This window comes from Peromyscus leucopus, unplaced genomic scaffold (assembly GCF_004664715.2).
Source record: "Peromyscus leucopus breed LL Stock unplaced genomic scaffold, UCI_PerLeu_2.1 scaffold_244, whole genome shotgun sequence".
Taxonomy (NCBI): domain Eukaryota; kingdom Metazoa; phylum Chordata; class Mammalia; order Rodentia; family Cricetidae; genus Peromyscus; species Peromyscus leucopus.
This window is the reverse complement of record NW_023505117.1, coordinates 214,467-489,950: the sequence shown is the minus strand read 5'-3', so window position 1 is coordinate 489,950 and position 275,484 is coordinate 214,467. Positions and strand designations below refer to the sequence as shown.

The following is a 275,484-nucleotide window of genomic DNA, read 5'->3' as shown; positions in this document are numbered from 1 at the left end:
GACCAGAAAGAGGAGTGGAACCCAGACAGACGTCGGTAACAGTAAGTGCTGGAAGAAAAGTAAAGCTTGGAGAGCCTTTTGTATACTTCCTATTCTGTTGTAAGACAAAGTCAACTGGGCAGAGACTTGACTATGTATCATTTACCATGTGAAACAGAAATTCTGGGCAAGGGAGGAGTAGCAGTTGGTCAATAAGGACAGGAAGTTCCTTCCAGTGTCTGTTCTGCCTTCCTCTCAGCACATGGCTTTACTCTGTTGGTTACATCAGGGCTAGTGCACCTCCACGTAGCCAGTCAACATGGCATGCATGAAGGCAGACAGAGCAGACTTCTTTATACACACATGCCTTACGGCTATACTTGGGGGAAAAAAGGTGTGGGGGGTCATCTGCCATCAAGGTAACTCAACCTCCTGAGTGTCCCTTCATGATACCTGAGACTCATCACACACATGATTTCAATGCCACAAATGACAAGATTTTAATCATGAGGGAGATTTTATTTGTAAGCTTTGCAGCAGCTCTGAAGAGGAAGGTTTTCTCAATGCAGGTATTGCAGCTCTAAAGGGAAAGATATCCTGGCAGTCGGGAGCCAAGGAACACCACAAAGTCAGACCACACATCAAACCTCACATGGGTTTATTGGGAGGGAAAAAAAAAACCCAGGAGAGTGGTTGCCTCTGCTTGGGAGAGAAGCAGCAGAGAACTTAGCAGGAGGCAGACTTATATAGAGTTTCTTGGGGGCAGAGTTTTCCAGGGTGGAGATTTCTAGGGTGAGGATTCATGGGATTTCAAGTCCTGAGCTCGGGGCAAGCCCAGGAATTGGTGGGCTTTTGAGCTCAGGGATTGGTTGGTTTTCAAACCCTGAAGTGAGCTTAGCCTTTTAACTCAACAGTCCTTCAAAATAGAAGAAACAAGACAAAGATTGTGTGTGTGTGTGTACGTGTGTGTGTGTGTGTGTATTCATGTGTGCGTGCGTGCGTGGCGTTGTGTGTGTGTGTGTGTGTGTGTGTGTGTGTGTGTGTGTGTGATATAGCAGTTTCTTCTGAGACTGAAGCATTCCAGTTTACAGGAAAGTTCCTTAAGCCAGTAGGTAAACAACTCAAAATAGGTTCAGGAGGTCCATGAAATTGACCAGAGCCACTAGGCCCTTCCCTCCCAAAATAAGTAATACAGACTACTGAGAGTCACTCCCAGACAAGACAAGCCACAAAGGAGACTCTGAAACCAGATCAGCTGCCTGGAAGAAGCAAACACCAGCCCAGATGGCTGGAAAAGGCTTAGACCAGCAGTTCCCAACCTGGGGGTCTCGACCCCTTGGGAGTCAAATGACCCTTTCACAGGGGTCATCTAAGGCCATCAGAAAACACAGATATTAACATTATGATTCACAACAGTATCAAAATTACAGTTATGAAAAAAGCAACAAAAATAATTTTATGCTTGGGTTCATCACAACGTGAGGAACTGTATTAAAGGTCACCACATTAGGAAGGTTGAGAACCACTGGCTTAGACCAACTGAATCACTTAGAAAGGGACACTCTCCAACCTGTTGAGCTGCCTACAGGCTGTGCAGTGTGCTCCAGGTTCCCAGCCTTTGTGAGCTGTCACCCATACTAGGGTGGGCTTGGTGATGCAGCTGTCTTTGAGTCATGTTTAATTCTGTGAGCAACCCCTCACCCATATTCCTGTAAGTGACCCCAGTAAAAGTCATGGTTCACCAAGTTTGACTTCGGTGGTATCTGTATTATGGCCTGTGATAGGTCCCAGTCTGTGATGAGTAAATATGTGTATTGTGTTTCTCCAGGAATTTTTTTTTTTTTGCCAAACAACAGTGTGTGTATGTGTGTGCACTTGTGTGTGTATGTGTGTTTACATGTGCAAGCAGTTCTGCATGCACATCTGCATGCAGAGAATGGTGCATGTGCATATGGAGGCCATATGTCGACACTGGATGTCTTTCTCCATCACTGTCCACCTTGTTTCTGAGACAGGGCTTCTCACTAAACATGGAGCTCACTGGCTTGTTCTGATTGGCTGGCCACTAAGCTTCAGGACTAAGTTTTCCACCTCCTCAGAACTGAGGTCAGCAGCACGGCCACCCTGAGTCTTTTTGTGTGGGTACTGAGGATCCAACCCTGGTTCTCATCCATGCGTAGCAAGCTTTTTACTGACTAAGCAGTCTCTCCAACTCCTACACAAAGATATTTTTAGTAAGTAAAAACAGGTTTTGTGGGGTTTTTTTGTTGTTGTTGTTTTTGATTTTTTTTTTTTTTTTTGCAAGTGGCCCTGTACTATAGTAAAAGCAACTACAAGGAAGGTGAATTTATACCAAAGGAATTAATACGACAAAGCAATTAAAATGCATCAGAAGTGCAAGTATGTCAGTAAAAAAAAATTACATACATAGTTCAATTTCCTTAAGATATCATTGTGGTAGCAGTTCTCTGAGATAAAACATTCCAGCCAGCAAAGAGGCTCCTTAAACGCAGGAAGTAAACAACTCAAAAGCGTCAGGAAGTCTCTGAAACTGACAAGACTCATTAGCAGCCCCCTCCCTAAAAGTATATGTGCTATAAGTACTCCTGAGAGACATTTCTTTTTGAGCTATGGGGCGGAGGACATGGGGGGGGGCGGGGGTGGAGAAGCTGCGTGGGAGAAGCAGAGAGCAGCAGAGGCAGCAGTGAGGGCTTAGACCAACTGAGCTGCAATAGAAAGAGACCCTCTCTAGCCTGTCAAATCAACCAGCAAGGTATGCACTGAGCTCCTGATTTCCTGCATTCACAATTATTATCCATGCCTAATCTGTCTTTGTGTCATCTGTGCCTGTAATTAACTCCAATAAAACTCAATGGTTCACAAAGTTTGGACTTTTAATTATATCTTTCCTACTTTAATCTGTCATTAATGTCCCATCTGGGTGACCAGAAATAGTGTTACATAACAGGCATGAAGCTATTTAAAATAAAAATGACAGTGTGTGAATGAGCTAAAGCATATAAACATGTCCATCTGTCTGACAAAAAACAACCCAAAGATAAATGGTAAATACAGTGCTGGAAGAGTCAAGTATTTTACCTGAAATGAGTAAATACTCAAGCTGAGCAACACTGAGCTGTGCAAATGTTGCAGTGTACCTGTGTAGACGATCTGAAAAGCTATAAAGCCAGGTGAGCAAAATGGGAAGGCTAAGAATTGGTAACGCGAAATATATATACACACACAAGGAGTAAGGCAATGGAAAATTGTCTTAGTTAGGGTTTCTATTGTTGTGAAGAGATACCTTGATCACGGCAGGTCTTATAAAGAAAAATGTTTTAATTGGGACTGGCTTACTGTTTTAGAGGTTTAATCCATTATCGTCATGGCAGGAAACACAGCAGTGTGTGGGCAGGCATGGTGCTGGAGAAGGAGCTGAGAGTTCTACATCTTGATCCACAGGCAGCAGGAAAGAAACTGATCCACTAGACCTAGTTTGAGTTTCTGAGGCCTCAAAGCCTGCCCGAAGCAACACACCTCCTCCAACAAGATGACACCTATTCCAACAAGGCCACACCTCCTATAATACCACTCACTATGAGCCTACGGTGCCATTTCATTCATACAAAGAGTAAGCGACAGAAAACGCAGGAAGCAGCAAGCACACTTCCCAAGTATCTACACCTACAATTGAATCGGATACTGTAAACTACAACCGCAGCAATCATCTCCACAACTTAAATGAAAAGGGGTGAGCTCTGTGGAAGATACAACCTGACAAAGCTTCCCTGAGAACCGATGGATAACCTAATTAGAGAAACATGGTATTGCAGTTCATCTGTATCCACCAGAGCAAATGGACCTAGTGGAGCAAATAACTGAGGAAGGTCCAGCATCAAAGCACGCTTTCCAGCGCAGTCTACCAGGCAGACCAAAGCCTGCCGAAGACGCCACAGGAAAGCAATGGACCCATGTCCCCATAGACCTACAGCTTAAAGTAAAACTTAGTAAATTGCAACAAAAAAAGTGAGCCCTACATGGGGATTGTCTTAGTTAGGGTTTCTATGCTGTGAAGAGATACCAGGACCACGGCAACTCCTATAAAGAAAACATTTATTTGGAGCTGGCTTACAGGTCAGAAGTTTAGTCCATTATCATCATAGCAGGGAAAGCATGGTGGCATGAGGGAAACACAGTGTTGGAGGGGCTGAGAGTTCCACATCTGGATCCACAGGCAGCAGCAAGAGACAGTGAGCCCCTAAGTCTGGCTTGAAGCTTCTGAAACCTCAAAGCCAACCCTCAGTGACCCACTTCTCTAACAAGGCCACACCTCCTAATAGTGCCATTCCTTTTGGCCTATGGGGACCATTTTCATTCACACCACCGCAGGAATGCAAGCTGGATTTAGTATTTGAAATTCTTTTCATTGAAAAACAGCCAATTAGTAATCTAAAAAAGAAAACCATTTATCATCGCAGCTACAGATAAAGAAAAAGACATTTGATGAAAATCCACCTCTATTCTCAATGGAGAGAGAGAGAGAGAGAGAGAGAGAGAGAGAGAAGAGAGAGAGAGAGAGAGAGAGAGAGAAGACAGGAAAGGAGCCTCCTCAGTGTATCTGTGAAGGTGCCTCAATGAAAAGGTACAGTGACCCCACAGTAATGACACAGGTTGTCCCCTAAGCTCAGGTATGAGACAGTGATGTCCACTAACACTATTCTGCTCAGCATTGTTCTAAGACATTTTTAGCCAGTGTTGAAAGTTAAGAAAAATAAACAGAAGATGTCTAAATTTGAAAGGAAGAAGGCAAACAATCTTTGGGCATTTAAAGCAGGATTGTCCGTGTGGGAAATCCACCTAGAACCCAGCAGAAGCTCACTTATCAGTGGCATGTTTGCGAGGAGGAGATGCAGAGAGTCAACCACACTACACTAACAACCAACAATATCCGAAACAGAACGTTTACAAATCTCCATTATAATACATCAAAAAGTGAGAAATGATTAGAGCTAGCAAAACATGTGCAAAACCCACACCCTGAAAACTAGAAAATATTGCTGAAAGTAAGGAAGAGCCGAGTGAGTGGAGAGATAACTTTATTGTTCGAGAGAAACACGTTTGTTGGGATTTGCGGTTCTTCCTGGATGAAGACATGGGTTCAACAGTCACATTCCGAGGAGCAGTAGGCTTCTTCTACAAAACTGCAAGCCAACAATAAGACTTTATGTGGAAATATAAGAAACTTTGTACATTTGTACATATTAATAATTTTATGGAAGAATAATACTGCTCTCTACCCCAGTAAGAGAGACATGGGAGAAGCTGGACAGACAGATAATGAAACACAAATTTCAGAAGCCATCTCATGCATAATGCCCGAGCCTAAATGGGAAAAGGAAATCTTTGCCAAACCAGTGTTGTAAACATTGCAAAAATATTTAGTAATAGCTAGAATAATTCTAAAGTATAAGAATAAAGCTACAGTGTCTGATTTATATATATTACACACATACACAAACACACACAGACAATTTCTGAAAAATGAGCCAAATCAACTTAAAGTGGAAAGTAATTTTTTTTCTTTTTTTTTTTGTTAAAGATTTATTTATTTATTATGTATACAGCATGTATGACCAGAAGAGGGCACCAGACCTTATTACAGATAGTTGTGAGTCACCATGTGGTTGCTGGGAATTGAACTCAGGACCTCTGGAAGAGCAGTCAGTGAGTGCTCTAACCTCTGAGCCATCTCTCCAGCCCCAAGAAATTTTTAATAAATGATATTGGAGGTGTTGCAGCTCTTTCAGAAAATATAATAAGTGGTGCTAGAAAAAACAGATCTCCCTCTTGAAGATGAACTTCCATACTCATAGAAACCTACAAAGAAATGAGGAGAAAATATCTCCTGTACGTTGTTACACAAGCAAGAATCAGAAATGAGCAAGCCATTTGGAGGCATGTGTGGAAGTTTCTTGTACAATTAAACATGCACGTCCCCTCTGACTGAGCAGTTACATTCCTAGGTACTTACCAAGAGAAATGTAAACATGTGTGATCAAAAGATTTGCAAAAACAAAAAATTCATTCTCAGGATTTTTATTCACAATGGCCAGAAACTAGGAAAAAAAAAAAAAAGTCAGTCGAGTAGAAAAGTGGATAAACAAACTATGATACGTTCATGGAATAGGATACCTCTCCAGAAAAGAAAAAGTTTAAAACTAGAAATAATTGCAAACATAAACTTGAACCTTGCAGACATCAGTCTGATTGCCACAAATGAAACATCTCATTTTAGGTTTCTAAACTGGCTCCGTGACAGTGGCTGTTTCTATAACACCTGCAAGCACGCTGGAGGGCTTTCATAATCGTCATCAAGGTTAGTCATAAGCTAATAATTCTGGGTTAATTATAGACCACATTAATCATAGGAGCTCTTAAAGTCAGAGGCTACAGGGGAAATCTCAGGGACTCAAGGCTTAGGAAGAACTCAGACTATCCTGAGGTGGGAGCGATCCAACTGGAAAAACGTACAATAGAAAGGTTCTGTCAACAGCCAGGCTGGGAAGAAAACCCTGATTCCACTGACGCTTCAGCTACCCTAGCATGTAGCTAGAGTTTTCCTGCCTGCTCACAGTCAAGACAAATCTTTCTCACCCGCCAGTCCCACAGCCGCTCAGACCCAAACCAAGTAAACACAGAGACTTATATTGCTTACAAACTGTATGGCTGTGGCAGGCTTCTTGCTAACTGTTCTTATATCTTAAATTAATACATTTCCATAAATCTATACCTTGCCACGTGGCTGTGGCTTACCGGCATCTTCACATGCTGCTGGTCATGGCGGCAACAGGCAGTGTCTCTGCCTCAGCCTTCTGCTTCCCAGTATTCTCCTCTCTCCTTGTCCCACCTACTTCCTGCTGGCCAACTGGCCAATCAGTGTTTTATTTATTGACCAATCAGAGCAAACAGATTTGACATTACAGACCATCCCACAGCACTAGCACCTTGATTTTAGCCTTGTAAGATCCTGAGAACGAATTTAGCTGTGTTCTCCCAGGCTTCTAACTTACAGAAACAAAAGCATAACCAATAGTTATGAGGCTTTGAGCCTCTAAGTTGTAGCAACTGGGCTTTGCAGAAATAACTAACACAATAAATAACTAAAATCCATTTATTGATTTACTTGAGAATAAGAGAAATACCAAGATTAGCTAAGTCAGAAAGTAGTTACATCTCAAAGGAAGAGAACTAACTCAACGAGGCACAGGGGCATTTCTGAGCTAATAGAAGGTGTTTCTAGTGGTGACAATTGGCTTATAAAAACTGCCAAAAAGATGCATTTCTGGTAAAGAGGACATACACTCTCAAACAAGAGAGCATCAGCCTGTGTCACAAGAGCGAAAAGCTTACAACCTAAAAGTTCCGAATTGCTAGTAAGAAATAAAATGGTATAACCAGTTTGACAAAGAATCATTTTGTTCTACAACAGATAAAATTCTTTCCGTAATGTCACATTTCTACTCATAGAGGTTTATGTAGAGAAGCAAACACTTATCTCCACAAAAAGACACATGCAGCTCTGTTCACAGCTGCCTCGTTCATAATAGCCTCAAGCCAAAACACTTTCCAATCCATCAACAGGAAATGCATAAGCAAATTGCAGAATATCCCCACAGTGAAATTTCATTCAGTAGCAAAGGGAATGACACCACCCAGTAACATAACAAATTTAAAATTTATGCTTAGTAAATAGTCTCTGCTCAAAAAAAATGCACATTATTACTTCTCTTTAGATGGAAGTCATCAAATAGTAAAAAGCTCTCTGGTGACAGAAGTCAGAGCTTGGGACCTTCGGGTTCCGAGGAAGATAGTTAATTAGAGGAAGACATAAAGAACTTTCTAGGCTGGTGAAAATATTCTATATTTTTGGTTTTGGTAGCAATGATTCATGAATATGAATAAATAATTAGCCAGAACTTCAGACTGCATTTCTGGATTCTGTATGTTATATTAACTGGCTATCATATCTCGATCTAAAGAATGAAAACAGGTCCTCTAAGAAAGCAGGAGGTTTTACTTATGTAATCACATTTTCAATATTGCTGCACGTTATTACTGTGTATTCAACCCTAGCTATGGTCTCTTGCACTAAAGGACCACATGATCTGATACTCTCTGGATATTTATTTTAACAAATATGCTCCCAAACTAATCTTATTAGACCTCCCCCACTGGTGTTGTGAGTGTGTCTCTCTGTGTGTGCAGGCATGTGGGAGCAGAGATCAAGACTGAATGCTTTTCTCAGTCTCTCTTCACCTTAGTTTTGGGGACATGGTTTCTCAGGGATCTCAGCAATCCATGCGCCTAGCCTGGCTGGCCAGCAAGCCCCAGAGATCTTCCTTTCTCTATCTCTCCAGTGATTAAAATGACTACTGCACCCAGCTGTGGGTTTTTTGTTTGTTTTACGTGAGTGCTGGGACGTGAACTTGGGTCCTCGTGCTTAGGTGGTGGGCACCTTACTGGCTAAGCCATGCCGCAGTCCTAGTCCCTTCCTTAATGAGAGATTTCATCATTCCAAACAGGTCTTGACTGTGAAAATAGTGGAATGCTCCCTCTTACAAATATTCTATTAACCCGAAACATTTGCATTTCAGCAACCATAGCAGAAATAATAGCTTATTTTTATAGAATATGGTAGTGTGTCAAAGAAATAGTTCGAGTTAGAATTCTTTGTCCATTCAAATTCCATGGGTTACTTTTTCCATTTGATTTTATTTTATTTTATTTTATTTTATTTTATTTATATTTAATACTTTATGTTTTTGAGACAGAGTCTCCTTCTGCAGTTCAGGTTGACCTGGAACTCAGTATAGACTAGGCAGGTCTATACTGGCCTCAAACTCATGGGCTTCCTCCTGTCTCTGTCTTCTGGGTGCCAAAATAAGAGCATGACCATCACCACTCCATTCATTCATTTCTGTGGAACATGTAACTCACTACCTCTACCTTCGTTACATCAAAGATTTGCTCTATATTGTAGTGACTCTGAAGATCTGATAGTTTATATTGAAGCAAAGGGATTATTATAGGGGCATACAGCTTATTATACAAGCCCATGTTGCCTCCCCAAAGCATTTTGTTTCAAAATTTAAAGCAGTTTATAGTTTCATAAAGGGAGAAATACCTATGACCTGCAAGAATGTAACAGAGCTTAAGTCATTCTAATAATAAAAGTCAATTAAGAATTAAATTACTGGTTTGCCTCTAAAATCTATTTTTAAACTGACATTATTCTTTTTTGGCTAGTGACCAGAACAAACTGGGGGGGGGGGGGGGTTGTTGTTGTTTTAATTTTTTCTTCAGTGACAGGGTCCTAGGGGAGATGATGACCAGGGATGAGAAGATAAAGAAGATAAAAGAGAGGAAAGTTTAGGGTCAGTGCGGTCTCACACGGTTGATGGCTCATGCAAGCACATTATTAAGAAGTGCAGCATCTTATGCACAGTTCTTAGTGGGACATGGGATGAGGTCAGCAGGTAGCTAATCAAGCAGTGTTGCACCAGGGGAACACGGAGTCTCTCAAGCATGTAGAAGACCAAGCACACAGTGGCCTTGGGGCTGACAACTCCAGGCTCTTCACAGGAAGGAGGTGGGGGTGGGGAACGAGTTCCAGGAACCAAAACCTTAAACTCGTTTTCAAGGCTCTGGCCCATGCCCAGACCAGACCTTGCCAAATCTGCCGCTGGGCAAGGACACAGAACTGGGTTCCCTTTGTCCTTTCAGCAGGGCTCTGAGAAAGCCTTGGATCGGCCTGGCTTCCTACAGACTGGGATATAGCACAGTTGCTAAGGGAAATGTAAATAAGCAGTAAAAAAAAAAAGTTTGCCTCATGCATAGCAGTCTTTAAATGCAGGCCTGTAGCCCTTCCTTAGTACCATGCCATGTTGAACAGAAATGTGGGTCATGTCAGAATTGTGGGGAGGGAGGCATTTATAGAACTTTAAATCCAGCAGTTCCACATGTAGTAACTGATGTTTAGATATAAGTAAAGAGGCAAAGAGGTTGACATGTAAGTATATTTATTGGTGAATTATTTTTTTATTTAAAAATGATAAATAAAATCCTATATCTAGCAGAAGAAATTGGTTGTAAATTATGATGTTTCGATGTCCTGAAACATATGATCCATAAAAGTCATGTTTCCAAAAAAATAAATTGAGATATTTGGAAATGCTGGTGCTGTGATAGTTAATAAAAAGAGGATGCAAACCTTGCCACAGAATGAGCTCAGTTGTGTGCGCATGTGAACCATCACAGCTGCCAAGTACATTACACATGTGGTCCTGGCTTAGGTTTAATCAAATGTTAAGAAGACTTTTGTTAAGGTATCCAACTATGGAAACATTTTCATTTTGCTGAAAGCTTTCCTTATTTCATTAAAGAAAAACGACTCGGTGAAATTTGTTATATTCAAGGTGATCATGGTATGGGACCGCAACAATGAATTTATTCCAATCCTTATTCCCCCACTCCTCACCCCCACCCCCCACCCTCATTCCATTCCTTCACTGGTCAAATGCTTTCACAAGATCAAGTTTCTAGAGAAACGGGCTGAACTCTGAATACAGCATATGGAAAAATAACAGAATGTAGCCAAGAGGCAGAGTAAGGCTCAGTGGATAGAAAGTCACATCACAGAAAAAAGAGAGATGTTAGTTAAGCAGACATACTAGGAATCTTAATGCAAACTGGCCAAAGTGATCAGATATTAGACATGGATTGGGTCCCATGAAGGGCTCAAAAAATAAAGTGGAGAAGTCATTGAAAACATCCTGACCTTCACATGCACATACCACATACATGTGCAGACACCTCCCCACTCACATAACATGAAAGAAATATATTAGTATTTTAGAGCACACTTTAAAAGTGTTTATTGCTCTTCCAGAGGATCCAAGTTCAGTCCTAGCAACCAGGTCAGGAAGTTCACAACCACCTGGACTCTAGCTCCAGGGGATCTGACAACCTCCTCTGGCCTCCTCAGATGCACACACACCTGTATGGTGATATTTTATTTGTACTGAAATGTGATTTTATTGTATGTTAACAAAAATAAAGTTGCCTGGGGTTAGAACTAATTAGCAAGCTATAGCAGAAGCCAGGTGTGGTGGTGCACACCTTTAATCCAGATCACATACAGGCAGATCTCTGTGTGTTCAAGGATACAGCCAGCATGAAGACACATGCCTTTAATCTCAATTACCAAGCACAGAAGACCTGGAAGATCATGTAGTTGGTTACAAACCAAAGAAAAGGCAGAACAGAAAGTCAATAAAAAGACAGATACACAGGAAGTAGGTCTCTTCTGAGGAAAAGGACAGCAGTGGCAGTGAAGGGTAAGAAAGTTTTTAGTGTTGGCTCTTAGCTACTGCTCTGACCTCTTGGGCTTTTAACTCTGCTTTTGGCTCTTGTTTCTTATTTAATAAGACCCTTTACATCTACACACCTGCAGGCATACACATACACACACAATTTAAAAGTAGAATCTTTTTTAAATAATATGCAATAAAATAGTAAAATCCCAAGTCCACTTCCCTGTACAAAACCAACTTGTTCCTCCGTGTATTTGCATATGCATTGCACATTTGCATATGTATAGAGACATATCTATTTTCTCATTGAAACTTAATTGACAAAGGCTATGACATTCTGCATCTATTTAAAGTGTACATCATAGTTAGCTTGATAGATTTCTACCCCGTTAACCTCCAAGGTGATCCCAAGCACTGAGCCTTATCATCTCCCCTGGAAGGCTGTTTATGGCCCATGTTTAGCCCAGTGTTCCCATGACTAGCCAGTGTTTGTTACTTCGGATTAATTTGCTTTTGCTGAATGCAACACAAATGGAGTTGTACAGCAAACAGGCCTTTGTCTGTAGCTTCTTTCATTCCATGAATATTTTAAGAACCATGCCTTTGGTTGTGTGCATAAATAATTCCTTTTCTCCTTGCTTGATAGTATTTAATCATATGGATACACCACATCCTGCCTGTCTTTTGACACCCTTGAGCCATTTCTAGTTCTTTACTGTCAGACGTAAAGCTGCTATAATCATCTGTGTAAAAGCAGACATGTATTTTCATTTTTCTTGGGTAAACACATAGGAGTGTCCATGTTCTCAGAAGAACAGAACCAATAGGATGGAAGGTACACACACACACCACACACACACACACACACACACACACACACACACACCACACACACTATATATATATATATATGTATGTTATATGTATATATATATATATATATATATATATATATACAATTTTACTAGAAGTAATTGTCTTATGTAATGATGGAGCATGAGAAGTCCAAGATCTGCAGCTGACAAACAGGAGACCCAGGAGAATCAATAGTGTAAATTACAATTAAGTTCAAAGCCAAAAACAAGAATAAGCTGTATCCGGCTTGAAGACTGCCAGAGAGAGAGAGAGAGCTGCTTCTTCATTGATTTTTCATTCTAGTCAGACTTCTAATGGAAGGACTATCCACACTGGAGAGGGCCATGTACTTTACTCACTCACTCAAGTCCTCAGCAGGTACAGCCTAAAGAATAGGCAGCTCATGATCCAGTCTCTATGGCACCTTCCCAGGGTGAGGTGATTATTGGATATATTCACCTCCTAAAGAAACCATAAAAAATTACCTCAAGTGTGCTGTGGATTATGTTTATTGTTAATAATAAAAAGCTGATTGGCCGATAGCTGGGCAGGAAGAGATTGAGCATGAGACCAGACTAGAGATTATGGGAAGAGGAAGGGCAGAGTCAGAGAGTTGCCAACAAATGCAGAGAATCAAGATGAGAATGCTGTACTGAGAAAAGGTACCAAGCCATGTGACTAGGCATAGATAAGAATTATGGGTTAATTTAAGTGTAAGAGCTAGTAATAAGCCTGCTATCGGGCCGAGCATTTATAATTATATTCAGCCTCTGAGCTGGTTATTTGGGAATTGGTGGGTGGGAAAGAAACATCTGACTACACAAGTGACTTGGTCATTTTGTCATTTTCTATTCCCAGCAGCAGTGTGCGAGAGGTGCCTGTCTCCTACTTTGCCCAAACACATGGAGATTTTTTAATTTTATCCATTTTGATGGATGTGGTGGAGCATCATCTCACAAAGGCAGTAATTTGCATTCTCCTAATGATTGATGACACTGACTGCCCTATTTGTCTATTTTGCTGTCTGCATATTTTCTTTGGTAAAAGTGTTCAAATTTTTCCCTAATTTTTAAATTTTTTAGTAGTAAGTTTGAAAGTTTTTTACATGTTGTCAATCTGACTATTCTTTATCAAACTATATACAGTTAGAGATATTTTTCATAGCATATGCTTAATAGTGTCTCTCTAGGAGCAATAGTTTTAAATTTTGACATAATTCAGTTACCTCATTTCCTTTGAAGGTGTATGCTTTCATTGTCACATTTCAGAGATCCTAGCTTAACTCATGGTGATGAAGATTCTCCCCTGTGTTTCATCTGGAAATTTTACAGTTCTACATTTAACACTTGCATATGAAATATGCTTTTAGGTAGCTTACATAAGGCAACTCTGGACCCAAACTGAACATATTGACAGTCAAAAAGCTGTTCTGTCTCTGCCACGTGTTCTGTTGAAAACCAGTCATCCACATGTGTGAGAGTCTAGTGCTAGATCCCTGTTGCCCGATTTCAGTGTCTATATTATTATCTCTTTGTCTCTTCTTATGTCAAAAGCAAATGGCCTTGATTACTGAGGCCTTCTATAATTCAGCTTTGACATCACATAGTCTTAGTACCAGTGGCCATGTCAGGGAAGCTGCAGTCAGCAAGGGAGCTTGTGGAACACAGCCTAGTGTGTAACAAAGCTACACGGGTTACATCCCGGAGAGACAAAACCCCAAGAGAATTGTTTCCAGAACGCCCCTGTTCTTGCTGTACTTCTGCTTGCTGCTGCCCTGTTCCTGCTGTACTTGGAATGGTGTGATTACTATACGAAAGGATCCCACCGTATCTAATGCAGCATGATTGGTTTTTGGGAAAATCCCACTCCTCGCTGGGCAATTTCCTTGCTGATTATAATGAAGGTGATTTTTATAAGAGCAATGATGATTAGTTAGACCTATGATTTAACTGAATGTCCTGAGTTAGCCTAAAAGACACAAGTGGTTAGGACAGTTAGTAAAGATAAGTAGGAAAATGGTTTGGGTTATTCTGCCAATTTGCTCCAATAAGAGATACAAAAAAGGCAAAAATCGGCTAAAGTCACCTTCTTCTTTATTGGATGAGATTGCAGAGGATGAAAAAATCTTAGTCCTTCAACTTTGTTCTTAAAAAATAAATGCCAGTCAGGTGTGGAAGTGCACCTATAATTCCAGTGTTGGGAAGTGGAGGTAGGAAGATCTGCAATCCAAGGACAGCTTCAGCAAAAATAAATATTATAGGGTTTTGTTTTTGTTTTTGTTTTTGTTGTTCTCTATTTAGATCATTTGCATTCTTGTGAACTCTAGAATCAGCTTGTTATTTCCTGCCAGAAATCAGCTGGGATTTTGACCTAGATTCTGATGAACTGAGAAATCAATGTGGGGGCAAGTAACATAAGCATATTGAATCTGGAACAGTGAGATGGTAAAAGTACTTGCCACTGATAAGTTTTAGGCCTGTAGAAGCCTCTCTGCTGTGCATCAAACCAAATCAGGAAAAGCCCAGGTTTAATGGGTAAAGCGCGCTCCCAGACGATTCCCCAGCCCCGCAAAGAGGAGATGCAGATGTGAGGCTGGAAGAACCACAAGTCTGTTTTCCAGGATGCAGCTTATATATCCCATGTGGGAGTCGTCCTGAGCCTCTCTAGGGGAGGAGCTGTGTTTGGCAGGCTTTCAAGGAGTGGTTTTAGGGAAAGAGATGGGAAAGGAGCCGAGGTGGATCTTCCACCAGACTCCTTCCAAACATTCCAGACTCTTTGGTATAGGGATGCCAGGGGCCAGAGGTTGAGGTGGAGCTCCCACCTAAACAGTCACATTTTGTGTGACACTGTTCGTGGAAAGATACAGACAACATTACTCACCAGATAGGAAGCTGGTGGCAGATCAAAAAATAATAAATACCACCAAAGTCCAACTTGGTGAACAATGAGCTTTATTCAGATTACTTACAGGAATATGGATACAAGAACAGAAATAGCTCAAACACAGATACATCACCAAAGGCCCATCCCAACATGTGTGGCAGCTCAGGAAAGCTGGAAATCTGAAATACATTGCACAGTCTGTGGGAAGCTCCATATGTTGGAGAGTATCCTTCCAGATGGTACAATTGGTCTGAGCCTCTTCAAGCAGCTCTGTTGGTCTCTGTTTCTTCTAGGTAGTTGAGCTGGTCCGAGAGTGTCTCTCCAAGTCCTGATATCATATATATACTTGGGGAAGGAGAGCCTAGTGCATCTGGTCAGTTTCAGGGACTTCCTGAAGCAATTGCATTGTTTATTTCCTGTGTTTTAATGGGCTTCCCTGAAGGAAGGTATGTTTTAGAACACACTGACAATTTAATTGCTTCACCTCCTTCCTAACATCCTGTGTTTTAACTAGCATCTCTCTAAGTTAAGTTTTAATCTCACAGGAAATTGCTACACAATACATCCAAGGCTCATCACCCAAGATTTCTGGGACCTACACACTAAAAGGAAAGACTCTTTTCCCATGTGTTGCCTCTACACACACACACACACACACACACACACACAGAGAGAGAGAGAGAGAGAGAAGAGAGAAGAGAGAGAGAGAGAGAGAGAGAGAGAAGAGAGTTAATAAACTAAATAAATGTACTAAAAAAAGAAACTCGGATGTAAAAATTATCTATCATCTATTATAAAGAACCTCGAAAGCATCAACTACTTAAAATGATCAGCAATAGGTAGACATACAACCACTCATTCTTTCTATACCTCTCTGTCTCCGTCTCTTCTCTCTCTCTCTCTCTCTCTCTTCTCTCTCTCTCTATCTCTCTCTTTCACACACGCACACGCACACACACACATTTTAAACTTCTAATTTGCAGAGATGTGTATAATTACCTATCTGACTTTTTCACTGTATTTCTTAAATACACTATTTCTAGTGCATTCTGTCCTGTTCTGAATGAAATGTACATTTGTCTTGAAATATATTCCATGGTTTCACCTTACCTTTGACTTGCAGCAGTTGGACCCTTGTGTGATATTTTATTTGTGCTGAAATGTGGTGATATTTTATTTGTGTTTTAATAAATAAAGCTTGCCTGGAGATCAGAGGAAACAGCAAGTCATTATAAGTAAACAAAGAAGTCTGGCAACAGTAGCACACACCTTTAAATCCTATCACTTGGCAAGAAGGATCTGTCTGGATCCCTTCAAGGCCACACTGGAAATAGAGCCAGGAATGGTGGCACATGCCTTAAATTCTAACACGAGTTAGCCATAGAGGTTTGGAGGTCTGTACAGACAGACAGGAAGTAACAAAGCTGGGAAGGAAAAGGAAATGATGTAACTGGACAGAGAGAGCAAATCAGATAGCAGAACTGCAAGGCATATAGGCGTGGGTAGACAGGAAATAACTCGCATTGGAAGCTGCAGAGTTGGTGAGGTAAGGTTAGCATGTGGGCTGTTCCTATTCCTCTGATCTCTCTCAGGTTTTCACTTTATATCTGGCTCCATGTTTTTTATTTAATAAAACTGTTTAGAAATTTGTCTACAGATTCTGATGTGCCTACTTGTGTCCTCTGTCCACCAATTCTGTTAGTAGTCATTGAATTTAGTAACTGTGAGCTTGACTGTCTTCTAATATTTTGAAAATTCGTTGGCTATCTTTTTATCTCAGATATTTCTGCTGCTTCATTTTCTCTTACCTCCCTTCTAGAAATGATTTGACATCATCATACAGATGTTTTAAAACAACATTTTCAAAGTATCATTTTAAATTACAGAAAGATTGCAGACAGTAGTTTCCATATGCCCATGCTAGCTTCTCTTGCTAAAGTGATTCATTTTGGAGTGTGTTTGTCACAATCAACAGTGTACACTAATACATCAATACTAATTAAATCTCATGTGAAATGTCTTCAGCATGACTGTGCTAGGGTCTTAGGGGTTTTATTGCTGTGAAGAGACTCTATGACCATGGCAACTCTTATAAAGGAAAACATTTGATTGTGGCTCGCTTACAGTTCAGAGGTTCAGTCCATTATCATCATGGCAGGGAAGCATGCAGCACTCAGGCAGACATGGTGCTGGAGAAATGGCTTAGAGTTTTACATTGGATCCTCAGGCAGCAGAAAGAGAGAGTGACACTGGGCCTGGCTTCGGTTTCTGAAACCACAAAGTGTCACTCAGTGACACACACTTCCTCCAACAAGACTATACCTACTCCAGCAAGGCCACACCTCCAATAATGCCACTCCCTATGAGTCTATGGGGCCATTTTCATTCACCCACCACAGCTAGGATGGTGGCATAGGTAGACAAAGAATAGAGGACAGCAAATATACAACAAAGGCATGTTGGCACTTACCAGCAAAAGAGTGCACATTGGGCAGGAATCACTCTAGAAGGCCTAGCAGTGACAACTGGACACAACATTTTTACAGATCAGCTGAGGGCATGGAGGGCTGAGCTCAGTACCATCAGCAGTTTGCTGGCCTGCTTTTTCTTGTATGAGCAGCATTTTAAGGATTACCACATGGACAGGAAATAGTTCTTTCTACAATAATACCAGCTTACAGAGTTCCCAGTGTGCCAGGGAGAATAGCCTGCTAGATGCTGCAGCCTGTGGTCTGCTGCCACAGCTTCTTCAGCTTGGTCAGATCCTTAGCAATAGAAAGAGGCATTTCAGGGACATGGTGGGTGTTTGCTGCCCACTTCCCTCATGGATGATATGCTACAGTTTACTCAAAATTCCTTAGTTTCTACTCGATATCCTTTCTGTGTGTCACTGTTCTATCAAGGATGCCATAATCTATTTAGTCCCCACATCTCTGAGGATCTTGCAGTCTGTGATAGCTTCTCAGATGTCCTTACTTATGATGGCCTTTGTAGTTTTGACAAGTACCTCTCTCATACCATCTACCTTGCCTACTCATTTCTTGTACATATTTTATAATAATTAAAAACTTTCTTGTCTAACAATTTTATACCTGGCTATCAATGGATCTGCTTCTGGTGACATTTTTTCCCCTTGATTCGTTGTCTTACTGTCTTAGTTACTGTTTTTTGCTGTGAAGAGACACCATGATCACAGCAACTCTTCTAAAAGTTTCATTGCCCGGGGGATCAGCCTCCAGCAGCGCAGAGCTCAAAGGGAATCCACAGAGTTGGCACACTATGACTTTTTATCTGAGGGGGTAAGGGAAAAGACACTCACACACTCCTGATGGCTTCCTTCTTTATTCTTCTTGTATTCTCTGTTCTTTATTTTCCTTGTGATTTCCTTCTCTCATTCTTGATATTTTCCTTCTAACCCTTTGTTCTTGATGTTTTCCTTCTAGTTCTTCCAACTCTCTCATTCTTCATGTTTTCCTTCTAACTCATTTTAACTCTATTTTTTCCCTTACAGCTTATATACCCCAGCAAAAATCTTTCAAGCAATATAAAAATTACAATATGGTTACATTCTATTTTTCAAGTGAATGATTACAATGAATACAAGTAAGACACAACATGTTTTCCATATCCTTTAACACAATTAAACATGTTACGTATTACAGGTAAAAAACAAATTATCCCAAGAACTCACGCACATTTACACCCAAGCAACTTGTTATAGATTAACAGAGTGTATGTAAGCAAGGCATTCTTATACTGGCAGGTTGTAGAAGTAACTGTCTTATTCAATAAGAAACACAGAACCAATGCAAAGAAGAAAGCCGAGAGGTCAGAGCTAAGAGCTAAAAACCTTATCCTTCCTCTCTCGGTGGTCTTACCTCTCCAAAAGAGAGCTACTTCCTGTGTGTCTGTCTTTATAAAGACTTTCTTTCTGCCTTCTCATTGGTTGTAAACCCAACCATATGACTGCCTTGTCACTGCCTGTCTGTTCAGACCTCCAGGTCTTTTATGGTTGGTATTGAGATTAAAAGCATGTGTCTCCATGCTGGCTGTATCCTTGAACACACAGAGATTCGCCTTGCTCTGCCTACCAAGTGCTGGGATTAAAGGTGCGCACCACCAACGCCCAGCTTTCGCTATGGCTTGCTAATAGCTCTGACCCAGGCAACTTTATTTATTAACATACAAATAAAATCACATTTCAGTACAAATAAAATATCACCATAGCAGGTTGTGTCCTGTGGGTACAAAGAAAGGACCAAATTTTATTACTTATCTCAAAAAGAAATCTTATAAGGAATCTTAAAGGAACCACAAATATAACTTTATATTGAAAAAGAATCATCAACTCTACTTTAAATCTTTAGGGCACATACCCACTCATCAACAGTTTTTTTTATATCAAGAGATTGAGGGCAAAAAATGAGTACAAGAATTAATCATCACCTCTGGTCATCAACCAATCCTAGCAAGAAAGACTCTTCAGCTAATGATAATTGGTCTGCTTTCTTCTTGTTCCCTGATCTTAAAAGTTCCTCATTCAACTATGTGCTTTCTAAAGCTTTAGATTATCTTCTTGGTTTTTCACCTCAAAGCTATTGACAAAAACATCTTAGTCTAACTTTAAGCTATTTTCAAGCCTTGTTTCAGCTATAATGCACCCAAAACTGTGAACACATCTCCCAACATTATGATTAGAAGAATTTAAACTAGCTGGGCTACTGGGACTCAGTTGTTTTCTTAGTCATTAACCTAAGCCACATTCTATATGACTCCTCAATAGAAACTCATGTGTTCTAGCTGTGTGATAATTCTTTGTTTTATTTTTTATCATAAAAAATTCTATTGAAACTAACATTATTATTAATTGGACAGTACAGCTTAGGAAGAAATCATCTTTATAATAACCCACAGGTAAAAAGTCCAGTAGAATGGTATGTTTCATGAGATAAACACTACATTATAGGCAGTGGGACCTCCCCACACCCATTCATACCATACCAGATACTAGAGAAAGATGGCAGCAGCAAACATGTGTAGGCACAGCAGAAGAAAAAAACATTCTGGAGTGTGTGTCTCAGGGCCTTGCCTATCAAAATTCCACTCATCAGGTTTTGTTTCCTGATGGGCCAATCCCTGAGGTCAATTGGCATTTGCTGCTCCTCTGACATGGCCACTGGCATAAAAGAAAGCATTTAATTGAGACTGGCTTATAGTTTCAGAGTTTAGTCTATTTTCATGGCCAAGGAAGATGGTAGCATGCAGGCAGAGAGGATGCTGCAGAAGTAGCCAAGAGTTCTTTCATCTAGATCCAAAGCAACAGGAAGAGACTCTGGCCTGGATTGGGCTTTTGAATCCTCAAAGCCCACCCCCAGTGACTTACTTCCTCCAACATGTCTACACCCCAATCCTTCTCAAGTATTGCCACTCCCTGATAACTATGTATTCAAATATGCAAGCCTATGTGGACCATTCTTATTCCAATTACCACACCAACTATTCTTAACAATTTACCATTTTTCTGCTATGGAATGGCTTTCAATGTAAATATTCATACTGAGGCAGATAATATTTGCACTCATCAATAACAGTTCTCTGTGCCTGAGGAACAGAGTCCATCCAAACTAAAGTTGGACAAGGAAGATTTGAGCTTTGCTGAACCTTACTAGAATTTAGTCGTGTCTGCTTTCAGTATTCTAAGGGTAGGGTCAGGGCTTTTCTTCCAGTATGTCTGAGAATCCTAGAATCAGCAAGACTCTTAGAAATTTCTCTGAGCTTCATGTGTGAGAAATCCCCTTTCCAAGTAGCAAGGGCCTCTTTAGGCTTTATAGTCCAGCTGATTCCAGCTTTGGCTGGGGCTTCAGAGGTTGTTGTGCCTTATCTACATCTCTGCCTCCATGTTTCAGAGTCTTGGCACAGCTCTTTGCATTTTGATACTTCTTTCCCAGCATCCATTGCAGGGCTACCACCTGTAAAGGCCCATGCTTCACAGCTGATTGCTCCAAATTGAAAACATTCTCTCATTAATTTGCAGAAAATGAGCAAACTACAAGACTCTGGAAGCTCCTGAAATGTACAAGATTCTCAAAGTGAGGCTCCACTCTCTATACTGTCTTACTTCTACCTGTCGAAGGATCGCCTTACTCTGGGAGATATGTTGCACATCTGAGAGCATCTCTTGGTCTTTCTGCCATGTCCAACAGCCAGAATGTGCTCACCTGTCCACCCTCAGGCTATGCTGATGCATACAGACTATTCTGTCTGCTATGACCCTTGACTCACGTCATTGATTATGCCAGCCCACATACAGTCATTCAAAATAATTAAAAGTAGACTGCATCTACCTTCCCTTCATGGTGCTTCCCTCATGTCACTAGGGATGAAAACCACTGTGGATGTTGCTCTCCTAGGAGGCTGAAATGTAGTTAATGTAGGGCTTCCCTCCCCAGATTTTGTTTCCTGGGTTGTTTGGTGGGCATAAAGCAAGTTGTGGCTTTTCTAGTGTTTGTGGCCTGTTCTCATTGTTAGAGAGTGACAGGTTCTTGCCACCCTTCTGTGTCTTGTACAGAAGTGAAGTCTTGTCAATTCAAGTTTTGTATACTGACTTCAGAGTATATGTTATATACCTGTCACTAAGTTACCTGAAATATGTGTTCACGAACACACACTTTTTTTAAAATGGCTGAGTAATGCTTTGAGACCCCTGTAATGTCCGTAGCATTTAAACTTTCTTCGACTTTCAGAATCCTGCCTGCATGAGCTTCCATACATGTAAAGGGATTCACATAATAAACATACAGTCTTGGTCAATGTTCTCTCACTGTGAAGAGACACCATGACCATGGCAACTCTGATAAAGGAAAACATTTAATTGGGGCTGGCTTACAGCTTCAGAGCTTTAGTCCATTATCATAAGGAAGGAAGCATGGCAGCATGCAGGCAGACTTGGTGAGAGAGAAAGAGCTGAGAGTTCCATATCTGGATCCACAGCAGCAGGAAGAGAGGCATCCACTGGGACTGGTTCCGGCTTCTGAAACCCCAAAGCCCATCCCCAGTGACACACTTCCTTCAACAAGGTCATACCTTCTGATCCCTGTCAAGTAGCACCACTCCTTAAAGACCAAGCATTCAAATATGTGAGCCTATGGAGGCCATTTCTATTCGAAGCACCACACTTACCCAGCAAACATTCCAAGCCTACTGCATTCTTGGGACTGTTTCGGGATCTAGAGATACAAGCCAAAGTCTGTACTCTGGTGTCTTTTCAGAGCACCAAGTTGGGGTCACACATGTAACTTCATCACAATCTAACATCTGAAACAGTCATTTTAGGAGCCAAAGTATTAGGATCATTTATCTCTGAATGAACTGAAACAACACTTCTGGATTCTGCACAGATACACAGCCGGCAGGGAGCTGTCTCGCTCCAACAGCTTCTAGACTATGTTCAGCAAAGTCAGAGATGCTTATGGAGAATCAGGGACTGAACTCCCCTGTGTATGGGTAGGTTCACCCTGGAACCTCCATCTTGTGAGGAGATTAAACTCTTCTCTATGTATAATATTTCCATCAGCCATAGATTTAATGTAGATATTAACTCTCACTTAATAAGCCATCCAGGGCTGGAGAGATGGCTCAGAGGTTAAGAGCACTGGCTGCTCTTCCAGAGGTCTTGAGTTCAATTCCCAGCAACCACATGGTGGCTCATAACCATCTGTAATGAGATATGATGCCTCTTCTGGCCTGCAGTGATACATGCAGCAGAATACTGTATACATAATGAAAAAAACAAACAAACAAAAAACCAAAACACTGCATACATAATATATAAAATAAATCTTTAAGAAAAGAAAAGAAAAAATAAGCCATCTAATATAATTTAACAGAAACAGTCTTCATCTATAATTTTAAGAGTGCCAAATATGACAGGAGCAAACAGATCTGGAAACTAACCTGAAAACCATACATACTGAACAATTGCCGTGTTTACGTCTTTTATTTCACCAACTGGAGATATGATAGGTGAAAAAAATGCCTTTTGTGGTAATAAGAATTTGATAATGATACTAATAGTTTAAACCAAAGGACTATGCTCTTCATCTAACATAAGACATGAAACCACTTTTACTGATATAATTTTAGCTTATCAACTACAGCAGACATTAGCAAACTTCCTCAGAGGGTTTAGATTATAGTGTAGGCTTTGATCACAACACAATCTTTTGTGTGACAACGACTTTCTTCTATGGTAGCAGAATGAGAGCAGCCATAGCAGGAGGAAAACAGATTGGCCAGCTGTGTTTTGAAAGATTTAGTTACAAAACAGGCAGCTGGCTACCTTTAACCTGAGGAGAGCTTGAAGCTGTAATTAGCCATTTCAGAAGACATTACAGGTGTAATGACTTAACGGAAATGATTTGGCCTGCAGCTGGCTGTAGGTGGAACTCTTTGCTACATGCTTGGTATTTGCAAAATACAACCTTACAAGAAAGCATTTCCAGACATAGATAGATTATGAAATACGAGTGGGTGTCATATCAACTAACTAATCAAAGTCTTGTGACTGACTGTGGTTAGACTGCTGTAGTAGGTAGGTCTTCTCTGGGTGAGGTATTAGACGAAGATAACTTTAATAGTATAGATGTCTTCAACAATATTCATTCAATCAGCACTGATATCGGTCATGCCATGCTTGGACCTAGTATACACCGACGAAGAAATAAGTGTGTCTATTCCCAAAGGCTTACACTTTAGTGACCCAAGTGATGGAAAACAAATAACCAAAGGGATTCAATGGAAAACAAAGAATTAGTTTTGCCCTGAGCAAGGCACCCTGTAATGGGGGAGGGAAGCTATCAACTTTGCTGAGGTCAACAAGGAAGACTTGAGGCAGTTCTCATGGAGTTGATCTTTAAAGACTGCCTGCTAGTCCTTCCCCCACCACATGCACAGGAAAAAGGAGGTTGGGATGGAGTTGATGATTCCAGGAAAAGAGACAATTGCATTGTATTGTCCTTACTTTCTCCTCATGCTTTATCTTTCTCTTCACCACTTCAGTCTTCTCCCCAAAACAGCTCTAATCATTAACTAATCATTTTTTCAGACTGGCAACACAGAGTGTGGCTGACAGTGTGGGGAGAGAGCTCTTCAAAATGGCTGGTTGTGGTGTGGGAAACATTGCTTGGTTACAAGACTTTGCTGCTCCTATAGAGACTACAGTTTGGTCCTCAGCATTCCCATGAGGCTGATTCCCAGATCCAGGGAGCTGATGTCTTCTCTGGGATTCATTTCACACACATACACACAGAATTAACTAACAATTAATTAATAGCAAAATATTTTTTTTAAATTACTGGTTGGAGAGCAAATTTCTATAACCACTTTGGAAAACAATTTAGTACAAAATCCAGTTGACCACATGACCTGTATCTGAGGGTGTTCCACTTCTAAGTCCTGACCCAATGGGAAGCTTCCCATTGTATGTGAAAGGACTCAGTGCAGCATGTTAGTAACTGCACAAATACCTGAAAAATGCTCTGACCATGTAATGTTATCTTTGAAGAACCACATCAAGTGTGATTCCCCAACAGTCTGGAAGACTCTACAGCTGTAAGAATAAGCTCACCTGCTGCTGGGCATGGTGGTGCAAGTGTGCCATTCCAGCATCTGGAGGTTTGAGGAAGAAGTATTGTAGATTCAAAGCCAGCTTGGGCTTTTGGGAAACCCCCATCTCACAAATTAAATACACTGAACAAACAAATCAAATGCCTTGGGTGTATGTTATCAAGGTGAAGAGCCTTTTATGTGGCATATGTCAAAAGCACAAGTAGAATGCCATCACCCAGATAGCACAGGGAGAGTTTACTGCGAAAAAGGCCTGGTGATTGATGCCTTTAAGAAAGGATGGCAGACCAGGCAGTGGTGGTGCATGCCTTTAATCCCAGCACTCGGGAGGCAGAGGCAAGTGGATCTCTGTGAGTTCAAGACCAGCCTGGGCTACAGAGTGAGTTCCAGGAAAGTCGCAAAGCTACACAGAGAAACCCTGTCTCAAAAAAAAAAGAAAAAAGAAGAGAAAAGAAAAGAAAGGATGCTGGTATGATATACAGAGGGAGGCACTGAACCACAGCAGCACAGTCTACAAGGAGCCTCAGTCCAGAGTCCAAGTTAGTCCTGGTCAGCTCTGGAACTGTGAACTCCCCCTGGAGGAACCCTACTGAGTAAAGGCCAGGTCTTCCTCCAGCTGCCCTTCCCCAGACAGCCATCGGTGGGTATTCCTAGTAAAGAGAGCAATGAGCTGTTGGACTAATGGAGCTGATGAAAATACAATCAACCACCAAGGGATAAGAAAGAGATAGAAATGAGAACTTTTATACATCAAACACAGCACACCAATCTTATCCTATGAATTCAGCAGAATTATAAAATACCTATATGTGTAGCTGGAATTTTTTCCAGTCCTGCCTGGCCCACAGCAGAACAAATCTCTCTCACCTGCCAGTCCCACAGCCACTCAGACCCGACCAAGTAAACACAGAGACTTATATTGCTTACAAACTGTATGGCCGTGGCAGGCTTCTTGTTATCTAGTTCTTCTATCTTAAATTAACCCATTTCTATAAATCTATACCTTGCCACATGGCTCATGGCTTACCAGTATCTTACATGTTAGCACTCATGGCTCTGTCTGGCAGCGTCTCCTGACTCAGCCTTCCTGTTCCCAGAATTCTCTTCTCTGGTTGTCCTGCCTATACTTCCTGCCTGGCTACTGGCCAATCAGCATTTTATTTATACAGAGTGATATCCACAGCATATATGAGAAAATGAGAGTCATTGAACATGGACTGAGTAATAGATAAAATAATGGAATTCATATTTATTGTGTTCACTGTGATAACAGAATTTTGGACTTGGGGAGGATTAATTCTTTGTCTTGGCCTGGGGAACTGGTTCAGTGGGTAAAGCTATGGCTACACGAGACTGACACCTGAGTTTGGATCCCTAAAATCCACACTGAAGCTGGGTACAGAGGTGAACATCTGTGCTGTGGAATAATCCTCTTGTACACTGTAAAGATTTGTCACTCGAATTGGTTTAATAAAACACTAATTGGGCAGTAGCTGGGTAGGAAGTTAGGCAGGAAAGCCAAACTGAGAATGCTGGGAAGAAGGAGGGCAGAGTCTGGAGTTCCCAGCCAGACATGGAGGAAGCAAGATGAGAAAGCAGTTTTGAGAAAAGGTACCAACACACGTGGCTAAACACAGATAAGAATTATGGGTTAATTTAAGTGTAAGAGCTAGTTAGCAATAAGCCTGAGATACTGGCTGAGCATTTATAAGTAAAATTAAACCTCAGAGTCAACTATTTAAAGAAGTGGCTGCTGGGTATTTGGGAATAGGCAGGTGGGAGAGAAACTTCCACCTATACATCTGTAATCCCAGTTCTTCTTCAGGGAGACAATAGGAAGAGACAAAAGAACCTCAGAAAACTGTGGGTCCTTAGCCTGGCAGATGCCATGGAGAAACAAGAGACCCTGACTCAAACAAGATGGAGGAAGAGCTGAACCTCCAAAGCTTCCTCTGACTACCACAGGCCATGGCACATGTACTTGTACCTACACACACGTGTACATACATGAATACAAAAAAATATGCATAAGAAAAGACACCAAATACATCTTTATCTTTTAGATTTCTATATTGTTGAAGTGAGTATGGATGAAACAACAGTGATGTTGTTGTGCCCGCATCCCTAGACCCTGGAACAAGACCACTACAGAGCCAATATCTGATGCAAACACACAGGGGTTTATTGATTACAAGCTTGAGCTGGGTCCATAATCCAGCACTCCGACCCAACAGGTGGAGAACAGCCATGAGCTCCTGGGGTTTGAGATTTTAAAGGGAAAAACCGCAAGCAGGGAGGTACAAGCCTTGGGGTCTCAGGATTGGGTGAGGGTATGTAACCTTTGAATTCACTGGTTGGGGTCTTGGAGGAATTTTCAACAATGGTTATCAGAAAGCCACAAGGACATTTGGAGCCCACAGAAGTTGTTTACCAAAGTTGCTCATTGGCCAGCCCACCCCAGTGGGGTCACCTTGACCAGGGGTCCTGGCTAGCTGTGATTTTTCTTGGAACTGTTTGAGGTTTTTACTGGAACTACGTTTAGCCCCTGGTCAAGTCCTGTTTAAAATGGAGTTTTTTCTTAAGATGGAATCTGCCTTGCTCTCTCAATGCAAAAGGGACTACACAAGGTAGAAAAGCATGGCTGAGGCTTGGGTGCTGTGTACAAGTGCCCCATCAACTGCCTGAAAAACCTCTCTGCAAATGTACAAATGTTCATAATTAACTGTTTTTGCAAAGGGGTGCCTAACAGCCTAACGTCATACTTAAAGAAAGCTTCTTCAAGTCAGTTATGTGAAATATTTATTTAAAATCAGGATGTATGTCATGGTTTGGAACTAAAATATTCCCATGAACATTTTTGAAGGCTTGGTCCTGGTACAAGCAGTATTCTGAGATGGTTTGTTTTATTGTCTGTTTTGAAGCAGAATCCCATTATGTAGCCCTGGCCAGGCTGGAATTTGTATGTAGACCAGAGTAGATGTGAACTCTCAAAGATCTTCCTGCCTCTGACTCTGGGGGTTGGGCTTAAATGTGTGCCCCACCATGCCCAGCCTGAGTTGGTTCTTTGGGGAAGTGATTGGATCATGAATGAAAACCCTGCCTTTATCAATGGCTCGATTCATTGATGGATTCAAAATGCAAATAGGCTGTTTGGAGGTTGCATAGCTTTGGTAAGCCACTTTGACAGAGTGAGTCATTGGGGCATTTCTTTGATGGGTGTTACTAGTCCAGGTCCCTGGGTGTTTGCCTGAGGTTGATAGCTTTCTTCTGATACACCCTTCCTCCCTGAGGTTCCTGCTTTTGCCACAGGTGTAAAGGCAGTGACAGCTGTCAGTCAAGGGATGGAAACCTCTGAGATCAGGGTTGAAATGAACCTTTCTGTTCCTCCTATGTGTTAGCACAGTGGCAAAACAAAACTACAAGCACAAAAAGAAAGTGATATTAAACGTAAACATTATATAGGTGAGGTTCATAATACTATTTTCTTGGCTTTGGGGTGTTTGAGAATTTTCGGACTAGAATGATTTTGGAAGTCTGCAAAATACCAAGGGATCTTAGAGAAACACAGGCAACCCTCTAATCATAATCCTGCGATTTTCAAGGTGTTTTGTTTTGTTTTTAGTTCAGAGCTATTTCTTTTTTCATAAAAATGAAAATCAAAAATGAGCAAAGATTCACTTGGAATAACCCTGGCTGTGATAGAGGTTGAACCGGCTCCTATCTCCACATTATAGTTTAAATACAGTTGAAACTCATATTGATGTGTGGGTACCAATATAACAGTGTTAATGGTAGGATCAATATGAGATGATGAGGTTAAGAGAGATCAATCAGTGACAACTGGACTGTCTGGCACTGTAAGAGTAGGAGTTATAAAGCAAAACTGCCCTTCAGCAACCTTTCCATCATGTGATGCTCTTCCAGCTTCAAAAACCTCAAATCCAATAAATCTCTTAGCTACAGAAAGCAGTCCAGTCCCTGGAGTTCAGCATGTATAGTCTGCAATTAGTTCTATTACTATAATTGTTTGGTTGGAGCCTCTGGCTCACCCCTGTTCAATCAGAAAGCCCCATTCCTGTCTCTTTCTCTCTCCAAACTTCAACCACTCAGAGAGTCTCCAGACAAAGGAAAGGCACCAAAAAGTCCAGTTCTGAATTCGTGGTGACGATTGCACCTTCCTCCCCTGAAGTTGCCAGTTTTCCAAGTCCTCACTTCAGCACTCAGCTTTTGACCATACTTGGGCACAAACCTAGTTTGTGGTGGATGCGTCATCATGCCTCGCCTACAATCTATAAAATCTCCCTGCTTTAGTTGAGGGGTGAAACTTCTCTGGTCTCAATCTCTGGGACCAGAGAACGTGCCCAGGAATTGCTTTGCCTAATATACTTGTCAAATATTAAATGGCTGAAGTTACACATACTCCTGTTTGGGTCTTTGATTTTGTCCCATTGGTCTATAAGTCTGATTTTGTGCAAGTACCATATTGTTTTTATTACTATGGCTCTGTAATATATGTTGAGATCTAGAATAATAATCCCTCCAGCATTGTTCTTTTTGCTCGGGATTATTTTGGTTATTCAGAGTCTTTTGTGCTTCCATATGAATTTTAGAAGTTTTTTTTTTTCTGTTTCTGTGAAGAGTGAGATGGGGATGCTGATTGGGATTGTATGGGGCATTTACCCACCACCCCCACAGCTTCCCAGAGTTTTCTTGAGTGCGAGCAGCAGGAAATATTAGATAGAAGGATTTATAGCAGAGAATCTTGCGGAGATAAACAGATAGAAAATAAAGGATAGCCTCGAGAGGGCCTGGAACCTATTCCAACGGGCCCGGACTGTCTCTGGTCCAGGGTTTTTATAGAGACGCCAAGGGGTGGAGCAAAAGACCTCCTCCCCCAGCACAGCCAAGTGCAGACCATCTCAGACACCTGCACTCAGGCCCGTGGTCCTGATCATCCTCTATTCCGACCTGCTGGGTAAAGCCACGAGGAACCCCAGAACGGGCTCCCACAGGTCCCCCCTTCTTAATATATAAAAAAATAACTATTAATGGCTTACAGCAATCTCCATAGCTGTTACACCTCCCAGTATGGGAGTAGAGGATGATATAAATGGCATTTCTCTTTTGAATTAGGTCCAAGGTGACTACAGCAGTCTTAGCTGCCTCAAGCCCTTTCTAAACCAAAATTCTTAAGGCGACTACAAACTTAAAGAATCCCTTAGCTTCATCATTACCATTAACAGGTTAACATAAATATTGCTATACATAGTCACAATTCTCTCAATCTTACAACTCAAAGCAAACTCTTAACAAAACCATTAGAATTAGCATATATGGTGCTATATATAGTTAACAATTTTCTCCGTCTTACAACTTTAACTTAGTCATTTGAATTTTCTTGTTAACAGAACATAGGAAAAACTTCGGTGAATTCACATCAAACTTAAACATTTCCTCAACTCCACAAAACCAGAGTGCATTAATATCAATAGGTTTCTGCAAACATAATTCAATCTCATAGCTCCTCCTTTTCTTTATAATTTTTTAAACAAAATCTCAAACCTAGTTAGAGGAACCCAAACTTATACAATTCCTACAAACCCATATTGAAAAGCAATATTTTCAATCTAACCATTAACACTTTGAAAACTTAGCAAAACATCCAAAAGCAGTTTCTTAATAAAACTCTTTACACACTTTAAAAGTAGTCTCTTAGTATACCCCATTTGCATTTCTTACTAACAAAACATGACATTAATCCACTCAAACAACAATTTAAATTAAATAGACTAAGGAATATTAACTCTCCCTTTTCTTTATAATTTTAAGCAAAATCTCAAGCCTAGTTAGAAAACCCAAACTTTTCTGTTTAAACAGTTCCATTTGTGACACAAAACCAGTTCCATAAGTAATTCCATTTTTACATAAACAGTTCCACAATTCATAAATCACCAGTTAATAAAGCATATATACATACACAAAACTGCATCTTGATTCTAAGTAGAAATACATTTCTTCATTTAAACAGTTCCATTTTTAAACCAATTCCAGAAAACAGTTCCTAGGTCATTACTATAAGTAAGCTCAAAATTGTCCCATTGCAATGAAATCTCTATTGTTCATTTCATTTAAGTACCAAAATCCAAATGATAAATATTGGTACTAGCCTTCCAAATTTGAAGAATCCATAACCAAAATGTTTTTGTAATTTTATCTCATTTTAAGTTCAAAAAGTTCAAACAAGAAATAAATTCTGGTGTCAGGCTTTCACTTCCAAATACGAAGAGACGTTTTTCAACCAAAACTTTTTGCAGTTAATAATTTTTGTTCAAACAAGCGTCTCTGCAACTTTTGTTCTCACAGACAGACCTTTAGTTATAGTAATATTTTAAACCGCACCGTTTTTGCTGTTAGCTCAGGTTTTTCTGTGCTGCATTGATATTCCACGGATCTCAGCTGCGGATGCCTTGTGCTGGTTCTGGCGTCCGCCATTCTTAGCTTCTTAGCAGCTTCTGGAGCTTTTGAAACCATTCAGACTGCCTACCTTGCAGTCTACTAGGACACTATCTCCTGTGTCTCAGGTGTTTTCACCATATACATTAAGAATAGACTCACACTTAACATTTACACTTTACAAACCCACATAATATGTGCTTAAGCATAAACTCACTCAACATTTACACATTTTTACAAACTCACATATTAACATCTACTTATTTATACTTTAAGGAAACTATAGAACTACTTTAGCAAATATATTTCTTATTAATTCTTATATACTTATATTCATTCCATCTTATTTCTTATTTAAACTTACATTTACAACTAGCATCTTACAAGCTTATTACTACATGTCTTAAGACTACCTTAGATACTTCTTACAAGCTTATATTCTTAAAGGAACTCTATAGATCTATTTTACAAACTTATATAGGCTACCATTAGCACATATCTAACTTAGCAAACACCTAAAGATTTCTTAACACAGATCTAACAAGACAGAATTTTTACAAACACACATATCTTATTTCACTCTTAATTATTATTACCATCTCTATTATAAAGATTCTCTTAACTAGACAGGAAGTACGTACATAATTTCTAAAGTTTAGAGTTTATAGTCAGCTTTGTTATAAAGCACTAGGATTTAGTGAGTGTTGTCATTATCGAGTTGTGATACTTGTTGCTAGGGGATTGTATCATTCTCGGGACGAAACCACACTCCAAAGTTGCCAGATCTCTCAGCCGTTCCGGACCGGCAGAGATGTACTGTCAGCGGTAAACGGTTTTTAACTAGAGACTGTCCCTTCACCCATATTCATAATAGTTCCCTAAGAACTTCACTTCAAACAAACGTTTCTATCACAGCAGTACTTTTGGTTTGTTCTACTGAAAAACTTTACGCTGAGGGTGAAATTACTGTATTTAGCTTCTGTAAAGCTCTTTGCCAATACTGCACAGCTATTAGGTGATATATAAAGTATTTTTCTAAAGCAGCTAGTAAAGCCAAAAGCGGCACAGCTCTGAACTCTGTTTCCTCACTGTTTGCATTAAACCAGTGACAAAACCTCAGAAGCACTAATCGAGCACTTTCATTCTGGTTCCTTTATAGAAACGTCATTGGAGTTGACTTTTCTTAGTTCCACACTCCTTACCAAACGCTCCGGTAACCACAGAGCTTCTTTCTCCTCTTGCGAAAAAACACGAACATGTCCTTGACCCCGTATTAAAACAGGATCGGGACCCTTCCATAATCCCGAGCAGGGATCTTTCCATTTCACTTGAGTTTCAGGATTTAGTATTTTCACTTCATTAGCTTTAACTCCTGATATTATTAGCAGCGGTGATATTTAGCATTTTTTTCTTATAAGGAACTTTCAGGTAAAGCAACTCTTTTGTAAGACAGCTAGATTTTCTGAAGTTTCCCATCTAGAAAGCAGTCATTTCTTTTTTGAATGCCTGTAGCTAGAGTTTTCCTGCCTTGCCCACAGTCAGGACAAATCTTTGTCACCCGCCAGTCCCACAGCCGCTCAGACCCAACCAAGTAAACACAGAGACTTATATTGCTTACAAACTGTATGGCCATGGCAGGCTTCTTGCTAACTGTTCTTATAGCTTAATTTAATCCATTTCCATAAATCTATACCTTGCCACGTGGCTGGTGGCTTACCGGTGTCTTCACATGCTGCTGGTCATGGCAGCGGCTGCAGTGTCTCTCCGCCTCAGCCTTCCGCTTCCCAGAATTCTCCTCTCTCCTTGTCCCACCTACTTCCTGCCTGGCCACTGGCCAACCAGTGTTTTATTTATTGACCAATCAGAGCAATTTGACATACAGACCGTCCCACAGCAAATGCCTGTTTCCTTGTCTCCTTATTAGATTTGCAAAGGAATTACTCAAAAGGCAAAGAACTTTTTTAATTTCAACAAGTTTTTTCATATCTAAGACAAAGTTCAGTGTATAAACTGCTTTCCCTTGTTTTAAGGATTTTAAAGTGGCTTGTTTGCTCTTAAAGGTAGCTTTTTGTCATCCAACTACAGTAAAAATTTTGCACAGCTATTAGGGTAAATAAGGCATTTTACCAATGGAGCCCCAAACCGCGAAGCGCCTAGTTCCATATCCTTTCAATCTTTCATTGGAACTGATACTTGAACTCTTAGATGATTTTCCTCCTTATTCTTTTTAAAGGCTGTATTTTAAGTTTACCATGAACGTATTTTTGAGCTGACAAAAGTGTTTCAGGGCAATGTCGCCATCTTTAGCGGAAAAACTACCTTTCCCAGAATGTATTTCCCTTATATCAGTCCATAATAATATCAGTTCCATATCAGTCCCTTATATCATTTTCCCATATTTCTTATCGTGTTTGAGAATCAACTGGTTCTCTTTTACCAGACTTGTTTACAAATTCTTGCCCGGGAGGTTTGAACAAAGTTTTTTGCTTTTGCAATGGGAGATTTGAACAAGCATTTTACATTTTCAGCTATTGCACATTGGGAGGTTTCTATTCTCCTCAGCTGGCTTCAACAGGTGTCTCTCCTTCATCAGACACTGGCCCCCCAATCAGAACCGCACCTGCCTCGTTAACCAGCATTGAGGCTGGCATTTCTGATAGCAACTTTCCTCGGGGCTTGTGTTGGTTTTAGCCAGTCAGTGAAAAACAAGATCATGTACAACAGGGCTTTTCCATAGCTCCTTCAGAGATTTTTCTCCCACTGATCTTATTCTCATTTTGCTTGTTCCTTCCCCCCCAGATGCAGAGCTTCAGGTATCTGTCTGCGGCTCTGTACCTCTGCTAGCTGCTTTTGGAGGTAGGGGCTTTCTTTCTCCCCCTGAATCTGCCTCAAATTCTAGCAGCTTTTTCAGGTCATATTTTTGGGGGAGGATTATGTCCCTTCTCTGTTTCTTCAGAGTCTTTCTCCCAGACAGTTCCCAGTTTGGTCTCAATTTATCCCCTCTACCCCAGAAACAGTTTCCGACACTACAGTGGCGGCTTTCCCTGCTACTGAAGGTAGGGGCTTTTTGTCCGTTTGTTTTCGGGGTCTGTGTGGTTTGCGTACAGACTGAAAATCTAACAAGGGAGGTTTTTGCCATTTCTAAACTCCCATTAGGACAGGTGCTTTGCCTCATCAGGCCTTCACCTGGCCCAGTCCCCCAGTGGGTTGTGTTTGCTTGTCTGGGTGCCCAAGGACAGAGCTTATGCCAAAGGCAATCACCCCTTAGGGCTACACTCCCTCATCTCAGGGAGTCAGTTGAAACAAAGCTTTCTCAAAGAGGTGCTTTCTCTGACAGAAAAGAAAGCTTTACTCCTGGATAGTTCTGTTCTGCCCTGGTTGGGCTCTTTCCCCGACAGCGTTCTGACTCAGCAGCATGACTGCTTCAGACACAGTTCAGCTTTACTGTTTTCCCAGAATGGTCCTTTCTCCGATAGGAAAGCTTTTTCTCAGATTTCTTTTTGCAGCTGTGGACCTATCAACCTGGGACTTGTAGGAAAGTGGACAACTGTGCCGTTCCCACCGGCTTTAGTTTTGTTTGTTCATTAGCAATCTTCCCCCTGGTCCTGCACCTTCCTGCCTCAGCTCTGTGTTCCAGGAAGTTTGCAACTGCAGGGACCCTAGTATCCCCGAAATGCACTCCAACTCAGAGACGCTGGCCAGTCACCCCTGGGTTTTTGGTCAGAATCGAGGATACAATGCTAACGGAGTTTGCATTGCTTCAGGGGATCTTTGCATTAGGACATAGGAACACCTTTTCATTCTGAAACGCTCAAACAAAACTCTTGATGCCTCAGCTCGGCTGTAACTGAAAAGCTTGGCTTTTTTGCTTTTCTCTGGTAAAGTTTCCAGCCCTTTGGGGCTCTCTATAGCTCTTCACCCACACTCTCAAGCATTTCCCTCAGGGTACTCTGACCCACTGTCTGTTACTAGCTTGAAGAGACAGAGCTTAGAAGAGGTTTTTAGAAACTTGTTCCAGCCTCCTGCATTGCAGGGAGGATTGTTAAAGCTTGAAAACTTAGAGAGGTTTTGCTGTCTTAAGTTTGTTGTTTTCCCTTAGAGCTAATCACAGGTGGTCCCCATACTAAAATCTTCAGGTGATTCTAATTTTTGTCCTTCTGAGAAAGTTAAAGGCTTTAGTTTTTAAGTTTAAGAGCTTTTGAGAAAGATTAAGGCTTTTTAGATTTCCCCCCCAAGTTTTTCAAGAAAAGCTTTAGAGTTTAAGAGAAAGGTTTTTTCCCCCAGGAGAAAGACCAACTTTTCCCAAAACTTCCCAACTTTAAACTTTGACTTCTTACACCCCCATTTTTGCCTCAGGGAGAAATTACTTTTTCCTGCTGCTTGCACTTAGCATTTCAGCTGTCCCCAGGTCAAAAGCTTCCATAGGAAACTTTCTTCCCCATAAGCTCAAAGAAGAGCTTTTTTACTACCCGAAAAGCCCAAAGAAAGATTTTTTCCCCAGTTTGCTTTCAAAGCCCCCAAAGTTAGAAAATTGAAGAGTTTTTCTGTCTAGTTGCCTTACTTATTTTTTCCTACACAATCTTATACTTCTAAGTTTTTCCTAAACTATATTACTACCCTATACCTTACTTATTTTTTCCTACACAATCTTACACTTCTAAGTTTTTCCTAAACTATATTACTACCCTATACCTTATACTTATCACAGATAGAATTTGAGAAAGGGATAGAAGATAGAAAATTTTGACAGAAGAGAATTTCGCTGCAGCATGGGACATCCTTCCAGTCCGCTTTCCTTTTCTCTCGAGGATAAAACCCCTGCCTCACCAAAAAATATATATATAAAATATATTTTTTTTCCATAACACCGGCATGCCTTTCCACTGGCAGGGCTGACTCAGCACTTTCACCAAAAACTCTGTAATAAAACTATTATTTTCCTTTATCTTTAGTCCCTATTACTTTGTCTTAAGTCCCTGTTCATTTGTCTTTAGTTCCCCATTTTTTGTTCCCTTTTTTTCTTTAGTCCCCCTTTTTTTTTCTTTTTTCTTTAGTCCCTGTTCATGGCGCCATTCTGTGGGGCGTTTACCCACCACCCCCACAGCTTCCCAGAGTTTTCTTGAGTGCGAGCAGCAGGAAATATTAGATAGAAGGATTTATAGCAGAGAATCTTGCCGAGATAAACAGATAGAAAATAAAGGATAGCCTGGAGAGGGCCTGGAACCTATTCCAATGGGCCCGGACTGTCTCTGGTCCAGGGTTTTTATAGAGACACCAAGGGGTGGAGCAAAAGACCTCCTCCCCCAGCACAGCCAAGTGCAGACCATCTCAGACACCTGCACTCAGGCCCGTGGTCCTGATCATCCTCTATTCCGACCTGCTGGGTAAAGCCACGAGGAACCCCAGAACGGGCTCCCACAGGATTGCATTTAATCTGTAAATACCTTTTGGTATAATGGTCATTTTTACAATGTTAATTCTACTAATCCATGAGCATGGGGTGTCTTTTCATTTTCTAGTTCTTTCTCTGTCTCTTTCATCAGAGTTAAACCTTTCATTGTAGTAGTCCTTTGCTTCCTTGGTTAGGCTTATTCTTAGATATTTTATTTTCTTTGAGGCTATTGTATTTGGGAGTGTGTCCATGATCTCCTTTTCTCTATGTTTGTTGGTAGTGTATAGAAAACTTTTGATTTGTGCAAGTTGGTTCTATATCCTGCCATGTTGCTGAGTTTGCTTATCATTTCTAGAAGTCTTCTGGTAGAATTTTTGGGATCTCTAATGTATACTATCCATCATCTACAAATAGGGATAGTTTGACTTCTCAATTCCCTATTTGTATACCTATAATTTCCAATTCTTACCTTATTGTTCCAGCTAGTACTTTGAGCACACTATTGAAAAGAAGTGGAGAGAGTGGACATCTATGCCTTGTTCTTGACTTCAGTGGTAATGCTGCAAGCTTTACTCCAGTTAAGATGATGTTGGCTGTAGGTTTCTCATATATAACTTTTATTATGTGAAGTATGTTTCCTTTAGCCCTATATTCTCTAGGACTTTTTTCAGGAATGCATGATGGATTTTATCAAAGGCTTCTCTGCATCTGTTGAGATGATTATGTGGTTTTTGTCTTTCAGTCCATTTGTGTGGCTTATACATTTATTGACTCTGTATATTGAATTATCCCTGCATTTCGGTGGTAAGGCCAACTTGGTCCTGGCAGATCATTTTTTGCTGTATGTCTGTACTCTTGTGTCAGTATTTTATTGAGTAATTATGAGACTATGTTCATCAAGGATATTGGGCTGTAGCTTTTGTTGTTATGTCTTTACTTGGTTTGGGTATTAGAAAGATAATGGTTTCATAAACGGAGTTGGTAGTGCTCCTGTTTCTATTTCTCTTTGAATAATTTAAGGATTGACTGGAGATCTTCTTTGAATGCCTGAGAGAATTCTGCTGTGAACTCATCTAGCCCTGGGCTTTTTTTTTTCTTTGAAGGCTTTTTATCGCTATTTCAGTATTCATTTGTTATGGTACTTGGCAACACAGGTACTAAGAGATTATAGACAAGGATTCTGAAAATGATTTATTAAAGTGTTCATGTTCATATGAGTGGAACACAAGATTTAAATTAATCTTTGATTTAGAAAGATATGTTTCATTTTATGGTGTTTTATGAGTCAACACATAAGCACAGCTCTTACCCCACAGTATAATGGAACAGTATAATGTGGAGCTAAACATGAGCATCCATGCCCAAGAACACAAATGCAGGTTACACCAATAAATACTATGTTCCTGTATAATAACAGTACCCAGGATCACTAGACAATAGACACTGCTATCTGGGCCAGAAGTATGGGGCAGGAGTGGGGATGTTCCTTTGTCTTGGAGGTCTCACCTTAAGAAGTTGGATCCCTACATCAGATCCCTCCTCTTGGAGCTTGGGATTAATGGAAAGATTGTAGGAGTCAGAAGGGATGGAGGACACCAGGAGTACATGGCCCATTGGATCAACTAAGTAAGAAACATATTGGTTCACAGAGACTGAAGTGGCAAACACAGGGGTCCGCACTATGTCCTCTGTGTATATATTGTGCTGTCAGCTTGGTGTTGTATGACTACTAACAGTGGGAACGGGTATGTCTTTGACTCTTTTGCCTGCTCTTGGAAGTCTTTTCCTCCTGTTAGGTTGCCTTGTCCAGCCTAGGTGTAAGGACTTTTGCCTTGTCTTATATTTTGTTTTGTCATGTTTAGTTGTTATCTCTTGGAGGTCTTCTCTTTTCTGAAGGGAGACAGAAAGGGAGTGGATTGGAGAGCTGGGAGAAGTTGGAGGGAGGGGAAACTGTGGTCTGGATGTATTGTATGAGAGAAGACTGTAATTTCAACTAAGAAAGAGAGAGAGAGAAAAAGAGAGAGAGAGAGAGAGAGAAAGAAAGAAAGAAAGAAAGAAAGAAAGAAAGAAAGAAAGAAAGAAAGAAAGAAAGAGAGAAAGATACAAGAAGACAGCTAGTGTACTTAACTGGGCTAGAGTCCTAGAACTGAACCCAGAGCCTCTTACATGCTAGGTAAGGAAGGCCTCTATCCCTGGGCCAAAGTCTATATAGATTTATGTCAGGAGTACAAGCATACTTTCCCAATTCTGTAGTATCCCATCATCTCATCCAACCCTAAGTTGCATTAGGGTTAAAACCATAGAATTAAAGAAAATTTATAGTCTGAAAATTATGTCTTTGTTTTTTGTTTTTTTTTAAATTTAGAATCTTGTAAGAGCTGAATGTGGCAGTTCATGATCACAGTCCCCTCACTTGGGAGGCAGGACAGGATTTAAAAGAATTCAATGACATGTACTTACCAGTGGCTTTGTAAGCTGTTTCTATACCTGAGCCATTAGGAGCAATGCAGCCCTGGACATCAGAATGTCCTTGCAGAATAGCATATTTGCTTCCTTTGTGAATATGCCTAGGAAAGGAGCTGCTCTGTTGTATGATGGTCCTATTTATAATTTCCTTAAGGACTTCCATGCTGCTTTCCATAGTGTCTGCACAATCTACAATTTCAGGGACAAGTGTACATACAGACTTGCCTTTTTCTATAATTTCAGGGACAAGTGTATATAAAAACTTGCCTTTTTTATAATTTTAGGACAAGTGTACATACAAACTTGCCTTTTTCTGTAATTTCAGGACAAGTGTACATACAAACTTGCCTTTTTCTGCATCCTTGTCAATGCAATTCTCCTTTTTATTAAAAATAGATAAATAAATAAAACATCAGAAGAAAAAGAAGTAGAAGAAGTTGAATCTCTAATTGGTGTCCTTGGGACACTTGACAGTATTTAACGAAAATGTTCACATTATAAAATCAGTGAATAAAGAAATAAAGCAAGAGCATATACAGGAAATGAAGGAAGGCAAGGGGGGGATACAGGAGAAAAAGGAAGTAAGATGAATGAGGATACGGAAGAACTGTAGCTTTGAAACACTAACCTGAGAAGTAGAGGGGAAAAAAAACCCAAATAATGAGTGGGATAGCCTCATGAAAGCTGGACAGTGAACTGTGTGAGGTGACACAGTCCACCAAGACAGGCTTGAAATTTAAAGCCAATCATGGCTACACAGTGAGATGGTATCACTAGGGGGATGGGGGATGGAGGGGTACTGAAAGAAATGAAATAGTGTATCTGAGAAAGTTGTGATTCATAATAACAGAAGAGTGGATGAAGAGCCTATGAAAATCTTAATGATACCAAGGAAACTTTAGTAATAGGTTTTCTGCCCCCATAAGAAGTTTCTCCACTAACTCAGTAAGCCAGATCAAGCCGAATTGAAAAAGTATAACAGGTACATTGAACAAAGTAACTCCCAGGCGGGTTCTCTGGTCTCTGAGATCCAGCCCAGAGAAGTTATGCGGGACAGGAAAGTTTTATAGATTGTAGGCAAGGGGTGACGACACCTACACGGAAGCTGGGTCTGTGCCCAAGAAGGGCCAAAGCGGAGCCCTTAGACGGGGACTTGAGTGGCTGGTGGCGACAGTGGCGGACATTACAATACTCGACAAGAATTCAAAATTGGGCTTTTGGTGCCTTTCCTTTGTTGGGAGACACTCTGAGCTGGCGGGGGGGGGGGGGGGGGGGGGGGGGGGGGGGGGGGGGTGGAGAGAAAGGCAGGAATGGGACTTCCCTGACCGTTCAGGGGCGAGTCCAAGGCTCCAACCGAATACTGAGTGAGGGTCCTGGGGTCATTGACCTCTCTGTAAAAGGGCAGCGGCAAGGAGTGTTGAAACAGAACGGAATCTTGAAGGGTCGGGCTGAATCTGATCCAGCACTTGCTTGTAGAATCACTTTCACATTGGAGAACCACTTTCAGATCCTACCAGACCACTTGAATCCCAACTCTCCCTGGGTCTCTCTGGCTAGTGCTGGCGCCAAAGCTTTAGCGTGGTTGGAAATCAGTCAATGAAAGAAAACCCGCAGAGAGCATCAACATGAAATTTCCCTCTGGAAAGGAAACCGATGCTCACAGGGGGCAGTGACCTGAAATGGGGCAGGTGTCTTTAAAGCTCAACACTGCCAGGTGGGCAACTTCTGGTTTTAACTGTGTTCCAGTCTCTTTTCCGACTGTGATGTTCTGTAACCTGAATTTGACAGGGGAAGTGAGCAGCCTGCTTTGGAGGGCTTCCATTAAGTCCAAGCAACAGACTATTAACTTTAAAATGCCTTACACACATAATTTATATTTGACATTCTAACCCCTTTGGAGTAGAAATAGGAGGGTGTTTCGTGTGAGTCAGATTCACAGTTAAAAGACAAAAGGTCAAAATGCACATGAGACGCCTAATAACCCTGGAGACAAAGTTTCCTTTTCTTTATCAGGAAACCACTCTTAAGTACATAGAAATTTGGGAGTGGGGAGTGGGGGGGGGGGCGGTGGCTTAGCCAAGCTCCCTGTTCACATGCAAAGTAAATGCTTTGCGAGAGGAAGGCTTTCTATAGAGCGCCCAAGTATTACCAAAGAAAAGAGCCAAGAGTAAGCTGGCATTAACATGAAAAAAAGTGCCCTGGCAGGGGAAAATGAGGGAGCATTTCTGTAGTTCAAACTCACTCATTTGAGAAATCAGTTCCATTTGCATTTAAATGGACATATTAGAATACCACAAACCAAGGGAATATACTTTGTAAAATGTTGACCATACTTTATTTTAGTCTCTAGAGGTCTATCCAAATACATTAAAAAAATATTTATTCTATGTGTATGAATGTTTTAGGGTACATATATGTATCTGTACTGCATGCATGCCAGGTATCCTTGTAAACCAAAAGAGGGTGTTGGGTCCCCTGAAACTGGAGTTACAGATGTTATGAGCTGCCGTGCGGGTGCTGGGAACCAAGCTCAAAATCTTTTTCTTGAACTTTCATTCCTTTCTGATCCCAGGTGGTAAGTTCATGATCTGTTCATTTGCTGTGGTCACCAATGCCTACATTTCTCGAGGAAGTAAGCTTGATTGACTTTCCTCTCTACCCAGCCCAGATGTGAGATCAGTAACATAAGCAATGACTGCCACCTGGAAATCTTTTATCGGTGCCTCCAAAGAACTAAACATTTCAGAAAGCCTGCTTCTATTTCTCATAATTTGGGAGCAGTTGACTTCCCTGAGACAAAATTGGCTTCGCTCAAGTCAAAGGTAGTCCCATCCATGTGTGGCGGGCATGCAATCTCAGATGACATCGGCAGAAGATAAAGGAAAACTTGTATTTCATGTTTCTTTGCCCACTAAGAGGCACAGCATCCTCTGGCCACTGCTGTGAGCATGAAGAAAACTCCTTTTAGGATGGGAGGAAGGCTGTTCCACCTTTGAAGCTACTTGTGTGAATCCGTGTCCTAACGACTTACTTTGAGTTGGAACTACTGAGTTAAGTGGTCTGATGAGCAATTTGTACTTCAGGGACCAAATTCTTCAAATCCACCAGTGCTCCATAGGCACCGGGCACAGGGAATCTAAGCATTATATATATGGGCTACTGTGTGTGCAGCCCCCCCCCTTCTCCAGCGCTGGAACATGTGATTGATCCAAGTGAGCTCAACTTGTAGAAATGATTTAATTCCCATAGACTTGACTCCTTATCTTCAGGCAACTGAAGTTTCCCGATTCAGCTGCCACAGGGGTCTAAATTACCATTAGAATGCCAGGCTAGCCTCTAGCTTTGTATAAATAAAGGTCCTTTTATGGAAATTTGTTTTACATTTATCCAGCTTAATTCTTCTTTTAAATTGAAACCCGAGGACACAGCGGTCTAGAGACAGAGATAGGGCAGAGCTCTGAGTTGTGCTGGACCTGCTGCCTGGGTGCGTGGAGACAGCACCCTGTGCTCCACCAAGTCCCTTCCCAGAGGCTCATGAGCCTGTTGCAAGCATTATGTTGGGTGCTTGTGGCAAAGCGCTGAAAGATGCCACAGCTAAGAAGGCTGGGTACCGGCATTTCTCCCTGTGGCTATTACTCTTGTGGTGAAGACACCCAAGAAGATCAAAGCCCAGCAAAGGGTTTAAGAGCGAAAATCAAGGTCAGCATGGCTGTCTGGTAGGAGGAGGCCATCCTGTTATATTATCTCTAGCCCTCTTTTCTTAAGTACCCAAGTAGCTTTTTTAAGAACACTATGTTGCTGGAGGGCTTCTCTCCAGGTTCCCCAAGCCCCGCAGTCCCACAATTCACTTATAAAATAATCACTCAGACGCTTATATCACTTATAAACTGTATGGCCGTGGCAGGCTTCTTGCTAACTGTTCTTTTATCTTAAATTAACCCATTTCTATAAATCTATACCTTGCCACGTGGCTGGTGGCTTACCAGAGTCTCTACATGCTGCTTGTCCTGGCGGTGGCTGCAGTCTCTCCCCTCCTTCTTCCTGTTTCCCCAATTCTCCTCTCTCTTTGTCCCGCCTATACTTCCTGCCTGGTCACTGGCCATCAGTGTTTTATTTACATAGAGTGATATCCACAGCAACACTAGGTTAACCATCACATTTTGATGAATAAAATCTGGAAGGACAGGCTGATCTTTTATTATATGCCAGATCCTTATGAAATACCTGAACTTCCTTTTGGGGACTACTGCCAAACAAATCTATAAGAGCTTTTCAGTATACCTCAAAGCACACATGGTTCCTTTTCCCTTCCTCCTTGAATCCAGACATCACTGGCTGAGTTTCAAAGAATTCTGAGACCACACATGACTAGTTAGTTCTTCTTTATCACCTCCCTGCTCACTCATACATCTGCACTGAAGTCAGCGTCTCCATGTGTCACGTTCTCTGCTATTCATAAACCTCCCTCCTTTGGGGTTTCACTACAGATAGCCAACATCAGTGAGGCCCTCTCAACCCTCCAGTAACTGTTCAAATCCCCCACCCTATAATCTCCTATAAATCCCTCCTCTTTTGAGACACACCCAGCGCTGTTCCTTGACTTCAACACAGGGTTCATGGCTGTGCTCGTTGTACTTTTCTAGTTATTTTGTTTGTATAAATCTTCTCACATAGAAGAATAAGCACTAATTTCTTTTTTATATGCAGTCTACAGAGAACACCTTACACACTCCAGGCCTTGAAAGCTTGTGTGCAGATGCTTATCAACTGATGGAGATAAAGCACTGGAATAGAGATGATCCCTACATCCCAAGCCTTTCTGCTGGTCCTGCTACGGTACAAACTACTCTTTACAGTTGGACAGGCTCTTGAAGACAGAGCACTAGGCTTCCTTGGTCTCGTCTACCCTGCCCTCTCTGCCTTGCTATGGATTCTGAGTACAGCAGCTCTTCATAGTTAGCAAGTACACAGGCAGAATCTCTGATTTCAAAGGACATATGATGTGGATGATCCTTTCCACTTCCAAGACTGACAGGACCGAAGCTACTTCCATTTATTCTTGTTCTCAAAATCCCCAAATAGTCTGGTGTCTTGCAGATACATGAAGCCATTCCTGATGTCTAATCTAAATGTTTCTGGCTATAGCTCAAGTCTGTTCCTTTATCTTGTTTTTCCATGAAAACCAGAACCAGGGTGTTCTCTGCTGAAAGCTGCTTCCACACCATACAACTGTTGTTAAAAATGCATTTACCAGCCTGTCAGTTTTTTTTTTTTTTTTTTACAAGTTAAGGATATGGCTTGCTGTATTTTAAAGCTGGCCTTGGTTTTAAAATACATAGCCATCTATAATGTTGACTATGAGGAAGCCAGCACTCTAAATCTTCAAACAGACAGAAACTACTAGGAAATTCCATGATATTTGTTTTTATTTTTATTTTTTAATTAAGATACCATAAATATAGATGACATTGCCTTTGTAATATAGTCTGTCATGCTCTTGAAGAATAGTGACTACTATTTGGAAGCTAGGTCATGCTGGTCAGTTAGGGAAATATATTATGCACACATCTCTATGTTACCAAATATATATCTCATATTATAGTTTTCTTTCTACTGATGTGACAAAATGCTGACCAAAACCAGATGAGGAAAGAAAGGGTTTATTTAGATTACACCTCCAAAGTTATGGTCCATTACTGAGAAAAAGTCAGGGCAGGAACTCAAGGCAGGATCCTGCATGCAGGAACTGAAGCTGAGGCCATGGATGAATACTGCTTACTGGCTTTCTCCTCATGGCTTCCTCAGCCCACTTTCTATGAACCCAGGACTACCTGCCCAAGGATGGCACCACCCACAATGGGCTGGGCCCTCCCACAATCATTAATCAAGAAAATGATCTACAGACTTGCCCACAGGCCAGTTTGATGGAGACAATTCTTTCATTGGTTCCCTCTTCCTAGATAACTCCAGCTTGTGTCCAGTTGACAAAAAAACTAACTAGCATGTCCCATATATTACAATATACACCATTTTTGAGTGATCATATCCTTTGCCTAAATATCAGGTCAAGCACGTCCCTGTGGGAGAACTCACCCCGTAGGACAGGCAGGGCCTGGAGTTGTGAACCTCTTGCTTCATTCTCCCACAGAGTAGGGGTTATGGGCCTGTGCCACTATGCCAATCTTTACCAAATTCTTGGTAGTTTAACATTATTTGTACATCAAAGGTTGGATTTTATAAGCCAACATACATAATTTATAGTCGGTGATGGTTTTTCTGTTTGTATTTTACAGTAATCATTTTTCTAGATATTCAGAAATTTAGGCATATATTCATCAAAAACAAACCTTGATTTAGCATTTGGTTAGATGCCAAGCCCTGCAATACAGACTAGACCCTGACTTGCATGTTCCAAGTGTCTCTCTTCCCCTTCCTCCAAGATGCACACTTCAAAAACATCTTCTAGTCTGTGATTAACTTTTAAATGTCCCATTTCAGCATTTTCAAAAGACGTGAAAGGCGTCAAATTCACCTGTCCTTTCTTCTGCAGTTTGCCCTTCGGTCTTGGTTTAGGTTTAAAAGCTCCCTGTCTGATTTCCTCCTTTCTTGTAGATCCCACTGCGCATATCAGGTCCTCTGAGAAACCCCTCCCAACTAGTCACCATGTACTTGTCCAACTCCGCCCTTCATTTGAGATGCTATCACAACTTTTAAACTTCAGGGTAGTTTTAATTTAGCCTACAAAATACTAGGAGTTGTTCTGATATTTTCATACTTACGTATCACGAGAGGAGGCTTAACATAATTTGAAAAACTTACTCACTTCCAAATATCCCAAGGAGCCTATCAGCTCCGTAGAGGCAAGGCACTTGTGCGCTCTGTCCTGTTCATCTCCTCACCACCATTCCCAGCACCTGCACGGGCACCTGGCTCATAACTAGAACTAAACAAAGGGACCAAGAGGAGAACTGGAAGGGAGTGGGCCCTGGTCAAGAGAGAGGGGGACATAGGAGGAGGCGATGGCTGAGGATGCCGTGCCGAGGGCTCACACTGTGCTTGATAGACTGTTGGGAATCACAGGAGTGGTCAGAGCAAAGATGCGGCTTGCTCCACTTGGCTTTAGCTGTGCTGTCCGGTCTCTGGCAGCTTCCAGACCCACTTGGATATCTGACTTGGAGCTAATTAAAAATAACCTAAAATCACAATTTGGTGTCCCATTCACATCAAGAACATTTCAAGTGACCAGAAGCCACCACACGCGGCTAGTGGTTAGCTTCAAGAGATGCAGCACTTCAGCCACAACAGTGGGTTCAGTGGGTGGCCTGGAAGATGGGGGTCACTGTTACGTGGAAAGTAAGTGGGAGGTTCTGGTGGGTTCTGACATGTGAATTCACCTGATGGTAAATCTAAAAACCTTTTTCAGTGGAAAAACTAAAACATACTTAAAACTATTTTGTAGCTAGAGTTTTCCTGCCTTGCCCACAGTCAGGACAAATCTTTGTCACCCGCCAGTCCCACAGCTGCTCAGACCCAACCAAGTAAACACAGAGACTGACATTGCTTTATAAACTGTATGGCCATGGCAGGCCTCTTGCTAACTGTTCTTATAGCTTAAATTAACCCATTTTTATAAATCTATGCTTTGCCACGTGGCTCGTGGCTTACCGGGCATCTTCACATGCAGCTTGTTCTGGCGGCGGCTGGCTGTCTCTCCTTCTGCTTTTCTGTTCATTTTATTTCTCCTCTCTGTTAGTCCCACCTATACTTCCTGCCTAGCCACGGTCAATCAGGTTTTATTTATTGACCAATCAGAACAATTTGACATACAGACCATCCCCCAGCACAGCCAAGTGCAGACCATCTCAGACACCTGCACTCAGGCCTGTGGTCCTATGCAGGTCTATGTGGACCTGCTGGGTAAAGCACGAGGAACCAAGAACGGGCTCCCACAGGACATACAGAACATCCCACAGCACTATAATTTTATTGGAAAATGTTGAGTTTTTAAGGGGCAGTTTTAACAGTCTAAAAAACCAGTGTTCAGATGTATATTCACTTATGCAAATCACTTGTAAAATCTCTCAAAACATTAGAAATACAGTTCCAAAATGTGTACTTAAAAAAACAAATACACATAAAGATTGGTATAAGGGTAATGAAGAAAAATCTGTTAGCAAACTTACCAACTGGGAACATATCTAAGCTTTTATGGAAACATCGAAACCATTAAATTAAAGTGAGATCTCTGCTGCCTGTCAGAAATAATGTACCTAGATTTCACGTGTTTCACATTCCCACTGGTCCCAGCCCCCAATATTTTTACACCATGATAGCTGTCATGAAAGTGGAGAATCTTGTATGTACATTGGTCTTTGATTAGCGTCTTAATGGGGGGGGGTTCCTGTTTAAAGTCATCAGCTATAAAATGGTTTCAGCCTAAGTATGCAGTAAGTTGATAGTGATGCTTCTTACGTTATCGAGGGTATAAAATAAAATGATCCTGCAGTCTATGTCACTGCTTGGAAACCAAAATCCCAACTCATTATTAACTTGTGTATCAAATCAGTCTGTTTTCTTAGTGTAGAATAAAGGAGAGAAACCTGAAGATTGGATAATGTCAGTAAACTGAAAAATGGAGTGAACTGAACACAGGGCATTTAGGTACTGCTCTCTCTCTTCTCTCTCTCTCTCTCTCTCTCTTCTCTCTCTCTCTCTCTCTCTGTGTGTGTGTGTGTGTGTGTGTGTGTGTGTGTGTGTAGGAGGGAGTGCCTGCAGAGGCTAGAAGTGGGTGTTGGATCCCCGGGGCTAGAGTTGAGGCAGTTGTAACCTGCCCAGTGGTAGATGCTGGGAACCAAACTCTAGTATTCTCCAAGAGCAGCAAGTGCTCTTAACTGCTGCAACTTCTCTCCAGCCTACTGTTACATTCTTTAAGAAAAACACATTTACATTGAACATTTTAATTGTGTATATAATTTAAAATTTAAAATGGCCTCAGTACAGCAGCCAGTCTGCACTGCACACTCTTTTTCTAGGGCCCGTTCTTTATCTGGCTTTACAAAGTTGGGTGAGAGCTGCAGTTAACTCACAGCAGTCAGCTGGACTTTTCTTTGGACTGCCAGCTCACAAAAAAATGACATGGAGACGTATTATTCATTATGAAAACTCAGCCTTAGCTTAGGCTTGTTCCTAACTAGTTCTTAGAACTTAAATGAACTCGTATTTTTGAATCTATGTTCTTTCATGTGGCTTGGTTATCTTTACTCTGTACTCCCATCCCGCTTCTCTCTGGCTGGCTGGTGACTCTCCCTTTCCTCTACCCAGAGCTCTCTCTGTCCAGAAGTCCCACCTATACCCCTTGCCTAGCTATTGGCCATTTAGCTTTTTATTAAACCAATCACAGGGACACGTCTTCACACAGTGTAAAGGAATATTCCACAACACTTCTTTTCTGTCCAAATAAAAAAGAGAGGTTTTAACTGTAACATAGTAAAACTATATACAATAAGAATAAGAATTATATTTACAATATCCAGTCCATTGGCATTTGGCAAATTTAGAGAAAATACTCTACTATCTAACCTATCTTAGTCCAAACTTTTATACATAAACCATTTTTGTCATAAATTGTATTACCATCCTAAAAATATCTTTTTGAACATTAAACATTTTCTTAGATAAACAACTTAAGCTTTTATGCTTCTCAGTCTTATAAACTTTACATCTCTTATGTTTCTTTTTTGAATTTGGTAACAAGGAAAACTGTAAAACTATAGCTATCTAGTCTTCGATTTTCATCAGAGACTCAAGAAGAATAAAATATTACTCGAGTAAACAGGAAGTACAGAGAAAGCAACTTCTAAAACTATAGAAATGACAAAGACATCTGACTGCCTGGACAGTCACCCCAAGGTTCCTCTGCAGTGTTGAGGCATCTGTCTTCAGCCTACAGGCCTAGAACATCTGACAGACTTTTCTGTGAAGCAGGAATGTGGAAGGATTGTCCTACCTTGTCTTGGTAAAGTTCAGCAAATCACCTTTCTGCGTGTCCTGTTTATCCAGACTGGACAGTATACTGTCAGCAGATAAGGTAAGGGCAGTTTCTTGTCCAAATGACTAGCTTTTGCTACAAAAAAAAAAAAAAAAAGCAAACTCCATATGGAGGTTCTTCCTGCCCAGCATACTTTTAAAAGTTCATTGGTGCTGCCAGGAGCAGGTGTGTCTCATTGTCATGAAAAGCCTTATGTTATTATAACATTTTAAGTGTCATATTCTGTGAATCTTTAAAGTGTTTGAAGATTATCTATCTATCTAAAAATATAACTCCATATGACCTTGGAAACATACCTAACAACTATAAGTTTGATTGTTATAGATTACTATTAACCTGTATTTCTTTATTATCCTAAATAGCTTTTGAGGACTAAAACCTTACACTACATTTTAAAATGAGTTGCATAGGTACAATACCTTAAACAAACTAGAAACATATAATACAGTATAACAAAAATAATGTTAAATTTGTATCAATTGCTATACAGGGCACATATGCTATACAGGGCATATATGAAGCAGCTGCTGGCTAGAGAAAGTGGTAGAAATTGTATTTCTATTGTGTGTGGTTACTATTGTGGGGTCTACCAGAGAAGACCACTCTGATACTTAAACCATTCAAAGTCTTTATTAGCCAACCAACAACTACTCTGGGTGTTCGGGATCTACAGCACTGAGCCTTTCTCAGGGTGAGCTTTTAAGAGCAAAACTATAATCTGGCTTGACATGCCTCTTTAGTAAGAACAGTTAGTAAGAAGTAGAACTACAGAAGCCAAAAGGCAAGGTTAGTACATATAGAGACTTTACCAGACTATAGTGACTTGGACAGATTAGGTCTTTGTATTCATTTGGCAGGTGGTACTCAGGGCTGAGTTTTACAGCCTGAATAGTAAATTCATCATGGAGGCAGTTGTGCTAAGGTCTGAGGGCCTACTAAGGTCTGGAGCCTGTTACAGTTACTATATGAATGTCATCTGTATGTTGGATCATAGAATACACGTCTGATGTCAAAAACAATTTTTCAAAGAAACAACTTCACCTAGAGTGATATCATATAAACAGCAGGTGAACAGAGCTTTCACAAGAGTTCAGTGAGGACTAGCTAGACATCTACTTCCTCTTGTAGCTGTGTCTTAGCCTGTGTAAAATTTTGCAAACTTTTGAAATTAATGTTTTCTTCTTTTATTCCCAAGCTTATGTCACTCTTCCCTTCTGCAAGTCTGTACTTAACAGGCTAAGCATGTTGAACATATATTTAACAGTAAGGTTTAGCATAATGCTCAACTCTCAAGCTTGCTCATTCGTTTTGGAATCTCCTGGATAGTTTAAAACAGAAACATGTACACAGGAGTTTCTGTCCACAGGTTCCATATCTCTCTCTCTCTTCTCTCTCTCTCTCCTCTTCTCTCTCTCTCTCTTCTCTGTCTCTTGGTGTGTGTGTGTGTGTGTGTGTGTGTGTGTGTGTGTGTATGTGTGTGTGGTGGATGAGCATGGGTATGTGTATGTATACATATTCACATGTGGGGTCCAAAGGTCAATCAAAGTCAGGAACCTTCCTCACTCCTTCTCTACCAAAGCTTTTAAGACAGGGTCTCTTGATGAACCTGGAGCTCACCAGTTTGGCCTGATTGTCTGGGAGCAAGTCCCAGAGATCCTCCTGTCTTGGCTCCACCCTCAGCACTGGGATTACAGATGCCAGCAGTGCACTCTGCTTTTCCATTTATTCTGGGGACCGGATTCAGGTCCCCAAGCTTGCATGGCAAGCACTTTACCAACGGATCCATCTCTTCAGCCTTCTCTTCTAGTTATTTTTTAGATAACTTAGTCAATCACTGCCCAAGTTCAGTGACTAATATTATGATCATAAATACAGGGGCAATCCTTTCACAATTTGAATATTATATTCTTTAAAAATCTTCCCAATTTCAAAACAACATATGTTTCACTTATAAAAAAATTATTCACCTCTGATAGGATTGTTATAAGAAATAAGCCAGGCTTATTTGCTTTGGCTAGAAATTTGACAAGGACATTTTAAAAAACCATGCTTCATGATTATACTTAGAGAAATAACAAAGAATAACCCCATGGAGCTGGAGAGATGGATCAGCAGGTAAGAGCACTGACTGCTCTTCCAGAAGACCCAGATTCAATTCCCAGCACCCACATGGTGGCTCACAGTCATCTATGGTGGGATCTGATGCCCTCTTCTGATATAAAGGTATACATGCAGATAGAACACTCATATACATAAAATAAATAAATAAAACTTTAAAGAGAAAGAATAACCCTTATCTGGGAGATGGCACAGTGGATAAACTGTTTATCATATAAACACAAGGAGCATAGTTCTGATTGCCAGAAAACTGGGGCATTCACAGCAGCCACTGGTATAGCCAGAACTTTGAAGGCAAAGAAAGGGCCCTCAGAGCAAGCTCCCTAGCTAGATTAGTTGGCACCAGTGAGTCTTGGATTCAGTCAGACCTTACCAAGAAATAAAGTGCAGAGCAACTGAGGAATACACCTAATGCCAACATTGGGTCTCTACACGTGAACACATATATGTGCATGCACATTTGCACACACATCATGAATACACATGAAACACACACATGTACACACACACACACACATCACTTAACTAGTGAAAATACTGATTCAGGATTGTGTTTAGTCATCTGGTATAAATCACAGAACACTCAAACAGGACACTGACAACTGTCCTGCAGAAGTGCCACCATTGTCACTTATGGAGCAAAACACTGGCTAACACACTCGAATTCCTGGAAAATGTGCTCATCATTTGCACATGTCCATGCCACAGCACATCTGGAGGTCAGGGACCACTTTCAGGAGTCAGTTCACTCTCGTTCCATCATTTGGCTTCTGTTGTTGAACTCAGAAGAAACTCTAAGTAACTGATGCTATCAAGTGCCAACTAACAAACTTGCCCAGGAAATACTAAGCTCCACAAGTAGAAACTAGTTAAAGGAGCGCTGCCCTGATATGACTGGAGATAAGTAGTGCACTAACCGGGATTGTTAGAAACCGTGGGAAAGAAAATTCTGCAGCACAGTTGAAGTTGAGGATTGCTGAGAAAGTTTCTGCTAATGTTGGCTCATCAAGTTCATTTCCAATTAGGCTCCATTCCCATACAAAAGGAGACAATCTAGGCTTACCACCAGCCATAAGAGGCCTATCCCATATCAAAGACCTTGCCTCTGAGGGAAGCTCAAGAGAAGAGCAAAATCACAACCATCTTTAAGTCCTGGTCTGCCATGAGGTTCTCTGTGCTCTTATCAGGAAAAGCATAGTTCTGCCAGGGGCAAGAACAACACTGTTATACTTAAATAATTCTGGCAATGTTCTTGCTGTGTAAATCTCTCATCTGCCCAAGCAACAAGACTTGCAGTCTCCTGTTACTTCTTAAACTGTTCAGTGTAACCTGGGGTCAGAACCCGAGAGAGATATAAAATGCATAAGCCTAAGGTGCATATAAGTTAGCAACATCTTCTATCCGAAGCTAGCTCCTCTTTGAGCATTAGCCAGAGACAGACACACACAATATTATTAAATACCTTTTCCCTTATTAACTCTCTGTGTGCAGTGATTTCTCCCTAGCAAGGCATATTAATTCTTTAACACCTTTGCCTATTCAGCCACCTTGATGGTCCAATGGTGTCAGAATTCTTTATTCTAAGCCAGCACGGAAAGTAAAGCAGGTCCACGGGGACCCCCTTTCCTCCAGTGTCCTCTTCTGTCTTTTATCCTGCCCTGTGACTCTTACCAAAGCTAAGGGAGACTGGTACACATGGTAGAGCTGTATTGGGTAAAGCAGCAGCAGTTCTCAGTGGCCAACTGCTCACGTTTTAGCGTTGCACAGATGGCACGCTGACTTTGCTTTTATCTGACCAAATCATGCAATGTTCCTGCTTGGTCTTATTTTTCTCATGGTCTTAGATTAGTCTGGTTAGAGGTGGGTATTTTTAAGTAGTTCATGTCTGATGGAGAATGTCAGCATTTGTCTTGAGATCCAGACCAACTTGTGGTGTCACCAGCTGTTCTATGTTCTTTCCTCAAAAGCTTCAGCCATATCTGTAACTCAGGTGTCCACGTTTGTGTTGCCTGTGTATCCGACAGCTCTTTAAAATAAATAAAGAAAATACAAAATGATATTAGACTGGATAAGAAAGAACATAAAGGGCATATTCTGCCCAGAAAGAAGAGTTCAGAACAAGCTACTGTCCCTGCTAGGTAGCTGGCCCTTTAAGAGATGAATCCTCTTTTCATCTCCATCATCTCTGGAGTCAGGGCTGAATTGCTTTTTCTATTGTCATTCCCGCACTTGGGAGATTCCCTGACCCAGAGTTCAATGCTAGCCAGGGTTACACAGTTTCAAGGCCAGTCTCCGCCGTATGGTGAGACTCAATGTCAAATCCAAACCAAACCAAAACTAAGTCTTGTAACTAACATAAAAGTTTGCCCTGAATAACAAATTCATGTGTTGAACTCCACGCTATACACATATTTTGGATTTTATCTTAAAGAATTATCTTAATCATCAAATTGTTCCAAATCCAATTGGAAGACTGCTCGCAAGCATTAGGAACTCAATGTGTGAAATACACATTACAAGCAACCCTTCAGGCAAAGGGTGTGAGAGCCGCCCGGCTCCGAACCTCCTGTGACACCAGCACCGCGCAGAATTCAAAGAGGAAAGCCGAGCGGGCGGGCCCGGAAACAGAGGCACGCTGGTGGCCCGGCGCTGGTGGGGCCCTCGGAGCCACTTCCGGCGGCGTGAGACATGGCCGCGGGCCGAGACCGCGGGACTTGGCTGCTCGGCAGCTCGTGTTCCTACTTCCAGGTAAACGCGGGCGGCGCGTGGGCCGGAGCGCTCAGAGTGGCGGCGGCGCGAGCTTTGCCCGGTCGGCACCCGTCCGCGAGGCCCTGGCGAGCGCGGACCCGGATTCGGTGCCCTACACTTTGCAGCGCATCCTTGGTCACGTGTCACTCCGCGCGGGAGCTTCAAACCCGGAAGTGTAGGGAGAGACCTAGCGGGGCCCCTGGAGTGTTTTTGCCAGTATAACCACCCGGCCTGAGGAGGGCGGCGGTGGTTCCGGGACTCCGCTGCCTCCGGGAGTTACTGGATGTTTACAGCTCAACGTCTAGAATCTTGCTGGATCCAAAACCAGAGACCCGGTTGTCCCATGCTTAGCGGCTGTGCGGCTCTGGACAGGCCTCGGTGGCCAGGCTTTAGGGAAGTTGCGTGGGGATAAAGCAATTCCAGTTCACAATGACAGTCAAAATCCCAGAACCGGGCGGGCCCTTCGGTATCCCTCTAGATGGTGATCAGCCATCAGGACATGTGGGGCCCTGGGACAGTGGACAGTCGGTGCTACATGAGGAGGGACCTATTAAAAGTCACATGAGATAAATAGGGACTAGGGAATGCAAGCTAGAAACAGTCTGCCATTTTATAGGCGTTACATTTGATGTGACATCGTGGGAGAAGAGGAAAACTCCGTAGCCACTTTAATTTTGAGTTTTAGCTCAGCAAACGCAGAGCCTTTTTACAGCAAACATACTTCACCAAGGTACAGATTCCCAGTGATACAGACTTTTACCTCTTGGCATAACAACCAGACACATACATCTTTTGCATATATAGCGTCTCTCCTTTGTAAGGGGTTAAACAGTCAAGTGTATGGATTTTGAGTATGCAGCTCACCCAACTGAACACAGTATGCTGCAGATCAAATTAAGTGGCTTTCCAGCTAGAGGCTCATAGCCTCTTCGAAGAACCCAGGTGTCCTGTCATCAAATTAGTTGTGCCTGTTGGGACCCCTGTGCCCTTTGTCTTCCTTCCCTGTGTATCATTTCGGCCAGATCCATCCATGTTGTATGTACCATGGGTTTTGTTGAATGTGTTTTGTTTTTTGTTTTTGTTGTTGTTTTGTAACTCTTTCTTCTAGTTCGTTGTATGCATATCAATACTGCCCTACTGAGGATGGATATTAGGTGTTTCTGGTTTGCAACTATTAGGAGTTCCACCTCTGAGAATATTCTTTTGAGGCTGTTGGTGGACACCGACACTCAATATATTTAGAGTGTCTCTACCCTGGAGTGGTAGCTGTTCTTAGGTGCTTGTTTGTGGGTTTAGTTTTAGTACTGCAAAATGGTTTTCTGAAGTGGTTGTTACTAATGCATACTGACTCCAGCCGCCCATGAAGAGTTCCACTTAAGCTATACCCTTCTTACAAGTGTTTGGATGATAAAGCAGCTGGTGAGAATTCATGGTTTTGGTGGTCCATCAGAGGGCTAGCTGGATACTCTATTTTAATTGGGGAGGGGGAATCCTCTTTCACACTTCTGTAACACAGTATAATTCGATTTTCAGAGTAGAGGCCTCTTTCTTTTGCAGTCAAGTATGTTGATACTATGTAGATACACACAGTAGCTGGTCATAATTTGAGTCTTTTGTTTTGGTGGCTGTTTCATTCTTAAAGTGTGTCATAGTCACATCAAACACAAAAGTATTGAATGCATCCCTCAACACGATAGGTGTACTAGATCTCTCGGGTGGTGGTGAGAAGCATTACAGCCTGGTTTCTGTTGGAAGCTGATGTCCTTCTTACCTTTTCACTCTTTACGCTGATAGTACAATGTGGTCAGTGTTAGGGGTTGGGGTTTTGAAACTTCAAAACCGCTGCTAGTCGTCTGCTCGTCCTCTGCTCGGTCCAGATGGCCTTTAGCGCCACCTGCAGGCTCTAAGGGTGCAAATACGTTTGCTAGCTGCCATGGTGACTGCCCTCAAATGGAAGGGCATTTGCCTCCTGGGAATGAGACTCCATCTGTGAGTGTAGGTCCTGGGCTGAGACCCAAGAATGTGCTCGTCTAGTAAATTCCCAAGCACTGCTGCTGGTCTGGCTGGTCCGGGGACACCCCCTGGAACTACTACAGTGAGGAATGGGCTTGGGGAGCTAGAGTGTGGGTGCCCATGCCTGAGGCTTCACTCTGTGATGGACTAGATTGTCCATAGTCAAGAAGTGCATGGCAGAATCCAGGACGAGGACCATCTTCACACTTTTTGTGTCTTGCAGCAAATGAAGAGTCATCCCAGGTAGCTATGGATTCAAGAGCAAGAGACTGTGTACCCTTGGCTAAGTGCTACAATGAAGTTGGGCCCTTCAAAAGAAAATCAGTATCATATCAAAGTTGGCAAGGGTATTTGGCAGAAGTGGGCTGTGCTGTTTGAGAACTCACTGTTCTGAAAGTGAGCAGAAGGTGGTGTACATTCAGGGCACAGCACCTAATCTTGTCATGATACTCTCCCAACATTTAATTTACATTCAAGTTGCCTGGAGTAGTCATGAAGACTGTATTTAAAAAGTTGGTTGCAGATCATTTTTCCTCTAACTCACAGTCTTGTTTTGTGAAGTTGAAAGTCCTAGATAAATGAGAGTTGGACCGAGGAGGGCGGATCCATTTTCGCAGACAGATGGGTGTTTGCAGCAAGGTAGATGCCTCCTTGCATCTGGGATGAGTGCAATGCTTTTCTCATGTAGCCTAGGAACACTCCAGGGATGGCTGTGCAGTTGCTCTGAGGCCATCAACATCTCTGGTTTTGGAATACGTTAGAAATGTCCATCCCTCTTTGCTGCCCCCTCCCCCAAGAAGGTAAATTTTGAGTCATATTTTTTAATACTTGTTTTCTTTAGTCGAGCTTTTGTACACTTGCCAGTTTCTACTGAGCTGGGTCAGGTGTGACAGTCAAGTCAGGACCACATCATGACTGTAGAGAGGGCAGGAGACTGCCTGTGGCTGTTAGGGAAGATGGTTAACAGGACTCACCTCCCAGGAAGTGTCTCCACACACACTAGGAAACCCTAGTGTTCTATGACAATAAAAGGAGAGTGGAAATAATGTAGGACTCGTATATGTGGGTCCACATAGAGTAAAAATGTCCTTCATCAGCCCCCTGAGTGAGGAGTCTCCAGATCAAACTGGGCTTCAACACAAATCTTCAGTTCTGGACACAGTTATCATCGATGCCATGCCTTTTTATTTTACAGAAGTTCATGTTAAGAGGTGCTCCATAGCTCTCAAAGCAAATGTCTTTGTACCTCATTTCTGCAGGTAGCTCAGGTGATGGCCAGTTCTTCTGGAGGCTAGAGGACAGGTGGCTTTTAGGGAATCCCAGGCCTGCCATCCTGGACATTCATGCACAGTAGCTTTTTACCTGGGGTGTCTTGATGACCACACATGGTCTCTAAATACAAAACAAGAACGCAAACTATTGTAGGAATTCACATTTACAACTATGTTCTCATTAAAAAGATTTTTTTAGCCGGGTGGCGCATGCCTTTAATCCCAGCACTTGGGAGGCAGAGCCAGGGGGATCTCTGTGAGTTCGAGGCCAGCCTGGTCTACAGACCAAGATCCAGGACAGGCACCAAAACTACATGGAAAAACCCTGTCTCGAACCTCCCCACCACCAAAAAAAAAAAAAAAGATTTATTAAAAATCAGATAAAATGCCGGGTGGTGGTGGCGCATGCCTTTAATCCCAGCACTCGGGAGGCAGAGCCAGGGGGATCTCTGTGAGTTCGAGGCCAGCCTGGGCTACCAAGTGAGTTCCAGGAAAGGCGCAAAGCTACACAGAGAAACCCTGTCTTGAAAAACCAAAAAAAAAAAAAAAAAAAAAATCAGATAAATGATGGAGAGACTTTATATCAACATTATTTCTGATTAATGGCCTTGTAAAAAACAAAGAAACATATCTTTATTGGGGTTGGGGGAAAAATGATATATAAGGTAAAAGAAGGGTTACTTTAGACTTTGTCAGTGATGATCCTAGGAAACAAGCGACCTTTTCCTCTTACCTAAGGGTTGGCACATGGTTAACCTCAGGAGAAAAGTGGAAGTGGCCTTCCTCCCTTTGTGTGCATACATGTTTGTGTTTAGAAACAAGCCTTGTGGGTTGAAAGCCGCCCTTCCCTTGGCAGGTGGTAGAGAGCCTGGCCAATCCAAGTGTGGCCTTGAGACAGCCTCTGAATAATTCAGCGAGGCTTCTTGGATGATGGCTCACCATTCCCTGCAGGCAGTTTCTGGGTTGTCCAGCATGGAGTGCGTTTAACATTTTCCACACGAATCTGGCGTTGTCTTTATAGAGCATTTCTTGGTGGGCCCGCTGACCTTTCTCAGATGGCTGCTGGATCTGCTCCGGGCTGTTGAGCACGTTCTGAAGTGATGGATGGAATCGATCAGTTGCCAGTTGGTAATCTGTTGGTGTAATCTTGTCGTCTTAGTGATGGTTCCAAAAGATGTGGAACAAGTAACAACTTACAGATTCTACAGCTTTATCCCCCAGGGCAAAATAAAAAAATCACAGAAGAAAGTGAATTTTAAAATTTGAATAGCATCCTAGGAACGACAAAGGTTTGCCACACCATAGAGCTTTACCTGGGATGTTAGGAAACAGCTCAGTCAGTACTGAAGCCAGGCTGTAATGAAAGACACGTGGAAGCTAGGTTCACATGCTTTATCAATTCTGTGTCCTTGGACAAATTGCTGCCTCCTGCAGGCTGCTCTCTGTTCCTCGTTTCAACAGTGGCAGAGCAGAGCCCGGCTTGTGGGCTAGTTAGTGGTGGGCTAGTGTTAATGTCCACGCTCTGCCCACCTTTAGCAGGACTGGGAACAGAGTGGGCTTTTGATAAATAATCACCCTAAAGAAATCTCATTTCATTTCTTCCTGGAGTGCCTTCCCCAACACTGTCTTTGCTCTTGTGCCAGATTCTACTCTGGCTTCAAGGCTCAACTTTGTTTCCCACAAAGCCAAGTTATTTGCTCCAGCCCAACATTTCTTTGAGCGTTGGTGGCTTTTTATCTGCCTGCAATCCTGTCTCCACCCAGCTTCAAGGCCTGCACCTCTGCACGGAAGCCTTTCGCACTGGCCCTTCCTATCAGTGGAACCTTTTGCCAGTGACACACGTAACTATCATTTTTATAGATAAGCATGTGTTAAACTCCTATACAAGTTAGGAGCTGAGGGGATCCAGGCGTGTTCTCCCTCAGTAGCCATTAGCTTGTCAGCAGTGATGCTGGCTGCGCTTCAGAGGGTGCCTCTGAGAGGCAGAAGCATGTCACCTTGAACTTCTTTGTGACTCCATTGGTTACCTTGTGCTAAAGTTGAAAGGGAAAGGACCCGTGAAGAAGTCACAGCTCCACGGCGTCCAGCCCTTTCCCTGCCCTGACGCGGTTGGTTGGTGCTTGCGGTCTCTCCTGCTAGAGCAGACTCTCATGAAGCCTAGGTTTGCAGAGAATCTGTGGGATTGTCCACTTAATTGTTTTTATTTTAGTTTTTGGTGGGGACGTCATTGAGACAAGGTCTCACATTGTAGCCCAGACTGGCCTGGAGCTCGTGGCAATTCTTCTGCCTTACCTACCCGAGTGTTCCACCATGCCTGGCTACTTCATTGTCTTCAAACTTGAGTTTGTTGGGGGTTTTTTGTTCTTCAATCTCAGCTTTTTATCCATTACCTTTCAGTTATAATTTTTTTCACTGTTTTAAGAAATAACTTAAAAATAAGAATAACAGTACATACCCAGTATAGACATTTTAGCATTACAAAGCAAAATAAGACAAAAATCCATTGCCCATAATTCTTTCATTCAGAAATGACTTGGAGATAACTTTCCAATCCTTCTTTTTGTATCACAAAATGAATTCCACTGTTTTTTTTTCTTTATCCCATTTGCTTTTATTTCATATTTTACACTTGCTCGTTATTCACAGTTACATTAAAACTCAGAACTGCTGGGATCGGGAGAGGACCTGGATGCTCACTGTGCACACAACCGGGAACAACAGCCCTGTTGCTTTACTAAAGAGCTGGGAGCGCTTTTCTCTTCGTTTTGATAGGACAGTTTGCTGAACAAAGCTGTCAAGGACGTTTAGAGCATATACTTTGGTGATAAGGGGCATTAGAGTTATAACAAACAAGGGGTGTTTCACACAGAAGACGGTACATAGTTGGGGTTATCTTTAAACTGGATAGGTTGAAAAAAACAAATCTCTGCAAGAAAGGTGAAAGTTCACAGAACTGCGATGGGCTTGATGAGCAGCCTGGATGTTTTGAGAGCCATCAAAACATGTTGGATTTTTCAGGTCCACCCCCTGCTCCCTTCCCTCCGTGCTCTTGGCATGAACAGGATTCTAGTTTGAATGGTCCAAGCCTTCCTTGTGTGGAAACTTCTGCTTTCCACTGTGGCTGAGAGCCTCTGGGGTTGAGTTGCAGAGCTTGATGTGAGCCTCTTTGGGGACTCCTGGCAGCTTCATATTTTCCTAGGTGGGGCCAGCTGTGTGTTGTACAGGCTGCCGAGTAGAGCACTTGAGGACAACGGCCCCAGAGTGTTGTAGCAACAGGTAGCTTTGGGTTTCTGCCTCTCTGAGCATCAATAACTTCCTCATAAACCAACTCCATCCCCAGTCAGAAACAGCCCGCTTCAAGGGAATGCCATCACTTTGTAAGACAGTCTCTGGCCACCCCCAAAGGGTCCCTGTGATCCAGCCTCCCAACACCCATAGCAGCAGCTAGAGTAGGAGAGGTTAAGGGTGTGGGGCTCTCCTGGAAGGAAGGCCGCTGTACAGATAGCACCAGGAGCAGCCACCTCAACTGGACCTGGCCTGCCCAAGGTCCGGTAGGGGGAGTCTCCTTGGTTTGCGCAAGGATGCCAGAGGTTATTTGTATGGAGAATGGGATCGTGGCAGCGAGTTAGAGTTGTCCCTCAGGGTGGTGGGAGAGTGTTGGTTCCAGAAGCCTGTAGATGCCAGACTCCAGAAATACTTAATCCCTTTGTGCGTTTGCATAACCTATATAACCCACCCAATGACTCTATATCATCTCTTGGTTATTTGTAATACACAATGAAGTATAAAGGATATGCAGCTTCATTTGATGTTGTACTGTTCAGGTGACAAGGACACAAACCCACACATTCAGTACAGTTGCAGGTTTTTCTACCTGAATATTTTTCAATCTGTGTGTGGATGTGAAGAGCTGGTTTATTCACCTTCATCTTCTCAAGGATTACATCCTTTTTAGAAAACCTCCTGTCTTTGGGTCTTCTAGCCCTTGTACCTGACAGCACACCCTTACATAGTTACTGTATTTGATCTTCACATGACCTTGGGCAGCAGTTAAAATGAGGCCTTTTCACTGCTGCCTTGACTCCAAACATCAGACCATCTGTCCAACAAATAGTAGGGTTTGGTGGCACAGACGGTCACCTCCCTCCAGCTCCTCTCCGGGACCTGTGCTTTGCCCCAAGGCCACCCTTCTGCCTGCATGGTGGCATTGCAGCATCCAAAAGAAGCCAGAGGCCCAGGTGTGGCTAGGTTCCCTCTGCTCTGTTTGGTGACCAGAGCACATCTCTACTGGAGCCAGCCTCCACTTGGTATCAGGTACCTTAGTCAGATCTGCTATCAGGTACCTGTCAGATCTGCTCCATGTTCCCCTCCAGAACTGACCTGTTAGCTCAAGCTCCTACTTCATATGCTGCTGGTCTTTATGGCTCCAAGCCAACTGTGGACCTGTTTTGTTGTTGTTGTTGTTGTTTTTCCCCAACCAACTTTCTCTCCCCTGACAGACCATTCCTAGAAACATGGCTGTTGGTAGGGACAGTCCTGAAGAATGACAGACTTTGTTTGACATGATCTTGGTGGAGAGTAGTTTTTTTTTGTCTCCAAAGCCTCACAGGAAAGTTATATTCAAAGAAACTCATCATGGGAAGCATTTGCCTGGTGTGTACTTTTTTTTTTTCTTTGACTAGCCTGTGAAGAAACAGAGCCCTCAAAGCCAGAAACTGAACTAATCTTGCTATTGCTTGCTGATCTTGGATCTTGGGAAGGGCAGGCTTTTTAAGTTAGCATCTTGAAAGCTGCAAGGAACTTGAACACCATGCTGGTTTGTCTTGACATCTGATTTGATACCTGCCATGTGCCCGTCAGGCATCTCAGATAACTTAGCGTTTCCACAGATGAGAATATCATTCCTAATAGATCAGTTTTCATACCACCAATGAAACTTGACTTTATATGGTTTTAGATGTTCTTACATCACATAATAAATTTCTGTCATCTTTCTAGTATTATTTGGTCTTGTCTCATTTCCCTTCTAACTTTCTTGGATCCCCCTTCCTCCTCATCTGCTGATTATTCTACTGGCTGGCTTGGCAAGCTTATAGGTGTCCCTTTGCAAGAGTGGGATGACAAACAAGAGAGGGGACAGACAACTTGACACTTACATCATCGGAGAAATCAGCTACAGTTTGTGGGTTTCTAATTTTTCGATTATGGAGAGGACTTAAGTCGCGGTTTAATATGTTGCCTGCAGTAGTACTTTCCTGAATTACATCATGACCCACATTTGACTCTCATCCCAGAAGTAGAACTGAGTAGGATGCCTCCTTCACAGAAATGCTGTGGGCGACATTATGTAACTTATGCTGAGGACCACATAAACGACCAACACATACTACCATTATTATTATTTTTGTATTTTACATTCCTTGGAAAGTTGTCTTCCTGTCAGTGGTGTGTGTTCTTTAAAGTTCAAGGGCCAGAGCAAAGTGCTGGGGACTCAGACCTAAGGAAGCAGAGTGGCAGACGATGACATCAGGAGTCTCTTCCAGCATCCGAAATGGCCAGCACACATGTTCTGCCTGATCTTGTTGGGAGGTGTTTTATATGAAAAGATTTCTATAAAAGTGAAGTTATACTTCCGAAGTATCAAAACTTGCTTTTGCCTTTTCTCACTGAGCTTTTTCGAAAGCTGAAGAATGCACATTGGATTTACTGAGAATGCTTGGTGTGCAAGAAACTCCACCAACTACTCTACACTATTTTCCATCTTACATGGATCAGTAAGACAACTGGCTCTAACTTAACCTTTTCTGGAAAGGCTCCTTGCTAGGCCTTTTAACTCTCTGGAAGTTGTGACTCTTAGTCATATTTTGATTTTTTTATTCCCTGTGCCTCCCTGACTCATCATGAGGTGATGGAAGTAGACTAACTCTAAACTGAGGAATTAGTTTGTGCTCTGGGCTCTTCCATGTGTGTCAGCCTGAAAAACTGCCTCTAAATGAACTGTTGTGCCCATTTTATAGTTGAACAACTGAGGCACAGGCAGGTTCACTGTCTCACCCAAGGTCACACTGCTTGATAATGAGAGGGCCTGGGATTGGCAGTGGACCTTGATGAGTCCGAGGCCCATGGACCTATGATGACATCATTGGAAAAGTAGTGGGACTGTCCGTAGCTCCTTTCTCATCATTTCCTACTATACTAAAAAGTGGGTCCTTTAGGGTGAACATGAGCTTTTATTTCTTAATTTATGTTTTTCACCTCTTCTGGACACAAGTAAAGAGAAGTTTAAGGGAAAACAGGAGCTTCCAAGTCCGATAGGCAAAGAACCAGCCCCCTGAAGATCCAGGGTTTTCCAAATTTAAACCGAAACTCTTGAAGTGCGGTAGAGCCTTTAGTCTGCAGGCAGGAGTAACTACCTGTGGAAACTACGTGAGACTGAGGGACATGAAGTCATTACAGCAGTACTGTTCTTTCTCGTGCCTGGTCTTCAGGTGCGGAGAGCCAGCCTCCTGGAAGCCATGCAGACACCAGGGGAGACAGCAGAAGCCTTTTCGGGCTCTTCCAGCTGAGTCTTCTTAGAAAGCTGCAATTGTTGCCACCCACCCCCCACCCCCAGTCAGCAGTCTCCACAAAGGGTCAGACCAGACTTGCTTTGAAGCCAAAAAAGAAAAAAAACCTTGCTCAGAGAGCTTTGTCCCCAGTTGACCTGTCTCCTAGCTTCCTGGGAAATCCCCCTTTCAGGGCACTGTTACCTGACATGACTTGGTGCTCGGAGCTTGTCCTCTGGGAAAAGTCCTATTCCTGAGGGTATTTGTCTGAGGGACTCTACCAGTCTGGCAAACAGTAACCTGACCCAAACCTTAAAGGGAACATGTAGAGAACCAGTGTCCGTATGGGACTTTGGGAACTCTGATTTATTCATAGGGAATGAGAAGGCTCCACACATACTGAAGACTATGTGCAGACTTAGGGAAAGCCTGGGAGTGCCTCAGTGTCTCATCTCTGACCGACTAATGCCCTGGGAAAGCAATAAATAAAGTGAGGGCAGTGGTTTGAATGTCTAAGTGTCGAAGGCTTGCCCCTACATACGCAAAGGCCCTTAGCAAAGACTTACTGGACCTGAGTGCTAATCACTAAGGTGACTGAACTACTATACTATTACGGGCTGGCTACAGAGAATAGACTCACAGAGTTAGTCCAGAAAAGTCACCAAGTGACTGAAAACCAGCGACAATTCCTAGGAGTTAGGAGGGCAAGCAATTTCAGAATTGCCACATTTATTCTGTTTTTATCTAACTTCTGATGTTCACTTATTTAAATGTACCAGATGTGCACTAACAGGAAGTATGGCCGGAATGTGAGGAAAGTCACTGATGAGACTGCCCGAGAGGAGGCTGAGGTGTTGAGCTTATTCTACAAAGGCTTTAGTCAGAACTCAGGAATTTATTCTAAGATCTAAAGCAAACTGTCTGAAGGATGGCATAACTGAAACCTCACCGAGTAGAAGAGAACGTTAAAGAACACACAGACATCACTTTTTTATTTTTATTTTTTTTTATTTTACAATACCATTCAGTTCTACATATCAGCCATGGGTTCCCCTATTTCCCCCCTCCCCCCCTCCCCTATCCCCAGCCTACCCCCATTCCCACCTCTCTCCAGGGCCAATCCTCCCCGAGGACTGCGATCAACCTGGTAGACTCAGTCCAGGAAGGTCCAGTCCCTTCCTCCCAGACTGAGCCAAGTGTCCTGCATAAGCTCCAGGTTTCAAACAGCCAACTCATGCAATGAGCACAGGACTTGGTCCACTGCCTAGTTGCCTCCCAAACTGATCAAGCCAATCAACTGTCTCACCTATTCAGAGGGCCTGATCCAGCTGGGGGGCCCTCAGCCTTTGGTTCATAGTTCATGTGTTTCCATTCATTTGGCTACTTTTTTTCAATAATTGAGTAAAACCGAAATTTATTATAAGCCACAGTCTCCTAGGGACCTCCATGCTATATATATAGCCTCCATGGTTCTATGGGGGTGGTCTGTGTCTGATTCTTTATTTATATCTAGAATCCACCTATGAGTGAGTACATACCATGACTGTCTTTCTGGGTTTGGGTTACCTCACTCAGGATGATTTTTTTCTAGTTCCATCCATTTGCCTGCAAATTTCATGCTTTCATTGTTTTTCTCTGCTGAGTAGTACTCCATTGTGTATATGTACCACATTTTTTCATCCATTCTTCCGTTGATGGGCATCTAGGTTGTTTCCACGTTCTGGCTATTACAAATAGTGCTGCTATGAACATAGCTGAGCATGTATCTTTATGGTATGAATCAGCATTCCTTGGGTACATGCCCAAGAGTGGGATGGCTGGGTCTTGAGGTAGTTTGATTCCTAATTTTCTGAGAAACGCCATACTGATTTCCACAGTGGTTGTACAAGTTTACATTCCCACCAACAGAGGAGTGTTCCCTTTGCTCCACATCCTCTCCAACATTGGCTGTCATTGGTGTTTTGATCGTAGCCATTCTGACAGTGTAAGGTGGTATCTCAGAGTCGTTTTGATTTGCATTTCTCTGATGATTAAGGATGTTGAGCATTTCTTTAAATGTCTTTCAGCCGTTTGTAGTTCTTGTTTTGTGAATTCTCTGTTTAGCTCTTTAGCCCATTTTTTAATTGGACTGTTCAGTATTTTCAGACAGCACTTTTATAAGGGACCAAACAAGAGGATCTCTCAGCTTCCCTTAAACAAGGCCTAACCAGCACTGTAAATCAATCCGACCTAACAGATAGGTAGGTCATAAACAAACATATAAAATGATCGAAAATACATTGTACCAAAACAATGAAGTGAATGTGGAAGACAGTTACAGAAGGGAATTTGGGTGATTCACAAATACGTGGAAATTAAATGCCACGGTCCTAATAACCAATGAGTCACAGAGAAAAAATATGAGGGAAACTAGGACATGCTTCTGAGAGGCAAGACGATCAAACATGGAGACTTTGGAAACGCCTGTGACAGTGCCGGGACAGTAAGACTCAGAGCTACGGAGCTGCACACGAAGAGGTTAGGAACTAGAAAGGCCTGGGGAGCTGTGCCCTCCCCTCCATCACCTGTGCCCCCGCCCCAGAGCAGAGCAGAGCAAGAAGTAAACAGGAGCACTGAAGAGGGAAACACTTAGTCAGACTCCAGGAGGATCCGCAGAGCCAGAGGTGACTCCTTTTGAAAAACAGTCGGTACATCTTTAGCCAGACTGACCCAAGGGAAAAAGAGACTAAATTCCTAAAGTCAGGCATGAAAGAGGGAACATGGCTGCCTGCCGACCTTATAGAAGTGGAAAGGGAATGATGTGGGCATTACGGATGAAAGGGACATATTCCTGGATAGAAAAATTACCAAATCAGCTCAAAAAAGATCTTCGTAGACACAGTAAAGAGGTTCAATTCGTAGACTTTTCACAGAAAAGGCCCAGCTTCCATTACTTAACTAGAGGGTTCTATTAGACATTTAAAAACGAGATTGCTCCTGCAAAGACTTTTCAACGAATGGGAAAAGAAGAAGGCATCCGTCACAACTCAGACTGTGGGGTTAGTGCTACCTGAAAAGCAGACAAAGGCTTTGCAGAAGCCAGCTTATAGTTTATGCACATAAATGCAAAAATCCTTAACAACTAGCAAATAAATCCAGGAGACTTAAACAAACAAACAAAAAAAGGATTATGTATGAGCAAGTGGGATTTATTCCGAAACAAGACTTGAGTCAGACTGTGGCATATGCTCTGCTGATGAGTAAAAGCCGAACAGAATCAGCCGCAGGAGGAGTGTCAAGAAAGTCTAACACTCTTGCCTGAGCAGCGTCCTCAGCAGTTTAAGACAGGGAACTGTTTCCATCTGATAAAAAGCCCACAGGCAACACGGTGGCAACAAATTTCATGTGGCATTTTCTGTCTGTGTGGTGGAATGAAAGTATTTTGAGGAAATTGGGGTAAATAATGGATATCATTAAAACTGATTGTGCCTATGCTTAAGGTGGCTTCTAGGAAAACTTAAGTGGTGTATGGGACTGGAATTTATGTAATGTTCCTCATTTCCTTGGGATAATGCAGCTCTGTGGTGATGGAATCCCACCTGCTACCTTGGCCTTGTTATCTGTACTTTTGGAATGAGATCCCAGAAAAGTCTTTGATGAGACCAAAACACAGGTATTGTTTTTCTGGCAGTTTCATATTGGAACATTTTAATCCATTTTGAGTTGGTTTCTTGTTGATTCAGTGCAGCAGCAAGTGGTTTTGTGAAGAAATAGGATTTCTCACACTTACAGGACATCTTCATTCTGTCTGCCGCTGTCTGTTTCAGAGAATATTGGCGTTTTCAGTGTGGCACACTGATTATTTCCTTGGTCATGCTGTGTAACTGCAGACATCCTTACAGCGTATGCCGAGAACCTCCCCACTGACTGCCCTTTGTAGAAAAGATAAAAACACTGCTTCTTTTGGAGAGTTTCTAGAAACGTCTTTTTGACTTGGCATTTCAAATTCTTAGTTATTTGGGCTCTGGAGGAATGGAAAAGCTAGAAGACAAACAATACAGTTTTTTCATGATAAAAGGAAGTGGTCAAAATAATTCAAGACCATGTTGAAGGTCTGCCATTGTCGTAAGGTATGAGGAAGCTGGGTGAGAAAGGCTGTCAGCTGTCCTGTGTCTTGAAACACAGGGAGATGACTAGTACTTGCTAGGCAAGAAACACGGGCATGGGGGACAGCTTACTTTGGCATTTTAGAAAGTTCCAACTGGATCAATCTTCACTAATTTACACTTCAGTCTCCATGTGCCATTCCAGAAAGAGCCTTGATGGGGTTCTGACAGTTGAACCTGCACGTTCTATTTATTTAACGTTCTTCAAGTAGACTCGTGGAGCTGGGGGACAGGTTAGGCGCTATCGGGGTGAGGTGTCCAGAAACCTGTCTGTGTGTGCTTTTGTGTTCGGCAGCTTGTTTGGTGAGGAAGCTTTTAGGGGTGTCATGCCTTCTTATAAAGTTATAAAGTGGCCTTTTAAAGTTCCTTGGTAAAGTCTGTTAGCATCTGCTTCTCTTTACTTCCACTCTGCTTGTGTCCTTTATGTCTGTGTGTGGTTCTTGTGGGCAGCAATGTATTTCCCTCTGCTTTTCAGTTCGGTCTGAGTTGCTGCTTATCATGGGATGCTCAGACCCTTGACATGTGGATGTGATCATTGATGTAGCTGGGGTTGAATCTGCTGTCCTGATGTTTCCTGTTTATCCTGGGTGTTCTTTGTGTCTATTTTGCCCTCTTCTTTTTGGTTAAAGTATTTTTCATGATTCAGTTTCATCTCATTTATTGTCTTATGAGTGACAGGTTTTTTTGGTTTCATAATTTTAGCGACTGCCATAGGGTTTCTTGTACATGTATTTAATTGACCAAATCTACCTCCAAGTGCTATTTATCACGTCACATATGGCACAAGAACCTCACAAATGTGTCCTTACACTAAGTGTTCTGGACTTAAGTCATACATTTTCCGTGTACATATGATATGAACACTACCCTGAATTATTTTAACTCAAGCAGCCAATGATCCTTAAAGAGGATAAAAGAATACCAGCAACTTCCCTTCTTCAGCCATACGTTCTCCAGTTCGGATTTCTGCATCTGGCCTCATGATCCTTCGCCAGAAGGCTCTCTCTCCTAAGCATTCCTTGTGATGCACGTGTGTTACCGATGATTTCTGTCAGCTGTGTATGCCTGATGTTTTATTTCCCCCCTCCCTTTGCAAAGGGAGTTAGTTTCTGTGGTTGTGTGCTTTACTTTATGGATGTTTCTGGGTTGTCCTTGGACTTGTGTTGTTTTCACACTGAGCTGTCTTCCACAGCCTTTCTTCTCTGTACAAACTGAGACCACTCCCACCCCAGGTTACTTTAAGATTGTTCTTTTTATGGTTAGTTTTGAACTCTTGGTTATGTTGTTTGTTTGTTTTTCTTCTTTGTGTACTTTGGGATCACTGAGCTTCCTGGATGTGTGAGTTTATAGCTCTCCTCAGACTGGAAACATTTCACATGTGCTTTTTAAGATATATTTGTCTTCTCCTGGCTCCTCTTCTGAAAGCTTCTGTCACACACACACACACACACACACACACTAGGAGGTTTGAAACTGTCTCGTAGATCAGATTTCTTTTTTTAAAATGTCTATGCTTTTAGAGCGTTTTCTGTTACCGAAAGAATCTTCAAGTTCGTTTATATTTTGCCATTAGCTCTGTCGTTTTTTTTTTTCTTCTCTAGCATTTTAGTTTAGATCATTAAAAAGTCTTCTGTCCTTTTAGTGTTTTATGCATGATTGCTTCTTGCTATTCCTTTAGTTTGAATGTTTCATGTACAGTACCAATCTCTCTTGCAACAGCTGACCTTTTCTCCACCTCTCATCAATTTACCTTTTGGGGTGATAAATATTTCTATATTCTTAAGTATTTTTTGGACTTCAAAAATATGTTACTTGGCAAGAAGAGTCTGATCCTTTTGCCATTGTTTGTTTGTTTGTTTGTTTTTTGTTTTGTTTTGTTTTTTTTTTGAGACAGGGTTTTTACCGTTGCTTTTTAATTAGTGTGATGAAATCTTAGCAGTGTGTCAGTCAGGAGTAATTGTTGCCTCTTTCAGAGGCAGTTCCTGTTGAGTGTTCCACCTAATGCCCTGGGGTCATAAACAATGGGAAAAAACGAGTGAGTTGTGTTCTCTGAACACATGGAGAGGCCCCGCTGCACACACCTGGGATCGGTTTCTTAGCAGCCTTCTTCACTGTGGTCTCCATCCCTCTAGTCTTTGGAGCTCTCTACTCTATCACATCAGTCCTAACTCAGCCAGGCTTTGCCTCACTCCTCTGCTCCAGGCCCTGGAAACCCTCTCAAGGAAATAAGCCAGGGCAATGAGCCCGCTGTTCCGCATGGCTGGTGTTCGGAGTCTTTAGAACAGCAGCAGCCTCATACTTTGCATGGTGATTGATGTTGTTGAATTACCATTACTCTATCTTAATAGAAAGTAGAAATTGTAAAATGAGATTTTCTTGCTTATGGAGTCTGTATTACCATTAGAACAAGCAAAAGTTGTGTTCTTTTTATGGAGAGCTGATTCTCACCCGGTTTGCAGTATCTGTGTGCATATGGACCTGAGGCGGAGTGGGCAGAGCAAAGAGAGTAAGCTCAGTTCTTCATTAAGACCTTTAGGGTGCTCTTGTGTAGAAGGGCTGTACCCCTTGACCAGCTTTCTGGGGTGCTCTTGTGTAGATGGCTGTACCCTCGACCAGCTTCCTGGGGTGCTCTTGTATAGACGGGCTGTACCCCTCGACCAGCTTCCTGGGGTGCTCTTGTGTAGATGAGCTGTGCCCTTGACCAGCTTCCTGGGGTGCTCTTGTGTAGACAGGCTGTGCCCTTTGACTGCCTAGAGCCCCTGGTTCCTTTGGTGTCTGTGAGTTTTGACTGTCCTGCTTAGTCTATTGAAGGTGTCGTCTTGTCTGTATGTTTCAATCTACGTAATTCAGACTTGGACAGTCAGACGCTGTAGAAGAAACACTGCAGAAACTTGCTTTCTACAGATTAAAGTAAACCCATTATAATGAAGTCTTGAAGTGCTGACACTAAGACAGACACAGATTAGTGGATCAAAGTAGAATGTCTACATACAGACCACAAATGTATTTAAATATTAGTGTAAAGATTTTCGTGGTGGGCTCACTCCGTGGGCTTTGATACAGATGTCCAACCCATTAAAAAAAATTTAATGGCTGGGCGTTGGTGGCGCACGCCTTTAATCCCAGCACTCGGAGGCAGAGCCAGGCGGATCTCTGTGAGTTCGAGGCCAGCCTGGCCTCCCAAGTGAGCTCCAGGAAAGGCGCAAAGCTACACAGAGAAACCCTGTCTCGAAAAATCAAAAAAAAAAAAAAATTTAAGTTGGATTTCTTTCCAAATTTTATTCCCAGGGTATATTCTGAATTAGCTAAATATAAAGTATCGACAGAAAATACAGGAATGCACATACTTTTGAGAAAGAAGGCTTTGTAAAGTATGACATAAAAGTTACAAGCATAATGAAAAATAAGATTACACAAAGATTTATATCTTTAATATGACAAAAAAGATAATTAGAAACAAATAGAGCTAAAATACAGTGACTGTCTTATTGTATAAAGGCCACTCATAAAATAGTTTTTTTTTTTAAAGATGAAGCCCCACTGAGAAAATGAGGAAGGGATATGATTAACTAATGGTGTCGGAAATGAAAAATAGGGCTCTAGTAAATGTTTATTTTAAAAATGGCCTTCCTCATCATAGCTATGCTTTATTTTGTATTTCTGTTTGATTATATAAGTGCCTTTGACTACTTAGTTTAAGTTTTTTAAAAATATACTCTCATCAACGTTTTCTAAAGGAGATTGAGATTAGAGGGAAGACCGTTGGCCAAGGTGAGGATGCTTACAACATCGGACTCTAGAGCCTGCCCTCATCACTTCTTCCCTAGAGCTGAACTAAACCGGCCTCAGATTCCGCTGTAGCTCCCCTGGAAAACAGCTGTTTTCCGAGAATCGCACAGCTGATCAATGATAAACATTTTAGGAAGAAAAATTGCCTAAGTAGAAAAATGAGAGAAAGTGAAGGCACAGTAAAGAGGCTGTCTTTAAATTTCTCGGATTCACTATTTCTTTTCAGAATATTTAAAAGATGCCTCAAAGAAGATGAAGACTGGCCTCCTGTTTGTAAAACTGGTCAACCCGCGCTCAGGTGGGTCTTGCTCTCCCGGTCCTCTCATCCTGCAATGTTTCCAGCATTGTGCTGAGTGTGTGGAGCACTGGCTTGCCTACGTGTCATTTTGAATCAACTTAAAAGTTCACAGCATCCTGTGGTAGAAAATGAAGCCAATTAATTTTCCAAGATAAATCCACTAAATGCTGCAAAGAAGATCTTTTTTTTTTTTTTTTTACTTTTTATCCACAGAATGTTGAATCATTAGAAATGTTGGCATGTTTGAGTTCTCTCTGGAAATGGATTGATTTTTCTTTGGCTTTCTTATGCCAACTTTCCTTAGCGTTCTTACAAATACTAGCCTGCATTTATATTCATTTTGTGTTGTACAGTAAAATAAACAACCCGAGTGAAAACGCAGGAGGCCGTCTTTGACATGTTGTGATTGTTGGTTTCATTTTTTTATCTGATCCCTTTCTTTCGCACTTTCACCAAAAAGGCTACCTCCCCACCCATCCCCCCACCCTGTTAGACGATGGTTTTTCTTTTATTAAGATCATTGTATATTGGAGAGCTTTATGTTTTATTGAGAGATAGGTTTATTTTAATTTTATATTCAGCACATTTCGTTTTGTTTTTGAATTTGGGTAAAAGTATTAAAATACACTCAGCCATGAGGTGACAGCAGATTCTATTGATTGTAAGGATCTGTAAACACCTGATGCCTGTATGTCAGGGCTCTCCTGGTGATGTCACCGCAGAGTGAGTGAGGGAGAGCACACGGGTCGCGTTTTGTTGAAGAGATGTGTAACTCCCACAATGAGAGGGTGAAAGAGAACAAAAACAGACACCCACCCTTCCTCCCCAGTGTCTTCCCTCAAAGTGCAATTGAATATTCCTGTCGAGCCACACCGGAACAGCCGGAGCTGAGATGAGGAATTCAGAAGCTTTAGGGCAGTCCCGGTCTGAAGCACTTAGCAAGAGAAAACGTCTTCCTGCAACTCCGGTTTTCCTATAGATGTGTGCACAGACAAGGCGTGTGTGCTTTATTTTCACTGTTGGCGAAGGGAAGAGAAGGGATGCTCTAGCCCTTCCGTGTCCTAGGTAGTGCTCTAGGAAATGTGCGGGTTTTCCTTTTGTTCGGCTCTCATACACACCTCTGAGGCGGATTCAGTGTTGCCTGTGCACAGATTAGCAAGTAGAGCCGTAGTAAGAATTATGTAACTCCTCCAGTATCCCACTCAGCATGTGGTTCCAGTGATTTCAGAGACTGCTCTGAAAAGGATTTGATGAGTTGAGCGGTAAAACATCCGATATGCATCCCTTCTATCCCTGTTTCTCCCACCACAAGACTCATGGCGCTGAGAACTGACTCTGGAGCTGAGTTAGGGGTAACACCTCGGGTATGCACAGGCTTCACCCCTTATCCCCACACATCTGACTTGCTGAGGATTGAACCCTGGACCTGGCACGTGCTAGGCAAGTGCTTTACCGGTAACAGAGCTGAGCCTCTATCCGCTGCCCTCCCCCCGCCCACTTTTAAAGAATAAAACAGAAAATTCCATCCATTTGACTAAGGCTTGAAGAGTGTCCTTCCTTTCTCAGTACAGAGGCCGGTGGCGTCTGAGGGTTGGTCCTTGTCTTGGTTCCTGTGTATAGGGAGCTACATGCTGGTGTAGGGACAGACCCAGGCACTAGCTCACCATCTGTTGGAACCATTAGGATTTGGTAGTTAGGAGGTGGTGTAACAGTCAAGGTAAATGGCTTGTGCCTTCACTTTCATGTTTTACGTTTAGTGAGGATTATGGAGCTGAAGGAATGTCTACACCTAATACCATAAGCCTTCCTTGGAGTTCGAGAGTGTAGAGCATGACTCCAGATGTGTAGGCTCCTCTTAGGAGCATTTCTTGGAACTCTGGACAGACTTCTGATGTACATATATGCTTGAGGAAAGTGATGAATACTAAGCACATCTGTGTTACAGGGGAAGGAAGCTTTTACTTATTCGATATGTGTCTGCAGCAGCTATTTGAAGTCAAAGTATTCAAGGAAAAGCACCGTTCTTGGTTTATAAATCAATCAGTTCAATCAGGTAAGTGATGTGTGTGTGTGTGTGTGTGTGTGTAATTCCTACCAGTAACTAAACATACTCCACAGCTCCTGTGGTGTGTGGGTTCATCCTCCTGGCTTGGAGTGTATAAGTAAGAAGCTATTCTGTGTATCAGCAAGGGTTTGGATCAAGTGAAGCTAAGTCATATTGTCACATGTTAAACTGACAATTCTGCTTTATTTCCCAAAATGCCAACACATCCTCTGGCAGGAGTTAAGATGGCCTGAGTGCCTTGGAGTGCAGGTTGAGTTGATTGGAAACATTTCCTTTAGAGGAATTTTGAGCATTTTATTTCCAAAGCTGATACAGTTTCCAGAACATGCTAGAATGTAACAGCTTTTTTCAGAAGTGGTTTCTCGTGTAACTTACTGTGCCCTCTTTTAGCCTGCTTTCCTGTCACTGTCATAGATAAAGATACATACCTGGATTGTCCACCTCTTAGAAGAGAAGGTGTGCTGTGCCTCACAGTTGGGGGTGTTAGTCCACAGTCCCTTGGGCTGGTTGGTCTTGAGGTAGCACATCATGGTGGCACCATCTGGCCAGAACACTCACTTCCTGGCCAACAACCAAAGAGAGAGAGAGAGCAAGAGGAAAAGACTCCATGGTCCCACCCCCTCCAGGGGAGCTGATGCCCTCTGGGGCCTCTATGGGCACCTGCATCCAAAGTATGCGCGTGCGCACACACACACAAATAAAAATACTTTTTTTTTTATAGAGTGTAGTTTGTGTGGGGAGGTGGAAAGCACACGGCCCCCTACCTACCATTGCTGAGCTGTGCCCCACCCTTAGGCAGCATGCCAGAGCTCCAGCTTCTGCTGTGACACACTCTCAGCTGGTATTGGCTTGATAGCTGCAGACGTCAGGTGGAGACTGGGAAATGGAGGGAAGCAATGATTGAGATTGTTCTTTTAAAGAACAGTTTGTTTGAAATGTACTCGTTAAAAGATAGAGTAGTCGTGACTGCCATGACTACCAAGAGATTATTATTCAGTCCGGGAACTTGTTTCTCATGCCTGCAGATAATAAATACACCCTGTAAGATGAGCTCAGAGCTTCTGAGGGTTGTTTGCTGAACTTCCACTTTTCAGAGTAGTCAAATGGTATCGTAAAGTTGCCTCCTTAATTACTCGCTTACTACAAAAACGGACACAGTGCAGGCAAGGATTCTACATGTGCAGATAGGTTGCTCTAAAAATAAGCTCATGTCTGTCCTGAAACCGAAAGTAAGAGGTTGGGAGAGCAAGAGAGAAGCGCTTTTAGTTTCCTTATGAGCGCGCCTTTCCTGGTTCCAGGGTGTGGGAAGGAGGGCTTTGAGACTGAGAGGAAAGAGGCAGACCTCTGTCTGGGGGGCAGATTTCACTCAGCTGGAGTAGGACTGCCGCACTGTGTTCTCTCAGGCAGGGCATCATCTGGGGTGGTGGACAACACAGGAAGCCTTCCTCATCATTTGCATGCTCCAGAGCATGCTGGGCTTTTCCAGGGCTCCACCCTCAACCACAGGAGGTAGTGGGTTTGTAGTTTTACAGGCTGGCTGACACGCTTCCTGAGCTCTTCTCACGGTTCTCCATTCCCCCGTGCTCTGTGCTCTCCATGAGGCCTATAGAAAATGATTCCGTATTGAAATGAAAAGTCACAGGTGGTTTCCAACGTTTTAGCTCTCTTCTTTGGGGATTTGAAGCTGTGTGGAGTGCGTGCCTTTTAAGAGTCTAGACTGAAAGAAGGCAGTCAGGCATGAGGAATCTAACTCCAGGAAATGGGAGCATTTAAACCAAGGTATTTGTCGACTCCTGCATTTGCCTGATGGAAAGCACAAGCTGTCGCACAAGCTGCTGGCCCAGATGGCAGATGTCATAGGCGTGTGCAAGAATGAATGTGGGGTTTGCAGCTCTCCCTGAGAGATGGAATAACCAAGCGGTCCTCATGAGGCATACACCTCTGTTCCTTTTCATCTGCAGGGGGCTTCTCCACTTTGCAACACCCGTGGACCCTCTGTTTTCTGCTCCTTCACTACCTCATAAAGGCTGGCAAAGAGGTGAGCTTCCCACTTGGGCGACTGCAGGGGGGGCGGGAGATACCCCTTCTCCTTTTCACAGTGCGCTTCAGTCATTAAATATGTGCCCCATGAGTACCAGTGTGGGTCAGAGCACCCTGCCCTCCCCTGAGAAGCAGCACCTTAATGGTGATCAGGTTTGCTACTAGGGCACTGTGACCTCAGTGGCCTAGCTTGCCACTCTTTGTACTCAGTGGTAGCCACGCATAGCAATGAAAACTTCTTACCACTAAGTGCTTAGATGTGACTGTTAAGAATTTGGCTAGGAGATTTACCTTCTTATGTGAGTGTCTGAGAAGTAGAGAAACTGGAGTGTGCCTAGTAAACACTGGTGGGGAAGCTAGGTCTGCTTTGGACTCGAGCATCCAGAGCAAGAGCACTAATTTCTCCCAGCACTCCATCCTGGGGCTTTCCGTGATGATGTCTGGGCCTCAGTTACACAGCAGTAACTGGAATCGCACTTCCCCAACACAGAGTGGAGAGGATGGCATTCAGGATGGAGGGTCAAGTAAAAGTCTTTGCTTTACTACTTGAGCAATGATATCATCTTTTTGTTTGTTTCATTGGCTTTCTGCTTTTGTTGTTGTTTGTTTTAAATAGATTTCTTTTATGTATATGTATAAGTGACTGCACAGGTGTACAGTGTGTGTGCCTGGTACTCACAGAGGCCAGAAGAGAGCATCACGGCTCTGGGAACTGAGTTACAGGCAACTGTGAGATGCCACGTAGGGGCCCTTCTGCAAGATCAGCAAATGTTCTGGACCTCTGAGCCTTCTCTCTAGCCCACTGAGCAAGGATATATTTGTTTGTTTGTTTTTTGTTTTTCAAGACAGGGTTTCTCTGTGTAGCTTGGAGCCTGTCCTGGAACTCACTCTATAGACCAGGCTGGCTCGAACTCACAGAGATCCTCTGCCTCTGCCCAAGTGCTGGAAAAGGTGTGCCCGCCCCGCGAGCAAGATATCTTAAATGAAATTGGCAATTTAAACTGCAAGAATACTGTGTATCCGGGGTGCTTTGGTGTCTCTGCCTTAACTCTGGCAAAGGACCCCCTTTGTCCAATACCATTTCAGTTACCAGTACCATGTCAACCTGATGCAAATACAGGTAGCCTCTTAGAATTATTGTGAATATAGATTCGAGCTTGGGAACATATTAAAGGGAATTAGGAACACTCGGGGTCCACCCATCAGCTTGAAAATCCTTGAGCTCACTTTTAATGAGTTGCTTGCACTGCTTAAACCTATCTATCTCTCTTGGACTCTTACATTTGCATATAGAGTAAGCTGATTCATTTTTGTGGTCTTTAAATCAAATTCTCAAAACTTTATTTTGTAGGTTGATCGATTTTAAGTTGTAAATACTGAAAATCATAAAACTCACCCAAAGCTTTTCTTCCTACTTTCTCTTGTACACCTTCTTCTCTCCTTTTACAGTGGTTAGTGCGCTCTGCCCCTCAGCTGGCTCACTTTGCTCTTATCTGAAGGCTGCCATGAGAGCCATATTTTGGGGTACACGGCTGTTGAGACTCAGGCCTCTAAACGATAGAGATGGTTCTGGTTATTGCCAGGAAGCTGTAGGAGGATTCGGGATGAAGTTGAAAACTTGAGTGGTTCACAATGTGGTGTTTCCTAGGGTAAATTAACAGGGAGAAAGGCACTTGGCACTCACAGATTCGAGCTTGGGAACATTTTAAAGGGGAATTAGGAATACTCGGGGGTCCACCCATCAGCTTGAAAATCCACTGCCTCCCCATCTCCTGTTAAGAGCAAGACCCGGTTAGTGCTCCTCAGCCTGGCCCTCCGGGGGCCTCTAAGGCCTGTGTGGTAAATTCAAGGTGACAGATGCGGAGGAAGCAGAATGATGCTCACAGAGCCACTGCGCTTTTCTTCTTAAGTCCTGGAAGTGTAAACACATGGGTGTCTAGTATTTCTTCCTACATTTTAGATGGGGTCGTATCTAACTAGTTATTAAAATATTGTCCCCATTTTCGAATTTGACCTGTTCCTGTTAAATCACAACCTTTAACACCAACTCTTATTAACCATATTTAAAACAGATTTTTTTTTTATTTTACTTCTTTATGTACATGTGACAAAGGAAATAAGAACAATAGCCAACTTCTGTCATGACTATGGTACCATACATGTTAGTACTACTTAAAGCAACTAAATGTAAAACTCCTGGTTGAATCGTGGAAGCAAGCCTTTAAAGTAGAAACCTAAAGACTGTAACACTGGGGAGCCTCGGTTAGAGGGCCGGCGGAACATTTCAGACATTTTTTTGCCTTCTTTTAGACTAATGGAAAAATGTAACAAATTATCATGTGTACTGTGAAAGAAACAAGAGGATTCACCTTGAAAGCCAGAGAAAATCGATCAGTCACACGTCTGTCTTTAGAAATTTGGTCACAGGAACAGAGAAACAGAGGTGGGACCTGGACAGACAGTGCATCCTTCCTAAGCCTAGCTCCAAATCAGGAGAATGTCTTCATCAGTTACGCTTTCTCCCTGCCATTAGGAGAGTTAGGAGAAGGTCCATCTGAGAACGTCTGCATGGCTCACCCCTGACAGCTGTGTCAACTTGTCTGTCTGGACGTGTCTTAACCTGCCTGCCTCTCTGTACTTACGTCATGGTTGCCTTTTTCTTTATTCCCGTCTAATTTGGAAGGCTCAGCTGATGGCTCCCGGAGGAATGGATTCACTTTGAGAATTTTTCTTTTTCAAGTGGGCCTTTTTGATTTGTTTTGTTTTTTCTTCAGCCCTGGACTGGGTCTGGTCTGTCTGGGCTTGTTCTAGCCTGTGTGACAATGGGGACTTCTGCTTGTGACCTCAGCGGCTCTTTTTCATATGGAAATAACTGGACCATCTTCAGACAGTCTCCATGATCTTTTCAGTCGTGTCTCTGTGTTTTCCTGGGATTTTCTGTTTCACACAGTGACTGTATCCTTGAGGAGCTAGCTTGATGTTTGGAAGGCCCTCCTCACTAGAGGAGCTCAGGGATGGCCCTTGAACCTATCCCAGTTTAAAGGCCCTCAGTGGAATGAGGAGCTCAGATGCTAATGTAAAGATTTCCTGTAAAATGGTCCATTTTTTTCCCTCTTCTTTTTGTGTAAAATCTTATTGACTGGACTGTTTGCCACCTGACTGACTCTAGATGTTCCTTTCAGGGAAAGTATCAGCCCTTGGATCAAGTTGTAGTGGATGACATGTTTCCAGATTGCGTCTTGTTGCTGAAATTTCCCGAGCTTGAGAAGTCACTTCGGCATGTGACAGAGGAGAAAGGTATGGTGCACAAGCCTTCGGAATCAGGCTGTGGTCGTGTGGATCTGTGAGGTTCTCAACAGAGAGATCTGAGGGATGGAACATATTCTGGAGAAGCTAAGGTGCTACAGTCATCGAAATGAGAAGCAAGAGAGCCTGAGCTGGGAGATGGGGCAGAGGGAAGCAGCTGTTTTGATGTAGACCATCCGAATCTGGTGATGCAGTGGTGCTCACATGAAGGAGAGTCAAGAATGACTCTGGGCTTGAGCCTCAGCCTAGCCCAGAAGACATCCCTGATGGCATCCAGCAGATGGAATGTGGACCAGAGGAGCAGGCTGAGAGGTGAAGAGTGTAGTTATAGGTACTAGTCACGGGTGTTTTTGAAAGGAGGAAATGAGCGATGTGCATGTTGGTGCATATAGTAATGAGCTTAGTAAAGACATTTTCCTTCAAGTGTATCATGATCTTTGAGACTTCATAGAATACACTGAATAAGAGTGGAAAGGGCAGACACCCTTATCTCATTCCCAGTTTTAGAGAAATACTTTGAGGTTTCCTCATTTAGTATAATGTTGGCTGTGTCTGTCATGGTAGCCTTTGCTGTGCTGAAATACATTCCTTCTCTAGAGTTTTCTTTATTTCTCTCAGCAAAAGATCTTGGACTTGTCAAAGGCCCTTCTTCATCTATTGAGAGAATCATGTGATTTTTATTCTTGAGTCTATTTAAATGTTGTTATTAAACTTACTGATTTGCATATGTTTAACAAAGCTTGCATGGAATGACGCTAAACTTTGTCATGATGAATGATCTCTTTAATATGCTGTTGAATTTAGTGTTTTGTTGAGAATTGTTAGACCCATGCTCATTACTAGTTGGAATTTTCTTCTTTTTTTTTTTTTGTATCCCTATCAGTTTGGGTATCAGGTAATGACTTCATGAAACAAGTTTAGTAGTGTTCCTTCTCTCAATCGTATGCAATAATTTGAAGAACACTGAGGCTACTTCTTTAGCACTGCATGAGAATTCAGCAGCTAATCCTCAGGTCTGCGTTTCAGTTGGGAGACATTTTATTACTGTTTCGATTCTTGCTTATAAATAAGTTTCTTATCTGTAGATCTGTTGTTTATATTCTCTTGGTTTAATTTTTATAAGTCATATATATCTAAACATTTATTCATTTCTTTAGGATTTTTCCAATTTTCCAATATAGATTTTCAAAGTGATGATCTTTTGAATTTCATTGGTACATGTTGTCATGTCTCTTTTTAACCTCTCATTTTATTACTTTGGGTCTTTCTCTTTCTTTTAGCTAGTTGGCTTTGTCTATCTTCCTTTCAGTCAATTTTTATTTCCTTGTCCTTTATATTGTTCTTTTTTGTTAGTACTTAACTAATGTCTGCCCTGGTTTTTATTCTTTCTTTCTGTATAATGATTTGATGTTTGGTTTTTTCTTTAAAAAAAACATGAGGTACATCATTAAGTTATTTATTTAAATCTGAATGTGTTTCTTTGTTTGTTTGTTTATAATGTAGGCATTTTAGTTATAAACTTCCCTCTAACTGCTTTTATTGGATCGCACAGTTTCTGCTACATCACGTTTTCATTTTCATTTGTGAATATGTTTTGACAAGTTAGAAACACTATGTAAACTTCATATCAGTATCTAAAAAATCATCCAAGTAATTTCAGAGTTAAGGAAAAAGAAAGTGTGAGCACCAGAACATGCTGGTAAATTATGGTGGTTTAGGGTCACTGATGGTCTGACACCTGTGACAGTTCTGAAACCAAGGACATGGTGACTCCCAAGAAGCATAAGTTTACAGTGTGGGTGGTGGGGGAGCACTAACTGTTACGATCGAGAGGTCTACTAGTTCCTACTAGTTCCTATCTGGCCACATTTGGGAACCCATTTTGGGTCTGAGAGGTATATGACACCAAGATTGTAAGTCTTCTCATTAAAGGTCCCCCTGATGCTATGTATGGATGGACAGTCATCTTTACATGGTGACGTAGATGAAGTTACCCATAACCATTTTTGAATGCTAAAGTGATAAAGAATAATGACAAGTCAATTTAAGTTTTTCCAATTTATGAGTTGAAAATGCAATTAACTTTTATCCAGAATTCTGCCATTAGTGCTGTATTAAAATAATCATCTGAACCAAAACTCAGAAGCAGGATTAGTAATCTTTTGCTCACTTAAAGTCTGTCTGAGAGCAGCACACCCCCACCCACACTGCCCCATTTGGTCCAGCTGTTGTGTCTTCAGGTGCCTCTGTTGCTGTTCCCCTTACTTTTCAACATTACCTAGCACATAGACTATTACACATAAACTCAAGTTCCAAGAACCCTCAGTCTCAAATGTTTTTTGTGTTTAAATTATAGCAAAGCAGAGCAAAGTGATTCAGTTTCCACATCATCCAGAAAGAGACTATCTGGTGCCCTAAGGGTGTAGATGTAACCAACCGTCTTATTAAATAAGAAACACAGAACCAATGTAAAAGAGAAAGCCAAGAAATCAGAGCTCAGAGCTCAAATCTCACCCTTCCTCCTACGGTGGTTCCAGCTTCCCGAAAGAGAGCTATTTCCCTGTGTGTAAGTCGTTTCATAGTCATTCTGCCTTCTCATTGGTTGTAAACCCAAACGCGTGACTGCCTCATCACTGTCTGTATGTACAGCCCCCCAGGTCTTAAAGGCATATGTCTCCAATGCTGGCTGTATCCCTGAACACACAGAGATCTATGGGGTTAAAGGCATGCGCCATCACCGTCACACTCTGTCTATGGCTCTAATAGCTCTGACCCCTGGGCAACTTTATTTATTAACATACAATCAAAATCACATTTCAGTACAATTAGAATACCACCACATTTCCCCTTTTCTATTTTAATTATAAGAAAAAAAAGCAAAAGGTTTTAACTAACAAAAGAAAAACTATATACAAAAGTACAATAACTATATACAATATATACAAGTAATAAATACCTAAACAGGTATTTGACAAATCAGAGAAAATAATTCCATTATCTATCCTATTTTGGTAAATCCAAGATGTATCTAATGCACTTTCTATCCTAATTAATTTTCAACTATAACTAATTTTCAACCATAACTAACTAATTTTCAACTCCCTCAGAGACCCAAGAAGGAAATAATATTAGCTAACAAAAATAAAAACAGGAAGTGTATGCAAGCAACTTCCAAAAAATTTGTGAGTTGACAGAAACAGCCAGCTGCCTGGACAGTCACCTGAGGTTTCCGCAGTGTTTGGGGCATCATCTTCAACCTATAGCTTAGTGTATCTGACAGACGGCCTGATTATTCTTTTGCATGCTGCATTCGCATTCTCAAAGGCCAAAGATTCAATTATTGCCTTACTAGCTTCTGAATCCAAAACCATTCTCTTTACTTCTGAAGCCAGTCTTTGTAAAAAAATCTGTAAAAGATTCTTTTGGGCCTTGCATAACCTTTGTAAATGACTCAGATTTTTTTCCTGGTTCCTCAACTCTGTCCCATGCATTCAAGGCTGCCGTTCGACATAAAATTAGGGTTTGGACATCATATAAACATTGTGTTTGTACTGAAGCATATTGGCCTTCTCCAATAAGCTGATCCTGGGAAACTTGTATTCCTTTATACCTCCATTGTTTTTCTATGTTTTTAGCCTTATCCTTGAACCACGTTAGAAATTGAAGTCTCTGGCTGGGTTCCAGAACAGCTTGTGCAAGGTCCTGCCAGTCCTGTGGTACTATCCTATTATATGTTGACCAAGAGTTTAACATTTGCTTCACATATGGGAAATGCATGCCATAAGATACTATTGCCTCCTTAAACCTTTTTAAATCCAACATTTCAATTGGAGCCCAAATATTTTGTGTAGCCATTTGATCAGGCATCTGCTGTACGGTTACAGGATAAATTAAGGGTGACTGTGTGAAAATAGGCTTTCTTTCTGTAACCTTATGATCCAAACTTGAAACAACTTCGCTGTTAATTTCTTCTGTCTGAATTTTTACAGGTTTAACAAGTTTTTCTAAAGCTGTCATCCTGGCACTTAAATTGACTATGTTTTTAAACTGCAAAAGGAGGATAAGCATAGTGATAAACTGCATAATTCCAACAATACTAATCTTCTCATATAGTTGTTCCATTGTCAGACTGCCTAAAATTTCGAACAAAACCCAATTTTCTTCCAATGTACACATAAAACTCATTTTTTTTAATGTGGAAAAAATTTCTCTTTTAAATAGTTTCCTTTAAAATATCTGATATGTTATGACTTACCAAATCTGCATAAAACAGTAGAAATCAGAGGAAATTTCAAAACAGCCACCTAGTGTCCGAGGTGTAAATCCAGAGAGAGACAGAGAGAGAGACACAGAGAGAGAGACACAGAGAGAGAGACACAGAGAGAGAGTAGCTGGCTAAAGCTTAAATCCAGCCATGTGTTCCCTCTTGAGCCGAGTCAAGGCTTGGCTCTCGCTTCCTTAAGCTCCGACCATGTGCCTTGGCTTTACAGCAGGGCCCTGTTCAGCAGGCCTGAGTTGTTTGTAGCACCGGCTTTAAGCAAGCAGGCTTTAAGCAAGCAGCTCACAGTTAGTCCAGCCTGAGATCAAGCAGACCTAGACCCGGGCTAGGAAGCTGCTGCTCGACTAGGGGGCCGCTGCCCAGCCTGCCGCCTTTGTGGGAAAGCGGACCTGTCGCCAGCCAAGCGATTTTTAATGGATTCTTGTCACATTGGGCGCCAGATGTAGATGTAACCAACTGTCTTATTAAATAAGAAACACAGAACCAATGTAAAAGAGAAAGCCAAGAGATCAGAACTCAGAGCTAAAATCTCACTCTTCCTCCTACGGTGGTTCCAGCTTCCCGAAAGAGAGCTATTTCCCTGTGTGTAAGTCGTTTCATAGTCATTCTGCCTTCTCATTGGTTGTAAACCCAAACACGTGACTGCCTCGTCACTGTCTGTATGTACAGCCTCCCAGGTCTTAAAGGCATATGTCTCCAATGCTGGCTGTATCCCTGAACACACAGAGATCTATGGGGTTAAAGGCATGCGCCACCACCGTCACACTCTGTCTATGGCTCTAATAGCTCTGACCCCTGGGCAACTTTATTTATTAACATACAATCAGAATCACATTTCAGTACAATTAGAATACCACCACATAAGGGTTTGCAGTTTCCTCCTAACCAACCTTCCTGTAATGAACAGTAGTCTGTAAATTTGACAGAAAGTTGAAAACCAAAACCTTTGAAACTGGAGAGGGAAAAGATGCCTGAAGACCTTGCATGACTCTTTCTTCCAAAACAAACCCTCCAACAGAATACACCAGAGTGGGTCCACACCGCTGGTCTCACTCCTACAAGGGTGTGCACAGACACAGTGCACTGTCCATGGGCATGGTTCCCATAAAGATCTGTAGGAAATGTCCAGTTCTGCATTTACACCTGGCTATGAGAGCCTGACAAATGTAAACACATGACATCACTTTTATATACTGTGTATATACTTTATAAATCTTTACAGTAATTCTTGTCACTGTTATAACCTGAGGCTCAAAGAGCTTAACTAATGTGACCAGCATTACAAAGAGTGTAGAGACAGGATTTGAATACATCTGATAATGGTTCTTGCCTTCCTTCCTACAGCCATGTAATACTCCATGATACTCTACTAGAATCTTTAGATGTTGTATTACCTCTCAATAATCACCTTTTATGTAGAAAAAAAAGAGTTAGAGGAGGTAGCCAGAGAGAGTGAGGATGGCTTCAGGAGCAGACACTTCTGACCTACAGAGAGCTCCGAGGGTTTTTAGGCATTGTATAGCTTCCAGGTCATCTTCAGTGATTGTGTTAAATAGTGGCTGCTTATTCAAGTTTGAATTCCTCTATTCTAAATTAGTGTTTGGTTCTGTTTTCTGGTCTTTATCTAGTCAGGTCCCCCATCTCATGAGTATCAGCCCTAGATGCAGGTTTCAGTGTCTGCGGTGCTAAAGATCAGGTTGAGTCCAGTGGGTACATAAGAACCTTCTCTGCTGCTTTCTCCCTGATGGAAAATCACAGCCGCAGTCCCTTTTCAAGTAGCCTGTGCCCTAACTGCATTGCCAAGGGGAAATGCTCTGATCTAGTTACTGACTCGGGGTCTCAGCATGTTCTTGGGCAAAGAGGATCACAGTTAGTGGAGAAGACACAGGAACGGACTAATAGCAGGTCATGAACTTGGCTTGACTGAGACACTTTTCATAGTACAAGCAGAGCTGCTCTGTACTGGGCATATAACTAACAGGCAGGTATGGGAAACTGACTAGTGCAGTTGCCAAGATTCTAAGTGAGGAGGAGGGGAAAGGTTCTGCAGGCTTCTTGATCATGGGAACCTTGAGAAAGTAGAAATGAAAATGTGCCCTAGGCAATTTGTTCAGCAAGTCTTTGGGGGGAAATTCAGGTTTGCACACTAATTACCCAATTACCTAACATGTTATTTAATCATAAAACTACTTTTTTTAATCTTTATTTTGTAAACTCAATCTTTCCAGATGCTTGAGGCAGTTTCAGATGCACCAAATGCATGAAGGGAACAAACCCTTATACCATATGCACATATTGTCTAGCTCACTGATTCACAAGTATTAACTTTAGGATGTACATGCATGAGGTGTTTTGTTGTTGTTGTTGTTTTTTAGGGTTTTTTTTTTGAGATTTTCATATGCATGTACTATGTTTACATCATCTCCACCCCAACCTCTCCACTTCCAACTCCTTCTGTGTCCCCCGCTCCTCAAGTTCATGATCTGTGAGGGACCAGCCCCACCTTTTTCAGTGTTCCTATGAAGAGGACAGAGGAAAGGGATAAGGAACTTGTAGATAAAATAATAGGCCTGCCAATGAGAGGAAAGACAGAAACACAAGATAGTTTTGGGAGGACCTTGGTCAATACCAATGGCCAGAACTTTATTCAAAGGGGCTTTTTATACCAATGCCAAGGGGTGAGTCAAAAGACCTCTTCCTGTTAGGTATAGCAAATGTAGACCTTTCCAAACACCTGGTACCCAGGCCTGTGGTCCAATCATCCTCTTCTGCAGTCCTGCTGGGTAAAGCAAGCTCAGATCTCACTAGGAAACTTCTGTGGCTACCACAATGACCTCTTCTTCTTTAATTATTATGGATATATATATACACACACATATATATGTGTGTGTGTGTACATACATATGTATATGTACACATGTGTTTACATAAACGACTATAACCTGTTGAGGCATTTGGTGGTGCTCATATGTATATGTGTTGAGGACTAATGACTTGAGATTGGATAGCCCATCAGGGGACTTGTACGTAGCGTGGATTGATTCTCTCCGAACAGCTGTTCATTGCCTGCAGCTCTTTTATCTTTATGGGACCTTAAGTGATTTCCCCATCTGTGCTGGAATGTCAACTAGTGGTGTCACTGTTCAGGTCATGTTTAGGCAGCCATACTAAGATTTCCTGGGTGCAGTTCCCTATCACAGATAGAAGACATTTTGCACGGATGTCCTGGTCCTCTGACTGTTACAGTCCTCCCACCCTCTTCCAGGATGGTCCCTTCGGTATAGGGTTATAATGTAGCTGTATCAATTGAGAATGGCAACCCTGGGTTCTCCCATTGTGCTGTAAGCCTATATTTAAGACCTCTTCCCTCCTTCAATAAATAGCATTCGGCATTAAATAAATTTAAAAAAAATAAAATAAAATAAAGAAATGCTGGCGCAGGGAGACCTTACTCTGGATCCACAGCTGGGGATGGAATGCTTCTGTTCTGTTTACTAGTACTTTGGGCAGTTTACTTAATGTCACTCTGATGGGGGATCCATTTAGGATTGCTAAAATCGCTGGGCATTGAAGAGCTTATTAAAGCTCCTGCTGTTAGTGTTCATAAATGCTTTGTCATTTTTGTTTGTTTGTTTTTTGGTGGGTTTTTTGTGTGTGTGTGTGTGTGACTGTGTATATGTGATTGTGTCTGTGTGATTGTGTGTGTGTGTCAGACAGTGTATTATAATTTGGGTGTATTACCTCCTCTTATGCTCACAGCCGTCCCTTAGGTTATCCCCTCTTTTATGTTGGAGGGAGCAGGTTCCGAGAGTGAGGTCACATCCCAAGGTGAGCTGGGTGTATGTAACTCCGACAGGCAGCTCAGTCTGACTCCATCCAAGATGGGCAGGAGAGCCTAGCTCAAGGGGCTCAGGAAGTGGGGTTCTTGTAGGAAATTTGGAGATTGGGGCAAAAGAAGTGAGCAGAAGAGGTGAATCTTTCAGGAATGACTTGAGCACTGAGGGTTTTTTTTTTTTTTTTTAAGTCTCAGGTAGTGAGTGAGTTTCTAACAAGTTGCTAAATTGTGCCTTCATTGAGTGGCTGAGTGCTCATAGTGTCTGACTTGTGTGCAGGGTGAGAAGTGGCCTCTGGGGAGTGCAGTCCAGTCTAACACCTTGTACTGCAGTGGACCGTGTGCCCAGGCCGTCCTGGCCCTAGAAGAGCAGGAGTTCTTAGACACGTGACAGAATGTCCTTCTGTAGGGCGACCACTCCCCCCTGTCCTGCTGCATCTGGCCCTGCATGTCATCAGCCACATGCTACCCAGGGGAGGAGATACCTGGAGACTGAGACTCGGGAGTCATTTAATAGACTTCCATAAACTACTCTAGAAAAGCACTTTCCATTTCCCAAGGCCAGAGGGAGGGGAACTCCTTCTGTGTGGCTCCCGTGGAGTCTACCTGGCCAGAGGCTTTCCAGTGCTCATGACCATGACTCCTGCAGGGCTGCAGAGAAGGCCAGGCGGGAGGGAGAAGAGAGCCCGGTAGTGAAGGCGTTACACAGGAGGTCCTGGTGTCATTACAGTGTGGAAAGCCAGGTGCATCATGAAGAGATTAGCTAGCTAGCCTTTACAAGAGGCGCACTCTATCCCTGTCAGGGAGCACACTGAGGTCACCAGGAAGCGAAGTCCTCCTGAACGAGCAAGGGTGACACTGGTAATACATCAAGGGACAGATCGATCTGGTCCTCCAGGCTTCACCAGTCCCGGCAGGGCAAGTGTTGAGTAGATGCTAAGATGTTTTCCCCTGAGTGTATACAGAGAATTCCCAGCTGCCTGCTTCACTGTGACGCCCACTCCAAACCTGGGATTTCCCTTTTTATTGAAGAAGGACCTGTTTTATTGAAAACATTGGAGTGAGTGAGTTGTTCAGAAAAAACAAGATTGCTTAGCATGTTAGTTGATAGAGTTTTAAAAAAATGTTTTCTTCTGAGTTTTTGTATGAGTAAAAGAATTCCTAAATGTCTGCTCATTTAGTGGTGGTTGACGTCTGAGGCACCCAAACTCTGCTTGGGATATTTATTCATTCATTCATTCATTCATTCATTCATTCTTTTATTTATTTATTTATTTATTTTTTACTGTCTCAAGCATATTCTCAGGTTTCTATCATGAGACTTTTGAATAATACAAACTACTGTGAAGTGGCTTGAAGTCACTCTTTGTGTATGTAGTTTGTGTTATAAGTTCGTGGCTTTTGTTAGTTTAATTCATTATACTGAGCTTCTTACTTTTCTCTTAATTCAATGCAGAAGTCAACAGCAAGAAGTACTACAAGTACAGCACAGAGAAGACGCTGAAGTGGCTGGTGAAAAAGGTGTGTGAAAAAGGCCTTGAGACTAGACAGTAAGACCAGATGCACGGCCATCCCGAACATCCAGGAAAGTGCCTGTAGAGACCCCAGGTTAAACAGAACCTAGTTTTCTTTTGATTGCATGGTCCTGTGCCTGAATGCCAGGAGCTCTCGTGGTTGGATGTTGTTCACATAACCGGGAGGGCCGATTAACTCGAGAGTCTTTTCTCTCCATTCCCACAGCACCTCCCACCATGTCGTGGGGTCTCCGAAGCCCCCCGGTTGAGATCCGTCAGTACTGTGGCTCCACCTCTCTTTAACTGGCTCGTTTTCTGACAACTGGGGTCTCAGTCATTGTTCTGTTGCTGTAAAGAGACGTGGCCAAGGCAACTCTTCTAAAAGAATGTATTCAACTGGGGTCTCGCTTACAGTTTCAGAGGTTTAGTTCATTATCATCCTGGCGGGGAGCATGGCACTGGAGCAGTAGCTGAGAGATACACCCTGATCTGTAGGTAGAGAAGCAGGGCCTGGCCTGGCCTGGGCTTCTGAAACCTCACTTCCTCTATCAAGGCCACACCTACCCCAACAAGGCCAGGCCTCCAAATCCTTTCAAAGAGTCCCACTCCTGGGTGACTAAGTGTTCAAATATATGATCCTGTGGAGGTCATTCTTATTCAAGCCACCACAGCTAGCAAAGATAGTTCTAGGTGCTTAAATATTTCCTGGCTATCAGGTGGGCCAAAAGGCATCTGGAGAGTCATAGCATTACAAAGTTAAGTTCAAAGTATATCCTTGCATTTACCTCCTAGGTCAACCAAACTGTGGCAGCGTTGAAAGCCAATAATGTCACTGTGGGAGCCCGGGTACAGTCATCTGCATATTTCTCTGGTGATCAGTTTTCCAGGGACAAGGAAGGTAAGCAAAGGGTTGCCACAGAATTAAACCTCTTGTCTGCTGTCTGAGGGCTTCAAACTGTAGAAGCTTCCTGTTCTCCTGTGTGGGCAGGTGTTCCCCTGAGCTCAGACACTGATGGTGTCCAGCCTTAAGGGTGCCGGTCATTAATTGTGGCTTGAATCATTTGTCTGGTGAATAGTATTTTACACTCATGGTGACAGTGACTCTGAAGACTCTTGCTACCCTTTAGGGAGCGTTTGTAATATGACAGGTGTACCAGAGATGTCATAAGAGGCAAGGCTGTGCCAAATTCCTGGCTAGCAAATAGTGAAGCCAGGGGAATGCTGACGGAGGCCCTCAGCTAGACTACATGCCCTTCAGTCTTGGCCTGACCATCGTCCTGCCCCAGAGCCCCTGGGGGAGGTTGCTCTTTACAGTCCAGTATCTCACATCTCCTGAGAGAACTCTTGGTGTTCTGTCGGTGGAAATCAGTTCACTTTGCAAAAGAAATTGTTTTGGTTTGCATTTCCATCTTTTCTCCCTTCCCTTCCTACCTTCCATCCATTCTGAGAACTGAACCTCCAGTCTCGAGCACACCAGGCAGACTCTGCCGCTACTCCTCAGCACGACGTAGTGTGGTTGGCGCTGAACACCATTACCGTGTGTGTGTGTGTGTGTGTGTGTGTGTGTGTGTGTGTGTGTGTGTGATGTTTGCATTCTTACAAAGCAAATACCTAGGAGAGACAAATCATGGAAATGATTTTACTTATTTTTTTTTTATTTCTTTGAAGTGAGCATACTCATCCCTGTTCAGTAATTAGCTTTCTTCTTTTCTGAAGCAGGCTTGCAAAAAAGTAGCCATATAAAAGAGATGCAAATAGTTCTTGCTGTTACAGCTAGGTTGTGGTTTTATTTGTATTTGAGGCTTCAACTAAGAAAGCTGGCCTGAGTCTTTATTTGTAAAGGGTATTTTAGGGCCATTTCATATGCAGTCACACCTGTGGCAGCATCCCCTATTACATCTCATCCACTGTATTTCTCTTGTCTGATGGGTGGGTCTTAGTGTCCTTGTTTTTACCAATGCAGAAACTGAAACTAGAGTTTAAGTGAATTTCCAAAGCCACCTAGAGCAATAATTTGAATTGGGTCAGTTTGATTCAAACCACTACAGTTATTAGTAATAATTTTTTGTTCATTCCCTGTTCTGTTTCTTTTAGAAGATTATGTTCGCTATGCCCATGGTCTGATCTCTGATTACATCCCTAAAGAATTAAGTGATGACCTATCAAAGTCCTTGAAGTAAGTGTTGTTCATCTCCAGGCTGATTCACAAGCTCCTTCGTGCTCCCTTCTGACGGGTCCTCGATGGCATGGCATGTCAGGTTGTTAGGAGATGTTGTTATCTTTGGGCTGCATCACACACTGTGACCAGGAAAGGACTTTTAATAGACATTAAGTAGAATGATTTGATTTTGTAGAAACTGCTTGTAGGTACTTAAGTTTGGGTTAAAATTATAGCTTTGTGAAGTTTTAGAGGATAACGTGTGTTAAATTTTTATCCCTACGGCAGTTTAATCTGGTCCTTTGTGGTCATTTTAGGAGAGAGATGGGAAGTGAAAAGCAGATGGTAATAGTTTTTAAGAAGTACGTGTAGCCGGGCGGTGGTGGCGCACTCCTTTAATCCCAGCAGAGCCAGGCGGATGTCTGTGAGTTCGAGGCAGCCTGGCTACCAAGTGAGTTCCAGGAAAGGCGCAAGCTACACAGAGAAACCCTGTCTCGGAAAAAAAAAAAAAAAAAGAAAGTACGTGTGACAGTTCTATAGGATGCCTCCTTCACTGTTAAAATCTCCACCCAGTACCTGCAGCCCAGTGCTGAGTGCTCGGATCACTGCAGACTGTCCTGAAGGGCAGCAAGATACTTGGTCTTCAAGACGGCCTTCCTGTGTAAAGACTTTAATGTATTTAAAGATTTTCTTTTTCTTGTTAATTTTCAAGATATTAGGAGTTGGTATTCAAGTTTCATGTGTGTGATGATTTAATAGCTTTTCCTGATCCTGATTAAACCCTTTTTCTTCTTTATTGTGAAATAAGTGATAATATAGTTGTTCCTTACAGCAAATTCCATAGGTCCTACTGTCCTAGTCTGCCTTCTGTTACTGAGATAGAACACTAACCAAAAACAGCCTGGGGAAGGAAGGGATTATTTTGACCTACAAGTTGCAGTCCATCTTCAAGGGAAATCTGGGCAGGAACCTGAGGCGTGGTAATAAAGAGACGTGGCTCATTAGCTTGCTTTCTTATACAGCCTGGGCCACCCTCTGGGGATGGTGCTGCACACAGCGGGCAGGGACCTCCTTCCCTCATCAGTCAAGACAGTACCTCAGAGACAGACCCACAGGCCATTCTTCAGTTGAGGTTCCCTCTTTCTGGTGATTCTAGGTTGTGTCAAGTTGACAATAAATCTACCTAGCACACCTACTTCAAAAAATTGAAGTAGAAGCTGGTTCCTTTACTAGTTAAGGTGTGGAAAGCTTGCTTTTACCAAGAGTCTCTCTGCTTGATGTTTCTTTGGATTCCCATGCTGCTTGTATTGATAAAGGCCTTTGTTTCCTATCTGTTACTTGTGCTGACTTTTTCTTTACATTAAAATTTGGGTTAAATATTTTGGGTGGAGATATTGCAAACCAAACTACTCTTTGATAGAGAACGATAACATTCATGTGACTTTTCCCCAACAGTTGAAGTACTTTTCACTTTTAAATGAATGCTAGCATTGTCATTTATGAAGAAACAAACAAACAAAAATACTCCTCTACCAAAAGGCAATGACGGAGGTGAACGTGAAGCAAGTCACTTCCACAAATGGGTTCTAGCTGTGTCTTTTTGCTTAGACATCACTAGTGTAAGGACATAAGAGGCAAGATGTCATTCATTCAGTGAAACTGCCTTCTTCACTGAGGTGAGCTGGACAGTATGTGAAGGTCAGGTCTCTCCAGACAAGACTCACTACAGCTTCTCTGTTGTCTATGAGACGTGAGACATACCCTAACAATGATTCTTATTTTTAACTTCCTTAGGCTTCCAGAACCTCCAGCTTTCATCTCAAACCCTCCATCGAAGGTAAGAAACTGTGATCAAGGTGTCCTTGGGGACTTAGAAAACTACTGTACCTATTAACCATCACTTCAGCCTTTCTATTCTATTTTAAAGAGTAAAAAAAAAAAATCTATCTTGCATGACTTGGTACAACTTGAACTCTGATTGTATGACTGTTTTCATTTGTAGATTTTTCCTGGATGGTGTAAAGCAAGTTTATTTTAGCAAAGACTCTTCTGTTAGCATACATGGTCAGGGCTAGAGAGCTGACTCAGCAGCTTTGAGAGCTTGCTCCTTCTGCAGAGAACCAGAGTTGGTTCCAGCACCCATGATAGGTGGTATACAACCACCTATATAACTCCAACTCCAGGGCACCAGGGGACTTGATGCCTTCTTTGTCCTCAGTGGGCACCTGCACACACCTTTTCATACGCACATACACATAAATAAAAATAAATCTTTATAGAAATATAATTAAAATTTTCCCCCTTGAGATAGGGTCTCACTATGTGGCTCAGGCTGGCCTTGAACTTAGTCCTTCTGCCTGTCTCCCAAGTCTGGGATTACAGATGTCTGCAGCCATGCTGGCTGAAATCTTCTTGCATTGACTACCTATAACTGGAAGTCATTTTACCAAATTAAATTGTCACTGGCACAAAGGGATACAGAGCTTGACTTTTCTAACACAAAGTACTTTGAAGAAAGGATGACTTGGGCTTTCCTGAATTTGAAAAGCATATTTATATATGACTGTCATCTGTTAATAGGGATCCTTTGTGTGTTTGTGTTCATGTGTATATAAGGGTATATGTGTGCACACACATGTCCACATATGTGGGTTCACTTGAGCACATATACCTGTGAAGGATAGGAGACAGCCTCAGATACCATTCTTCAGGAAACATCATCTACCTTGTTTTCCTATTGTCTCTCACTGGTCTAGAGCCCACCAAGGAGGGCCAGACGGGCCATAAATCCAAGGGATCTGCCTGTCTCTGTCTCCCAGTTTAGGATTATAAGCATGCGCCACTACATCTACTTTGTTATGTGGGTTCTGGATGTCAAACTCCAGTTCTCTTATTAGCATGACAAGCTTTCATCTCCCCAGCCTTTTTGGAATGCCTTTCCCTCTTCAGAATAGTCTCAGGATTACCACCCTGAACTCCTCTACAGCTTGTGTTAATTTGCCAGATTCAGATGGAGAAGCCAGTGTTAGCTATACCTAGTCACAGCTGTAGCCTGCCTCACAGTTCTGGCCAAATATTAGATCCCTATGTGTTACTCCAAGATGAGAATAAGCATGCACCTTGATTGTTCCAAGCAATGGTTCTCCACCTTCCTAATGTTACGACCCTTTAATACAATTCCTCGTGTTGTGATGACCCCCAACCAGAAAATTATTTTGTTGCTACTTCATAACTGCAATTTTGACTATTATGAATCATAATGTAAATGTCTGATATGCAGGATATCTGATTTTCGACCCCCCCAAGGGGTCACAACCCACAAGTTGAGAACTACTGGTCTAGGTGTCACCCAGAGACTTTTTTTACTCCCATAAAGGATAGGCAGAGATCTACAAAAGTCTGCTCTACCAGATACTTTCCGTTCAGGTTAACCTTTAGCAGTAACTACAAAGGACAGAGAGAAAATACTTGCTCTGCTTTAACAAAGATGGTAGGAGCTCTGAGAATGTTTGTGGATTTCTCTTTTTCAAAAAAAATTAAGTGTATTTCTTTTCCTCAAGTCTGTCTTCCTTGGTAACTCAGAGATCATCTATGGATTAGTCTAAACTCATTCTTTGAAAGTTTTTGTATTTTTTTAAAACAAGATTTATTTATTTTTATTTTATATGTGGGTATTTAGCTCCATGTGTGTTCGTGTAACACATGTGCAGTGCCTGCAGAGTCCAGAGTTACAGATGGTTGTGAGCTGCCATTTGGGTGCTGGGTACTGAATGGAATTTCTCTCCGAGAGCAGCCGGTGCTCTTAACTGCTGATTCATCTTTCCAGCCAGTTTTCACCATTGATACTTTCTGGAATAAAGTATTTCTTCTTTTTCTTTCCTCTTTTTTTTAATTTTTTTTTTCTTTTTGTTGTTGTTGTTTTGAGACAGGATTTCATTGTAGCCTTGGCTGGCCTGGAACTCACAGAGGCCTACCTGCCTCTGCCTCCAAGTACTGGTATTAAAGGTATGCACCACCACACCTGATATTTCTTCCTTTATTTTTAAAATGTTTTCATTTTGTTTTTCCACTTATTTGTTTTTGAAGCAACATCCCTATGTACAGCTAAGGCTGACCAGGAACGCATAGCCCTCCGGCCTCCACCTGCAAAGTACTGAGATTACAGCAATGTCCTATCATACCTGTCTGTCAGGTCCTTACCCTACTGCTACTACTCTGTTGAATCACTATCCTTTTATTTTTATATATGTATACATAATTTTTTAGTCTTCAGGAATTTCATATATCTACATAGTGTGTTTTGACCATACCAAGTAATATATTTTCTTTAGTTTATCCTTCTTCATTCCAGTTTTTCTGTTTTTTTTTATTTTAATTTCCAAAATTTAAGTAATTTGTGGTTTTGTCATTTTTTATTTAGAACCAAGGTCAATAATTTTTCTGTAAAGGCCAGACAGTGACCTTAGAGTCAACAATGATAAAACTGAAACAGTGACTTTAGACCAGTGATTTTCAACCTTCCTAATGCCGTGACCATTTAATACAATTCCTCATATTGTAGTGACCCTCAATCATAAAAATTATTTTCGTTGCTACTTTCATAACTGTAGTTTTCCTACTGTCATAAATTGTAATGTAAATGTGTTTTTAGTGGTTTTAGGCAACCCTCTGAAAAGATCCTTTGACTACCAAAGGTGTCAACCCACATGTTGAGAACCACTGCTTTAGACTGTGACAAGACTGAAGCAGTGACTGTAGACTGAAGCACACAGTGACTGTGGACTGTAGCACACAGTGACTGTAGACTGTAGCACACAGTGACTGTGGACTGTAGCACACAGTGACTATAGACTGAAGCAGATAGTATGTGGGAGCCACAGAGGTTTGCTAGTGAGATCTGAGCTTGCTTTACCCAGCTGGGCTGCATAAGGGGATGGATTGACCATGTGTGTGGTTACCAGGTATTTGGAAGAAGCTGCACTTGGCTGTGCTTGGGGCAAGTCTTTTGCTCCACCCTTGGCGTTTCTATAAAAAGCCCTTTATAGGAGACAGAAGGGGCCAGTGGATAAGGATCCAGGCCCTCCCAAGACTATCCTGTGTTTCTGTCTTTCTCCCTCTATATTTCTATCTAAATCTCTTATCCTTCACTCCTCAAAAGTACCCAGGTAAAGGTGGGGGCTGGTCCTCCACAAATGGCACCCGAACAAGGACAGGGACTTGGTGAAAGGAGAGAGGGGGCATCACGGGTGTAAGGCAGGCCAATAAGGAATTGAATAATAAAGGCTATGGTATTTTATTCTTGGGAGTGGAAGTTAGGTGGCGGAATCTGAAGTTGAAAAAGTGAAGCTACAGCGTATATTTCTTTCCATCAAGGTTTCTTTCTTTTTCTCTCTCCCTTAATTTCTATCTATAGGAAAATAGTGTAAGAAGAAAATAGTGTTTAGAATAAGAGTAGAATGTAGGAATGTAGTTTAAGAAAAAAAAATTAGGATAAAATAAGCACAAGACAGAGGAACTTTGTCCTTGAATCTCCAATTATGGGGCTATGAATGCAAAAATCCTGGGGGAAAATCAGAGAAAAGATTTATTAAAGATGAGAAAAACAGGCAGAAAAAGATTCCCGTGGAAGCTTTTGGCCTATGAACAGCTTAGCTTTAAGTCTGAATGGCATAGGAAAGAATTTTCCCTGATGTAGACATGGACAAAACAAAATTCTCTGCTCCACCAGCAAATACCATTACAATACTGCACAATCAAAATTAGTTTCCATTTGACCATAAAATCAAAGTTTAGAGAACAGAAACTTTGGGAAAAACTTAGAAATCTCTCTCTAAAAAACAAAGCTTTTCAGGTCTTTACTTCTCAAATTTTTTTCTCTTTCTGTAAAGGCATAAATTAGATTCACCTAGAAATAACTTCAGTATGGGAAAATCACTTGTAATAGCTCTAGAAAAAAACAAAAAACTTCTTGAAATATGGCAAAACTCTCTGCTAGTTTTGTCTTTTCTTCAAGCCAGTATTAGAAAAACAGCAGCCAGAATCCCCTGTGGCTAGAGCCTAGCCACAGTACAGGTGGAGAGCCAGAGAGCCCAGCGGGGGCCGCTTCCTCCCGCAGTGGTGCGGGACCTGAGGATGGGCTGCTGGCCTGGAGGAAGCAGTGAAGCTGAGTCTCCTTCAGCATCAGGGACTCTGCATCTGGGGAAAGGAGAAAAGGAGATAAGTCAGTACAAGACAGAGATCTATCCAGGAGGGAATCTCTCTGAAAAGGCTGGAAAGTACTTTCATTTTCTTTCACTGACCCAGTATAAGGGTATAAGGCGGGAGACAAGTGCCGCCCTAGTGGGGGGGTGGCAAACGGATGCAACCCACCCCAGGGAGAGTGTCGGTGAAGAGAGGTACACCTGTCAAACACTAATGCAGATGTCCTAAAGAAAGGTTAGGGAGAACAAAAACCTCCTGTGGCCAAAAAAAAAAAAAAAAAAAGAAAAAAGCTCATTTTGATTTTCAATAGGAAAACAAATCATGTAAACAGAAAAGGAGTGCTTCCTACCTGAAAGGCAGCATGGGAAACGTAGTCCGTAATGTAGTTGTTTGCCTCCTACTCCTACTCCATGTGTCTGTCCTAGGATTCTGGTGTTCAGAGAGCATGCTGTACTGGATGATATAGTATTGTTTAAACAGCTGAAGCTAGGTGTTAATCCCACCTTTAATTAGCACCTTTAATCACAGTACTCAGAAGCAGAGGCAGGCAGATCTTTGAGTTTGAGGTCAGCCCTGTCTACAGAGTGAGTTCCAGGATAGCCAGAGCTACACAGAGAAATTCTGTCTTGAAAAACAACAACAATAACAACAACAACAACAAAAAATTATTTAAACAGCACTCACTAAGCCATATGTTCTCATCACCTGGACTCAGACTGCTTCAAAGAGAAGTTTCTTTGATCAAGGCTAAGGACAGCACTAATTGTGAGTCACCTCTGACCTGTTCTTCGCTTCTGCAACTTCTGCCAGATCTCCGAGCACCTGGGCACACTCCCTGAGTCCATGGAGAAATACTTGCCTTAGAGAGGGACACAAACATCCTCATGATTTCATGTTCAGCCTTCATTTTGCCAGCTGTCAGCTCTGCTGTCCTGGCTGAAGGCCTGTCTAGATCATGTGCCCTCCACACCATATCTTGATGGGAAGGTGTATTCTTTTGTTTGTTTTATCTTTTGACAGTCTCATTCAATGTTTCTAGCTGGACTGTAACTCACTCTGTAGCCCAGGTTGACCTTGAACTCATGGCAGTCCACTTGCCTCAGCCTCCTAGGTGCCAGGATTGCGGATGTGTGCCCCCACACTGGCATGCATCCATTTACTTTGTGCTGGTAGGTCGTTGTTGTATAGAAAGCCAGCCTTTGCTGTTGACGATTCCTTTGCTAGAGATTGCTCCGTGGCCAAGAACATCTTCCTCTCTCTGTTTCTCCTGGCAAGGAATTTCAGAAATCCCGTGTCTTTATCTTGTGTGCTGGGGGCTGGGAGCCACAGCTCTGCCAGTTCTTTGTCCAGCAAATGCAGAGTATGAAAGAGGAAGCAGGGATGAGTCTGCATTCCCAAGGGCACTGGTGCTGACATGTATGCGCCTGGTATTCCCATGAAGAGTTTAAAAAGGTCTGTGCAAATCCACATTGTGATCACCCTGCAATCTGCCCTCTGCATGGCACAAGGCCATCCACTCAGCTCTGATTTATCTGAGAAGACTGGTGGGACTTCCCTTCCATATTATGATCACCTGATATTAAGTGCACAGAATTCTCACATGCATAGGTGGTGTTGGTTGGTCTTTGGTCTTTTGGGGGGTCCAGCTCTCAAATAAATCACTCACGGAGGCTTATTCTTACTTATAGATGTCCAGCCTTAGCTTGGCTTGTTTCTGCCAGCTTTCCTTAACTTAACTTATCCCATCTACCTTTGCCTCTGGGCTTTACCCGTTCGTTCTCTTACTTCTGTAAATCTTACTCCGTAGCTTACTGTGTAGCGGGTGGCTGGCCCCCGGAGTCCCTCTCTTTCTCTGGCTGTTTTCTTCCTTCCAGATTTCTCCTCTATATATTCTCTCTGCCTGCCAGCTCCACCACCTATCTCCTGCCTCGCTATTGGCCGTACAGTTCTTTATTAGACCATCAGGCATTTTAGACAGGCACAGTAACACAACTTCACAGAGTTAAAACAAATGCAACATAAACAAAAGTAACACACTTTAAAATAATATTCTACAACACATAGGTGCAAAGGGATCTTGTGAATAGTGAAAATATGTGAAGGTTTGACTTAGCTGCACTGAGCCTAAATGGACACAGAATGTGTGTGAAGACTTGAGATTAACACACATACACACACACACACACACACACACACACACACACACACTCATTTTTTTTTTTTTTTTTTAGAAGATCATTTTAAAAAAAGAGAGATGAGGCAGGGACAGCATGGCTCAGGGGATAAAGATGTTTGCTGTCAGTCCTGAGTTTCTGAGTTTGGTCTCTGGGATCTATCCAGTAAAAGCAGAGAGCCAAGCTTTTCAAGTTGTCCTTTCTCTTCCACATGTACACTGTGGCGTGCACATACACACACACACACACACACACACACACACAACACACACACACACACGTAAATAAATGTACTTTAGTTTTTTATTATTATCATTAATTTTACTTTATTTTGAGATCTGACTCCACATTCTCTGCTTCCACCTGGAGTGTTTGGTTGGGTTCTCTGTTCTCGGGCTGCTTGCTGTGCGGGTTTTGTGTGGATGAATGGGGAAGCTGAGTGGAAGAGAAAAGGCAAGGCTCCCACTGTGCCAAGTCGGTGGTCACAGAATAATGCTGCCTGTGTTCAGTAGTGGACAGTAGAGCAGGCCCGGGGCTGGGCGGCATGGACCACCTGGCAGCAGGAAGGGGATTTTTTGACTCCAACTTCTAGGCCTTTCATTGGGCCCCTCCCCTGTCCCTGCAGCCTGTAACCCCTGGAAGTCCACAATGCCTGCTGCATAAAACGTGGGTTTATGTCACTGAAGGGCTGAGAGGGCCGAGCCGTGTACCTATTCATTTGTGGCCCATCACCACCTTGGCTGCTTCCTGGAGGAGACAAATGGCTTCGTCCCTGAGGTTCTTGTCCAAATGTAAAAGTTTGTAAAGTGTGAACCTGTTGGAGTCCTCTGGGTCCCCAGGGTGTATTTGTTTGTTTTTTAACGGATGGTGAGAGGATGGTGTCTGACGCTGCTTCGCTGCTCTAACATTGCAGAAACTAAAGTCATCAGATGAGCCTGTAGAAGCAAAAGAAGATTACACTAAGTTTAACACTAAAGACTTGAAGACTGGCAAGGTATGTGTGCCCAGGTGTACTGGCACGCTGTACAGGCCCAGTGGCCTCACATTTCCAAGCTTGGTTGCACTATAGGCTACACTTATAGTTTTCACCAGGAAAAATGGTTAACTTGCATTTCTAGCATCATAATTCATTCACAGTCGTTCAGATAGTGAATGTGTTAAATTAATACATTTTGCAAATCCAAGAAAAGCGTTGGGTATACAGAAAGGGTTTGAATTTTGCTGTGTGTCATAGTGATGGATGAAAGGGCAGTAGTTTCTCCATGAATTGTTTTTCAATCCTATTGCCAAGAAGGTTCCCAGAAATTATAGTAAATAACAAATGTACCAGTTCCACCATTCAGCATTCACCCTGCAGGTGTCTGCTGAGTAAACCTTTCTTGCTGGGTTTATTTTATGCCTACATCCTGAGTAACAGGCTGCATTCATTACCTAGGTCTCTGCTCTGCCCTCTCGTTTAGCATTATGAGAGTGCGTGGCATTAAACCTCCCTTGCCACACTGGTCCTGGCACACAGTCATGTGGTTGGGAAAGGCCATTCACTTCCCCATGGTTACACCCACCATGGCACTGAAGAGAGTCAGTGACAGGGACCAGATAGAAATGTCCAGGGCAGAGTGTGGAGTCAGCTCTCTGGAAAGCACTTCCCTTTTGTCACCTCACTGGGACAGCTAGGCGGCAGCCTGGAGTACACTGTCTTGCAGGCCATCTTTTTGAATATGACAGCTCTGCCCTTGGTTTTCTGTAGAGCACAAACAAAATCAGATTGGGGAATTGTTCATCATTGGGTGAAGAACACAGGCTGTAATTCCCCCAACAGTCGCCACCATCGCCTCCTGTAGCCAGAGTTTTCCTGCCTTTCCCACAGTCAGGACAAATCTTTGTCACCCGCCAGTCCCACCATTTGACCCAACCAAGTAAACACAGAGACTTATATTGCTTACAAACTGTATGGCCGTGGCATTCTTGCTAACTGTTCTTATATCTTAAATTAATCCATTTTTATAAATCTATACTTTGCCACATGGCTCATGGCTTACCAGCATCTTCACATGCTGCTTGTCATGGCGGCAGCTGGTAGTGTCTCCCTCTACCTTCCTGTTCTCCTCAATTCTCCTCTCTGTTAGTCCCAACTATACTTCCTGCCTAGCCACTGGCCAATCAGTGTTTTATTTATTGACCAATCAGAGCAACACATTTGCCATACAGAACATCCCACAGCAGCCTCCATTGTCTGTATCATTACATTTAACGCACCCTCAAAATGATCCCCAGAGGGAACCATCCTTGGAGCATTCCAACTCCTCAGAGTGGGGCAGGTTTTTCTTTAGAAGTCTGGGTCCTGAGTAGATAGCAGACTTATTTCCACTCCAGGACATGTCCCCACTGAAAGACTCAGGCTTATGTAACTTGCGTGTGTGATGATTTACAAATATTGCAAATCTCTCTTTGTTTTTAACAGAAAAATAGCAAAATGACTGCAGCTCAGAAGGCTTTGGCTAAAGTTGACAAGAGTGGAATGAAAAGTATTGATGCTTTTTTTGGTGCAAAAAATAAAAAAGCTGGAAAGATTTGAAGCGTTGAAAATAAAATCTAATGGTGCAGAAAAAGAAGGTTGCCTCTTGCTTGCTCTGTCTCTCCTCTTGCCACTGCCGTCCTGACCTTAGTTACTCCGCTGAGGAACGGAAAAGTAGTTTTCAGATCTTGCCAGCACTTGCTGGGGTTGGACTGTATGTCTAACAAAGTATTGCATGAGCTACCGACGGGGGCCTCTGAAATGTTTGCCGTGGTGAGAAGTCAAGTGACCAGAGTCAGTCACAGCTTCCTCTGGAAGGCTTCAGTGGTGGCCAGCCATTCTCTGCTCCCTCCTGTGTGGCTTCAACTGAAATGAGCTGGACAATGAAATGGTGCATTTTGGTAAATCATATAATGAGCCATATTTTGTTTGTATGAATTCATGTTCTTTGTAAAAAAAAAAAAAGTAAAGAAATAAAATTGCAGTCACTAGCCTTTCTATTATGCAGACACAGCTAGATAATTTTCTTAGAATAAAAAAATAAATATATTTCAAGAACTAATAGTAATTTTGTTGCTTTTACACACTGTCATTTTGTAGGCATTTCCCCAGCCTTCTGGGTATTCATAAACAGGCTTGTTAAGGCCTGAGGTGGAGCTCAGTGGTGGTGGGGGATGCAGGGCACTTGCCTTTCATGCTTGAGGCACTGGGCTCAGTCTCTCCAGTACTGCCAAAAATAAATACATGAATGCCTATTTTAAATCACAGTATAATTTTCAAATTTTGGATATTTAATCATTTAATAACCATTTTCCTATACAACTCCTGCACCTAAGGCTTGGGGTCATCAGGAAAAGGGGGCAGAAAGATTGTAAGAGCCAAAGAATGGGCTTCTGCTGCGAGAATGTCTCTAGAAATGACAGGGAAGCTTTACCCATGAAGTCTCGTCAACATGGCTGCCTAAACAAGATCCACATGGGGCAACACCAACAGACTTGCTGTCGTGGAGGTGGTAGAGCGGCAATCAGCCCTAGACAATGAACTACAGGCAACTAAGAGATGCTGAGAGCTAGAAACAGTCCTCCCCAAGGAAGAGCACACCGATGGTGTTAAATATTGAGTGGCCAGCCCTAAAAACAGACATACAAGTAACATTTTATAGATTGAGCAGGTTGTATTGATATACTGAGGAATGTGTATGTGTGTATATGTTAAAGAAAATAAGTGGTTGTGGATCAGAGCAAGAAGGGATACATGGGAGGGGTTGGAGAGGGGAAATTGTGCAATTATAATTTAACTTCAAAAGATATATATATATATATATATATATATTTGTAGAAATGCATTTCACAAAAAAGTTAACAAGCAGTGTATTTGGTTGCTTAGGTTAAATAAAATGCATCTTACTATGGTTTTTAAATTTTGTGTGTGGATGTGGATGTGTGTATATGATGTGTATATATGTGAGTTCAAACACAAATGTGCCACAGCACAGTGTGAAGGTCAGAGGAAACCTCAGGTGTGTATTGGTGCTCTTTACCTTAAAGACAGGGTCTTTGTTGTTTGCTCGCTCTGTGCATCAGGCTAGCTGGCTTGCAAGCTTCCGGGGTCTCCTTTCTCTGCGTCCAGCCTTGTCAGCAGAGTGCTGGGTTATGGGAGTTTGCTAGGCTACTGTTCCTGGCATCATGTCAGTTCCGGGGATTTCAGCTCAACTGCTTTACCTACTGAGCCAGCTCCCCGGCCCTCGGAATGGTTTAACTAACATTTTCTTGATTAATAATGATGTTGAACATTGTCACATTAACCTTTATCATATAGAGGATTATTCTTTTTCTTCAGTCACTTGAGGTGATAGCCAAAAGTTTAGTTTGCTACTGTAAATTATTATCAACTATCATTGTGATTAATAAGTTTTGGGTAAATATTCCTGGACTTTATAAGTATCTATCTATTTCACATATAATTTCTCAAATACTAGTTTTAGGCTCTATTTTTTTTTTTAAACTCATGTCTTCTGTATTTACTTTCTTTAAAGAACTTTACCTTTCCCATTTGTTCATCTATAAATTTATATTTTTCTATCTATAATGATTTACATTGAGTTATGCTCATTTGTTCCAGAAGGCCAGTGGGGGACCCTTCCAGCTTGCTCTAGTATTGTGTGTGTGTGTGTGTGGTGTGTGTGTATTGTGTGTGTGTGTGTGTGTGTATTATTGTGTTTGTGGGTGTGTATACATGCTGACATGTCTGTGGGTGTGTGGAGGCCTAAGTTGTTATCAAATGCCCTCTCTGTCCACTCTGTCCTACGCTCTCAAACAAGGACTCCACTAAACTTGGAGCTCATTGTACAGTTGGGCTGGCTGACCAGCAAGCACTCCAGGGCCCATCTGATGCCCCCTTCCCACTTCCAAGTGCTCGGATTACAGATGTGTGTGTCCAATCTGCTTTTTACATGGACTCTGGGCATATGAACTTGGGTCCCTGCTTACACTGTAGGTACATTACTGGCTGCCTCCAGCCCTAACATTTATATCTTTTAACAATGCTGCTACCATTGTTTTTCTTTGTACAGTCAGGACAGGCAGGTTCTTGTACTTTGCCTGCATCATCTGAATCAGGCTTTCCCCAAGGAATAGATACACAGTCTAGGTAGTAAGTGAATTCACTGTTGCCGTATGTTGCCATTCAGTGTCCAAATCTAGGAAATGATTCAGTCTGTGTACCAGTGCATGTATACACGCCTCCAACATACTTGTATCAATCTTTCTAAGCAGTACCAATCATCTGTATTGGTCTTTAGATTCCTTATTAGGCTGAAGCAGCTTTCTTCTATTCCTATGATAAAATGCTAACACATGTTAAATTTTACCAAATAATTTACCAGAAAACTTTTAACAAAAATATTTCAATATCAGAGTTATGATGGTTGAAAGGACTAACATCTCTGCATTCCTAGGATAAGCTTGATTTTGATTGTGCTTACTCTTTTCAAATACAGTACTGGATCTTTCTAACGTATTGTTACAGATTTTTATAGCCCTGTTCATGAGGGATACCGGCCTGTGGTTTTCCTTCCCTATGACGCTTTTTATCTGATTTGGGTAACAGGATAAAACTTGCCAATCTTAGTTTGCCTTCTTGGGGAGGAACTTTGCAACTTGGGGAGGAAAGGGTTATCTGGCTTACCATTTCCAGGCATCCAGGGATGGCAGGGCAGGAACCGGATGCAGAACCAAATCAGAGGCTGGAGCAATGCTGCTCACTGCCTTGTTCCTCATGGCTTGCTCAGTTTGCTTTCCTATAGAACCCAGGACCACTGCCCAGGGGTGCACCACCCACAGCGGGATGAGCCCTTCCACATCAACCAGTAATCAAGACAGTGGCCATAGATTTGCCCACAGGCCAATCTGATGGAGACATTTTCTCAATTGAGGTTCCCTCTTCTCAGATGACTGAGGTTGTGTCAAGTTGAAACAACAAGAAATAAAAAAATAAATAAACAACCAACGGCTAAACAACACATAGCCTTAAAAGGAATTGGAAAACACCTTCACAATTTTTTAAAATATTCTTTTATTTGTTTGTGTGTATGACTGCTTTGCCTGCATGTATGCCTGTGTACCAATTGCATACAGTACCTGCAGTGGTCAGAAGAGGGCGTCTTGATTCCCTGAAATGGGTTACAGATGGTTGTGAGTTACCATATGGGTACTGGGAATCAAACCCCAGTCCTCTGGAAGAGTCCAAGGAACCTCTTTTAATAACTTGTCTTTGAAAGGAATTTGGGAGATGTTGGTTTCTTCCTTATATATTAGATTTCTGGAAAAGTCTTTAATTTTCAATTTTAATTTTCATAGTACCATTCCAGTTTTCCCTTTTTCTTATGCCAGTTTTAGTAGTTTGTCTTTTTTTTTTTTCGTTTTTTTTATTGGAATGTGTTAATTACAAACTCTGCTAGGTTTCCATATATGTAGATAATGTTTTAATTATATCTACCATTGTCCTCTCTTGCTTCCCTCCATTCCTGTGGTTGTCCCTTCTGTACCCAGGGAGCCTTTCTCCTTTCATGCCTCCTTCCTCCTGTGCATCTGTTGTGATGTACCCTTTTGCATGTCTGATATTGGTCATGGACATCGTCTTTCCTTTCTTGATTAGCCCAGGTAGTTGATCAGCTCCGTTTATCTCTTCAGAACCATGGCCACATGACTTGGCAGTCTGGGGGGGACACCTGCGGTGGCTTTCCTTCCTGTTAGAGTTTGTTTCTGAGTAGTGGCAGCAAGCTGACTGTTCACATGGCTTCTTGGTGTTGACATACATGCTTAAGCACCTCGAATTTTGAGTGCATAATTGTCCTTAAGTTTAAAGATCTCTAGGCAATTGTTTTTTCAAATATTTCCCTGCTGTTTTCCTTCGTCGCTTGCCACACCCTCAGACTTGGGGACTCCAGGTGTGCCAGGCCAGTCAATTGTCATCTTGACACTGAGTTTCTGTTTTCAGTCCTTCCCTGTTTTGACAGCTCCTCTGTGGTTTCAGTTGTGTTCTGGTTTGTGGTAGTCTGCCCTCCATCAATCTCTATTGGTGCTATTTTTCAAATACTGCCATCGCTAGGTGTCCTTTGGTTCTTGTGTCTTCCCAAGCCCACTGTGTTCCCATGTCACGGTCACAATACTTCAAACGACCTTGTCTGCCAGCTCCACTGCCCTTGTCATTTCTGGGCTGATTTCTGGTTTTCTCTATGCTTGTGTTTGTCCTGACTTACTTAATTTTGACAGTGGTAGGATTAAACCGGAGTCCTTGAGTGTGCTAGGCAAGTGCTCTATCACTGAGCTACATCCCAGCCTTTTTTTTTTTTTCCTTTTGAAATGGTATTTGGGTTTATAGGGAAAATGCAAAAATAGTAAGGAAAGTTTCTGTGTACCCTTAGCCCTGTGTCCTCAATAATAATCCTTTGCATAGCCATGCGGCAGTGACCAAAACCAGGATATGTATAACGATGTTGGTCTGTTAATCTGTGACCTTGTGGGAGTTTTACCTTTCTAATATTCTCTGTTCCAGAATCTATTTTTGATTTTGAATTTTGTGAGGTTCCCAGTCTTGGAATTTCCTAATTTGCAGGATTGCCTTAATGTTTCTTTTATCTTTCAAGGCCCTAGGCATTGAACCATTTGAGAATAGCGGTTGTTTATTTTGCAGAATACTCCTCACTTTTTAAGATGCCCTGAAACTGTGCTGCTATTCCATCTCTCATGTGGTCAACCCCAGAACTAGTAACATCAGTCACAGCAGACACAGGATAGCTTTTGCAATGGGCACTGGTCTAAATGCTGGGCATTAATAACTCATTTATTCCCTGTAACAACTAGAGTTGCAGAACAAGATGCCAAAAGAAGCTAGGTAGATGATGTTAGCTGCAGCAGGAGGAGGAATAGCTCACGCGTGCTCCCTTGCACTGTGGGATGTCTTTCTGTACACTGTGAATATGTGTTGCTCTGATTGGTTGATAAATAAAGCTGTTTGGCCCAATGGTGAGGCAGGATAAGGTTAGAAGGTACATTCTAACTAGAGAGGAGAAGAGTGGGGCTGATGGTGTGAGCCTCCACCAGGAGAAGCAAGATGTGAAAGTACTGGTAAGCCACGCATCGATTAATAGAAATGGGCTGAGTTACGTTGTAAAAGCTAGCTAGCGAGAAGCTGAGCATTAGGCCATACAGTTTGTAAGTAATATAAGACTCTGTATGTTTACTTGGATCTAAGCGGCTGCCGACCTGGAGGGACACAGGAAAACTTCAGGCTACAAGTGTGTGTGTGTGTGTGTGTGTGTGTGTATGCATGCATGTGGATATATGATGTCTTGAGTTGCATTGTTCAAATGATGTGATCTATATGTTTCAAAAGATTAAGTAAAAATGGCTTGTTATGTTCATTTTTAATTTAGAAATGTTTTTCCTTTGGGGAAGAAGACTAAAATTCAATGGCCACCAAACCCAGGTTTCCGCGTAGGTGCTGAGAAACAAACTCAAACTGTAAGTTTATGGGGTTGCATAGTACAGGTTTTACAGAGAAGAAGTTAGTGCTGTGAAAATACAAACATCCAAAAAAAAAGTCAAAGGAATTCTTACTAGGTATGTCACAAAGAAGTCCAGGTACCTCTTTTGCCTATAAATATGGTTCGTAATTTTAGTCATGAATATTTTCAAAACTTAACACTTGTATAGAACTTAACACTTCACAAATACCATCAGAGTGCCAAGGCATTAACCATGGTTTGTTGGCTGCCTTAACATTCTTGTTTGAGAAATACCTCAGAGAAAAGGATATTGCCTCTAGGTAGGTAGTCTTCGCTTGGTTTTTGTTGGGTTTTGGCTAGCTGTGGTAAAATTCTTGACTTGCAGCCAAGGAGAGGCTCCAACAGGATGATGATGAGAGTGATGAGTCTTTTCCTTTCTTGTGTTGCTGTAAGTTTCCTGTCTTTCTTCTTGCTCAGTGCCGCTCACTTCTCTGGCCCTATGGAGGCCAGATCTCAACATCAGGAGCTGCGTGCTGCTCAGTTCTTTGTCTTGCACAGTCCAAGGCAGGGTGCATGCAGTAGCAAGACGTTAAGCACATGAAAGAGGGACTGTTAAAGGAGTGGATGGGACTTGGAGGCTAACCAAAGTTCTTTCCTTTGAGGTCCAGTCTGATCCCAACTCAAGTTGTCCACAGATCTTTCATCTTCTGCTTTGTCTTTGTTGTTCGAGACAGGGTCTTACATAGCCCAGGCTGTCCTCAAACTGACCATGTAGCTGAGGCTAGCCTTGAACTCCTCATTCTCCTGCCTCCACTTCCTGGGTGCTGCAATTACAGGTGTGTGCCACAGCATTCGTTCTTCTCTTGAAGTTTATACGCTGGCCCTAAACTCACGAGGAAGTTCTCCTCTGGAGGTGCAAAGCTACTGTCCAGGAAAAGTTCCTTACCATCCATGTCTGCTGTGCAGTTTGCTGCAGTGAAGGCTGAGATCACCATTATTTCTCCCATTTTACAGTTGAAAAGGAGCAGGGTCACCTTATTCGCCCAAGGTCACACAGCTAATAAATAACAGCAGAATGTGAACTTAGGGCCTCTGACTCCAGATTCTCCATCATACCCAACATCCCTTCCCCAGCCTGTTGCTATATCTCAGAAACCACCTGCTCACCCAGTATAAAAATTAGCCCCTTCTTACAGCTTGGAGACTGACTGTCTTCCTCTATTTGTGAAGATGGCCCAGCTTGATTAGACATTTTATATATTTTCTCCCAAATATCCTTTCCCCTAATACTAACCTAAAAACCATGTAAGCATATCCTGTTACAAAGCCTTTTCTGAAACCTGAGTGCAGGCCTGGGCAGACAGCAGAAGGACATTCCCTCAGTGCTTGGAAGACCTGATTTGTTTGAATAATTGGAAGGATTCCATTTTCATACCTTCTTATGTACTGATACCTATACACTTCTCAGGTTGATGTACTCTTTGGGGCTATCAGACTGGACTAAAGGTTTCCTAGCTATGTTTAGTAGGACTCTATAGTTTCCATAGCAATTACATATCATTTTTTAATTAATCTTTACAACCATCCAAAGAAAATCAAAGAGAGATCCTGCCCCCATTTTACAGGTGCCCAAAGTGAGGTGATATAGACTGTAGCAGAGCCAAGAAAGCATTCTTCTTTCTGGAAATGCAAGCTTGGGCCTCTTTCTTTTGGGCTTCCTGGTTTTTTTTTTTTTTTTTTTTTTTTTTTTTTTTTTTTTTTTTTTTTCAACCATTCTCTGTATAGCTTACAGCCATTATACTGGTTTGTTTTCTATTTGCCATGATGAACACCATGACCAAAAGCAACTTGAGAAAAGTTTAATTTCATCTTACATTACAGTCCATCATAAAATGAATCAGGGCGGGAACTCAAGGCAGGAACTGAAGCAAAGACCACAAGTACTTACCGGCTTGCACTCTATGACTTGCTCAGCCTGCTTCCTTATACACCCAGGACCACTTGCCCAGGGACAGCACCAGCCTCAGTGGGCTGGGTTTTCCCAGATCAATTATGAATCAAGAAGATTTCCCACAGCTTGCCTACCGGCCAATCTGATGGAGGCATTTTCCCAATGGAGGCCTCTTCTTCCCAGATATCCCTAGCTTGTGTCAAGTTGACAGAAAAATATAAAGAAATAAAACAAACAAGCACAGTCATTGTTGTGTGGTTTTTTTCCCGGGGAGACATGAACAAAGATCTAGACAGGACACCACAAGCCAAAGATGATTCCACTCATGGAAAGCCCTGTAAAGCAGTGAGGGGCTTGGAGGGGGCAGTACTTACAGAACTGGGAGTAGGGGCGTCCTTACAGGACCGTGGGTGACTCAAAGGCAGCTGCAGCATGAAAGAGCCCACCCAACATGGGTGACCACTCAAAACAGCTGCATTCTGGAGCCTCCCTGAAGAAGTGCAGGCCCCTCACCCCAGCAGTTCTTACAGCTTCTATAACTTTCCAGTTGCCTTAACAATCTTTTTTTTTCCTGTAACTTAATTTATTTAAATCAGATAATAGAGATATATATTTTTCTTTTTTTATTAAGAGATTTTTTCTATTCATTTTACATATTAACCACAAATTCCTCTGTCCTCCCTCCTCCCACTCCCCAGCCTTCCCCCCATTCCCACCTCTTCCAAGGCAAGGTCTCCCCTAGGGAGTCAGCAGAGCCTAGTACATTCAGTTGAGGCAGGTCCAAGCCCCTCCTCCCTGCACAAGGCTGAGCAAAGTGTCTCTCAGCATAGACACTAGGTTCCAAAAAGCCAGCTTATGCACTAAGGACAGGTTTGGGTCTCACTACCTGGGGCCCCCTAAACAGTTCAAGCTAAACAGTTGTCTCACTTATCCAGAGGGCCTAGACCCAGTATCATGGGAGCTCCTCAGCTATTGGTTCACAGTTCATGTGTTTTCCACTAGTTGTCTCTGTACTTTTTTCCAATCATAGTCTCAATATCTCTTGCTCATATAATCTCCCCTCTCTCTCGTCAATTGGACTCCTGGAGCTCCGCCTGGGGTATGGCTGTGGATCTCTGCATCTGCTTCCATCAGTCACTGGGATGAGGGTTCCATCATGACAGTTAGGGTGTTTGGCCATCCAGGGCACCAGAGTGGGTCAGCTCAGGCACCCTCTCGATCATTGCCAGTAGTCTATAGTGGAGTCATCTTTGTGGATTCCTGGGGACCTCTCTAGCACTCTGCTTCTTCTTATTCCCATGGTGTCTTCATTTATCATGGTATCTCTTTCCTTGTTCTCCCACTCTGTTCCTGATCCAGCTGGGACCTCCTGCTTCCCTAAGCTCTCTTTCCCCAACTCTTGCCCTCCATTACCCCCACCCCCACCCCCAGTTTGCTCATGTAGATTCTCATCCATTTTCTCCATCGCTGGGCGATCCCTGTGTCTTTCCTAGGGTCCTCTTTACTAGCTAGCCTCACTGGAGCTGTGAGTTGCAGTCTGGTTATCCTTTGCTTTACATCTAGTATCCACTTATGAGTGAGTCCATACCATGTTTGTCTTTTTGAGTCTGGGTTACCTCACTTAGGATGATATTTTCTTAGTTCCATCCATTTGCCTGCAAACCTCATGATGTCATTGTTTTTTCTCTGCTGAGTAGTACTCCATTGTGTATATGTACCATTTTTTATCCATTCTTCAGTTGAAGGGCATCTAGGTTGTTTTCAGGTTCTGGCTATTACAAATAATGCTGCTATGAACATAGTTGAGCATGTGTCCTTGTAGTATGATTGAGCATTCCTTGGGTATATGCCCAAGAGTGGTATAGCTGGGTCTTGAGGGAGACTGATTCCCAATTTTCTAAGAAACCACCATACTGATTTCCTAAGTAGCTGTACAAGTTTGCATTCCCACCAACAGCTGTAGGAGTGTTTCCCCTTGCTTCACATCCTCTTCAACATAAGCTGTCTTCAGTGTTTTTGATCTTAGCCATTGCCTTATGAATCTTCTAAGTTTTAGGAACCTCCTGAGATTTATGGGTTTGTTTTTAAAGGGAAAGGGGAGGAGAAGAGCAAAACTGAAAATCACCTAGTAATCACTCATCTTAGAATCAAGTGTGCATGCATTACTTTCTGTTTCTCTTCTTTTCCCACAGTGGTGCATCCATTCCACTAGTGATAGGAACATTGTACTGTGTTTTGGGGTTTTTTTTTTGTTTTTTTTTTTTTTTTGTTTGTTTTTTATTTTTGGGTTTTTGTTGTTTGTTTGTTTTTTGTTTTTTCAAAGACAGGGTTTCTCTATGTAGCTTTGCGCCTTTCCTGGAACTCACTTGGTAGCCCAGGCTGGACTTGAACTCACAGATTCACCTGGCTCTGCCTCGCAAGTGCTGGGATTAAAGGCGTGTGCTACCACCACCCGGCTGTACTGTGTTTTAAACATTCTTTGTAGTGGACATTGGAGAGATAGTATCTTCGCAGTCAACTGGTTTTATCCCAGGATGGAAATGGCCAAGCTGGGGGCATCTCCAAGGAACACATCACTGTTTACTTCTCAGGATCCATGCTCCCAGACAAGCTTTTCTGTTCTGTAAATGGTGCTTGAGCTGTCAGTGACCCTTTTCCTCTCCCCTTCTAGATGCCACCACAAAGACGAAAAAGGGGCAAGTGACGGGTGATGCAACCCCACGCAAGCTTAGCTGCTTCCTGTGCAACTTCAGATACTGCAAAGGGTTAAGACATCTTCTGTACCTCCAAGAGCACTCTGTGACTTCAGGAAAACCACAAGGCACCAGCGGTGTCTGTCCAAGGACCAGTGATCAGCCATGCCCATTTCTCCTGGGAGCTCTTGGTAGGGTGTTCTATGCTGTACAAGCTACCCCAGAGTGTGGATCCAAGGAGTGCCACTGCCTCAGACTTTAAAATGTCCAGAAGAGGCTTCCTGTGAAAGCAAGATCATCCCTCCACCTGACTTGGCTGGCTTCCTGCTTTGGGAACGCCTGTGTGGTTGATGTAAACACAGGAAGGAGTTCACACTACAGACTCTGGCGAACCAAAGTTTCAACCTTTTAAATACTTCTTTACTTCTTACCAACTTGGCAGCCTCTAATGCAATAATGATGGCCTAATATGGAAATTTTACAACTTCTTAGAGTTATAAACATGGCTTCTTTTTAAAAAAAAATTGTCGAGTGTGTGTATTGCTGTTATTTATTAGAGCCAGACAGAGTATGTATAGGAGAGAGGGGGCAGGGATGGATGCCAAAAAGCAGTTCGGTGGAGAATTCTGGGGAATGCCCAGCAAGGCTCTTTTAAGGAGGCAGTGGGAGGTTTGGGGCAGAAATGTCTGAAGTTCAAGTGACTCTTTCACTGGGCATCCAGCAGGGCAGGCTGGCTGCTGCTCAACTGACCTTCTTCACACATCACCCCCAACCTCTCCAGGGAATAATTCTGAGTTCTGACTCCCTCAGCCGAGTTGAATCTCATTCTCCGGTAGTCTCATTTGCCATAGCCTTCTTCCAACATAGTGCATATTTTGGCTTAAGGTACCTGCCACCAGTAGCAAGCTGCAGTAGTCAGCTCTGTGTCCTGAGCAAGTCATTCCCGTCAAGACCTCAGCCCAGGCAGGCCCAACTGTTCTCTCTTTCCTCCCAAGACTTAGCATGGGAGCCTTCCTGATAGTCTCCATGGTCCCAGAAGTGTGATGCTGGCCCGGCTGGTGACTAGGCCTGTTGGTGTGATTGTTTCTACCTCGAGCCTCTACCTACCAGCCATTATCTTACCCTCTGCTTCTTTTTTGTTTCTTTTTTTTGGTTTTTCGAGACAAGGTTTCTCTGTGTAGCTTTGGAGCCTGTCATGGAACTCACTCTGTAGCCCAGGCTGGACTCAAACTCACAGAGATCCACCTCTGCTTCTATAGCTTCCTCCCCTCTCACTTTCTTATTCTTCCACATATCACTGGTTACTGGTGATGTGAAAGACATCTCTGGAAATTCATTTTTTGGTTGTGCCCCAAATTCACATTCCACTGGTCTCTGGACCACCACACCCCCTACTAGTGTACCCACGAACCTAGATGACTCTAGTCTTCTTCCTGTACAGGTCCTTGTCTTAGTCATCAGCATCTAGCTGCTCTCTTCTTTTACCCAGAAGCTCTAGAGTTGCTGTTTGCTCTTAACTGTTTGCAGTTCATTTCAGACAATTCACATCAGCACTTTATCTAAGAACCCAATCTTATTTTGTTATCCTTCAGAAAAACCTCGCGGATAAACTAAAGGAGATTGACAGATCTGGAGCTTGATGCCTTAAGCCAGCTCTTCCCTTCCATACCCACTGCCACCAGGAGAGAGGCTGATCCTTGGTGCATGTCTGCTCATCCAAGGGTGGAGAACTAGGACTTGTGATGGAGAAATCCCATGGTGCTGGCTGCACACCTGTTGAACATCAGAGGGTGAATGAGAAGGGACAGATAAAGGAAGACTCCCCACTCTGCCAAATTGTGGAGGACTTTCAGAAAGCAGTCATTCTCAGAGCGACGTGAGGGAGGCAGAGGCCCTGTGGCTGAGACTATGAAGAGGTCCAGCTTTAGAGGTCCATGTAGAAACAGCTCCAGAAGTGGACACTGCGTTCCCTTTGCTTCTGCAGAGCACCCACTATTAGCAGCGTAGATTTAGGGGAAACCATGCATATGAGCAAAGGTGCAGCTTCACTCTGGGGCTTTGTTGCTGTGGTGGTGGTGTGTGTCTGTGTATAGTGTGTGAGTGTGTGTCCACGGGGTGGTAAGTCTATGTGTGCGTGTCTGTGTGTGAACTCTTTTGCAGGTGGTGTGAATGCTGCTGCATGTGTACAGGCCAGAAGACAGCCTTCAGGGCGTCTCCTCACCTTTCTACTGTGTCTGAGACATGTTCATTGCTGTGTAGACCAAAAATGGCTGGCTCCAGCCTTCCAGAGATTGTTCTGTCTCAGTCTCCTGTTTCCCATATATTTGCCTGCTCTGTCCAGCTTTACAGGGATTCTGGGCATCCAAACTCAGGTCATGGGGCTTAAGTGTCAAGCAATTTACTCACTGAGCCAACTCCCAGTCCATGTAAGACTGTTAGTAGAAGTAATTGAAGAGGGGGTGTCTAAACTGGAAAGAAAAATTATTAGAGATTATTTAAATGTATATGATGCTCTATCTGCAAATACACCTGCAGGCCAGAAGAGGGCACCAGATCTCATTACAGATGGCTATATGACCACTATGTGGTTGCTGGGAATTGAACTCAGGACCTCTGGAAAGCTGCCAATGCTCTTAACCACTGAGCCATCTCTCCAGCCCCTATTTTAATTTTTATAGTGAAAGCCCAAGTATTATTTCCTCTCTTACTTTTTGGAAATGTTCTACATAAACACATATAACTCATATCAAAACAGCTGAAATTTTCTGTTGGTTTGCTCATGGCTTTGGTTCCTTGAAAAGTCTCCCTCAGAATTTTTACTTTCACTCATGTCTCAGTTAGTAAGTTAGTTGGAGAACCATGTGATACATACGTCGTTGTTTTGTGCTTCCCACCAAGTATGCACCTAGCGAATGCTGTCAGAAACCAAAGAGTGGGTCTTCTAGCCCTGCAACAGTCTCAGAGGCCCTGGGTGTGACCCCTTGACCCTCTTCCTTAGTCAAGAACGTAGCATTGGCTTAAATTGTGTCAACATGTAGGAGGAGCTGGGATTAATTATGTTCTGAGGTTTTCTTGGAGCTTTAGAAGGAATCTTAGCTGTCCCAGGGCCTGTCACAGTTAGGCTGAGGGCCTCTGCTCCTGTTTACAGAGCAGAGAAACATAAGCAGCCTTCAAGAGCCCAGGAAATAACATTCACCTTTGCTGTCAGGAAATTCCCAGCAGATAGTAATGAAATTGCTTTAGGAACTCAGGTCCCAGTGCAGCTGCTGCCTTTCTCCAAGGAGTTCCACAGGGGTGAGTTGGGAGGCATAGTTGCTACATGCTAGTGGTTTTGAAGTGATCTGGGCCACTTCTGGAAGCAAATAAAACTGTATAATCTTAATTTATATTGCACTTGCTCTCATAGTTTTGTAGGTGTCATGCTACAGAAAATGAACGAAGCTTCAGTATTGCAGATGTTATGGGAAATCAGGCTCTCAAGAGACCAAGCTGCAGTGGGAGAGGTAAAGAATTTGTTCATTAGACTAGGTGGTGGTTTGAAAGAAAATGGTCCAAAGGGAGTGGCACTATTCAGAGGTGTGCCTTGTTGGAGGAAATGTGTCACTGTGGAGGTGGGCTTTGAGGTCTCATATGCTGAAGCCACACCCAGTGTCTCAGTCCACTTCCTCTTGCCTGTTGATCAAGATGTAGGATTCTTAGCTCCAGCACCACGTCTGCCTGCACGCCACCACGGCCTGCTGTGACAATAATGGGCTAAACCTCTGAAACTGTGAGCCACCCCATTAAATGTCTTTCTTTGTAAGAGCTGCTGTGGTCATGGTGTCTCTTCACAGCAATTGAAATCCCAACTAAGATGAACTGGGTGACTCAGCTGAGCTAGTACTCTGGAGAGAGACTAGCCCAGAGTTACAGATTCACACAACATTTACAGGCTTTACAGTGGTGGTCACTTTCATTGTTGCAGCCTGGTTGGATTATGTACATGGGAACGTAAGAGTGGTGGTTTAAATGACAATGGCCTGCAAAGGCTCATATATTTGAATGCTTAGTCACCAGGGAGTAGAACTCTTTGATAGGGTTAGAGGTGGGACCTTGTTGGAGGAAGTGTGTCTTTGGGTTAGGGTTGGGCCTTTGAGGTTTCAAATGTCCATGCCAGGCCCAGATTCTGTCTCTGCCTCTCTCTGTCTCTCTGTCTCCCTCTCTCTCTGTGCTTGTGTGTTACCATGCTTCCCACCATGATGAAAATGGACTAAACTCTGAAACTGTAAGCCAGCCCCAATTAAATGTTTTCTTTCACAAGAGTTACTGCGGTCATGGTGTCTCTTCACAGCACTAGAACACTGACTAAGACATTAAGGAAGCCTGTAGGTGGATTGCCCCAAACTCTACCTATCTCCCTGTCTCCCCTGGTTGGAACTTGCATTCAACACACCATGGAATAAATCTACACCCCAACTACAATCTCTCCGCTATGTAGTACCCAACATGGTGGCTCAGGGAATGGACTGTGTGCTTGGCAGCAGTCAATGACAGCTGAATGAAGTAAGGCTATGTGGGCCTCCTTGGAGCCAGGCAAGGAAACATGGATGGAAATTTAGCCCCCTGATACACACACAAAAAGACCAAAACAGGCAACACAAAGTTGTCAGGTGCAGACAGGATTCTCTATGAAGATGGCCTGTCTGGAATGAATGGGACTCACTGGGTGACACCTGTGTCAGGGCCCACTATTAGCCTGTGGTACAGTCTACTTACTGTCCCCTCAGCTTCGGAAGGACAGGAATTCAGGAGACAGCCCGAGCTTTGAGATCACATACTCTCTGGGTTCTTTTAGCGTTTGCTCTGCCTGGTGCTAGAACCTAGGCACCCAATGAAAATTCCAGTTCCACTTGTAGTTAGAAAATGGTTGGCTAACTTGCCAACAGGGACACAGCCTAGTAGGCTGGCAATTGTCTGGGGGCCTGAAGTTGGACAGGTCTAGGCAAGGCACGCTCCCAGGCAGGAGATTTCCTTTACCAAGTGTGAAGAAGAAAGATGTGTCACCTTTAAAGCCACACATTGCTTTCACTGTTAAACAAGGGACAGAGGTGACTAATGACCTCATGGAGCCCAGTCCCTTTTGCTGCCCAGCTCCCGTTAGTTTTCTCAACACGAGTGCTGCTATTGCCAAGGCTCAGGAAGGTGCCTATGGTGCCCACTGCTCTCCGCTAACGGAGTTATAAAACAGAAAATCCGAAGACAAAAGACTTCCCAGCAATGATTCTTGGTAAGAGCATTTTTACCATTTTAAACATAAGGTTTCGGCACAGGGAGTCATCAGTGAATGCCAAACCCCAACATCTTTTCAAAGCATGAACAAGAACCAATGAGTTTTGTTTCCTTGCTTGCTTTTTTGTTTTGTTTTGTGGTTGTTATTGTTGTTGTCTTTGCTTTTGTTCAGTCAAAGTCTTGCCAAGTAGCCAAGTAGCCCAGGCTAGCCTTGTACTCGGGCAGTCCTAGTCTCAGTCTTCAAAGTGCTGAAGTCGCAGATGTCTGCCACCATGCCTGAGATGGATCTTTGTTTTGAGGAGATGCCTGGTATGATTCCTTGGCCTTCAAAGACTAGTTCCCCTGGACTTTTGTCTTCATGTTTCAGTAAATGAACACCTCCCACTTGGAGTGTGGTTTCAGGGCACTGCTCTGAGCTGGCTGAGTACAGGTCTCATAGCCTGGATTCAGTCATTATGGATGAATAGCAGGGTAGATCCATTTATATGAGTTGGAGTCATGATTGGGGACTAAGTCAGTACTGTGGGTATTAAAAAGTATTGGTTTAAAATAATTACCCTGAGGATGGTGTAGCAGTCAGGGAGACAGAGGCCAGTGGTGGCTGGAAATGTTACTATGGATTTCAGATGGGATAGGCCTGCACACTTCTGTATGCTTGTCAATGAAAGAATCCAGTACTCCACACCCAGAGAGGCCAGGATTGTAATTCTGGCTCTGCCATCTTGAATAAGTGTTTACCTATTATAGTCTCACTTTTCTGTGAGGAACTGATAATGTATTTATCTCCCAAGGATACTGGCATAAATACAGTTCTTAGCACATAGCCAGACATGCTATCATTTAAGGCAAGTTAGTTCTCCTCTACCTATCTCAAGGCCCCCAGCTTTTCCCCAAGCCAAGTACCCTCAAGTTTAAACCCCACTGTTAGTGATTCATCTCTATGAGCTCAGCCTCGGCGGCGGCGGCGGCGGCGGCGCGGCCGGCGCGCGGCGGCGGTGGCAACAGCAGCTCAGGAGCAGAGCGGGCAGATTTCTGTAAGTTCGAGGCCAGCCTGTTCCAGGAGACCAGAGCTCCACAGAGAAACCCTGTCTTCAAAAAAAAAAAAAAAAAAAAAAAGATCCTGTGGCCCAAACTCCTCCATGGAAAAATGATGTCCAGTGTTGCTTGGATTCTAATGGCTCCTTGGGGGAGGGAATAAGAAGACCCGCATCAACGACTCAGACACTAGGAATCCGTTGAAAGCAAATAGCAAACTCATTTATTCAATAACAGGGTAGGCCTTATATGCCCTCCTCCCAGCACCCAGTCTGTGTGGTCGTCGTCCCTCATTGGCTGGGCATGATCAGGAACTCTGACAGCTCCTGTTGCTAGGCCCTCAGGCAGACTCCAGGTTGGCTCTTAAGGAGCACATTATGTGCACGCCTTGGCTACTGGTCTGAGCCAATTTCGCTCAACCCTATGTGGCCTGTCCTGCTACAGTCCAGAAAAAGTTAAGAGCTGCACAAGTGATAAGCCAGACAACACCTTCAATACTCCAAACCCCCGATCACACTTCACAGTATCTTCATGACCACAGCGCTTTAAAACTCATCTGGGGCACAAGCGCATGTGGGGGGGGGGGGACAGAGGACTCAGGGGTTGGTAGGTAAAGGAAAAAAAAACTTAATATTAAAAAAATCATCTTCCTTTGCCCTCTAACAACTCATATGAAACATTTAAAGTCTTTACAGCCAAGATTTTATTTACACACAGAGCTAGAAAGTATCAATAGATTGTGTGACCATCTACTGTTAGAAAATAAGTTCTCCTGCCTTGAAAAGTCTTTACTTGTTTCTTCTTGAAATGACTCAAAAAAATAAAAGCAATCTTTAAACAAATATTCTCAAAATTTTATCAGCAACTGGAAAAATAAAAAACACAAACAACAGGGGTGGTGGTGGTGGCAGGCGGCGGCGGCGGCGGCGGCGGCGGCGCACGCCTTTGATCCAGCACTCAGGAGCAGAAGCAGGTGGATCTCTATAGGTTCCAAAGCCAACCCTGGTCTACAGAGTGAGGTTCCAGGACTAGCCAGAGCTCACAGAGAAACCCTGTCCTCAAAAAGAAAACAAACAAAAAAATAATTAGAAGCATGGCTACCCAAAGCAGGACAGCATCCGGTGAAAGAAGAAGGAAGGACATTTGGCTGCAGAAGTCAGACCACGTCATTAGGAACAACCTGCAGAAATGGGGGAGGTAAGGAGCAGGGTCTGCATCCGTGTTGACAGCGGTGGGAACAGTGTAAGGATCAAGGCAGCAAGAACTCGCCCACACCAGCTTCCTTGTGGAATGCAGAGGGTACAAGGTTGTAAAACCTGCTGATGACAAGACAAAACCTTCTTCTCAGACCCAGACAAAGCTGGAGCCAGGAATTCATGAAGGGGGGAGGAGCTCATGCCTGCCCTTCTGAGACAGCGCTCATCTCAAAGGACTTTAAAAGCCACAAGAAGTTCCTTCATGATCTACTTGCCTGCCTTTTGGCAGCATGGGTTTCAGTAACAAAGTTTATCTTTAACGTCTTTGAGATGGAAGCAATTCAGATGAGATGCTCTGACAGAGCACGTATCCAGAAGTGGTACCTCCACCAAGAATCTGGAGTTACCTCCAGCCTCCAGTCTCTAAGGTCACAGATGTGTATCCAGCAGCCTATGTGAGCATCTCACTTATTCTCACTGAAACCTTCCTCTTCCTACAACCTCCTTGATACACAAAACTTACTGTGACCTGTGTAAATCTCATTACAATGCCACACCTTCTGAGAAATTACCTCTGGGAAATCTCTTATTTACATAAGAAATTTCTTTCTTTCTTTTTTTTTTTTTTTTTTTTTTTTTTGAAAACAGGCTAGTGAGGTAGCCTGACTACTTGAGTTGGATCCCTCAAAATCACTTAATAGGAGGAGAGAACAAAACTCCTGCAAGATGTCTTTCTGTTCTCCAGACCCCTGTTATGTTACAAACACACACACACACACACACCACACACACACACACACACACACACACACACACACACACACACACACACACACACACACACACACGAGTGCAGTCACATGCACATACACTCTTTAAAGAAAAGTACATACACATGCACAGTCTAAAGAAAAGCACATGCACCGGCCTGTGGTGCCGCACACCTTTAATCCCAGCACCCAAGGAGGCAGAGCCAGGTGATCTCTATGAGTTCGAGGGCCAGCCTGGGCTACAGAGTGAGTTTCAGGAAGGCACAAAGCAACACGGAGAAACCCTGTCAAAAAAAAAAAAAAAAAGAAAGAAAGAAAGAAAGAAAAGAAAGAGAAGAAAAGCACATGCACACACACACACATGCTCCTTAATGAAAAGTGCTTGCACACACACACACATACACTTTAGAGAAAAGCACACACACTTATCAGATCTGCAGTGATAAAAGTCATGTCTCCATGTCAACAGAAAAGACACCATTTTTAAAAAAACCCTTCAGTATTGTACATAGTTAAATATTCTTCACTCTTTTCACCTGCTCTTTGGGTTTTATCTACCATCTCCCTTTCCTGAATATTTTCTTTATTTTGTGTCCTATATCTTTGAACTAGCTTGGGTTGGCTCTCGGTGATTCTCACCATTAGGCAGATTGAGTTTACCTTAAACAGATTACCTGTGGTCAGATCTCAGCATAGCCAGCATTTCCTTTATGAACCGGGATTTTAAATGGGAAGTTTAGGTATATTTCTCCAAGACCAATGAAAAGACACTACCAGGATATTTGAAATGCAAGAATTTGATACAAAAGTTCATATGAGAAAATGAATTAGCATGAATATTCAACAAGAAGTTTTAAAAAGAAATACCAGAAATATCTTTGCAAGCTAAGTGAAATGTACTGTTTCAGTTACAAAGATTAGGAGTGTGGTGCTGATATCCACTGTCAAAGAAAAAAAAAATCAGTTTTCTCCAGTGGAGTTTCCCTGGGTAACCAACCACACTCCAGAGCAGGTCCCATGCCCACCAAAATGGACTCCATACGGTGTATGTTGCGTGCGTGCGTGTGTGCGTGCGTGTGTAGCGTGCGTGCGTGCGTGTGTGTGTGTATGTGGTGTGTGTGTGTGTGTGTTGGGGGATTGCTATTTTTTCTTCCTGGCTTTTATGTTTTTGTTTTTTTCAGTTCTTTTGTTTTGTGAGTGGGGGGGGGGGGCTTGTTGAGGGGGGAAGAAGAGAGAGACACAGAGACAGAGAGAGATGACAGAGAGACAGAGAGAGATGAAATTGAGTCCACACAAGTGGAGCTTGAGGGAAAGGAAAATGATTCAATAACCCTTCGAAATCTTTTTGGACTGCACATGCAGATGCTCAGATGCTCAGAGCAGTCTCTCCTCTGTTTCAATACGCACGGAGACGGATTTTTCTCATGCCACCTTAAAGAATGACTCAGGCATTTGGTTGATGTATCATTATCACATTTAGGAGTTAAACAGCCACTGAGTCTGTGAATGCTCATCACACAGTTAATTATTCTTGAATTTTTCTGTGCTCTCCGAATGTACTCTATTTATTTAATGGTCCCTCAGGGAGCACCAGGTGCCTTTGTCCCTCAGACAGGGCCAGTTGTGTAAAAAAAACCTCTGCATCTGTCAGGTTTCTCTATGTGGCACATAATTGCCTGATTTCCATTTGAAAGTGCAGCCCTGACATTAAAGCCTCAGAGGCCCACCATGGATAACAATGGCTTCCTGACACCCCCAAGAGGGACAGGAGTGGGGCGAATAAGCATGCTCCCCAAATGAACGCTTGCCTTCACAGGGGCCAGGTCTGAATTTACAGCTGCAGATGAAGTGCTCCCGGGGAACACACCAAGAAGAATAAAGAAAAAGAAAGCTACCGATTAGCACGAGTCTGTCGCGGCCAGATGGTCCTCATTCGGAGAACAAGCTCCTCGGCTTGCTCTCCTGGGTCTCCAGGCTATGGCACAGCACCCACTCTCTGCGGGATGATCTCACCCCTCAGCCAGGCAACCAGCAAGTCACTCTCTTCCTTTCTCACACAACTTGAGCTGAAGGAAAGCTGGAAGTGAAAGACAAACTAAGAAGGGACAGGGGAAGCCAGATGTCTGTGAAGAATGAACAAGCCCTAGCCCAGGAGAGGGATAAGACACCAAGCCCAAATGACGCATCAGGAATTGGCATCAGCTGGGCACAAAGGGGGCCATTGGAGGAAAAAGTGGCAGTCGGGGGCCTCAGCAGACTGGCATCTCCTTCTCAGTGCCTGAGAACTTTGCCTCTACCATCCAGGATTGCCCTGGTATGCAGAACAGTGGGAGCAGGGGTGGTGTGGCTCTTAGGAGCCCGAGCTTGAGCTCTGTGCCCCTGAGGCAGGACAGTGGAGAGTGTTTTCAACTTCTTATTTAGGAAACTATGTCACCTCCCTCTGTGGCTAGAGGCCAAGGAATCTGTCAGTCATCAGTCTGAGGACCAGCCATCTGCCACTATCTGGATAGGCCAATCCTGGGACAGGTGCCCTGAAGTGGAAGAAGCTAAGAGGGGCTGGAGCGAGGCTGGGTTGGGTGGTTAAAATGAGCCTGCCACGCTGTAGAAGTAGGGGGCGGTTCTCTGTAATTTTCGGCTCTGGGAAGGGCTCTAACTAGAGTATGCTGTCCACCAAGCCAAGCATTCACTGTTTATGAGCAAGTCTCTTATTGGAGTGACAGCCTACATATGCTTGGTGTCCATGAGGCAGACCACCAGATGTTTCTATGGAAACACAGCATGCACAGGTGTATGCCAGAGCATAGACATTCATGAGCTAACCGATTCAGTAAGGGTTCACACACCTCTCCTGGGCTCTGGGGCCTCATACTCACAGAAGATATCCAGACTGAATGAAGGTGCATTTGAGGTATGAGGGGCCAATGTGAGCATTTTTATCAGCCTGGCCAAAGCTTCCCAAGTATCGTGGTTTGAATAAGATGTGATGTGATGGTGATGGACTCTTACCTCTTTGGTACCATAAGCCCCAAATAAACCTCTCTTCTATAAGTTACCTTGGTCATGGTGTTTTAAGCGATAAGAAACTAAAACACACCTGGGCACTGGGAAGATTGTCTCTAGCAGTGTTTAATAGAATAAATGGCAGCTCCAGGACAATGGGCGGAGCATACGGAAAGGAAAATGGCTTCCTTTCATCCTACTGGCCCAGTGCCTTCCACAGCCCAGCTGTTTAGTGGGCAAACTTATAAACTGTACGGTCTGGATCTCTTTACTCCAGTCCTCTCCCTTTCTCCTCCCACTACCTGTTAAAAAGCATACTGAGCCCAAGGCCAGGATGTCCTGTGAAAGCAGACCCTAGGGCACCTGTCCAGAGGCAAGGATTTGGGACGCTAGGGAGCTGAGACCAGACATAAGCAGACCCACAGGCAAAGTCAACATCTAGAACACGTACAGCCCAAGTCAGTTGAAGGCTGGCCATGAACCATTACTACAAAGCATTTTCCAAACCTTCCAGGCTTGGGTTTCATTTCTCTTCCTTTATTCTCAAAGGGGTGCTAAAGAAGATACACAACTGAAAAACATTTTAATTTTTCTTTGCTGCCATTGATTAAAAAGGAATGAATCCCGCAGGTTCGCTTTTTCTTCTTGATTACAATACAAACACAGAGGGCAGATGGCACCGACCACTAGCCAGGAAACTTGTCTTGTTCTGATCTGGTGATGGCTGGCCATCGCTGCATCCCGTGGAGTCTTGCCCTGCCACAGGGCTCCCAGCAGGTGTGGCTTCATCAGAAGCTGAAACAAGAACAGAAGTGTCAATGAATAAAACTTCCAGCTGATTTTCCTGCAAGCAGGCCCTGTTTGGAGCCAGGCTCCTGGAAACACAATGTGGCCACTCTGTATAAAGGTCTTCCCAGCTACAAAGACACATCCACACCCCTCACTCCTCTCAGTAATTTTGTTCTGGTAGGCTGCCATCACTACAAATCTTTACCTCTGCACAACTCACATGCCCTGGCTGGCATGAAACTGTCTATGTGCTCTGGACAGTAAGGGCCACCGGGCAATGGGGTTCAGACCTGGTGCCCGCACCGGAGTGCATGGCACTGCTGGCCTGTGACTGCCATGTCACTTACTCTTTTGGGTCTCATGTTTCCTCATCTGTAACATGGGAGAAACTAATAATGCAAGTGATGATTTCTATCAAGTGATTAAACCAAATGTCCACATGGAGAAAAAACTCCAACAGCATGTGTCTACCTGTGGGAGGCCAGAGAGCGGGCTCAGGGACAACAGCTGCCTCTGATGTGAGCAGGAGAGGGGGGGGGGGAGTCAGAGAGCCCTGGCTATAGGAGGCTGCCGTCAGAGGCTGGCTCTGTCCCTGCTGCCTGCCTGCCCGCCCTGCAGCATCTGAGATTTGGTCACCTGTCGTGTCTGTTTTTCTTCTGCTATAAGTAATCATTGTCCCAGACACACTAAAGTTCAGAAATGGCTCCGTGGTGGGTTGAGGCTCACATCCATCTAGCATCCTTAGAAAGCAGTCATAAATCTGCTCTCGCCTCCTAAATTCATGAGTCTGCTTCTGGGGCACAGGGTGGGGGGGCTGGTAGCCCACGAAATCGGCCTCCATGATCAGTTTCGCCTTAAGCTCTCAAGAGCATCAGGGCAGTTTTTCCAGCATGGCCAACTGTAACAAGCCCTGTTTGATAAAGTATTTAGTGGCCAGGAGGTGAGGTCAGAAACCTGGGTCTGGACTGCCTCCAGTCTCCTGTCCACAGACCCAGAGCGAAGAAGGAGATCTGGACAGGCAGAGCCTGCCCTCATGGCAACTCAAGTCGACAAGTTATGGGCAGAATTTAAAACGGGTCTAAGAGTAACATGGAATCAAGGGCCATAGAACTCTGAAATCACAACATTTTCTTTTCAGATATGGATGTTCTTATAGAACGTGGCCCACGTGGAGTGCTCAAGTCTAGACCCACTAGTGGAAGGTTCATCTGATTATCGTCATCCTCCTCTCCCCATCGCTAGCTCAGCACACATGAAGGCAAATGCTGAATCATGTTCAGCCAGCACTGTTACTATAATCAAGGGTTAGAGTTTTTTCCTTTTGTTTGTATGTGAATTTTATTATTCTAAATACCCTTTTATTTCTTTCATTTTTAATTATGGAGTTTTTTGTACTACTAGGTTTTTTTGGAAATCTGGTAATTATTATAATTTTAAAAAGTTGAATGATGAGAGAGTGTGGTTTGAAAGGGTTTGGGTTCACTTTAATGCTAGTTCACAGTGCAGAAATGCAGAAACACAACTCGTGGTGGTGTGTGTGTGTGTGTGTGTTGTGTGTGATGTGTGTGGTGTGTGTTTCTGTTTGTTTCTACTGAAAACGCTTGGGGTTTAGAAGAAGGCTCCATGGGGGAAAGTTGCTTAAGTGTAAGGATTAGAATTCAATCCCCAGAAGCCACACCAGAAGCCACAGTGGTTGGTGTGCTTGGCCGCTTACCTGTAATCCCAGCACAAAGGTGGAGACAGAGAATCTCTCAAGCAAGATGACTATCTAGACTCTGAAACACCTAGCTTCACATTTAGTGAGAGAGCCTGCCTCAATATATAAAGGTAAAGACATCTGATGCCAGTCTCAGGCCTCTGCGTGCGTGCGCACACACAAACACACACACAAACATGTGAACACACATACACTGGCAAGCATACCACACACATACATTTAAAACAAAAAACTACCCAGCACCCGTCTCCAGGTTCACTGCCACCACCAGCACTACAGAGTGACTGAATTCTGTCACCCCAACAGTGCTCTGTGCCTCAATTTCCAGAGGTAAAGCATCCCCATGGGCATTCTGGCTTTCCTCTAAATCATAGATACATAATGCTGCAGGAGGGCCAAGAAGATGGTTCAGTCAGTAAGGAGCTGGTCAGTCCCAGCGTCCACATAGAAGACAGGCACGGTGGCACACACCTATAAGCCCAGCACTGAGGGGGAGAGACAGAAGATTCACTACCAGCCAGCCTGGCCAGCCAGTGAACTCCAGGTTCAGGGAGAAGACCCTGTCTCAAAATTAAGTGGCAGGAGGAACTTCAGCCTTTGGCTTCCATTAGCATATGCACACACATACACACACACACACAACACACACACTCATATATACAACACAAGTGTGTGCACACATGAGAACACACACACACACACACACACACGCATATGTGTGTGCATATACAGTATAACATTCTGATTAATTACCTTTCCTGATTCATTATGAGGTTTATCGTCTATGGATTACTATATCCATAACACCTGAGATAAACTGCATAGAAACCTAAACTGGATGAACTTAATCTTTCCTAAAAGATTTTAAGCGGAAACCTCATGATTTTCAGAATGTCAAGGTCACTGAAGTTACACTGTAATGTGCAGAGACAATACGATCACTGGGATTTCCATGTGATAGTATATAAATGCGTGTGTGAGTATATAACAGCACAAGTCATGTGGGAACTAAAGGTGCCATGTGAGCACACCTTTTGTTTAATTTCCATACTCTGCTTCAAAATATGTTTCAGGGGCTGGAGAGGTGGTTTAGCAGTTATGAGCAATGGCTCTTTTTCCAGAGGACCAGGGTTCAATCCCCAGAACCCACATGGCAGCTCACAACAGTCTGTAACTCCAGTCCCAGGGACCTGCCATCCTCCTGTGGCCTCCATAGGCACTGTGCACATGGGCTGCACCAACATACATGCAGAGAAATATCAAAATAAAATGAAAACAGAAATAAAAATAAAAGTTATATGTAACTCTGAAGCAAAGAACACAAGCAGTGTAAGATAAACACATGTGAATATGTAATACTCCATTTTTGTAAGAGAAAGCATACACACATATGCACACAAACTCTGAGAAGATGTGTACCTCAATTTTTAAAACATTAATCTCTCCTGGGTGATGAGTCACAATAGAGTTCATTTTCTTCTTTTGGCTTATCGAACTTTCTGGTTTTTTTTTAATAAGCATTTCTTCTCAAATAATAAATTAATAAAGACATAATCTTTGGTTAGATGATCCACACATCCCAGTACTAGAAGCAGTATAAAAACATTTAGAAATAGACTGGACGCAACATAAATGGAAACAATGACTGCAGATGACATCCACACACACTGGGCCGACATCCATTGTGTGGTTGTGTGTGCTATACTGCCAATTATGAGGGGGTGGGGCTGGGTGCTGTGGAGTTGGCCAGGAGAGTAGGATGGAGTTTGGGGAAATGCTGTTTGCTTGGGGAATAGAGGTTGGATTTAGACTACTGCTAGGTATAGGGGCAGAACTCTGTGGGTCTACAGGGTATGAATTTTACAAGCAGAGATTTCTAACACTTGTGAATAAAATCTTTTATTTTTTTCTTGCATTGCTATAATCTGTCCCTACCACCTAGATAATAAAATCTGGAAGGTCACATTTGGCTTTGGTCCTGACCCTGTGTGAATTGGGGCAGAAGGTTTGGGGCAAGTCTGGGCACAGACTCTTCAGTCTTCTCCTTCATCTGTAGGCTTTGCCCCACTCCAGTGTGACCCTGACAGAAAGCTTTGCCATTCTAGCATTCAGTATGAGTCATATAGCTAGCTCAATCTCTGGACCTCTATCCAATTTGCCCAGATCCAGCCTTCAGCTGTGTGGCATTAACTGGCTGTGGCAGAAAGACAGGTGGTAGGCTAACCATATCAGAGTGTGGCCAGAGAAAAGGGGTCATGGTTCCAGAAATGAGGGGAGTGTTGGGGAAAGGCATGGGTTCAAATTCTACCAATGAGAAGAGAAATCTATGCAGGTGCACAAAGGGTACAGTGGCATCCCCAGGACATGGAGTGAGGGTATTTTTCCATGGTTTCTTTCCATGGCAAGGGAGCCCATGCCATGGAGGAAATATGTCTCCAATTTCCAGAACCCTTCATGCCCTGCAGTGATCTGAGCAGATCCTCTGCCATTTCTGCTGCCATCGAGGAGCTCTTCCTCTACCTGTTTCCTGAATTCATTGTGTGTGCTCAACACATCCACAGTGCCTGATGCCTACCACAGTGCCTGATGCCTACCACAGTGCTGATGCTCTATGAGAGGTCGGAGGTCCTCGTGCCTGCAGAAGGATCACATTTTCCTGCTCATCCAATGCTCCCGTGTGTTTGAATGAACATGACCCCCATAGGCTATGGTAGTTGAACACTTGGCCCCAGTTGCTGGTGCTGTTTGGGTAGTTTAAGAGGTTGAGGCCTTGATGGAGAAAGTATGTCACTTGTATGTGCTCTTTGAGAATTTAAAGACTCACACCATTTCTAGTTCAATCTCTCTGCTTTGTGCTTGAGGTTCAACATGTGAGCACTCAACTTCCTACTCCAGCCACCATGAATACATTCTGAGTGTTTTCTGCCTCCACTCTGCCATGGGGGACTCTTCTCCCTCAGAACCATAGACTCTTTCTTCTGTAAGTGGCCTTGGTCCTTGTGTTTTGTTACAGTAGCAGAGCAGTAACTAAGACATACCCTAACACAGTCTCTTTCTGTAAGCCACTGTGGGGTCTCTAACAGTCTTGTTAGTGACTAGATATTTCTTTCCAGATGAGCCCTCAGCAGTAGGGTCTCAAAGTGACTGCCATATATAAACATCTGGAGTCTGTGGGAGTGCCTTCTGCCTAATGTATTCCTCAGAAAACTCTGTGAAGCAGGTCCTTCATCACTCTTGCCTTCAGAGTGAGGAAAACAAATGCTCTCCCTAGGCTCAACCCGGCCCTAGTAAATCTGGATTCCAATGATCTCTCTGTCTTTCTGATGGCTGCTGAACCCAGCAGCTTATTAGAACTGCCTATAAAGCTGGTTATCATCCAGAGTCACAAGACCCCATGCTCGACCTCCTGGATTATCTTCAGGGTGAAGCTCAGCTATCTGTCTGTCCACAGTTGTCTCGAAGATGCTTCTGTTCCCTTTACACCCACTGCACCAATGGGACCCACTTCCGGTGTGGCATACCTGCCATAGCCCCCAGAGTGACAAGAGCGACTTTAGGGGCCACCCTAACGCTGACAACCCCATTCCTCTTTTCAGAGGTTACTTATGCAGAGTCCATTTACACCTCCCAAGGTGCCTCTTCTAAAGAGCCTGCTGGGTTAACAGCCCAACTTCCCCAAGTCCAAGGGTCAGAACAGCGGAGCCACTCATGAGTCCTGAGCAAGAGAGGTGTGGGAAATTTGACAGTCACACTTTGGAAAGACTCAGGAAGGCTTGTGAGCTGAGGACAGTGACCCAGCCTCCCCAGCAGTTGGCTGCAAACAGTTGGACCCCAATAAATTGGATATGTCTAGAAAGATGCTTGCATGCTTAGACTCTGTAAAGTAAGGAGTCAGGATCCTGGCAATTAAGTGACCACAAACCCATCCAAGAAGCACTGCAACAGGGGAATTCGCAAGGGTGGGAAATTTCCCCCTGTTTTGCAGGAGACAAGTGAGAAGTGAATCAGTAAGGCCACAGCAGGTACCACAAAACCCTAAAACTTGACCAGGAGAGAGGCCCTAACCTCTAAAGTTCTCCAGAGGGAACAGTTAACAGTTGGTTGAATAAGTCCCTCAGACTAACTTTACCTGAGGGGAACCTAAGCAAGAAGACACATCTCACTATGGGTTTCTAAGGAGGAGTCAATGCAGAGAGGGGCCCGGGCTAATTGTCTAAGCATTGTATACAGGTCAGCTTGGAAAGCCTTACTCTATAGTCACTGGGAGAATTGGGAGACAAGTTGAAGAGAGCTGAAGTTCACAAGAAGCATTAACAAGGAGCCTACATGCAAAGACAGCTAGAAGGGAAACTTTTTAGTCAATGCTGAAAGGCACTTGCTTAAATATCTAAGTAAACATACCCCAGTTTCTCTCTGGTCAATACTCCCTTTTAATTACACTGGGAAAGTCTTCTCATAGCCAAACACCCAAATTCACTGTATAGGGAACGAAAAGCATGTTATCAAAGTGTTACTGAGGTTTTGGGTGGAGCCTACAGGGTCTGGTTCCTGTCTTGAGCTTCCTATCACCATAGTAGAAGGCTTAAGAAGGTTGAGAGAAGGGTTAGCCTGGCCCTAAAGAAGCATCTGTACAGTGCTCTTCAGTGCTGCCAGGGCTCTGAGACATTTTTTTTTTTTTCAGGAGAAATGGTACTTATCAGGGCAAGAAGGTGGCAAGGGATTGTCTACATCTGACAGCCACGAGCCCAGTCAGATAGAAAAGTATGCCAAACAGCCACCATGTGTGGCAGGCAGCCAGGTGGTCACATGCTGAGGTGGGTACAGCTGTGACCAATGAGGGAAGTCCTGGGGTGTTCATCCAGCTCCCTAGAGCTTGGGGAAACAAGTAGATGCTGAGGTGACAAGACTCACTGAGCTCTGAGTCTCAGTGGGCTCTGGCTGCTGGTGGGAACATTTTCATAACGATGCCCATGTAAGGAGCAGGGTGTGGTAGGGGTGGGGCTCCCACACATTCTTTTGTCACTATTCTTGTGGAGCTCTTTTGTCAGAAATTGAAATATTTCTTCCTGAAGGAGAGAGGAGGGGTGACAAGATTCAGAAAAATAATAAGATTTATAGGGCGGAAGAGCTCTGAAAGCCATGATCTACACGGCCTCCCCAAGGCTACAGGGAGAGAAGACTCTTCAATGGAGTTGCCTGCAAGTTGGACAAGGAGCTTTAGGAACCAGCACTCGGGCTGTGATAGGCCTTTTGATGGTGCAGCTTCCCGTGGCTCACCCAGTCCTCTGTCATTGGATAGAAACATGTCTTTGGTCTATCATCAGTGCTCTATCTGGGCTCATGTCTCCTTAGAGAATACTGCATAGCTGCCCAAGAGCCAAGCAGGCCGGCAAACCTGCAAGACTAGCCATTGAACCAGGATGAAAGCACGTCTCATCCACAGGAGAAAATACTGTCCAACGTGAAGAGCTGCTTCTACTGCAAGTACAGGAGAGAAAGGGAAAGCGTGCGCCATGGGAAACTCAAGTTCACACTACCAGGGAGAGTTGCAAAAAGCTGGGGATTTGGGTGTCTTTGGGTCCATGGCCCATATGGCTTGTGAGCTCACTTCATGGGCTCTCTGGCGCACATCTGATGGTTTATTAGTCACCACCATGTGTAAATGATCTGCCATTGACATACCCACTAATCACACCTAGTCATCAGAAACCATCTCAAGCAGGACCCAGAGAAATTTGAGGGAACATGACTGAGCCACAGGAAAGCCAAGAATCCAAGTAGAACAGCACAGCTCCCTGGGAAAACTGTACAATTGTCTTGACTTGTAACTCAAAATAGACTCACATGGGTGTGGTCTGCCTGAGACAGCCAATCCTAAAGCTCAAACTGTCCTCTCATGTCCTAGCTGTGGGCCTTATATAAACCACAAACCTTTCTGAGTCCCAGAGTTGTGCCTCTGTTGCAGGTGTGTTATGATTCTGCTGTGTCCTATGACTGATGTGTCAAATCAGACAAGTGAGCAAAACCCCTACCACATAGTCATCCAAAAATGCTAGCTCTCTCCCTTCCAGTTTCCCCAAACAGAGGTGGCTTCCATTTCTCCTCTTCCTAGCCAGTATGCAGAAAAGCAACAATTAGATACACCACAGAACCTGGGCACAGATACCTGGGCACAGCTGAGAACAACTGACTCCTACCTCTAAGCAAGATGCCAGCCCTGCCCAATCCTGCACAGTCCTTCCCAACCCTGCCCAGCCCTGTCCAGTCCCATTGTGGTCTGCCATGGAAGAGCTATGCACAACAGAAGTCTTGAAAAAATCAATTGTTGACCTTCCTGGGGGCCTGAAAATTTCACAGACATGCTCTTATGGACAATGTGTGGTCCCCTGAAGAGCCCCAACATCAGAGATCTCTTCCCTTTGAAAGGCCCACAGACTCTCAGCAAGCCTTGCCTTTCTCCATACTTCAGGTTCATACCTTCTGTTTGTGGATAAGGAGGCTCAAGGCCAAGGCTTCTGAAAATCCCGATCTCTCTCTTTCCCCATTGCTTTCTTACCAGCCTCATCCTCTTCCAATGCTCTCCAGACAAATGAGTTTCTGGTCTCCATTGGACTCACTAAAATGGTGACTGTCTTAACACACAGTGCTGCCTGGAAAGCTTGATCCAGGCAGCCATGTGGTAGCCTACATCACAGTTTCATCTTCAGAGCTGTACCTCCAGGAAGGCATCCTTGGTCTTCTCCACTACTCATTTTTATCATGGGCATTCACCTCTATCTGAAATGATTTTCCTTTTTGTTCCATGTGTTATATCTGGTTCCCTTGATATACACATAGTCCATGTAAAGGGGATGACCTCACACACTTTGTTTAGAAAATGCCAGCAAATCCCAGGACAGTACCTGGCCTGGTCACTCTGTTCCTGGAGAGAAGAGAGTTTCTCAAGAAACATTTGTTTGGTGCATCCATGACTGTACAATTCTGTCTTTCACAGGATTGACAATATCTGAAACATACAGGTCTAGGATGGCCAGGAACACAGACGAGAGAGATGTTCCTGGCCACCATAGATAGCTTCTCAGCCTCTCATAACACAGAACCCCAAATTCCCCTCATCCTTGATTCTGAATAAGGGAATCCCAAAGGTTTTTTTTTTTGTTTGTTTGTTTTTGCTTTTTGTTTTTTCCATGCCCTGTCTCCAGAGTTAAGCAGAAAGTTCAGCTGATTCATCCCCCGGCCTTGACTTCTGGGATCAAAACAAAGGGGAATCTTGAGGTCCATCTTTAGTGCCCAATGATTGGGGCTCACGTGACACTGAAGAAACCTCATCTGATAAAAATGACAGCAGCTGAGCTATTAATATGTTATTAACATGTTAAGCTGTCCTAACTTCACATAGATTGTCTCACTTGTCTTGAGAAATTTTCTCAGCAACCATGGCCTTTAAAAAAAATCCACTTGCTGTGATAGCCTGTGGTAGCTGTATTCTGCAGCCTTTCCCCAAAGCTTAATCCATAGGGGTTTATGTGGTTTGAACGAGAATGTCCCCACAGGCTAAGATGTTTGAACACTTTGTCCCCAAGTGGAGGTGCTCTTTGGGGAGGCTCAGGAGGTAGGATTTTTATTCCTTTTTCCCTTTGGAAGCTTCTCGTATATGTGGAAAAGCCTGTTCAGGAGCCTCCACTTGGGTGGAGGAGCAGGAGAAGCACTCAGAATAATTCCTTAGTGCCAGGGCATCTGTGGGAAAGCTCATCTCTTGGATAGACGAGCTTCCGTGGAAACTGATGTGGGTGAGACTTTGCCCCAGGGTGTGAGTGTCCAGGGAAAGATTGCCAAGCTGATCATCTCAGGTTTCCACTGCATGGATGGTAGCAGCGTTGTGGAGGATGGATCCTACCTGTCTGACCCAAGGACCATGTTAGACACACCTGAAGAGCTCAGTGAGGAACCCCCGGCATTGAGGACAAGCCTCGTAGATTTGCTTACCACTTCGGATGGGTGAGAGCTGTAGTTCGCCCCATGATTTCATCCTCGGTGCATTTCAGGTTCTGGATCAGAAAGTACGTGGTCATTTTTCCTTTCCCTTTTTACTTCAATCTCACCTCTCTTGACAATGTCAAACCCTTTGTTTTCCAGGGCTCTAGACAGAGAGAAGAGAAATGTGCCAAATTCCAAAGATCACAGACCAGTCCTGGACCCACAGCAGAGGAGGGAGGATCTGAGGTGACATCGAGCCTGTTAGGACATCAGGGTGAGGGACTCAGTGGGGAAGGAGGGAGGCATGAAAGGGCCAGTGTTCTGAGCAGGGTGCCAAAGGCTAGGAGTGGCCCCAGGGGACCCCACACCTTGTTTCTACTCTCCTGCTTGGTCTTTCCTCCAAGCACCCTAGTTCTGTTCTAAATCCTTACTCAAGATTCAGCTTGGGCCATCTCCACAAAGCCTTCTTTTCTGGCAATGGATCCCTCCCCACCTCCCATATCCGTGCTCTAATTCTAAAGGCGGGAGAGTAGACTGGTTAGCGTGGGAGTCTGAACTTACCCAGTTCTTCCTGGCCTTCTTGGAGCTGAGGTAAGCTGTTAACTGCTATTTCTTTTGTTTCGTTTGTAAGACTCAATATCAAATGTTTTCCTTTGCTCTTCTTTTATTGGGAGTATTTTTTTCTACAATATATTCTGATCAAGGTTTCCCCTCCCTCATCTCCTACAAAATCTTCCCACTCACCCAACTCCAAGCCTTCTTTCTCTCTCTCTTTAGAAAAACAGGAAAATTAAAAAACAACAACAACAACAAAAAACTCATCGGATCTTTTTTTAATTGTGCTTCATGTTAATAAGAGTGCAGTGGCTTTTCTTCATGGGCAGTTTAACAGTGAAGGAGCTAAGCGGTATGAAGGAATTTAATCTAAGTGCGGGCCTATCCTAACGGCTAGAGAAATAGTGCTATTTTGGTGTACACCTTTATATTTGTTCTACTTAAAAAAACAACTATGAATTCTCTTTCTTCCTTTACTAAGACCAAGCCGACAAAATTTTCCTGAGAGAGACCAGGGAGCACCTGTTTTCAGGCATTGTGAACCACAGTCTCTGTCACGATTGCCTGACTGCCACTCACAGAGACATCAGCTAGTGATAATGTGCAAAATAAAAGCATTATGTCTTATATCATGAGACCTTGCTGCTGAATTCTAGCTTCTCTTTTGGGTACCACAAACAAAACAGTCACTCCATTTAGCTCAGTCCTGGGGCTATTTTCTCAAGTACCACTGTCTTATCCCACTAAAACTACTTACAAAAACAAGCAGCAAATTGGATTTGGCCTGAGGGTTATATGGAAAACAACAATACAAGTTATGGTAGAAATCCTGCACTATTTCCTGTCGGTAAGTCAGCAAAGCACAGGAGAATTAACATCAGCTTCCTTTCCTGTCCTTCCCCATGCTGCTGGGCAGTGAGATGGTCTGGGGAAGCCGGAAGGACAGTGAAGGCAGGAGTAAACCAATGGCCAACCTGTAGGCTGTGGGGCTCAGATGCACTTTGTTGGGAAGCCCGTGACTTTCCATCCTCGAGGCTGTATTTACAGTATCACCGAACAAGCAGTACCGGGGCATCTTGTCTCCCACGACACCTGCCAAGACTGGTCCAGTATGGATTCCCACTCTGATCTGTACAGAGAGAACTTCACTGAAAAGAGAACACTGAATCTTTTTGCCTTTACTTTGAAAGCATGGTTTAGCTAAAATGAAAAAACACCTATTAAAGTGGTTAGCTCCATGAGGTTTGAGAAGTGCACATGTCTCTGAGACCACCATCAAAAATGACTACTCTGCAAAGTTATCTCATGCCTTTTTCATGTTAGCACCCCAGTCTTCTGCATGGGGAATTAAAGCATTCCTTTCTGGGGAGAAGGGAAGACCGTAAGTCTTAGAACACTAATGCAGCATATAAGGATGGCAAACCTCAGGAAGTTCCCAAAGGTTGTAAAGGCCCAAGGGAAGGGAAACTGCCTTTGTAGGAGCTGCCTGAAAAACTGTGTGTTGGGGTCGGGGGTCCAAGGAGGCAGCCTCCATGAGATGTTGCTAACACTAGGGTGGGCTTCTTAGTGTCACAGCTACATTTGAGGCTCCTGTAAAGTATCCCTAATAATCTCACAGGTTCACTAAGCTAGTCTTAGGTTCAGTTGTTCATTTTGGCCTGTTGCTGGTGCCCTACGTGAGATGAATATTTGTTCATGTCTCCCAGGAAAAGTCCCACAACCTCACCCTCCCTCCAGAAGAGTTTATTGATTTACTTATATCAAAGATTTATTTACCCTTCTAGGACATCAACATAGTCATAATTTTTATTGCCCAGGAGGAAGAATGTACCACGATTCATCCATCCATTCTCCTCTTTGTGGATATTTAGGTTATTTCCAGTTTGGAGCTATGATAAGTATGGCAGCTCTAAACAGTCTGTAGAGATACATTTGTGAACACATTTTCATTCCTTTCAGGTAAAAATACCTAAAAATGTAGGTACCACCTTGTGTCATAAAATAAATACACATCTAATTTTTACCAAACCAAAACCACCCCAAATTGTCCAAGGTTGATTGTCCAGTTCCCCCCATTCATATCAGTAATGGTAAAAACCTCAGCTGAGCTCTAAGCTATGAGGGGCATGTTTTTCCCCAAGCAGGAATCTTGGTGACTTAGGAAAGCCAAGCCACCTGCAGGTATGCTTGAACAGAAAAGCAGAAATCACAAATGAGGTTGCTTAGCACCGGCCTATCACAAAGAAGAGTATCCATGAGTCACAGGAAAAATCTCAAGAGCGAACAGCCTGCTCTGGAGCCTGGGAAAGCTGAACCTTCTTTACAGCTTTCCTGCTCAGAAGCATGAGCAAGGGAAGAAAAGACTTTTGATAGACGATGCAATGTATATGCTATTAGCATACGCCAAACCTACCCTGGGCAGACGAGAGCTTTACTTTCGTGTGTTACATTTTGTCTCGAGTGAAATACTCCTTTGCTCCCTACCTGGATGGGTTCTCCAGTGACAGGATTCATCACTTCCTCTGCAGAAATTCTCATGCCCAAAGCAAAATTAGCAACTCTCTGAGCATGGCTCTCAACAGGCACTGGTACGCCACCCACCACCATGTAGGCATCACCTATTGTTTCCACCTGCCAGGGCAAACAAACAAACAAACAAACAAACAAAAAAAGTGTTCAATGAGTTTCCTTCATGTCCCAACCAAACACCCACATGTGCCTGCCATTTTCTAGACATTGACAAGAGCTTTTTAAGCTACTGATTTTTCCCCCCTGGGGAAATGAGGAGCAGGAAGGAACAAAGGAGAAGGAACACAAGATGGCCAAGAGATATTTCTGACTTCGTTTTTTTTTTTTTTTTTTTTTTTTTTTTTTTTTTTGTGTGTGTGTGTGTGTGTTGTGTGTGTGTGTGTGTGTGTGTGTGTGTGTGTCAGGGATGGAACCCAGGGTCTCACATAGCTAGGCAAACACCTTATCTCTGAGCCACACCCCCAACCTCCTTTCTGCTTTTAGTGAAAATGAGTCCCAGAGAAGATGAAGTTCCTGGGTAGTCATATGATGTTTTATATTAGTTAATGAAATATGTGGGTGAAACTCTGCTGAGCAGGAGACTGGTGCCTGGGAAAGTGGTGATTGCTGCTCCTGGATACCCAAGCACCATCTGAGAATGGGTATTCTAAAAGGATTCCTGAAGCACTTCTTCTTCCTTGTGTTCCTCTTCCTTTTCAGACTGGTGCAGAGGCAGTAAAGGAAGACAGACTCAAGTGCTTCCTTCCTGGCCTGCTTCCAGAAGCAGGCTGCACCACACACACACTTACTTTGTAGACCTCGTGAACACTGGTGAGCCTGTCAAAACTTGGAGTACATTGAGTTCAGCATATTCACTATTTGGATAGGTTCACAGACTGCACAGATGTTGGTAAATGTCACCACATCACTGAAAAGGATTGTACACGTTTCGAATTCTCCTGCAAACAGAAAACGATGTCAGTGGTAGCCAAGGATACAGAATAATAACTCTATGAATGTTTAATTCAGTGTCTTTTGAAGACCAAGCCTGCCTGCGCCCTGGGGGAAAGGAACTGATGTCATTCACGGCTCCCCATCTAGTCAACAAGATAGGAGCCCATACATTGAGTCCCTGTGGTGAGATAGTCATTGTTCCACAAGAGTCATATTGCATGCAATAGACAGAAGGAGCTCCGGGCCTTAAGGAGTGCTCCAGCTAGTGATGGAGGCAGGGATATGAGCAAGCAAATGCTCCTCCCACTGAGAAGTGAGAGTAGTGTGGGTTGAGAGAAACGGCCCCTTTGATCAAGCAGAACCTGAACTACAGAAATGCCAAGCATCGTGGTCCCGAGGAGTCCGTCTTGGTATACAGTGCCATAGCTGCCACTTTCTCCTCCTTATTCTCCTCTTCTACCATGGTCCCCCATTATACTAATTTCCACATGGCAAACGACGCATCTTGTTAAGTTAGTGCTCACTTTTTTATCCTTAGCATACACTACAAATGAGAACCCTGCTCTGTCCATGCCACCTCTGACCTTACATCTCCACGACCTCCTTCTGGCTTACTCTGATCCAGCCATCGTTGTCTTTCTTGGAGTTATCACGAGGAGCATCCCCTGCCTTGGGGCCTGCACAATGGCTGTCTCTATGCCCGATGCACACCACTCATCTCAGGGAGAAACTATTTTGGGAGACTATTTGTACTGACAAATGCTGCATGCTAGCATGTAGAGCAGGCTTGTTGTGGGCAGATTCTCAGTAACTATGGATTGACTAAGTGGATTGCTGAGACCTGGAACATAGTAGGTGCCTTCTGCATTGTCTGTCTGTCTGTCTGGCACTAATCTGTCTTCACACACGACTCTATCACTCCTACTCTGCCCTTTTCATCCTTCTCACCTTGTTTTATTTTTTATTTTTTTCTTGTTCATTATGGTCATTTTTTAAATGGAAAATATTTTTTTTTTAAATAAAATACATTCTGACCGTGGTTTCCCATCCCTCATCTCCTCCCAGGTCCTTCCCACCTCCCTACCCATCCAACTCCACACCTTCTTTCTCTCTCTTTAGAACACAAACAGACAAATAAAAAGCAAATGAACCAGAAAGAACAAACAAAAGGAACAGATTTAAAAAAACACAAGAAAAAGCACAAGGAACCTATACACACACACACACAGACACATTCACACATCCATAAAGACACAAAACTGGAAACCATATTATATAAGTAAAAGACCAGTGGGGTTAAAAACAAAAAGACCAAACAAAGCAACATGGGACAGAATATCTAAAAACAGCACTTAGCTCATTTTGCTTTATGTCTTTGTCTGGTCTCCTCATTTTTAAATGTTGCCTGTTCCCCCACCGTCTTCTCCTCTCACCTCATCTGCTGCCCTGGCTGCTTCTCTGTTGCTGTCATGAAACACTGATTAAAGCCAGGGTGGGATGAAAGGGGTTGTCTCCCCTTACAATTCCCAGGTAACAATCAACCACCGAGGAAAGTCGGGGCAGGAACTGAAGCAGGATCGTGGAGGAACACTGCTTACCTGCTCGCTTCCAGGCTCACTTAGAGCTACCGTTCAGATACAACCTAGGATCACATGTTCAGAGGTGGCACCACCCACAGTGAGCTAGGTCACCCTCCATCAATCAAGAAAACCCCACAACAGCCATAGGCCAACCTGATGGAGGCAACTCACCTCCATCAATCATCAAGAAAAACACCACACACACATGCCACAGGCCGACCTGATGGAGACAATTCCTCAGCTGAAGTTTCCTCATCTCAGGTGACTTTAGTTTGTGTCGCCTTGACAAAAGCTATCCAGATGATCTCACATCATTCACAGAACCTATGATTAGTTATCACCCACAGTTCAATAGATTCTAGACCTATATAGTTCTATGCCAGAACTTTCCCTTCATTTCTGCCTACAATTCCTGTTGTTGCTGTTTTGGGCTCTTTTGGGGGGCCCACCACCCAGCTCCCAAATCACTCACAGAGGCTTATTCTTGGTTATGATTGACCGGTTCTTAGTTTGGCTCAGTTTCTAGCCAGCTTTTTTTAACTTAAATTATCCATCTACCTTTGCCCCTGGGCTTTTCCCACTCTCTTACTTTCTGTAAATCTTACTCTTACTCCATGGCTTGCTGTGTAGCTGGGTGGCTGGCCCCTGGAGTCCTCCTCTTTCTCTGGCTACTTCTTTTCTTTTTCTTCACCTCCCAGATTTCTCCTTCTACATATTCTCTCTGTCTGCCAGCCCCACCTATCCTTTTCTCCTGCCTTGCTAATGGCCGTTCAGTTCTTTATTAGACCATCAGGTGTTTTAGACAGGCACAGTAACACAGCTTCACAGAGTTAAACAAATGCAACATAAACAAAAGTAGTACACTTCAAAATAATATTTTGCAATAAATTCCTAACTACTTGCTGCTCTTATTATGGGAGGTCCTGTAGATATCTCACACTCAACCTTTCTAAACTGACCTGACTGCCATTGCCTCAGGCCTGATCTTCTTTCTGGTGTGTGTGTGTGTGTGTGTGTGTGTGTGTGTGTGTGTGTGTGTGTGTGTGTTGCATATACATGAGAGTTCGTATACATGAGCCACAGGCCAGAAGAAGGAATTGGGTATCTTCCTCTATTGCTCCCTGACTTACTGCCTGGAAACAAGATCTCTTACTGAATTAGAAGCTCCCCATTTCAGCTAGGCTGGCTGGCCAGCAAGCTCCTGCATCTACCAGTCTCTGCCTCCTCCAACCCCAATACTGGAGTTCTAGTCCATGCAGCCATACCAGCTTTTTAATAAGTTTCTCTCATTGTTTCAGGCTTCCGCATGGTCATGTACTGCTTTTATATGGGCGGTAATGGGATTTGAACTCAGGTCTTTATGTTTGCAGAGCAAGTGCTCTTACCCATTGAACCATATTCCCAACTCTCTATTCCATCTTGGAAATAAATCACAACATGTTTTTTATGCTGGCAACTTCAGAGCCCTCACCATTTACCCTCAGGATAAAGTCTTGCTGGTTGCCCCTCACCCAGCCTCAGCCCAGGCCTGGCTCATCACCTGCTGTGTGATCAGCACTCCATCACATAGCCTGCCTAGTTAAACTAGTCATGCCACTTCTACTGCAAGGAAAAATGAACTTGAGAGTAGGGAGATGGCTAAGAGGGCAAGATTGCTTACTGTGTGAGCACGAGGGGCCCGGGTTCAAATCCCCAACACCCACATAAAAAGCCAAGTACAGTGGTCCGAAAGCCTGAATGTGGTGAAGGGAAGATACTGGAACATTTCTGAGGCTTGCTGCCCTCTAGTACAGCTCTAGTATCAGTGAGAAGCCATGTCTCAAAGGAATAAGACAGAAAGGAGTAGAAAGGGACAGCTGTCTCTGACCTCCGTGTGTGTACAGGCACATGCACCAACACACACACATATCTATACAACACACACAAGCACACACACACACACACACACAAGCACATAAAACCAGTGAATTCTCACTGTCTAAAAAACAACAATTTCATTTTCTAAAGAACCAGAAACATCACTACACCCCAGAACCTCCTTGTCCATGTCCTGCTCTGAAAACAATCCACACCCCACTCTTGTATTGTTTTTTTATTATCTTCAGTACGTGGAAAGAAATGAAGGGGATGTGGGTTAACCACTTAGCCCAAGGTGATGCCATTTCTAAATGATAAAGCCATAAATCAAGCCCGGATCTGCCTAGGTTCAAAGTCCACATCCTTTAGCATGAGCACCATCCTCCCCATACTCCAAGGTCACTGTCAAAGGAAGGGCACCTTACCTGCTGCCACCTTTTTGCCCTCCTTGAGCTGGTTGGCCACGTGTTCAGGCAGCATGGCATATAGCAAGGTCTCCGTCTTCTTCTTCTCGATGGCCAAGTGCTTGGAGAGGATACGCAACTCCTCTTCTTCTCCTCCAGCTGGCGGGACAGCTCCATCTCTGCCAGTCTTTGCTGGTTGAGGAGGATGAGATCCCTGGTGGTATCATGGGGGGCGATGTCAGAAAGATGCATCTTGCTCTCTTCGAGCTCTTGCAGGCTGCAGAGCTTTGGAGAACACATGAAGATCATGCACTCCAGAGAGTCCATCCAGATCATCTGGCCTGCCCATCACAGAGAGGAGTGTGACAATGAAACCACATGGAATCACATGGAACAAGAGGCAAGCAGCACCCATACCTACCACATGTCCTTTAGCCTCTGCACAGCCTGCTCCCTCCTTCTCAGCCATGTGTCGTGAAACTCATCTGTACCTCTGTCTCTGTTCACTCATAAGCCACTCTGTGCATAGCGGCTCTTCCTGTGACTGTGGTTCTGAGCTTGAGGTGCCAACACCAGCTGCTCTGTCTTCTCTCTGCCTTGCTCTTCTACTGTCTTAGGTGTCAAGCTAACCTTCCTCTGGAAATCTTGCTTCCCGAGGCTTTTCTACCACTGAATTCTCTCTGGACTTGCCCTACTTAACTGAAGGTTTTCTTTGCTCTGTGTCTACCCTCTCCCCTTTTCTCACTTTCGTAAATGTTGCATTGTGTAAGACTTAAGTTCAGGCTCTCTTCTCTCTCTCTCTCTCTCTCTCTCTCTCTCTCTCTCTCTCTCTCTCTCTCTCTCTCCTGTGTGTGTGTGTGTGTGTGTGTGTGTTGTGTGTGTGTGTGTTTCTTTAAAAATTTTTATTTGTATGTAGGTATGTGTGTTTATGTTCCCAATTTGAGTGTGGCTGTGTCAGATGCCCTAGAACTAGAGCTACAGACAGTTTATAGACCATCTGATGTGGGTACTGGGATCTGAACTTGGGTCCTCTACAAGATCAAGTGCTCTAACCACTGGGTCATCCTTCAGCCCCTTTCTTTCTTTCTCTCTTTCTTTCTTCCTTTCTTTCTTTCTCTCTTTCTTTCTTTATTCATTCATTCATTTTTGATATCAGAATATGTATCACTCTGTAGCCTAGGCTGGTCTTGCACTCATAGCCATCCCCCTGTCTCAACCTCCAAGTGCTGGTATTATACGTATGAGCACCACACCTGTCTGGGTTTTCTGTTTAACATTATCCAGTTGTGTCCTATGCCAAAGTGACAAAAAACACTGTGTCTCATAAGAAATCTTGCTTCCCAGACTCAAATTGTGTATTTCTTTAAGAATAGATATGATTCTTAGCCGGGCCGTTGTGGCGCACGCCTTTAAATCCCAGCACTCGGGAGCAGAGCCGGCGGATCTCTGTGAGTTCGAGGCCAGCCTGGCTACCAAGTGAGCTCCAGGAAAGGCGCAAAGCTACACAGAGAAACCCTGTCTCGAAAAACCAAAAAAAAAAAAAAAAAAAAAGAATAGATATATTCTTAATGCATCATAAAAACAGTGCCCATTCATTACAGTAAAGGAAAAAGCATAAGAGAATAGTGAACATCATCTATAACAATCATATTGCAGATACACATTGACTTTTAATATTCTCTATTACCCCAATTCTAAGCACAAGAGAATAGTGAAAATCATCTAAAATAATAATACTTCAGATACATAATGATACTTAATATCTGTACTACCCAAAGAGGAACTATCTGGTATCTATTTGCAATCTGAATTTTTCACACAAAATATACTTTCCTGCAGTATTTCCTGCAGTATATACAGCTCAAATTTTGCTGACTACACTGGTTGTGGTGTCTTATTTAAATTTTAAGCCAGCATTGATTATATCATGTCTAGTGAATCTTTCTATAAACAATACTGCCGTGAACAAGCTTGACACCTCTTTATGCATACCTGTGGCTGTTTTGTTAAAGGATACACTCCTGTGGACGGTATTTCTTAGACAAAAATATGCTGTTTCTTAAAGCTCTTGATACTCATTTCCCAATCGCCTCTGTGATGATGCGGCCACTATGGTGGTTGTTTCCCCTGCTCCCCGTTAGATGTTTGTTTACAGATGTCTACCATCTCTACAAGTGACCTCCATCATGGATTCTTTTGGCACGTAACTATTAAGTACCAAGTATTGACCTGGCACACTGCTTTAAGCATCAGAATACGTGGTGACTTGAACTGACAAAATTCTTGCCCTCAAGGATTTTAGTTATACCATTTCTCAGTTCCTTACACCTTCCTTACCAGTTCCCAGCAAGAATGGTAATAATTATTCTAAATGTTCTCCTGTAACACCTAGTAACCATGTCCTGCCTTATGTGAGTTTGTCCTGATTGTCACCCCCGCACTCCTGCCTAAGCTACTCTGACACCTAACCTCTTCCACCTGCACCCCAGCAATGGCCATGACCTGCCCACCAGACTCCATTTCTCTAAACCAGGATCCATTCTTTGACGCTTATAGTCTGGGATTCAGATCTCAAATAGTATCCACAAGAGACCTTTTAAAGTGTTTCCAACTTCATGCAGAGTTCAGGTCTTCATCTGGACAACTATGTCTCTTACCACTACACTTTATGATTAACTCAAGCTTTGGAGCATCCTTTCCTGTGGCTTTTCCTCAAATCAATTTGTATATATGTTCAACAATAGATATAATTAGTCTAACAGGCAACTCAAGGTGTCCCTCACAGGTACAAAAATGTGCTCACACTGGATGAAGACCTAAGCACAAGAGTAAAAGTATAAAACTCTTAGAAGAAAACAGAGGGAAATGGATTTGGTTGTGTCAGTGATTTTGTGACTGTGACACCTAAACACAGCCAGAAAGAGAAATCTAGACGAATTAGACTACACTAAAATTTTAAATGTCTGTGCACCAAAGAACACAAACAATAAATTGGGGGCAACCCGTAGGACGAGAGAACGTGTTTGTAAATCATCTGTCGAATAAGGAGTTAATAACTAGAATACGTAAAGAACTAGCTCTCTCTCACACACAGGAAAATATAGACAAAGGACTTGAATAAACATTTTACCAAATACACAAAGAAATGGACTAGAAGTGATGGTATTGGCATACTCCTGTAACCCAGAACTTGAAAAGAAGAGGCAGGAGGATCATCATGGTTTTAGAGATCTTATCTTAAAAGAAAGAGAGAAAGAAAGGAAAGAAGAAAGGAAGTTAGGGAAAGTCACCAATTATTAGAGAAATACAAATAAATCAAAACCACAAGAGACTTTGCAGTTATTAGAATGGCTGTTATTTTTAAACATATAGAATGTAATAAGTATTTGTGAGTATGTGGAAAAATTGAAATCCTTGTGCCTTATTAGTAGGAAGGTAAAATATTGTAGCAACTTTAAAAAATGTTAAAGTTTCTATTAAAAAACCCACATCAATTCTTTGCTCTACTGCAGCCTGCCTGTAAGAGCCCCTCTTCCCACATCACCTCTATCCTGAGGCCTCCATCTCTTGTATCAATCCTGTCCCCTTAGTTCTTTCCACAGCCTGTTTCAGCCTTTCCTCTTAGCCACCAACCTGCAGAAACACTATCTACCAGGGACCCCATAGCCACCACACCTGCCTGGGATTCAGAAAGGGCAAAAGCAACCAAAGACTGGAATGCCCCCACAACAAAGACACGACCAATATCGACACCAAGAAACACCTCAAAATATAACAACTCTAGATACCTAGATCCCTGCACAAAACCACAAACTACCAAGACACTATGCCTCTGTCAGAAGCCAGTAACCCTACTGCAATAGGCTCTGAGAGATGCAAACAGAGCTGAAGCACAAGCCAGGAACTTCAAACCAGAGATTATGAACATGTTCAAGGGCCTTAAATAGGAAATAAATAAATCCCTCATTGAAGTCTGTGAAAACACAAACGAAGAGGGTAATGAAAACAATTCGAGACATGAAAGTAGAATTTGACAAAGAAATAGAATCACTAAAGAAAACTCAATTGAAATAAAACTGGAATGAAAAACTTAAGATGTCAAACAAAAGCCTCAGAGGTAAGCCTCACCAACAGAGTGCAAGATGTGAAAGAGGATACCTTGGGTATTAAGGACAAGGTAGAATAATGGACAGCTCAGCCAAAGAGAATGTTAAATGTAAGAACATCCAGGCACAAATCATCCAGGAAAGCTGGCACGTTATGAAAAGACCAAATCTATGAATAACAGACTAGCATGGGGAGAGGAAAGAAATAAGTCCAGGTCAAAGGCACAGGAAATACCTTAAACAAAGTCATAGAAGAAAATTTCCCCAATCTAAAGGAAGAGGTGCCTATCGATGTGTAAGAAGTGAACACCAAATAGACAGAACAAGAAAAAAATCCCCATAACACATTATAATTAAAGCATTAAAATGTATAAAAGAGATAAAGAATATAAAAACTGTAAGGGAAAAAGACTAAGTAACATATAAAGGCAGGTTCATTAAAATAAAACTTCTCAGTGGAGACTCTGAAACCCATAAGGGACTGTTCTACAAACTCTGAGAGACCACAGATGGCAGCCCAGACTTCTTTTTTTTTTTTTGGTTTTTCGAGACAGGGTTTCTCTGTGTAGCTTTGCGCCTTTCCTGGAGCTCACTTGGTAGCCCAGGCTGGCCTCGAACTCACAGAGATCCGCCTGGCTCTGCCTCCCGAGTGCTGGGATTAAAGGCGTGCGCCACCAACGCCCGGCCAGCCCAGACTTCTATACCTAGAAAATCTATTGGTATCAGTAGACAGATAACGAAAACATTCTACAATAAAGCCAAATTTATATAATTTCTATCTATAAACTCATAGTACTAGTGCCTACATCAAAAAAGGAAAGATCTCACATTAATAACTTAGTGACATGCAAGAAAGCTCTAAAACAAGAAGAACAGCACACAATAGTAGATGAAAGTATGTGTGTGTGAAAACCCATATTCAGGGGTGAAGCCAATGGAAAAGAGACAAAAAAAAAACACAAAGAACGAAATAAAGAGTTGGCTCTTTGAGAACATCAAATAGATTGACAAAACCTTAGCCAAACTAACTAGAAGACAGAGAAAGACCATCCAAATTAATAAAACTAGATACAAAAGGAGGAGATAATAATAAACACTAGGGAAATTCAGAGAAGCATAATGACATACTTTAAAAATCTGTACTCCACCTGGATATGTGTGATTTTTTTTTATTCCTGTGACCTATCAAAGTCAAAACAAGATCAAATAAGCAATTTAAACAGATTCATAAGCCCCAGTGAAAGAAAAGTAGCAATTACAAGTCTCCCAATAACAACAAAGAACAGGGCTGGATAGGTTCAGTGTAGAATTCTATCAGACCGTCAAAAAAGAGTTAATACCAATACCCCTCCAATTATTCCACAAAATAGAAACTAAAGGAACATTTCTTAATTCTTTTTACAAGGTCACTAGTACCTGAAGGCAAAGCCTCACAAAGAGCCAACATAAATTATGGTCCAATTTCCCTTAAGAATAAAGATACAAAAAATCTTAATAAAACATTGTAAACCAAATCCATAAACATATCAAAAAGGTTATCCATCATGATCAAGTTGGTTTCATCCCAGAAATGCAGGAATGGATCAACATGCACAAATCTATAAATATAACCCACCATATAACAGACTGAAAGGCAAAAATCACATTATAATCTGAGTCAACACAGAAAAGGCCTTTGACAAAATCCAACATCCCTTCATGATAAAAGTCCTGGAGAGACTAAGGATACAAAGGACATACCTCAACATAATAAAGGCAGTTTACAGCAAGTCCACAACCAACATCAACCTGAATTGAGAGAAACTCAAAGCATTTCCACTAAAATCAGGAACAAAAGGTTGTCCACTCTTACCATACATATTCAATATAGTACTTGAAGTCTTAGCCAGAGCAATAATACTTAAGGAGATCAAAGGTATACAAACAGGAAAGGAAGTAGTCAAAGTATCTTTATTTGCAGATTATATAATTTTACATATAAAAAACCCCTAAATATTCCACAAGGAAACTTCTACAGTTGATAAACACTTTTAGCAAATTAGAAGGATTCAAAATTAACACACACAAAATTCAGTAGCCTTCCTATGTATAAATGATGGACACACTGAGAAAAAAATCAAGGAAGTAGTATCTTTCTTTTTTTCTTTTTTCTTTTCATAATAGCCTCAAAAATATATTGGGATAATTCTAACTAAACAAGTGAAAGACTTGTATAATAAAAACTTTAAGACACTGGAGAAAGAACTTAAAGAAGATACCAGAAGCTAGAAAGATCTCCATGCTAATGGACTGGTAGGACTAATATTGTTAAAATGGCCATCATACCAAAACTAATCTACAGATTCAGTGCAATCCACATCAAAATTCCAACACAATTCTTCACAGAAATTGTAAAATAGTTCTCAACTTCATATAGAAACATGTCCCCCCCCACAAAAAAAATCCAGGATAACTAAAACAATACTGAATAATAGAATAACTGCTGGAGGTATCACCATCCCAGAGTTCAAGTTGTACTACAGATCTGTAGTAATAAAAAACAGCTTGGTATTGGCATAAAAGTAGATATGTTAATCAATTGAATCAAATTGAAGGGCACCATATATCTAGGGGCACCTGATATTTTTTTTAAAAAAGCAAAATAAGTAAATAAGTAAACACTGGAAGAAAGTACAGTATCTTCAACAAATGGTGTGCTGGTCAAACTGGATGATGTTTGCAGAAGAATGGAAGTATATCCATGTATATCACCTCAAACAAAAATGAACTCCAAATAGATCAAGGACCTTAACGTAAAACCAGATACCCTGAATCTGATAGATGAGAACGTGGGGATAGGGTTTGAAGTCATTGGAACAACAAAGACTTTCTGAACAGCACATATTAGCCAAGACAATATCCCAACTAGACTTTGAATGACACCCAGTAAAACCTCCAATACCAGGATTGGATCTTGTTGAGATGTATTGCCAAGGCTATTGGCTACTTTCCACAACCTGAGGGTAAGGCCTATGGCTAAAGAAACACATGTGTCATCGAACATGGAGATATCAAGCTGATGTCTAACAGTAACAGTGTAACAGACACTAAGACCAACAATTAATAAATGGGACCCCATGAAGCTGAAAAGCTTTTGTATGTCAAAGCACAGTATAATTTGGGCAAAGCAGTGACCTATGCAATGGGGAAGGATCGTTACTAGTTATACATCTGATAGAGAGTTCATATCTAAAGTATAAAACTGAACATCAAAAAACAAATCACCCAATTTAAAAATAGGGTACAGAACTAAACAGAGAATTCTCAAAGGAAAAACACAAATGACTGAGAAACACTTACAGAAATGTTCAACCTTCTTAGCCATCAGGAAGATGCAAAATAACACTACTTTGGGTTTTCACCTTACCCAGTCAGAATGGTCAAGATAAAAAAAAAAAAAAAAGACAGTACATGCTGTAAAGATGTGGTGAAAGCAGAACACTTACTCATGCTAGTGGGATTGAAAACTAGTACAGTGACTATGGAAACCAGTATGTCAGTTCCTCAGGAAACTGAGAATTTATCTACCTCAAGATCCAGCTATGACACTCTTGGGCATATAACTAAAGGATTCTACAGCCTACTACAGAGATATTGTTTATTCATGTTCATTGCTGTTCATTCTTAATACCAGAAATTGGAAACAGACTAGATGTCTGTCAACTGCTGAATAAACAGTAAAAAATGTAGTACATTTATACAGCACACTATTATTCAGTTGTTAAGAAAAAATGGAATCATGAAATTGTCAGATAAATGGATGGAGCTAGAAAATGGGAAACTACAATAGGAGGATTAAATAGGGGTGGGAATAGGAGAGAATAGTAAAGGAAGAAATATGGAGAGGGACAGGTAACACTAAAGGACATTTGAAAAACCATATGAAAACTTCCAACTGTAGAACTTTCTGAATATATAACATATAAAAGGAATCTAAATAGAATCACCAAATATTAGCCAAGACAATATCCCAACAAGACTTTGAATGACACCAGTAAAACCTCCAATACCAGGATTGGATCTTGTTGAGATGTATTGCCAAGGCTATTGGCTACTTTCCACAACCTGAGGGTAAGGCCCTATGGCTAAAGAAAACACATGTGTCATCGAACATGGAGATATCAAGCTGATGTCTAACTAGAAGCTTCACCCCTAGTGACTAGCATTCATGGTACTGGAGGGTACTCCTCATGATACAGAAGGACTAAGGCAAATAATCAATATCTTCCAGCTACAAACTTTGCAACCCCAACAGTGAACTGCCTCCAAGATATATATTTTTGTGTAATAGTGGCACAAATGTTATGGGAGTAACCAACTACTGTGTGATTGGTTCCACTCCATGAGAAGGAACCACATCTGACACTGATAAATTGGCCAAGAACCTGAGAATAGCTAGGTCATGGGCATAGGGGAAACCTAATACTATTATTCTGCTAAAGAAAAAAGACCAAAAAAAAAATGACTTCTAATGATATACCGCTATACCATAGATCAGTACCTCACTCAACCCACATCAAGAGAAGCTTCTTCATGTAGCAGGTGGGAAACTAGTGCAGAAACAGACAATGTGCAGAGAATAAGAGACTTTAGATCACCCAGTTCTAAATTGGATGTCTTCATTAAATCCCTCCCCTCAGTGCTCAGGGGAAATAAAGAAGACGAGGCAGGAATATTTTAAGATCATAGGGATAGACAACACAAAGGAACAGTGTCTTCCAGACACCACAGGACTGATGCATATATGAACTCAGAGACTGGAAGCATGCTTAGGACCTGCACAGGTTCAAGCCAGATGGGGACCCCGTGCTGAGAGGGGGAATCGGACATGATCTCCTACCCCTAACCAAGAAGTTATCTACAATTGATACATGCTTGTAGCACAAATCTTAAATGGTCTTATTCATAAAAATCAAACCTGAAGCCAGGTATTGGGGTGAATGCTGGAAGGTCAGAGAAAGCAGAACAAGCCACCTCACCTTGCAATTCCTCAGCTAATCCTGTTTCTTCAGACTGGAAGCCTCTGAGTCCTCATCTGAATGGATTTCAGCTGACTGCTGCTAAAAGCCTAAAAGCTTAACCAGCTACCAGTTCCTGGTTTTCACCCCTTATATAAATACCTTTCTGCTTTCTGCCATCACTTCCTTGGAATAAAGGCTCACCTCCTGGGATTAAAGGCATGTGTCACCATGCCTGGCTGTTTCCAGTGTGGCTTTTAACTCACAGAGATCCAAATGGATCTCCACCTCCAGTGATAGGATTAAAGATGTGTGTGCCACCATTTCTGGCCTCTATATCTAGTGACTGTTCTGTTCTCTAATCCCAGATGAATTTATTAGGGTGCACAATATTTTGGGGAACACAATACCACCATACATGCTGGTAAAGGAAAAATTAGTTTTTTTCAATGAAGTCTTACTGGTTTTATTGACTACAGTTTAGGATAGGATCCATCTAGGAATAACTGGACAACACAAAGCAAACTCAGTGGTATCTTTGTAGATTTTTTTTCTCATTTTGCTTTGTTTGGGCATTTTTTTTTTGTCTTATTGGTTTTGCTTACTTATTTTTATTTCTGGTGTGTGTGTGTTCTCTGTTTTTTTTTTCCTTTTTTGTTTCTATATTTTAAAGAAAGAGAACATGAAGTTGTCTGGGTAGGAGGAGGGGATCTGAGAGGCAATTGGGGAAAGCAAATAAAATATTGTATAGAAAAATTTTTCAATAAAAAAATAAATTTACTATATGACCTATCAAGTCCATTTCTGTATATACATATGCTCAAAAGAACTAAAATCCAGGATGCAAGGAGATGGATATTTGGGTCTATGGTCACGGAGAGTCACAACAGCCAAAGGAATTAAGCCAAGTCTTTCTTTCTTTCTTTCTTTTTTTATTTTTTTATTTTTATTTTTATTTTTATTTTTGGTTTTTTTGAGACAGGGTTTCTCTGTGTAGCTTTGCGCCTTTCCTGGAACTCACTTGGTAGACCAGGCTGGCCTCGAACTCACAGAGATCCGCCTGCCTCTGCCTCCCAAGTGCTGGGATTAAAGGCGTGTGCCACCACGCCCGGCAAGCCAAGTCTTTCAAATGGATGAGTGGCTAGACACAATCAAGCAATGGAATATTATCCAACCAAAGAGAGAAGGAAATGAGCCAGCCCAGAGGAACAAGTCCTGTAAGACTCCTCTTCCTTACTCAGCACCTAGAACAGCCACAGCCACAGAGACGAAGTTAGAAAGCTGGTAGAAGCCAGAGGGAAAAGAGGAACAGGGAGCTATTTAATAGGCAGAGGATTTGAGTTCTGCAGATGTTTAAAGTGTTCTGAACATGGATAGGGTGATGTGTGTACCAACTGTGAGCATTCTTAATACGAATCTCCTGTAGTGCAGATTAAAATATGGAAAAACTTCTATTATAATTGAAGCAAAATCAAAATGTATTCTCTACCAGTAGGTTGGATGAGTTTGTTGCTTTAGAAAGATAGACATTAAGTTAATATATTATCTCTCATGTAACAGAGCAGAATTTTGTAACTATAGAATTTATAATTACAACTGCATATTTTAGTGTACAGTATAACCATATCATATAGTGTTGGAATATATAATATGTGCATTTCCATACAGTATGTTTATGTACATGTATATACTTATCATATAGTCCTTTATGTTTAAACCAGAAAATAACTAAATATAAAATGTTATTTACTGATCAGACCAAGTAGAAATATCAGAAAATAAAACAAACAAACAAAACAAAAAATCCTTGTTCTCAATGTAGTCCCTTCCCTGGCTTGGGGGAGGTTGAAAAGCTCTCTTCCCATTCTTGCTGCTCTAACAGGCAGAAGAGAATGGCATGGCCTCTTACCCCGGAGTTTGAGTGTTGGCTGGCTCTTCCATGCTCTGGGCATCATTTCTCGTGCCTTCAAGACAAATTGGCTGTTAATGAACTTGCAGATGCTGGAGATGCTGAGGTAACTTGAGGGTGGATGAGGGAGAAATATTCATCTATTCCAAACTTCTGGGTTAGGAGTCCAGGGATGTACTTCTGAATATTCACTCCAGCTTGCTTGACCCTTAGCTATCCACAGAGGACACATGTCAGTCTAGGAATCAGAAAGCAACTCGCACCGTTGGCTTTCCCTTAGTTGTGACATTTGGGCTTTGCTTTATGACTCACTGGGGAAGAGGGTCAGTAATGGAATAAGCATAATGAAGCTATCATTTTCTTAAATAGTCAAATCTGCAGCTGATGTTGGAAGAGGAATGAAACAGCATGGGGCTGCTCAGAATCATATTCTGACTGCCCAGAGGCATTAAGGCTCTCAACAAAGCCAATAGTTCTTCATTCCATGCTGGATCTCCTCATCCCCTGCACAGCTCCTGGCTCCTTCATAAACTAGCAAAATTCTGGACTTGTCACCAGCGCATCCTGGGACCAGGATGGGACAATATTCTCTGCTGTCTCCAGAGAATGCACAAAAGGCGCATGAAAAGGGACCTTGACATCACACATCCAATACCAGCACAGTGTCTGGAAGCCTTTACTAGTCATAGATCGCAGGTAAGCTACGGAAATCAACGTTATGTATCATTCAGTTTCTATTAGTCTATAACAGAAGCTGACAGGGAAGGAGTATTTAGAGCAGATTGGACTGAAAACAATGGCATGAGTAATAATAATGTTGTGGTATTGGAAGAATGTTGGCATTCACTGGCTTATAATTCTGTTTCCCACCTATGATGTTTTATTTTATTTTTTGTTTTTAACTGTCATGGTACCATCACTTTTCTATGGGAAGATACTATCCTCATGTGTGTACATGTCACAGAATTCATGCTGAGCACTCAGCTGCCAGGTGACATGCATATGAATTCCAATAAACACTAGAGGAAATCCTAATGGCTGACTAGTTTAACACATATGTTTGACTAAATTCATCTTGCCTACATACCCTTTCAATGAATAAAAAAAAAATCAACTCAGTTCACATGTCTGTATCATCTATATCTACATCTGGTTTTGTTTTGAGGTGTTACCTCTTGCTTTGCAGCCTAGGCTGACCTTGAACTTAACCCTTGCCTCAGCCTCCTGGGTGCTGAGGTTATAGATGTGTGCCATCATACCCAAGCTTCAGTTGAAAGATACTTGATCTTGGAAATTGATAGCGGTCCATTTAAATGGCCGTGCTCACAGCCCAACAGAACAGAGCGGGAAGTGAAGCATGATGGGAGATTGAGAGTCACCAGCAGGTGGCAGGTCACTTTTAGAACCATGGCTACAGGGTGCATTTTGATGCCTCTTTCTGGAGTGAATTTTAAAGTCTTCCTCCAGCCTTTCTTTCTGACCATAAACCTCCCCATTTATTCACTGGTTCAACTTCCTTGCTATATTTACCTGAATAAGAACATGCATTTCGGAAGAGTCTACAACATGAAATGAAATCAGTAGACCCTCCAGGGCAAAGTCTAGTCTCTTAAACCCTGTGAACTCGGGGATCTAAAGTCCTTATAGGACATGACAGTGGATTGAGCTCCCACCCCTGACTTAGCCCCAAGCCCAAGCTTCTGAGAGGAAGGGACTCTTACTGCTTCATCAAAAACAAGGTGGAAAGGAAAAGCATTGCAGAACACCTCCTCTTCAATCCACAGTCTCTCAGGATAGACAGGCTGGAAGGCATCCCTGAAGGCCCTGGACACAGAGAGAGAAAGCTCTAGTGAGAGGCCCCGGTGGAGGCACTTGGACAGGGTTAGAATCTTAAGTGTGTCAGGAGCAAAGTGTGATTCCCACTCCTCAGCACAGGCTCCCTCAGCCTCTCCAGATGGCCACAGCAATTATCTTCCAAATTAAAACAAACAGAAAATTTGCGACCAGGTTGAGAAGCCCTCCTGCCCCCTGCCAAGTTTCTGCCCGCTGCTGAAGAGTTAGTTTCGGGGCCATTGAGTATGTCTCACCATGAAAACAGAGCTGCATTGAAATGGTGACAAGCAGACAATGAGCCAGGAGAGGAGTGAGTGTGTGCCGGGGCCGGCAGCAGGGACGTTTGCCATAGAGCTTTGTAGACTGACAGTTTAGGGTGGCACGTGAAAATTTAACCAACAGTCCTATTTGGCAGGGGGTGCAGATTCTCAATGGAGCCTTTTTGATATGAAAATCTCCTAGACAAAGGATGTCAACTGTGTTTGCCACAGCTTGAAGGACTCAGAATGCAGCTCTTTGAGCCCTCTAGACCCTCTCCCAGTGTCTGTCATTTGACCTACCAGGCCATGACAAGGAGCATCTAGCTCCCTTCTTCCACTGGGTCAGAGCTCTGATTCTGACTTGAATGTCAGGTGCCGGGTGTCAGTCTAGCTCAGTGCCCCAAGACCCAGTGTGTTGAGCTTATCATCTTTACTTTGTGAATGGAAAGCTGGACAGCATTGTCCCATGTCGCAGCTCCTCAGAGAGAGACAGAAATGTGCTTTCTTGATTCTTGCCCTCTGTTCTTTGTTCTGCTGGCTGGCTGTGGTTAGCCACAGATTCCCAGTCCAGAAACACACCCCAGTTAATAAGCCTGGGTCCAAAAGAGATGCAGAATTTACTATGCCCAGGACATCTGTGCCCAGCCGCCTCTTCATAGCACCTCCTGGGATGAGCACAAGTCGTGGCTTTCCTGATCACAAAAATGATGGTGTCTCCATGCTGCCCAGCACAAACAAAGGAGCTGCTGTATGGCAAGTTAGAAGCTGACTTTAAAAGTTAAAAACCGCCCGGTATCGCCAGGCAGTGGTGGCGCACGCCTTTAATCCCAGCACTCGGGAGCAGAGCCAGGCGGATCTCTGTGAGTTCGAGGCCAGCCTGGGCTACCAAGTGAGCTCCAGGAAAGGCGCAAAGCTACACAGAGAAACCCTGTCTCAAAAAACAAAACAAAACAAACAAACCAAAAAAAAGTTAAAAACCATAGTTGCTAAATCCAAGCTCCAAAGGAATCAAGGCCTCAAAATTATAGGGGGCTTTGCCCCATTTGTGTACGGGTTCTTGCCCTGCAAACCAGACAGTTGTTCTTATCTAAGAGCTGGATCCAGGAGAACAGCACACTCACCTTTTCCAAACACGACTGATGCCTTCGCATCCCTGTGAGATTTCTCTTCAGGGCCAACAGAGATGCTCAAATATTTCTCCTTCATCGTACAGACCGTTGTCTTGAGAGCCTGCAGAGGGCGGGGAGGGAAGGAAGCACAGGCACCTGGTCACAGGACTGGGGATGAAAAAGCCCTACTTGCTGCTGCTGGGCCCATCTTTGTGTAGCGAAGAGTGTTGGTGGGCAGAGGGATAGTGGTGAGGGCTTGGAGGATCAGTTCTATCAGGAGCCTGGAGCTCCAAGGTGTAGTGTTGCTAGTTAATCCTCCAGCCCTTTCTCTATCAAAGGAAGCAAGATATTTTTACAAGATCTCCAGGGAATGCTTAGAGGCTCATGAGTTCCTTAGGGTAGCTCTGAGACTATGTCCCAGGTTAAATACAAAATGTGGCAAAAGCAGGTTACAAAGGTGCTCACCAGAGTCTCCCTTTATAGTAGCAACTGAAGATACACAGCAGTGGGATAGTTAACCATGCCAAGACACATTTCCCAGAGAAGACGTTCACACACAGAATCGGCAGCCTCTTGAGACGGGAGATGACTCTTCCTAGGGCAATAAGTGCATGGCTCTTGGGCGCATGAGCTGATCACACAGCACACACAGCCCTCCCTAGATCGATGAGTCCCTCGCAACTTGGGCCAAAGGGTATGCAGAGGGTTTGTGAACTCCTTACTGGTTCAGGCTGCTGACACGTTTAAAAACGACCAGGCCCAATAAAGATAATCTCAGCGGCCATCCAGTTCTCACCGTAAGATCTACTAGGCCAGCGGCATGTCGGCACTCCTCTCATGGAGCCTCCCTGAATTGTAGGAGCTCTTTCTCATGTTTCCCTGATAAACCTGTATTCATTCTGCCCACCCCTTATCCCAGTTTCCTTTTGGATGTGAGATAACAAACTCAGAAGCTACTGGCTCATTGGTGACTGTCATTTATCTGAGACCCTAGAACCTGAGGCAAACTCACCAAGAATCAAGAAAGTCTCCATCACTTTCAATGAACCCACAGCACTCTTGCTGAGGTTGAATCCTCTCCGGTGAGTGGACCCTGACAGCTTTGCATGCTATCCAATGTAACCCTGGGCTGTAAAACGTGACCTCAGGCTCCAGGAGTCATACTCCTATCTGTGTGTTTGAACAGGCTACATGGATTCAGAAAGATTTTAACCTAACACACGTGGCCTCTAAGCTGGCAGTGATCACCTTATGTGCTGTGGACGAGGTGGTCAAAGATAGGCTCTTGACTACATGCTGGACCTGTCACTGGTCCCACCTGCTAAGTAGGCACTGAGGACCTGACAGGTCCACTCATCGCAAGAGGACTGCGAAAGAAGATCGCAAATTCCAACTTCAAGTCCTTTATCTTGGGTTGTTGTTGAGGTTTTAAGAGAGACTTCTTGTTCTTCATCCCAGACTGGCCTCAAACTCATAGCAATTCTCCTACTCCAGCATCCCAAGTGCCTTATAGGTATGAACTATACCTATACCCAGCTTTGGCATTTCTATATGTGAACATTTTACAGGCTGAGGTACGTACTAGAAAGTCTGCATTAAGTTAACCTTGGCTTTGTGATTCTCAGCTAGAAGTGATTTTTACTCCCACCTCTAGTCAGGGGACCTGGGCAATGCTTGGAAACAATTAGATTGCCACAACTAAGCGGTAGCATTTTAGTCACATTGGATGGACAGAGGTCTGTGATGTGGCGAAGGATCCTACAAAGTGCAGCCCATCACAGCCCAGAATAATCTGGTCCACAGTGTCAAGAAAGCCAGGCCTGGGAGAGCTCGCCTAGAATTCCACTGTTCAAGGCCCGCTTATTTGTGTTGTTCACATAGACCGTTCCAGGACAAGCAGCCGTCCTGGGGAAGCTATGCTCTCTGAAGACACGGCAAGCGCAGTACCTCTTGGTCTGTGTGGATGTCCTCACTGTTGTGCGGCCTGTTGGCCTCTGCCCTTCTCATGTGTCTGCGAGCCTTCTGCACAACCAGAAACACGACATGCTCCTTCTTCCCTGTCCTCTCCACCTCTTCGTTCATGTCAAGGATGCTCATGGTCACATCAGTGTCAAAGAAGTCCTTGGCCACAGCTTCAATGATGCCTGCAGCAGAACGACACCTGTGGGTGAGGGATGGCAAGAGGCAGCACACCGCCAAGCATCACTGACATATCCACGCACACAACTTTGTGAGTTTTCTTCAGTTCACTACGCCCATGTTGCGCCTCAAGGCAGACATCCTATGATGACTCAAGGGGAAGATTATTCAGGGATTTAAGTTCTGAGAGTCTGAATACTAAATATGTCCCTGTCCTTATGATTTCTACCTCAATGTTTGTTCATGCTTTTCTTCCACGAAGACATATAACTCATTAGACAAACTGTAAATGGAAGCAAAATTCCACTGGAAATGCATTAAAGCTCATGGGTTCAAAACTATTGTTCTGGGAATCCATCTAGGGGTAAAATATAAAATATGAAGAAAGCAAACGTGAAGTTTCCCACTGCATTATCTACATTAGCAAAGGCTCACAACAACCACAAATGCAGCCATGGGGCAGTTAAGGGGAGTGTGGCATGAAATAGCCCCCTGCTCATACAGGGCTTTAGGGCAGGAGATGGACCTCCGTGGAGGAGAATGTATACTAAGAATGCAGAAGGCGTTGGGTTCAAAGCAAAACACAATCAACAAAAAGACTAAGTACCAAGACTGTTCTACAATGCTGAATTCTTTTAAAGTCAATAGATACAAACATCTCCACAGAATCATCATCGCTCTGCAAACAACTGTGTAGCGTGTTAAAGATCATGTCTTCTTCTGATGTTCTGGAAATTACTCTAAAAATCTCCAGATCCTTACGATCACGACAGAGAAGCCGGTCACCATAGGAGGTGAAGTGCTCTCCTCACAGCAGGTGTATGGCACCTTAGAGAGCTCTGGGATGGGCTGATCCATGTCCTACCTGGTACAATGTGGCAGAGGCCACTTCTGTCTGAGTAGTAATGGAGAAGCATTGCCCCGTCAGCTCCTCCCTCAACTCGAAAGGACGGTGCGTTCATTTCCTGATGAACAGAAACAGCACATTTCTCCAATAGGGAAGGAAAACATGTTGTTTATATTATGGTTTTTATAGGCTCATAACATATTTTTATTTTTCTGGGTTAACATAAAAAACAATGAGTTTAACCACAGTGTATATATAATATATACATATATATATATATATATATATATATTATATATATATATATATATATATATATATATATATTGTTTTAATCTTATTCAGTCCCCTTCTAGACTGGCCCTGCACCCCCTCCAGCTGGCTCCCTTTTTTCCTCATTTTATACCTTTGGTTTAATTATCACATGTATTCCATCACCTCTACCTCCCATCTCCCTTAAGATCTCTTGTTCCTCTCACGATCCCCTTTCCATTCTGTGATGCTAACACGCATACACATTAACATATATACGTACATGTACATGCATACATAATTAAAAACATTTGTTACTTATTTTTATTTTACGTGTATGAATGTTTTGCCTGTGTGTGTGTGTGTGTGTGTGTGTGTACCACATGTGTGCCTGGTGCCTGTGAAAGCCAGAGAGGGTATTGGATTCTCTGGAACTGGAGTTACAGATGGTTGTGAGCTGCCATGTAAGTGCGGGGACGTGAGCCCAGGTTCTCTGAACGAGCAGTAATCTTCCTTAATCACTGTGACATCATTCCAGCCCCTCCTTGTAAATTTTATGTTTGAGATAGGGTCTCAATGTGTAACCAAGGTTGGTCTAGAATTCACTATGTAGTCCAGGCTGACCCTCAAACTCACAGAAATCTGTCCACTTGTTGCCTCTTGAATGCTAGATTAAAGGAGCATACTGCTACACATGGTCTGAATATGAATACTTTTAAATCCAGGTCTGCATATGGGAGAAAACACACAGAATTTGTCTTTCTGAGTCTGGCTTATTTCACTTAACACAATCATTTCCAGTTGTATTCATTTTCCTGAAAATGATATGACTTTATTTTTCTATATAGCTGCAAAAATACTCAATTGTGTGTATGTACCATATTTTCTTTGTCTATTAATTAGGTTTTAGACTGGTCCCATGGCTTGGCTGTTTGCACAGTGCAGCAATAAACATGGATATGTAAATATTCTCTAGATGACTTAGAGCCCTTGGGTATATGCCCAAGAATGGTATAGCTGTGTCATAAACTACGATTTTCAAAGTGGTGTGAAGCAATAGTATGTACCCATTAGCCCCCACAGAACTACAATAGAATGTATCCTTTACTATACACATAGAACTACAATAGTATTTCTCTATTACCACACATAGAACTACAATAGTATATACAATATATATATAACTATTCCATTGGTAACTGGGCCTCACCCAGAGAAGTTAAAATGAGATTAATGAGAGAACCGTTGCTAAGCCTCCATGACCCTTAGCACTACACCATGCTGCTTCTATATACCCCAAGGGTTATCTGTCACCATACTTGGCCTGTGACCAAGCCACGTGAGCACTTTCACTCGGAAGATTAGCGGCTCAGAGACCTCACAACTAGAAATAATCAACTCATTTTGTTCTGAAGGCTGGTTCCACTTGAAAACTAGAACCTTCAAGAACATACTTTAGACTAAGCCACTTGGCGGGGACATGATCTAACTTTTGAGATTTCTGCAGTCTGTGTAGTGTGTTCCAGATTCTCAGCTTTTGTGAGCTGTCACCCATGCTGGGGAGAACTTTGGTGATGCAGCTGTCTGTGAGTCATTTCAGCTCCTGTAAGTGACCCCTCACCTATATTCCTGTAAGCCACCCCAATTAAACTCATTAGTTCACCAGTTGGACTTGGGTGGTATCCGTGCTTTGGTCTGTCATGGGCTCCCAATCTGGGCTAAGTAGACGTGTTGCTTCTCCCAGGAAAAGGTCTTGTCACACAACAACAGTGTATGCTATGTTGGTGTGAATCTATGTTTCCATCTCTGTGTGTGTATTATGTGTGGCGTATGTATGTATGTGCACATACATGTTGGTGGTAGAGGGGTAGGATCTAACTCTTCGCACCCTACTGGGTCTACTTCGGTGAAGAAATTTGACCGCAGCTGCCATGTAAGCTCTTATGATGTTGGAGCTGTCTGTGTTGACAGAGAAGGAAGTTCAAGGAGAAGTGATTGTTTATAAAACCTTTTCTGGGTCCACTCCAGTGTTACGGCCCTTTATTATGCCTCTTTCAATCCACACATCACAGTAAGGAGGGTTATTTGCTTCCTATTTTTGTCTGTGTCAAATGCCTTTGTAAAACGTGCTTCATACATGGTGGGTACTCAATAACTATTCAGGAGCTGCCAGGATAACTCCATGGAAAAAACTCTTACTGTGAAAGTGTGAAGACCTGAGTTCAAATCCCTAAAATCCACTTAAAGCCAGGTGTTGTCGTGTGTATAGTAATCCCAGGACTCTTACAGCAAAATGAGAGGACAAGACAGGATAATCCAGGTCCAGCTAGCCTGGTCTACCCAGCAGCAAACCACAAACAAGATGGGAAGTGGGAGCTGACACTTGAGGTCATCCTCTGATTTCCACATGCCCACACTCCTTCCTACACACACACACACACACACACACACACACACACACACATACACACATACACATACACACACACACACGCATACCACATACATACACAAACACACACATACACACACCACACACACACACACACACACACACACACACATACACACATACCACATACACACACACACACGCATACCACATACATACACAAACACACACATACACACACCACACACACATAAACACACACACACCAATACATACACAAACACACCACACACACAAACATATACACATACCACACATACACAAACACACACATACACACCACACACACATAAACGCACACATACCACATACACACAAACACACATACATACCACATACATACATAAACACACCACACACACATAAACAAACACACATACACATACCACATACATCAGATACACATACAAACCACACAAACACACATACACACACCATATACAAACCACACAAACACATACACATCTGACACATACAAACACACATACACTTACCCCCCACACACAATGCTTTCATATGTCTTGATCTGGAAGATGGAAAAAGCATGTTCCCTTTGCCATACTAGTTAAGGGGCACTTTAGCACACAGTCCATCTTATCTTCATGACCACCCTCCTGAAGTGCTTATGAACACAAGACATATAAATAATGAAGAAAGTTCTTGGTCACATACATACATAAAGGGACATAAAAATAAACTGTTTGAATCAACTAAGCAGGGCTTGTAGGGCCTCACAGAGACTGAAGTGAATATCACAGACCCTATATGGGTCTGAGCTAAGTCCTCTGCAAATACGTTATGGTTGTATAGTTCGATGTTCTTGTGGGACTCCTAAGAGTGGGAGCAGGGGCTGTCTCACACTCTTTGCCTGCTCCTGGGACCCTCTTCCTCCTACTGGTTGCCTGGTGAGCCTTGATATGGGGATTTGTGCCCAGCCTCATTGTAACTTGTTATGCCATGTTCAGTGGATGTCATTGGGAGGCCTCCTCTTTTTTGAGGGGAAATGGAGGAGGAATGAATCTGGGTGAGGGGGGGATGAGGGGGAGAACTGGAGGAGTGGAGGGAGGGGAAACTGTGGTCAGGATGTAATGTATGAGAGAAGAATAAACAAATAAAATAAAATAAACTGCTTTATGTGAGTTAATAAGCTATTATTTATGCTATGGATGAATACACACCTTTACAATAAAGCATTTTTGTGGTGATATTGTGTTCCCCAAAATATTGTGTACCTTAATAAACTTATCTGGGGTCAGAGAACAGAAAAGTCACTAGTTAGGCAGTGATAGCACACACCTTTAATCCTAGCATTCCAGAGATAGAAATCCCTCTGGATCTCTGTGAGTTCAAGGCCACATTGGAAAAAGCCAAGCATGGTGACACATGCCTTTAATCCCAGAAAGTCAGCCTTTAATCCCAGGAGTGGGTAGAAAGCAGAAAGATATATAAGGCGTGAGGACCAGAAACTAGAAGCATTTGGCTGGTTAAGCATTTGCTGGTTAAGCAATTGGCTGTTAAGCATTAGGCCTAGTTAAAGCTTTCAGGCTTTGGAGCAGCAGTTCAGCTGAGACCCATTCTAGATGACGATTCAGAGGCCTCCAGTCTCAAGAAACAAGACCAACTGAGGAATTGGCAAGGTGAGACAGCTGTGACTTATTCTGTCTCTCTGATCTACCAGCATTGACCCAATAACTGGCCTTGGGTTTGATTTTATTAATAAGAACTTTTAAAGATTCCTAGCTACATATTTGATGTTTAAAAAGAAAATCTAGGCATTTGAATTTTCAATCAGCTCTAACAAGAAACACCAGCAAGGCATGAACTCCAGAAAGACATATCCCAGTTGGAATTGAAGTTTCCTAACACCCCAATGGGTTAATCAGTGTTGGATGGCTCCCAGTTCTGGCTCTTGGCCCTGCCAAGCTTTGCCTAATCTGGTTGCATATGCTATTATCAGCTCAACCCCGGCCAAGAGACCTGAAGAGTATTTGAAAATCCACCCAACCTGTTTTTTCAGCCCTTGTTCCCATCTCAGATTCATTCTGAGTCTGCATTCAACCTCCAGAAGTACACACCGCGCCCCCCCCCCCCCCCCCCGAACCACCACAAGGCTAGAACTCTGACTTTTGTCAACCATTTATAAAGGAAGCCAGTGGGTATTTACCCTCCTTTTTTCCTCTAAGAGAGCTCCTGGGCCACTGATGCCAGAGGCCATGGATTGTACAGCTCCCTCAGGACCACCAAGACAAAGCCCAGACGGACTTACCTGGTAGGACAGTGCCAGGTAACTGTGGAGGGCATCTAGGTTTTCAATAAACTCCGTGAGACTCCTCCCAGGGTCCGCAGCATCCTGTCGTAGCCAGACATCTTACAGAACTTGAAGAAGTATTCGCCAAAGAGCTTCAGAATGGCTTCCATGGATACGTCTGTGGGATACACACCCCCCAGTCAGATCCCTAGGAGGTGCGGTTATCCCTTGGGGAGTCTTTATTCATAGCCAAAGTGCTCAAACCCTGCTGCTGTGATACAGACTGTCGAATCCTGCACCTTCTTCATCAACCACAGGTCAGGAATCACCTCAGTGTCACAAGGCACCATTTAAAAAAAAAAAAAAAAAAAAGCCGGGAGCAGTCCTGGTTAACCACAAATCCCTCCCAAGCTCACTCAGTCTTTTCTCTAACCTCTAGGACAGATATTTCCCAGTGGTTCAAGAGAGAGCTGTAGAGTCAGTGGACTGTCTTGACCACAGATCCTGTGCCCAGATCCAGGTTAACTCAGGGCAGGGTAGAGGGCGGCCCCTCCGGTCTCTCCCACCACCTTGTGCACCTTCAAACAACAGCCTGCTGGGGAATCTAAGGCTGACTCTGAGAACTGACTAACACTGAAATGCAAAATGATTTTACCCAAAATTCACCTGAAAGATGAGAGCAAACACCTGTGACATCGATGCCCTTCTCTCTCAGCTTCACCAGGTCTCAGTTTCCCTTCAAGGTTGTTTTCATGTAAAATTCTCCATAATGATCTTCCTGCCAGTCTCCAGGCTACCCTGACCTTGCTTTCCCTGTGTGTTGCATTCTGTCTTTCTAACTATCAGGGAATTCTTATGGGCAGTAACCAAGTCCTGCTTGTTTTTTTTAGCTAGATACAAAGTAAGTGATGATGAATCCCGGAGGTAGAGCTATAGTACAAGGTGGGGTATGGTCCATGTCTCCCCATTTCCCGTGTGAATGGTGGGGACAGGGAGTGTTTCTAAGTGTAGTCTGGAGTTCCTATAATATTCAATAATCAATCATTCTTCTCAGAGCATGCTAGGATCTTGGACACAGATGATCCTGTAAGTCCAAGAGAGAAACTGGGAGCAAGCCAGAGGCCAGATTTGCTGCCATGTCTCTGACTGAATTCCATGTCCTCTGTGCCATATCCCACAGCCAAACAAGGTGAAGGCTTCTCTCACTATCATTGTGGACACAGGACATAGACTTCACTGCTGTGGCCAGTCTGAAGCTCCCGGAGACCATTCTCTTACTTGGGGTAGAGTTCTGACTCATGGTGGGGCTGAAGAAAGTCCCTGGGATTCCTAGCAGAGTCACAGTTCCTGATGGCATCCTCTAATGACTGCTTTTCCCAGTGGACCTGGACATCACAGTGAGAAGCTCTCTGTCCTGCCTAATGACTCAACGCAGAGTACTACAGAGCGGCAGGCATGCAAAGTGGTCCTTATTCCCAAGACTCTGCTCATTTAAGATGGTCAGAACATCGAGGCCTTAGGGTACAAGCCTGTACACAGCAATAAGATATTCAGAGGTGGAGGCAGGAGGATCATAAACTCTTGACATGCCTGGGCTACAGAGTCCATTTAAGGCTAGGCTAGACCCTAGTGAGACCCTGTCTCAAAGTGAAAATAAAAAGAAGGATGGAGCTATAACTCAGTGGTAAGGGGTCATTTTTTAAAGTCACACACACATGAGCCCCTAGACTCAGTCCTTAATAACTTGCATGTATGAGTACACACACACACACACACACACACACACACACACACACACACACACACACACCACAATAACAGATTCCTTATAGCTCTCTGTCAACAGCCAGGCCTCTGGGAAGATAATTCTTAATGGAATCTGAGCTTGCACAGATAAATCAAACATAGTTTGCCAAAACTACTAGCCAGGTCTTCTGAGTCTAGACAATGGCCCGGATGGAAGGATAAGAGAAAGCCATGGCCTGTGTGAATTGCCTCTTTTGTCCCTCTTAGCTGAAAAAAGGTTTGTCTATGCCAGAACCAAGGAGCCACCTGCTCAATCCTAAGGGAACTGAAATACATTCTATTCAGGTCTTTCCCAACCCATGCAGACAGGTGTGGACCGTCGCTTTCCACTCTCCCCACCCTTCCTGCTGCAATGAATCCAGCTCATTCAAGCCAAGATGAAACAGCTGTGCTGTGTAGCTGCAGCCTGGAGCTCTATGCAGGTGCATCCTGTTACCTGCCAGGAAACAAGAAGGGCTCCCTTCTCCCGGGGGAACTGTCTGTTTGGCTTGAGTTAAAGCTGAAAACCTGGGGGAAGGGAACCCAAGGTATTGGCTGGTGGGCCCCAGCTGTTTGGTCTCTGGGTGCCCAGCCCCGTCAACAGAAAAGGACCCCCATTTGAGGCTAATTTCCTTAAACCACAACCTGGACTTGGGGAGGGAGTTGCCATCTGGGCTGGCCTTGAGCTGCTCCTGGGATTCTCAGTGCAGAATGCCTGCCCTGACAGGGACAAAGGCCTCTTTTTAAAGTCAACAGCTGCCACACTTTTTTAATTCAGTTTCACCTCTGTGAATTCAGGATTTTGAGAGCTCTCTGCTTCCAGGAGACCATGGAGGTATGGAAAATGGGAGGGAAGGGGGAAGAGAGCCCAAAACATAAGTGGACTTTAAAATGTTATTTGGTAGTGTGAAGAAAAGTCTCTAGATGTGAACTTTTGCATCTTTTGTCCTTGAGAGGGAAATAAAAGGGAGGTATCTCTCTGTTTATCTGTACAAAAATTAAACACCAGCAGTAATAAACAGGGTCTTTGAGACTGGTTACTAAGGGACCTTGGTGGGAATGGGGTAGGGAGAAAAGTTTGAAAGGTCAGGGGTTAGCACTTCTCATCAGAACTCTGTGAAGAGTTCCAGCATTCTGAATCATGTTACAGATGCATGGGCTTATGTTAAGTAAGACAATGATAGAGAGAGCTCTGAGACAGAAAATCAAACCCAGTTAACATTCAGGAAATAACCTCAGCTGTTCAGGAAACTGAAGTAGGAGAACCACCAGTTCAGGGCTTGAATGAACTATAAAGCCAGTTCAAAGCCACCCTAGGCAACTTAATGAGACCTTGTCACAAAATAAAAGATAGAGGGCTGGGGACATGATCAATAATAGAGCACTTGCCTACCAAGTGAGATGATCTAGATTCAATCCCTAATACAAGAAGAGAAAGCCCTCTCTGTCTCTGTCTCTGTCTCTCTCTCTCTCACACACACACACACATACACACACACACACAGAGAGGGGGGGAGAGGTGGACATACACAAAGAAAGAAACAAAGAAGTCCATCAGAATAATATTTCAACAGAAAAATTTGGATAACAAAATTATTTAGGAAAAAAATTTCACCTGTCTGGGCAAAGAGATGGTTCCGTGATTAAGAGCATGTTCTGATTTGCAGGCAAATGGATGGAACTAGAAAAAATCATCCTGAGTGAGGTAACCCAAATCCAGAAAGACAGTCATGGTATGTACTCACTCATAAGTGGATTCTAGATATAAAATAAAGAACAATCAGACCACAACCCATAGAACCATAGAGGCTATATATATAGCATGGAGGTCCCTAGGACGACTGTGGCTTATAATAAATTTCGGTTTTACTCAATTATTGAAACAAAAAATAGCCAAATGAATGGAAACATATGAACTATGAACCAAAGGCTGAGGGGCCCCAGCTGGATCAGGCCCTCTGAATAGGTGAGACAGTTGATTGGCTTGATCAGTTTGGGAGGCAACTAGGCAGTGGGACCAAGTCCTGTGCTCATTGCATGAGTTTGGCTGTTTGAAACCTGGAGCTTATGCAGGACGCTTGGCTCAGTCTGGGAGGAGTGGACTGGACCTGCCTGGACTGAGTCTACCAGGTTGATCACAGTCCTGGGGGGGGCGGGATTTGCTCTGGAGGAGGTGGGAATGGGGGGTAAGGCTGGGGGTAAAGGGAGGGGGTGAGAGGGGGGAGAATAGGGGAACCGTGGCTGATATGTTAGAACTGAATGGTATTTGTAAAATAAAATAAAAAAAAGTTACTTGAAAAAAAAAAAAAGAGCATGTTCTGCTCTTGCAGAGACCTGAGTTTGGTTCCCAGTACCCATGCCAAATGGCTCAGAACTAGCTTCAAAGGATCTGATGCCTCTTCTGGCTTCTCAGGCACCAGCACTCACATGCACAACACAGATGTAAACATGATTTTTAAAAATTATTTTTAATCTTTAAAAAAATCCGGTAACATTTAAACATAGCCTTTCGACTGCTTTGTCCTAAGGCTAAAGACAGACTTTAGCAAATAGCTGGCTGTAATCTGAAGGCCTTGCTATCACATCAATGTGTCACTGATTTTGAAAGTACTTCCTAAACATTCAAGGGCTATGCACATAAGCAAAGGTATTGATAATAAGTAGAGCCGGGTTTCTCATTATCTAAGAAGAAGGCTAAAATTACAGAAAAAGGAAGAAAAGAAGGAATATGGTATGGTTGGGTTAGACAAATCCCCCATAATAATGGCCTGAAGAGAGGCTCTGTGAGCAAGCATGAGACCCGAGTTCTGATGTCAGCACCCATGTAAAAAGCAGGGTGTGGTCCTGTGTGCCCCTGCAGCCCTGCCATTGTGGAGGGCAGAGGCAGGAGTCACCGGGCTTACTGGTTAGTCTAGCTCTAGGCTTCCTGGATGATACTGTCTTCAAAAGAAGAAAGCATAGGGTAGGCGAGACCGCTCAGTGGGTAAAGGTGCTTGGCAACAACCTGATCATCTGAGTTCGGTCAGGACTGCATGGTGGAAGAAAAGAACAGACTCCCAAAGTTGTCCTCTGACCCCCCACACGTGCCATGTCAGCTTCACATACACAATATAAATACACTAATGTAAAGCATTAAAAACACACACAAAAAGTCAGAGAATGAGAGACCAGGAGATTCTCACATACAACGCACACACATACATCATACACACACAAAGATCATGAAACCCATCATAGGATATAGATAACTAGATGGTCGAGGTTAGATAATGGCTGGATGGAGAGATAAAGGATAGAAAGGTAGATAATAGAAGATAGATAGATAGATAGATAGATAGATAGATAGATAGATAGATAGATAGACAGATGTGTGTACATGACTGTCACACTGGGACCATCTAACAGAGGTCATTTTATAGGAGCACTGAGCTCCCCTACTGTCCAGATCACAGATTTTTTTTTTAGATGCTATCCTCTACTGAGCAGAACCAGAACTCGTTTGAGAAACAGAATATTCCCAGGCTGGAACAAGGAAAGGAAAGAATAAATTGAACCTGTCGTGCCAGAAAATAAAGAGATGCTAAAGAATGGTAGAGAGACATCAAGGTATGGGGCGGAGGGAGTTGCTTCCATTAGTTAGGTCTTGAATTTGAACATCAACAGAAATAATGAAAGCAATGTGACCTATTTTTAAACACCAGACTCAAGATCACGTTGGTATAACAGACAAGCAGGAGAGCGAGGACATCTTTCTTCATGGAAGTCTAAATAAAAGAAAAATAACACACACACACAGACAATCTTGAGTACTTCATAGGGGTCACAGGAGACAGCATCCATGAGGACTAAAGTCATATAAGAGGGAGTTTGAGAGGTAATAAGACACCTGCATGATCTGAGAGCAGCTTCTCCAGAGGTCCTGATTACAGAGAAGTCGGTGGCTTTGGAGCAGAGAAACCTGGCAGATGCCGGCTTCACCAAGTGGTCAGAGTTCACACTGGCCACAGCGGAGACAGGACACTGAAACACCTGCTCCTCCTGACTGAACCAACTGTGAAGACAAGAGACCACTCTGTCGTCTCCCTGCCAAGAGGCATCGCCAGCGGGACATCACAAAGAACTATCAGTGATGCCCCAATGGTGGACACTCTACCAATCAGCTGATGGCAGCTTCTGCAAAGACAGCCTCCCTCCCTCCCTCCCTCCCTCCCTCCGTCTCTCCTCTCTCTCTCTCTCTCTCTCTCTCTCTCTCTCTCTCTCTCTCTCTCTCTCTCTCTCTCTCCTCTCTCTCTCTCTCGCTCTCTCCCTCTTTAAGGACATTATAGACCAGTTGGAGTATTTTTGCTAATGTCTACAGGACAGATGATGGAATTGTCTCAGCACTCACTTCCTGAATTCAATACTTGTACTTTCCTTAGAGAATTTTTTAGGGACAAAGAGGTTATTTTATCTGTGACAATCCAGAGGCTGTGCAGATCCAGGCTCAGAGAGGGGTAGAGATGTTCGCATGTTGGGAGGGAGCAGGCATGAGGGTAAATGAGGCATTTTGGGTACTATTCTTATAAACTTGTCATAGCGTTGCACGTATGCCAAAGTAAAAAGGTTTAGCTGATAACCCTAAAAGAACCTGAGGAGATCGTGTGCAAGAAGACCACAAAGAACATGGGTCACATGCGGCTAGATCCACACTCTTTAAGGTTTCATATCTCTATAAATGGAATGTTGTCGTCCCATCTTAAAATGTCTTCATCTTGTTAGAGACTCATGCTGAAATATTTATGAATAGAATTATAGGAAACCTGAGACTTGTTTTGAGACATTCCAGCAAAAAAAAAAAACAAAACCAGAAAATGGTGGAGGGATCCAGATGTGAAATAAAATTGGCAAAACCATTTAATTAGAGAAATTGGGTAAAAGACATGTAGGCTTCAGTCTACCAGTCTTTCTGTTTTTGTGGATGTATTAAATACCTATTAAAAAGTGTTTTTTTTTAATGAAAGATTTCTTTTTCCTTTTTTTGTTCTTTTTAAGACAGGGTTTCTCTGTGTAACAGCTCTCTTTCTAAACCAGGCTGGCCTCGAACTCACAGAGATCCACCTGCCTCTCTCCTGAGTGCTGGGATTAAAGGCATGGGCCACCATGCCTGGCTAAGGATGAAAGATTTCTTTGTTAGCAGCAAAATACCTGCTATGAAGCATCTATGCTTGGCCTCCCCAAGAGGTGTGGAGCGCTTAAATGGGATCTAAAATTCGATGTTGTATGAACTTGGGCGATCTGACTTAACAAGCTTAGCTCTTCTGTGCTGCCCAGAAGTATTTACTTCTTGCAGAGTTACAGCTGTGGGAATTGGAAAATAGAGGTGAACTGTCCAGGGCTAGGGGAGAAAGGCCACCTGCTGAAGTCTGGGTGAGGGCTGCAATGAAGTTTCTACCTTCTGGACTTCATCTCTCAACAAAGGGCAGACTCCGACTCACGACCCCTGCCCTCACCTCATCATCCAAGATAGAGGCATCAGGACCTATTCCTTATCGCTGTCCCCAGCGGTTACCCAGAGAAGCATGTGCAGATCCATGGGACAGGGACGTACTCTACAACTTGCAAAGGTCTCCATTCAAGATAAGAGCTTCTGTTCACAGTGGGAAGCATTGGCTGTCTGAGAAAAGCCATTCACAGAACTACTCTTCTTGTTTCCCTGTGCAGTGGACAGTGGTTAATGTGGAGACTCGTAACTGCCAAAGCGCAAGAGAATAAGGGTCATTAGAGTGCTCAGCCCAGAATTAGACACGGGTATCGTTCTCCCATCCGTAAGGCTCAGGACCGTCTGGGAAGGTAGTCAGAGTCTGGGGAGGACCAAGACAAAAACAGAGTCCTCTGGCATGACCAGACTGTTGATACTGATGACCTCACAGCAGGTGTGCTTGCCCGTATAACATCAAGCCAGTCAAGCATGGAGAAGGAGGAGAGATCATTAGTCCTCATCCCTAACTGAGGAGCTGTGGACCGTCGATGGTTTGTCGGGAGGGAGAATCAGTTTCCTTAGCCGTGTGGCTCCTGGTAGCTCTACCATGCTCCGGGGAATGGCCACAAATGGGATTTAATGGCTTGTTTGAAGAATAAAACAAATGGGAGTGAGCTGGGGGATGGGTAGGAGGTGAAGGTAGGTCTTGGGTTGGGGGGAAAGAGTCGGGGCATGAAATTCTCAAGGAATTAATAAAAAACTTTTTTTAAAGAATATACTCTTCTAGAATGATATCACTCGGGTCAGGCTTGGATAAAAACGTGGGGCAGAGTTTGGTGAACAGGAGAACGAGACACAGCTATGCAGGGCCGAGATGTGCTCTGAGGGAGGAGAGGGCTGGTATAAAGATTCGGAAGGAAATGCATTTGGGCATCCAGAAAAGAAGCAGCTGAGAAGCAGTTGAAGGTAGCCCAGCAGGACAGCTCTGCAGGGAGGAAGCATTTGGGCTAAACTGGAAGATGCATCCCTGCCTGCTCCTCATCCGTCCTTGGCAAGCAGAGCCTAACCAGGGCCCAGAGCACAGGGCAAGTGGCTACCGAGCGGTGGCGGAGGTGGGGAGAAAGGATGTATTCTGCCGAGTACCAACTTGGCTTCATTATTTGAATTCATCCCTTGGACAGTCTCTGATGTCATAGGTGTCACTGCTGTTTTACCAATGAGGAACTGACCTAGGTTCATCCTTAGGAGTCACAGAACCAAAGGCCAGCCGCCCCCCCTCCCCCCGTCTGACTCCTAAATGCACGCATACCGGGACAGTGTGGATGTCTCCTCCAGCCTGAGAGATTCTGCACTGGCCTTGGGATATTGAGACCCTAGTTCAGGTCTCCATCTTCTGTTGGCTGTGCACCCTGGGTTGCATGTCTGGGTTCTGGCTTTGTACCATTTTCGTCTTAAGTTTTGCACTGGTACTTTTATTTTGAAGCGAGTTCAGGGAAGGGCTGTTGACATTTGCCGATAGCTAACTTGAAATGCAGTTTACTCTGGGTTTCTTAGCAGACAATGTCTAGACAGGCACAGCTGTGCCAAGTGGCTGGTGGGTGTTGTTGTGCATTTTTTACTTCAGGTCACTAATAACCTACATGCACGCTAAGTAGGCACTTACTCTTACAGTGATTCCTTGTCCAGTGCTCAACCTGCCATCTGGTCCCATCCTGATTTCTCTAATTAGACAGCAGAGTTATGCAGTTCAGAGACTTGTGGAAGAGTTCCAATAATCAAGGCAGGGGGATGGCATGCTAGAGGCCACTTGGAAGGCAAAGCACTGGCTGGTGGGGATAAAACATGCTTGTCTCTTTGTCAAAGGAAGGACTCGGTCTCAACTGACCAGCATATTTTATTAAACGTGAAATGCCTGTCCTGGCTGGGCCTCACTCTGCCTGACTCAGGGCAGTTGTGCAAATAGAGGGAAGCTGCAAGTTTCCCATAGCACCATGATTCCAAATCATGTGTTTGTGTTTGTTTTGGAAATAGAGGGGTGTGTGTGTGTGTGTGTGTGTGTGTGTGTGTGTGTGTGTGTTTGGAGGTAAAGGCCAGAGGTCTCTCAATGAACCTGAACCTCTTTGGTAGGCCAGCCAGGCTGGTCAGTGAGTGCCTGGAATCAGACCATCTCAATCTCCACTGGGATTATAGCCTCATGTGGCCATGCTAACCTTTACTTGGGTCCTAGGGACCCAAGTTCAAATGTTCACCCTTGTACAGCAAGTATTTTACTTCCCAGCCCCTGTGTATTGGGATTTCATGATCCCAACATTTTCTTTGTGTAATGTACCTGTCATGCTTACCTTTCTTTTGAAATGTGAGCCAATGGCTTTTCTAGAGATAACAAGGAGACAAAATTTTTGATAGTCAAAGTGAGTCAAACAGAAATCATTGTGGTAAAGGCTGGCTTTGGGTTGGAAGGGACATGGTCATATCCACACATGGGCCTACAAACTTGTTGCTGCCTCTAAATGTGTTGGTTGGGTTGGAAACAGGACCAGGACAGGTGTGTGATGGCATCTCCCCACTGAAACTGCTGCCACATTGAAGATTGTTCTCCAGAATCGTCACCAAATGCACAGGCCGAGTGTTCTACAGCATCATTACAAAAACACACAAGGGTGAGAACAGATGTCCAGAGTGTTGATTTCTGAAGATCTAGAAACTTGTTAGAGTTTTTAATCTATGAGGGCACCTGTAACAACATGCCATAGACATGTCTTTAACCACAGAACTTTATTTTCGGACGGTGGTGAAGGCAGCAAAATGCTAACCTGAATGGTTTCTGGTGAGGGCTCTTCCTGACTCATGAATGGCTGCTTTCCTTCTCTGTCCTCACAGGAAGAAGGAACAGGGTGAGCCTCTGGTATCACTTCTTAGTGGGGCCACTTTACATCTAAACCTATTTATTTTCCAAATACCATCACCCTGTCAGCACCTCAAGAAGGAAATTTTGTCAGGACAGTTCAATCCCAGCAGCTCTTAGCTAAACTCAGATTTTTTTTTTTTTAACCTTCAAAACCAAGTGAATTGTCGGAAATCCATTCTCTAGACTATGAAACTGTAGACTTTTTCTCTAAAAAAGGAACTTGTGAATACCTTAAGAATCATCATCCATGTGGATTTCATTGGGACAACTCAATTCTAACAATATACCACAAAAGATGTGTAGATAATACGTAAACAAAAGGGCATGGCTGTGTTTCAATAAGACATTATTTACAGAACCAGATAGGGACCCAGATTTGCCCGTGAGCTGCACTGCAGACAGTTTCCTGACCACGGGCCAAAGGACTCAGAGCATTATTATTAATTTTTAACCACAGCCACTTGAAGTGAACAGCAAAGCCTGTCTCTACTTTTAAGAGATGTCAGTGATGGACCCTGCCTTTCTTTTGAAGTTCAACACTCAGTCACATTTGCTGAGGTCACTAAGCATTTTGCACACTGACTGCTTCATGGCTTACAGTGGCTTTGTGATTTCATGAATATTCCCCACCACCTCCAGAGGTGTTGTTCTTTCCTGAGTAGAAAAATCAGCTCTCAAGGAAACTCTCACTAAAGTCAGACAGACGATCGGGCAGAACTGAATCAACCATCAGGCTCCAGAATGTTCCCCTTTAGCAGAGAATGGAAAAACCAAGTGAAGGCTGTTTCCTCCTTGCCAAGACTCCCAAAATAAGCCTAACAAGATAACTTGACTTCAGCATACAACCCCAGCCTTTTCTGTCCTTTAATAGTTGAAGCTCTGTCAGACTCCAGCTTTTCAGGCAATAGTCACGTCTCACCGCACACTTCTCACCTAGCATCATCCTGTGTCTTTTCTGGAGAGAACAGGACTACTTAGAGAAGAGGGAGCATTTGGAAAGGGCTGAATTTGCCCATGTTGGAGGGGGGGACGACAACTGGCCTCCATCTGGAATCTCAGAGCTGCAGAACTGTCCTTCTTAGAAGGGTAGCATTGGGACTTTGTCTGGGCACGGGGAGCTTCGCATGATGGGCTGCCCAACCCAGTTGATGCATCATATAATCCCTATACCTAAGGCTCAGGAAACATTGCAGAAGATTCTAGTAGCCAGAGAACATCATCTGCTTTGAGGCAGTGCCTTCTAAGTATGACAGGGAAGCTGGACCCAGGAAATCTCCACAACATCTGTGTAATGACAACACCAGTTGACAAGCTAAGGTGGATGGGGGAAATTTCACAAGGCCCCCGCTCCTAGATGAAGATTGACAGGCAATCCATGACTACTAAGGAGGGCAGATCAGTTTTCTCCAGGGACAAACCCACTGATAGGCTATCCAATCCCAAGTGGTGAGCCCTAAATATGTTTGCCTGAGCAACACCAAATGGACTCAATAGGGTGTATGTAATAAGTAAAGGAGAAGAGGCCGTGAGTCTGAGAGAGAATGGGAGGGATACAGAAACGGCTGGAGAGGGCATGGAGTGGAAATGAGGAAACCTTAAAAACTTAAATATGGCCGGGCGGTGGTGGCGCACGCCTTTAATCCCAGCACTCGGAGGCAGAGCCAGGTGGATCTCTGTGAGTTCGAGGCCAGCCTGGGCTACCAAGTGAGTCCCAGGAAAGGCGCAAAGCTACACAAGAGAAACCCTGTCTCGAAAAAAAAAAAAAAAAAAAAAAAAAAAAAAAAAAAAAAAAAAAACTTAAATATTTAAATTTTAAAAATGGATAACTAACTACCCCAAAAAAACAAGAATGTGACCATATGACTTGGGAAAGGATACTTTATGGTGATATTATGTTCCCCAAAATATTGTGCACCCTAATAAACTTATCTGGGGTCAGAGACAGAACAGCCACTAGACAGACATAGAGGCCAGAAAATGGTGGCACACACACCTTTAATCCTAGCCTTCTGGAGGCCAAGAGCCATCCGGATCTCTGTGAGTTTAAAGCCACACTGGGAACAGCTAGGCATGGTGATTCACGCCTTTAATCCCAGGAAGTGAGCCTTTAATCCCAGGAAGTGATGGGAGAAAGCAAAAAGGTACATAAGGCGTAAGGACCAGGAACTAGTCTGGTTAAGCTTTTAGGCTTTTGAGCAGCAGTTCAGCTGAGACCCATTGGAATGAGGACACAGAGGCTTCCAGTCTGAGGAAACAGGATCAGCTGAGGAATTGGCAAGGTGAGGAAACTGTAGCTTGTTCTGCTTCTCTGATCTTCCAGCATCCACCCCAATATCTGGCACCAGGTTTGTTTTTATTAATAAGACCATCTGAAGCCGGGCGGTGGTGGCGCACGCCTTTAATCCAGCACTCGGGAGGCAGAGCCAGGCGGATCTCTGTGAGTTCGAGGCCAGCCTGGGCTACCAAGTGAGTTCCAGGAAAGGCGCAAAGCTACACAGAGAAACCCTGTCTCGAAAAACCAAAAAAAAAAAAAAAAAAAGACCATCTGAGATTCCTGCTATATCATTTCATAGCACAATCATGCATTTAAAGTTTTTCTTTCATGTTTTTTAGATTAATGCAGAAGATATTAGACATCATTATGACATTTTCCTGTGTTTTAGGGGGTTCCCCTCTCTCTTATTTCCAGACCCCTTAAGGAAGCAATGTCTAAGCTGGACAGGGTGGCTAATGCCTAAAGTCTTACTACGTCAGAGGCTAAGCCAAGAGGATCACCATGAGTTCAAGGCCAGCCTGTGCTATGGTGTGAGACCATTACCCCCCCCCCTTAAAATAAACAAACAACACAGTGACAAAATCTAGAAACTCCCCTTAGCAGGTGTGTCAAAGGTGGCTGAGAGGAGCGGGAGTACTGTTGTGTGTCAAGTAAGGTGCCATGGGTAGCAGAATGGAGGCCAAAGGTCAGGTTCCCAGCATCCCATCCTCACTGAAAAGAGTGCCTGCCCTGAACCAAGACTCCATGGAGAAAGGCTGCTGCCACCTGCACTGACAAGGTGTACCCATAAACCTGCCCTGCAACTGGCTGTGATTGCTGGTAGTCTGCAGAGGCCTGGAGCTATGAAAGGAAGGGAACACCAGTGGCTTTGGGAGGGTTCTGAGAGTACGTCTGCTCGAAGTCTGAGTTCGGGAAGCTGAAGGAAGGACCGTTCCCTCATTCCACTCCCATGTGATAGCTCCAGTCTTAGCCCAACCTTGTCTCGTCCTAGCAGGAGATGCAGAGAGCAAGTGGCCAGGGTTTGTCTAGATTCCTCCCAGCTCTGGGCACCACACCTCTGGCTCCTGTATGTCTCTGTGACCAGCACAGACCAGACAGTCTGATGAACCAGTGGAGGGGACACAGAGGACGGAAGCAGGAGGGAACTCTGCCTCACACACACCCTTCCTTCCCTCTCCTGGCTTGACAGAGGATTTCAACCTCTCGCTGATGCAGATCCCCAGCAGGAGCTGTGCCCAGGAGATGCTCTTGAACACGAGAAGAGATGCCAATCAAACTGCCACGTGCAAGTCAAGGAAAGAGCCTTCTATCAGTTCTAGGTGCTGAGCTAAAGCTGTCAGCCCGGTTTATCTTTAAGGTTCATTCCATATTTATTCAAAGTCTGTTTGAAGCCTTTTCATATACTCTGTGTTTTAAGGGAAAGAATTTTTTTTAAATAATTGTCTCAGTGTTTTTCTTTGACAAATTTACCCGTGAATATGCATCAATTTGGCTATCCTCACCTCCACCACTTATCTCCCTCCGCCCTCATCAACTGCCCTCCTCAATCCCTTTCTTATAGTCCTGTGTTTTTGTGTTTTGTCTTGTGAGCTGCTGAGTTTCACAAAGGCCTCCTGTGGGTTTTAAACCACCCTAGTGGGCTCCCCCTGTGACCTCTCCATCAGAATCTCTCAGTAGCCAATAGTTGTACAAGGTGAGGTATGGGTTCCCCTGAGTCCCTCCCTGACTCAGGCTTGGCCAGTGACAGGCCCAGTCTTGTGGAAATTCAGTGCAGGTAATATAACTGCTGTGAGGTCACAAGGGCAATGACTGTCCAGACCACTCTTTCTTAGTCCTTCTCTTTACTTCTGGCCCTCACATTCTTTCTGCCTCAACCCTTGTAATCAAAGTTGTTTTTTTTTGTTTGTTTTTTTTTTTTTTTTTAAGATTCAAAAGAGGTAGAGAAGGATACGGTCAATAAGGCAAAGCGACAGCCTACAGAATGGGAAAAGATCTTCACCAACCCCACACCTGACAAAGAACTGATATCTAGAATATATAAGGAACTCAAGAAATTAGACATCAAAACGACCAACAGTCCAATTTAAGAAATGGGCTATAGAACTAAACAGAGAATTCTCAACAGAGGAAACTGTCGTACACTTAAGTCCTTAAGATTCTAGTTTCTTCTTTGGGCACCCAAAGGCTCAATGAAACTGGCCCCAAACCACAGGCCCTGCTGTTTGGTCAAGCTACACAGGAACCAGTCTGAAGGCTCTGAGTGGCAGGATCTATATAACCAGACACTTGTGACAATTCTGTGCTGAGTGGCAGGGTACTGGGCACAGATGCTGATGTTTCTGCCCATAGATGGCCCTAAATGCTGTCTCACATCCTCAGGGACCCACAGTGTGAGGAAAGGGTGGATGGACAGAGGAAAGAATGGGTTCTTTTTGAGTCATTCTGTGCTGGATGCCACACTGGAAATTTTACAGGCACTATCTCATACCTTGAAACAAAACCAGAGAGTAGATGGTGCTCTTTTTCTATGACCAACTAGAAAATTGTGGCTGTTTAATTAACCTGTCTTACATCTTTACTTTTTTCCTTTTTCCAGACAGAGTTTCCCTGTGTAGCTCTGACTGTCCTGAAACTCACTCTGTAGACCAGGCTGGCCTCGGGATGGAAGGCGTGGACCACCACCTTCTGGCTTGCCTTACACCTTTAAATTAGAGGCAAAGCTAACACTTTCTTTTGTCCTGTACTCTCCCTCCCAGAGTGGGGGTGGAGCACACAGGTAATTAGAATAAAAAGTCCCTTGCTGATGTGTGTCCATAGGAGAAATCATCCTGTGAGGCATGTGCCGTGTAGGCAGGACCATCCACATGAGCTCCTCCAGTTGTGATCCTGCCACATTCAAGCAGATGGGCAAAATGATCCAGGCAGAGTATGGAGCAGAGGAGGGCCACTGGCATAGTACACAGAGCTCTGATAACTCCCAGATAAACACAGATGGAGTTGACACAATGGGTTCTCAATGTTGCTTCTAGACGACGTCCAGTGGTGGTAGGGATGGATCACTTTTCAAAGGTGTCACACCACCTGACAAATCCCAACATCAAGGTCAAACATGTTGATCATGCGGATGATAAAACTAAAATCCAAGTGGGAAATCTAGGGCTGCCCGTATTGGAAGGATCAACAGGACATCTGGGTTAAACAGTACCCTGCAAATTCACATCTACAAGGAACCCACAGATGTTAACCTTATTTGGAAAATGAGTTGTGGCAGATGTACTCAAGGTCATAAAGAAGAGTCATTTAGGAGTGATCCTAAATCTAATCTGATTGGTGGTGTCCTTATGAGAAGGAGAGGTTAAGACATAGAGAAGAAGTAGCTGTCTGACTGGGGTTATATTGTCACAGGCCCAAACTCCTGCGGCCACCAGAAGTGGAAAGAGGAGGGTCTGTTCCCCTAGTGTCCCCAGAGACAGCACTGTACTGCCAGCAACTTGGTTTCCAACCTGTCACCCCTGTACAATGACAGAACAAATTGCTATTTTTTTTAAACCACTCAGTTTATGATGCGATGCAGTTGGTCCCCATTATTTGCTATTTTTAACTACCTGCTAAAAGAGGGAGGCCCTAAACTCAGCCTAGAGCTGTCAAGGTCAGTGCAAGACCTGAGAAGAGGGATGGAAATTTTGTAACATCCTATCCTGGTTAGGTTTTCGTCAGCTTGACACATGCTAGAGTCACTGGAAAGGAAGACCTCAGTTGAGGAGTTGCCCCTCTCAGATCAGCCTGTGGGTGTGTCTGTGGGGGCATTTTCTTGATTGATGGCTGATGAGGGAGGGCCCAGCCCACTGTAGATGGTGTCACCCCTGGGCAGAGGATCCGGGGTTGTATAAGAAAGCAGCCTGAGCAAATCATGAGAAGCGAGCTAGGAAGCAGTGTTCCTCTGAAGTTGGGGTGTGCAAGGCAGAGAAACTTTTCCTTTTCCAAGTTCCTAGGTAAGATGAACAAGGTGGTGTCATGTGCATGTTTCAGATCTCTTGAACACATAACCTCACGATAGTCCAGGTTCACATTTTTTCTGGTTTTGTTGGTGATCCTCTTGTTTAAAATGCTCAAGTGTACTGTCAACGAGCTCTCTAATGTCCCTGAGCACAAGAAAGCGTTTTATTAGCTCTTTTCAGACACAATGTTATAATGAAATTGGTTGTGAGTTTAGTGGGTTTCTTTAAATATTTTATTTTATTTTAATTATGAGTATATGAGTATCCCTGTGTGACTATATGCATGTGAGCTCATTGCAATAGGAGACCAAAAGAGGGTGTTAGACCCTCCAGAGCCAGAGTCGTGACCCCAATGTGCACATTGGCATTGGAACCCAGAGCTGGGATTGTAAGTCCCAGTGTGGGTGCAGGAACTGAACTTGGTCCCTTAGCAAAAATATTATACACCCTTAATGGCCGAACCAATGTCAATGAATCATGTGTGTGTGTGTGTGTGTGTGTGTGTGTGTGTGTGTGTGTGTGTGTGTGTTTAAACAGAAGCCAACATAAATAACATTATACATTGATTGCTCATCAGAAATTGTGACTAAAGACTCAGAAACTGAGGCCTGTGTTTCCCCTAGGAGCCAAAAGCCAGTATTTACTACTTCATTGTCGGCAACGACTTCATAGCAGAACAACTGTACGTGAGGAGAAGCAACCGTGGTGTTCTGTTTTTTATAACAGTCTTAAGAAACCCAAGCAAGCCTTTTTGGACTTACCCAGAACCTTGCAGGCTTCTTGGATGAGCTTAATGGTGATGACGTCATCATACACGGTGTAGGTCATGAAGGCATCTTGCACTTCTGCAGAAGCCCTGGAAGATGCATCAAGGGTGGTTGAGCACTGGTCCTCTGGAGCTCAGTCCCAGGACAATCGCTGATGCAGCAATGTATGGTACAGCAAGGTCTGCATTCAGGGTCTTGAACAATGTGACTGTGTGGGTGTGGACTCCTGCTGAGACCATCCTCTAGACCCCAGCTTGAGCCTGAATAGACTCTGCATCTTCAACTTAGCTAAAGATGATTAGTCTACCCACCACTATCCCATGCTGGACTCCTTGACGGTGGCTACCGCTATTTGTCCCTTATTTCTGAATCCCAGAAAATGCTGCTGGACCTGGCACACACATTTTGAGGATCCTCAAACAGACAAGGGGTACTTGTGCCTGCAGCTGAGTCTCTGGATTTTCTTCTGCCTATAGGATTCCTGGTTTTGGTCCAATGGTTTCTGAGAATTATCACATGTGGCTATAACAGATGAGGAGGCTGGGGCAGACGTGGAGTGCCACAAACCCTCACCACTGCCACCCCAAATGGGGTATTCTCCACTGTGTTGGAGTGGCCTCTCTACTCATGCCACAGGGTGCCCTTTTGAACCAGAAAATAATAGGCAAGAACCTAATTGAGATGATGCATTGCCATAATCTCGGATGAAGGCACTAAGGGAGGTGATGTGAATCCTGGGCCCTTGGAGTGTGATCTGTGTGGCTGAGGCTGTCCCCATCTCACCTCCAGTTCACCGTCCAGGTCACACAGACTCTTCTTTCCTGCAGGCTGAACTGATAATACTGTAGCATTGAATGTTTTTCTGGATTTATGTACATGCTGCATGTGGCTGGGGTGGCAGACTTGCTGACTGCTAGGACCTGCAGCCCTGTTCTGGGTCTCTAACTCTGCATGCAGCAGTCACTATGGCCACTGCACACTGGAACACAAATCTTTCAAACTGCCTTCGGGAAACAGTATGCTGGCCAATAGTTTTTTTTGTTTGTTTGTTTGTTTTGTTTTTTTGTTTTGTTTTGTTTTTTGTTTTTTTTTAATAAACAAATTGACATTTTAAGCGAGATGGATGAACTTCTGCTAAGAAGGGAAAGACAACAGCAGGAGCCCACCCCGCCCCCACCCCGCCCCTCAGGGAGACCAGGACTTTAGAGAGCAAGTGATGAGAGGCAGAAAGAGGATACTCATGTAACATGAATGTCAGTCATGCAGGGCTCACCTCCACACATGCAGGGCTCATCTCCACACATACAGGGCTCACCTCTATACACTGAGGGCTCACCTTCACACATGCAAAGGTCCGTCTACACACACACACACACACACACACACACACACACACACAACAACACACAGAGGGGGGGCTCACCTCCACAGTTAAAGTCCATTGACTTAATTGATACTACCTTAGAACATCTAGGGTTCCTCATTAGTGAATAATACCTAGTGTTATCCAAACTATCTATGCAGCCAGGGCTGGCTGTCTGGATCAGAATAATTTGAGGAGGGGAAAAATGCACGCAGGCTCTTGAGTCTTATCTTTTAACCACTTGCCTCTTGTTCCTCAAAGTTGAGAAATTGCTGCTCCCCAATGCTTTCTAGATTCAATCCAGAAAAGAGAGAGGCAACAAATGGTAGCCCTTACATTATTCAAGTGATGTCACAGTTTGTTAGAGTCCAGGGTGAGTCATAAATGTCACAGGAGAAATGAGAAGCTCTTCAAGGCAAGTCTAGGGCCAAGGAAATGGCATGGATTTAAGCAAAGGGAAGCCATTCTTTCAAGAGCCCCTTACAGCAATGAAGTGTGTCTACAGCTGTTCTGAGGGCACTGATGCCACAGTGACGGTCACTTTCAGGACAGGCACTGATGCCATGACCTTAGGAGCCCAGTTAGCCAGTTTTCCACTAGAACATCATTTCCGCTTGAGAGAACCATTGAGAGGTGAATGAATTATATCACTTGGACTTAGCTATTTGGCAGATATAAAAACAAAAGAAATAAGTGTTACTTTCCTCCAAATCCACTCCAGCATTTATATTCTTCTTCTTTTTAAAAATCTTATCCATTATGACTGGGGTAGGACAAAATTTCCAAGTAGCTGGTTAGTTAGCAGTAGAAGTTGGTGTGAAGATTCTTCAGAAAGCTAGAAATATATCTACCACATGATCTGGTCATATCACTCTTGGGCATATGCCTAAAGGACTCTATATCTTTCTATAGAATACCTGCTCATCTATATTACCCTAGTCACAAAAACCCTGAAATGGAAACACTCTAGATGTTCATCAACTGATGAATGAATAATGAAAATGGAGTGTTATTCTACTGTTAAGAAAAATGCAATTATGAAGTTTACAAGTGAATGGATGGAGCTGGAATAGTCATCCAGAGTGAGGCAACCCAGACCAGAAAGACAAATGTTGAATGTTGCATTTGTTGATGTTAGCTTTGAATCTCCAGATATGTGCATTCCATTTAGAACAGGAAATTAATAACAAGACATGGGGATGGGGGCTTTCAAGAGAGGGGAGATAGAATGAAGTGGTATAAGGTTTAAAGAGGAATTCCATTGAACAGGAAGGGTTAAACCAGGGTAGGGCATGGGAATTTGGGATAGAGAAAAATACAAGAAGGGATAACAACCAAAGAAATTTGAAAGAGTCACAAGGAAACCTATTATCATAGGAGATTCTCAAATACATACATACATACATTAAAAAAATGTTTAAATGAAGCTACTGTACTCTACCCTGCAGGCCTAAATAAAAACCCCAGTGCCAGGAATGGGTTATCTGTTTTGCAGTTTGTGGTGGTATTGTGTTCCCCAAAATATTGTATACCCTAATAAACTTATATGGGTCAGAGAACAGAACAGCCACTAGATATAGAGGCCAGAAAATAAAGGCACACATGCCTTTAATCCTAGCACTCCAGAGGCAGAGATCTGCCTGGATCTCTGTGAGTTCAAGGCCACACTGGAAACACCCAGGCATGGTGACTCACACCTTTAATCCCAGAAGTGATGGCAGAAAGCAGAAAGGTATATAGGTGTGAGGACCAGGAACTAGCGCTGGCTAAGTTTTTAGGCTTTTGAGCAGCAGTTCAGCTGAGATCCATTTGGATGAGAACTCAGAGGCTTCCAGTCTGAGAAAACAGGATCAGCTGAGGAATTGGCAAGGTGAGGAAGCTGTGGCTTGTTCTGCTTCTCTGATCTTCCAGTGTTGACCCCAGTACATGGCTCCAGGTCTGTTTTTATTAATAAGAACTTCTAAGAATATGTGCTACCGCAGTTCTTTACCAACAAGGTCCTATTGACCCAGAAACATTATAGGTTACTGCCAATGCTCCAGAACTTGGTGGCAAAACTCTATTGCTGAAGAAACTGCATGCTTGAGTCATAGAACATGGCAAAATCAAGCTGGTACACACCTGGAAGCTTCATCTCTGCTGGTGCTAGGCATGCTATCAGAGAAGAAACTAATCATCAGTTCTACCCAGCTATGAGCCCTGTGAGCTAAAATAATGATTGACCTAGCAAGATACACCCACTACTATAATAGTGGCAAGAACATCATGGGAGGAACCAACCATTCTCTGCTTGGATTTAAGAACGGCTCCAAAGAAGAAACCCATGTCTGGTACTATTACCAAAACAGGAGCCCATAGCTAGACAAATTGTGGACCTTAGGGAAGAACCTACTACTATTCTACTAAATGGACAAGGTATTAAACTGACTTCTACTCACTTATTGTTATGTCCACAGATTAATGTATCTTCCAACCCTTTTCTGAGAAGCTTTCATTTGCAGTAGATGACTAATATAAGAGACCTACAACTGATCAAGGTACAGAGACTAAAAGATAGCTGAATTCTCTGCTCTAAATGGAACATTTATATAACACCCTCCTTCCAAGGCTCAAGGATCATTGTGGAAGAAGAGACAGAAAGATCAAGGGAGCTAGCGGTGGTGGATGGTTACAGCAAAAGGGTTTTCTGGACTCACCAGGGCAGATGTAAGTAGGAACTTAACATCAATTGTGATAGTATGAGAAAGCTCAAGTCAGACAAAATCCCAGCATGGAGAGGGGAGGTGACGAGGAGTCTACCCCGGCTCAGGAGCCAGTGCAGCTGCTGCCAAGAGCAGAAGAGTTAGCTCAGTCTAAAGGGGTGGCCGTGGAGGGTCTAGCCCGCTTTAGTGGAAGGACACAGATCAGAGTATACATAGGCAGTGCAAACTGGACTTGATGGCTTTTTTTTTAAGACAACACAAAGTCCTGGTAAAGAAGGAGGGAGTGGAACTGAGAGGAGATGGGGGAGGGAGTGAGCATGATGAAATCACATTGCACAACATTCTCATATAACTACTAAAAGATGAGGGGAGGAGAGAGGGAGAGAGTACAAAGCTAGCATGTCACTTCAAGGAACAAACTGCTGCCCGGGATGAAACGGACGTGCTCCAGGAATGGTGGCGGTCTGGGAAATCCTCCAGACTGCCGTGTTCTTTGAGCTGATGGATAGATAGATGTAGTTTTCAAATAGAATGGTGAAGATATCAATAATATGAATATCTGCACCTTCGTGAGCAACCCTGCCCAGTGATTAATGGAAACAGAAAAAAATGAGGGCAAAGTCAAGTGTGGACCTGGGCAATTCTATTGAGACACTTTGAAGGTCATTGTGTGGTTTTGTGACTGACCTTGAGTAGACGCCACTTGTCCAGTATCTATGAGCCTTAAAAGAAAAGTAGAGACAGCTCAGAAGGTAAAGTGCTTCCTGTGTAGGCATACAGGAAGGTGTCTAGTCAAGGAGCTTTAGACTCAAAAATGCCTGTTTTGTCTTTTGTAAATTCACCCCCAATATAGTCTTATTAAACAAAACTATCTCTCAAGCCTTACTTTTGATGGTTCTTGTTATGTATAAAAATTCAACCTTACATACAGTATTATAAAATGAACTACACTTTTAGATTTTCCCACCCTCAGCTGTTTTGATCTGATGTTTTTGGAAGCTGAGTTCCCCAGCTGAAATGCTCTGGCCGCATTGATGTCAAACCCTTCTTTGGCCTGTGGCTTGAGGCAGCTGGATGAGGCACAAATACATTCTTAGCCAGGAAGGAGGAAGGAAACCCCACTCCCAGATCAAAGTCCAGAGAGAGCAGCGGCTTCATGCAGCTCTCTTTCCCTGGACTTCATTCAGAGAAAACTAGAGGACTGTGGAGAAGGGGGCTCCGGTCAAAAAGGGAAGGGGAGAGTTGATGGGATGAAGACCCTTCAAAAGGGGGAGGAATGGGAGCCATTTGCTGTCTATGGCTCAGATGGGGTGTGTGTGTGTGTGTGTGTGTGTGGTGTGTGTGTGTATGCACACATTCGTGCACACTTGTTCACTCTAGTTTCATTCTGAGGCTGTAACAAACACCGTAACCAAGAGCAATTTAGAAGAAGACGGGGCTTTTCTCAGTTTACAGGTCACATTCCATCACTGAGTCAGGGCAGCAATTCAAGCAGAAAATTGGAGGCAAGAGCCACCAAGGAAATGCAATGTTGGCTCACTCACAGGCTCAGTCAGGCTAAGCTCACTTTCTCCTATAGCCTGTGCAGGGAATGATGCTGCCATCAGTGGGCTGGATCTCTTACATCAATTAACAGCCAAAAAAATTTTACCACTGGCATGCCCACAAGCCGGTATGATTTAGGCAGTCCCCCAATTGTGTCTCTCTTCTCAGGTGACTCGAGGCTGTGTCAGGGTAATTGTTAAAGCTGAATTAAGACAGGGCATTTCTTGATTTTTGATGGGGAAAATCCCAATAAACCCCCTGTAAATGGAAAGATATCATTAAATCCCCTAATACATTCGATGTACCCAACCTACAGATTATTACAGATTAGCCAAGCCTAGTTTAAATGTGCTCAGAACACTTGCTTGGCCTACAGTTGGGCAGGCCTAACACAAGGCTTGTTTCACAATAAGATGAAATTATTACATGCATTTCCCTGCAGAACACAGCATCTCTGTAAAAAGAACTTCTCCACTTTGCTCTAACCTGCCTACCTGATGTTTCTACCAGTGTATTTGAAACTGTCTTGACTTACGACTTTCTTTTGTTCTGTAACTTAAAACCTGATGAATCTGTTACTATACTAGGTTATAGTATTCAGGGCAACCTGAATGGTAATCACTCATATTTGACTTCAGAATAAGCTACTTCTTAATTGCTTCTTGAGGTGAGATCTGTGTATTTGTTTGGCAATAGGTTTGGGACATCTATGTTTGAAAGGATGCTGCGTAAATGCTGGGATGCTTGGCATTCTTCCTATTTAGCAGCGCAAGCCCTAGGATGCACAGGCAGGGATTATGGAACATTTAAGTCTCAGAGCTCTTGGGGATTCTGATGAATACTATATACCCCCCCCAGAAATACGTAGATACCTGTGTACATGAATACTTGACAGATGACTTCAGAGAGCTCCAAAGCTCTCTCTTAGTATATCCATGAGCTCCTGCTTAAGAGCCTCAGATACAGAAAAGTCCTTGTAGTCCCATTTCACACTCCTTTCCTAAACCTGATGGTTTTGAGCTCAAAGCCATCTGTCCACCTGCTGTTTCATTTGATCACCATCTTCCATTCTAATAACTTAAAGCCAACACATCACCATCTCTGTGCATTTGTCTCTATTGTAGGAAGCATCTGCCAGTCACTGAGGCTGTGCTATCACATCTCTTAAGCCCTGCCTTGACAAGTCTGTCTAGTAGACATGCATGACTCCTAACCAAGTCAGACCCATTAAACCTCTGTCTCAGCCATCAGGAACAAGGATATATGGAAGACTGAGCAGTCAGATGATGGTGACCTCTTGAGTCTAAAGCATGGTTCTCAGCCTGTGGGTTGTGACCCCTTGGGAGGCATTGAATAACCCTTTCACATCACATGTCAGATATCCTGCATATCGGGTATTTACATTATGACTCATAACAGTGGCAAAGTTAGAGTTATGAAGTAGCAATAAAAATAATTTTATAGTTGGGGTACCACAACATGAGGAACCACATTAAAGGGTTGCAGTATTAGGAAGATTGAGAATCACTGGGTCTAAAGAGAAACATAGAAAAGTTTGAAGAAAGAAAAGTAAGAGGCATGCAGAGAGAGGCAGGAACATGTGTTCAGAGAGCCCACTGTCTTCTATTTTCTTAGCCCCTAGGATCCCCTGGATGTCTGAACCGACCTCTTTAACTATAGCTCATAAAATAGATGGCTGATCCTTGCAAGCAAGATCTTAAAGTGCCAAGAGATGTTAACCGCCTCACTTGATTATGCTCCTAGGTGTTCCTAAGTTGGATGAGGAAAGGGCTGTACCAGGGCCTCAGACCTTAGCACAACTGACTCCATGATGGAAGTACCATTCAGGCCGTAAAACTCAGCATGTAGACAGCATCACCTGTCAAAACTAAAACGAAGACCTAATCCTTCAAAGTCCACAGTTATGGGAAGGTCTCTAAATTAACTAACCTTGCTTTGGTTTCTATAGTTCTGGTTCTGGCTAACTGTTTTTGTTAACCGAAGTATGTCAACCCAGAACATGGGTTTTGGTGCTTAAAAACTCACCCTGAGAAAGGCTTGGTGCTACACTGGGATTCTGAACACCCATTGTAGTCCTTGGCCAGCTAATAAAGACTTTCTATTGGTTAAAGCCATGTTGCAGCAGTCTTCTCTGGTGGAGACCCACAACAAGGGCCATCTGTCCTCTTTACTTGTGAGTGGGTGTAAAGAGGCTCAGGGGGTGAGTAACCCATGCTCACTAGAAAGAAGTGTCAGTGCCTTTCTGTCTTCTACCCATGTAGATGCTCTGCTCCTCAAACCTTCTCTCCTTTACCTTCTACAGACAGCACATTGTGTGATACTCCAGTCACACTGGTTGTTTTCCATCAAGTTCAGCTCGCCCAGACTTTTGACACTTGCTGTTTCCGCTTCTGGAGTACACACACTTCCCTGACCCAGGCTGGCTCCCTCCTTCCAGATCATAGGTTGCTCTACTAGAGACTGTTTCTAACCCCCACGTGGAGACATGTGTCTTTCATCAGTCTCTTTCAAATGCTCTACGTTTGCACAGCTCTTTGAGCAATCTGAAAAGTTTTCACTTATGTACTTGTTTGCTTTCTGATCCTCACACTAGAATCCCTTCCCTGACACAGCCCTGTGTCTTCTCATCACTACCCTCCCAATGCAGTAGCTCTGCCCAGCACGTGCTAGGAGCTGAAAAAGCAAGCTGGGCAATTGGTGGCACATGCCTTTAATCCCAGCACTTGGGAGGCAGAGGCAGGAGGATCTTTGTGAGTTCAAGGTCAGCATGGGCTACAGAGTGAGTCCCAGGAAAGGCACAAAGCTACACAGAGAAACCCTGTTTCGAAAAACAAAAACAAAACAAACAAAAAAAAGCAGTTGAATAAGCACACCTGCCTAGTGAGGAAAGTGGCCCCACCCAATCAGCCAGTGAGCAGACTGTGCAGTGTGGAGGCGAAGCTCATCCCAAAGGCCCTACTCTTCCCAGCCATTAGTTGCCTCCACTGTTGATGTTGAAGCCAGGAGGTTACAAAAGGGGGCTCAGAATTAGAAACCTATAAATCTAGACTATAGGAAAACAAAATCAGCAAGGCGAGTGGAGGAGGACACACATCTGTTTCTGATTATTTCATATAAAATAAAATCTATGTCATAACGTCTGCAGACATAGTTCACTTTGCCTAATCATTTCTTCTAAGTTTTGTATGGGAATTGATGGCTTTTTTTCCCCCTTTCAGCAAAAATTCTGCTTTAAAAGCACTAGGGAATTTGTTGTTTGAAACATAGCCCAAAGTAGATCCTTTGGCACAGCAAATAATCTTGGCTTTGTTTCAATTTATGTTTATAAGCTGACATTGTCTGTACTATGGAGTTCTTTTTAATAGTATTCCCTAAATGAATCTAGTTTCATAGCTAGCGTGCTCTATTGGTAGACCTTACTCTTGGCTTTAGCGTCTAATTAGCGCTGACCGTGTGAACACATCCTCAATCTTCTAGATTAAGCAAACACTCAAGCTAAAACCTGGTGACACAAACCCAAACATTATCTTGCTAGGTCTCTGCTCCTGGTGGTGTTTTCTTATCCCCCTGCACACTTGTGCTCTGTTTTGGTCATCTTTCTCATTGCTGTGGCCAGATGCCCAGCAAGATGTACTTATCTTGATCATAGTTTAAAAGACGACAGTTCACCCTAGCAGGAAGGCACGGCAGTAGGAGCTCACTCACATTTGGTGAATCAGGACGCAGAGGGAGATGGAGATGTGCAGGCCACGTGTCCCTCTCCCCCTTTTGATTTGTTCATTGCCTCTAGCCCAGGGAACAGTACCACCATATTCACTGTGTGTTTTCTATTGGTTAATCCTCTCTGGAACTCACCTCACAGATACACCCAGGAGTGTGCCTCAGTCATGCCCTAATGCATTTTACATTAATACAATTCAAGCTGCCAATCAACTAGTTACCCTCTGCTCTTCTGCATCTAGTCCAACACTGATGGCTGTCCATTCTGTATTGGGACAATGGTTCTCAGTATCCCATGGACGTGGACCTAGGACATCTTGCTTCCCGAATTCCAGATCTATAAGGTAAGGTCTATGCAGATGGCGAAATCGACTGGGTGACTGATCTATTGGATTCACTAGCCCCGTGGTGTTCCCACAGCACCAGACATAGCGACGAGGTCAGTAAATGCACATTCACAGAGATGCCCTCTGCTCTCACCCAGAGACATGACACAGATTAGGAGAGGACGCTTTGCCATCACAAACTTCGCTTTCTGTAGTTAGTGGGACTAGTCGGCCTGTTTACTGTACAGCCTCCAATAAGGAAGGGCCTTTCTGGAACTTGGTTTCCTTCTTAGGGAAGAGAAGCAACAAACTGCTTTACAGCCTTCATGTTAGCTTTGATGAAAAGGTGTGTGACTCAAAGTAGGTCCTCCGTGGAGGAAGGGTGTTCCCTCCTGTGTTCTCACCACTTATCCTCCAAGACGTGGAGGCTGCAAACAAAGGCTCACTCACCCAGGCAGTACTCCCCAGGGAAGGTCCCCAAAGGAGCCTTAAATGCAGATGCTGGGACTGGAGAGGTGGCTCAGCAGTTAAGAACCCCTGCTTCTCCTTGAGGGAACCCAGGATTGGTTTCCAACACCCGCATTGGAAAGCTCACAGCCACCTATGGTCCCAACTTCAGGGATCAAATAACCTTTTCTTGGCTTCTATAGGTGACCACAACGCATGTACTCACCTCCACCCACAGGAGAAGGCAAAACTGATATTTTTGTCCTGGCCCAGCCTCTGACTTGCAGTTTGGTGCCAACCAAGTCACTTGACCTCTCCAAGACTCAGGGTTTCTGTTTTGTTTTAAAGTGAAGAGATTTTGACTAAATGATTGCTATGGTTTGGGTCTGGAATATCCTTCAAACTCTCCAGTGAAGGCAACCACAGAGCTCAGGGTGCAGGCTTGGCCTGCCTCCACCTCAGTTTCGCCCATGCTTGTAGGTAACTTACTCCCTCCTCAGTTCTACTTTATTTGAAACCAGAGGTAGACAGAAAACTTTCATTGAACATTTTAGGTTTGTTTAAATAAAAAACAATAAAAAACTATTAAAATTAAGAAATAGAAAATGGGAAATTTGGCTCATAGATATTGAGAGAAAAAAATCTAAATTCAATGATTACTTGTTTTGAACTTTCTCTTACATTTTTGTTTGGTTGCGTGATTTATCTGGTAGTTATATTAATTTTGTTTGTTTCTTTGGTCTTTTTAACCTAATAGCATCACACAACTTGACAGTTCACCTCATAGACTTTGCGACCATCATATGCAATGGTACAAATTTTGTCATTCCATTTGCTGGTGGATTTGTTTTTGACACCCGAAGAACTTAATTTTTAATTTATTTTATATATAAATATAAGGCGATGTCATATCTTTCCTCACATGTGCATATGTGTGATGTAGGACAAGATAATATACTTTTCAAAGGACATATTTCCACAAGCTGGCTTCCGGCGTCAAAGCATGCGCTCATCTTCGTCACTTTGGGTTCACGGGGCTGCACTGGCAGTCCATGCCAATGGGCAAGTCCCCGTTTTTCTGCTTCTTAACCAGAATTGGCTATTACCGTGTAAAATTTTTGGAGATTTCGTAAACAAAGCCGTGCCTAATCGTCTTAATTTACCTGTTATTGATTAACCGAGGAAGCCAATCACCTTCCATACGTTTGCTCTCATTTCTCGTCTAGAGGACTAGGTGATTTCCGAGACCCTTTGGACCCCAATCTGTAACACCGGAAGGTGTGGGCCAGGAAGATTACAGAAATCAAATGAGGGACTATTTGGAGATGTAAATGGCACAGTTAAGAAAAAAAAAAAACTGCTGGATGAAGTCAGGAAGGGAAAAACTAAGAATTATCTAAAGAACACATAAGGAGGGAGGCTATGACTTAGTGCAGCTTGCTTGCCTGGCACACTCAAGACCCTGGGTTCGAGTCCTAGTCTCTCCCTCTCTCCTCCACCCCTCCCCGCCCTCCCACATGCTTTGCTTCCTCATCAGTGATCACAAACAACAAAGACGGTGTAGGGCAACGCTAAGGACCTAGCATGGCCAAGGCCCTAAGTGGAATCGCTGCTATTAGTAGAGGGAGGGTGGAGAGAGACAGAAAGACACGTGAAAACGGACAGAGACGTGAAAAGAAGAGAGACACAGAGAATGCAAATGGAAGCTCATTCATGAAATACCTGCTAGAATCATGTGAATTCTTGTTAACACCGGGAGACCCTGTTTTAAGACTTATTTTAGGAATAAAGAGGATATGGGGGTCTGGAAAGATGCCTCAGTCAGGAAAGTGTTTTCCACATAAGCATGAGGACCTAAGTTTGGACCCTAACACCCACATAAAAGCAGGGCATGGTGGTACATGGTGGTACAACCCCAACACGGAGTTGAGGGAAGACAGAGGCAGGCAGATCCCTAGAACTTGTCAGCTACTAGGCTATCCAAATCAGTGAGCTCCAGGTTCAGTGAGATACTCTATATCCAAAAGATAGGGAGAGAGATTGAGGAAGACATCTGATGGATCTCTGGCCTCCACATGCATGCAAACACACATGCACCCATATACTCACATGGACATACACATGATAAGGAGTCTTTTCTGTGTCTAGTTAGTGTTTTAAGGCACTGTAGTTGGTCTCCAAGTCACTACATCTCATTGTGCATTAGAATAGCACAGTTAGCCATCAACTAACTCTCATCAAGAAGTCAGTAAAATACTGGAATGCTTTAAAAAGAAAGAAAAGAAATGACAGACCACGTGGAAGCTTCACCTTCCTTTTGAGGCACTCACCTCAGTTTTTCCCACATCTCTTCACCGAATTTCTCTGTCACGAGAGACTGCAGACAGGTGTTGATGAATCCATACTAGAACGCAAAAGAAGGGAAATTTGGAGAATGAAGCATGATGCCCTAGACCCAGCCTTCCTGTGGGTGTCTTTGGAGATGTGCATCCTCGGGAGCTGATGGTGGCTTTTCCGGGGTTTTTGGTCACTGAGTAGCTGTCATCCTTTCCTGGTGGAGGAAAAGCTGAGCAGCCAGAGGCTGGTGGTGTGCAGACAGGGATCCTGTGAGCTGGAGTTCCAATCATACCATCCTCAGAAGGGCTTCCTGCTCCTTGGGACCCCACTTTGAATAGGCAGTTATTGGATGGATGAAGGTTTGAAGGCATTACATTGGACACTGGGAGACTGAGGGTACACACTTTGTGTCAGGTCCAAAAAAGTAGTGAAAGGACACATTGTTTTGTCTTTGTAAAAATAAATCTAGGTCTGGGTGTGTGTGCAGAAAGTAAAGAGTGGAGAAAAGAAGGAACCAACAGTACAGATTGAGAAAGATGAGCTGGGGTGTGCTCAGTGGTCGAGCATTTGCCTGGTAGTGCAAAAGCCTGGGTTCCCTCTCTAGCATGAAGAAAAAGAGGAGGAGGAGGAGGAGGAGGAGGAGGAGGAGGAGGAGGAGGAGGAGGAGGAGGAGAGAAAAGAAAAAGATAATACTGGAAGGTGAAGCAGATTCCACCCTACTATCCACTCCCTAAAAGCCAACATCAGGGAAATAGGGAGATCTTTCCTATGGGTTCCCTCATTCATCTGTTCCCTTTTCTGCTCCAACAGAACCAGAAGGGCCTCTAAGAGTCATTAGTGCCCTGCATGGACCATATAGGTCACCCAACCTGCCTCAGCTCCTGGGCTCCTGCCTCAGGGCTGGATCCTATTTGAAAGCACCAATGAACTGAGTTCTAGAAGGTTCTTCCTAAAGCAAAGGACCCTTTTGTTCATCAGTGCCTGGCCAGAAGTTGATTATATATGTCTGGATTGTCACAGAGCTTCTTTTCTTTCTTGTTTCAGGTTTTTGAGACAAGGTCTCCTGTAATCCAGGCTGGGCTCAAACTCTATGTGGGCACTCTGATACCAGCACTGCTCTCCAGCCAGAGCGACAAGCCAGCAGGGACTCTGGCCAGGGCCATCCCAGCCTTTCGGAGGAAACTTGGGTCCTACCTGAGGCACCCTCGAGAAAGGCTCGTGTTTAAAAGGAGTGTTGAAATGTCTGAAAGTGGTGAGGGCTAACTCAATCCTTCTCCCAGTGTCTGTGCCTGCCATCTGTTGACTGGGGTACACACTCCATCCTGTAATACAGCCTTAGTGAGGCCGGGAGATGGGGGCACTTAGAAGGAAAGGCTTGGGCTCTAGAGCCATGCAGGGTTCTGTCTGTGCTTTAGAGCTGTGTGTTTGGGGGTGAACTGTCTAACTTCTATGAACCCAGTCTTCTCCATGAGCCACACTGGAAATGATAGGAGCTGGGAGATGATAGCACCCAGGGGATCATTGTTAAGTTATAGCTGAATGGTTCTGGAGGCTACTCAAGAAGGCGCTGTTTGACATTGGCCCTTTCTGCAATCTCACAATGGGCATCAGAGTGGTCCTTCCTCCTGAAGCTGAATGTCATGATGGATAGAAGCACGTGGTGACTCTGAGTGCCAAGAGCCATGCTCCCCAGAGACTGTGCACTGAAGGGCTCGGGATGGAGCAGTCTGTAGAGCACTTGCCTAGCACGCCTGAGAGCTGTGGGTTTGACCTCCAACCCCACAGAAACTGGGCATGATGGTCCAAACCTGCCATCCCAGCACTCTGGAGGTGGAAGGAGGAGGGGCTAGAAGTTCAAGGACATCCATGGGCACATACTGAGTGCATCGAGCCTGGGCTACAGAAGATTCTGTCTCACACGTAAGTAATTTACCTTTGAAATCTAAAATGTGCTCTATTATACAGTAGCTGCTTTTGCAAAACAAGCAGTTTCTTAATGCGATAACATGATTTTTCTAGCTCTATATTGATACAAAATCAATAATCATTTCTTCTACTTACCTATAAAACCAAGTCAATACAAACAGTGACTAGGGATGTAGCTCAGTGGATAGTGTGCTTGTCCAGCATGAACAAAGCCCTGGGTTCAGTCCCCACTATTGTGTAAACCAGCAAGATGGTGCACATCTATAGTCTTAGCACTTGGAAAGTAGAGTCAGGAGGATCAAAAGTTTAAGGTTATCTTCAGCTACACAATGAGTTCAAGACCAGCTTGGGCTATAAGAGATCCTGTCTCAAATAAACAAACAAAATATTGGCAAGGTTTCATGTCTGGAATAAGTGATACAAGATGTGGCCATTTTATTCAAGAATTTCCTCTCTTTAAGAATATTTTTAGCAGGGCATGGTGGTGCACGCCTTTGATCCCAGCACTCAGGAAGCTGGTGAATTTCTGGGAGTTCAAGGCCAGCCTGGTCTACAAAGTGAGTTCCAGGACAGCCAGGACTGTTACACAGAGAAACCCTCTCAAAAAACAACAACAGCAACAAAAAGTTTTACTTTTTGTCCCAGGGCTGAGAGGAGAAAGTAGACACAAGCTCCCATCCCTAACCAAGAAGGTATCTCTAATCAACAACAATTTGCAAAAACAAACAAACAAAAAAAAAAACCACTTTCTCTATTGGAGTATTCTTGGATATATTAACCGAAATTAAGGGCAGGCCCATGCCTACCAGTAGATGGCCAACACAAAACAAACACAATGGTGTTTTTTTCCCCATATTGCTTTGTTTGGACATTTTTAACCTTTCTTCTCTTTTGTTTATATATTACAGTTCCTAATTTTGTGTTTTATACGTTTTGAGTGCATGTGCATGTGCGTGTGTGTGTGTGTGTGTGTGTGTGTGTGTGTGTGTGTGTTTCTGGTGATTTTCTTTTTCTTTTGTTATGTTTGTTTTATTTGCCTGTTTGTTTTCTAAAGTGAGAGAGAGAGAGAGAGAGAGAGAGAGAGAGAGAGAGAGAGAGAGATGGGTGTAGAGTTGGATGGGCAGGGAGGTGGGAAGGATCTGGGAAGAGAAGAGGGAGGGGAAACCATGATCAGAATATATTGTATGAATTTTCAGTTTAAAGAAACACTTTATTTTTTATTTGTATTCTTGAGACAGAATTTCTTATAGTATTCCATGATAGCCTTGAACTCACCATGTTGCCAAGGCTGATCTTGAACTTCCAAACCTTCCACCTACCTTCTGAGTGATTCTGTTAGAGGTACGGGCCTTCTTTATGGGGTGCTGGGAACCAAAACTGGGGGTTCGTGTGTGCTAGGCCAGCCCTGTATGGAGCTGCTTTCCAGCTCTGGCGCCCTTATTTCAATATAGGAGCGTTTTTAAAAGGTTTTCAATAAAAATCAGAGAATTATACTTAAGAATAAAACTGTAAGAGGAGAAACTTTAAAGTCATGTTAGCAGTGAGGCAGTGTGTAGTGGGTAGCCATTCCAGCTTTGATCTGGAAGTTCCAACCCCCATTGAGGCTTCGGCAATGGTCACGCCTACAAGGTGGGCGGAGAGAGGACCCTGAAGACCCGAGATCCAGATGCGCTGTCTCTCTTGGTTCCTGGACCCTGGATGCTGGAGGCAAACCGAGCAGAGTTCTCCAGAGAACTCTGTGACTGTGCTACACCTTTCCCAGACCCTGTTACCTATCCCTTCACTTGTGAGTTACCCCACAAAATAAACCTCCCTTTTAACTATGTGGAGTGGCCTTAATAATTTCACCAATACCAGTGACTCATTTAGAAGAGAACATTCCCGTTTACCTACTGCTGACTCTGATGCCAACCCACCAATTCTTGATTTTTTTTTTAAATATATTACATGTCACACACACACGTATACACACGTGTACATATCTTGTTACATTCTAAACAAGTCACGGGATTTTAAACTTTCAGAAGGGATGCCCGTGCTCCTGGAGCCCCGTCCAGCTTCGCTTGTTGACGGCTTCCTTAACTGAAGCATCTCGCAGCATTAAGGAGTTCCTCTCCTACAGTGCAGTGTCAGCTAAGGTGGGGAGCTGAAAGCCAACCTTAGGGTGGTTTTGTGTGTTTGCTCTGCTAACATCCCCTTAGCTCTCCGGGACCCCATCTGTGCCGGTCTATCATAAGGATGGCTGAGGTGCTTCACACTGAACACTGTGCTGAGGCAGTGTCTGCCAGGATTCTCTACTTTAAGCCTACCATACTTTCCTCAGCATTTACTAAATGTTTGCTAAAGATCATTTGAAATTATGCAAACATCCCCATTTCTGCTGAAAACCTACCCTTCATCCTCCTAGCTCCTGGCCAATGCTGCTCGGGGCAGCTACTACAGTGAGATCCCTCCTGCTCACTTCAGGATTCTTCTGGAAGGAAGAATTACAGCTCTAAATTGACTTTTTTTTTTTAAGTTATAACAAGATATCCAGGCTAGGTGGACACACAGAACCTGAAGATGCAAAGTGATACCATGACCACACACAGTGCCAAAGAAAAGAGCCAAGCAGATAGCTTGACCTTGAAAAGTAATAGGCTTAGGAAGGTAAAGAGTGTTTCTATGACTCATGAAGCTTGCCTGACTTTTAACTCGATAGGCCCTGGAAACTGCAATTAGTTTTCTTTTGAAATTCCACACCTAGACTTTCAAAAACTATCTAGAGTCGTATTGCTTTGGTGATCGTTCTGTCAAAATCTTGAGTAAAGTTACCCACACCTGGTGCCAGGGAGGCTTTGTCCCAGCAGAATAGATGCCACTGGCAGCTGCTTACCATGATGTCCAGCGAGGTGTCTCCAGGCCCGGGCTGCGTACATCCGGTGTCCCAGCTGGCTTACTGAGTCTCTGGAAGATGTCTTGAAACAGACGAGCTCTTCCCCAATGAAGTTGGGAACTAACCAAACCTCCTGCTGAACCCTGCCTAGGGAGTAAAAGGCCGGGCTGACTCTGTTGGGAGCAGGTGGGACTTGGCACCTGGCACCCCAGGGGGTGCACATCTCCAATGCTAAGCTCTCAGGACTTGAGTGTGAAGCCTGAGGCATCCCCCGGAGGTGTCAACACAACAGCCGTCTGCCATGCTCTCCCCGTGGAGGCTGTAGCCCACACGGCAGAGACGAGCAGAACTCCAGGAGGCTGGCTGTACTGCCTTGCCACCCGTGCGTGGCAAGTTGGGGGACTTGAAGGAAAAGAGTGTCCCAGCCCTGCCAGACCCTCAGGACTATGGCAACTGGTGACTCTTCGTACCGATTCTGCTGTGCATGACCTTCCCTCCCCAGAAGGTCTCTGGTGTTTATTTTTTGGTTTTGTTTGTTTGTTTGTTTGTTTTGTTTATTTGTTTGTTTTTTGCTTTCTTTCTCTTGAGACAGGATCTTTATGTAGCCCCAGCTGTCCTGGAACTCACTATGTTGACCAGACTGGCCTTGGAGTCACAGAGATCCTCCTGTCTCTGGCTCCAGAGTCCTGGGATCAAAGGCGTGCCTGGTTCATTCTGAGAAACAGATGCCGAAATTCCTGCCTGCTGTTTGACAAACCCGCTTTCCACACAGCATGTTTGAGGCCCGAGGAGGCCAGGGACTGGGACAGCAGGCCTGTTTGTGGAAGCCAATCACAAGTGTATTCCCAGAATCCTGAACTTGGCTTCAAGAGACCCCCTGCATCCCTCAGGAAGACTGCCTCTTACAGGAGATTGTCTCCTGGGAGGCCTCTAATTAACTCCCTTCGGATGACATCCAAGAAATGCCTGCCTTGACCAGCACTTGACCCCGTGATGCTCTCAATGTGGACTCTGCTGGGGCCTGGAAACTCCGTTCTCCCGATGAATCACAGCAATGCTGAGGCCCAGGTAAGCTGTTGCCTGAAGTCTACTGCCTGAGTATTTCTTGGGGTCACAGATGAGAAACGCAGCCACTAACCAGATCCCGTGAGTGTCACCTGAGGCTGTTCCAGCGGACCTGGCCGCTGTGGTGCAAACACTAGAGGCTGAATAAATAAGCGCGATAAACTGAAGGAGGAGGACGTGGACCCTCCTGACACAGAGTGTGGAGGTCCAAGGCGGCCACTGAAATGTGACTCGTGGTTGACACAAGACCTTGACCATGAGGAGACTGAGATGGTTCAAGGACATCTGTCCAGACAGACCAGGTGCTCTCCTGAAGTCCCCTGGCCATCGGTCCCAGGAGCTCTAGCTTGGCAAAGGGCACCCCTCACATTCTCCTTTCCAGAGCCCTCTCCCACCCAGCTGCAGCTTCCCTGAGAAAGCTTTCCCGGTGTCTCCATCATTGGCTTTCTCCAGCTCCTGCCCCCCCCCCTTCACTCACTCCATCTACCCTATGGAGAGGCCAGACCCTCAGAGACACCAGGATTGAGGGAAGCCCCTCTTCACTCCAAAACAGTGATGGTGCATGTTTGCAAAAGCTAGAAGACCCTGTGCTGGTCCTATGTGGAGGGGACATGTGGTCATGAGAAACAGCCTCCAGAATAGATGATTTCCATAATTACGCTACCCAAACCCTTCCCACCACATTCAGCTGACAGCTCTCTCTTTTGGTTCTGCCAAATAGGCTTGCTCTGGCTCCCCCTTACAGCTCAAAACCCCCACTCTGTTTTTTCAAACACATACAAACGCTCACACTTCACAATAAGTAAATGGTTAAAAAAAAAAAAACCCACAACAACTCCCCCTTTCTTTTTTTCACGAAGCAGATGGTAGGTCTCAGGAACTTGGTGGAAATTAGGCTTTCTGATTTTCTAATAAATTTTAGCATCTCACACAAAAAGCACAAGCTCATTTTCATTCTGATGTTAAGTACCATATGGCCCATCATCCATGGAACGTGGCAGCTTCATAACCAGAGTGATGTGGAAGGGAGGAGCTTCCCTACGAGGCCAGTGTGCATGAACCAATTGGATTCCAGGGTGAATACCATTTGATAATAATATTGTATATGGCAGAGGACTAATTATCCCTCTTTTATGGTATGTGTTAATTTTCTCTGCCAGTTTCCCTAATTACGACTGTCACCCAAAGGACGACTCTTTGTAAATACTCTGTAAACATCTGAAAAGACACAGACCGTGTGTGCATGAAGAAAGCCGTCCCTGGGTTTCGAAGCTGTCTGGAAGATTAGCTGACATTTCATATGTTTTTCAGTTGTATAAGCAGCCAAGAAGGACTTGTGACTGTATGGAAAGACCCCTTCCTTTCCCATGACATCATGGGCTTTCCTGTATACTCTGGGACCACTGTTTTGAGGGACATTTTTTATGGCTGTCTTTGTTGCTCTAAAGTGAACAGTCCCATGAATTCTGGCAAATGTATATGCTGGCCCCACTCAAACCCCAATATAGACAGCATGTCTCTATTATCAAGCAGGTTCCCTTGGTGCCCCTTCTCTGCCAGCTGGCCCCCAGCTTCCACTGTTCTCTTGCCTGAACCTGGAGATGGTTTTGCTTGCTCTCAGACTCCACACACGTCAGGTCATACAGCACGCCTTCCGCTGTGTCTGCCGTTTTAACTTTTAGCTCATCTCCAGTACACTCAGTCCAGACATCGTCCTCCCAATTAGGCAGACATTCGTAGACACAGCTTCGTCAGCTGCCCTTCTGATGCGCTGTATGCTGACCCAGCACAATAACTGTAGTGTCCTGTGCAATAGGAAACAAACTTTCATTGTAGGCAGGACAGTAAGGAAAGGCAAGATGCCACACACTGAAGTAAGCTTTGGCTATTGTTTAAGGACATGAATGAGAGAGATGTCGAAAGGGCAAGCACCAGCCCAGAAACCCCACCCTTACGTGGTTTTGTTGAGTGCTTCGCATTTGCGTCTGTGTAGCGTTGTGTGCTGCTTGGCCTCCTCCCCCGGTGTGCCTGACACCTCAAGGTGGCTCCAGTGGGGATGACCAGGCTGGAGGTACAGCTGGAGTTAAAGCCAGAATTTCGAGCCGGGCACCATGGGACTGGCTGGCGGCCCTAGCTAGTTGGGAAGCTGAGGTGGGAGATTGTTCCACAATAGACTGGGAAACAGAACCAGAGCCTGTCTCAAAACCAAAAGATATGTCAGAAGACGGTGTTGTGATTGGGGCTTGTTATCTCACCAGCAGGATGGCTGAGGCAGGAGGATGAGGAGCTCAAGTCAGGAAGATCCGGTCTCAAAAACAAACAAATGAGTAAGAACCAATGCTCCAGACCGAAGGCACCAGATTTCTTTCAGTTTTTTTTTTTTCCCATAGTTATTAATTCAGCATGCAGAAGCCAGGGAACCCACGCCGGCAGACCAAGCAGTCCGATTCCCTAAATGCCCACAGCCACCAGGTGCTTTAGACTGGTCACAGCGGCTGTGGAAAACATCCTTTGATTTTTTACCACACCCCGCCCATCACCTGGCCCAGCGCACTCCGCTGGATTTAGGATAAATCACACGAAACTGCCAGTTTTGCACCAATGCATATGAGCAATGTCCTGAGGTTCTGCGTCATTTCCTTTCCTCCTCGCTATGACCCTGTAAAGTTGCCGTTAACACACACCCCCCGAAAGATAAAAACAGAGGTACAGAAAAAAAGAGAGACTTTCTTGAGGCTCCCACATTGGCAGGGGTCAGAGCTGGAACTGACCCCTCTCTTCTTCAGTAAAAACTTAGGGAGTCAGATGATATCCCTTCTCTAGCAAAGTCCACCATCGGGTCTTACTCGTCTGTTTTCCCTCATCTAGCACAAGGGAAGATGGAGATTTGATTTGCTTGTGGTCTAAGGTTTGGGTTTCAGCACCTAGCCGTTTCATTTTACATCAGAACCTTCTCTTGGGACCCAGGAAACCAGCGAGAACATAGACATTTTCCTCAGAGAGGCCACCCACTCACGAATCCAGATCGCCTCCCTGCGGACGCGCACCCACTCTACCCAGATCTCTCTTCAGTTTGCATTTTAAATTTTCAGCCATCGCGAAGCGGGAATTGTTAGGCTCGGAGCGCCACCGTGTGGCCAAAGTCGTGCATACCGGCAGATCCCTGGTAGGAATGAGGGGGTGTGAGGTTGGCTCTGAGAAACTCAGCCTTGATCACCAACATAAAAGGGGTAGGACCGTCTCCAGGTCACCGTCTTTTAAGTGCAGTGTTACATACGGAAACAGGCAAGGGTGGTGGTGATAAATTTGAACGTACTATGACATGCAAGGGTTCATTTAGGACCAAATTCAGCCTCCTTCAAGTTCAATTGAGCCTGACTCACTTGATAAAGTAAAAGCCACCTGTAAATCGGATGACCTGACTGTCCTATTGCAAACAGCTGGCTGTCACTTAAATGCAGATGCTTTGAAAGCCTGGAAAATGTTAGGTGCAATACTGACCGTGCCCACTGTTCCCCAGCCGCTGCTGTGAGGACACAGGTACCATCCAGGCCTGATTCTGCATCAGGAGCGGGAAGCCCAGAGCAGTCATCTGCAGATATCTGGGGGTGGTCACAGAGCCATGACTTTGGAGAACCCACCTCTCACTACAGGTTGGTACACCTGAAAGTGGTTTTCTTAGTTTATTCTTCCTCCAGAGATGCTTACAACATTCTTAGAAGTTTTCTTTCACTATTGCTTAAGTGTGTGGCAAAATCAATATCCTAGGTAATAATTGATACTCCATCATAACCAGTTAATGATGCATATAGGCTTTGCACTTTGACAGGTAATAATCATTTAATTATCACCTTAACACTGTAAGTTAGAAGCATAGGAACCGTGCATGTGAGATGCCCTGTCATCCAAGCACCATTACAGCAGAGGAGTCTGAGTTGCAGCCTGGGATGTCTCTCAGATTGAAAATGATGATGATGAAGAGGAGGAGGAGGAGGAGGAAGAAGAAGAAGACAAAGACGAGGAAGAGGAAGAAGGAGTCTGAGTGCAGCCTGAGTCTTACCTCAGGTTGAAGAAGAAGAAGATGATGATGAGCCAGGATGGTAGCACACACTTTTAATCCTGGTACTTAGGACACAGAGGCAGGATCTCTTGAGTTCTAGGCCAGCCTATTCTACATACTGAGTTCTAGGTAGACCTGTCAGAGCTACATAATAAAAAATGTCTAAAAAAGGGAGAGGGGCTGGAAAGATGGTTTCACTTACTGTCTTCCCAGAGAACCCAGGTTTTATTCCCAGTAGGTACTTCAGGTGACTCACAACTATTTATATCTCCAGCTCCAAGGGGACCCAGTATCCACTGCCTCCCTGAGCACCTGCACATACATGGCATACATAGGCTCATGCAAGGATGTACACATATGTACAAACGAATACATATTTATTTTATTTTATTTTGAGGCAGGGCTTTTCTTTGTAGCCCTGGCTCTCCTGTAACTCACTCTGTAGACCAAGCTGGCCTCGAACTTGGATTTCTGCCTGCCTCTGCCTCCCAAATGCTGAGATTAAAGGCATGTGCCATCACCACCCAGTATGAGTACATATTTTTTATTAAAAATAAAACAATAATAACAGAGCCAGGCATAATGATAATCCAAACATTTAGGAGATGATGATGATGATGATGATGATGATGATGATGACGATAATGATAAGTGCTGTGGAATAATGCTCTTGTACAATGTAAAGATTTTTCACTCAACTGGTTTTAATAAAATGCTGATTGGCCAGTAGCCAGGCAGAAATATAGGCAAGGCAACCAAATTAAGAATGATGGAAGGATAAGGCAGAGTCAGGAGTAGTCAGCCAGACACAGAGGGAGCAAGAGATGAACATGCCATGCTAATAAAGGTACTGCCACATGTCAAAGCATAAATAAGGAATATGGGTTAACCAAAAATGTAAGAGCTAGTTAGTAATAAGCCTGAGCTACTGGCCAAGCATTTTATAATTCATATTCAGCCTCTGAGTCAGTTATTTGGGACCAGGTGGTCAGGAAAGAGAAACATCCATTTACAATAAAGTATTACAATTATACTAGATCCACATTTGAGACAAATAAGGACTATGTGTCCTCAAGATACCCCCAATGCTAACTGCTTGCTGCTCATACATCCCTCTCACAACCATTTTGTTCTGCTCCAGGGTCCACTGTAGTCAATGTTGGGTACCTCTGGTTGTTCTGCAATATCTCTAAGCTCCCTCAAATGTGCCACACATGCTCTGCATGGATCATGCACGATACAGCCTTGGCCTGGATCCCTCTCTGTTCCCCCAAACCCTTTACATGTTGATGCCTCCCACTTTCTATAGACCCTAGTGCCGGCACCTCACTCTGCTTATTCAGATAAGTTGCAGATCAACCCATCAACAATTTGTTTTGAGTGTGGTTCCAGGCACTGAGGACGGAGAAAGCCCAGACTAAGTTCTCCCTCTTGGCAGCTCTAAGTGAAACTGAAAGTGTTTGTGTGAGTGAGCATCCACTCAGGTTAGATCATGGTGAACCCAACCAAGAGGACCCCTGCCGGTGGGATGGAGCATGGCACCCTCTGGAGTGATGGCAAGCTGACTGAGGAGCATGAGAGGAAACCTCTCAAAAGCTTTCCCCAGCCATCCTCCTCTGACTAAGTCACTTTCCTGTGACAAACCTTTGATGACATCAAGGCCTTCTGCACAGCTTGCTGTCATCCTAATCTTCATTCTTTAGTGCAATCTTGTCATCAATGTCTGACCCTCCCTCTGGACTAATGCCAGGGGCCTCTAATCCATATCATAACCCAAGACATGGGCTAGAGCAGTGCTCACTATTTTTTTGCCAAATGACAAATAAATTAACACACAGACAATGCCCTTCGCCCCACCCAAAAGAATATTCATCATGTGCTGGCATCTTGTGTGGCATGAGTCTATTCAGTGCCAACTCTGGCTAGAGACAGCCCCTGGGCAGCAGGCTAAACCACACACAAATAGGACCATAGAGAGATCGACCCCAGGGTTTCCACCTGGCCATATCCGGCAATGTCTTTTGGTTGAACATCATGTTCCAAGGAGGAGACAGATCAAAGAGGATGGAGAAAGTGAGGAGGCAGAGTCAAGCAGGAGCAGACAGAAGGCCGGAGAGTGCCTCCTCAGGATGGACAGTTCAGACTGACTTAATATCACAATATCCTGGAGGCTTCCCACTTCTTCCTCTAGCTGCTGCAACTTCTCAGGATTCTGCATCACCTCTACCCTCTCGCCTCAGCTCCAGTTAACAGTTCAATGCTTTATCTCCATGTGACCAACTCTCTTTCAACTTTACGTACTTTCCAATATGACCTCCACGACTGTCTGTTAGAAGACCTGCCCTTCCATTGGGAACATCTCTTAGCTGTGCACTCCTTCCCCACACTTCTGATGATTGTTCTTTGAATGTTAATTCCCCGACATAATATCACCCCTCTGCAACCTTCTGCTAAAGTCTCAATCTATCTTTCAAGACTCCGGCATCCATAAAGCCCTTCCTTCCTCCAGCCCTAGGCTACAGGTGCTCTCTACATTTATGAATTTCCTGGGCAGGTAGAGATACTAGATGAAGTAACAGGCTCTCTCCTTTGGATCACCAGCTGCTGAAGGGAAGAAGTGTCTTATTCTGCATAGTGGCTGCTTGATAAACACCCCTTGGAAAAGCAGTGCTATTCTTCTTTACAGAAAGAAACTGCCATGTCCCTCCACTTGGGGATTCTGTGTAACTGGAGTCCTTCTGAAACCAGGAAGCCACCGGGCAAGACACAATCTCCTTGTAACAGAGAGTAGCAGGCAAAGGATCTGGAAACAGCAGCCATGCCAAATTAGCCTCAGTCACTGAGCTGTTAGAACCACGTTTCAATGATGATCAAGTCAAGTTCATGAGGACTAGAATATCTTGTGGTACCAGATATAGATAGCTGAAAATGAACAGCCTCCCAAAGATGTTCACCTAATCCCAGCACCTGTGAGCATTACTGTACTTGCCTAACAAAAGAGACTCTGATTATTTTATTAAATTAAAGATCTTGAGGTGGATCGAGTATCCTGAATTATCCAAACAGAAGGGACTGATTATTGCAAATGTCCTTGTAAAAGAGAGACAGAGATCAGAATGAGCAGCTGGAGCTCTGAGGACGGAAGGGCTGGGGTCCATGCAAGGAAAGAGCCACTAGCCAAGTAGTGAGGCATCCCCGGAGCTAGAGGGTGCCTTCAGAATGAACAAGCCCTACCAACACTTAACAACCAATAGGGCTGATTTGGGCTGTCTCACTTCCAAAGTTTAGGAAAATAAACTTGTGGGGATTCTATGCTTTTATATTTGCTATCACTTATTTTACAGTTATATCTCATTTGTGATCATTATTGTGATAATAATTTGTGATAAATTATTAATAACAGCAAGAGACAAATCATTATAAAAGGCAACCAGTGGTGCAGGGAACACAGTCTCCTGTTAGAGCCACTCTGCTTAACCCCAGGTGCTGTGTTCTGGGCTGCTGCATAGCAACCCAGCAGCAGGAGGCTTACCTGGGGTGAGAGTTGGGGGTGAGGGACAGAAGGCAGTGGCCAAAGGCCAGGAGTCTCCCTCTCTTTTGAATTTGCCTCTTTCTTTCTTTCTTTCTTTCTTTCTTTCTTTCTTTCTTTCTTTCTTTCTTTCTTTCTTTCTCTCTCTCTCTCTCTCTCTTTCTCTCTCTCTTTTTCTTTCTTTCTCTCTTCTCTTTCTTTCATTTCCTTCCTTTTTCCTTGTGCATTTATATGTATATGTGTTTAGGTATGTGCACACCTGCACATATGTGCCCATGTGTATGCACACATGTGCATATGTGTGTGTGCACATATGTGTGCGTAAGGGCCAGAGGACAATCTCAGGTGTCTTTCCTCAGGTACCATCGACCTTGCTTTTTGTCTGAGTCAGGATCTTTCACTGGTCTGGAGCTCACCAGTAGGTTAGGCTAAGGACTACAAGAGTCCCAAAGTTCCACATGCCTCTGCCTTTCTAGTGCTGGGGTTACAAGTGTGTGCCACCAAACCTGGCTTTTAGAAATTGTGTTCTAACTTAAAAACAATTTTATCATGGTTTTAGGATTGAACTTGGGTCTTCATGCTTGCAAGGCGAGATCTTCAATGACTAAGGCGTCATTATACACCCCTTGCCTTTGGCATTCCATCTTTGCAGGTTTTTATGTACCCAAGCTAAGACAGTTTTGACCAGCGGACCCCCTTGAATAGCTGATCACCCTGAGAGGACAAAAAAACAGTCAAAGCATCTTGTTTTCCAAATTGGCTTTATTGTTTCCAGTTTGACTTATCTCAAATCCTTGTATTTCCTCTTCCAAGATTGGTGAGCCACAGCCCAGCTTCTGGTTTTACCACCAACTTCAAAGACAGAAAAAGCTGCTCCATAAGACATGAGTTCAACCCTTAGAACTTCTCAATCAGCTGGGTCTTACTAAAGACAAAAGCATCCAAAACCCATGAGAAGTGGAACAGCACAGCCTGGTGTCCACAGAGAGGAAACCCTAGAGAAGAAGAAGTTATAGGACTCTGAGCATCTTCTCTATTCTGCTGCCTTTCAGATCTGTAAGCACAGTGCGTTGCCCCATGGTAAATCAGGGTGGCCTGTAATAAACTGTTGCCTGGTGAGGCTGAGTGGACTCCCACCCCCACCCGAGTGTGTTCCAGCAGAGAGAGAAAGTGACATTCAGGAACACATTTGTGCAGATGGACCACAGCATGAAAGCTGTCCATTAAACAACTCTCCAGACATTGTTTTTCTGGTCAGGCCACAAGTGAACGACTTCTCCCTTCCTCCCTGCCCGCCCACCCTCCCCGCTGCTCGGACATTGATATTGGCACTTGCAAAACACTGGAGAGGAGGACGCTGAGGTGACTCTGGGTTCTCCTAGGAAACATGTTGGCTTGAGTTCTTACGGCTGCTGCACAGTGGCTGTTGATTTTTCCTCTTCTGATTAAGGATTCTCAGCTTGAGACACCCGAGATCACAGAAATAAAGGTTTTTATTACTACTATTTTAATTTAAAGAACATCACACAGGCCTTTATGCAGTTGTCATGGCCACTAAGCCTAGAGCGTCCCTGGCTTGATTTAGATAATGCTTCTCTTTTTATGTCTGCCTCCCTGTCCCACGCAGGCTAGCATCATGGGCATGCTCCCTGAAGAATCACTGCTGTACACACACATACAGGCATGCACACATGCACACAGTGTACCTGATCTCAGCTCTCTCAGAAGTTAAGCAGGTATAGCCTTATGTGGTGGTTTGAATGAGAATGGCCTCCATAGGCTCCATATATTTGAATACTTGGGGCCCCCAGTTGGTGGAACTGTTTGGGAAGGATTAGGAGGTGTGGCTTGTTGGAGGAGGTGTGTCACTGGGGCAGCTTTGAGGTTTCTAAAGCAGAAACTATTCCCTAACAGGAGCTTCTTCTCCTGTTCCCACCTCCCCACCCCCATCCCCCACCCAGCTCTCACTCTCGCTCTTGCTCCCACTCTGTCCTGTGGTTGTCTCAAGATGAGAACTCTCAGCTACTGCTCCAGCACCGTGCCTGCCTGCCTGCCGCCATTGCTCCCTATCATGGTGGTCATGGACTCAACCTCTGGAGCTGTAAAGCTCCAAATGAATTCTTTCTCCTGTAAGTTGCCTTGTCATGATGTCTCATCGTGACAATAGAAAAGTAAGACACCTGGCTGGTATTTGGATAAGATAAAAAGCAGGAAGGTCAACGTGTAGAGTCTTCTGTAACCGGTGCCCTAAAACTTGACTGGGTGCAGCTCTGTGGCCAGATGAAGAGTGTCTGCTGGATTGTGCACAAGGCACACATGAAAGCGGAGCTGAGAGCTCAGACTGAAAAGAAAGCGGCCAGCTCAAGACCCCAAGGCAAGTGCTCGGCACAAAGGAGATGTATGTGCCGCAGTGGGACAGAGGCAGGAATACGAGACAAAGACAGGAGACAGAGGAAGAGGAGAGGGAATAGGAGGGGGGAGGGTATTTGCCCAGATGGTGGGTGGGGGTTGACAGCAAAACTGTCTCTGGATAGAGGGGAGACAGATGTGCACATAAGAAATGACATTTTAAAAGGATGAGTGTTTTTGATTTTGACTGGGCACGCTAATTAGTGCGGCAAGGGACTTTTGATTGCTGGACCTTAATCTTTCGATAGCTGGACTTAGTAGTCAGGTCCAGTAGAGGAGGGAGTGGCCAAGGAAGGGAATGGACTTGGTGACTAGCTTTAGGAATGTAGTCTAACGGTTTCTAGCAAGGCTGAGGGAATGGGGGAGGGCAAGGCCTGCCAGAGGCATGCTCAAGTCGGCTAGTGTCTCTTCACAAACAATGTCTGAACTACAAAAATTCTTCCTAGACAGAAAGAACATTATGCTTCTAGCTACCTGTAAGTGGGAGGTGCAGAGCCTGTCATGGGCTCCTTGCATGGATACAGCTTTATTTGTGTGAGTCAGGAAGGAGAAAGACCCGCCTACCTCCACCTCCTTGAGCCAGCCTTCTGTGTGCAGGAGCTCTGGGCAAGAGTGTGATCAAAGGCAAGCCCTGACAGAACCATTCTCTACCCTACTGCCTGGATACTGGCCCGTTTTTCAGGCTAACCTAGCAGCAGAGTTTCTGAAAACCCAGAAAGACCTAGAGCAGAAGGGGCTGCCTTCTTGACTGCATTCTGCATGGATGGAGGTGACCTCAGGACTCCCCCATTGGGCTTCTGAGACACATCCTTGGAGACTTTAGGCCGGAACTCCTTTCCAGTTCTGAGCACATTATATGCAGCCATTTATGCCATCGTCTGTGTATGCCAGGCAAGGCAGGGTGGCAGGGTCACTCATTCAAGGCTCTGTGCCTCTGCTCTGGGACACCAGCAGCCAGCTCTCCTTCCCTTCTCTCCTGTCCACGGCTGTGGGAAGCGCCCAGTCTCTGAATCCCCCAGGACATGTCCCCTGAGAAGCTCGGGCTCTTTTTGGCACTGGCTGGGCAGTGTTGGCGTTTGGTTGTGTTACAAGTTTATCATTTCATTTTTACCTCTACCGAACACCTCACCCTGCCAGAGCTGACCACCTGACAAAGACCCAGCTGAGACAAGTCAAGTCGGACACGGTCCGTTCCCAGAGTCTTTCTCGAATCAGCCATTGCCCTTTGGATGCTCTGCCTCAAATGATCCTCCTCCAAAGAGCCGGGGGACTGCTGTGCAAAGAACTCTCCTCCCACTCCAAGTCTTCTCTGGAGAAGCTGCGGAGGATCTGTCTGGAGCTCCCCAGGCTGCAAGGGAAGGGTGAGGGAGACGTCAGGCTCAAGCTGGCCGCCACACAGAGAAATTACCACCATTTCTGCTGAGGACATCAGGTTGCCCCCCAACCAGTTTCCGGGCCTTAAAGTGATACGGGATGGGGTGCGGGTAGACTTCAGTGGGCATTGACCTGGCCTCGAAGGAGAAGGTCAAGGATGAGGACTGGGCCATGGCTTCACTATGTTGAGCACATGGCTTATTACTATAGGAGTAAAATGCTATCAGGAAACCCTGGATCCACCAGAGTTGAGTTGACTTGTGAAGAGGTAAAGGGGCAGTCACGGAGTCTGAACAGGCCCTCGTGTCCTGTGGCATGGCCTGAGTGGTTGCCCTGCAGAAGGCAAGGGGGATGTGGGAGTTGGTCATGGGAACTAGTCTTGAGAGACAAGGGTCTGGCAGCAGAGAGGTCACAGGAGCCAGTGGCAGTATGTCCACAGGAGCCAGACCAGCAGGAAGTCCTGCTCTGCAGAGCAGAGGCTTGCCAATGCCTTCAAAGGCGACAGTATCTCAGCATAATGCTGCTTGCTGCTCTGTCTGTACATCCCAAGCTGTCACTGGAGAGCTGCTGAAGGTGTAAGCGGCGGACCAGAGAGGAAGCCGGCAGGCAGGGTGGGGAACAAGGTCAGAATGGAGGACAGCAGTGAGCCAGGCTGCTGGAGTACAGACCGTGGGAAAACATCTCAGCCAAGCCCATCCCCCATAAATCAACAACTTTTGCACATGGGATGAGGGACCAACACACACTAAGTCTGGAGCACCCCACGAGTCGGGAGCCCATTGAGACTGTCTCGGTTCCGTTAAGTCCAAGCACTTACTCTTTTTTGTGGGCTTTGGGCTTAAATTTTCAGGGTGTTGAATGCCCTTCCACAGCCTTTGGCAGGTAAATGGGGTGTCTCTCGAGCCTCCTCTGGGTGCCCGTGACCTTGTGTTCCGTGCTCCTTCGAACCGGCTGTCTGCAGTGGCGTGAGCAGCGATGGCCTCGGAATGTCTGCGTGGCGCCCGCAGAATCCAGTTGGAGTGCAAGCTGTGTTCCTGTGAACTGGTGGCCACTGGAAGAAGAGAAGCAAGTGACCTGGGCAGCTGGCCACCACCGGGGAGCAGAAGGTAAAGGAGAGCACGGACAGGTGGGGGATCCTCAGCAAGGAAAGACAGGCTCACTGCGGTGACTTCTGCAGGGAGGCTGCAGGGGTCTGGGGGGTGGAGTCAGACTCAGCAAAGCCAGGGCTGGGACAGCGCCAAGAGCTGTACTCATTGACTCCTGATCCGGAAGGATGCCCCAATGTGTGGCATTATTGTTCAAAGAGATTCCATTTTTGCTAAAAGTAAAATATAAATAAAATCTGAGTGTGTTGAAAATCCTTTAAGAAAGTCATATGCCCGCGGGCGGTGGGGCGCACGCCTTTAATCCAGCACTCGGAGGCAGAGCCAGGCGGATCTCTGTGAGTTCGAGGCCAGCCTGGGCTACAAGTGAGTCCCAGAAAGGCGCAAAGCTACACAGAGAAACCCTGTCTCAAAACAAAAAAAAAAAAAAAAAAAAAAAAAAAAGAAAGAAAGAAAGTCATATGCCCAAGTGTTAACAGTGGCCCTGACCTACAGATGGTATCTGTCTTTTAAGTTTCTTTTTTCTAATTGGCTTTTAATTTTAATTGTGTGCACATGAGTGTAGGCACTGTCAGAGGCCAGAAGATGGTGTTGAATCCCTGAAGCTAGAATTACAGGAGCCCAGTGTGGGTGCTGGGTACCGAACTCTGGTTCTCCTGGGGGTGGGGGGGATGTCAGAGGACAACCTTCCCGAGTCAGTTCTCTCCGGGAGTGAATTCATTCTTTCCAGGCTCAAGCACTTTTGCCATTAAGCCCAGGCATGGCTCATTCCTCCCCATTGCAACCCTCCTCTGCATGTCCTGGGGGAGTGAGGTGCTCACCAGCATCAGTGAACAATAGGTCACCAAGAGGTCACAAGTGTCAGAACAAAAGCTTGGAAGACTCTGGAGGTCCCCTACCCAACACTGTGGAAAGGGCTATAAGCACTTATAATTTATATATCTTTATAGTTTGTGTAACTGTAACAGGTGCTGGGGTGGAGACTCTGAGCAGCCAAACTTCAGAGAAAAAGACGGGGGACCTGGGGTGCTGCAGGCTGTCAGCGCTCACAGGTGGTCGCCTGTGTTGGGGTGGCCTTCCTGGCAACGCAGCTGCTTTGGAGTTACCCTGCTCTTTGTAAGTAACCCCTCCCATCCTCCTGTTCATCACCTCAGTAAAAATCCATTGCTTCACCAATGTGGACATCTGTGCAATAGTTACTGTGGTCTGTCCTGGGTAATCTGTCTAGGCCCTAGTCTCCAGGGTAAGCAGACATATTTGTGTTAGTCTCCCCAGGAGAAGTCACACACACTGGCCTTCGGATTTTTTTCTTTTTCTTTTCCTTTTGAGACAGGGCCTCACTACGTAGTTTTGGTTTGGGCTTTGTTGTTTTTATTTAGTTTTGAGTATGCCTTCCTCAATTTATCCACCCTGTTTTGTTTGTTTGTTTGTTTGTTTGTTTGTTTGAAGACAGGGTGCTGTGGATATCGTTCTATATAAATAAAACACTGATGGCCAGTGCCAGGCAGGAATAGGTTGCCAGGCAGGAAGTAGGTGGGACAAGGAGAGAGGAGAATTTCTGGGAAGCGGAAGGCTGAGGAGAGACACTGCAGCACGCCAGGACAAGCAGCATGTGAAGACGCTGGTAAGCCACCAGCCACGTGGCAAGGTATAGTTTTAGAAATGGGTTAATTTAGATAAAAGAACAGTTTAACAAGAAGCCTGCCACGGCCATACAGTTTATAAGTGATATAAGCGTCTGAGTGATTTATTTTTATAAGTGGATTGTGGGACTGTGGGGCTTGGGGAACCTGGAGAGAAGCTCTCCAGCAACAACAGGGTCTCTCACTATCTGCTGCTCACTGTTTCAGCCAGCTTGTCTGGAGCAAGGCCCAGAGATCCTCAGTTTTTCTGCCTCCTAAGCACTGAGATTATAGGCTCACACCCATCACACATACCCGGCTGCTGGGGATTGAACTCTGGTCCTCATACTTTTGAGGCAAGCACATTATAGACTGAGTCATATATTTAGGCCCTGAGTTTTGGCTTTTTTAAATAGTCTCCTCAGGCAGCCAGGCTGGCCTCCAAACTCTTGTCTGTCCTCCTAAAGGGTTTCCTTCCAGTTGCTGGGATTATAGGTGTGCACCATCATGGCCAGCCTGTTTTAGTCCTTTGAGTACACCATTAGGTAGTATTAAGAATGTTCACATTCCAGAATTTTGTTTGCATCTTGCAAATCAGAAACATCCCCCTGTATGACAACATTCTCACTGACAGCTTCTCTCCTTAGCCATTTCCTCTTGCTTTCCCTCACGGAGTGTTAGGGGTCCCACCCTGGCAGCTGCAGTAAAAAAAATAAAATAAAAAAACACCACAGGTGCAGGCTGGGGCAGTGGCAGCCAGGGCGACTGAGACAAGGTCCGGGATCCAGCCTGTCGTGACAGTGAGGGAGTTCCTTTCAGCAAAGAAGGTGTGGTCCCTGATGCCATCCCGGAGCCACTCACACCTCCCCTCCTGGCACTCACCATCAAAGTCCACATCTTCATTAGGCAGGTCCCTCAGCGTCCTCGGCCGTTTTTCTGTCTCTAGCTCTGCGATGATGGAGTCAAAGAAGGCATGGCCTCGGCCACGTCAGTGCTGAACTGGGAGTATTTCTTTGAGGCTGCTTTCTGCAGCAGAAGAACAGGTGAGGCAGGGGGTGAGAGAGAGTCGCCTGGGAGTTTCATGAGTGTCCACATACAAAAGCCAGAAATAGTATGAACTGAGAAGCTCCATGAGGAATTCCAGAGAAACATGCAGGACACTATTTACCAATGTGGTAACATGGTAAAACATGAAGTCCCATTGGATGAAACATGGAGTCCCATTCTGTGAGGCTTTGAAAGTGGTATGTGAGCATGGCATTAAACACGAACAGAATTAAGTTACAGAGTAGAATGTGGGGTGGCATTTCTAGGTGCACATTGTGGGGTACATCTTGTATGACCAGGAAACAGTAATCACAGAATCCCTTTCTTTCCTGTTTTCTTTTTCGAATTGCAAAGGAGCTTTCTTATAGGAAAAACTGTTGACAGACACCTGAATACTTTGTCTTAAAAGTGGAAGATGATCTCCAAATATTTATCCATCCCTCTATAAAGAGCTGCTAAAAATGAGAGAAGCTTTCTTATAGTTCCCAGGACTACCAGCCCACGGGTGCCACTATCCACAGTGAGTTAGGCCTCCATATCAATTATCAATGAAGAAAATACCACAGGCTTGCCTATGGGCCATTCTGGTGGATGATTTTTTTTCTTAACTATGGTTCTCTTTTCCCAAATAACTCTAGCGTGTGTCAAGTTTATTCAAAAAACTAGTGAGCACAATTGATCCCTTGTGAACTTGACACATGAACACATTTTTATTGAACTATAACCTTCCCTTTCTTATTTATCCCCAAGATCTCATTGAAACATTAGTATCAATGCCTCATATAAAAACACATTCCAGCCTTTGAAAGTCCCACATACTTAAAAAATTCAAACATCTTAAAAATTTAGCTTCTTTAAAATACCCAAAGTCTCTGCCAAGGTTCAAAGTTTCTCTAAAACATCAAGTCTCTCTAAATCCCCAGAGTCTTTTTAAAAATATTCAGTCTCTCTGAAATATTCAAAGTCTTTCTAAAACTCCAAATATCTGTACAATTCCAAAGTTTCTCTAAGATGTCCAGAACATGGGTTCCTGTAAAATCAAAAAAACAATTAAATAATTTTTTTTGTATTCCAAGAAGGAATAACCAGGGCACAGTCACAATATGAACAATGCAAAACTAAACTCCGAAAATGTAATAACTCAGTGTCTAATGTCTGGCATTCAGAAAGGATTTTGGGCTCCAAAGGGCTTGGAGAGTTGTATTTTCTCTGGCTTTACCATTCATGGCACACTCAGCTTGCCTCACGAACTCCAGTTATCTGCACTCCACACCTGCTGTTGTCCTCAGAGGTCATCCACAGTACTGGCGTTTCCAAATTGCTGGAGTCTCTGCACCTGGGCTGCATCTTCAGCAATGGCCTCTCCTGGAATCTCTTCAGGAACTTTGACCCTGCTACATGGTACCAAGCCTTAACTTCTCTCCATGATCTCTTCAGACTTGAGGCTTCTATTCCAACTGAGGCTGCATCTTCACTGATGGCCTGTCCTGCCTGGTGCCAAGCTGATCTCCATGACCTCTTCATGCCTTCAAATCCAGGACCATCTGAGGGACTCTTAGATACACAGAGTTAAGCTGTCAGCACAAAGGAACAGCTATGGCCCTCGGTCCACAGCATCTGTGTGCTGCCCTTGAGAAACACTTTCCCAAAGAGTTTGCCTTAGTGATGCTGGTCTCTTCTTAACTACAGCTGGTTCTTTAGCTTCAGCTCACCAGAGCTCAAATTGTTGTTCAAAATATTGAACAGCCTAAGATTCTTGAAGGGAATCTTTCAAACTTCCTATGAAACTTCAAAGGCCAGGCCTCAATTGCAGTGTTCTAAGTGTCATCCACCAAGTTCCAGACAGCTCATTAAATTCTGAGCACTCACTGGCTTTTCTAGCCCAATGTCTCCAAGTCCTTCCACAGTCCTCCTCAAAACATGGTCAGGTCGTCACGGCAATATCTACTGATTTCTGTCTTAGGTCAGATTTCTATTGCTACAATAAACACCATGACAAAAGCAAGTTGGGGAGGAAAGGGTTGATTTCCTCGTACAGCTACAGTTTATCATCCAGCAAAGTCAGGGCAGGAATTGTAGACAGACCCTGAAGCAGGAACCATGAAGGGGGTGCTGTTTACTGGCTGGCTCCATGGTTTGCTCAGCCTGCTTTCATATAGCACCCAGGACCACAAGCCTGAGGGTGCCACCACCCAGCGAGCTGGACTTTCCCACATTAATCATCAACCAAAAAAAAAAAAATGCCATAGGCTTGCCCATGGGCCAATCTGGCGGAGTGACTTTTCTCAGTTGAAGTTCGCCCTTCCCAAATAACTCTAGCTTGGATCAAGTGGGTAGAAGACGAACTAGCACCCTCACCAAGGGCTCCCCCTATTCTCGATATATCTGTGTCCTTTCTTGTCTGGTCACTGTCATTCTGAAAGTTTCTGTCTTATTACTGGAGTTCTCCGCCAGACATACTTTCCCTTTTTCCCACTTGACTTTTAAGCACCAAAAAGTTGTTTAAAAAGCATTGTTTGGAAACAAGTTGGGACCAATTGGCTGGTCCAGCGTCTGTCCCTCGGAGTCTCATCTGTTTGGTGCCTCGTTTCTTGACGCCCCTTTCATTTCCCATTGTGTGATGGTTTTGTTAAAGTCTACACGCTGTGTTGTCAATAGGCGCTGAGGATTTTGGTATCTGAAAGCTGCCTTTGCTTTGCTAGACCTTCAGTTTGGCTTTTTGTCAGTCTTAGGCAGTCTGCTGATGTTCACATCTTTTGTTGCTATGGTTACCATGTGGGATCATTTTTAAAATTTCTCTTGAACACCATGTCTAAAGTGGAGGCTAATTATTTTCCAAAGAACTTCTCTGTCCTCGGCATAGGTCCGTCCCCTCTATGATGTACTGGCCAGAGGACCCTTTCCCACATTCTGAGCAGTACTGCACTATAGTCACTACTAGATGCCTGTTTGCATGGTAGTGGAGGCAGGGGGACAGTCTGTTTTTAGGACCCGTCCCAATCTTAGCAGTACCCTATGTTTGGGGATGTGACCCTCTCAGGGGTTTTGACCTCCTCAATATCTGCAGTCTTGGACCCAATATCCCTCATACATGCCATATCCCCACCCAGAGAACTTCTTGTTTCAGGGAGATACAGAAGAATAACCTGGCCTGGATTTCATATGTCACCTGGGAGGGAACCCCCAGCAGCTGGTTCCTCCCATAGGCCTGCACTGTAAGGGATGCTGGCTTAGGGTCTGCCAGCCTTTTGTGAGCATCCACTTAGGATAATAGCGTTTTCTGTATTTGTTGCCTTCCAAGCCCCCCCCCTGCCCCCAACTCCCAACTCATTGCTATTGCCAGTTGTCAACAGCTCTAGGAGGCTTTCCAGGTATATGGTCACCTCACTTCAGCAGGTGCAGCTGTCCTGCTGAGGCAAGAGAGAAAGAAGGGGACATGATGGAGACACGGGATGGGAGAAGAACTCCCACTCCGGAGTCAGACTGAAGCTCTCACCAGTGAAGAGACACAACTTCTATGGAATTAATTCCCTGCAAAGGCTGCGGGCATACAGTTAATATTTTTTCATATACAGATATTTTATGTTCAGATAACAATGTGTCAGGCTTAAGGCCTGAATACCTTTCCCTAAACATCTCCTGGGATTTTTCAAAAAGGACCATTAACTTTGTCTGCAGTAAAGATGTCTACTTTCCTGTGTCTTGGGACCTTGTTAACTGTAATCTTGTGCAGTGCCCCCGGAACCACCCTATGAGCTCATTTAGGCTTCTCAGCCACTCTTTAAAGACAGTAGCTTCAAACACTGCCCCCAAAATCCAATACATGAGTTTTGTAAAATTACTCAAGGGAGAGCCACGTTTCCTGCGACTCCTCTCTGAGAAGTCCACACTGTTCTCCTGGGTGTGTCTTACTTTCTTCTGAGTGCTTCTCCTCTTTTTCTCAAGCCTTGTGCTTAAGCTTACATGAAAATATTAATCAACTCCATATCTGCTTCATAAGCTGGCCAGTCCTGAAATCCTTCTCTGCATCGAAGCCTAAGGTCTGGGCCTCAAAGACCAGGCAGACTCCTCTTGCTGTTGGGAGTAACAACAGGGAGATGTGCCTCCTGCTCTGCCTCCCCAGTAAGTATCAACCCTTACTGCGAGCTGCATCCAATTTTTCCCCTCGAGGTTCAGTTTGGTTGATTTCCCAGGGACCTCAGCTATCTGTGCTGCCAAGAAAAATTATGAACTTGAATTTGGATTGCTGTTGCTGTTATAGAAATGGGTATGGACAAGGAATGATGGCTCATGCTTGAAATCTCAGCACCTGGAAAGGGGAGGCAGAGGATCAGGAGTACAGGACTTCCTAGGCTGTATGACATCCTGTTTAAAAACATAAAATAAAATATTAAAAAGGTGGGTTGGGGATATAGCTCAGTGGTAGAGAAACTTGCCTGGAACAAACGAAGTACAAGTTCAATTCCCAATATGGTCAAAACATAAGTTATCCAATTAATTGATTAATTACATCAATTAAAATGAGAATCTTTATTCTTTCTAGGTCTCTACATCCCAAGCATCTCTCAAATTAATATTATATTTTTCATTTTTCTTTTTCTTTGTATCTCTTTTACATTGAAAATCTGGGTTCCATATGCCATTAACAAAATAATTTCCTGTACTTTACCGTACATGATCATGTCAAAGTATTCCCAACATCATCCTTTTCCCCTTTATTTATTTATTTTTTAATTTTATTTATTTATTTATTTATTTTTGGTTTTTCAAGACAGGGTTTCTCTGTGTAGCTTTGCACCTTTCCTGGAACTGGCTTTGGAGACCAGGCTGGCCTCGAACTCACAGAGATCCGCCTGCCTCTGCCTCCAGAGTGCTGGGATTAAAGGCGTACGCCATCACCGGGCCGGCCCAACATCATCCTTGAATGCAGCTGAGGGTCCTGTGGCAATGTCAGCAGGGCCCTGCCCAGGGCCTTCTGGAATAACTCCTTTCTTTGTGTTTGTGCTGTTGACTTGGTGGTCAGACGCCTTCATAAGCAGCAATTAGTTTTCAAGGTTTGGTGTCTTGGTTTTTCAAGACAGGGTTTCTCTGTGTAACTCTGGCTGTCCTGGAACTTACTCAGTAAACCAGGCTGGCCTCAGGCTCACAGAGATCCACCTGCCTCTGCTTCCCAAGCGCAGTTTTTGAGTTTTAAGGGCTACCCTGGTTTCACTCTTTTGCTTAATGCTTTAAAAGCCACAACAGCATTTGTGGTTCCACCAAAATTAGAACCATTGCTCAAGACAGAGGTTGTTTCCATGAGAGCTCTTCTCCTCGAGTCCTGGAGCCTTTCACTAGTCTTTGTCTGTCTTCCCATCATTTCTTTCTGGAAATCTAAGCAAACATGTAGACTGCCCCCCCACACACACACACACAGTGATGCAAACCTGTAATCCCAAGATCCAGGAGGCTGAAGGAGGAGATTGGTGAGTGAAAGACTAGTCTGCTACACAGTGAAATGTGTCTTATCAAGAAAAAAAAAGCAAGGAGCCAGCAAGATGGCTCATCAGATAAAGATACTTACTGTAGATGTCTAATAGCCCTGAATTCGATCTCTGGAACCCACATAAACATGAAGGAGAGAACTACTGATCTCCACATGTATGCCATGTCATGACCTACACATTACATCATGCTCACACACACTAATAATTATAATTAATTTAATTTTTTATTTTCTTTTTATCTTATTCATATTTTTACTTTATTTGGTGTTTTGCCTGTGTGTATTGTCTGTGTACCACATGTGTGTGGTGCCTTGGAGGCCAAAAGAAAGCACTGGATATTTTAGCCAGAGGACTGTAGTTACAAGTGGTTGTGAGCTACTTCGTGGGTGCTGGGAATCCAACCAGAGTCCTCTGGAAAAGCAGCCAGTGCTCTTAACCACTGAGCCATCTCTCTGGGGTCCGAGGGACAGCTCAGAGGCTTGCTGCATGAGCATAGAGACTTGTGTGTGGATCCACAGAACCCACATGAAGCCGGCAAGGGGGCACACATCTGTAATCCCAGCTCTTCTATGGTGAGATGGAGATGGAGAATCCCCATGAAGGCTAGCCTGGTTCATACAGCCATGAACAAGATTCCCTGACTAAGATACCGTGGAAATTGAGCAGAGACACCCAAGGTTGTTCTCTGGTCATCATACATGCACACCTCCATTCACACACATGAAAGGCACACATGGGCATACACACAAGATTCTCAAAAAGAAACAATGGCTGTATTTATATTCATGCTTACTCCGTGAGTCACTTATATTTATAATACACACCTGTGAACATATCCCTCTTCACTCCACATCCAGAGTTCAGCTCCCTGGTCTACACAGAGAACCTCCTGTCCCTCTTAATAACTGTGTAGATTTCCATTGTATCCATGCACCATGGCAACAAATGTAGTCATCTTTGGATTAATTTGTAAGCTTCGACTCCAGCAATTAGGCTGTAATGAAGAGCCTAGTGTCTGTATTGTTTGAACATTGCCAGGAGAGCCTAGCTATAAGGAGAGCTCTGTGAGTGCCCAGCTTACTATAAGTATTAAAGTGACTAAAACAGCTGGCTGTTTCCTTCATGGGGTACGCTTTGAAACGCCTCTGAGTGGATTTTGTGGTATTTTTCACACACCAAAGCTGAGACTTGATTCCGATCTTTCCTGCCTTCCACAATCTCTCTGACCCACACTTATGACAGTTCCTCCTTTCACAAGGTCAGAGGCTGAGGATTTAGGGATCCAGCTGCTATTACAGGACAACCTACTTTACGAAGAAGTGACCAGCAGGATGGGGTGTCTGTCACCAAACATGCTGAGTGAGCTGGGAACTCCAGGCAGACTCCATTGTTTCCTCTCTACCCTAACTGTTTAGAAAGACCTGCGTAATGGAGCTTGCTTCCTGGTGGAGGCTGATAGCCCCTTCTCCAGCTACTGAGGAAGAAAATCACTCTCTAAGGGGATCTATCCCAGAGAACAGACGGCACTCACTTGCTTCTCAGGAAACCTCCCATTTCCTAGGCTTAGCAGCTTAGCATTGTCCAAGCTCCTCTCTCTGGCCCTGGTACTTCATCAACAGGAGGCTTGAATTACTCTTCCTGGGGGGAATCTTTTGCACTTTTCCAAACCAACCCATCATATTTCTCACTTTAGTTTCTGACTCTCTGAAGGCAATTTCCAACATTTTTCTGCATTTACTATCAGCCCGCCCCACTGGTACGAGGCCGCTTTTTTCTTCTGGGCTTTCTCTGTCAGTAATTATCTGCAGGAGACTCGAGTCCTTCCAAAATGAACTTCCTATGTAAACAGCAACCAGAGGAGAGAGGAGAGAGATGCTCACCGCACCCAGGGCCAAAGAAAACTCCATGAGACCTGTCCATCCTTGACTTTCTACCCCACCCACCCCCACCTCAATGGTCGGAGTCAGTTCCTGTGTTCTCTACTCGTTGAAGTCCTCACTCTGGTCGCCACAGACAGAGCTAGACACGCTCTTCCATGCTGGTGTTCTGCCTTGTGTGCGTGGGTCCACCTGTTGGACCTTGAGCCATACCTGATACCGCTCTACACTAGATCCACACCTCTTCCATGAGACGCCATTGGCCAACCAACAGGGTGTAGGACACCGGCTACAAAATGTGATCTAATCAAAGGGCTTTAAGATAAGCTTCAGGAACTCTAACTACAGCATCCTGCCTTATGCCATCCATGCCCAGGGGCATCAGGACTATGTCAAAAAGCAATGTGTGTCTTTGTTTCTTTTCCTCCTTTGTTTTAGACAGGGTCTCATTATTTGCCCCTGGCTGGTCTGGAACTCACAAAGGTCTGCCTGATTCTCCTTCCTGAATGCTGGGATTAAAGATGCCCAGCTCCAATACACATCTGATCTTTTAATATTATAGTATTTAAAGAGAGAGGTGCCCATAATTGAATGGGATTTTAGGGGGTTTTGTTGTTGTTTTAAATGAGAGTTTATGAAACAAGATCTATCTATAGTCTAAATAACTCAGAGAACGTAGTCACTGGTATTTGAATGCAGGCATGTACACAGATAAGCAAGTTGGTAAACTTGCCCAGGCTGAATGAAAATTAAATGAAGTAGACAGCAGAGCTGAGGAGATCAATACAAAAGAGATTAAAAGGAGGAAATAACCCCAGAACAACTAATTATTGCTGTTGTCTGCTACACTTAACACTGTAAGAGGAAAAACATAAGCAGCCAGTCAGCAACCACCAGGTCCTCACACCTCAGGCAGGTGGGTCTGATGCTCTTTACCTGAGGCTAGATCAGATCCCCCAGGGAGAAAGCTATGTTCCCAGAATGCCCCTGTTTCATCTCTGCTCTAGCTGTGCCTCTGACTGTGACTGAGAATTCCTGGAAAGAGGCTATGTCTTTAATGACTGCTGTGTGTTCAGAGGCTAAGTAACTTATCTCAGGCTAATTTCAGTCCCCTGAATAGCCTACCTCTGTGTCAGTGTTAACATGCTGTGGGAAAAAAATAGATATTTGGACTCTTTTAGCTTAGCAGACCACCAGTTCCTACCAACCAAAGGCTAGAAGGTCATCAGACAGTGTCTGAGGCCCTGGAGAGAGATTCCTCCATCATGTGTAACTGTTCCCCTAGCACACCCACCAATTGTTTTTTAAATTGCATTGATTTTATGACTTTGTTCTGTAACTATAAAACTACACAAAACTGCTTCCACATTAGAACATTCTATTTGGGAAGACCCGCATGGGTGTTCCTGGGAACTTAAATATGCTCCAGAATAAATCATCTCTTTTATTCCTGTGAGGTGAGAGTGGTTTGTTTCAACATAACGGACCGGTGTAAGTCAGGGTTCCCACTACCTCCTCCTTGGGTTCAGTTAGTTTTTGACAGTGACTCCCATGATTCTGCTGTTACTATGAAGCAAGCTGTTCTGAGCAGGGAAATCAGCCCCAGGTTCCCTAGGGAGTGCTCCAGTTCCAAACCTCCACTTGTTCTACTTGTTGTAGGAAGACTTCTGAACCCAAGCTTTTCGGGGCTGTATGGGGAGTCTATTACACAGACAATGTCGATTTTAACCATTGGTCACTGGTAACCAAGTCAACCTCTCCCCACGCCCGAGGGCTCCAGTCCCAAGCTCTCTCACCTTGCTCAGTCTTTTCTGCAGTCAGCCCCTTCCTGCTGCTACCAACCAATTAGCACACACAGGCAGCGCAGTGCGGGATCCAAGGATTTTAGAAGATGAATACCAAGAAACAGAGATTGGGAGGAAGTGAGGCAAAACAGCTTGACCACACAGCTGCCATGACAGGCTTTGAAGCCCAGACACAGCTTCTGGCAGGCAATACCTGAACCCAGGAAAAGCCATAAGATGCCAGCCAATCAGGGTCCTGAACCAGAAAATCCCCTCACCCCAACCTCTGCTATGATTAAAAAAAAAAAAAAAAAAAAAAAAAAAAAAAAAAAAAAAAAAAACACCCTGCCTAGGCTCTGGGCATTCTACTCTCACCACTGTGTCGAACAGAGAGTCCAAGCTCTGCGCTTGAAACTACAGACTCTTGGCTTTTAACATGTGAGATTCGGTCTCCAAGGTGTCTTTTGGGGTCCCATGTTCTGGGCATACCAAGATCAAGACAAACACCCATTTCATAGCATCGTGTAGTGGAGAAGACCCAAAAAAGCTAATGGCCATCCACCTCTGACCGTAAGTCATGACTCTAGGAATCTCTCTCTGAAAGTCTTACATAACCTCAGCACTGGGAAGCTGAAGCAGGGGATTGTCATGAGTTCTGGGTTAGTCTGAGCTCCAGAATTAAGACCCTGACTCAAAAAAACTGAAACATAATAAATAAGATGTCTTAGAAACCACAGAATAAGATATACTCATTATATAATTTTAATAATAATTTAGTTTTTAATTTTTTACTTATAAAAACTATTAATGAGATCCAGTTGCTTATGTAAACTTGTTAATACATAACACACACACACACACACACACACACACACACACTAGGGTTGCCAGATTTAATAACTAAAAAATACAGAATGGGAGCTAAATTTCTATTTCACACAATGAGTAATATTTTCAGCGTAAGTAAGTGCCGAGCCTGAGACGGTGTCATAACCCTTAGAGTTAGGCAGAAGAATCATTGCACCTAGGAGTTCAAGACCAGCCTGGGCAACACAGCAAGATTCCATTTCAAAAACTACCAGACAAACAGAAACAAAACATAAAAAACACATCCATTCATTTACTAGAAATTCTAATTTAACTAGGTACCATCTGCTTTAGTTTGCAAACCTCAAACTAAAACACACAGGAGAAATGATTGCTTAAAAACATACATCTAAAATATAATAATCATTTTTAGATCATAGAATTTTTAAGTTTTATTTATTTTCTTTTTTATATTTCTTGTGTCCTATAAATTTCATTCTCAAGAGCAAATATACCTTTTTAAAATCATATCTTATGAGACTGAGCAGTCTCAGTGGGGAACTGACCTGAGAGCTGAGTATGGCCAGGAGAAACACATACTGATGAAAACCCAGCTGCCTGTGTGGCCGCGGCTCCGCAGTCCAGCAGGTGCTCAACCTCTGTTAGAGTTCTCCACACTTCATTGGGTTCTTGACACCATTGTGATAACAGGTGACTTTCTTCAGTCAGGTGACAGGGAGAGGTGTGCATTTTGTAGCTAGTTCCTTTATGCACATCCCAAGTTCCTTCATGCACATCCAAGCTGTTCACCGCTAGAAGGTCCAGGGGAGAATTAATGAGCTTTCATTTGACAGAGGTGGGTGAACAAGAAACCTGATTTAAATAGCAACCAGCTCACACAGGGATCAACGCCCTCCCCGATGGCCTCCCTCAGCCAGCCTGAGCTCTAGGAGATCTTCCCGTGATGCTGGCATTAAACTCAGGTCTTCATGCTTACAGAGGCTCTTACCCACTGAGCCATTTCCCCAACCCCATTAAAAAAATATATATATATATATATAAAATCATTCTAAGAAAATGGCTTCTTAAGGAGTCATTGACTGGAATGCACATATTACATATAGTTTGAGGACACTAAAGAGCAGTCACTTAGGGACCCTGAAGTGCTGCATTGAAAATGGTAAACTCCATCTTATCTTTATTCTACCACACACAGCTGAAAAGGAAGTGGAAACATTCAATTAGATGACAGTTAAAGTTACATAGGTCACAGTAACTCAACCTCACTGACCTGGACATTTCAAAGGGATGAGCTATTTTTTAAGCCAAGTGGAATCAAGGAGTGATTACGAGAAAAGAAAAACATGAAACAGCTCAGAGCAACACAGCAGGAGAGGGACACAGCCTGGAGAAAGGAGCAAGGAGAGGACCCCCAAAGCCTAAGTGAGCAAGTCTGAGGAAGGGACCAGAGCAAGCCTGGAGGAAGTTGGGCTCCCTTCCATCAGTCTTCTCTGATGTGGGTGACAGAAGAAGAAACAGCAAGACAGCAAGACAGAGGAGAGTCCCATCCTTACAGAGAGCATTCTTCAGAGGTCTTCATTTGCTTCTTTGTCATTGAGCCAAAGTCTTGTGTAGCCCAAGCCAGCCTGGGACGCACCCTAAAACTCAAGCTGGTCTTTTTTATTGGGGGTGGAGGGGGGTTCAAGACAGGATTTCTCTGTGTAGCTTTTGGAGCCTGTCCTGGAACTCACTTTGTAGACCAGGCTGGCCTCGAACTCACAGAAATTCACCTGCCTCTGCCTCCAGAGTGCTGGAATTAAAGACATGCGCCACACCACCTGGCCAGCCCAGGCTGGTCTTTAATTGACAATCCTCCTGCTTCAGCCTCCCCATGCTGGAATTATAGGGTGCAGCACACCCGCTAGCTACTCAAAGAATTTTACCCAACATTTTTATCACACACACACACACACACACACACACACACACACACGCACACGCACACGCACACGCACACGCACACGCACATGCACACACACCTCATCTTCCAAATGAGAACAGGAACATCATCTCATGTACCAGCACACCGAACAGTTCCTGATATAGTGTGCTGTCAATGAACGTGCTAATAAATGAATAACATATGATTTCTAAAACATTACTGAAGACATTGTCAATCACACAACTCAGGGGTGCTTATGTGAAGTACCGTATAAGAAAGACCGAAATCTAAAGTTGGGGGGGGGAAATCTCACTTCCCTAGATATAGCTTATGCCCTACACTGACCCAAAATCCTCAGATATGATTTCTGTTGTTTCTGTGTGTGTGTGTGCGTGTGTGTGTGTGTGTGTGTGTGTGTGTGTGTGTGTGTGTGTGTAAGAGAGAGAGACAGAGAGAGGGAGAGAGGGAGAGACAGAGAATAACATTCAGAAGTTGGTTTCTTTCATCGTGTCAGTCCTGAGAATTGATTGACTCTGGTAGTTAGGTTTGGTAGCAGGTCCCGTTAATTCTGAATCATCTAGCAAGCTCTGTGGTTTCTGATTTATGAATGTTATAAACAATGTAGTTTATTCATCATTATGGTATCATCTTTCTCTGTGGTGTGGAGAGAAGACTGGCACAGTATCTGACTGGGACTCTCACCTATGTGGTCTTATTATACCCACCCCAGGCTCACCTCCTTCCAGTGTGTTCTCCTTCCTTCCCTCCCCTTGGGAGTCCTTGCACACTCAGGGTTTCTCCAGAGAGCTGGATAGCAAACCCCTTGGCACCCAGGTGCCATGACTTAGTCACACTAATATTTCAGAGAAGCCTATTAAAATGCCTTACTCAGGGTGGTGGTAGGAGTTGAAAATAAAAAAAAGTAAAAATAAATAAAAATGCCTTACTCCAGAGCAGGACACTGTACAAGTCTTGATCCAATGGTGTACTTTGAAATCAGGTTGTGTATCATGACCAGTATATAAATATAGAATGGAATGGAAGAGTAGAGTACTATAGAAACACCAGAGTACCAAGCAAGGAGCAGATAAAAGTTTACTTCTTTAAAAAAAATGGTTACAGACTTGGGTAAACTGGCTCGGTATCTAAAGCAAAGAGGAAGAGACGGTGACATCCAGGCTCTGGGCCAGGGTGTGGGATGAGGGATGTGGGACTGCCACAGCACCCTGGATTACAAGAAGCATGCCTCACTTGGGAAAGCCAGCACTCACAAAAGATGCCAGACTTTACACATTTATACATGTCCACAAGTGTCCAACGGTGTCTACTGCTAGGCTCCAGAGAAAGAGAAAGAAAAAGATACTGGTTTTGCTTCCAGTCCATCAGTCTTGCTGCAGTCATCCAGGGGATACACAGCTGAACAAGGCACAAGACGATGTGATAAGTGCTAGAACAGAGGTGCGGAGCTGGTGAGATGGCTCAGAAGGTGAGGCGCTTGCTGCCAACCCTGGCCATCTGAGAGAGAGCCCTGGGGTCCATTTGTTGGAAGACAAGAACCAATAACCACAAGTTGGCCTCTGATCTCCACCTGTGGGTGCCCATCCATCCATCCATCCATCCATCCATCCATCCATCCATCCATCCACACAAATAAATAAACAAACAGAATAGTAGTGAAGTGAATTTATGCTAATTTGGGAGAAGAGCAAATGAAGCTAATTCTGGGTAATGTGGAGCAAATACTTTGTCTCTGATTCTGAAAGTCTGAAGTCTAGGGCTAAGGTGTGGAAAGGGTCATGCTACCTCCAACAGTGCTGGGAGGGGATTAGCTCTCGGCCATTCTCCTAACTTACAGCAGGCCTTGGTTTGCAGCCACATGACACAGTCTCTCTGTGGCCCTCCCAGCCTCTGTAGCTGAATGCAGCCACCCCTTACAAGGACAGCAATCATAGAAAAGGGACCACTTTACTCACATGGCTTTATCTTAACAATTATATCTACAACAAGGCCTGTCAAGAGCGAAGACATTATAGAATCTCGAAGCTTGGGTCCTCGCTTCGCTGTGAGACTACAGAAACAGTGGGCCCCTGGGAATTGAATCTCCTTGGGTTCTCCTGCTGGAGAGAGAGAGAGGTTGACTCCTGATGCCAGAGGAGAACCTTGCTCCTCAGGAAAAGATTTCACACAGTTCTGACAACTTATCAGATCACCTTTCAAGACAGATTAGAACCCAGCAACGATGGGTCAGAGTCGGGTGGGGCACACTTTGATGGGGACTGTGCTGCTATGTGTTCTTCCTGCCCTCTGCTGAAATGTTTTGTTGAGCCCCAAAATGGTCTTAGGTGTCACTTCTTTTGTTTTTTTGTTTTTTCCAGACAAGGTTTCTCTGTGTAGCTTTGCGCCTTTCCTGGATCTAACTCTGTAGACCAGGCTGGCCTCGAACTCACAAAGATTCCGCCTGCCTCTGTCTCCTGAGTGCTGGGATTAAAGGCATGCGTCACCCCCAGCCGGCATGTGTCACTTCTTTATCTGCTCTCTTCCACTGTGGCCACCACTGGTACATCTTTCTCTGCTTTTCACATCCCTTGCTCTTAATTGGTCTGTGGAGGATGGGAAGCCAAGCCTGGCTTGTTATGGCGCCAGGACCAGGCTTTGACTCCAAAATCTCTGGTAACAATTTTGGCCAAGCCATGAGAAAAAGACACACTGAGGTATCAGTCATTCGCAGCAAAATTGGCCCTGGATGGGAAGGAGGGCTGAGCTTCCCCACACAGTCCCTAGGACCACGCTAGTCCAAGGACTTGACCTTTCCAGTTCAGGGGGCATCAGCAGCTTTCTGCTTGTGTTAAAGCAGAGAAAAGAGGGTGTGACCTCCTTGCCCTGAAGTCTGGCCCTCGGGAAGCTCTCCACTTAGCAAGGAACCACCATGGGCTTCGCCTTCCTTCTTAGTGCAGAGGCAGCTTTGAGCTATTTGAGCGCTTGTGTAACCAGGGCAAATATTGTCTGCACGGGCTTGCCGTCCGTTAGGAAGAATTCTGCTTGACTGGCCTTTCTCACACGTGTGATGATTTCGTCTAACAACACCCACTAGATTAGTCATTGTTTTCACAGGTCATTCTGCATATGAGACGAGCTAGCAAAGCACCCGTCCTAGAGCTGCGGCAAAGAACCGACTGCCAAACCTCTGCCCGCTTCGTTGATTGTTTTTAACTTATTGCGTGCTAGCATCTCTGTTCTTGGCACGGCTACTTTAAAATGTATAGGAATATGAAGGTTTGGGGGACAATATTTGTACTGCATTAATGTGAAATCCACTCTCTGATTTGCCTGTCACTGGGCTCTCTCTCTCTCTCTCTCTCTCTCTCTCTCTCTCTCTCTCTCTCTCTCTCTCTCTCTCTCTCACCCGCCTCTCTCCGTCTTTTTTTTCTCTCTCTTTGAAAAAGCGATTAGCTGAAATAGAGGAATTCAAAAGTTGACTGTAGTAGACACTGGAGTGATGGTTCTGTATATGAGCAGGTACTGCTCATCCAGAGGACCAGAGTTCAGCTCCCTGCACCCACTTCAGGCGGCTCACAATCCCTACTAACTAACATTCAGAAGCTGAGCAACCTTATTCTGTATATGATAGGTGATCACCCGTTATAAAGCCTTGCTCCCATGCATTTCGAGGCTAATTAATTATTTACAGGATAATTAATTAATTAAAATATACTAATGTTAAGTGTCCAGAAGAGTTCTAAGCAGGCTCTTGCTTGGTAAATTTCAAGTATAAACTTAAGAGAGGAAAAAGTAAAGGACTGACCTGTACATAGAGACACTCGTACACAGTTTCTGAGCTTTGCTCCACATGAAACATACATATGTTTTTTCCATGTTGTGATGGAAGAATTTCTGAACTAGAATGACAAGGGTGTCACCCAATGCCAAGTCATTGGTAGCAGATAGTGCACTGTGTTATAAATAATGTCAAGAGATTAGGTATTTGCTCATCCAGTTTGGCAGTATGTACATTACAAACTTATCAAGCTGGCACAAACATCATTCTTGAAAAGGTAGTGTTAGGCTTAGAGTCTTTGTGTTGGGTCATTAGATACTTATATTTGTAACAGAAAATGCTCTTGTAATGTACGCAATAGAGTGCTATAGATGTAATCCTCTGACATAATATGATAAAACATTATTAGAAATTTTGTTCATATTTTAATGACTTTTTAGGTATGAATTTAATGATCATTCAATGATTGTATCAATAAATACCAACTGTACTTTGTCTGGAGTATAGATATAAGTCTATGAGAAAAGTAAATCTTAAAAGACTTAATATGTAATTAGGCTAACCATAAACAAAATGCTGTCTGTCTACAAAATCTTTTTAGTAAAATTTTTAAAATGCTTTGTGTCCAAAACAATCAGTATTTCTTAGATTAACGATCTACTTTTGGTAAAATTTTAAAAGGGCTAACATGAAAAGATAAAAATTTTATGGTTTTTTTATCCTAGTTTTTCCAAGTTTTCTTTTAAAAAGAATCAGAACTTATTTAAATTTCTGTTTAGGCTGAAATGATTTTAAAGATTTCCTAGCCTAGTTAAATGGCGCTATCACATACACAGCACACTTGTGCACTAGGGAATATCTGTTTATGGTAATTATGTTATTTTTATAGAAATTATAAAAGGTATTTCAAAAATAACTATCTGAAGGATTTCACAAGGTCAAATTTTAATGCCCCAGGGCTGGGAGACAGCTCAGTGGAAAGTGCTTCCTGAGCATGCATGACAACTTGAATCCCCGGCACCTACTGCAAACTGGGGGCAGACAGGTGGATCCCAGAAGACACTGGCTGGCAAGCTGAGCCAGAACAGCTTAGTGGGAGACCCTGCCTTAAGGTGGTAATGTAGAGAGCAATAGAGAAGGCTATTCATCACCCTGCTCTAGGTGAGCATCCACACACTCAATGTTCACACATCTCTGTGCACATAACACACATGCACACACACACACACACACACACACAATTTAATACACTGCTAGAACCTCATTCTCTGTGTCTAAAGTGAAAAAAAAAGCACAAGTTAAATGCATATCCCATCTGCATTACATAAACCTTCTAAGATGCAATACTTAGGAGAATGCCTGAGTTACTCTCTTCTTGCAGTGATAAGACACCATGACCAAGGCTACTTTTTTGGTTACAGTTTCAGAGGGTTAGAGTCCATGGCCATTATGCAGGGGACAGGGCAGCAGGCTGACAGGCATGGTGCTGGATCAGTAGCTGTGAGTTTACATTCTCATACACAAATGAGGGGGGGGGCAGAGTGAGAGAATTAACTGGAATGGCATGAGTTTGTGAACTTCAAAGCCCACCCTAATAGTGACACACCTCCTCCAAAAAGGGCCACATCTTCTAATCTTTCCCAAACAGTTCCACCAGCTGGAGACAAAGCTTTCCAATATATAAGCCTATAGGGACCTTTCTCATTCAAACCAACTCAGAGAATATTTTCCCCAACCAGTGTCTTCCAAACTAGAATTATTAGTGGAACTAACTTTTCCCAGGGAAGTTCCTAATTGTGTCATGAACTAGCCCTTTAGGCAATGAGAACTAGATAAGCCCTAACATTGGGCATGTTTAGTAATTAAAGGCAATGGCATCGGTCATCAAGTACATCTATAAGCAAGTACTGGATTTTTCAGACTTTCTCTTTTAGTTTTCTTTTTAAGATTTATTTATATTTTTTTATGTGTATGTGTGCATGGATGTGTAAGTGAATGTCACCTGTGTGCTTGTGGAGGCCAGGGAAGTCACTTGAGTCCTTCAAGCTGGAATTCCAGATGGTTGTAAATTACCCAATCTGAGATGTCTGCTTGGGTCCTCCGAAGAGCAGCACTCATTCTTAACCTCTGTACCATCTCTCCAGCCCCACAAACTAGTTTTCTTTAAGTATTTTTTATTGGCTGTGTTTTATATTCATCTTATGTAACTCTGTGGCCATTGCTGGTTAATATCCTGCAGAAGCAGTTTCTAACAAAGGACCCTGGAACAAATTATCCCCTAAGATATTAGGTTATCACCCACAGGACAGATGGCATAAAATTCAAGAGTAGGCTTGGCTTTAAGAGCCATCCCTTTTATAGCACTTAGTTGCTTGAAATTTACTCATAAAGGGTTTTATTGGCACTAACTCCTTGGCCTCTGTTACTTGTCCCTCATGATATAGGACCGTATCAGCCCATCTGGGCCAGATCTTGTCCCAGTAATGAAGGAAAGTTGATATCGAACCAGATGCTAATCATCAATGTCTTCAAAGAAAATTGCTCAGAAGCAAGAAAAGGAGTTATCAACCCTGAATGAAGTCACACTGGACAGGGGGTGCCTGCCTTTCATTGAGAGGCTGAAGCAGGAGGTCTTGAGTTTGGGGACAGCCAGGGTTTCATAGGAAGAACCTGTCTCAAAACAGCAACAGGGATGGAATCACTTACAGAAGCCTTTCCAAAAGCAGCTCAAGCTGAGAAGTCACAACTTTGTGGCTCTTATCCATGGTCACAGGGTCACATGTGCTCTGACTTTGGCCCCTCCAATACTACTTGTGGTATTTCTTTGAGTAATAAAAGCATTTCAGATATTTCACAAACCCAGCATATCACCCTAGATCTCTCAAAAAACTGAGGTCTGAAAAGGTCTGACAGCAGAGGAGACATTTTTTAGAGAGACGTGTGCCATCAGATTGCTGAAACAATGGTTCCCATTAAAAAATCTCAATATTACCTTACACCTATCAGAATGGCTAAGATTAAAAACACTGAAGACAGCTTTATGCTGGAGAGAATGTGGAGCAAGGGAACTCTCCTCCACTGTTGGTGGGAATGCAAGCTTGTACAGCCACTTTGGAAATCAATATGGCGCTTTCTTAGAAAATTGGGAATCAATCTTCCCAAGACCCAGCTATACCACTCTTGGGCATATTCCCAAAGAATGCTCAATCATACCACAAAGGCACATGCTCAGCTATGTTCATAGCAGCATTATTTATAATAGCTAGAACCTGGAAACAACCTAGATGCCCTTCAACTGAAGAACGGATAAATAAAATGTGGTACATATACACAATGGAGTACTACTCAGCAGAGAAAAACAATGACATCATGAGATTTGCAGGCAAATGGATGGAACTAGAAAAAATCATGCTGAGTGAGGTAATCCAGACTCAAAAAGACAAATATGGCATGTACTCACTCATAGGTGGATACTAGATGTAAAACAAAGGATGACTAGACTGCTACTCACAACTCCAGGAGGCTACCTAGTAAAGAGTACCCTAAGAAAGACACAGGGATTGCCCAACGACAGAGAAATAGATGAGATCTACATGAGCAAACTGGACAGGGGTGGGGGGGAGTAATGGAGGGCAAGGGTCAGGGAAAGAGAGCTTGGGGAGCGGGAGATCCCAGCTGGATCAAGAGCAGAGAGGGAGAACGAGGAAAGAGAGACCATGGTAAATGAAGACTCCATGGGAATAAGAAGAAGCAGAGTGCTCGAGAGGTCCCCAGAAATCTACAAAGATACCTCCACAATAGACTACTGGCAATGTGGAGAGAAAGCCCGAAACTGACCTACTCTGGTGATCGGATGGCCAAAACACCCTAAATTGTCATGGTAGAACTCTCATCCAGTGACTAATGGAAGCAGATGCAGAGGTCCACGGCCAGGCCCCAGGTGGAGCTCCCGGAGTCCAATCGGTGAGAAAAGAGGAGGGATTGTATGAGCGAGAGATGTTGAGACCATGACTGGAAAAAGCACAGGGACAAATAGCCGAACTAGTGGAAACACATGAACTATGAATCAATAGCTGAGGAGTCCCCAACTGATCAGCCCTCTGGATAAGTGAGACAGTCGATTAGCTTGAACTATTTGGGAGACCCCCAGGCAGTGGGACTGGTACCTGTCCTTAGTACATGAGCTGGCTTTTTGGAGCCTGGGGCCTATGCTGGGACACTTTGCTCAGCCTGGGTGAAGGGAGGAGGGGACTGGTCCTGCTCGACTGAATCTACCAGGCTGAGCTGAATCTCCAGGGAGAACTTGCCCTGGAGGAAATAGGAATGGGGGGTGGATTGAGGGAGGGCGGAGGGGGGCAGGAGGAGGGAAGACGGAATTCATGGCTGATATGTAAAATTAAATTAAATTATAAAATAAAAAAAAAGAAAGTGAAAAAAATCTCAAGGCTACGAAACTAGATCAGTCAATAACACACTTGCCACACAAGCATGGGGACCTGAGTTCAGTTCCCACCACCCACACAGAAAGTGCATTTACAATCCCAGTGCCTGGGAGGTGAGTCCTGGGGTTTGCTGACCAGCCAACCCAGCCTAATCAGTGAGCCCCAGATCCCAGAGAGAAATGCTGTCCCCAAATCTAAGGTAGATGGCTCATGAGCAATAATATCTGAAGTTGACCTCTAACCTACACACACACCACCACACACACACACACACACACACACACACACACACGAGAATTAAAATTCCCCTAGAGATCTCACACTTGCAGCATTGAAAGACTGAAACTCTGCTTCCAGGGAAGGAACTTGCCTCCAAGGAAGAGAGAGCACACGGTGCTAACAACTTTTCAAGGCCACCCTGCAGAACAGACCAGAGGCAAGCCCGTGATGGGTCACTAATGAGGACAGCACACCCTGCCAGGGCTGCTTTCCTGTACATCCTGCTTGTCCGGTATTAAGCCTAAACTCATGTCAATGTCCTGAAGATGAATAATTTTTTCTTCCTCTTCTCACTGCAGCCAAATTAATTGCCTCTCCTTCCTCCTCTTTTCACTAGCCCTTGTCTCTTTAATTGGTGTACTAGGATACATTGTTCATTACGCCTTCCAGAGCCCGGGCTTTGACACTAAAACTCTGGAAACAACTGGAATCCTATACTTGTTCCTCTTCCCAATGTGGCCACTGAACACATACTCTTTCTCTGCCTTTCACGACTGCTTTTCTCTTTAACTGGAATTTGTTGGGACTTCCCAATCCTGGACTTTAACCCTAAAACTTTTCGGTACAACATTTCCAAATAAAATCTCCTTTGGTGATTTTGGGGACCAGATCTTTAACATGTGAATTTTCAGAGACTACATACAATTCAGCCTGAAAGGGAGAGCAGGGAAAAGAACAGTGGGGCCCTAAATCCTGACTATCCGTGGGACTAGGGCATTTGAGGAGGAAGAGCCCTCTTGGTGGCTGCCCTGCTGGCCCTGGAGACTGAATGCATCCTCTCACAGCCAAGGCCAGCCTGTGGCTTTCTGTAGGCTGACGGCAAAGGATTCCAGCGGCTGGTTTATGGCCACTGACTGGGTGTTCCTGGCATTTCTGAGGTAATAAACTTGGGCACAGCAGGATGGACTGGGTCCTGTGAGGTGGCACTACTCCACCTGCCCAAAAAACTCAGAAGAGCAAAAATTCAAACTTCAGTCTGTTCTTCAGCACCCTTTCAATATGCTCCCTTCTTAGGTAAAGGACCCTAAAACAATGGCCCAAAGAACTACAATTGCCCAATGCCTGCAGAGAAAATAGGCTGAAACCCTGGCACCAAGGGAGAGGCTTGCCTCCCTGCAAGAGATTTTACCTGGTTCAGACAGCCGCTCTCACAGCCAAATCAGCATCTGCCTTTCTTTCTATAAAATTGAAACATTGTCTTTTCTACAAAATTGTAACATTGTTCCAGGAAAGGGAAAGAATCTAAGTTTTCCATCTCCAGTTCTGGTCAAACTGTAAATAAATCCATTTTCTTTTACCAATGTCTGTTCTCAAATTTCTTCTGAAATACAGGGAAACCGAAGAGAAGTTTATGCCAGGTAAACCTGTGGAGGTCACCATGGCAGGTGGCCGTGTGCATTACAGCTGCTCACGGGGCTGGAGCTTTTGTGTGGCCACCCCCATCCTCAGCACCGTAAGAAACCAACTGTGTCCTAACAGAGCGGCTTCATCTGCAGGGAACTACAGAGCTGTTTCTCCGTACACAGCTAAGCAAGACCCGGACTCCCAAGAGAGCCAAGCTGGAGGGAGCCAGAGCCCTGCAGCCCCCTTTGTCATCAATGCCAGTTCCAGTAGAAAAAACTGTCTCAAAACCCATAGCCAGCTGGCACAGGCCTGGGCATCTTGACCCTAGACGAGGAGGCCCTCTTTGGGCTCAATGCTGACCTACTTTCGCAGTTTCAAATGATTGTTTAACCCATTTTCCACCTAATATGAAATGCAAACGGTTGAAACCTGTTAGCTAAACCGAGCCCTAGAGACTTGATAGCAGTCCAATCAGCCATTCAACATTAATGGACTTGAGGAACCCGCGGGACACTCTGGGAGAGAGTGGAGTCCACCCTGCACACTTAAGTCTTGCCATCAGGGAAAACGATCGTTAGAAATATGCAACAGATGACACTCAAACCCAACAGACACGATAAATAAGAAACACAGCGGGAAATGGTAGCATGGTGGCACTGGTTTCTAGCCCTAGCCTTCAGGGACCCAGGTGGGAAGACCGCAAGTTCAAGGCCATCCTAGGCCGCATAGAGAAACCCTTGCATAAAATGAAACAGGCCAAGAAAATGAATAAAGGGATAACTGGCCTGGCAGACAGGGTGGGTCCCTGAACCTCAGTTTGCCCTTCTGAAGCAGAAGATCTGGAACACAAGAGGTTTCTTTCATTGATGTCGTGCTTGGATCTGGTTTGAGGCCTTTCAGATGTGTCACAGCAGTTGTTTTAAGAGTAATCATTCGTGGAGAGATTTGTTGTTGTCCCCCAAAAGCCATGCAAGCATCACCCCTCTATCAAGTCAGGCAATTCAACCACAAGTGGGGAACCTGGTGGCTCTGAAGCCCATGCCCTTGTCTCCTGCTCTGATCCAGTCCCCTATCTCCTCTGCCAGTAGAAAGCTAGTTTCCCCAGCCCAGAACCTGGGACATCTGGGGACAGCAGCCCATCCTGGAACCTGTCCGACACATTCAGGAGTGAAGACTTCCGACAAGGTCCCAAGACTCTGGAAGAACCACGGCTTGCAGCCAGCCCACCCACACTTACTTTGCCTTCTCCTGGGGTCTTTTGTGCTCCCTTGGAGGACTTGGAGGAGGTGGAGCCATCACCTTGCATGCGCGGGGCCTCAGGTCACTCAGGGTGCTGAGATACTTCCTGCGCAGGGCCAGCAGCTCTTGAAGATATTGCAGGCAGTCCTGGGTGCGCGAGTACATCCAGGCACGGTCCTCCTGCTGCAGGTAGTGCAGGCTGGTGTCCATGCTGTGGGTGCTTCTGTACTTTTTTAAGGACTCGCTGGACTTCTCAAAGTGGTCCCCAACCACATACATGGAGCTGCTACGAATTAGCCTGACAGTGGGGCTCGCTCCCGCGTAGTAGGGGCGCTCGGCTGCTGCCTTCCCCTGTGGGCCGTGGTGGAAGATGGAATGGAGCTTTCTGAACATGGTGCTCCGTTTCCCTCCGTGGGAACTGTTGGCCGACCGCATAGGTGTCACCTGATCCAGCTGTAGGCAGAGGAGCCCACAGCCAGGCCCTGCGCCCTGCCTCCCAGGAGGTTCCGCTCTCACAATCCCAGCGAGGAACAGCTGTCCTGTGTCAGGCAGGCAACCGGCACCTCTCTCATGGGGGACGCTTCCAGAGGAGACACAGCGTCAGGCAGGCCTGTCAAAGCGGCTGTTGAAAATATGTCCTATGCTTTTCCATGGAAAGCTTCAGCTGGAGGGAACTCTCGGCGACATTCTACCTGCTCAGTCATTATCTTTCCTTTGCATTTTCCGTCCTTCAGAGAGGTCTCAGCAGGTTTGCCCTTGATCTCTGAGCTGGCCCTGGTGCTGAATTCTGTAGGTCCAAAATAAAATCTTACTCGTCAGGGACACCCTCTACCAAAACCCAGGTGTTGCGCTGGATGAGATCCAGCCCCACTCCCACCCCCTTGTAGGCCAGAGTGGACATGACTAGGGTCCTTAGCAGGAGTTAGCAGATGCCCTGATAAACCCGACTCTAAGCAGGCATCCGAGCGTCCTGGAGGAGGCTGGCCCTGCGAAAGAGGACCTCCTGGAGGTCACCTGATAGCAGGCCTTTGAGGGCTAGAGGATTCAGGTATCTGGATCACGACTTTTAGCACAAATGTGTCAGTGAGTAGATGGATGATCACATACACTGGGAAGATTCATTTCTCCTGAGTGCATTTTTAACTCAGAACAACCCAAACCAAACGAATTGCTTCTCAGGAACACTGAGTTATTAGCAGCTCAGCGACCCTCCTCCCAGTTTTCACAGTTCCATTCAGAACTTTCATTTATCTCTGGAGTTTATTTTCATCTAGGCTTGGACCTGAGAACTGGATCCTGAGTGTCTCTAGTGCAGGAATTTCTTTGGGTGTAGGTCAGGTCAGTACAGTAGAGGAGCTGTGGGCTGGATCGTATGTGTAATGTATTGTTGCATAAATCCACACATTTTAGTTTTGTTGTTTGCTGGGTTTACTGTACTTTATTTTTTTTAAATAGAAAGCATTTGTAGCTCTATCAGATACAAAGAAAAAACATCTTTAAAAGTTTACATCCTGCTCTAAAATAGGTATTCATTTTAAGTGGTCATAGACTAATACATGAAAGCGTTGTTTGTAATGGGGCATCCTCTGTGTGTGTTCTTCTCCTGGGCAGGTTGGGGACAGAGTGAATACTAATATACTTAGTGTTTAGCTTTCTGGGAGGGAAACAGGGTCTCAACCACCATCTTTAATGGCCATCAGTTCACAAGAATAAGGGGAGCCCACAGGAGAGATTTGTTCTAAGGTCTAAACAGTTAAGCTGCAAGTCCCATGTTCTCCCTCAAAAAGTCACCAAGATGCATCTCCCTCGACTCTGTCTCTGAGTTCATTGGGGCACAGTGTGGAGGAGCCCATAGAGAGCAGGTCAGGGCATCTCTTTCCAGAAGTGCCCATGACTGGGAAACTCAGTCTTCCTTAGGAGATGATGCCAGTGACTAGTGGGCATGTTTACGCTGTGTGCATCAAGAAAATGTGTGAAGCAGTTTAAAGACAGTCTCTCTTCTCCAGAATGTCACCTGCAGCCTCTCTTTTGCTCACAAAGGGCATAAAACTACCTTCCTCTAACACACGCCCCTCTTTCTGCAAGTCTCTCTGCTGCATTCTTCAAAATTCCCCAGACTTAGGGGGAACAGCTGGTAATGGCTCTTTGCACTGGAGCCTGGGTTCAACCCTAGGTAATAGATGAGAGCACTGAGACCAACGCCTACATGCTTCTGACTCCACATATACCTCATGGTACACACACACACACACACACACACACACACACACACACACATACACATGCATACACACACATACACACACACACACACACATACCCAGAGGCGTGTTCAAGCATACCAGACAGACACACAGACACATTCAATTATGCTCATGGATACACATAGACACACACAATAGACACAGAGACTCAGACATGTTCAAGCATGTATGCACACACATATAAATATATGTAATAAAATGTTAAGAATTTAAAAGAAGTAGGACATTGAGGGGGGAAAGGTGGCTATTCATTTGCAGAACACTTTACACCAATAGACAAAACATCATCAATAGACACAACCCAATAGGAAGGAGGCTTTAATCACCTACTGTGCCAGTTCTGCCCCCAAAGCCATGCCTCTCACTAGCCTCAGGGTGTCTGGGAAGAGACAAGGCTATCTTCTCTGCAGGACAAAGGAACTACATCCAGGGTGACTCCTCAGCTTTGAGTTACTTAGATTTTCTGATGGTCTCGGCTGTAAGAAATAGTGTGAATCACCTTGTGGTTTTTACACAGTGTGTTTTGCAAACTGCAAATACCTTCAAATGCCTGGCCCTCCAAGCTCCGTCTCCTCTTGAATTGTGAAGAGCTCTGGACAGATACCACCTGAGAAGGGAAAATGAGGCAGCTGCATCCCCCAAAGCCTAGCTCTGCATCCCCCTGGGCCGGGGTCAGTGCTGCAGCAGACCTGCTGTTTTTGGAGAAGTCTGAGCTTGAGACTTGAGCAGAGAACCTGCCTAAAGTTAGTCTGTGTGATGAGCTTTGCATATTTTCAGAATGATAAATTCTTACAATTTGGGCAATGGCATCCCCACCACCAGCAGGAGATCCTGGCAGTGATGCCAGGAGAAGCAACCGGCAGCATGAACAGGGTGACTGAGTGCTCTATGCTCTAAGGGAGCTTCATCTCACACAGCTGCTCACAGCCTAATGGGGCCAAGCAGAGTGGCAGGAAAAAAATGCAGCCATTCAGATCTTGGCTACTTACCAGCTTAAGATAATTACTTAAATTTGCTGAGCTTTGGATCCCTCCTCTGCAAAAGTTAATACCTGCTTATTCCATGGAGTGCTCTTGTAATTGAATGAGATAATACGACTGGGTGATCAGCATGTTGTGTCTGTGCTATCAAAAGTACACACTTCCTTAGGCCGGGTGTGGTGGCACACATCTTTATGCAGCACTCAGGAGGCAGAGGCAGCTGGATCTCTGAGTTTGAGGCCAGCCAGGTCTACAAAGCAAGTCCAGACAGCCTGACTACACAGATAAATTCTGTCCCAAAAAAAACAAATGAACAGACACAAAAGCACACACACCCTATTCTATGCAGGTCCCTAGAAGTTTATGAGGTAATTGTGTTAGTCGATATTCTAGTGCTATTTCTGGTGTTGATACCCTCACAAAAAGCAGCTTTAGAGAGAAATAATTTAGAAATAGAATAGTCATGATTCCAGGCTCCAGTCCATCATAGCAGAGACGTCAAGGCAGGGACTTAAAACAGCTAGCCACATCACACCTAACACTTGAGAGCAGAGAGGAATAAATTCATGTGTGCTTAGTGTCCAGCAAGCTTTCTCCGCTCTTATACCATCCAGGGCCCCAAATTAGGGAGGGCCTAATTTCAGCCTGGGTCTTCCAGAGTCAATTAGGGCAACTGAGACAACCCCCCACAGACAAGCCCACAGACCAACCTGATCTAGGGAACCCTCACTCAGACACTCTGACAATTAAAACTAACCATCGTGTTCAGTATTTCATTTCCACAATAAAACAAGAGAGAGAAGCAACTTAAGGAAGGAAACATTTATTTTGGCTCACAGCCCCCAAGGTCCATGGTCAGCTGGACCACGTGGTCTGCTTCTTTGGTCCTGGGGTGAGACTAAACATCTAGGCAGCAGGATGTGTAGAGAGGAAGCATCTCCACCCACAGCAGCCAGGAAGCAAAGAAAGAATCATGCGTTGGACAAGACACACTTCAAAGGTCCCCAAAGCTCTGCTCCCTCCAACTCAGCCCCACCTCCTAATTGTGCCACCGCCTCAAAATGTCATTGAATTATAAAGCTATCAGTGGATTAACCTTCCTATGATGTCATAGCCCCTGTGGCCTTACAAACCTTCCCAAGCCTCCGCTCTCAAACAGCCGCAATGAGAATTAAGCCTTCCATACATGAGCCCCTTTGGGGCAACATTGTCAAACCAAACAATAGCACTTTCTCTCCCTGATTCTGCTCCCTTTCCCACCATAGTTTATTCTCTATCTCTGTAGATTCAACTTTAAAATCACATGTAAGTGTGACTATGAGATAGCTTTCGATCTGTCTTAGCACGATGTCCATGCGTGTTGTGGGCAAGTGGCAGGATCTTTTCTTCTGAGACAGAATAATATCCCACTGTGTACCTGGAACAGTTTTCTTTTTTCACTCATTGATCAGGAAATGTTTTGGCTGTTTTTACATCCTGGATGCTGTGACAGTATGCAGATATATAAGACAAGTCCAGAGACGGAGTGTACCACATGAAAACTATAGTTAATAACACTGTTTATTGGGATCCTCCCATACACAAAGAAATAGAGTTTAGGTGCTCTTTGTCTAGAAAGAAGGGAATGGTCCTATTAGATCAAGAGCATGCTAGAAGTGTATTATGTATTTTCAAACATACACAATAAAAAATAAACAAAAAACAACAAAATGAGATAATGTAAAAAGAGCACCAACTGTCCTTTCTCCTCCATTCAAAGTAGCATTTTAATAGTATAAAATATCACCACCGTTTCTATTTAACAGCCCCTGCCAGTTGCTAAGCTTCTTTCCCAGATTCATGTTTGGATTCAGTCAAACTCAAGAAGCCTGCCATGCTTTGATATTATAAAAAGTCCACAGGCCTGGGCGGGTCCCTAAGTACAATCAGATGAGATACTGCTGGTTCTCCCACCACCATGAAGAGGGTCTATTTCCCAGATGCCAGTTGGTTGGCCTGTCTGGAGCAGCCAGCTGCTCACAGGCCACCTGGCCTGCACCTTTCCTTTTCTGGCAGGATTCCAATGAGCACCTCCCCCTTGCCTACAGCCAGGTGCATAGCTGCCATTGGAACAGCCTGAGTCCTCAATGGGAAGTGCATCTCAACGTCATAGCTCTTTCAACCCCACAGGCCAGTACCTGTACTTCCTAAAGAGGGTACTGACTGAAACAACAATAAACTGGCAAATATTTTCATTCCCAATGGCAGGTCTGGAAATCCCTGTCACCCTGTTCCTGACGGGGAGAAAGGTGACTTTGAGTCAGCTCAGTGTTTCCCAGAGGTGAGGAGAATGTTGGACCAGAGCAGTTGAGGGGCTGAAGGAAGCATGTGGAGGAAGAAGGGGATGCTGAGAGAAGGAAGCGATCAAATTCCTCTACTGAATAGTTAATGAAGGATAAGATTACAAAGTTCGACAACATGGATCCCATGTCATGGTGGTCCATTTGCACAGCTTCCTGGAACATTCCACTTTCTGACTGCACTGAATGGCAAGGAAAAGAATTCTCCCTGTAGACAGCTTCCCCAGCTCAGAAAGCAATGCTGTTTGCTTGAATTTTTGACCAAATAAAGTGAAAATCATCTTTATCTGACGAAGCCTGCCCCCAGAACATAACATGCCGAAGCCTCCCTGGGTACCTCCTCTATCCACAGTGACTAAAAGTGGAGCAGTGGTGGCGTAATCACCCTGCTTTCTGACATGCTTGGAGACCCTGGAACACAAGCGCATGAGCAAACATTGGCTCTCTGAGGTTCACAAGACAAAATGCTGTGCCCAAGGACCCAGAGGGCAAGAGGCACAGCCCCCATATGAGAACACTATGGACTGCCAATAAGAAGAGGTGCAATGGAGAGTAGCAGCTTGACTAAGTAAGATTCGAGAGAGTTCTATGTGTGAGTTGATGAAGAATATGTCCCCATTATTCCTGGAAGAGTTCTTTTCATCCATAAAGAAGAATGATGGATGGAACTGGAGATGATTGATATTTACCAAAATGACTCAACTCCAAAAGACAAAAATCCCAGGTTTTCTCTCACAGCCAGAATCTAGTTTTGTTTTGATTTTGTTTGGTTTTGGTTTTTCTAGACAAGGTTTCACTGCATAGCCCCAGCCATCCTGGAACTAGCTCTGTAGATCAAGCTAGCCTAGAACACACAGAGATTCTCCTGCCTCTGCCTCCTGAGTGCTGGGGTTAAAGGCTCAGAATCTGGTTGCAGGCAATATGAAAACATAAGGAATTTTTGACAGGGATGAGGACTAGAGGGTGGGACAGAACGGGGTGTAAACATGAGTAAACACAGCTCACAAACGCATGCAATGTCGTAATGAAACCCATTTTTCCATGTGCTGGTTTTAAACGTCTGTGAAAGGATAATGGGGAGTTAAAGAAAGTAAAATACTGTAAAGAAGACTGGAGAGGAATAATGGAAAACGCCAGAACACTGGCTGTCTAATGCCCATATGACAATGAAGTTTCCAATCCATGCCTCAAGCTTTAACCATTAATTGAGAGGTTTTGGTTATGAACCCCATCACTAAGGGGAGGCAAAATTGGGGTACCACTTCCTGGAGGAGCTTTTTAGCTACTAATTAGCAGTTTCAGTCTGAATGGGAAAAGCATATACCCACTTGGAAAAGGTATCAATAAAAACTAGCAAGTGAGTACTCATATCCTCCCCTGGAAGGTTAGATCTCTGTGAAGTCAGTTCCCCAGAGTTTTCTGGGGTGTTGGCCTCTCATTTGAACCCTTCCTGGGTTAGAGTCCTGTTTTGGATTCACTTGAACACAAACCTGCCATCTGGCTGAGACATCCTGTGTCAGGTTATCCAGTCTAGGTATAACATACCTTGGTCTGAGCAACTTACAAAGTTTTGTAGACCCCAGATGAGTATCCTGGTGAAGGTTGGTTACCAGAGTCCTGCCATTTGTTTCAGGGAGAATGATCCCTCTGGGGTCCTCTACCAACCTGTGGGGTTGAGCTGTCCATTCTTCCTTTTCTTTCATTTTCTTTTTCCTTCTTTCTTTTCTTTATCTTCTATTTCTCTTGTTTGTGCCATGAAATCTCAGGCAATACTGGGTCAGAGTACATCACGAGAATGTCAATAGGCCCCAGTGGCCTTAGGGCAGCCAGATCAGCAGCCCAGTCACCTCTTGCATCCCGGGAGTTATGTTTGTGATGTTGTTGGCAGCAGAGGATAGGAACTCGTTAGGGAAGCAAAATAGCCCCTAGGAAGCCCAAGATTTGTTTTTGTTTTTAGTGTCCTTTCCCGCAGAGGTGAGAAGCCCTCTTTCTCTATAGATCATATTGTGGACATGTGAGGTAGCAAAAGCATTGGGACTATCCATGTATGTGGTTATGGACTTTGCTTTTCCCCATCTGAGAGTCTGGGTTAGGGTAATCAGTTCTTCAGGATCTTTCAGGGTAGTGTCCACTAGGTCTGGGTGGATCCCTTGGTCTACCATGGTCACCTTGAGACAGTCATGGATGAGCACCTGTGGGTCATCATCAGGCAAGAGGGTAGCAGGATGGATGGTGGTGGGTTTCTCAAAGTCAACTCAACAAGAGTAGGGCCTGGTACTGGGTCACATGGGCATTAGACAGCCAGTGTTCTGGCGTTCCTCAGCGGAGGGTCTCAACCACATGGGGTGCTGTGAGTAGAAGACCCTGACCCAGAGTTAACTCGCCTGCTTCTTTCACTAGAGTAGCAGTAGCTGACACAGCTCTTAGACAAATTTGCAGCCTATTTGTCTACAGGATCCAATTTGTCAGATAGGCATGCCATAGGGCATTTCCTGGTCCAGGTAATTTGCCTAAGATAACCTTCCTCTGGGTCTGTTCATTCAAAAGCAAAGATGAGGTGACTCACCTCTGCCAATGGGAGGCTGGAGAATGCATCTTTCAGGTCCAAGGCAATCTATACTTGTTTCTATGGAGGAATCAGACTCACAAGAGTGTTTGGGTTTGGGACCATAGTGTGGATTGTCTCAACCCTCTTAATCACTTCCCACAATCTTGGACAGGTCCTATAATCAGAGGTCCCAGGTATCTTCACAGGCAGGAAAGGTTTACTCCAGGGTGAATGGCAGGACACCAGGCTCCTTGTCTCTCTAAGCCAGGCAATACAGACTGCAATTTCCCTTTTTGTTTCCAAGGTCATCGGGTATTGTTTAATCTGGACAGAAATAGCTGGACTGGTTAGTTGAACAATTATAGGAACCTGGTGTGGGGCCAGTCCCAGGGGGTTGGTTTCTGCCCGCACCCCTGGGAATCTTTGTTATAAATCTGAGAGATAATCTAATCTTTGGATTGAGGTCAGGACTTTCAGGTAGGAGATATTTTTCTGACAGAAGGCAAGACAACAAAATTTTGCTGGGTGTCTATAACTTAACTGTCTTTCATCATCACAAATGGTGACGGTGGCTTTTAGTTTATCCAAGAGGTCTCATCCCTACTGGGGGGAGGGCAATCAGGCATGACAAAGAATGATTGGGTTATTGCCCCCCTTTACAAGACCATTGCGGCAGACTGTGGCCCAAGGTTAGTAGGCTGTTTTTCCTATAACTCCTTAGACTGCAGTCTTTGGATGAGTCAATTGGCCTAGGGGATTCTTAAGGACTAAATATGTTATCCCAGTGTCTACTAAGAAATTAGTTATATCTCCACCAACTTTAAGTGTCACCCTAGGCTCCTGGAGTGTCAAGCAATGGAATCTGGGCCCCCGTCACTTTTCCAGCTTTAGTACTTTGGGGCATTTTTCTTCCAGTTTGGGAACTCATTTTTTCCAGCATCCTTTCTCCCTGCAGTAGGCTCAGTGGTCTTTCTCTTAACAGTGGCTATGGTGATTTGAAAGGAAATGGCCCCCATAGACCCATAGAGAGTGGCTCTATTGGGAGGTGTGGCCTTTTGGAGTAGGCGTGGCCTTGTTGGAGGAAGTGTGTCTCAGTTCACTTCCTGCTGCCTGTGGGTCAAAACCTGAGCTCCTTCTCCAGGACCATGTCTGCCTGCACACTGCCATGTCCCGCCATGATGATAATGGAATAACGGTCTGAAACTGTAAGCCAACTCCAATTAAATGTTTTCCTTTACAAGAGTTGCATTGGTCATGGTGTCTCTTCACAGCAATAGAACCCCTAAGACAGTGGTCTATTTGTTTCCTGGCCTCCTCAATTGCTGCACCAGACTGGTTTATTATCTCCGGAAATGCAGAACAGTGTGCTAAGCCATCTCTCCAGCCTCCAGGCTTTTCTTTTGAGGAATAATCTCTAAAACATTTATATCTGACTTGGAGTAAAGTATACACCCAGTCATTTAACTTTTGTAAATTAATTCGGCTAAGATTAAGGATAAAACAGAATAGATTGCTCAAAGTCATTTCATAAATCATTGGTGGAATGGGTGACATTCCCACAAAATGTAAAAAGATGTGAATAATTAGGAGTTGGTTATACAATGCTGGGAAAGACAAGATTTAGGGACTCAACCTCATTCGTAATTATTTCCAAAGCAACGCACTACAGCGTCTTATCAGAAACTCACAGAGAGCTGTGTTGTTATGATAACACCATGTCATCTAACATTCACAGCAGAATCACACGAGTGGGTGTGCCTTCCAATATGCAGCAGAATGCAGGAGTGCGATAATAACGTCTCTCACACTCCTCCTTATCCTCACTTCTCTTCTCAGTCCCTCGTCTGCCCACCTCCACACTGCTCTCCATTTGTTTCCCTTTCTCTCTCCTCCCTGTGTGGATGGTGTTGTTTAGAGGTCAGTTTGGCTTCTGTAACAGACATAAAATATTCACATTCCTTCCCTTTTTCTAATCCAGGGCATTGACAAGCCAGGTAAGACACATGCCTCTCTCCATGAGGACACCCAGGAGCCCAGATTCCTTCTAGCTCATTGTTCTCTGGGACCCCAGGCTTATTGTCATCGCCTACATTCTTACCAGTGGCTCAAGATGAATGTACTTGTTTAGTCCATAGGAGGGGGGAGATTGGTCTGTCCTTTGCATTTGAATCATCTACCCAACCAGGACTCACTCACTCAGGTGGTGTCCTGGAGCTGCATGAGGAGCTGAGAAGTGACCTCTTTGGGTTCACTTATAAATTCAAATTAATTTTGTGGGCTTTGTGTGTGTGTGTGTGTGTGTGTTGTGTGTGTGGTGTGTGTGCTGTATGTGTTTATATATGTTTGTATGAATGTCTGCACACATGTGTGCAAGTGTCTATGGCCCAGAGAAGACATCTTTAGAAGAATATCTTTAGGCAGTAGTGAGCTCTTGGATGTGGGTGCTGGAATCAAACTCTAGCTCTCCATAGAACAGCAAGCACTCTTAACCACTCGAGCCATCTCTCATCTCGTTTTGTTTTGAGACAAAGTCCCATGTAAGCCCAAATTGGCTTGAAACTCTGACCTGCCTCCACCTCCTAAGTGTTGAGATAACAGGTATAAGCCACCATGCCAAGCCTTTAACACACACACACACACACACACACACACACACACACCACACACACACACATCTTGTAAAAGTACTGATGTGGCGTCCATTCTTTGGGGTCACGCCCACTGAGATAGGCTGATTAACAGAGCAAACTAGAGACATAACAACTCCCCCAGATTCTTTGTAAACTTTCCAAGCATCCTAACTGCTCTTTCATAAGCAACCAGCAGATGCGAGGCCCTGGCACCTTGTGGATCTTTATTCTCATCATCTACACTCACGTGAAGTCACTCCCACAGGAAGGTTTGTGTACAGAGAGAGAGAGGAGACCGATAGTCTTGGAAAGGGGTCCATTTATGCTTAAGGTTGTGTCTCCTTGGCTAACCAGTTCTCTCTGGCCTTCTCCAGAATAGCCCGGTCCACGCGCAGAAAGTACTGCCTTTGTGGACTGAGTGAAGAGTTTGGCAGATAATGGGAAGGTGAAATTCTAGGTTTTGGAATTGTGTCCTGCCTACAGTCTGCATGCCCCCACCACCCAGCCTATCCTGAACTCCCTTGACCATACTCCCCTGCTGCCTTGCATGGTTTGAGTTTGGTTTTAGAATGATAACTTTCTGAGCATTGGAAAGGGATGTGAGGGGAGATGTTGTCCTTGGGAGGTCATGGCAGTCACAGCAGATACACTAAAAGCTCTTCTGATTTCTTGGCACTCACCAGGATTGGTGGACATTTCTCCATGTTTCTTGAGAGTTGAAGCAGTCTCCCACAGAGCTTCGAGAATCATCCAATTAGGAGCTCAGTTTGACCTAGTTTTTTTTTTTCTTCTTACTTTTAACTTCTACACCTCGTTTCTAGGAGCCCAATTCCTACAAAGAGTTTCTTGCCTTCTTAATAAATCAAGCAGCTTTCATCTAGGGCCTCCCTTTATCTCTCCAGGGCTTGAATATGACCTTTATCCTTTGAGTCAGCCACCAAAGAAACATGCTGCTTTTATCTGCAGTGAAACCCCACATAAACACTGCGGGTTTCCTCCTTGAGCTTGCCTGGGAAAGGGACCTAGAGATGCTCAGGTGTTCAGGGTGCTGCACACCAGCTGCCAGCGGTGGCCATCTCTCCCCTGGGACAGGCACTAGTCCTCTTTGTGACAATGAGGAGCAGGTGTACGTGGAGGCAGAGAGTCTCTTGAGATCACAAGACTGGCAAACATGCCTGGCACCTGTCTGCCCTGACTGTAATTATGTCGCCTCCCTGCTAAAATTCGTGGCTTGAGGCATGCCTCTTCTAGCAAAGCTTGTTCTTTATTTGTTCTTGAAGGGCTGAGTGAAGCTGCCACTGCATTTGAGTGTAGACACCTGGCTGAGGTAAGTTTTCTGTGGTGTGGCTCAACACACTGCCTGGTGCGTATTTCATGTCTAAACCCTTCCCCTGCCTTAAGTGAGAATGACTAGCTCAATACCGTGATTCAGAAAGCCGAGGAGAGAAACCCCACAGCTCAGTTACAGTGCTGGGTGATTAAGCAATTACGAGAAGAGAACATTGAAAATTTTCAAGGCTCAGCAGGATTCCCACTGCATATGCCAAACTGCCCAGGTCACCTCAGCTGGCTGCCAGTGGGTCACACCCATGTCTATACAGCCCCAGGCTTATCTGCTTAACCAATCAGCAAATCGAGCCCTGGGATAGTCTATGCTCACAGCCATCCTGGCGATGGGGCCCCAAACTTCATTCTGTCCTCTTTATCTGTGCTGAAAAACCACCTGGTGAGCTGACTCAGGTGACCTGCAGTGTCTGATGTCATTCACACAATACAGCATGCATGTTCTGTAACTGTCACCAGAGGCGCCCTTCTGAGGTCACCCCTGCTCACTGAGTAGGTCGCAAAACAACCTAGCCACGATTTTCAAAGGTGTGCTGTGTGCAGACTTCTGTGGGAAACTTGCTTAGATGAACAGATTCTAATTTCACGGCAATGCTGGAGTGCCTCTGTGTGTGGGTGGTCGGACCTACAAGAGCTGCTCACATCCAAGCTGTTGCAAAGACATTGTCACGGCTTTGTGCGGCATCTGCTAAACACCCACCACATACCAGGATTGTGCTGCTTGCTATAGTTTCCCCTTCAATGAGGAATTGCTGACCATGAGCATCCTACGTGAAGGGCACACCCTGAAATGACCTTAAGTATATTTGTCTTAATACTTAAAGCAAGCATTTCCCTCTGCTCCTGCTGACACCACCTAACTGGCTTATAAAGCATCCTTGTTGCTAACAATAACATTAAAAAATAATTACGTTCAGACAAAATTCTAGTTTTGCGTCCTTGTGTTGGGGAATGAATGCTGTGTACGCAGGGTTTGCGCTTGTGTTCATACAGAGAAGGACATACGACGCTCTCTTCCATTGCTCTCCACCATATTCCCTTGAGACACAAGACCTCTCACTGAACTGAAGCTTGCTATTTTGGCTTTGCTGGCTGGCCAGCCAGTTCTAGGGAACTATGCGTCACCACACCTAGTGAGGCTTTGAACCCGGGTCCTCGCGCTTGCAGAGCGGGCTATCACACACCAAATCTTTCCCTAGCTTCCCAAACTATTTCAGTGAGCTGGGAATGAAGAAGGGTTCATTCAAGAGGGGATAGTAGAAAATGTTTCTTGGGGTTAAAGTATTCCAGAATTGAGATGCAAATTTCAAAATTATTATTTCTCCATCCACAGTTAAATTTCCTGCGCCCAAAGCTCTGTGGTGCTTGCAAATGGAAGGTGCTGTGCACAGAGGGAGACTGTCTACAGGTCCAAGCAGGGACTTCTGAGAACTAGGCTTGGGCAGGAGGGTGGGGTGGGGAAGTGTTTTTAGCGATGTTTGATTGACAAGCCCTATGTCAGTCCTGATTATTTTGATAAATGAAAACTTCAGTAGTGGCCAGCCAGATGTCTGATCAAGTTTTGAAGCTGCTGGGGGAGGAAATAGAAAGGGCCTGCCCGCAAAGAAGTTACGCGTGTCCGGAAGGCAGGGACATGGGCGGTTACCAACACCGGTGTAGGTCACTATTAATCATTTGCACCAGGCAAGGAGCTATGCAAAGGAGCTGCCCACAGAAAGGTGTGTGACTTTGCAGTCTCACATCTGGAGTGGGGCTGATTCCAACTGGTTTTTGCAAAGGGCAGGGGGGAGGGGGGGCACCTGTTTGTTGACTGACTTTTCTATGTGGGTCCTAAGTAACCTATAACCTATAAAAATGCTTTCAGTTCTTGTGCTCTTCTTGTTCACACTCAGCCTTTTACCCATGAAAGAACAAACAGCCGAAATGGTAGGAACTCGTCCAGGATCTCAGGGTTAGTTCAGGGAAGGTGGGGTGCCAACTGAGTTTTTGTGAATTTGGAAGCCATCCTACCCTAAGCCTTCTCCTCAGTCGCTAGCAGCGTGACCTTGAACAAATCAGCAGGCTTCCTTCGAATCAGCTTCCTCGCAGATCTTAGACTCAGCATGATTGTGAGGCCTGCAGCCAGTGACATCATTATAAACAGAGTTCCACGACCTAGTGAACTGGATGAGCCTTAAGGGTGTTCAGGGAGATGAGACTGGAGGAATCTTATACAGCTTGTGGGTGGTTCGTGCAGCCAAGGCCCAAGGCCCATGGTGTGACCTCAGGAATTCTGGGAGATCCTTCCTGAGCCCCACTAAGCTCCCCATCTTTGCCCAGATCTTCCGTGCAAATGCAAAGCCTCAGAAATTAAACTGTGGTCTGTCCTGCATACTCGAACTCACTTGACACCACTGAAACTCCAGCAGAGAACCCCAGTGCCTGGTACCCACCAGGAGCTCATTAAAAAATCTTGTTTCCGTGAACCGGGTAACTCTCAGATAGAGCCTAATTGTAACCAGGCTGTCAGAAATGAAGATATTCTAGAAACAAGTACAAGTTACATTTGTATTGCCATGGTAAAACACCATGACCAAGGCAACTTATAAAGGAAAGTGTATAATTAGGTAAATCTCCTTTTCCTGCTTCCATTTTTAATTTGGCTTTTGTTTGGCTTATTGAGGACAGGTGAGGTACCTGATTTGGGGCACAGTTTTTGAGCCCCACGTCCAATACATAAGCTCCTTTAATGCTCCTGAGAGGTTACCACAGTTTGAGCAGACCTACCTTGGTTCACATCCTTCAGGGGAGGGAGAAAACAAGAAAGAGGTAGAGGTCAGAAAAAGATGGGACTCACAGGTGAGGGGAGGTCACTCTGCAGATGAAAGATGACACCAGAGTCCCCACAGTCGCTGAGACAGACACACTGTCCTCCTCCTCTGACTCTGACTCTCAACGTCAGGCCCCTGCTGGCCCTTTGCAGCAACCCTCTGGACCAGCATTGAGGTGGGGTTGGAGGCATCAGCAGTGAAGGAACCAGTCTGCCCTGGCTTCCCTGCTTCGGGAACCAGTTCAAAGATGGCCTCTGGTGCAGCCGCAGCAGTGGAGGGCAGCAGAGACACAGGAAGCCCTGGGAAGACTGGACGTTGCTGAGAGGAATCTGAGAGTCCAGCACCCTCTTGCTGCTCAGCATCTACAAATCTCTTAAGCCTTGCATGAGAGTCCCTCTATCCTTGGCCCATTAGTTCCTCTTCCTAGAATGTGCCCCTCTTTCCAGCTGGGCAAGACTCTCGGCGACATCTTCCTTCATTTCCTGTCTCAAATACTTCTCACTCAGTCAAACATCACCACCAACCCTCCTCCCCACATGTCAATGTGTTGATGACAAAGATCTTACACAGGATACTGTTTACACAAGTGATAGAAGAACCCAGAAGACATGCACACGACAAAATAAATCAGAGGTTAGCATTTGCAGGGAGCCACCTCTCCCTGGATGGCGTGACAGCCTAAGGTGAGCTGAGATCCAGAGGAGATGCACCCACCAGCATACTTCCCTCTCCCTGCCTCACTTCCCAGCCCTTCCCCCATGAGTCTCCAGACCCCCATTTCCAGGTCAGCCCCTACCCTTACCAAACCAGATTTCCATATCTGAGCTTCTGGAATGTGCTGGGCATTTCTCACATTATCTCAGTCAACTCTGTGACCACCATGAATACATTATTCTCATCTGCCTGGTGTGAAGACGGGGATCCACCCCACCACCCACCCCAAAGTAGGAGGCCAAGACAGCCTAGGTCGATTTGGATCCAGAGCACAAGCTGGGTCATCTAGAGCAGGGCTCCTTAAACTCATCCTACTACTTTCCCTTTTCATTTTATGACCCTAGGTATGTGTGTGTGATACAGGTATATTAGTCAAATGTTTACTTATAAGTCACAAAGACATTTATTTAAAACATTTATTCAACATACATACAATTTTATTGTTTATTAAAGACAAAAGCAAATATGCATGCTAATGAGATGTGTTTGTTTACTTGTACAAAGAATTAACTTTTGTTGCCAGGAAATGAGTCAGCAGTTAAAAGCATTTTGCTCTTACAGGAGACCTGTTGATTCTTAGCATCCACACGGTGGCTTACAACCACCTGTAATTCTAGTTTCAAGGAATCCAACTCTTTCTTCTGACCTTGCCTGACTCCTGTACCCATGGGATGCACATACATAAAAATAAATAAAATTCTTCTTTTTTTGTGTGTGGTTTTTGGAGACACAGTAACAGTTCTGTGTAACAGTTCTGGCTGTTCTGGAACTCACTTTGTAGAGCAGGGTGGCCTCAAACTTAGAGAACCCCCTGCCTCTGCCTCCCGAGTGCTGGGATTAAAAGCATGTGCCACCAGTACCTGGCAATAAATTTTTTTTTAAAATAAGGAATTAAAATCTAGCTGAATATTTGATACTGCAGGATGTCGAACATCTTCAACATTTTTCAGAGTTGAGTTGAATGATATTTTGAATTTATAATTATCAGTACTAAGAATGTTGCTTTGCCTAAATAATTGGACAAAGTGGAAGAAATATATTTAGGAACATTTCAGAAATGGTTGAAAATTCTTTCCTAATCCCAAGACAAAATTCATTTAACTATCATTTTCTGAAACTCAAGTTAGCAACTCAAACAGTAAATTTTTAAAACCAAACATTCTAACTCAATGCAATCCAAAGATTACTAATTTGATGCTTACATGATGAGAAATGACAATAGAAAAGTCCTTAGCCTTTGTTTTCCATAATTAAATCATTATGTTCCATAGAAGCAGTAAACATTGCATGCACAGTGAAAACAGTGCAATCCATATCATATACTACTCTAGCAAGTGGGCCAAAGTATTTCAGGCTCACTCCCTGGCATTGGTAGTGTGCTGTGTTGGCAGTGTGAAGTGTGAGTGTTGTGTGTTCAGAACCATGCTGTGTGTTGATGACTACACTACACATTTCATTTTAAACTAAGTTTTGGTCCTGGCACACTCAGAAGCCCAGCTGAAAACACCAACTGTTTTATTATTCTCCAACTCTCAGATCCAGAACACAAAGCTCATAACCTGTTGTTGAAGAAACCAACTCAGAGTGGCTTAGACAGGGCAGTGAACGGTTTAGCCAATCCCTTCCGGACACTGTCAGACGCGTCCTGAACTGTTTTAGTTCAGAATTGCTAATTTATAAAGCTTATCCTATCCGTTATTATCGTGTGTGTGTGTGTGTGTGTGTGTGTGTGTGTGTGTGTGGTGTGTACATACGGTGTGTGCATGCCTGGGTGTGTGCACTTATGGGAGTGTGCATGCCATGCACAGGTGTGAAGATCAGACAGTGTTGTGCAATTGGTTCTCTCATTTCACTTTTGCATGGGTGCAGAAGATCTGGTGGGTCCTCAGGCTGGATCAGCAAGTGCCTTTACCCACTGGGCCATCTTTTTCCCCAGCCTCCCACAACCCCCGGGTAATTTAGAAACAATATAAATGCTTCTAGAAGGACAGGATGAAGTCACCGAAGTTCACTCTCTGCTCCATAGATGGTCGGTTACTTACTTTCCTGTGGCATGGCTGTGGCGCAAGGCAGCCGAAGAAAGAGTTTATTTTAGCTTGCATAGTAATGGCTAAGATTCCACAGTAGGAGCAGGAAGCAGAGCGATCATTTTATCCACATATGGAAATCTGTGAATAGGAAGTAGGTTGTGCCATATACCTTCCAAGTCCACCTCCAGTGAGGTATTTCCTCCAGCAATGCTTCACATTCTAAAAGTCCCATAACCTCTCCAAACAGCACCATCAACTGGGGACCGAGTGTCCCAATACACAAGCTGTAGGGAACGTTTCTCATTAAAGTCACAGCATTCCACCCCCTGGCCCCCATGGGCTCATGGCCATCTCATAATGCAAAATGCGTTTAGCCCAGGGTCAAAAATCCCTGTAGTCTTTAACAATCTCAGCACTGTTTAAAAGTCCAAAGTCTCTCTTGAGACTCAAGGCAGTCTCTTAACTGTGACTCCCTATAAAATAAAAGTGAAACAACTATATATGTACTTACACAATAGTACACAATAGGCATTCTCACTCTAAAAAGATGGAATGGGGACATGGTGGGGGAAATACTGGATCAAAGCAAGACCGAAATGCAGTAGGACAAACACCAAATCCTATAGTTCCATGTCCCGTGCTTGGGGCTTCAGCATTAAGAGGCCTAGATGGCTCCACCCCTCCAGGCTGCCTACAACATTCTCTCTCTCTCTCTCTCTCTCTCTCTCTCTCTCTCTCTCTCTCTCTCTCTCTCTCTCTCTCTCTCTCTCTCTCTCTCGGCCTGGCTCCATTTACTGTATTCAGCTCTCCTTTGCCTATACCGCATGGCTCTGGCTGGCATCTCCAACATCTTGGGATCTCCACCACAAGCCAGGCTTTACTTTCTCAGCATCATCCAGTGGTCTTCTAGAGTCTCCCACAAGGACTCCAATCCTGCCATACATTGCCTAGCTTTAGCGTCTTCCTGAAATCATGGAGGAGGAACCCAAGACACTCTCAATCTTGTGTCCTTATCTCCAAAACCACTACCACGTGGACAACACTGCCAAGTTTGGTTCCAGAGGGATGAAAGTCCATCCTGGTGGGAAGGGCATGGCGGCAGGGTCAGGAAGCAGAGAGAACAGGACGCTGGGCAAAGGTATGAACTCTCGAAGCCACGCCCAGGGATGGGCTTCCTCTAGCGAGGCCCACCCCCTAAAGGTTCAGGAACCGCCCTGTGCAGCCCTACCAAAGGTATGAACTCTCAAAGCCACGCCCAGGGATGGGCTTCCTCCAGCGAGGCTCCACCTCCCAAAGGTTCAGGAACCGCCCTGTGCAGCCCTACCAATGGGGACTAAGTGTTCAAACTACAAGAGGTGGTGACTCCTGAGGGTCCTTCACAGGGAAGGGTGGGTCAGAGAGTGCGTCTTTATAAAAGCACAAATCCAGTTGACTTAATCACCACCCATGAGTGTCTATTCAGCTGCCTCTAATGAGACCTGGACGTAAATTCGCTGGGACACATTTAGACCACCACGAATAGTGTTCTTCACTGAAGGTGTGTCTGTTTCAGAACTTCTCATTTTAACACAACTCTGGGTCACTCCAGGAATAAGGGACAGGTTCTTCAAATGACTGCGGTTCTGGAGATGGGTACATACTGTAGCTGTGTGCCCTCACCGCTTTGTTATCCTGACCACAAGGGCACGTGTAAAAAAAAAAAAATAAGCAAATCCATTATGTAAATCTCGGTTTCGTCAGCAGCAACTGATGAGTTTGATCCTGGTCTTCAGCCTTCCAAACCACCTGGGATGCCTGTCGCTCCTGCGCCTGCACTCAGGCCTGGACTAAACCTGCCCTCGGGGTTCTAACTACAGCAGCCTGAGGAGCCATGACTCTCCAAAGCCCCTGTCTACCATTTGCCATTCTGTTTGGGGCTCTGGTGATACGGGCCCTGCTCCATCTCACCTCTCTTCCCCTATTGAAGAGATCTGGGAAAGCAGATGAACTCAAGGTAAAGGAAACCAAAGCAGCCCCCCCCCCCCCCCAGAATGCTCTGCCTTGGCACAGCACACCATACGCATGTGGTATTTCCCTGTGACAACTTCTAACAGAGGACCAGCCGTCTACTTCCCTCTGTGACAGCTTGCAATGGAAGGTGGGCCGCCAGGCCCTGGGGCTTCCATTCTCCCAACAACGCACCATACGCACCCCAGCAGATGGCAGGGATACTTGTAGACACAGCCCTGCTCTCGAAGCTCCTGCCCCAGCCGCGGCAAGGAGAACGCCACGATGTAATGGTAAGCTGTGCAAGCCCTTGACGGAAGCCTGCAGGGCCCTGCTGAGACCAGTGGTGGTGGCTAGAAGCCCTCCAAGGCTGTGATACCAGGGTGAGGTGTTGGAAGCTAAGCAGTCCGGTGCCGAGCTTCCAGGGAGCCGGTGACATCTACGGATTAGGTAAGGAAAGAAATGTGGCTAGCTTATGGGCAGTGCAGGAGCCCACTCCCACTGGACAGGGACCAGCTGTAGGAGATGGAAGAGCCAAGACCCGTAGCCAGTGGAAGACACAAATGTCGCTCTGGGTCGCAGCCCCGTCAGGCCTGGCTGATGAAAGAGCCCTCCCCCACACACACCCCTGGACTCCAGCAGTAGCAATTCTCCCGCAGGTGACCAATCCTCGGGCTACATCAGGTATCCCTTTCTTTGCCCTGATGGACAGAGGCAGAAGCATCCTTCTGCCTGCCCACGTCTGCCGCCTACAGTCACGGAAATAGTCCCGAATCTTCGAGATGTTGAAGGAGGCCTCTGCCTCCTGGAAGGGTTGCAGTTCTTGGCCAGCCCTTGGCCACCCCGCCGTAATTCAGTCTGAAACCGCAGTGGCAGCCTACAGTTTCCCAGTAGGTGGGGCCCTTGAGCTCTACAGCACCTTGACCTGCTTAGCTTGGAAGCCGCCTCAGAAATTTCATTCAGAGCGGACAAGAAATCTTTTACAGCAAGTGACCATAGGCTGCATTTAAATAAAAATAAAATAATAATAATAAAACAAAAACCCTTGGAAATCTGCTTTGTTTTTCTCCTTTCATTTGCAAAGTGAAGGGCGATCGCGAAAGGAAACTGCGTAAATCTGAGAGATGGATGCTAACAGCGGTTCTCAACCTTCCTAACGCCGCGACCCTTTCATAAAGTTTCTCATGGTGTGGTGAGCCCCAACCTTAAAATTATTTTGATTGCTATTTCATAACTGTGATTTTGCTACTGTTATGAATTGTAATGTAAATATCTGTGTTTTCCGATGGTCTTTAGGCAACCTCTGTGAAAAGGTCATTGGACCTCCCAAGGGGTCACAACTCACAGGCTGAGAACCGCTGTACTAGAATTTCTGTGAAGAGCCATGTTGATGAGTGGTCTAGTGGCTGTCCCTTTTGAAGCCTTCACTCTCAGCAATGAAACTGGGGGCGGAGGCGGGGGGGGGGGGCAGGGCGGGGGGATCCTTTGCCCGGGCATCCATCATCGATCTACCCCAGCCTGCTGACATGTGCACTCCAAGTACGATGAAGCTATGGAGAAGCCACAGCCAGCAATTGGGGTTTTCAAATCCGTATTACAGTTCCTCATGCTGTCTCGGCAGGAGAGGCTTCATCACAGATACCGGCTCAGGAACCCTGCTTCCGTTTCTTCATCCATGACATCTTAAGGTAGAACAGAAGATGGTAGCAGGCATAGAGAAGGCAAGAAGACACTGGCTCTGCCTCGGGAGGCTACATTTAGCCCAAGAAACACAACTCTTAATAAAAAACAGTAACAAGGCATACATTTTTATACCACTTTAGAACTCTGCTCACAGGAGTGGAGCCCTTGACAAGTTAACACCATTGCTGAATGGGAGAGGCAGTAAGCGGACATTGACCTAGGGGTCTTGCACAGGCTTGGCAAGCACTCCCACTATCTAACACCACGGCCCTTTTGCTTATTTGAAGACAGGACCTTATTAAGTTGCCCACTGGCCTTGAACTCACGTCTAATTCAGGTTGACACTGAACTTGTGTCCATCAGCCAGCCTCGGATCCCTCAGAAGCTGTGACCACAGACCTGTACCACCAAGCCAGGCAGCTCACTACATTTTGAAATTTGAATGTAATAAAGGAATTCCACAAGAAGAGTCACCAGAGTGCTTTGAGGATGACTCTGAAGCCAGAACACTTGACTGGCCATGTCTTTTTATTCCCTGTGAAAGTCTGTTGGCAGAGACCCCCCACCCCTACCCCAGCCTCATCCCATACTTTTCAGGATTGGAGATGCTCTTGACAGTCTTTCAGTGCCTGGCTGTTGTACCTGACAGTTATTCCTTACATTTACAGCCACAGGCATCCCCAGCTGGAGAGTTGGGTGGGAGAGCTCCTGGCTCTGTTTGCATCACATGCTGGGAGTAGGTTCAATTCTCTGAGGAAGTGCATTGAAGACATCTCCATCCTTGTCATAAGTCTCCAGATACATGCGTGTGGTATGGTTTGCCATTAATTCCGCGTAAATTACATACATTTTCAGCAAGCAGAAATCAAAACACCTTTTAAGAACACAAAATAAAAAGAATCTCCCTCCCTCCAGAGAGGTGAGCCTACCATAGCCGGTCAGTCTTGTGCCACTAGGAAAACATGCACAAGTGTCTTCTCACTGCTGCAGATACCCGACAAGAGACAACTGAACATAGGGATCTGGAGCTCACAGTCTGAGGGCACAGTCAGGAAGCCGAGAGGTGCTAGAAGCAGAGCCAGGCTATGAAACCCAAGACCTACACTACAGTGATCCCGTTCCTCGGGTGAGTCCCAAATGCCAATGGTTCTACAGACTCCTAAAACAGCACTACCCGTCGGTGATTCGTGTGCTCAGATTCATGAGTCTGAGGTAAACATTCCACCCTCACACCAAACAGCCTTCATGGTTGTTAATTCTATTGTCCCACTTGACTGAGTTTAGAACACACCCAGATTGGTGGGCTACACCTCTAAGTGTGTCTGGGAGGACATATCCAAAGGAGGGTTAACGGGGTGGCGAAGAGCCACTGTGAGTGTGGTGGCATCATCCCACGGCTGAAGATTTGGACGGACTAAAAGAGGAAAAGGAAGAAGTCTGCTAAGAGTCATCAGTCTTTTTCCTGGTCCTTGTCTGCTAAGAAGTGCAAACATCCCCCACCACACACTGAGCTTCCACGACAATTTCTGCCCCTGTGCCCAGGGCCAAGTGCGCATGGACCAGAGCCTCTGAAATGTGAGCAGAATAAGCCCTCCCTTTCAGCTGCCTTCTACCAGGAGCTTGGTCACATCAAATATAACTAATGTGGCCCCCAACAGTTTGACTATGCCCTTCCTCAGTTCTTGGCTCAGACTGAAGACCATTACTGGAGCACAGCTAATGCTTGCTGAGGCGAGCTGAGCTCTTTTATTTTGTGTAGACTCTGCCTAGAGGTATATGACTACAATCCAGGCTGGCCTAGGGTTCTTATTTATCTACTTATTTTTTAATTCTTTGACAATTTCATACAGATATAGATATCTTGATCATAACCACCCCTACCCTCCTCCTACTTCCCCATCCCCCTCAACACAGGCCCCTCACACTTTTTCAATCCTCCTCTTTAAAAAAAAATCCACTGAGTCCCATTACTGCTGCCTTTCTTGAGCATGGGCAACTTACCAACAGCCACACCCTTGAAGAAAAATGACTTCCCCTCCCTGCAGCAACCACCAGCTGCCAATAGCTTCACAGCTAAGTGTGGAAACTAGTGAGTTCCTCCTCAGTTTACACTGGAATTTTGACTGATTGCTCTTGAGCAGGTCTTGCACAGGTCTGCCAAGATCTTCCGAGGTATCAGGAGTCATACGTAATTCAGGCTGGATGAAAAATACTTGTGATACTACAAAGTCAGCCACAGCAAGTCCAGAGCTCTGGAATCCTCATTCGTTCAGTTCCTCTGTCCTATGAGCTGTGTAAAAACAAAACAACAACAAAAACAGGCATAAAGCCTAGATAATAGTCTATATTGTGGACAGGCAGACTAGTGACCCCTCAGAATGACCACCGCCTAATTCCAGAAGCTGTGAATATCTTATATCAAATGGCCATGGGGAAGTAAGATTCGGATCATTTTATGATAGGGAGAGTGCCTGAACCATCCTCCTCAAGAATGGGGAGGGCAGCAAGAGTCAGGGTACCAAGACTCCAGACCCACTGCTGAGCAAGCAATGCAGACTGGTGAGATGCAAAGCACAGAGCACTGGATCCTCCCTGAAACCCCCAGAAGGAGTGGAGTTTGCTGACTCCTTGAATTTTAACCCAGTGAGACACATTCCATGGACATTCAACCATGGAACTGTAAAACTAAATAATTTCATGTTGGTTTATGCCACCAAGGTCGTAATCATTTGTTCTAATCCAAGCACCTTTACAGGCAGTGCAGAGCCAGTAGGGAGGATGCAGATGTACTTAGCATAACAGAGACCCTCAGCACTTCTGTAGAAAGTGCACACAGTTCTTAAAGCAGTAGCTCAGCTTTAAGACGTGCATGGACCCTGGACGAGCACCAAGCAGAAAGTGCTCTCTCCTCTGTCCCGGGGAGTCCAGGATGCTTTCTGGACAGGAACATTTCAGTGGAGCCTGGGAAGTTGAGAATAGGAGTCTGGATTGTATGGCTCCATGAAATATGGGGTCAACTCCCTTTGGGGGAGTAGGTTTGAAGTGGGAAGTGTTGCTTTACTATCCAGACTCGTCTAGACCCTTGATCCACAAAGTGGTTCAAGGACACGGCACCCTCATCATCACTTAGAAGTTTATGAAAAATATAGAATCCCAGGTCCTGCCCAACCTTATTAAGTGAGTCTTTATTCTAGCAAAGTTTCAAGGGGCTTACAGTCACATCTCAGATTGAAAATCACTCACTTTAATAACTATATTGTCACCCTCCCCATTTAGGGTAGGAAAACAGCCTTCCTGCCTCTGCATTCACAGCTGACAACACAGAGGTCCTCACGAGGCCCCTAATTGTGTAGTAATACCTGAAGGTGCTCCCTGGATTCATGCTGTGCTAAACATCTGCATAGGCATCTCAATGTACGCAGGTCCTGTGTCTTGAATGGGAACACTGGACAAGCTTGACTTCATAAGTATGCAGTCACAAACAACACCATGTTTTTGTTAAATGGGACGCTCAAGGTAGGTGTGGTGGCACATGCCTATAATCCCAGCATTCCAGGGAAAGGCTAAGGAACTAGGGTTGCAAATTCCAGGTTAGCCTAGTCTACAAAGCCACAACTTAATGAGCAAATAAGAGAAAGGAAAAGGTGTGACTTTAACTCTACCATCTATATTGATTGCTTATCTGTCTGTTTGTTTGAGACAAGATCGTCTAAGCTTGGCCATAAACTCATGAGAACACTCTTGCCTCTGCCCCCCAAGTGCTGGGATTACAAACATGAGCTACCAGCTTTGCCTTTGGCTCCAGCAAATGGAATAGTTTTTTGTCTAGCCTATGATATCCATCCCATAATAATTTACCCTAGATCTTCAAATTACTGCATTTTGATTCACTTCTATCTCCAGTTGAACCTAGAGGCTCTGGACTAATGTTGTATGATACTTTGTTGTTGTTCTGACAAGTAAAGCTTGCCTGGAGAGATTGATTAAGACTAAATAGATCACGCTTCACTGGACTCATTAGACTAGCTCTTTTATTGTTTTTTAAAATTATTTATTTTATTTTGTGTGCATTGGTGCTTTGCCTGCATGCATGTCCACATGAGGGTATCAGAGCCCCGGAACTGGAGTTACAGACAGTTATGAGCTGCCATGTGGGTGCTGGGAACTGAACCCCGGTCCTCTGGAAGGGCAGCTAGTGATCTTAACCCCTGAGCCATCTCTCCAGACCCCAAGACTTAGGACTTTGATATTAGGAACTGGATAGCCTTCACTAGTCCACAAGACAATTTCCCCTTCCCCATGCCGCGCCAACCTCTGCACTACTGGAGCTCCACCTTTGCTTGACTCTGGTCCTAGACACTCAGGGCTGCCTTATACATTCCATCAGAAGCCTGGAGACACTTCTGTTACGAAGGCTGAGGCTCATTAGGTTTGCGCAGCTCAACTAGGGCTGGCTTCTGCGGTTAACACTGTCCCTGGGGAGCCATGTCCTATGGGAGCCTCTCTCTTTGCAGAGCCCCCACCCCCACATGCTTCCTCTCCTGAATGTTCTTCTGCCTCCACCTTTTCATGGGCTGTCTCCAGAGAGGCCAGACATGCACTCCCTGCACTCCAAGAGGCAGGGCACAGTTCCCAGCACCCATGAGACCTTGTTCCATGGATTTCCTGTGCCTTGAAGGAATGCAACCTGAAACAGCAAATCAAAAACCTCACAGGCCAGGTAAGATCACAGGAAAGAGGAAAGCCTTTCTCTGGCCTCCTTTTGTTTATAGTGAACATCCACAGAATAGAAAGTTGCTCTCTGAACCTTCACTAAGTGTTTGGTAGTAGGAAGCGTATTCTCTCTGTGCTGCCAATCCTTAGAACGGCTTTCATTTCTCAAAACTAAAACTCTGAGCCTGTTTCCCCCTATATTTTTATTGCTTGACTGTTTCATCCATTCATATAATGAACTTTAGTCATTTTTATGTCCCCCTTTCCCCTCCCTCATTCTCCTTCCTCTCTTGCTGACACCCTGCTTCTCAATGGCCAATTCCAACCTTCATGTCTTCTTTGTGTCTGGTCTGATAAGAAGCTACTCAGTGGGGCACAGGTAAGTTCTATAGCACGGAACAAAGTGACACCTCTTCACCAATAATAGCTAATTGCCCAGGATCCCTCTGGGAGGGGCGGGGCCTCATGCACCCCTCCTTCATCCAAAATGAAATGTTGAGGAAGTCCAAGCTTGTGCAGTTCTCAAGCAGATAACCTCATCTGTGGTGAGTTCATTAGAGCAAGGACTATGTCATACCCAGCCTGTATCTTTTGCCCTGTATCTCCCCATCCTCAGCTCTTACATTCTTCCTACCTTCCTTGTTATTCCCAAAGCCTTGGAGAGGTATTACAGCTGGAGCTGAGCTCCATCAACACTTATAATCAGCTTCTTCCCGTGTCCCCCGTCTCCACCCCTGCCCCCATAATGAACTGCATTATTAGCCTGTGGGCCAAAATAAACCTTCCTTCCTAAGCTGCGTTAGTCACAGCCATGAGAAGGGCAGTTAGTCCACGCCGCTCTCCTTTTCCTTCAGAACATTCCAGTGGCCATGGAGAAAGTGTCTGTCCACACTCTGACTCCATCTCTCCCACTCAGGCACCAGCTACACTGATAACATTTCCGACTTCCAAGACGGGATGTCTGAGAAGTGATTCTGCTCAGGCCCAGCACAAGTGACCTCAGAAGGGTGACTGTTTACATAAGGGTCATCTTCCCCTAGCAGCCAGAGCCCAGGTGGGAACCAAAACCAGAAAGGTTTCTTGCCTTTTTTGTAGCAATTTGTGATGAGCTCTTACATTTTAAGAGACTGGAACTTTTGCTAGACCTCACGGGCAGAGTTAATGATACCTCTTGAGGTCACTTTAGACTGTAAGCCTGCTGTGTACTCTGCCTGTTTATTTTCCTGCTTTTAAAGAACAAGGTAACAACCAGCCTCATTCACCTTGGATTTCCATATAATCAACTTTACAACCTAAACTAATGCTTTGTAGATGTAACCAACCGTCTTATTAAATAAGAAACACAGAACCAATGTAAAAGAGAAAGCCAAGAGGTCAGAGCTCAGAGCTAAAATCTCACCCTTCCTCCTGCCGTGGTTTCCAGCTTCCCGAAAGAGAGCTATTTCCCTGTGTGTAAGTCGTTTCATAGTCATTCTGCCTTCTCATTGGTTGTAAACCCAAAACATGTGACTGCTTCGTCACTGTCTGTATGTACAGCCCCCAGGTCTTAAAGGCATATGTCTCCAATGCTGGCTGTATCCCTGAACACACAGAGATCTATGGGATTAAAGGCATGCGCCGCCGCCGCCCACACGCCGCCACACCACACTCTGTCTATGGCTCTAATAGCTCTGACCCCCGGGCAACTTATTTATTAACATACAATCAAAATCACATTTCAGTACAATTAGAATACCACCACAATGCTTAGCTGTAATCTTAAATTATGTAGACTCTTCCATGCCCTGATCCTCAAATTGTGTGTGTGTGTGTGTGTGTGTGTGTGTGTGTGTGTGTGTGTATTTTGTGTGTGTGTGTGGAACAAAATGCTGGAAACAGCAAACAGGCTGACAGCGGATTTATAAAACAAAGAGCTACCATCAATGTTGGAAGCAGAATTCACACATTGCTTGACAGCGTTTATTTGTTATCTGGGTCAGCTGGAGTCAACGACTTAATCCCTTGTAAACTCTGTTAAAGATTTCTGCGAGCTATCCATCATGATTTCCTCTATGTTGCCCTATGTGTTGTTGAATAAAAGAGAGAGCAGAGCCCTTTGTCAGGGATACACACAAATACAGACAGAGGGACAGCTTCAAAAGACAGCATGGAGGCAGGCACAGACTCAGACTCTTACCACAGACAGACCGGGAGGACAGAAGACCCAGGAGAAAGAAATAGAGAATTCAAATCTGGGTTCACTCCGCCAAACGGCACTGAGGAAAGTGCTTTACAATGTCTTTTTCTTAATGTGACACCGGTGCATTATCGGGGACTCTGAGTTATCATTAATGTGTTCAAATCAACATACTCTGCTCGCTTGAGGACAATGGTGGTGTGACCTGAGATCTGAAGTGTTAATGGCTCTCAACCCTTCCTCCTGGCCTGGAGCCCAGAATAGAGCTTCTCCACAGATGCAAGTCAGACCCTCGAGCCTTCCGGGCACTTGGGAATTTGGTGTCCCTTATCTATAGAGTAAGACAAAGGTAATGGCTGGGCCAGACAAAAGATGACACCTAGAAGCCCATGGGTGACACTCAGAGAAACAATTGCTGGTAAGCTCACATCCCTTCCTACAGAACAATATGAACTGTGTGGCCAGTACTCTACACAGATGAGCCCCAATGCCTCTGTGCGAGAGTTGCTATTCTCTCCATTTCTGAAGAGGAGGAAATAAAGGCACAAGAGTCCAGAAACTCACCCAAGTTTACGCAGCGAGGAAATGGGAAGGTGGATCTCGAACCCAGGAAGTGGTTCCAGAGCCTATGTCCTCAACCCAAGGGTCCAAAAGACCAGGGTTATGCTCTTGCTCATAGCTTGCTTGTACAATCACTTTAGTTTGCAAATTCAATGGTAAAATAAAATGAAAGATTCCTGTACTATAAGATCATTGTGAAGTTTAGAGGGGAAATACCTGTGTATAAAAGGACTCAGAACAATAGACAGTGATTATTATACCATGAGGGGGAAAGAACTGACTGTGTAAACCATCTGGTGCTCATCTGGAAATGGAGCAACTCCCTATTTTTCACAGTGGAGCTGCTGCCTGGGCCAATCAATGCTCATTTAAGCTGATGCACTCGATTGTGGGACAGAAGTCAATGCCATTGTGCCATGACCCCAGGTGGATGAGGACAGTTTGACTTCCCCATTTCCATGTCTGCACTTCTGCTAAGCAGCCCTGATGGTAGCATTTTTTGTGATGAGAGCGCTAGCTGCTTTTTGGGGGGACCTGAGTTTGATTCCAGCAACTACATGGCAGGTTTTAGTTCCAGGGGCTCCTCTTTCTGGCCTCCATAGGCACTGCACACAGGTAGCACACAGGCACACATGCAAGCAAGACACCTACACATATAAAAATAAATAAAAATCTAAATTTAAAAAAATTGGCTTTTCCACATTTACATGGCCTCAGGCCTGACACAGTGGACTTTGTACACACTCTCCAGATGAGGAGACATTAGGCCACTCTGCAGATGGGAAAACTGAAAGTGAAGCAGTTTGGATGGTTTGATCAAGGTTCCACAGTAAGTAGACGTGACAGTATTCAGACCATCCCTTCGAGTGACTGCAGGTGGATGGAGTCAGGACATCCTCAAGAGGGTTTGGGCCTTGGCAATTGTATTCAGGTTCTCTAGATGAACAGAACCAAAGATGGATGTGTATTAAAGGGCTTTATTAGTTTGGCTCACACGATACAGTCTGGGTAGCCCAGTAACGTCTATCTTTAGACCAGAGAAGCTGAGAACACAGCAGTGCTCCGTCCACAAGGCGGGGTGTGTCCAGCAGTCCCCCACCTGGCATTAAGGCACAGGGGATTTCCAGAAAGCCACCGGTCTTCAGTTCACATCAGAAGCCCCGTGTCGGTGAAGGGGTGTAGTGGCAGCAGAAGAAGAGATGAGCTGAACAGCATGATGGGAAGGTGAGCAGGCAAATTGCGCGACTTGCCCTCTCACCATGTTTTTATCTTGCTGCCATCGGAGTGAGTCTTCCCATGTCAAATCACCTGACCCAGAAACCCCCTTGCCTCTGTGTCCAGTTGCAGACAAGGTGACGACTAAGGCTAAGCATCACTGTGTGGTCAGAGGGTGATCACAGAGCTCCGGGCCCTGCTCCCATCAATAGACTGAGCAGTTTCTCTTCATCCTTCGCGTAGTGAGGCGAGGGAGGAGGAATGGTTTCCATCTTGCTGGCTTGCCGAGAAGTAAGTAACCATAACGTATGAAGTGGCTTCCCTGCTTGCTGCTCAGCTCAGGGCAGTTGGTAACAGCAGTCACCCAGGGCTCTCCAGAGGCCACTGCAGGCCACAATGACAATTGCTGTGCCACAGACTAAGCCCTACCTCCCAAGTAGCAGTGCTGTCCTTGGACAGCTTTGACACAGTAAGCTTTCCCCAGGGCCTGTCTGTGGCCTTAGGTCCCCACAACACTTCCCGGGCTTGGCAGTAACTGAACACATAAGTCAACCAATAGACCCATCCATTCAGGGAGCCACAGTTATTGATTGCCGACCTTTCCTGCTGCTTGTTTAACTGAATTGATGGTGCTCCCTGGAATCGATTGCAGCAGCCGGGTCTTTCCGTGTGATAGAGACAAAATGGCAGTGTGCCCCCGGACAATGAGGGAAAGCAGCTCAATAGAGAGAGATTACAGCAGGTATTTTTCCCAACGACAATCTTTTCCCGTCCCCACTCATGCATAGGTGATTGGAAAGCATTTAGGCCCATTTGACTGCGTGTCAATGTGCTGGTGACCTGATTCCTTTTCAATTTCCTGACAGTTATGAGGAGCTTGTTAAATGCCAAAATGAATTCCCTCAGTCTCTCTTCCTCCCCACACAGACACTGGCTGGTTCTGAGTCACTGAACTGTTGTGTTCTTTTTGGGCCCCTCCACCACCTGCCATCATATGCCTCAGAGGTCATCATTACTGCTAAATGAAAATGCAGGCAGGCGAGGTAGCAGACCACCAACTCAAGGTACCTTACAAGCCCGTGCACCACAATCTTCTTCCATGCTCCTGGCTTCTGTGGATTTTGCCTTCACCAACAGTGATGAGCAAACAGAAGCTGTGGCAGGGCTGGAGAGGGACGCCTGTGGCAAGAAGGGAAAAATGGTTCCAAAGCCTCTCTTTGAGCCACTGTGCCCTGGTGTTTCCTTCAGCTTCCGGGAGACAGCAACTTGCTGACCTCTCTTGCGCGAATGGATTCTAACTGAATTTTTATTAACTTTCAGAAACCAGGAGCCACTCTGAATCTTGGCTGCTGTCACTGACATCCCACGCCTGTGCTGAGACCCACGGCTACTGAAATCAGCTCGCAACTGAAACCCTCACAACACAATAAAAGGGAAAGACCCCGAGGACCTGGGCGCTCACTCGACACAAAGTCAGAGATGACTGAGAATGCAGTGTCTATTTCCTGTTTAATGCATTGTATGCAGTGTGAGGTGTCTCATTCCTGCCAGCTCAGGTAATAAATATACAGTGGCGTTAAGGCTGGGTCAGTGTGATGCTGATTTTTAAAACTGTAATTTATTTCTTCCTCTGCATTGCCATACTTTATAGTTCACAAAAGATAACTGAAGAAACAGCTCCCCACCTCACTGAAAAATGGATGAGGAACTGTGAGTTTGGCTACAAGATACTCAACAGTAGGTAATTCCTTAATGGTATGAGAACAGTCTGCAAAATAGCCAGTAGAAGGTGAGTGGCAACATCCACCCGTGATTCAGATCTCTTAGCAGACTGCAAGCAGACAGGGAATCCTTCACTTCATTTTTTAAATATCTATTAAAATCCCATGGTAGGTACTGTTCCCCACGGCAATCCTCTCTGAAATGAGAACTGGGCAAGGCACTCTCAGGCCAGCCTGATAAGAAAGAAAGAAAGCCTGCAAGGGCTGGAAACAAAGTGGCAAATCCCCTCAGGAGACTGGTGCGTTGGACCTCATTAATGAGATTTCTCATTTTTTTGGGGGGGGGTGTCTATCCATGGGTATATCATCAAGAGATCAACAAGTAATCGGCCAGGCTACCCAACTGTGGCTCTCCACAGATCCGCCCTGCTGAGCAGTGTGTTGAGTCTGTCTCCAGTTGGGCAGCCAGTAGCCACACATTCTGCTTCCCTTTCTGGTTCCAGTAACCAACTGCTGTTTCCAACACCAGAACACAGATGGCCCCTAACCTAAAGATGACTCAACAATGTTACAGACTTTTTTTTTGACTTTATACTGGTGTGAAAGTGATACACACTTAGTACAAAACAATTTGAATCTTGACTTTTGATCTCTCCTGGTACGGGAATGGCTTGGTGGACACCCTGTTGGCACACTGGGCAGTGGCAGACATCTCCGTGAGCGGGAGGGGGAAGAAGCCTCCACTCTGAGTACTGTGCTGTTGGTTGGTCATGTCTGCATGGCAAACATATTCAATGCATGTTCCACCTACATCATTCCCGACAATGGGTTTAGTGGGATATAACCCACTGTAAGTGCTGGAGGTCTGTGTTCATTATCTACTGCTAATGCTCTAAAAGATGCTTGTAGAATTCTCATTATCAAATTCTCCTCAAATTTCTCAGTTATTTCCTGTCAGGACACTAGCTAATGCAGAGAGAAAATTAGATGCGGCTTGAAGAATAAGGACCTGTAGCTGTCCACCTAACTGGCTGAAAAGCACAGGGGAGCATGAAGGGGGGTCAAAAGGAGACTCCAGGGAGGAAGCAGACAGCTCCACAAAGTGTGAGCATCTTGACACTGAGCAAGGCAAGAGTCTCAGGACAGACCTCCAACTGTGTCAGCGGCATACACAAGGTTCAGGAGACAAGGGATGCCTGGGAAGTGCTTCAACTTAACAGCGGAGGAGTCACCGAGGAACTTGATAAATGCGGTTTTGGTGGGTGGGCCTTAGTGAGTGATGGGACCTGCCTTGTGCAGAGGTCACAGGAGCAAAGTAAGAGAAGATAACGGTGCGCTTCCCGATGATGATACATAGCCATGACTTCTGGGATAACTGGCTATAAAGGCCCTGGGACTGGAGCTCCATGCTGGAGCCCTTGCATACCACACAGAAGGCCCTGGCTTTGAGCACCCAAATCATAAAATATTGGATATAAGACTATATTTAAGCCAAGTTTTTAGTCACCTAACACTGTAAACAACAGAGAATCATGAAATGATGAGCCACATGAAAGAAACATGCGGAGGCTTCAGCCCAGGGCTTTGGCAGTATCATTTTATTTAATCTTTGTGGTTGCCCATTAGACAGAATTACTCTTTCTACTTGATTGATTTAGTCAACTGCAATTTATTGAATGTTGTGAGCAAAGTACCATTCTATTATAGGAGTATGTTAGTGAGGAGAAGTATGTCTGCTTCAAAGAACATACATCCTGGAGTGGCATTCAAACACGGAACAGCAATGAGAGAAGTTACGTCATTTTTTTCCAAGTTCAGCGAATAGAAAGCCCTGTTCCACCACACACGTGTTTTGACTTTGAAATAGCATACAAATGAATTTGCCACTTAAAAGTTTGTCTGTTAAAAGTCAGACATCACTTTAAACCTTCAGTAGAATAAGTACACTTGTCTCTCAACCAGCCTCAATTTCTTATGCAAATATCTATCGAAGACTAAGACGAAGATCTCATATAGCAAGTATTTCTATCCAGAAAACCCACTGCAGTTAGCTGCATTTGAACTCCAGAGGAAGCACGCACCACACACACCACACACACACCACACACAACACACACACACACACACACACATTTATATACACCTTTCTGGGAAGGGTTGGGGAGAGAGACCTAGACATTGTGTGCCTGTGGGCAAGACAGGAGGGAGTGGATTTCTAGGCAACAGTACACAGTGCACCGGCTCAATTTGATATTGCCCTGTGGACATCTACTCAGAAGCATCCATCATAAAGCCCCTATGGAGGTCTGAATGTGAAAAGCACCTCCAGGGCTCATGTTCTCAGCACTCTGCCCTGGCTAGCAGCACTACATTTTGAAGAGTATGCAGCTTCTCAAGCCAGAGTGGGCTGATAAAAGTAATTCACTTTAAATCCTGTACCACTCCCACCCCATCAGCTCCCTCTGCTCTGCTTCCTGTCAGCCACCTTAGGAGGCGTCTGCCCCCCAACCTCCTGACACACAGTCCTACCCTCCAGACCTATGCCCTAAGGACCTGCAATCCTTCTGCACCATGAGCCAAAGCAAACTTTCCTGCCCTCAGTTGTTTCTGTCAAGTATTTTGATCAAAAAAAAAAAAAATTGGAAAGCAATTAACAGAGCCGATGAGAGCAGGAGTCCAGATTCATCCCTAAAGGAGAGCCAAAGGAAACGTGAAGACCCAGGAATCCTTCCCAGGAGATACAGGGACCAACTGGCCTCACAGGAGGGGAGACATGCAGCCTGGGAGTCTCTTTTAAAGCAAAATGGCCCTTAACTTCTGTTTTCATGGTTCGGAAGTCACTGTGTGTCCCCCACTTATTTTCAGTCATCTGCACAGACATCCCCTTGATGCTGGCACAAAGCCTGACCGCACCTTGTGTGTCCGGGGATTTCTGACTCCATCCAGGTATGGTGGAAGAAAACATTCACTTTCAACAACGGCAAGGATTTGGATGGACTGCTTCTCCCGCTGCCTGTAGCTTTTACATTTAATCTCCGTTAGCCCTGTGAGCTCAGGAGAGGCTCTGCAGCAGCTGCAGCCCAGCACGCACATCCGCACAGAAGGCCAAATTCCCATGAGCAAGCCTGCTGCTTCCAAGCCTTCCACTAGCTTCCCAACACATCCTGAGGGAGCATTCAGTCTCCCACTTTCTAGAAAACATTCATCCCATTTACCATCCCTATTTCATAGATGATAGAATGTGCCCGAGGGACGCTCAAATCGCAGGTGACATCGGCAAGATTCCATTTCAGTGGTGGAATGCAGAGGAGCCGATTCCCATTTCAGTGATGGAATGCAGAGGAGCCGTCTTGCACTGGCTGACTAGCCACCCTCAACAGCCACTCTCCCTTCTCAGCGTTCTTACGTAGATGGGTTCCCAGAACCAACACTGGTGTTTTGACCTTCCTCACAGCACAGAGACTAGAGTACTGATGAATAGCTAGTAGAGACAGGCTACTTCTTCTTCTCCTTTTTTTTTTTTTTTTTTTTTTTTTTTTTTTTGGTTTTTTGAGATAGAGTTTTTTCTGTGTAGCTTTGCGCCTTTCTGGAACTCACTTTGTAGACCAGGCTGGCCTTGAACCCACAGAGATCCGCCTGCCTCTGCCTCCCAAGTGCTGGGATTAAAGGCATACGCCACCACTGCCCGGCAAGGCTATTTCTTGAGGCTTGCTCCATTACACACAAAAAGGCTCCCCCTTCTTCTTCCCACTGGCATAGAGGGCAAAACAGTGGTGAGCCTTCCTAGAGTCTGTGGCTAGGACAGTTTCCTAGAGAGAGGGCGCATAGAGCAGAATGGGTCTCTGTGACCACTGCCCACTCTACCACCCACCCAATAACAGAAACAGTCTCCCCTTCTCTTTTCTTTTCCTTCCTTCCTCCTCCTCCTCCTCCTTCCTCTCTTCTCTCTCTCTCTCTCTCTCTCTCTCTCTCTCTCTCTCTGTCTCTCATTCATTCTTTCTTAGAGACAGCATCTCAGCAGGGAACCCAAGCTGGCCTCAAACTCATCACAGTCCTCCAGCTTCAGCCTCCCAATATGCTGGATTCCAGGTGTGCCCACAGCCAGTTGTGTTCCCAGTCCCAGCCATTCCTAGTCGGTTGTCACTTTTGGATCTCTGCCACTATAGCTAACCCTGGAGTCTAACTAAAATACATTTTAAAAGGAAAGTTATATATATTTTTTCTCTGACGCCCCTTCTGAGAACAAGTATTGCTTTCTCGAAGGGACTTAGGAGAATACAAGAATAGCAAGTCTGGACAGGTGGCCTTTGTTAATTCCAGAAACCCCCAACGCTACTCATTTAGTGGGCAGAGGAATACACAGAGTTCAGAGATTCTGAAAATAAGAAACCTTGGCAACATCCGAGTCTACCAAAACAGACGGGACTGTCTCTGAGAACACACTGATGAGATAACATGAGTGAGGGAAAAACATTCTGTTCTGGTGAACAGTATTGTGTTCATGGGGATGTTTGAGAATTCAGATGGAAAAGACAGTGGCTGAAATTACCAGCTTTGGAATAAGAAAGAATCAAAGACAGGTGTAAGCTCAGCCACTGAACAGCCCAGATGGAGTCCTTCACTTTCCTAATATGGGCGATAGGCATCTCTCAAAGAAAAGGGAGTAAACCAATCGTGGAGGTGATGGTGATGTATTGATGTAACCAACTGTCTTATTAAATAAGAAACACAGAAATAATGCAAAAGAGAAAGCCGAGAGGTCAGAGCTCAGAGCTAAAATCTCACCCTTCTGCTGCGGTGTCCCAGCTTCCCGAATGAGGGCTCTATTTCCTGTCTGTTCATCTATTTAAAGAGACAGAACAAGCCACAGCTATCTCACCTCACCAATTCCTCAGCTGGTCCTGTTTCCTCAGACTGAAGCTTCTTGTCCTCATCCCAATAGCTCTCAGCTGAACTGTGTTGCTCCAAAGCCTGAAAGCTTAACCAGCCAAATGCTTCTAGTTTCTGGTCCTCACGCCTTATATATCTTTTTGCTTTCTACCACCACTCCCTGGGATTAAAGGCTGGCTTTCTGGGATTAAAGGAGTGTGTCACCACCATGCTTGGCTCTTGCTATGGCTCTAATAGCTCTGACCCCCGGGCAACTTTATTTATTAACATACAATCAAAATCACATTTCAGTATAATTAGATTACCACCACAGTGATGTTTACTACCAACTTGGCTGGATTTAGAATCACATGGGAAACTGGGGTGCATCTCTGGCTGTGTCTGTGAGGGTCTTTCCAGAGAGGGTCGACTTGGGTGGGAAGCTGTACTGTTAGTGTGGGCAGCACTATCTCCTTAGACAGAATACAAGGGAAAGACAAGATAATAGTGCACCAGGTATGTACTAATTGAATGATCAACCGACAGTCAATCAAATGACCAATAGACATACATTAGAAAAGTCATCTAAACGGCTGTCAGAGAAGAGTGAAGAAAGTGGGAAATCATATCATTGGAACTAGAACCGATAGAGAAAGTTCAGGACTACGTTTAGGTAACTTACTTAGAGGTAAAAGCTTAGTGAGTCTGTGTGCTGTGTTCAGTGTGTTCTCATTTTCACTCTAATTTCCACAGCAAGTGAGTCCTGTA

At 44.1% G+C, this 275,484-nt stretch overlaps 3 protein-coding genes and 1 long non-coding RNA gene across 4 annotated transcripts; 2 read left to right on the top strand and 2 right to left on the bottom strand.

Annotated features, from left to right (window-relative positions):
* The first annotated feature begins 53,896 nt into the window (after positions 1-53,896).
* LOC114693811 lies at positions 53,897-74,070 on the top strand. The gene is made up of 3 exons (XR_003734608.2): positions 53,897-53,938; positions 71,928-71,999; positions 73,945-74,070. It is a non-coding gene; the product is annotated as an uncharacterized LOC114693811 (long non-coding RNA).
* Positions 74,071-74,671: 601 nt separating this feature from the next.
* On the top strand, positions 74,672-102,180 carry LOC114693873 (ribonuclease H2 subunit B). The gene is made up of 9 exons (XM_028870431.2): positions 74,672-74,735; positions 76,026-76,102; positions 79,287-79,401; positions 88,978-89,042; positions 89,828-89,933; positions 91,130-91,211; positions 92,988-93,030; positions 100,482-100,562; positions 102,030-102,180. Exons 1-9 carry the CDS (start codon positions 74,672-74,674, stop codon positions 102,141-102,143), a joined length of 747 nt encoding a protein of 248 aa, XP_028726264.1. The 3' UTR covers positions 102,144-102,180.
* A 16,746-nt stretch (positions 102,181-118,926) lies between these two features.
* Positions 118,927-211,231, bottom strand: LOC114693872 (guanylate cyclase soluble subunit beta-2-like). The gene is given in 24 exon segments (XM_028870430.1): positions 118,927-119,034; positions 124,662-124,798; positions 125,519-125,651; positions 130,760-130,769; positions 134,496-134,596; positions 134,598-134,649; positions 136,016-136,170; positions 137,526-137,672; positions 138,359-138,394; positions 138,396-138,508; positions 142,366-142,491; positions 142,494-142,685; positions 153,357-153,461; positions 153,464-153,569; positions 155,078-155,171; positions 156,567-156,679; positions 158,506-158,702; positions 159,563-159,662; positions 164,515-164,576; positions 164,579-164,674; positions 181,682-181,776; positions 194,142-194,215; positions 198,950-198,982; positions 211,142-211,231. Coding segments are annotated over 24 exon segments (2,475 nt in total).
* Positions 211,232-211,251: 20 nt separating this feature from the next.
* Positions 211,252-238,526, bottom strand: LOC114693871 (uncharacterized protein C13orf42). Its single transcript, XM_028870429.1, is given in 7 exon segments — positions 211,252-211,360; positions 212,204-212,330; positions 212,333-212,437; positions 214,994-215,086; positions 215,089-215,137; positions 238,132-238,205; positions 238,208-238,526. Coding segments are annotated over 7 exon segments (876 nt in total).
* Between the last annotated feature and the right edge of the window lie 36,958 nt (positions 238,527-275,484).

Coding starts and splice junctions, on each gene's coding strand:
- LOC114693873 (XM_028870431.2), top strand. CDS start 74,672: ATGGTCCCACCCCCTCCAGGGGAGCTGATGCCCTCTGGGGCCTCTATG. Junction 74,736..76,025: donor TATGGGCACCTGCATCCAAA/GTATGCGCGTGC, acceptor TTTCATCTGCAG/GGGGCTTCTCCACTTTGCAA. Junction 79,402..88,977: donor GCATGTGACAGAGGAGAAAG/GTATGGTGCACA, acceptor AATTCAATGCAG/AAGTCAACAGCAAGAAGTAC.